The 247,966-nt window shown below is 45.4% G+C and overlaps 10 protein-coding genes across 30 annotated transcripts in view; 5 read left to right on the forward strand and 5 right to left on the reverse strand.

Moving 5' to 3' along the window:
- Positions 1-8,817: 8,817 nt before the first annotated feature.
- On the forward strand, positions 8,818-17,371 carry OLFML2A (olfactomedin like 2A). 2 transcript variants are annotated; one of them, XM_076355478.1, is made up of 8 exons: positions 8,818-8,883; positions 13,496-13,759; positions 13,990-14,097; positions 14,213-14,398; positions 14,618-14,879; positions 14,995-15,243; positions 15,413-15,598; positions 15,843-17,371. In XM_076355478.1, the coding sequence occupies exons 1-8, from the start codon at positions 8,818-8,820 to the stop codon at positions 16,442-16,444; spliced, it is 1,923 nt and encodes a 640-aa protein (XP_076211593.1). In that variant the 3' UTR covers positions 16,445-17,371. The 2 variants fall into 2 exon arrangements, with proteins under 2 accessions (XP_076211593.1, XP_076211594.1); XM_076355479.1 differs by having other exon boundaries at positions 15,010-15,243.
- A 10,080-nt stretch (positions 17,372-27,451) lies between these two features.
- RPL35 (ribosomal protein L35) lies at positions 27,452-29,445 on the reverse strand. Its single transcript, XM_076355433.1, has 4 exons — positions 29,362-29,445; positions 28,944-29,080; positions 28,380-28,461; positions 27,452-27,672 (listed from the first exon to the last, which is right to left on the reverse strand). The coding sequence occupies exons 1-4, from the start codon at positions 29,362-29,364 to the stop codon at positions 27,523-27,525; spliced, it is 372 nt and encodes a 123-aa protein (XP_076211548.1). The 5' UTR covers positions 29,365-29,445; the 3' UTR covers positions 27,452-27,522.
- A 716-nt stretch (positions 29,446-30,161) lies between these two features.
- SCAI (suppressor of cancer cell invasion) lies at positions 30,162-79,452 on the forward strand. 6 transcript variants are annotated; one of them, XM_076355207.1, is made up of 19 exons: positions 30,162-30,235; positions 30,382-30,426; positions 43,585-43,686; positions 45,373-45,504; positions 53,101-53,196; positions 53,823-53,909; positions 54,485-54,583; positions 55,894-55,990; positions 57,415-57,513; positions 58,628-58,780; positions 59,624-59,725; positions 60,524-60,625; positions 62,280-62,358; positions 64,505-64,604; positions 65,089-65,170; positions 70,121-70,193; positions 71,783-71,956; positions 72,152-72,252; positions 73,339-79,452. In XM_076355207.1, the coding sequence occupies exons 1-19, from the start codon at positions 30,183-30,185 to the stop codon at positions 73,486-73,488; spliced, it is 1,926 nt and encodes a 641-aa protein (XP_076211322.1). In that variant the 5' UTR covers positions 30,162-30,182; the 3' UTR covers positions 73,489-79,452. The 6 variants fall into 6 exon arrangements, with proteins under 6 accessions (XP_076211322.1, XP_076211323.1, XP_076211324.1 ...); XM_076355208.1 differs by having other exon boundaries at positions 73,342-79,452; XM_076355209.1 differs by lacking the exon at positions 43,585-43,686.
- Positions 79,453-79,602: 150 nt separating this feature from the next.
- On the forward strand, positions 79,603-100,115 carry GOLGA1 (golgin A1). 4 transcript variants are annotated; one of them, XR_012996762.1, is made up of 24 exons: positions 79,603-79,663; positions 80,194-80,505; positions 82,064-82,154; positions 83,562-83,636; positions 84,131-84,228; positions 84,757-84,789; positions 85,457-85,585; positions 85,877-86,046; positions 86,452-86,563; positions 86,676-86,771; positions 86,990-87,115; positions 88,275-88,370; positions 88,842-88,937; positions 89,188-89,340; positions 89,572-89,667; positions 90,400-90,489; positions 91,726-91,828; positions 92,707-92,864; positions 93,347-93,508; positions 94,034-94,093; positions 94,930-95,100; positions 96,072-96,158; positions 97,022-97,175; positions 99,611-100,115. XR_012996762.1 is itself a non-coding variant. In XM_076355440.1 (23 exons), the coding sequence occupies exons 2-23, from the start codon at positions 80,371-80,373 to the stop codon at positions 97,100-97,102; spliced, it is 2,418 nt and encodes an 805-aa protein (XP_076211555.1). In that variant the 5' UTR covers positions 79,603-79,663; positions 80,194-80,370; the 3' UTR covers positions 97,103-99,587. The 4 variants fall into 4 exon arrangements, 3 of the variants coding, with proteins under 3 accessions (XP_076211555.1, XP_076211556.1, XP_076211557.1); XM_076355440.1 differs by lacking the exon at positions 99,611-100,115 and having other exon boundaries at positions 97,022-99,587; XM_076355441.1 differs by lacking the exon at positions 99,611-100,115 and having other exon boundaries at positions 85,889-86,046; positions 97,022-99,587.
- A 340-nt stretch (positions 100,116-100,455) lies between these two features.
- Positions 100,456-104,797, reverse strand: ARPC5L (actin related protein 2/3 complex subunit 5 like). Its single transcript, XM_076355443.1, has 4 exons — positions 104,630-104,797; positions 104,148-104,219; positions 103,617-103,793; positions 100,456-101,021 (listed from the first exon to the last, which is right to left on the reverse strand). Exons 1-4 carry the CDS (start codon positions 104,771-104,773, stop codon positions 100,959-100,961), a joined length of 456 nt encoding a protein of 151 aa, XP_076211558.1. The 5' UTR covers positions 104,774-104,797; the 3' UTR covers positions 100,456-100,958.
- A 690-nt stretch (positions 104,798-105,487) lies between these two features.
- PPP6C (protein phosphatase 6 catalytic subunit) lies at positions 105,488-109,309 on the reverse strand. Of its 2 annotated transcripts, none has more exons than XM_076355259.1 (7): positions 109,188-109,306; positions 109,002-109,097; positions 108,780-108,845; positions 108,143-108,284; positions 106,917-106,996; positions 106,560-106,769; positions 105,488-105,819 (listed from the first exon to the last, which is right to left on the reverse strand). In XM_076355259.1, the coding sequence occupies exons 1-7, from the start codon at positions 109,260-109,262 to the stop codon at positions 105,571-105,573; spliced, it is 918 nt and encodes a 305-aa protein (XP_076211374.1). In that variant the 5' UTR covers positions 109,263-109,306; the 3' UTR covers positions 105,488-105,570. The 2 variants fall into 2 exon arrangements, with proteins under 2 accessions (XP_076211374.1, XP_076211375.1); XM_076355260.1 differs by having other exon boundaries at positions 105,629-105,819; positions 106,522-106,769; positions 109,188-109,309.
- Positions 109,310-109,442: 133 nt separating this feature from the next.
- On the forward strand, positions 109,443-112,692 carry RABEPK (Rab9 effector protein with kelch motifs). The gene is made up of 7 exons (XM_076355439.1): positions 109,443-109,501; positions 109,574-109,722; positions 109,807-109,959; positions 110,268-110,429; positions 111,008-111,157; positions 111,343-111,492; positions 111,729-112,692. The coding sequence occupies exons 1-7, from the start codon at positions 109,443-109,445 to the stop codon at positions 112,025-112,027; spliced, it is 1,122 nt and encodes a 373-aa protein (XP_076211554.1). The 3' UTR covers positions 112,028-112,692.
- A 795-nt stretch (positions 112,693-113,487) lies between these two features.
- On the reverse strand, positions 113,488-118,022 carry HSPA5 (heat shock protein family A (Hsp70) member 5). The gene is made up of 9 exons (XM_076355103.1): positions 118,005-118,022; positions 117,742-117,883; positions 117,002-117,233; positions 116,554-116,691; positions 116,163-116,275; positions 115,690-116,080; positions 115,135-115,372; positions 114,769-114,936; positions 113,488-114,371 (listed from the first exon to the last, which is right to left on the reverse strand). The coding sequence occupies exons 2-9, from the start codon at positions 117,858-117,860 to the stop codon at positions 113,812-113,814; spliced, it is 1,959 nt and encodes a 652-aa protein (XP_076211218.1). The 5' UTR covers positions 117,861-117,883; positions 118,005-118,022; the 3' UTR covers positions 113,488-113,811.
- A 443-nt stretch (positions 118,023-118,465) lies between these two features.
- On the forward strand, positions 118,466-154,236 carry GAPVD1 (GTPase activating protein and VPS9 domains 1). Of its 8 annotated transcripts, none has more exons than XM_076355580.1 (28): positions 118,466-118,525; positions 119,716-119,807; positions 128,292-128,507; positions 128,913-129,756; positions 131,039-131,125; positions 132,120-132,254; positions 132,377-132,566; positions 133,543-133,623; positions 134,454-134,614; positions 135,524-135,653; positions 136,548-136,673; positions 138,185-138,358; positions 138,663-138,803; positions 139,317-139,451; positions 139,919-140,038; positions 140,524-140,601; positions 140,735-141,108; positions 141,643-141,730; positions 142,842-142,922; positions 143,568-143,690; positions 144,199-144,328; positions 144,727-144,836; positions 145,481-145,640; positions 146,118-146,305; positions 147,678-147,891; positions 148,485-148,557; positions 149,462-149,659; positions 150,379-154,236. In XM_076355580.1, the coding sequence occupies exons 3-28, from the start codon at positions 128,323-128,325 to the stop codon at positions 150,517-150,519; spliced, it is 4,467 nt and encodes a 1,488-aa protein (XP_076211695.1). In that variant the 5' UTR covers positions 118,466-118,525; positions 119,716-119,807; positions 128,292-128,322; the 3' UTR covers positions 150,520-154,236. The 8 variants fall into 8 exon arrangements, with proteins under 8 accessions (XP_076211695.1, XP_076211694.1, XP_076211689.1 ...); XM_076355579.1 differs by lacking the exon at positions 118,466-118,525 and adding an exon at positions 118,623-118,691; XM_076355574.1 differs by lacking the exons at positions 118,466-118,525; positions 119,716-119,807 and adding an exon at positions 121,716-121,760.
- An 18,400-nt stretch (positions 154,237-172,636) lies between these two features.
- The window catches only part of MAPKAP1 (MAPK associated protein 1), a 109,856-nt gene continuing 34,526 nt past the window's right edge, over positions 172,637-247,966 (reverse strand). For 2 of the 4 annotated variants that reach the window (XM_076355282.1, XM_076355280.1), the window contains exons 5-12: positions 235,332-235,504; positions 229,943-230,119; positions 221,309-221,418; positions 201,661-201,768; positions 192,856-192,996; positions 187,617-187,754; positions 176,547-176,644; positions 172,637-174,414 (exon numbers count right to left, since the gene is read on the reverse strand). In XM_076355282.1, the coding sequence (XP_076211397.1) occupies positions 174,289-174,414; positions 176,547-176,644; positions 187,617-187,754; positions 192,856-192,996; positions 201,661-201,768; positions 221,309-221,418; positions 229,943-230,119; positions 235,332-235,504 (1,071 nt within the window). In that variant the 3' untranslated portion in view covers positions 172,637-174,288. The remainder of the gene's footprint in view (positions 174,415-176,546; positions 176,645-187,616; positions 187,755-192,855; positions 192,997-201,660; positions 201,769-221,308; positions 221,419-229,942; positions 230,120-235,331; positions 235,505-247,966) is intronic. The other 2 variants (XM_076355283.1, XM_076355284.1) reach the window with 2 other exon arrangements.

Below are 247,966 nucleotides of genomic sequence, written 5' to 3' on the forward strand. Positions count from 1 at the left end.
AAACATCAGGATTTGACAAACTTAAAAAGAAGTCAGGAGTACTTCTGATGCAGCATTTCTCAAGTTTTAAGGGTTAGAAATGCTCCTTCTCGGCAGATTCAGGATGCACTGGAACAGTAACTGTTATTCCTAAGGTGTTTTGCAGAAGACAGCTATATGCCAGGAAAATGCACTTAATGTTTGACACAAGTCGCTAAAGTCTTGACTCATCTTTTCCATGAAGACAGCACAGAGGAGGCTGGCCGTTCCCCCCAGCCCCACGGGCAGCGCCTGCTGAGGTAGGCTGCCTGTGGTTAAAGCCAGGCCGGGGCTCCGGCTCTGCCATCCCCAAGCACTGGGGACCCCAAGAAGCCTCTGCCCCCCCTGCCTACCCTCCGGCCATGCTCCGAGGAGCAGCAGCCGCCAGCCTGGCTCTCCCAGCCGGAGGCAAAGCCCTGCAATGGAGGGGGCACACAAAAGGCTCTTGCCACGGAGGCTTTTGGCCTCCCACCACCAGGGAAAAACTGGCACTTTCCTGAGTGTGTGTGTGTAGAGGAGTAAAGTGCTAGACCTTTTAAAGTTACAACTTTTGTTTCAGGTTTCTGTAGCTGTTGAAATAGAAAAGGAAAACAGACACAGCACTCGAACCATGCAGCCAAGTCTGTGTCAAACCCTCCGACGACACACGCATTAAAGCAGAGAGCAGCACCAGAACCAGCGCCCAGAAACACCTCCGTGAGCCAGCAGCCGACCCAGGGTTAGCACTGCCTCTGCAATTACCCACGGCTACCTGAGCCACGCTTAGATCAGGCATCAGAGCAACACTACGCCAGAGCTCATTAGGGCCATTAGCTCAATGCCTCTTATTTCCTATGAGGCATGCAAGAAATGTTTTCCTGGTGAAGGAATTCTAGCAATCTACTTGCCAATTATTTTACCATAAGTGTTATGGCATTTCTTATGTAACAGCTATTGCAGGTTTCCATGGAAAGAACAAAGTTATAAACAACTCTTGTTCCAATTTATAGCGTCTTACTAGAAAATAAGAATTCAAATAACCCCTATCCACTTACTACAATAAAATATCCCACAGATGTTGACAACTGTTTACTTATTGAGCAACCTAGATATCTATATTTTTTTTAACGTAAGTTAAATATAGAAAAAGAGGACAAGCATCCAGAGGTGCATTTCTTCCCCAGTATCAGTTTGCAATACAAGCTATTTCAAACTTAAGTTGTTTCATGAAGAAAGTGCAAAATTTTAAAATTCTGATCCTCTAGAGAGAAATATCACACTGCTGTACTTGCCGCATATGGAACACAAAGGTTTGGGAACAGAAGATGAAACCTTCACCCATCAGCTACAGAAAGGTAAAGAAAAAAAATCTCAAAGCAAAACATAGCTCAACTTCATCACTGGAAACAAAATCTTTAGTTCAAGCTTAGGTTGCCTATACAACATTAAACCCTTTTCTTCACCAATTGTCTTTTACAAAAGACGGAGTCCTTTATACTGAGGGTGTAAGTTACTACTTGTGAATAAGCACAAACACAACACTTTTACTCTGTCAACATGAAGGAACATTTTTGGTAGGGCCAGCGATCCCCATTTCCCACATTGTGTGATTGATTACGCTCTACCCCTTAGAAGAGTTGATTGGTTTCCTGGTGCCAGGAAAATGATTGATGAATATTTCAAGACATGGGCCTCTCTTCCTGCTGGGTGTCCTTTTCACATGTCTCCAATGGGCCTGGGGATTTTTTTCAAGACTAGGAAGTGTCATTTTTATGGATATCATCCTGTGATAGGGACAGTTCCACTGAGCAGAGGCACTATGTAAATCAACATGAAATACTAAAGGTCAGCTCAAGTGTTAAGGTGACAGACCCATACAGTATCTATCAGGTAAGCAGGAAAAATAGAAATGGGCAAAGAAAAGCTTCACAAAGCCAGTAAGCAAAGCAGGAGGCACTGAGTAACTACACTGTTAGCCTGCTACTGTGAATTGGTAGTAGCATGCTATTATACAACACCGGCACCAAATGCATGTTTCCTCAGTTTTCTTCCATTTTGTAAAGCACTGCAACAGGCCCATCAGACCCATTCTGGTGGGAGCTTGGGTTTCTTCTCTTTTTAGACGCACACACGCACTTTCAAGAAAAGACAAACTTTAAAGCTCTGAAGAACACTCTGGCTGGCAAGCACCAACTAAGAATTTCTAATGAAGCAGCAATGATGAGGCTAAGCTATGATTTCCCAGTTTGCATGCTAGATCAGCATCAAGAGTTTTACAAATCTTCAAACCCATCTCCAAGCATCTTATAGTTAGCACAGACTTTTCATTTAAAAATCACATGATGTAATTAAGTTAGTTTATGACAATAATACATAACAATATAATAATAACCAGTTAGTTTTTAATGGGTGTTCAAGAAAGTTGATCAATCTGACACCACAAAAAAGTGACTCAAATCAGCGTTTCATTGCAAGACTGCAAACTGCAGGAGAGGATCACAAAACCACAGAGCTCTAACCACAACAGCTATAACTTCAACTAGTTCATACAATACTAGCAGGAAGAGCTCTTCCTGCTACCAGTTCTAGCTTTGCTGCTGTGTAGGGAGGACTCAAGCCTTCATGACCATCTTACAGGTGCTTTTAGCAAATATGTCAGTGTGCTGACAAACTGGTATGGAACTGCAGCAGCAAAGTACAGCTCAGTTGTACTGGTCAGGGAGAAAGCACCCTTCCCAGCCAAAGTCAAAGACTACCACCTTGACAGAGCCTGCTTGGAAGAAGCTGGATGCTAAAGTCTGTGTTTGGAATTAATCCACCCAAAACCACCCTTTGGTGTATATAAGCACTCAAACTATCCCAATGAATCTGGGATACTCCCACAAATAAGGTGTAGTCATATGCAAAGATCATCAAAACCAAATTCTTTCAGTACCCAAACCACTCAGTCAACACAGGCTGAGCAAAGTGACCCCAGCCCCTGCTGACCTGACACCCTGATCTAACTCTGGAAAAAGCCTACCTTAAATCAAGCCCTGAGCTTACATTCTACTGCAAAATAAGCCAAGATTTCAGCTGGCCTGTTACCCACCTTAGACCAAAGCCCCAGTAACCGAGAATGCCATATTACATGAAGTTATTTGCAGGTAAGAATAATCACTGCTTGTGATCCACAGAAAGGGCATTTCTTTACAGCTGTTGACAGAACAGGCACAGGATAGAGAGTCTCCTGGCGAAAGCATACACAAGACATCTAAAGTAACAATATGCTTAGGAATAATTCTTAGTAAGTATTGCCAAACAACATAAAAAAGTCAGGTTACAGCTGTGAGACTGAATGAAGAGATTTTTGGAGGACAAGTTGGTGTTTGGCAGAACTTTCAAAGGCCAGAAGTTCTTTTAAAATTTTTTTACTACAACCATGACAGCCATCATTTAATCAATTGGCTTCATGATCTGAGGGCTCCAAAATAATTCCCACAGATAAACCCCGTGCTTCTCAGTAGCGCCAGAGTCAGCATCAACTAAGTAGAATAAACCCTAACGTTTATAGGAGCACTGTGCTCATTTACAGTTTCAGAAAGAGTACACCCGCTAACTGGTTAGTTAACAGTACAGAGAATCCACCACGCTGACCTGAGCACAATGTATGACTTTAGAAATATGTACCACCACTGCAATTCGTATCTCCTGCTGGAATAGCTGATGTGCTTTTATATGACAAGAGAATTTTGAGATTTAGTCCCAAGGGCTTCACAATTCCAGATTATATTTCCATGAAAAATGTTTAAGGTTTCCATCAAGTTTCAGCTGAGAGATATTTCCAGACAAGGACATCACAGCAGTTTGTAGTCAGCCTGGCATTAGAGCCTTGGCGAATTTATCAGATTTTTTTCTGATGCATCCAAAAAGGGAGAAAGGGCTTAAAAAAATTAATCCTTCACACTGACCAGACATTTCTCTAAGTTTAAATTTCACCACCTATACAAGCCTATAACTGGGATGATTAGGCAATGGGAGGTAGACATGTAACTTACACTCTCTGAAGGACGCAGGGTCCACCCTTTGTAAATGAAACCTCCTTATCGAAGAGCTGGAGTAGAATTAAGATATTCCAGACATATACTGCTTTCAAGATAAGTTATTGGTAATCATTTACCAATAAAGAACTTCACTGAAGCTAGCCTATCGGTGGTATATTTCCTCTTTCTAACAAAACCTGTACAGAATCATTTTTAGCAACATATAAAATCTGGAAGTCTTCTAATTAGGTAATTAGAACTGTAATAATTAAGACTAAAGCTAAACCTCGAAGGGTCCTCTTGTCTCCCAACTTCCCTTTCTCAATTAACTCTTGCAAAGTGATAGCCACTCTGGCTTAAAGGCTAAAAAAAAGGAAAGGATCAAAAGGCTAGTTTAATACAGCTGGAGGGGAAGAATGCATTTCAGCTCACCAGCAACCATCTGATGAAACCCTGGGCCAATTCCTTATGTAAGTGACTTAATTAGAATTACCAGATTACACTGCTGAAGGCTTTATTTAAATAGGCAGTTTATCAACAGGATAAATTGCGCTCTCAATCTCAGAGAATGCTAGTGTAAAAGCATTTGTTCAAAGCTACCACCATGTAAGAGTTGAACAGTAATTTAATAAACCGCTTGCACATTCCCCCCCACCAAAAAAAAGGATATCACAAGCGACTTGCCAGAGACAGGACAGAAAGATGACTATTGCTTCCCAACAATCAAGAAATAGTCTCCTAGATGGAAAAGTTCCCTCATTTTCTCTAATACAGTATCTTTATACTGTTTTATAGCAAAGCAGGGAAAAAAAATCCTGTTGTTGCAGTGTCACATCACATACTGCATCTGCTGAACATACATTGCTAGTCCTGTTTTTAGTACAAAGAGGCATGCATAAACCCATTTTCCTGATTAATGATCTACAGAAGCCATCAATACCAAATTCCAACTTTACACTGAGAGGTATTTTTCCATCTTACCATCAAATCAACTCATAACAGAGGAATTAAGTTCTTCCTAAATTACAAGTTTTTTATTTCCCATCATAGACCCAAGCTCAGAATTCTATTATTTATTATTGTCTATTATTATTTGCAAAAGCGAGAGCCATCCATATTCAACAAGCCAATACTGAGTCAAAATAACACTGTAGCTTCTTGTTTATTCAGAGACATTTGACTTTAGCAGCATTGCCATTCAACAACTCAATTTGTTTTTCTTCCTAAATCTTCAAAGAAATGTTTATAGCAAGCAAACGAAGACCTAACTATATCAATGAAATAGTCTTTGTTAAGCAAAGTCTTATCAGATGCAAAGCAATCAAGCATAAAGAACCACTAAAAATGTCAGTGTGTGCCAGTAAAGTTTGAGCGCGCCGTGGAAAAGGGAAGGGATGCAAGCAATGGGATTTTTCTCTGAAAACTTTACATTCTCTGTGCTCTTACAGCTTTCTTCTTCTCTCTGGTATGAAGTTCATCCAGATTAGTAATCTACCTGAATAATTTTATCTGAAAACTCCGATAATTTTAAGGGAACACAAAATTCAAGCAGTTCCTGATACTTAAATCTGTCTTCTAAGACCATACCACACAACGAAGTGTCCAAAGTTACCTTAATTCTAGATAACCCGCTTTATTGCCGTTTTAGTTAAAACATAAAATAACTAAAACTGTGTAAAAGCCATCATGTTTCATTCACAGAGGAAAAAGATGCCAACTGAAGCTATAGAGAAACTGGTCTTAAATGGGACCCTGTTGAGAAAGAATTGCTAGTAGTGCAGGAAAAATGAATGCCCCAATGAAATTGTTTTTAAAAAGAATTAATTTTACTCATTGCCATTGATTTGCTCGATGGCAAAATATGTTTCTTACATGGAAGGGGATGTACTCAAATTGGTAAGAGAATACCATCATCTTATATTCTAAGAATGTCAAATGCCCCCCTCAAATAATGAGGCTGTAATTTACCGTAACTGCTGAAATGAAATCATGTAACTGCATTTCAAAGTTATTCTGAGGCTTCTTTCATTGAAGATGCCAATAAACTTGCGGCAGTTTACTCGGGGTTAACACAGAAGCCATGTGCAGAGCTTAAGTTCATTAATGATTTTAACATAGCCACCAAGAATATAAGCCTACTTTTTTTTTCTACATATATATCTCTATCTTCCATGTATCTATATGTATGTCATACAGTTTTAACTGTTTCCATAAAGAGTGAGGACATTGTACTTCAAGGTATCAAAAGTGCTATGAATCTTCCTTAAAAAGAAGGAACGTTAAAGACTCTTCATTTTCCATTACCATTTGCAGATATTTTATAAGCCAACAAAGCAACAAGCCAATCTTTACTGCTCCTCCCCCGGCCGCTGTAGGCTTTAGAAAGACTGAAGGTCAAGCAATGTCTCAACACCGTGCCAGTATTTCACATTTTTTTAAGGCAAAGTAGTAAAAAGTTGTTACATCATCCATTCAAAAGACTAACCGCAGCCACAAGTACAATGTCTATCACATGAAATAGCTATGCAAGACACGCAACTAATTCTTAAAACCAATCTGACGAATCAGAAGAGATTCACCCAAAATGCCACGTTTCTGTGGGAAAAATAGTTAATGCAGATAAAGTGTTAATATTGTTGCATTATTAAGGACGCCAAAGCAACTTCCCAACACTTCCCAAATTAAGTCAAAGTTCAAAAAGTATTAAGGATGAACAGCATCATCTAATTAAGAGACGAGCAAAATGTTTCTAGCAGCCTCACAAAAGGAGGCAACTCAAAATTACATTTCAGGGTAACCGCAGAAATACCCATTTCTGTCATTGCCAGCACCGTGTATATTTTGGTAGCGCCTGCATCTGGCAAACGCCAGTGATGTTGCCTGATAAGAAGCCTCTTTTGTCCGAGCAACCCCTTTGTAGAAAAGAGTACCGTAAGATGGTAAAACGCAATCGCGAACCATAAAAATTGGCAGGGACATTCAAGTGCAGATGCAGTCTCTGCATACTGGAAGTGTAAAACCGTCCCAAATGGTGCCTATAAACGCCACGAGCCGCCCGGCCGGAAAGCGGCCGCCCGCGCTCCGACCCCGCCAGCCTTCCGTGCCAGCGAGGCACCCCGGTGCCAGCAGCGAGCCGACGCCGACGGAAGCGTGACACCGGGCAGAGCCGCGCCGAGAGCCGCGCACGGAGCGCCGCGCGGCAGCGGAACGGCGAGAGCCCCCGCGGCGAACCGCACCGCGCCCTTACGCGAGCGGACCCCGGCTTTCGGCGGCGTCAGGAGCCGCGGCGCAGATTTAGGTGGGGGAAAAAAAACCATACTTTTTTTTTTGGAAAGGAGGTGAAGGAGCAGGAAACGCCTCGATTTCAGAGGGGCGCTCGTCACGAGCGGAGGAGGACCCCCGCGTGTCCCACGCCCGCCCCGCACCGCCGAGCCCCGCCGCTCTCCGCGGAGGCGGCGGCCGAGGGGCACGTCCCGCCGAACCGCAGCCCGAGCGGCGGGGACGCTGACAGCGGGGGAGCCGCGGCGGGCAGGGCGGGCAGCACGCGCCGGCCGGCGCGGCCCTTTGTTGTGCCCCACGACCGCGGAAAGTTGCGGCCGCCGGCAGCCCCCGGCCCCGCGCCGCGCCCGGTGGGGCGGCCGAGAGGCGGCAGGCGGAGCCCCCCGGTACCGCCGGCACCGCGCCCCGGCGCGTTACCGGCCCGGCAGGGCCCGCGCCACACGGCCCCCGCCCCCCCGGCCCTGAGGGGCGCCCGCGGCCGGGCCGGACCCCGCGCTCCACTCACCGTTGCGGGGCGGCCCCTTGGCGGCGGCGCGGGGCTCCGGGAGCTCTGCGGGCGGCTCCAGCTCCATGGCGGCGCCGGGGCCGCGCCGGGACGCGGCGGGTCTCAGGGGCCCCGGCGGCCGCGCTGCCCCATGGCCGCTCCGGGCGCTGCTGACAGCCAGAGCCGCCGCTGCGGGCGCCGCGCTCGGGTCGGGCCGGGCCGGGCCGGGCCGCCCCGCCCTCCCGCGGGGCACGACGGGAAGCGTAGTCCTCCCGCGCCGCCCGGATGTACCCGCGGGGGCCGCCACGCCCCCGCACGGCCCCGCCCCCGGTCCCGGCCGGCCCCGCCCCCGGTCCCGGCGCGGCCCCGCCCCCCCCCGCGCGGCCCCGCCCCCGGCGCGGCCGGGCTGTGCCGTGGGGCCGGTCCTTGCCGGTCCCTGCGCCCCGCGGGCACCGCCCCGGTGGGCTCCGCGCCGCGGCCCTCCCCTCTGGCTCGCCCGAGCCGGTGCACCGGGACCGGCGAAGCGCTAGGGGGCACCCGCCGCCCGAGCCGCGAGCGCTGCCCGCGTGCGGGGCGGCCCCAGCGCGGCACGGGCACCGGGCAGCCCGGGAGAGGGGAAACCGGGCAGCCCCGGGGAGGGTCCGGACGGGCCCGCCCGGGGCACCCGCTTCGACAGAGGAGGGGATCGGCCAGCCCGGGAAAGGGGCATCGGGCAGCCCGGGGAGGGAGCGGGCAGCCCCAGCCCGGGGTACCGGGCGGCCCCGTCCGGGCCAGCAGCCAGCCCCGGTACAGGGAAAGCCCGGACGGCCCCGGCGCGGGCACCCGCCAGCTCCGCCCGGGCGGAACCGCGCCGCCCCCGCCGCCGCGGCGCCGCTCCTGGGGCCGGTGCCGCCGCCGAGATGGGATGGGACGGGACAGGACGGGGCGGGGCGGGGCGGGGCGGGACGGGACGGGCGGGTGGGCGGCTCCTCCCCGCCGCCGGGCCGGGCCGGGCGGAGCGGGCGCTCGGTGCGGGCGCTCGGCGCCGCTCTCGCCATGCGGGCGCTGCTGCTCCCGGCGCTGCTGCTCCCGGCGCTGGCCGCGGCGCGCGGCGCCGCCACGGTAAGCACCGGCCGGACCGGGACCGGGACCGGGACCGGGGCTGGGATCGGGGCCGGGAGCGCGCCTACCCGCCGTGCCCCCGCGGGTGCCCGGGAGCGGGCGGGGGCAGCCCCCCCTCCCTGCGGGGCCGGTGCCGTCGGGGCGGGCGGGGCCGGTCCGGAGGCCCCGGCGGCGGCAGCGGTCCCTGCTGTGCCCGGGCGGGCTCCGGGGGGTCCCAAGGCGGAACGGGCGGGGGCGCGAGAGGAGCGGGCGGGGGTGCCCGAGCACCCCGGTACCCCCGCGGGCAGAGCGGGCGGCGTGAGCCCGGCCCCGGGCTGGCACCGGCACCGCAACCTGCGCCGGGGGCCGAGGACCGTGTCCCTGGGCCGGGGCTCCCCGCTCTGACGGGCAGAGGCGGTTTTGGGGCAGCGGTGCAGATTTTGGGGCAGCGGTGCCCCGGCGAGCTCCGCTCAGCCAGCAGCCCGGCTCAGGCGCTGGCGGGGCCCCCCCGGGGGAGCGGGGCGGGGGGAGCCGGCACAGCCCCCCTGCGCCGAGCCGGGGCCTCCCCCCGGGCCCGGAGCGTGGGATGTTCCCAGGGAAAGGCTGGTGCGGTTTTGGTGCTGGTGCTCCCTTCGCTGCGGGGGGTTCGGCGGAGGGAACGTTTCGGGCTGCGAGCGTGCTTGGTGGGTTGGACGGTGCCCAAACCCCGGCGCCGCCGTGATGAGCTCTGCAATTAGCGTCTCCGTGCCAGAAAGAACAGCCCGGGCAAGACTTGCCCCGCGGAGATGAGAGGAGCGCGGGGAGCGCGGGAGCGGGACACGGCAGCGCGTGGGAGCCAGCCTCTCGCGTGGATCCAAGAGCCCTCGGTTCCGGCCCTCCCCGCTGCTGCTGTCCCGCGGGGTCAGCGTCCCCAGCCGGGCCAGCCCAGGCGGGGCCGGAGCCGGGACATCGGGACCCAGCCCAGAGGGAAGGTGGTGGGAGCAGCCCCCGGGGAGGAAGGGCGCTGATGGCAGGATCACCAAAGCGTTAAAAAGCCAAGATTTTCCGAGTCGTTTGGTGGAACAAGATGAAAACACAGCTGTTGTTGGCAACAGTTGGCTTGGGAGTGGTGGCTGGGGGAGCCCTGCGCTGGGGGTCCCGGCAGGGTTTCAGGGGTGATGCTGTCTGAAGGACTCTGGGATCCGCAGCCCATGGACCCGTACAGTGCTGTCACCTCCCTCCCTCCTTCCACGCAGGTGCTGCCTGCTGTGCTTGAAGGTGTTTTTTCAGTTCTTGCCGTTTGGATGAGATCCCATCGGTGGGCATTCGTGTGCCACACAAGCGCTTCCCATGGTCGTGTCCCCGTGCCCCGTGACTGACACGGGATGCCCGAGCAGTGCCAGTGCCTGAGGCCTGGCCGCCGTCAGCCACAGCCTGGCTCTGCCAGCCCTGCTCTGCCTCGGCTCCCGTGGTGCAGAACGTGTTTAAAGCTTTGTGCCAAGCCGGGGAGGAGGAGGAAGAGGAGGGTGACATGGTTTCCCTCCCGTGACAGGGACATGCTTTCCAGCAGCTGTGCGAGAGGCGCGCAGCGCGGCAGCGTGCTTATCAACACAGCGTGTTTTCCTCTGAGGCAAGTCCTCTGGCAGCAATCAAAGGACAGCTTAAAAAGCTGGCCAAGGTTCATCGTCAAAGGTCCTGCTTTCTCCACATAATGGGACAAACTCCATGCTCACATGGACGCTCTTGCAAGAGGTCCCAGAAACTAGGCAATGCTGGGAAAATTACCCAGCTCGTAAAACTGGGAGTGAGGAAACCCTCAGCAAAGTGCAGGGATGCCCTCCCACACCAGCCGTGGGTGCGCAGACCCGCTGTGGAGCTGGGACCTGGCTCCAGAGGAGGGGCAGCACCTGCCTGCCGGCACCCTGGGCCAGGGTGAGCGGAGGGATTCAAGGAAAGAACCACCCGGAGACCCCGCGGGGCTGCAGCAGCCCCCTCAAAGGTTTCTTGGGGAGCTGTTAGATTTTGTCCCTGAGCAGCCGGTGCAGCATGCCAGCCTTCGGCCGGGGCTGCCTCGTGCCCCTGCGTCCCGACCCACCCACATGCCGGCAGCGAGCAGGTCCCACGTGCGCTGGGGGGCACGGGCTGTCCCCTGAAGGGTCAGGGCACAGACAGGTGCAGGCTGGCAGAGGACGCCCGGGCAGGCGTCACCCTGTGGCCAAGGCACCGGGGCAGGGTGACCCTCACAGAATTGACTGCGCGGGAGCCTTTTTTTTAAGACTTCCTTGTTTATAGCCTTTTCTGTATAAATAGAACATACGGTTCCTGTTTAAGGAAGCCGTTTAAAAGGCAGAACGAGGTTTAATGTTACTACCCCGCATGAAGGCAGGCGGCTGCCCCGGCTGTTGCGCAGCGAGGCTCACGCAGCGCCCGGGAAGGGGCAGCTGGTCTCCCCCCGGCCCCCAGCGCCTGCTCACACCTCGACCCGAGGTGAGCGGATTTTTCTGTTGCTGAGCGGCCGCGAGACAAAAGCGGCTGCCGGGCCCCTGGGCCGCTGGCTGCCCGCCCGGCCGGCTGCCTGCCCGGCTGGCTGCCCGCGAGGCTGCGCCCTGCCCCGGCCGGGGGCTGTTTGCTGGGACGCAGGAGGGAAATGGCTTGAACCGGGGGGTCTCTGGGGAAGAGGTTACCCCTTCGTGCCGCAGGGGAGCCTCTGTTTGCCGGGCCCCCGTGCGCTGCGCAGTGTAAACAGCCGCTGATAGGGCTGCTCCGGGCGCATTTGCTGCGCACGGCTCCAGCCAGCTCGCACCCCACCTCAGCGGGACACGCGGAGCCTCCACGCCGGCCGTGCCTCCTGCCGCAACACTGCCAAGGGCGGTGGGAGGGAACGCGCAGCCCGTGGCCGCCTGCTCCCACGGGAATGAGCTTCTAGCACAGGCAGCTGCAGCCCTTCCCTGTGGAAGGTGCCGATGGCGGGCGGGATCGCAGTGTGTCCCTGGGTGTCGGGCTGTGCTGTGGCGGTGGTAGCTTCACTGGTCATTGGTGCTTGGGGTGTTGGTGGGAATGGGGGGCCCCGGCTGGGAGCTCAAGTGGGGTTCCCATGGGGCACACCAGCACCTCGTGCAGGGCTCCCATGAGGATGCATGTGCACACCGGGACCTCATACAGCGCCGTGCACATGGAGGGACAGAGCTCGTGGCGAGGACAGCAGCCCAGCTTGGGAGCCGAGGAGTTGCCCGGGTGTGTGCGGAGGGGCCAGCAGCTCGCCGCTGGGCTGTGAATCATCCTGCCTGTTTGCACAAGCACCGGCATTGCCATGGGGAGGTCAGGGGGCCCAGGGAGGTGCGAGAGCCTAGAGGGGTGGTGTTTGGGGAGGGGGTCCCGCTCCCTGCCCCACTGCTCCCTGCCGAGAGCTTGATTAGATCCTGTTCGATTTACAGCCCTCTGGGCCGCCTGGTGTTTTCCTCCCAGCCAGCGGGACCTTCGTTTCACTTTGAAAGAGAGAGGCCTTTTTGAAATGCAAAATGCAGGAGGTTTTGCTGCGCCTTTAGGAAGGAAAGCCCCTGTCCCCGGCTGTGAGGCTGTGGGGAGCCGGGGGTCCCTGCTGGGTGGGCAGTGCCCAGGGAAAGCCACTGCCCGGGTGCCGCCAGCGCGTCAGCCTGGTTGGGCGCGGGAAGGATGGCGCCTGCACGGCAGTGGGTGCTGCCCACAGGCAGGACATCGGCCCTGTGGTCCTCTGCCCTTTCCCACGCTGCGCTGTGCTCCGTGGGAGGATGGGAGAGCCAGAGCTAAACTCATTTCCCAGCTCTGCCACCATTCTGTTTCCCAGGGTGAGTCAGAGTCCCCGCGGACAGAGCCCTCTCCCTCTGGGGTCACCGCGCTGCCTCTCCCCTTTCTTCCCCCCTCCCGGGTGCTCGGAGCAGGCGCATCCCCACACATGGGGCACTCAGCGCAGCCTGGCCGTGCTCCCTGCCAGCCCAGACATCCCCCACGGGTGTACAGCCAGTGGCAGGGGGTGAGAGGGACGCAGCTCCCCATCCCGCTGGGCAGGCTGAGCCACAGCCTTGTTCCCGAGCACACGGCGGGGGGGAGAACGGTTCCTTATCTGCAGAAACCAGCCGAAAAGCACCCTGGGCTCCGTAGCGTGAGTCAGGGCCATGTGTGGAAACAAGGGAGTCCTTGAGTGTGCGCCTCGGGCCATTGCCGGAGTCTGGAGGGGCCGAGCTCGCCCCGAGGTGGCTGTGTGTCACCATGAACAACGGACCCTGTGTGGGCTCGGGGCTGTGGGTGGGGGGGGACAGAGGCACTTCTGGGTCTCCTCGCCACCATCCCTGCTCACTTGGGTCTTGCTGGAGGTTGAGAAACAGCTACAGAAAAATACCTGGGGCACAAAATGCTCTGGTGGCCGTGGGGGCGAGCGGCTGCCTGGGTTTCGTCACTGTCACCCAGGTGCAGGGCAGTGGGACAGGGTGCTCTGGGCCAGACGATGCCCCACGCTCTTCAGGGCACGGCCAGGAGCCCCAGGGGCTGTGGGAGACCTCTGGGCATGCAGCAGAGAGGGAGTCAGCCGTGATGGCTTGCTGGAGTCAGCAGGGCCCTGTGGGACGCCCGGGTGGGACACCAGGCTCACCGGCCACCCCACCGCTGTGTGTCCCCGCAGGCGCTGGGCGAGGCGGACCAGGTCCGGATGACCTCGGAGGGCTCCGACTGCCGCTGCAAGTGCATCCTGCGGCCGCTCAGCAAGGACGCCTGCAGCCGTGTCAGGGACGGCAGCGTGCGGGTGGAGGACTTCTACACGGTGGAGACGGTGAGCTCGGGGGCTGACTGCAAGTGCTCCTGCACCGCCCCCCCCTCCTCGCTCAACCCCTGCGAGAACGAGTGGAAGATGGAGAAGCTGAAGAAGCAGGCACCCGAGATCTTCAAGGTATATGCAGGCATGGCGGGACTGCGGGCTGGGGGCCAGAGACGCCCTCCCTGTGTGCAGGAGCCCACGCTCCCCGTCCCTGCCCCAGCAGGCCCACAGGGCAATGGAGCAGTGCAGTTCCTGTGCTCCGGCCATGAGCGGGGACAGGGACATGTGGGGGCATCCGCAGCAGCTGTGCAGCCCTGCCCCGTGCCCCAGCCCTCTGCCCCAGCCCTGCTCTCCCTCTGCAGCTGCAGTCCATGGTGGACCTGCTGGAGGGAACGCTCTACAGCATGGACCTGATGAAGGTGCACTCCTACATCAGCAAGGTGGTGGCCCAGATGAACACGCTGGAGGAGGTGAGTGAGCTCTGGCAGGCACCATCCCCGCAGCGTGCCCCGTCTGGCTGCTCGGGACCGTCTGGGGGTACCGTGGGCTCCCTGAGCGGGGCTCCACACCTCTCCTCTCCTCCAGACCATCAAGACCAACCTGAGCAGGGAGAATGACTTCATGAAGGAGAGCGTCCTGCACCTCACCGACCAGATGAGACGCTATGAGAACTATTCCGACATCATGATCAGCATCAAGAAGGAGATCTCCAACCTGGGCTACCAGCTGCTGCAGAAGGACGCTGCCGCCGTCCCCGAGAGCAAGGCACAGGTAACCCCCAGGGCCCCAGCCCCTCGTAGGCACGGCCGGTGCCGCTGGGCTTCTCCTGCTGCGGGGCAGAGCCGAGCTCCCCCGGGCCTGTGGCAGGTGCTGGCAGCTCCCAGGAGCGCATCGGGGTGCGCCACACCGGCAGCCGAGGGTTGGTGCCTGTACCCGCTGTCTGGCACGGTGGCGGGAGGGGAGGGGGTCTGACCAGGCTGTGCCTCCCAGGACACGGCAGGCGGCCGAGAAAAGGAGGCGGGACGGTACCCCAGCACCCGCAAAGTGCTGGGGGACAGGGCAGCCCCCCGAGCGCCCAAGGAGAAGCAGCTGAAGCCCGAGAAGCCCAAAAAGGATAATGCGAAGGCCAAGGGTGTGTCACAGCCTACGCCCAAGCCCAAGCCACCAGCGCACCAGCAAACCGTGGTCCGAGGCATCACTTACTACAAGGCCGGGCAGGCGGGGGTGGCGGAGGGGCCAGCCAGCAGCCGTGGTGAGTCCCCGGGATGGGGCAGGGGTGTGGGGGGCTGGGGGCACCCTCCTGCCGTGGTGCTGCTCGGCGGGGTGGAGGGCCAGGGGCTGCCCCCACCAACCCACCGACCCCCCAGCTCGTCCCCCTGCAGAGAACCCTGCGAGGGGGGCGGCTGCGCCGGAGCGGCAGGAGGAGAGGGGCCCCCCGCCCCTCCCAGCTGAGGGGACCCCAGCCCAAGCCATCATGCGGGCAGAAACCACCGTGCCCAGCACCACGGCTGCGCCCAGCACTGCCCTGGCCCCCCGCACCACCGCCCACAGCCCCCCCGCCACCATTCTCGGGCAGGGGGCTGACAGCACCGGGGGCCCTGAAACGCCAAACAGAGGTGGGTGAGCGGGGGCGCTGGGAGGGGGCACCCGCCCTGGTGGTTCCACCGCCCGTGGCCAGGCTGGGCCAGCAATAGCCCTGCCACGGCAAAGGGCTTCCCAGCCCTGGCAGGGGCAGGCTGCCTGGGGCAGGGGTAAGCCTTCCTCCTCCTCCTCCTCGGTACCCAGTGAAGGAGGTGGAGTGCGAAGGCACCATCGAGTCGGTGGAGCCCCCCACGGAGCACCACAGCTACGGGCGCAATGAGGGGGCCTGGATGAAGGACCCGGCGGCCAAGGATGACCGCATCTACATCACCAACTACTACTACGGCAACAGCCTGGTGGAGTTCAGGAGCCTCGACAACTTCAAGCAGGGTGAGGGCTGGCGGCTGAGTGGGCGCAGGGGCCTCGGCTCCTCCTGGGTGGGTGCCCAGCACTGTGCAATGCTGGCTGTTCCGGGCCCTGGGGTGGTGGGCAGCTGATGGGGACCTGCGCTGGGGAGCACCCATGGGGCAGTGAGGGGGACACAAGTCCCCTGCCGCTGCTGGCATGCTAGGGCCATCATGCATAGGACCCCAGTGCTGCGAGGGGTCCCAACGACTCTCCCACCCACTCACAGGCCGCTGGAGCAACCTCTACAAGCTGCCCTACAACTGGATCGGCACCGGGCACGTGGTGTACCGGGGGGCCTTTTACTACAACCGCGCCTTCACCAAGAACATCATCAAATACGACCTGAAGGAGCGGTACGTAGCGGGCTGGGCGCTGCTCCACGACGTGGTGTATGAGGACACGACGCCCTGGAAGTGGAGGGGCCACTCAGACATCGACTTCGCTGTGGACGAGAGCGGGCTCTGGGTCATCTACCCCTCCATGGACTATGACTACTCGCAGCAGGAGGTGATCGTCCTGAGCCGACTCGACCCCGGGGACCTCTCGGTGCGCAGGGAGACCACCTGGAAGACAGGGCTGAAGCGCAACGCCTATGGGAACTGCTTCATCATCTGCGGCATCCTCTACGCTGTGGACACCTACAGCCAGAAGGAAGGGCAGATCTCCTACGCCTTCGACACGCACACGGACACGGAGGCAGAGCTCCGGCTGCCCTTCCTCAACCAGTACGCCTTCACCACGCAGGTCGACTACAACCCCAAGGAGAAGGTGCTCTACGCCTGGGACAACGGCCATCAGATGACATACGGGCTCCACTTCGTGGTCTGAGTGCCCGGCCGGGTCCCAGCCGCACCCCTGCGCCCACCCTCCGCTGTGCCTGGCCGGGGTGCCCCGATGCAGCCTGGCCCTGGCACCTGGGCCAGGGCTGTGGTGAGAGCCCGGCTTCCACCCCAAAACCCTCCCCATCCACTGTGCCCCAGTCACCTGCACCATGCCTGCTGCATTGCAGGGCAGGGGGTGCAGGTAAGCGCAGCCCCCAGTAGACACCACCACGACAACGTGGCCTCTGGGGCCATGGGGCTGCCCCACAGCTGGCAGCTCGGCCGGCGTTGCCTTCCCGGGGACGCAGGAGAAGAGCCCAGCCCCGTGTCCCTGCAGCACCGGGAGACAGCTGGGTCTGTGCCACCAGCGACACGGCAGCACCCGCCCCGTGCCACCGCACTGAGCACCCGCTCACGCTGCACCCAGCCTGAGCACCGCTCCCCACACACCCCGCCAGACCCTGCGTGACCGCACACTTACCATAACCGCCAGCTGCCAGCGGTGCGAGTGCCTTAACAGCCTGGTGCCGGCTGCCTGGGCGCCGTGCCCTCACCTGCCCCCGAGCTGCCACAGGGCGGGCAGGGCCCCCTCGCTGCCGGGGCAGGAGGAACAGCTGCCAATTGCTATTTTAGGAGACGTGATTAAGATGCCTTTGCTTTTGCCGCTCATTAGCTTATTATTTAAATGCATTCACCGGAGCTGTGCGGAGTCCCCTCTCCTGGCAGCGGGCGCAGAGCAGCCTGGCCGCAGTGCCAGGGTGCCCTGCCTGCACACCTGCCTGCACCCAGCACCGGGCAGGGAGGAGGAGTGCATGGCCAGGGAGCCCGTGGCCCTCATGCTCTCCGCCTAAGGCAGGGCGAGGGGCCGGGAGCACTTTTCTTGGTTTTGGTCATTTTAGACGTGAACAGTATTAAAAAAATAACAGATGTGAAACCGGGCTGCGTGCGCTGTCGTTTCTCCCGAAGCCGGGTGGGGAGGGCGGGCGCTCGCCGTCCCCGTCCCGTGGCCAGGCGTGCCCAGGGGTTGCCGGCGCACACGGCTGCTGTTCATTGCACATCTGGCTGGTGCGGCTCCTCGCAGCGCTCCCCATGCCGAGCCCGGGGAGGGCACCCCACATCCCCCCCACAGCCCCCAGCAGTGCCACGGCTGCGCCCGCGGGCCCCAGGCTGGGCAGCACAGAGGCAGGCGAGTCCTGAGCACAGACCTGGGGGAAAAGGCCCTGCTGGGTCCTGGGGGAAAAAGGGATTTGGCATTTCCAGGACTGAGCTGCAGCCCAAGCAGCAGCAGCTGGGAGCTGAGCTCCGCAGCTGGGGAGAGTGGGAAAGGGAGAGAGGAGAGCAGCTGAGCGTGGGCACGGCGGGAGCAGCTGCCCTGACTCTGCGGCAAAATTTGGTAAGCATGGAGCTGCTGGGGGGCCCCGAGGGGTGAAAGCAGCCCCCGCGGCCCAGTTCCTTCCCACTCCTGTCCGTACATGCCAGGGCAGCCACCCCTTGGCACTGGTGAGCCCTGCACACCAGCCAGGTGTCCCGTCAGGCTGTAGCCGGGCTCCTCGTGCCACGGAGCCATCACCGGGCAGCTGAGCCCGGTGTCCCAGGGTGCTGGCACGGCTGAAATGTTTCCTCCTGCAAAGACCCGAAGCCGGTGCTGGGCACAGGGCAGCCTGGCATCCCCTTCCCTGGCCCCACACTGCACCCAGGCCCAGGTCCTGCTCTGGCTCACGAAGGCACTGGCCGTCCCTGCCCCTGCCCATGCCTTGGCCCTGAAAACCCCCCATGCCAGCGGTGCGGTGCATCCCTTGCTTGGCCGCAAGTACCCGCCACGAGAAAGGAGCTGGCTGACTTTTTCCCCCCCAGCTGGGTCCCTGCCAGGCTTTTATCTAGCAATCCCCAGCAAATCCCTGTCCAAACAATACGGATTTCTGACATTTTTTTGCGGTAAAGTAAACTCCCAGCACATCTCTAATTCCAGGGCTTTGTTGTTCTTCGGCGGGGGCTGCCATGGCTCTGCGCTGCCTTGCTGCGCCGGGCTGGGCTGCGGGACGCCCCTCCGCTCCCCTCGGGAAGAAAACACAGGGAAGGGAGTAATTAAACCCGCGTGGCCAGAGGGCAGTGCCACCTAATTGCAGCCGTGGGGCCTCCTGCAAAGTGCCGCAAAGGCACCCCTCTGAGATCACGCTCCTCGCTGCCACTAACACCGTGATAACGAGAAGCTTTAATTATGCCCACATGACAGACATTTCATGACGTTCTCCCCCTGACGGCTGCCCGGCCTCGCCCCCGAAATCTGCAGCTGCGTGCGCCGGCTCGGCCGGGCTCTGCAGCCCTGTCCTGCCACAGGCTGGGGGCAGCTGGGGAGGGGACGACACGGGGCGATGCGGAGCGACACGGGGCGATGCAGGGCAATGCGGGGTGATACAGGGCAATGCAGAGTGACGCGGGGCAATGCGGGACAGTGAGCCAGCAGCAGTCTGCAGCCTCAAGAGGGTTTCTTGGCAGCACAGGGCCATGCAGTGGCAGCACGGGCTGTAAAAGCTCCGGCACTGTAAAAGCTGGGGCGCGGGCACTGTGAAAGCAGCCCCCCGCTCCCCACCGGCAAGCAAAAACAAAGGGGCTTTTGTTTCCTGGTGGGGTTATTGTGCTGGGTCCTTCGGGCTTCCCGGACCCCCCACCGCTCCACGCCTTTTTCTGAATCTAAAGTCACCCTGATCCCCTTTCTCTGCTATTATATGTCAAGGAATCACACCTCAGGTCGGGTCCATGGAAATGCCTCTGAGCGCCTGCTCTGACGGTCCCTGCCCGCGGCCCGACCAGCCCATCCCCGCGGCAGTGCTGCTGCACTGGCAGCTGGACTTTGTGGCTCCAGGACATGAGGAAACCTCCCTCGCTCCTGCTGCTGCCCGCAGGGACATGTGTCAGATGTGCATGTGGCGAGGGAGCTCCAGCCCCAGCAGCCCTTCGCCAGCTGGTCCTTGTCCTGGTCCTGCTCCTGGCCGTGGTCCTGGTCCGTGGTCCCTGGTGCCTGGTCCTGGTCGCTGGTCTCTGGTCCCAGGTTCTGCTCCTGGTTCCGGTCCCAGGCAGGATGAGGCAGGCTGGGGAGGACAAGGGTCCCCGAGCAGGACATGGTGGGGATGTACAGGTGGAGGCAGAACAGGGTCCTGCTATGCCGGGCGCTGCTGACTTCCAGACATTCCTCCTGTGCGTGGCCGGCACCACTTCGGCTCATAACGTGATTAAAAGATTAAAATATCTCAGTTCAGCAGCAAGCAGCAAATGAAGCTTGAGACAGAGATGCTGAGGGGCTGCAGTGCCTGAGGCCCCTGTGACAGCAATGCAGCGCCCAGAGAAGGGTGGCTGGGGCCATCCAGGCGGGTGGCTGCTGGTGCCACAGCCCTCCCTCTAAAAACACCCTCCTGCGGGCACAGCTGGCCCCTCAGTGAAGCTGGGCAGTGAAGCTCTAATTCCCCCCTGTCCTGGCTGCTTCCTTCTCAGTTACCGGCTGGGGTTGGCTTGTTTGTGGTGGTTTTGCCTCATTCCTGGCCCCGCTGACCAGGCTGGCCATCCCGCTTGCCCCGCCACTGAGCTGGCCCCACCAGCACCGTGCCATGGTGCCGGCACAGCGCAGAGCTGTCTCAGGGCCACAGGGGAGCCCCGGCGGGTGGCCAGCCTTTGGGCGGGCAGGATGCACAGCGGGTGGAGCACAGCACCAGTCCTGCTCCAGGTGACATCCCAGCCGGAGCCCGTCCCTGGCTGCAGCCTGTTGGCTCCCACTGAAAGGGATCGCCCCTCCCTTGCACTGAAAACCTCGGTCTTTGTTCCACCTCGGGTGCTGAGTGCCCCCAGCCCTGGGTGCCGGGAGCCTCAGCTGGTGCAGCCAAACCACCCACGGCTGCAGTTTGCTCCCACGGGAGGGCCCTGTGCCCATCGCCTCCCCAGGGCGTGAGGTGCACCATCACTCGCCCATGGCCACACAGCCCTTTTCTGGCCACGGAGAGCCAAGAGCCACCTGCCCGGGGGCTGCAGGGCCGGGACCGGCTGCGCATGGAGCATCCAACAGGGGAATCGGGCCCTTCCCTCCATTCTTATCTCCACCCAGGGACCACTGACCCGGGGAACGAGGCAATGTGTGTCTGGCAGCCAGTGGGACAAAGTCATGGGGCTGTGCCCACATCACAAACACGCTTCAAAGCCGGAGCCAGCAGCACCGAGCATCACAGGGATCTATTTTTATTGCCCTCCCTGACCCTTCCCTCCACATGGTGCCTGCTGCTGGCAGGCCTGGGCACACAGTGCAGCAGCGCGGGGAGGGGAGGCTTTTCCTGCTGTGCCTCTCCCTCCCGCTCTCCAGGGACGTGCCCTGGCTCCCTGTCACAGTGGCAGCACAGCAGGACAGTGCTGGCACCGCTCTGCCCACACGTTCTGCTGGGGCAGTCCTGCCCTCCGCATCCCCGAGCCGCAGCTTGCAGGGCAGCGCCTCGCCAGGATGGGCATGTTCCTGATGAGACCCACCAGCTCATTGCGCCCAGGGCCAGCGGGGAGCTGGGGAGGACACAGATGGTGAGGCTCCCCTGGAAAGCGTGCGGGTGCCCAGCATCAAACCTGCTCAAGCGCTTCCCCTTGGCCAGGGCTGCGCTGGCAGCAGGGAGCTGTTTCTCTTGTAACTGATGAAGCTGTGGCTGGAAGCACGGCGGGGGCTCAGGATGCGAGTGTTGACCAACCCAAACAATGCTGGTCAGGCGAGCAGCAGGCGCTGCCGGCTCTGCACGCACCTTCCCAGCACCCCAGGGCTTCCAGGGGCCGCCAGAAATGGCGTGGCGGGGAAGCTGAGGCATGAACCCACCCCTGGGACCAGAGGGCCTCTGCATCCCTCCATGTCCCCCTCTCCGGGCTGTGGCAGGCACAGAGGGCACAGCCCAGCACAGACCCGCTGCTGCCAGCACACACATGCTGCTCCCAGCAGGGACCCGCTGCACGAGAGAAGGAAGGTGGAAGGGGCAGAGCACCGGGCACACACCTGCCCCCACCGCCTCCCTTCTCTGGGCCATATAGGGCACCGTCCTGCTTTGCACCGAATATAGAGCTGATCGTCCCCAGGACTGGCAAAAGATTTACCAGGGGCTGCAACTGAGTCATTGCCTGGGGAGGCAGCACAGCCTGGCAGGGAGTGTGGCCTCATGCCCAGCGGTCCTGCCTTCGCCCGGCTGGGACCTGCCTCGTGTGGCTGGGGGCGATCCGGCTGCTGCTCCACCTGGATCCCTCCTGGCACGGCTGCCTGGGCATGGCCAGACTCTGGGACCAGGGGCTCAGCAGGGGGCTGAGCCTGGGACATGGTGCCCAGCCATGCCAGCAGCCTCTGGGCAGAGCCTGGCAGTCCCCAGGTCCTCCCTGGGGAGCAGGAGGCTCAGTGCCAGTGCTGTGCCCCCATCCCGTGGGCCGCCCGTGCTGGGATGTGTTTGGTGGGAGAACATTGGTGCCACTGGGGGCCCTGGTCGGTCTCTGGAGAGCCACAGGGCGATGCGGGGCTGTGGGGCCATGCAAGGCCACAGGTGCCAAGGCTGCCGACCTTGAGTGGCAGTGGGAAAGGGCTGGGCGGCAGGACGCAGCAGCAGCCGGAGGGAAGGGAGGGGAGCCACGGGCCTTGGCGGTGCCACCGCTGACTCACTCATCAGTGCAAACAGAAATCTGTTCCCAGGCTTGCTGCCGCCACCTCCAAACCACCCCAGCCCCCTTGGCACAGCATGGCACAGCAGCCCCTCGGGGTGGTGGGGTGCACCCTGCTAACACCCCTTCCCCGGCAGCGCCCCACGGCACAGCACAGGGGGAAGGAGAGGGCTGCCCGTGAGCCGCTCTCATGGCCGGGCTCTGCTCACCCCTACACAGGGGCTTTCTCCATCACCCTGCGGATGTGCAGCCACGCTGGCAGGGAGCCAGGAGCCCCGGCACACAGCGGCCCCCAAGGGCCACCTTTGTCTGGGAGCCCCCGGGACAGTGGGAGCAGGGCCCCGTGGGGCAGCGCCTATGTCCAGACACTGACCGTATTCATGGGAGCAGCAGGACCAGGGCGCGCGGGGGACAAGTCCTCCCCCAGTCCGGCCAACAAAACGGGCATTCAGGGCAGGGAGCAGGCGGTTGCCCCGGGCAGACCTGGGCCGCCCGCGTGGCCAGCGGGGCATGGCATTTCCTCGCTGGGCCGGGTGCTCACAACACGGGGCTTGTTGTCAGCAGATGCACCAGACACGCTGCTCACACGCAGCCGTGCGGGGCTGCCTCTCCCCTAGCACACGGAGGGGAGTGGGTGGCACAGCACGGCTGAGGGCACCTGGACGTGCCCAGGGTGGTCGCTCCCAAGCTCCCTGCCTGTCCTGCCCAGCACCTTGTGTGTCCCACCACGTGCTGCTCCCTGCACACCCCGCTGCATGCAGAAACCAGGGTCAGCCCCCAATGTTAGTGCTCAGGAGAGCTGCTAAGGAGCCGTCCCAGAGGAGGGAGGTTACAGGAGCAATGCTGGGAGTGTTAGAAGAGCTGGAGTTTGTGCCCATCGCAGCAAACACTGGCCAGGGGAGGTGGAGCCCGGGCTTTCCGACCCAGACCTTGCACAACTTGCATCTGCCCTCTCTGCAGCTCCCCGCTTCCCCCAGGCCCCCTGCCCCTGCCCAAGCTGCAGGATCAGGCCCAGGAGCAGGTCCTGCCAGCTCCCAGAGACACTGTCCACACTTGGCCGGTGCCTGCTGTGTGAGGGAGTTGGGGAGAGAAACATCTGGTCCTGCTGAACGCTTTCCAGGGCACGCAGCCAGGGCTCCCTTCGCAGTGGCATCAGCCCTGGGCCGTGCCCCGCAGTCAGCCGGCAGCTGTTCCTCCTTCCTCATCCCCACCCTGGAAATTATTTATTTGCTGAAGAACAGCTTTCCCTGGGAAGTCTGCTCTAATGCTGAGGGACATCTTCAGTTACAAGGAAAAAATAAACAGTTTGAGCCTTGGAGGCCCTGACGCTCTGCAAACACCAGTGCTAAACCCAGGGCCAGAGTCAGCAGCTGTGTGGGGTCAGCGCAGGAGAGCAGCGGCATCCCCCAGGAGAGGGGCTCCAAGCACCCCTCCGTCATGCCCAGGCAGCGCCATGCCGAAGGGGGACAGCCCATACTGCCTGCAGTACCGCCTGGTCCCTGTGAAGGTGGCGCAGCCCTGGGGTGCTCTCGGGGGGCTTTGCCCTTTGCTGGGGGTTCTCCCTCCCCACCACGCTCAGGCCAGAGCAGCTCCGTGGCCGCACAGGTACTCCTCCACATACCCCCCCGAGCACAGCCGGTAGCGCTGAGACAGGGTGGCACCAGCATGGGTGCAGGCTGTGGGCCAGGGCATTTACCTTAGTTTTCTGCTCTTAGTTGTTTTTGCTCCCCCCCCCCGTTTGCAGGCAGTTTGCAGCTGGCCGTTTTGCAGCAGCAACTTCTGCCAGGGAGCTGGGGCCACACGGCCGTCCTCTGGGGCTCGTAGGTAAAGCGGGAACCGGCACAGACCGCTGACTGCCCTGCGGAGCTGGCGACGCAGGCCAGGACAGGCATCCACCTTGCTCTCACAGGAGTAACAAATGTCTTCTCCACCTGTGCACTGGAGGAAGCTTGCACTAGAGCCCCTCACCTCACCTCTGCATCCATTCAGACTATCAGTATGTTGTTCCCGGTAATTTAAAGGGCTGCTTGTCCATGGGATGTATTCTGTAACAGCACAGGGTAATTCTGATGAAAGGGCTGGACTGTTTGGTTTTGCCACCCTGTTACGGGTGGATGGAGTAACTCAGCCCCAGGATTTAGTGTGGTGCCAGAAACCCATTTACCTCCTTAAATATCTGGTGTGGACTGTGCACAAACCGAAGCTTGAGCTGTTCTCCCGCATCAACTCCCGCTTCAGCGTGGGGATGGCTTCTGGGCGCAGGCCTGGCTTCCCAGCCGAGTATCTGGCAGGTCACCTACTCCCCCTCCCGACAGCAGAGCGCTGCGCCAGAGTCCCCTCTCCCGAGGGAGCAGTTCCACACTTTGCACAACCACCCTCTGTGTGCAGGAGGCAGAAGCAAAGCGTGCCCTGGGCAGCAAAGGCTGCGCCCCAGCCCAGCGCCGTGCTGCAGGACAGGCTGAGGCAGCTCCGAGCTGAGCACCCTGTGTTTTGTTCTCCATTCACAAGGGTGCATAGAAAAGCTTTGAAAATACAGCAGATTGTAACTGAAACCCCCATTAGATACCTGAGAAGTAGTACGAACTGATTTACCTTCAAAGGTAGCCTTGCTCCAAGCAGGCAGTTGCACTAGAGACCTCCAGAGGAGCCTTCCAACCTGAATTATTCCATCTTTGTAACTGCGCCTTGTAGAACTGTAGACACACAAACACCAGCAAAACCCTCCCGGTTGTCACTTCAGGATGTTCAGGGTATCAGCTTCAAGCTGCTGTTCATTTCGTCTCTGCAGTTCGGGCACATGTTTAGTGTTCTCCGGGCACGATGATGCTATCCAAACCTGTGACTGTTCAGTGCCTGGTAATCAGTTTGGTTTTTTTCTTCTTTCTTTTTTTCCCCTCTTGTTACTGACTAGTAAGTGGCATGTTAGTGATCCGTATCACAGCTGGATCTTTTCGAGAGAAGATCCTCTCTAGGCAGCGCTGCTGCTCTCATGGCTGGGGGTGGAAGGCGACAGCCGTTTCACCTGAAGTGCACTCCGATGTTGTCATCAGAGGCTCTGCAGTGCATCCACCTTCTTCCCGTCTTCATTGTCAAGCCAACACACAGCTGACGCCATCCAGGAGCAAACCCTGGAAGGCCATCAGGGCAACATTACCCATGTTTGCTTTTCCGCGTCAGGAATGCTGGCAAGAGCCATCAGGCTCCTCTCAGACGCGCTGCCAGAGGAGCACGGGGGTACACCACGCCTCTCCAAAAGAGAAGCCCAAACGCAGCCGGGCATGATCTGACAGAAGCAGCCTGCCCCAGCCTGCCCAATTCCCAGCACAGGGGCCCAGCCTCTCCCTCGCCTCTTTCAGGCATCAGCCTCCTGGGACAGGATCTGGGATCCTCGTAGAGGTGCGCTCCTTCTTCCGGAGGGCCACGTGTGCTGGGTGAAAAGCATGTGCTTCTCCAGGAGCGGCTTGCTGCTGGCCACTGCAGGATATTCAGAGACGGTAACGCAAAGCATTTTGTAACCCTGCCTGCCTTTATGGTAATACGAACACGAGCCAAAGGAGCCAGTTCCCACACGCAACACTCCATCTTACGGCACGTTTCAGCAGCCTGGATCCATGCAGAGCTGGGCCCAGAGCTGCGCCAGGCTGGGTCTCCTTCGCCGCCAAACGTATCGTGTTTGGGTCCACGCTAAGCTCCTAACAAAGCTATCACACAGCCAGTATTAGCATCATCGTAAAGCTATCCCTCGCAATAGGTCAATATATGGGAAATCACTTTACCACACATAATTAGACCTCTCTCTGGTTAAAACTTGTTTGAGGCTTAAAAATCCTTCAGATCTATGCTAAGTTCAGCAAGCAGAATTAAGATTTTTCCTAAACAGAATCTGGATCCAATCCAAGTACTCCCTAATGGGTAGAGAATTTTTTGTTAGAATGTATTAGCTACACTAACACAAACCATGACTGCTGCATCACTAATGCTCGAGCAGCACTGCGTAACTCTTCCTTACATCAGAACCAAAAAAGGCTTTTGGAATCGCAACTCCATCCCCAAGTTCCAAAGAACTCCGTGGGGGACAGAAAGTCGAACGATTTAACTAGTTCTGTGCTTCAGGGGTGAAAGCGTGGAACTGTGAGACCAGGGAGTGCCTTGAAACTTTAGAGGCAACAATCTTCTAGTTCAGCTTTTCTCAACTCTGGTTTCCCCGATTTCATTTGACCTCAATCAGTCTTCACACGCACACAAAAAGAACACTTGGCCTGAATATCGTATCCCCTACATTTTCCTAACACTTAACTGGAGCTGAGCTTCCTCTCTTCCCATCCCACAGCATGTAATGCTGTGCGCTAACACCAGCCTGGTTGGACTATCCTCATCCAAAAGAAATAAGCTGCGTGCCACTAGGACACCCTCTTTACACCTGTAACTCCCAGGGTGAGTGCAGCGTCAGCCTGCAGACTTCATAGCAGGCAGCGTTGCAGCTTGTGCGGGTGGATGCAAGCACCCCTGCAGTCCTGCCACAGGCCCCCTGCGCAGCCAGGCACCGACAGACCAAACACCCTGCATCCAAAATGCACCTCTGCTGACAGGCGATGCTGGATGGTGCCTTCACCTTCACCCCGGAGAGCACCCTCTTACTTCCAGAAGCTGTTTGCCAAGGCTAAATCAGCTGCAAGTGGGAACAAATCTGGAGGACGATGCCGGAACCCAGCTTCCTGACCAACACTGAAGAAGCTTCCTGGGAAGGCGGCTGCAGCAGCCCTCTGGCCAGCCCTCGCTGCAGCTCCAGGCAGCGGTGGTCGGACTGGCGACCAGCCACCTGTGAGGCGCCTGCCTGAAGCCATCTGCCGGCAGGGCCAGGCAGCTCAGCTAGGCAAACCGCTGCCTGCGGCATGCGCCTGAACCGGGGACGGACGGGGATTCTTTGGTGCTACAACTAGTTGCGCAGAGATCCGAAACAACTGCTGACGAAATTCTTCAGTTTCAGTCCACTAAAACACCTCGCAAATTAGTTCATCTCTGTAACACTTAAACACTGGCACAAGACAAAAACTTTAAACATTTACTCTTAAGCTACTGAAGTGATGAATACCAGCTTATTCACATGGTAAACATCCACGTGCAGTCTATCTCAAGTTAAATACTTCTTACATGTTAAGTGCAACCCCAGCTTCGCAGATCTGTACTCATCTGCCCGTTCTTCAAAGAGAAAAACAATCCTAAACTGCAAGTTATGTTAGTATTTTCATTAGCAATAAAAGTTCAAATAAACTTTCTGTGAATTCTCTGATTTCTCTTCATAAAGCTGTTTGCTTCTTTAACCCACCACTACTAAAAAAAAACCACCAGTGACAGCTTCCAAACAAAATTCTATTTAATGAGACATACTCAGCCAATATAATTAAGAACTTTCGGCACACTGCAGTTTTATGCCTTGATGGCGTATTTCCGGACAGGGTACAAACGTTCTTTTCGCTGCTGTTTTTTGGTCTTCAGATTTTCTTCATGTTTATTTAATCTGCGTCGCATGGCACGAGTCTTCTTCGGCCGCAGATCAAGAGGCTTATACTTTTTGCCCTATTTGCAAAAATACAGGACAAGTTGAGTTTGAGAGACTGCAAGGTAGCAATCAGGTGCACAAGCTCAGAGCGAGCTGAGCTGCCTGCAAGAACAACATCCGCAGCAGTGCTTGAAGCTTCTTTTTATTGGGACTATCGTTACAGTCTAGAAGTTTAAGAGAATTTCTCCCCACTGGGAAACATGAGTCGGTTCCAACTTTTGTACCGGCTGTACTGGCTTTGACTCAGGTTTAAGTAATGCTTAATCTTACAAGTCCCAGTTATCCAACACCTCTTGTAAAGTTCTTTTTTTCCTATTCTATGTAATTCAAACCCCGAGAAGTAATATTGTAAAAACTGGAAAAACTTATCGAGATAAAGAATTCCTTGGTCACCTGCAACATGATTGAAATTTAGGAGAGTATCTGTATTTCTGGAAACTGCATCTTCTAGAAAGTACACTACCCCGCAGATTAGTGATGCTGCCCAGAAAACTCTCCTGGCAAAAGCAGATTCGCACCGAGCTTACAGAATGCAGGGCAGTCTTGCAATAATATTTAAAAAGGAACCATGACTAAAGAACTTTAGAACTGAACATAAATGAGTATTTTTATCTTGGGTTTTAAGCTTTTAAGTAACAATCCACAAAATCAGTTCCTGCCTGCAAATTACATATTTGAAAACAGTAAGAAAAAAAAGACCACTATGCAAGATGTTTGGGCTTACCTTGTAAAACTTCCTCAAGTTCTCCTTCTGGGTCTGGTTGATAACAGTTAGGACTCTGGCAATGGATTTGCGCACCACACGTCTGCACGTGGGAAAAAAAAGTACGTCTCAGAACATACTGAAAGACAAGTACCACAGGTTCAAAACCCGGTATACAGAAAACGTGTACACGCTACAACCAAGCAACTGACACCGCACCGTGCTGTAGCAACACTAACAATTTCCGGCATATCTCAGCGTAACATCTCCCAGCAAACAGACGCACAAACCGATTTTCAGGCCTACAAATGTTTGTTCCTCTTTCATACCATTTTTTCCTCGTTTTACAGCACAAGGCAACCACACAGGCTGTGAAAGCACCTCTCAAACACAGCGCACCGTCGCCCACACAACCCAGGCGCGACCACTCCCACGCGGTACCGGCTAAAGGCCGCCGCTCCCGCACCCCCTGCTCGGGCAAGCTCCTCCGCGGCCTGCCCGCAGCACCCCCCCGAGCCGCAACACCCGCGCAGGCGCTAACCCGGCCGCGGGCCTCGCCGCCGGGCCGGGCCGGACCCCACTTACATCTTGGAGAGCTTGGAGGCGGCCCCGCCGGTCACCTTGGCCACGCGAAGCTGCGACAGCTCCACCTTCAGATCCTCCAACTGCTTCAGCAGCTCCTCCTTCTTCTTCCCCCGCAGGTCTCGGGCCTTGATCTTGGCCTGCGGGCGGCGGACAGGCCGTCAGCTCCGCTCCCGGGACCCCGCCGCGCCCGCCGGCCGGGAGCGGCCTTCCCCAGGCCGCCGCCCCGCGGCCTCCCGCCGCCCCTCAGGCCCCACCTCGCCGCCCGCCCTCATCCCCCCCACATCACGGCGACGGCGGGGCCAGGCCAGCAGCGTGTGACGGCGGCGCGGCGGGCTCGGTGCCGCGGCGGGACGGCCGGCGGCCCGGTGCCCGCGCGGATGCCGCCGGATTGCAGCGGGAGAGGCAGGGAAGCGCTCACCATGATGGCAGCACCGGCGCGGTTCGGGGCGGAAAGGACGGAAGCCGCGCAGGAACAGCAGGCAGAGGGTGCTGTCGGCCGGAGCGCACCAATCCGCGGCCGGGCGGGGGGAGGAGCCTGTGCGCTGCGCACCCCCCCGCGGGCAGCGCGCTGGTACCGGCCGCGGGCGCTGACAGGGAAGGCGGGAGGCGGCGGGGCAGCGCCGCCGGCCCCGGGGCACTGGGGCTCCGGCCCCTCGGGAGGGGGCTGCTGCGCGCCGCTCTACGGCGGCGGCTCGGCGGTGCTGCCGCCGCCCCCCCTCTCTTTCAGCGCTGGAGCGCTGTCAAAGCGGAGCCGGTGTTCTCGCGCGGGCCGAGGTGCGGCACTCTTACCCCGGCAGCGGTGGGGTTCGTGACGGCGGGCGGGGCGGGAGCGGCCACCGCGGCGGAGCGGGGCTGGGGCAGGGGCAGGGCCGTGCGCGCAGGTGGCCACGCGGGACGGAGGGAGGGCGGGAGCTGGTCGGGTCGGGTCGGGTCCGCCGCGGCGGGACAGGCCTGCCCGCACGGTGGCGCCGCCGCACGCCGCCTCCCGCCGTATCCAGGCAGCCGCGCCGTGCCTCACCGGCCCCGCGCGGGAGGGCGGGGGGCTGCCGATAGACAGCCTGCGCCGCCAATCAGAAAACCGCCTCGCCGTTGGCCCGGGCGCTCCCCCAATAGGAGCGGGCGGGGGCGGGGCGAGGCCGGCCCAGACTAGCGTGAGGCGGCAGCCGCGCTCCGCGCAGCCGGAGCCTTCGCCGCGGCGGCGCTGGCGGCTTTGCCCGGGAGCTGGCGGAGGCGGCGCGGATGGTGAGAGGAGCCGCCCGGCAGCGCCTGCCCCGCACCGGCCCGGCCTCCAGGTGCGGGGGGCGGAGCGGCGGCGCGGGCGGGCGCGGGGCGCGGGCGGGGCGGCGGCGGCGCGGGCGGGCGGGAGCGGCGGCGGCTGCGGGCGCCTCGGGGCAGGCCCGGCGGCGGCGCGCCCCTCACCGCTGTCTCGCCCCCGCAGAGCTCCAGGCCCAGCGGAGAAGCCCTGCCGCAAGCGGAAGCCCAGGTAAGGCGGGAGCGGGCGGCGCGGCAGGTGCGGGCGGGGGCGGCCGGGGCTGCGCGGAGCATCCCCTCCCGGCGGGCTTCTCCCGGCGGCGGGGCAGGCTCCGCGGCGGCGTTAGGCGCCTTCTGAGACGAGCCGCAGCTCCGCCGGGGGGTCTGTGCCCTGTGCCGGGGCTGAGGGGCAGCGATGGCGGTGGAGGCTGCCGAGGCCCTGTGCCTGGGTGCACGGAGCCGTGCTCACCGCTGTCTTTGCCGTTAACGGGGAAGAGAAATACGATGTGACACGTTTTCCGTTTAGGCCTTGATTCGCAGCGTAACTGCAATAATTACGAAAACGGCCCCCTCTTTATTAACTTCTCCGTTCTTTATGTTATCTTCCTTCTCGCCACCCCGCCTCTCCCAGCTGGGGAGGCTGTAGGTGTTTAGCATGCCTTTGACAGGTAGCTGCCTTTCTGCATCAGCAAATGAAACCTTTCAGGTGAAATATTGCTGGGTTTTACAAGAGCTGTCTGCGCAGTGCTAGATATCCAAATTGCAAGTTAGATGGAATCATCATGGATTTATTCTGATTTTAAACTTTTACCTCAGCAACTCCCTCTTCACCGAATTCTTGTTTTGTACTGAGAAATGCTTTGGACAATAGGTGGTGTGAAATGCCCTTGGGGATAGAAGCTGGATGGTTGTTATGTTGTGTCATCCCCCCAGATTTCTTGCCTGTTACTGGCTATAAAAATGTCAATAAGCAAAGGCTGCCCCAGATAAAACACTCAGGATCAAGACTGCAGGTTTTCAGAGTATGGGTCTAATCTCCCACCACAGAATAGGACCTGTTTTCGTCAAAGTCTGAGTTGCACTTCTGTAATTTAATTACCAGGCTCCAAGCTTGCTTGCTTAAGCTGTGTCTCGGCTAAGCAATTCTAGTCCTCCAATCTGCAAAATGGATCCCTTAATAGAAAAAATCCCTAGTTTTTGCAAGAGCTGTCCAAATGCAATCCATAAGTCTCAGCATCTTGTCTAAGCTAATGCAAAGCAGCAGCGTTGGACCATATGATGACTGAAATGCTAGTATAAGTGAGTCTCCCAGCATGCGTACGCTCTCCCACCATTCCTGTGAGCGACAGAACCGCAGTGTTGGTAGCAGCCTTCGGAAATCATAGAAGATCATCCTGGTATGGATCTTGCTGTGGAAGTTTGCAGATGCGGTTACTGCCCGGTGCATCTTCTCGCCTTGTGTGAACCCTGTTGCGTAACAGTTGTAACTTCCCTTGCTCAGACTGTTGAGGGAGCGATTAAGAAGCATGATACCTGACTGTAGATCATGTTCTTAGAGAAAAAGACGCTTTGTTTTCAAATCAGATAAGTCAGTCTCTTTTAAGATGTTTTGATAAACTGGATCACAATTTATGTTAAATGAAAGAAACAATGAGTCACTTAATGAGAAGCAAAAAGCATAATTCTCCAATCACTCTGGGCTGCCAAAATAATACAGATAGCATACACAAATGTGATAGCCAGGTTCTTTGCTACAGAAAACATAAAAAACATTCATAGAAACTACATGGAGAGAAGAAATATTTTGCTGTGCTACAAAGGAAGTTGTGATCATTGTTTTATCTTGAAATATAGGTACAATACAGCATCAAAATTCAATTGGCAATCCATGTCCCTTACAAACATTGGAAGATTTTATCACAAAGATGACTAGTTGGGCTAAGCTCTACGTGTAAGAATGATGCAGACAACAGCACCGCGTTCTGTGTTCACCATGCTCAGTTGAGAAACTAGATCTACAAGTGATAAAATGCTGAAAGTGCTTAGCAGTGGGAGGAATGCATAGCTTGCCTGTATTGTTATTCATTTCTGTGTTACTGTTTTATTTGGTGGAGAGAGGTAATAAAAACGGAGAGTAACAATTCAAGACATTGAGAAGCTTATAACCTGAGTCATTTCTGCATTGAAATTAAATTGTGTTGTCCGTAATGTTGCACTGAAGGCACAGATTTAGGAAGGTGGGAGGACGGGGGCTGTAGCTCTCCCTCCTCTGCTGCCAGCGCCGCTCCTGTCACATGATGCGACTGCACAGTCCTCCGCTCGCACTGCAGCTGCGCTCGCCCTGGCGTGTGCCAGTCAGATTTCGCCTCCTTCTGCATCACTTTTATTCTGGTTTAGCTCTGTTGGCTTTAAATGGAGTTGTTGATATAAACGGATGATGGGAATTCATTTGATCATCTGGACACGTTCCTTTGTTGGCTTATCTTTTATTCTGCATGGTGTGCTTTAGGCAAGGAAGGAAGAGTTCTGGTGTGAAAGTCTACTCTGAGGTGATGTTATTGCCTAAATAGCTAAAATTTAACTGTATTTTAAACAAAAAACCCAACACACACACACACCCAACCCCCCAAAGCATGATACAGCTATCAGAGTCTTACCACAGAAATCTGCGTGTTGATGTCTTTTTTCACAGAACTTTTCATAGAAATGTTCAGTTGGAGCAATCTTTGTAGAAGGAAAACCAGGACCACCTGTACATGCAAGTTTTATATTAATTTTCTTTGACATTCTTGTATAAGGACGTTCTGCAGGCTTGGCTTTTTAGTCGAGTTGCTCTCTTTAAGCACATAAGCTGTTCTGGATATGTAGTTTTTAAACAGGCTAGAAACAGAGGTTTGAAACAGGGTATGTGTTGCAGCAGAAGGAAGCAGTTTAAAGCAGTGGACCAAATTGTGTGTGGGAGCTGCATGGAGGGTCAAATAGAGGTCTGTTTCTATAAAGTATGTAAGTTAGTTGCCAACACAAATATTACCTAGCAGTTTACATGTGCTGAGAGAGCGCAGCACAGCCCTGCAACAGGAATAGAAGAGAATAACCATCAATCTGGTTCCCTGAGGATGTCAGTCAAGAAAGGAAGTGTGCGATGCCAAAAAGCCTGGATGGAACAGCAGGTTTAGAGGACTCGTCGTTTGAAGTATTTTTAATTATTGCTATTATTATAATGGAACACAGACTAGAAGCTGAATTTTTTAAATATAATTAAAGCAGAAGTCAGCAGGGGGATTTCTCTGCTGTGTGGCAGAGAAATGGTCCAGGAGCAGTTCCTGCTCAGGAGGGTGAATTCCCAGAGTGATAACGCTCTCCGTGCAATTCCCGAGCTTGCTGGCAGCTTACTGCCAAACACCGGTTTGGAGGGAAGAAGTGAACTGAATTGATCAAAAAGCTTTCTGTAGCTTGTACTGCATTCTCTTTTGTCAGAGTAAGGTTCCAGTTGGAAAGTAGCCATTGACACCTTGGCTGAGAATGCTAACAAGATGCAGAGTGTGATAACTGCCCTCCAGATCGGACGCTGGCCTGAACTGCCATTTGGGCCATCTAGTAAATAATTTGACTTGCCGGAAAGAAGTCTCCTAATTCTCCATATCACATTAACATCAAGCTACATTGTATAGCAACCGTTCAGTTTTGAATTAATGAGTGTACATCAAAGAGTTAAAACATCAGTCGTTTTCTGAGTAAAGAACGAAGGAAAAAAAATCTATCTTGTAACTCAGATGCTTTTCAGGAACTTGGCCGCTCTAGATATGAGAGGCATGTGCTTTTCCGCCCTGCTTTAGGTGATGGCTTAGTTCAAGGGGGCCCAGATTTGGCTCAGTCAACAGTTGTGTTGGCGTCTTGCCATCAAATGTGCATAAAATGGAGCTGACTGCAATTCCCTTCTCACTCTAACATGGAGGGGCAGCCCAGAGAGACCTGAGGCCCTGGTATACCTTGCTGTAGGTTGACTTGGCTATGAGAGTTATAGCGGGATGTGCGATCCCTGCAGCATAAACTGTGGTATTGTGACTTGATCATTGCTTTCAAGTCCCTGGGTTCTATTTTGGTGTCTTGTCATAACTAATGCATTTCAACCCTTGTTGTGCCTGTGCTTCCAAAATCCTTCTCCCTTCTCACAGCGGCTTACGCGCTTTTCCAGATGTACGAGGTTCATACGTCATTTGCCGACTCTTCCTATATTTTGTGGCATGTGCACTGCCACAAAATCAAGATAAAACACAACTGGCATTTTAGCTGCTCCAAGAACATTGTGTGTAAATAAACCACTAAATAGTTTAGCTTGTGAAATGTAAATACACACAGCTCAGCCCGCCGCAGCTGATGGTGTTTTTCTATCTCCCTTCTTCCCCTCCCACCCCTGCCAAGAGTAGGCTAGCCTGATGTTCTTTTTTCTATTGCTCTCTCATACAATGCAAATGTCTACTAAGTACCATGTAGGTGGTATGCAGGCACCACTACAGATTCATGATTTGAATTTGGGTGAAAGGGAACACTTGCATCCTCTTCCACATTGCTTCTGAACCATCTTCTGGGGATTCCTGGACTCCGATGACCCAGAAACTCTGCCTTGGTCTGACTTTGAGCTTGAGCTCATTTTTGGTAGCAAACTAGTTAAGTCAGTAGAAGAGCAGAGGCCCAACTGTGATGACATTTTTAGCCTTTGCCCTTTGTTCATCCTATACACAAAAGGTCATGAACTGCAGTGAAAGAGGGATCACAGAGGGCGCAGAATGGACAAAGGTGGAACAAATTGCCAGTGGCAGAAACATAAAGAAGAGAAGCAAAAGTTTTGTGTTATGAAGGTAATTGAAAAAGGCCACGCGCATCCCACGGTGATATCGTGTCTCTTGTATGTAAAGTGAGTCCGCCCATAGTGAATTTAGAAGAGGCTGCTGGTAAGGTGTGGCTCAGATGATCTCAATGTAGAAGGCAGGGACAACACTGTTTCCGAGGTATGATGTTACTGAGCAGCTCTGCGTTGTTCTAGGAGAAAAGATGCGAAAGCTGCAGTTCTGGATACAGTCAGGTGTGTTTTAATCAATAAAAGGATTTTTAAAGACTTGTAAACCAAATGAAAAGTCTGATTCTATAGACTAAGCACTTATTTGAAGCTAAATAATAGGACTGACACTACATGCTGGATATTCAAACTCATTTGACTCAGAATGGATTCGAATTTGTGGTGTTGGTAGTTTCTCTACAGAAAGTCTTGAGACTGTTCCTGCTGAGATGTCAAAGGTAATGCAGTGGTGGCAGCTCATGTTAACTCTGGGGTCTTAATATGAGACACTGTTTGCAAATCTTCTGGTCTTCTGATGTGCTGAGGAATGAACTACACATTCATGTGAAAGTATTAAACTTTCAGTTTGCAGTAATAAAATAAAATTCTTGTATAACTGTGTGCCTGCTATCTGTCACTTCCACTTGCTATAGCAGTGTGCATCTGGAGAATTGTGCGTGCGTGTTTTTATCTTGTTTTCTTATATATCCCCTTCCCTCTCCTTTCCCCTTTTTAGGAAACAAAGTTTATGCAAATGCATAGTCAGGCTTCCTTGTTTTTTTTCTTCTTCTCCAAGCAGCTTTTAAATCACTTGTCCGATGTAACCAGTGTTGCTGCAGGGAGAAAGGTCCTGAAGATTATCTAGCCAGTAACGTTCACAAAGCTCAAAGGAAGTTGAAGGAGAGGGACATGTTTAGTGCATCTATTAAAGGGAAGAACAGGCAGAAGAGAGTTGTTATATTTTGTAGGAGGCATCTGGCCAGCCAGTCAGCATGTGTGGAGCTCTGGGACAGCTGAAGCAGTCCCCTTTGCCGGGTGGGCGACCTGGGGTTATTGTGATGGGTGGGGAAGGATCAACAGGGCCACATACAGGTCAATGTGGGACCAGGCTTCCTCCTTCTGTAAAAGAGAGGATGACTGTTCGTGTACAAATGTGTGAGCTAGTGTCACAGGCTCAGTTGTTTTTTTGTTTTTATTATTTTTTTTTAAAAATGTCTTCCCTCTTGCTTAATCTTTAGAGATAGTACTATTTCTGCAAGTTAGCAGTAAAATTGGTATATTTTAGTAGGAAAAATACTTTCTTGGTGAATTCCTGATTGGAGTAGAACTAGTTGCATTTGCAGGTGATTTTCAGTCAGCCACACTGTAATTTGTTTACAAAATAGAAGTTTTTCACCCACCTAGTTAATGCTGCATTTCTCCTTAGTGCCCTTTTGAAATAAGCATGCAGGCAGAGAGAACATGATTTGACCAGCATTATCAGCTAAATAAAATAGCTCTGTGTTTCTCTTTCTTAAGTTATATTGTAAGTTGCTTTTTATTGTGGTGTTCAAACAAAAAATATCTCCAAAGCCTGGGCTCTGCCCAAGTCCTTTTCCTTGTGTATTCTGTGTGCATGTTTATACAGCAGTGAGCATAGCTGGTACAGAAACAATCTAGTTGTTCTTTAAGCTAGACCTGGCTATTGCTGTCCTCCTGGACTACAGACCCTGCCAGGAGTCCAGGAGTGGTCTCAGACTGCTCGCAGATGCCTCCTGCAGCGTCCAAGTGAGCTACTGTAAAAGGAGCTTGGTATGTCTGGAAGAGCTGCAGCCACTGCAGTGCAGACATGCCCTGAGGTGAACAGTGGTTGGGGATGAGAAATGTCTATGTTTGGTTCCAACTTTTACTAAAAACCTTGGAATACTAAAGAAATCCTTCCCCCCCCCCTATATTTTATAAAGAAATGGTCTGATATATAACTGCTCTTTGCCGTTCCCTCTGAAGTACTGACTCCAGCAGTCTGTGAAGCTTTCAGTGTGTGTACATCCGTGTGTATGGGGTGTGTGTGTGTGTGTGTGTTATTTATTTATTTCAGTCTTTCTTGAATAGAACTGAGTGGTGTCTCAGGAGCTTTGGGACAGTGGCTCTCAGTGGAGGATTAGGTATTCTTGCAAGAGGAATGAATTGGGGTTCTAATTAATTTTGTGTTGTCTGAGGCTCTGTCAGTGCTCTGAGCAGATTACATGGAAACGCACAGATGGTTTTCCCAAAACGTGCAGTATAGCTTTGAAAGAAAGCACGAGAGGCGAGTATGCCAGTCTGTAGAAGAAAAGGAGAGGCAACTAGAGAGCAAAGGTAGACGTCTTGCTTGACAAAGGCAGGATCAGATGTTTCTTGGTAGATATTTGAGTCATGATGGTACCAGGCTTCGGGTATGAATGATCAAGAGCTTAGTTTTATCTGTGCTATTAATTTGTGGCTAAGAAATAGATACCAACTGGGCATCTGGCTTTATATCATGTCCCTTTTTGGCAATGATGCTGTGGGAGATGTGTCAGGATGAAAAGTGAAAAGAGAGCTGGTCTCTTTGACTCAAGGTTTGAGACCTTTAAAATCCTGATAGATTGGAATGTATTTTCCACCATTGGTTTCTGTGGAGAGCAGTTCTAATAACATCTCAGTTTGGGGAAATTCCTGTATCAACAAGACAGATGTAGAAAGTGTGTTTGCTTTTGATTTTTTGGTTACCACTTGCATCTCGAAGTAAGGAGTGGGAAGCATTTGAAAAACAGAGTCCTATTCCCATCCCCAACATTAACCCTCCTGGATTGTCCTGTTAGATTTGCATCTGCTGTCCTGCTCAGAAGATTGTGTACAGGTTATTTAAGGGACAGAGCTGAAGGCTCAGTAATCAAAATGGCTGGAGCCTGAAATAAAATACAGATTCTTGTTCTAATTTTAGCCAAGAAGCTTCACTGGGTCACATTGATCAGTTCTCTGCATTGTAATAAATTTGTTCCTGTGTATAGTGTCAATATTTAACATCTAAACTTTATCTTTGGAAGGCTGGAACACCATGGAGATCAGTATTCGTAAGGTGCGTGAAGTCACCTGTTAAATGACACAATGAGTGACGTGTTCTGATTTTTGGAAGAGTTGCTTCTGAAAGATGCGCTCATGCTTATACTTACAAAATCATACAGTTTTTTCTGAAAGTGATAGTTTAAAGTATAAATGTCTAAAAAATTTAAGATTAAATTCTTCTGGTTTTGAAGTAAGGAAGACAGGCTGTATATCATGTGTGTGAAGTATCTGTACTGCATACTGCTTGTGTTCAGTAGTACGTACTCTAATTTCCTTGGTAAAATACCAGACAGAACAAATGTGCTGCTAAAGTCTTTGTAATGAGATTGTTTGCCTCTAGTAGTACAAGATGAGAATTTTAAGTCTACTGCTGATGCTCTAGTTGAGAAGAGAGTTGTTCTTTCAATTGACTATTTAGGTGAAGCAGATAAAACACTGCTAATAGGTACTCACAGCTTTTATCCTCTAAATATGCATGTGATGAGGCTGTCCAGGTTGACTAGAAGGTAGGAGACACTCAAGATTCCACAACTGAGCAGAAGCAATGGCTTAAAAAGACAGATCAGTTGTAAAAGTGCTCTGTCAGGAGGTCAAGGTGCCACGTCCAGCCAACTCTGCTATGCAGCTCTAGGAAACTGCCTGTGATCCTACCTGTCCTTACTCAACAGTTTATACACTCCTAACTTCCAGCTGTACAGTATGCCATACTGTTACAGTATCACTAAATTTTCTGTGGAGTGAGGTTTTATTTGTTTGTAGGTGTCAGGTGTGAAGTTACGACCACCCTCTTCTACCAGGCAGCTGAATGGCAGGTTGTAGCGATCCTGGCTAAGTAATAAATCTGGCTAAGGAGATGTGCATGTCATACAGTTATTTAACATATCTATGCTTGACTTTCATTGTCAGCTTGATTTCCTTGACCCAGAGTATTCTTTCACCGTTCACAAAGTGTGTCTTGCTTTACAGGCCTGAGCCCCAGTATAGGGCCAGTAGGGAGTGCATGCCGTTGACTTCAGCACTCTTTTTCCCTTCCAGCTGAGCCTGGAAAACCTTAGCCAAAAGACGGCAAACCACAGGGAAGTGGAAACGTGTGTGATGTAAGTGACACATAACTTTAAAAAATACTGGCTAGCATCATGAAACTTTCATCTGTTTCCCATACCCCTTCTCCTGCTGCCTTTCGGCTCCAACTGCTTTGCATAGTCTTGCCATCCTCTGGGATGCCTGTAAGCTCTTCTACCCTGGGTGCTGCAACGGGATGAATTTGTAAAATCTATTAATGTATTGTACTAAGCAAACCTGGAATTGTGCGTTCTGAGAGTGTGTTGGAAAGAACCTGGCACACGAAGTGCAATGCTTGGCTAGCACAATTTTTCTGCCTTGTATGGCCTGAGGAGTTGGCAAAATCTTTGAGAGAATAATAAGTTCTGCTGGAAGTCACCATTTTCTGACTTATTTTAACAGTTTTTTAAAGCAATGTTTCCATGTCTCCTTTTGCAGACTCTGGAGATCTTTTTTTTTTTTAACATGTGCTACTTGAGGAAAAAAAAAAATGTCATGCAAAACAGTCCAACAGTTTCTTTTGCATGAAAGAAAGCAAAAAGCATCAAACACAAGAACAAAAAAATTAAGTAGGTGATATTTCTGGTATAGCTCAGTTGACAAAACTGGGAGAACTGTCTGTTTGCAGAAGAGGAGCACAGATCTGTGGGGTTACTTCTAGTATCAAAGAGGAGAGGTCCACGTTGTGGATGTACTACTGGTTGCATTTTATTTATATTTTTCATTTGGAGCTCAGCAGTCCCTGAGGAAAGGGCGATGTCAGTGGCTATATTCCTCCCTTTGCTGTGCCCACTTGCTGTTTCTAATAATAATTCTTTCTCCTGTCTGTAATGCTGCTGCATTACAACACAGTCTTTAGTGCAGGGAAGACCTCCTCCTTTCCTGAGCTGCTCATGATAGTAGTTCATTCTTTGTACGGCACCAAATACCACCCCCTTCGGAGCATGATAAGCCAAAACCAGTGCATGAGATAACTAATTTTATTTTCCTTCTGTGTCAGCTGGAAAAGCCAGCTTCACCTATCATTTAACGGCTCCTGTTGTCCTTTTTCTTTCCATCTTCCCTTCCCATCTTTTCTTCATATTCAGGCATGTGCAGTGGCTGAGTGAAACCAGGGTTTAAATTGCAGCAGCGCCTGTCTCATGTCTGTAACGAAAATGCTTCTTTGAATTTGAGATCTGTAGAAGAATTACCTTCTGGCAGCTTTTCTAAAGATATCTCACAGAGGGAAATTGTCATGTTTATTACTACTGTGCTTAATTCTTCACCGCTTTTATTTCTTTCTTGATTGAACCCCTTATTTCTTTTCCTGATTATTTTTTCCTAGAAAGAAGACTCTGTTTGCCCATGATGTGATTCAGTCTGAGTATTTTTATAATGTATTTTCTGTATGGTGTTGTTTTATAATCATCATGAGGATAACTTTGACATGTAGTGAGTAAGAAACCAGTCCATTCTGAGCAGGACTCATGCTTTTAAAGTGTAACCTTTAAGGATTTTCAATAGGACTTTCCACTGTACCATTCATGTGTGTAAATACACTGGATAGTCTAGAAGTACTCCTGTTTTCTGAGTGCAATATGTGGCAGAGCCAGAGCATGCCTTTAATTATCCTGCAAGAGGGTGAAACTTGATCTTGTCCATTGTCACTGTCCAAAGTTGATTATTTGGAGCATACTTGTTCTGTCATCCCAGAGGTGTTATGTCTGTTGTGCCTATTCTATCCCACAGGCAATTGTGCTTGCATCTTCAGGTCATTAAGAACAGCGATAGTTTCATAATTGTGTGGGTAGCTAAGGTTTCATTTCATTCTACTTTTAACTGTGATTTAGCTGTTTGTTTCTGGGTTATTTTATAATAAAAGAGGGCACGTTGAGGCTTCTGTGTTTAATTTATTACGTACTAATGAAATAGTTTTTTGTAAGCACCCAGAGTCTTCTCCATTCATTCTGATGTCTTAGATCAAGTGTCTTCTGGTCACCTCCCTCCCTCTAAAAGCATCAGTAGAAAATGAGATTAATTTTTTGCGTCTGTCTTACTGTTTAGGTGCTTAAGGTTGAGTGAGAGGAATACCACCAAAATGTTTGACAAACAAGGAAGTTAGGCTAAGCATGTCTGAAAAGCTGGCAGATTTTTTTGAGTTTCTCGTAGGGAGTTCTGTTCAAAGCCCTTTTTAGAATAAGCATTAAATGTGTAATTCAAAGCATGCTGATGGAAGTATGCACGTTAGACCCAGAATAAGACACTCAATGCAAGTCTTTTTTTTATATCATATGAAATACATATGACAATCCAGATTAGAACCAGGTAGAAGGCATATTTGGAATGCTGAATGGTAGGGATGTTTTCACGGCAGCAACTATCATAGTGAGTTTTTTTTAGTCTACTACTATTAGCTGTGTTTCAGTCTTTTTGTATCAATATCCAATTGCTGAGTATTGGTTTTAATGGAAATTAAAATGAACAAACAGAAGTTTTAGCAGAAGGTCTGTGAAAATTTTGCCATTTGCAACAAGATTTCCCCTCTTCTTCCACCTAGCCTCCTTAGTCACCACACACACAAAGTTTGAGCTGCAGTACCTTAATGATATAAGTACATCTCTTTGTTTTAAACCACTGTTTAGGTCATGTTCAGTAATAGTGCTTTACAATGTCAAATACTGATACTAGCTGGTTTTTGTTTTGGCCTGTGCTGTTTCTCACCATCTTCGCGCTGCTGGTTGTGCCAGGATGATAACCTTCCCTGGAACACTGAGAGCATCCCGCATTTGTGATGCTTATCATCTGCTTAAATAATCTAAAATATAGGGGTAATAATATGCAGTGGAACTGTTACATTTTTCAACACAATCTAGTTTTTACTGTCTTTGCTAAGTTCATGTGACATGCAGTTGTATCGGAACTCTTTTATTGTCATAGTAAGACATTGCCTGGCAGGCAGGCCCTCCATACATAAAACCCAAAGTTGCTTCTTGCAAATGAACCTGAACTTTTTGTAAGATACTCATTTTAGAGGACGCAGGGTTTTGTTGTCTTCACCCTGAACTAATCATCTATCTCAGTATTCTAATGAATTTTTTTTTCTCCCATCCCTTCCTTTCATATCTGTGTTTCTGGTGCTTCACGTTTTTTTACTTTTTTTTTTTTTTTTTTTTACATGTCTGCTTTTTGTGCTTGTGGCAGCTTCACTTTAAAGTGGAACTTGATCAGGCATTTATTGATATTTTGATCTCTAAAGCAATACAAGCTAAAGTCTTGATACACGTTGATGTATGTGGTTTTTAAGATTTCACCTTACTCAGTTGTAGAGTGAAGATGTAATTTTGCAGGTTCTGTAGTTTCATGTCTTCTGTGTGGAACAGTCTGTTTTACCAGTAGGGATTCTTTTCTGGAGATAAGTTTGAGTGACTGAGACTTAACTTCATTTCCTCTCTTTCAAAAAGTAAACCCCTAACTATTCTAGTAAGTGTGCTCCTTTTGTATGCTTCTGCAGGTAAGTCTCTGCCTCTTACTCCTTACCCCGGCTATATAATACCACATTTTAGCCTAAACTCAGGCTACTGGTTGCCTTAATACCATCTGTGTGGCTTGATTGCAACATACATTTTTTTTCATTTCTGAACCTGCAAATAAAGGAAAAACTGAATGTCCTAGTGGAATGTCTCCAGGGTATACTAATTTTTCAGGTCTCTATGGAATGTCAGAACATGCTTAAATGTGGTTTGTTTCCTAGGTTCCTTCACTAGCAGTCTCTGATAAGAAGACAGGTTGTTCCCTCTGCTTTTGGCAGTTTCTTTCCATGAGCAGAAAAGGTGCTTTTGCCCTCTGCTTCAGTAATAGCTCCAAAGCCACATGCCGATAGCCATATCAGGAGGCTGACCATACAGAATATTCTCCAATATTTTGTTTTCAGTTTGGTAATATCTCTTCCCCACCCCCCACCCCCTTTCTTCTCTCAGTTCTTCTAACTTTCCACAAACTAGTATTGTGCTAAATATTTAGGAAGTGGCTGGGTTTAGAGTAGGCTTTCAAAATACACCTTAATTGTCTATAACCCAAGAGAGGTTTTTTCTCCTTTCTCTGCAACAATTATTTTTCCTGCCTTCTGCCTCTGATACCTTTCAGATCGGCAGGCAGTGAATTTTCTAGCATGTCTTTTATTGATTGCATAAATGGCCCTCTTTGCAGTGGGTCTAGTGGACTCCCTCAACATGAGAACCGCAGTTGGTTTTACTTGCCTGCACCAGGGCTAACACATGCAGTTGGCCAATGTTGGCAGTGGTTGGGGTAGTTGGATAGTATAACTTAAGGGTAGCATAAAATAAAATTGACTTTACCGTTACATTAAAGGAATGATCTACAGACTGTATGAAACATACTTTGCAATTTAAGCAAGCTCCTCAACTTTTGAAAATGTATCTGAAGCTGCTCTAGAGTGCCTGGTCTACCACAGTGGAGCGCTGCAGAATCCAAGGGCCTCGCCACAGGATTTAGGTCACCCTTGCTGTGGAGCACACAGGACCTGGGGTATTGTCCCTCTTCCTGAAATTCCTGAATCACCTCCTGGCTGCTTCTGACATAAGTTTTTTAGCTCTCGCTGTTCACTTCGATTTCATATGTTGGTGCTTTAAGTACTCAGTGTTCTTTGTTTCATGCTGTGTGAATGTAAATGTTTTAGAGATTTCAAACACAGGCTGGTGCTTCACAATATTCATGTCCTGCTTGCTAGGCTCATGCCAACAGCTTTTGACATCTGGTTGGTATGTTTTGAATTCTCTTACGCTGTCTGGCACCCATATTGCAGTTACCTGACAATAAATAGATGCTTCCTACCTTTTTCTGGAACTCTTCAACAAGCGGTTTGTGCAGTGCACCCCATGTCTTTGCACTAGTGCTCTAGTGCACTGTCAGGTGGGTGTATAAAAGACAAGTGAATGTGAGCTGCATCTTGTCTAAACTGGGAAATCATGAAACTGCTTGGTTGGCAGGATATGCTCACTAACTTATCCCCAAAAGCTGGGGGGAACTGCCAATTTCTTCTGCGTTTGGTAGGCGTGAAATGTTTGTTCAGGGAAGTATTTCTAAAGTCTGCTTGGTTATTATGAAGGTTTTTCCTGACAGTTGATGAAAGATGCTTCTGGGTACTTTCCAATGACTGTAAGGAGTTAGCATTGCCACTTCCTGGCTTGAATTGGGACTTGTAGGTAATTATTTATGCAAATAGCATCCAAACAGAGCTGCTGCACAAATGGAAACTTGTTGCTTAACAAAAGTGCTTACCAGAACCGGTAGAGAAGTTGCTGAAAGTAAAAGCTCTGCATTTGCCCAGTTAGAGGTGTGTTTATCTTGCACTAAAATTCTTAGAGAGCACAGAAGAGCCAAAGACCTGGCAGCCATTTTCAGAGGAGCATGTTTTGTTGCTGCTGCTGAGAAATCTGTAGCTCACCTTTGGATGATCAAAAGGTAATTTTCTATCTATGTATGTTTCAAGTAAGATTTTAAAAGCCAGTCTGCCTTTATAGGCTTCAGTATTCCCTCGCTTACTCAATACTAGGATTATCTACGTTGTATTTTAGTTTTTTGTTGAGGTGATTACTGTACAATATGACATTTTGCTCACATGAACGGTAAAAATAGATCTGCAGGTATAATTGTGGGCAGTGCAAGCCATGGAATTAAACAGTCATGAGGAAGTAGAGAGGAAGCAGGATATTTTTTAGCATTCTGTCTAAAATTGCTATGTTTTAGCACTAGCAACTAGTGAGCTACAGTTTTCAGCAGTTACAGAAGAAAATGAAATGTAAACAGAACTGAGGCTAGTCTCTAAATACGGCTGCAGGATAAACACCTCTGCAGAAAGGCAAATTTAGAGAGGATTTCTTTGTCCAAGTATGAAACCCAAGTACTGTTTGTGTTACAGTCCTTTTGTTGGCAGTTTTGTGTTTGTGAATACAGTCCTCAGAGTTATTTTATTTTATGACCCTTGTACCACTTTTATTTTTAATTTTGCTCTGTTAACTAGTGCATTGTGCAATAATTAGTCCCATGCTTTGATTCTCAGCTGTTATTTTTAATGAGTCTTGAGAAGAGTAACCTGTGGGAGAATTGCATGCTCTTTGTTACCATCCCCATGGAACTGTACATGCATCTAATTGGGATGTGTTCATAGTAGCCCTCAATTTTTTAGTAATATGGCTATTTTCTTCTTCATAGGACTGAGTTTGCCCTAAAAGAAATCATGTCATCAGGAGGAGCTGAAGATGATATTCCTCAAGCAGAGAGGAAAACGGTGACAGACTTTTGCTACTTATTGGATAAATCTAAACAGCTCTTCAATGGCTTAAGGTTAGTGCATTTTTGACAGTATTCCTTCAGAAAAGCATTGGAACATACACTTTAGTATGTGAGTGATGCTGAAGTCAGTTGTACAATGAACAGTTCGAACTCAAACCCAGTAAGTTTGTTTAGGAGAGAACAATGTGCACCTATGTATGGGTAGTTTTGGACCATGTATGTAAGAATGTCTGTAGTAGAGGTTCACGCATTTCTTTGAGACAGTAGGGAAGGAAATGTGAGAAAGGTGAGCTGAATGTCTCAGTCATGTCAGTTAACAGTAAACTAGAAGTTGGAAATTCGGTGAAATTGATAGAATTCATACTGAAATGTTGTGCATGAAGCACACAATTAAGGACTAGGTGTGGCTGCATACAGTCAACAGCATGCAAGGCCAAAACCCCACAGCCTCTGTACCAAAAAAAAAAGGGATGAAAAGGATTGGCCTAGGTGGGAGGAAAGGCGGGGAAGGAATATTTTTTGCGAAGAAATTTAGGAAGTGATAAACAGAAGCATCTAAACCATAGCCTGTATGTGTCTGGTGAAACAAATGCTTAATCTGAACTGTGGAGAAAGGTAAAATCTGCATTTATCTACAAAACAGCTGCAATAACATCTAGAAAGTCTAGCTGTTTTGTCACCACCAATAAGAAGGGGAATAAGAGTAAGGGGAGTTCAAGGAAAATAGTTCACGTTTGGACAGTGATATAGGCATCCTGTTTATGTCAATATATGCTGAGTTAAAGATAATGTATTCAAGAGTTGTTTTATTTCTAAGCTTTGCTGTAGAGTCTCTTAAGCAACGTGGTTTTTAGCTCATATCTTGTTGGCAGTTCAGCGTCTTACTGGTCTCTGAGTAATACTGTATGTTTGGGCCCATATAGCTTGCTGTTATTCAAACACAGATGGTTAGCAAAGATGTTTTTAATTCCTTCCCCCCCCCGCCCCCCACTATTGATAATCCTTTCATGTGCTTTAGAAGTTGATTACCAAATCCAAAACAAACAGTTTGTGCTCCAAATTCTGAATGGTAAATGGGCAGTAGAGACAAGGAGTGATTGTGATTCGGCACTCCATGAAACAGGGTCTAAAGCAAAAGGATTGAGATCTTGAGGCCAGGATTTCTAGGACCATATATGCCGTTACATTGGCTTTCTGATATAGCTCACTTGAAATTTTGGCCTGAGTCACTGAAGAGTACAAATTAATACAGTTCATGTCTGGATGCGTGATGCTCAAGTTCAGATCACAGAGATGGCAGAGCACCTACAGCCATTCTGTCTTTTCCTTTGGGCATGGAGGGAGTTAGTACTTGTATCAGATTTCCAGAGGAGAGATGTAGTTTCTGTGTGTATCCACGGTACTTTGCCAAAAAGAAACCTTCTTATCCAGCTAGATGAAAAGAAAATGGAAAATACCTTTGGATGAAATTTGGGCAATAAAAATAGAGATGGGCTTCAGCAGCTGGCTCTGCTGTGTGAAAATAAGAACATACTGGAACGGGAGCCTGCCTCTGTCCTTACTGTAACTTGACACAATTAACATAGTTGCTTCTTGCACTGAACTTGACCATCATTTCACCTATAAGTCCTGCGATTCCTATGGGCATAATGACTGGATAAAGCAGCAAGATAATTTTCAGGTATCTCCTCTGTTAGTGCATGTTCTCTTCTGGGTAGTTCACCTGGAAATGACTTAGCAAGTATCCTAATTCTTAGTCCAGTTGCTTGCTTTTCCCTCTAGCATAATAAATGCATTTGATGCATGCCTGCCTTCTTCTGTTTTGAAGATGGTGATGGCCTTTGCTGCTGTGTTTTATGCCATTCTCTTGTCCCTACCATGTTTCATGGAAATGAAGTGATGGGGGAGGGAGAGGAGAGCAATGATTTCCTTCCTGAAACCTCCTCTGGGCACTTCAGCTAAAGGGAACTGAGCCTATAGCTGTGTTGGCAGCTGCTTAGCTGTTGCTGCTGCCAAAAATGCAAGGGCTCAGCCTGCCACGTCTTTGTTTCAGTAGCATTTCCTTCCTCTCTTCCCAATACAGATGCCAAATACAGCATTTGAGGAAAACATATGATGATCTGCCAAGGTTGCTACTCCAAAGTATACTTCATGCTCGCACTACCAGTGATACCATCCTTTTGTGGCCATGCCTGGTAGAGTAACTTAGAGGGGAGGTTGTCTTTCTAGTGTCTGTACTCCCTTTTTGAATACTCTGAGCTATAAGTTAGAAACAACTTTTAATGAAGTATGTCCCAATTGCTCTCTTCTCTCCCTTCCCCACTCCCACTTGCTTTTTTCTTGGGAAAAGGCTGGAAAGAGGGAGCATGTTAGGAAGCAGTTTTTCATGGCGTACTGTCACCAGTTATTATTTTCTTTTTATGTTAAAAAGTGCTTAAATGTGTTCAGTATCACAGAGAAGCTTGAAACTTTAAGAAATGAAAAGACTTTCCACATATGTCATGCTTTCCCAGATTATAATGTTTCATTGCTCATTGTGCAGGCTGCAAGAATCACGACTGCTGTCCTTTTATGGAAAGAGGTGATAGTGTTTAACCATTTATTTTGTAGACTTCTAGTAAGATGCAAGTTGAACCTCTTAGTTTTGTTCCATGCTGCTGCTGCTGATGTAGAAACAACAGGACCCTGTTAGCTTCAGGTAATGCTGCAGGCTGTACCCTGTCTGGTACTGGGAGGGGACTGGCTTCTCGCACCAATTGCATCAGTGAGGCAAGTTAATGTGAGTGCTACTGGTGTGCTTACTGTCTTTGTGGGTTATTAGAGGCGATAGGGAAGCGATGCCACAATGCCGTTATCCCACTTCTGCTTAGGTTCTGGGAATAGGAGCCTGTAATTACTACAAGCCTATGAACATAAAAGGAAATTGTCTCTTTTATCACCTGTCAAAACTGTGAATGTATTTAAAGCTCTGAATGTTAAACTTACAGTTATTGTAACCTTCCGTTTTGAAGCATACTGCTGAGTCTCTAGGACTTTTTCAACATCTTTACGTCTCTGGAAGTTGTCCCTATGTGACAACTTCCATGTGGTCCTGGCCAAACAAACCTCAGTACCTTTAATTGGTTTTCAGCCAGTATTACCTGGCTTCTGCCAACAGCATGGCTGAAATGAACTACTGACAGAAAATGAATTATGAGCACGTAAGTAGTGCTGGTCTTTCCTGAGACTATACAGCAAGAATGGGACAAAATTCTGGACTGTCTATGGAATTTATGCACCAGCCACTCTAATGTGGCAAGGGAACCAGTCTTCTGTGCCCAGTGCGAGAAACCATCCTTTTAGAACATCTGAGTTTGTGTCTTCATGTCCAGTTTGGAATGTTTTAAAAGCCAAGAAATTGGAAAAAGTCTCCACTTGTTGTTGGAGGCTATTGTAATGAAGTGTGTAACTGTCTTCCTTGTCTGGATAGAACTGTCCTAAATCAAAGCATCTCCGTTGCCTTCTCTGCATCTAGATTGCTTCTTGCTGCCACTTCCTCTGTCCTGTAGAGCTGATTGTGATCAGTAACAGCATGAGTGAGTACCCCTACCACTGCCTGTTCTGTACCCAGCATCCTCAGCCAGGCACACCTCCGAGGAAGATTAGGCTGTTGCCTTTTTCTCTCCATATTGATCTAGTATCCTTCTGTAGATCTGGAAGTAGCAAAATGTCTTGCTATAACATAGGTCTTTTGCTCTCAAGTTGGGTGTGTAATTACTTGTGGATCATATATTCCCTGTCTCCTTCAGTGGGGGGAGCTGTATTAATAATCCACTCTGCAATCAACTGAGTCTTTAGTATTCTTTTGGGCTATTTCTCACCAAATAATGCTGATCCTCTGGTCCGATTAAAAAAATTGCACTAAATGTTCCCTTTTGCTCATGCATCTGTTTTCTCACAGCAAGATTTTTTGACGCATGGGAGCAACATGCGTGATGTTCAGAACACAAAACAGTAAATGGATAGCGGCAATGGCAGCTCTTGTCTGCAAAAATCTGCAGTGAAACCATGGTAATGTATTGTCATAAATGAAGTTTTATTACAGCCATGTCAGAATACTATCAAAAGAACAAGTGCTACTGTCTGTTTCCATGGAGATCTTTCCCGTTCCCTGGGGAGCCGAGGAATCGCATGGTATTGTGCAGCTATGCCAGCTGCAATTAGGCAAGCACACTGCTTGAGAAATATACATGTGGACACCCAGCAGTGACTGTGGACAACAACGGCCAAACACGTGTACGCTGCGCTAACAGAGGCTTTTTAAAATGCCACTAATTTTCATATATTCAAAACTAGTGCAGCACAGTGAGTTGAACTAGGTTTTATAAGAATGTTTAGGCTCGTGCAGAGGAAGGTACAGAATCAAGGGGGTGACAGAGGTGCGCAAGGGAAGATGACGGGGAGGTATAAAGAGCTTACTGGTGAGGGATATATGCGTAAGCATGATCAGCAAATAGTTACCTGCTTATTTCTTAATTTGTGCACATACCTACTTCTCGGTGTTTGAGAGAAGAAGGGTATGTTTCCTTGTATGTTTCCTTGTTTCCTCATGTTAGACCTTTGCTAAAATATCCTAAGCAACTTGGCCTACAAAGGCCGATTTACTACTGGTAGGATTCTTTGAGTCAACTTGCTAATTCAGTCATTCTTTAAGTTAATGCCAGGGAACTTCCATTTTTATTACTTTTTTAAATGATCCATTTTAGTGTTGTTTAGTATTTGTATTCACTTTTTATTTTATTTTACTTAACATTGAAACTTGTGGATGTGCTAATCAAATTTAACACTACCTCTTGCTATATCAAAGCCTGCAATATATCTTAGGCGTGTATTTGGCCAGTTTCTTAACTTCTTTTGTTTAGCTGAAATGTTTATGTCTATTAGAACAATAGAAAGTGGTGAATGTTGCAGTAAATGCTTTAAATTTGCATGTGTTTGTATCAAGCTCTATTTGGATGAAGATGTTTGTGCCCTGAAGCACATGTTTATACTCCTGTTTAGCCCTTCCTACGCCAAAGTATGTTCCAAGATGTTGAGCAGCCAATTGCAAGTTTGAGAGGATTTTTTTGTAAAATCCTGCCCAGTTTCCTTGGCATCTTCATAGAATACCAGCAGCAAGTACTGGAATGGTTTTCCAGGCTGGTAAGAGTCATAGCTGATAACGGATTCATTTTATGTGTAGTAACTAAGCTAGGTCCCTTCAAGCTGTGTGGTAAGTACAGTTGGCTGATGAGCAAAGGAATATTAATTTCCTTTTCTACCTAGGGTGCTGTTAAAGCAATTACGCTTAGCAGAAATGCGCCAGTACGCTGCTCTGGAAATTGTAGTGTACTGCTTTGCTTGTCTTACTCCTCCAGAGGACATGGTATGGTTTCCAAAAGGTGGTGTTTCCCTCAGTCTTGACCTCCCAGGCTTGGAAGTGGAATATGCTGCTTTTCTGTGCCCATCTGCTGAAGGTTAAGGTGTTGGATGGTATATTAATCAGCACAGTGATTTGAGAGAGCATTCCCTGAAGAAATCATTTTTGAATCAAATGAAAGATTATGCCATCTTGAAAAAGCTGTTCCACTTCCAAGTAGAGTTGTATACCTCCTTTGAATCAGCTTCAGTACAGATTTGTAAGCAACAAGTCTTCAATGGGACTGAAGGTTTTGGTCTCCTCTGTTGCATTTGTTCCAAGATTCAAGTAGCTCCGAGGTTGAAGGCCTTCTGTTAGGATTGAGAGCACATATCTTTAAAGATAAAATCCTAAGGACTACATCATCGTTGCGGGGTGGAGGTGGAGGGAAATATATCACAGCGTGGAAATCGAGTGGAGGTATGAAAGCAGAACTGAACTGGATTGACTGACTCGCCTTATAGCACTGGGCACTGATACGAAAAAAACAGAAGATCTCCGGTTCTGACATACCACTAACTATGAGTTAGAGGGTGACAAATGTTGTGGTGATGATGTAACCCAACCCAGTGAATGTTAGTGGTGAGCATCCATATGCTTGCTTGATCTGGTGACGTTTGGACAGCTGATTTACGTGTGATGTTATAGGGTCTGTTTCTGAAACACAGTGAACAGCCTCATCCATTTAAAAAAGATTATTTCCTTAATGAGTAGCAAGAAATATTATCAGTCTAAATGAGTCTAAATGAACTAATTTCCATTAGATTATTCTGCTTGCTCTTGGGTAGGGTTTTTTTTTTTACTGTGATATTTTAAGACTCCAATTTAGCTTTCTGTGCATATAACCATAAAATTACTTCCCTTTTAGCAAGACAGTAAGATGTTTTCAATCACCTGTTGAGAAGTGCATGTAGGAACATGGTTATTTCCTGTTTGGAGTGATTATTTGTAGGCCTGTTCTTCTGATGCTGTTGAGAACCTGTTAATATTGAGGAACCTTGATAAAGGCATGTTTACAGGGGTTAGCATGGATTCCTTTTTGCCCTTAAGACTGCATTTGTCCATAAATACCAATGTTTTTGCACATATCCAGTCACTTGACTCATGTTAACTCACTCATGGAGAGCACTGCTTCCATCTGCTGTTATTCTGCATGTTGGAGTAGCCATTCCAGAATCCCAGGCACATCTGGAGAGAACAGGCTCATGTGTACAGTGTGTCATATGTTCATAATAAATACTATATAAATACACTGTAAATGTACCATATGTTTCATAACTAACTTAAAAGTGAATGTCTACCTGTATAACTGGTGGAAGCTGTTGGACAACTCATCTTGTTGAATCTTTTGGGGAGGGAGAGTCAGCCTTTCCTAAGGGGCCTGCTGTGCAGGGGGACTGTTTGTCAGTCTGACTTGTAGCTGGACAAGCGCTGTCAGGTAGGATAATACGGATTGTGGATATTGACTGGCAATAGACACTAGAATAACTAGAGTAATTCTGCTGTTCTTTGAATAAGTGATTGAGTTACAGTTCTTGCATTTGAAGGCCGAGTTACTGTCTTAATAGGAAAAGTTTTACTTCAAAAACTTACGGTTAAGCTGTACACCTTCAGTTTGATGTTATAGCATCGTCCTTTTTTGTATGGAACCTGCAGGGCTCAGGCAGTTTGCGACATTAGCTCTCTGCGTCCCCAAAGAGTGATTAAATGTAGGCAGTCACTCATAAGATTTGCAAAATGCATGGGACCTTTATTAACACTGATAACTTCAATCCTTTTGCATTTGAAAAGTGACTGGAGAATTCGTCTGAAAGTAGGAAGCAGTAATTAGGAAACAGCACTGAAGAATTTCTTCCTCCCCCCAATACATGCTGCTTTCTCATATATATGCCTATGCAGTCTTTTCTTGTATATACGTTAAATGAATATGTTGTCTGGCTTGTGGCATGTTTTTAGGGATGCTATGGTCAGATCTTGATACATGTACTTCCTACAAGCTAAACAGGATTTCCTTGTAGATTCCAGTAACAACAGGTTTTGAGAAACTAAGGAATCGTGGTTCTCATAGCTCTGGGTGCAGGCAGAGTTATAAAGCATTTCAAGTCAATTCTGACCAAAGCTATTCTGACATGGACACAAATGTGCTGCTGTCACACTGGGCTGACTGGAATCTGCTCCCTAACTCTGCATTTGTCACTTGTCTGTTGCAGGGATTTACCTCAGTATGGGCAAAAGCAGTGGCAATCCTATTTTGGGCGAACATTTGACGTTTATACCAAACTCTGGAAGTTTCAACAGCAACATCGGTAAGGGAACATTGTAGGCAGACATGTTCTGTGGATTTAAGTGTGACTTTAATCTCTGGTATGCCTAGGGGCCCCAGTGAAGATTGAGATTTCACTGTGTTATTCAAGCATGAAGGGAGGGAATAGCCACTTCCTGTAGTGCTCACAGTCTAATGAATTAAAATGTTGCAGAGTTTTCAGTGTGACTTTTTTAACAAAACCTTTTGCTCTACTTGAATGCATGTTGCTTTAATATATTACCAAGGAGAAGCTGGGATGATGGCCTCTGCAATGCAGAACCCATCTGGAATGGTGTGAAGCATCTTGCTGCAGCGTGGGCTCTGATCTTTCACACCTTACATTGGCTGCGTAGTCTGAGTGTTCTCCTGGGAAGTTGTGACCTTTTGTTGTGTGTATTTTGTGCAACATACTTATGTCTAGCTCTTGCAAGTTTATGCAAGATAAATGGTGCTTGTTCTGGTGTGTGTATGCAGTGCTGTTGGCTCTGTGAGGGACTACTACTGGGAATGCCACACCAGTAATGAAAGCTGAATTTGGCCCTACAATGGCTCTTTGTCTTGTCTGGTGTCATGTTCTGAGAAATTCTGGAATGCCTTTTAATCTTTCTTTTCTCTCTTGCGAAATAGACAAGTATTGGACAATCGGTATGGGTTGAAGCGGTGGCAAATTGGGGAAATTGCTTCCAAGATTGGGCAGCTCTATTACCATTATTAGTAAGTAAGCACAGAAAAGGATTCAGTAGGGGAATGCAGTGTTAGTGGCAGCTCCATGCCAAACATCTGGATACTCAGTCAGGAGAAATGAATGTATCAGTTGAGTCATGATGCCTGTTTCTGAATGAGAAGGCCTTTGGGACTGCATGGGGGTGCTGCAGAGAAAGGCACCCGTGAGCCTGATACCACATTGCTAGTCACATTGATACTGCCTAAGGACTTACCTCCTGCCTCGAAAGTGTCTCTAAGTCTTCCATGTGTGCTGCATTCAACTCTTGTGCAAAAGTGTGATTTACAAGTTTGGGAGCTTAATGTTCCTTTAAACTTTTGAGTTAACCTGTCACCTGTACATATGGGCACAAGATGGGCAGATTTGATTGTTATCTGAAATGGAATCCAAGCTCTGAAATCTATCTTCCCAGCAGGCACAAAGAATGAGAGTCTGGCTTTCATATGATGTTACTTGAGGAGGGAGTTTTGCCATTGATGCACAAGATTGTCGAGGGGGCAGGAAGGGAGGGTTTGGCATGGATTTCCATCTGAAGCGGTGAGCTAATCTGGTTCTTCCTCTGCAGCTTGCGCACTTCAGAAACCAGCTATCTCAATGAAGCTTTCTCCTTCTATTCAGCAATTAGGCAGAGGTCATACTACTCCCAAGTCAACAAAGAAGACAGGTATGTCTGAATGAATGCCCTCATTTTTTCAAGACTAAACGGCGTATGAAAGCCCCAAATAACTATAAACTGTAGAAGCACAACTGGGATAAAATCAGTGTTGTTGGAGGAAGTTTCTTTTAATCCTCCTGCCATGACTTTGCTGTATGACTGGAGGAATATTCTATTATCTGGGCCTGGCTAGAAAGCTATTGGCCCCAAAGTTTTGTCATTTTGAGTCCCGAGCAGTATCAGTGCTGGGACCCAGTATGCTGTGGCTGGAAGATAAGTCAGTTGGGCTGAAGCAGAGGAACCTGTTTGATTCTAATCAGGCTTTTCGGGGGAACATCAGTTAGTACTGCAGTACAGCAGCCTTCTGTAACAGACTGGGACAAGGTCCAAGAGCTTCAGGAGGCATAACGTCTTCCTTTTAAGACACTATACTGAGAAAGGTACACTTAAAGCAGGGCTGTGTTGCGGCAGTGCAGAGAATGTGCTGCCTGCCAAGAACATAGGCAGATATAAATAGGAATAGGTAGAGAACTCAGTTCTGGATCCTGATCTTACATTCTAGCCAGTAAACTTGGGTTCCTTCATCAAAGTAAAGAAGAAATGATCTGAAGTCATCATCAAGATAAATGTAGAAGGTTCGTTGGGGAGTTTCCTGCCAAGCATTCAAGGACCTCTGGACTTAAACTAATTGCACGTCTCTAGTCTTGCTGATGTCTAAATGCACCGGTGTGCCACAAAAAGATGAATGTTTCCCTGCTCTGTTCTGATATCTGTTGATCCTATTATCTTCTCTCTTAAAAATCTCTCAATTTCAGTCTGAGTGCTTGAGCTGTTTCAGAGAAGGTAGGATTGACCAAACATGTTTCTAGATGCTGTCAGAAGATTTTAGAAATGGATGAGTAATTATGGGCTATGCTGACTTGCAGATCTCTAAGTTGTCCCAGGTGGGTGAACTCTGAGCCAGCTGTGATTATCACATGATGCAGTGGGGTCAGATATTGCCCATGAACTGTCAAAAGGTTTGAAGAGCCAGCTATTATATCTGACTCCCATGCCTGTTCTCGCGTAAGGAGACTGTGGGGAAGGGGGAGGATGTGGCTTTCTTGATGTATATTTTATGTCTCTGTACTCGATTTTAAATAAACCTCTAAGCAGCCAGGTAGCTATTGATCTTCACATGAATTCAGTTAGAACTCTTAATCTGCAGAGTGTTCAGTCTTGCTCTAGTCTTAAATTCCTCCTCTCCCTTACCCCTGTTGCCTACCTATGTTCTATTTTAATCTCAAATTTGGCTGTGGTGTTTTTGTTGTTGTGTTTAGGCCTGAATTAGTGGTTAAGAAGCTGCGTTACTATGCAAGGTTTATAGTGGTTTGTCTCTTGCTCAACAAAATGGATGTTGTAAAGGACCTTGTAAAGGTATGTTAAAATGAGGATAAAGGTGCTAAGGGGTGGGAGGTTCCTGGTTATTCAGGGCTTTTCTCCTAATTAAGGAATCCATAATATAGTCTATTTCAGTTGAAATATTACTCATTAGATCTAAGATGTTAGCTGCTGTTGCAGCATAGCTTTTCGGTTTTTTTTTTCCTCATTTAATTGATTGTGCTGTTGGATGCCACAGAAGGAAGGAATAACATGGCTGGAGCTATGGAAAGATTCAGTATGATGTGAACATTTGGCTGGAGAAAAACTTTAAAAATTTATATAGTTAGTTAGGAATAAACTGTAAGATGCATGTTATTCATGTGAAAGTGTGGGGATCATCTGATAACTCTGAGTATGTCTTCATTCCTGTAGTGGATTTAAGACATGGGTAGAATCTCCCCCAGCAAGTCTTCATGACACACACTTGCTTGGAAAGCCAGTGTCTCCTAGCTTGATGTTGAGCTTATTTCTCCTCCCTTCCAAACTGCTATCACTCTGCCCCATGTCTAGAACACAGCCTGAATACATTTTGCACCTTCCAGAGACCCATCAAAATTAAACCTTGCTAAATGATGTAGATATTACTGTGAAATTGGAGAGGCTGGATCTGCATATGCCTCTGCTGTGGGAGTAAAGCACTGAATGCCTATAAACACAATCTTTAGGTGCAACAAATAGAGTACAGGCCAATGTTGATCATTGCTTTTCTAGTATATCTGACATCCAACGTAGTGAATATCTTCTGTGAATCAGACATTTAATAATGACACTTCAAGCTCAAATGATTTGATAGCATTGTTTGAACACCAAGAAAAAATACTCCAATAGCTGCACCCTAGATAGGGAGGTATCCTTTAACTACAACAAAGGAACAGCATGCTTCTCCTGACAGCATATGCTTCCCAAACCCCTCTAACAACCTTGCTGCAAGCAGCTTCTGGTATTGACAGTTTTGTGTAGGTTGCATTACTGTCTTTGTGTCTAAGCTTACTTGAACTGCTAGCTTAGCTTAGTAGCAGCTAAAAAAGCCATACCGTTCACTTTCTCAATGTATTTAAAGTTACTTGTAAGCTGAAATTTGAGTCCTTGGTATCCATAGCTTATGGTAATAACCAGTGACATAGCTGTATGTGAGTGTGATAGTTATACTTAACTCCAGATATTCTTTGCATTTGGACCTACTTAAAAGACACTTTGCATTGCCAAAATTCTGTAACATTGGCATTCTGTCTCCTGAAAGAGCGCGTTTTGGCTGGCATGTTAGTCATAAGTGTGCTGCATATGTTCTCAAGTAATTTTTTTTTTTTTTAATTATTCTTAAAGGCCAGCACAGCTAACCAAATTGTAAAGTTACCGACTGCATGTTAAGCTCTCAGTTTAAGAAGTGACTATGTCTGTCTTTGAACTTTTTACATCAGGAGCTGTCAGATGAAATCGAAGACTACACTCATCGTTTTAATACTGAAGATCAGGTGGAGTGGAATCTGGTTCTTCAGGAAGTGGCAGCGTTTATTGAGGTGAGAATACCATTCCCTTTTAGTTGTTAGTTTAAAAGTAACATTTTCTGATTTGTTCACCGCAGTGTTCCTGTATCACTACCTCTATGTGGTAAGCAGGTGTGCCACGTGCAGGGACAGTATTTCTGTCCAATTTAATCATTGAATTAATCACGTTATACGGTAGCTTAACAGTGACAGTTGTTAAAGTGTCTGAAGAGTCAGACCTGGTCATGTAACGTATTGAAGACAGAAGTATGAAGCTGAGATATGCTTGGTCACCTTCTTGTTTTTGCTCTTGGTGTTCAGAAAATGGTGGAATTGAAAGCACAGCAGCTACCATGGTCAATATTTTGGAGAGACTGCCAACTCTAGTTCTGTTTTTGTGGAAGCCAATCCAATTTGCTGATGTTTTGATTGTGTTTCAACGTGTACTTTGTTGGAGTACTGGTCTCTTATACTGCTTATGCATTGCCAGCATATAATGGACAATACGGTGTAATCATGGCAGTTAACTGATAGGCTCTTAGCATGTCTGTAATGTGATCAACTTCTAAAGTTTGTTAAAAGGAAAATAAATTTGTTTATTCTGTCAAATGAGACAGTGTTCTACTTTCCTCCTTTTGTACAAGATGTCACTATGTAACACAAGTATTTATTTAAATATTGCCAGAGTGGATGGCAGCATTATCATTTGCTCATCTTCTTTGCTATTTACTTCTAGGAAGGGAAGGCGAACTAAAATAGTGCAGGATTCTTCTGTATTGTAGGAATGTTTAGTTTATTCTGCGTGAATTTGTAAGGATGTTGATGACATTTGGTTCCTCAGGGATAGAAAAGCTGAAGCAGAGGTCATGTCATTTGAGGAAGTATGTTTTCTATTTGCTGTACCTTCAGGTACTTGTACCGTGTATTTGCTTGCAGTCCCTAAGAGCTGTTGCTTTTCCAGGTGGTGAGGTGTTACTCTGTAGGCTGCATACAAATATACAAATGTATATATGTATGGCAAATTAATTTTAATAATCTGCCTCAGTTATGAAATGTTTACTGTGAGTGACAAGACCTTTGGACTTCTCTCTGACTACAAATCTGTATATTTTCTTGAATTCCTGATTTATTCTGGTTGCTTTTTTAGGCAGACCCTGTCATGGTTTTAAATGATGACAACACCATTGTAATCACCTCTAACAGGCTTTCTGAAACAGGAGCTCCGTTGCTAGAGCAGGGAATGATAGTGGGACAGCTTGCTCTTGCAGATGCGCTGATTATTGGAAACTGCAACAACCAGGTAAAAGAAATTCCGGTGACTTGGGTTTGTATCTTTGGAGTTCAAAGTCCTTCCCCCTTTGACATCCCTTCTGATCATACAACAGAGATTCCAATAGAGGTGAACATTGAAATATTTTGATTATGATGTTTGCAGTGGCAGCAAGAAGAAGTTCTCAGAAGTAAGAGCTAAAAATGAAATGTTAGATATTAGACCTGTGGTACTGACCTCTTATTGCTTATATTCATCATGTCAATTAAGTAGATAAAATTGATTTTCATATACTGGATTGTTCTTAACAACACTGAGGCGTGAGAGGCCTCTGGGCTATGTCTAGAAAAAGCTTGACTTAAGCTTTCGCACGACATACTCCAGCTTGTTGCAACTACAGTTGCAACAGGAAGGAGTTTTCAAAGGACATTCAAGATCTTGTTTATTAGATGATGATTATGATGATAGTGAAGTTGTACAGACTTCATGACTTCTCTCTGAGCTCATTTTTCAGGTAAGCAAGGGAGTTGTATCTAAACTACAGTTTGTGTATCTCTTTCAGATTTTATCTAAATTCATAGTACTAGTGTTTTCTGCACTTGGTTTGTAAACACCCCAGAAAAGTCTGTAATTTGCGAAGCAGGGGTCTGCAATACAGTCAGCTGGCCTAATAGACCAGTAATAAATAGACTTTGTGAGCTCTTCTAAAAGTCACTCAGAGGTCTTTAGAGATTCAGAGGTGACACTGACAGAGATCCCTGAGAGACAGAAAATGGTCTGTCTGGTATGCAGTTGAATCTCTTACCTGGATAATTCCAAAGAAATACTGTTTCATCTGTGTCTGGCAGAGTAAACTGTTTGACTCTTTTGCAGGTCAAGTTCAGTGAATTAACAATTGATATGTTCCGAATGCTACAAGCACTTGAAAGGGAACCAATGAATTTAGCTTCACAAATGAACAAACCTGGAATGCAGGTAAGTTATATTTCAGTGACAAACCTGGCAGCAGATCTTAACTGGGTTTTGTTTGTTTGGTTTGGTTTGTTTGGTTTGGTTTTCGGTATTGTCACTGTTCAGAGCAGGTTAGTAAAACTGGTTAACTCTTACTAGAAGTTAGCGAAGAGTAGCTCAAACCTGTGGAGTTTGATCCAAGTAATGTCTTCCCCCTCCCCCCTCTTCTTTTTTTTTTTTTTTTTCCCCCCTTAGCAAACCTTCAATAGTGAAAAAATAGCAGAAATTAATATTTGGGCATCATTTCACAAATGGTTTACATTGGTCTAGCTGAGGTGCTTCTGAAGGGCTGCCATGCCTGTCCTTGTCAATATACACTCACCCCTTCCTTTGTTTTCACTCTAGTAGTCATGCAGCCAGGTAAGTTCATCAGCTTGCTAAGTCATCTGAAAGTTAAATATCCCCTTCAGAGAAAGCATAAAGATATTTTATCTGGAGGCAAAAGGAAATACCTAGATTATCATTTATTTAATTGAGAAGTGAATTTTTTCACTCTTCTCTTGGGTGATGCTTTAGAGAGTAAGAAAGATTTAGGTAACATTTAAGTGAGGGATTATACAAAGTTCTGGTTCAAATACTGTGCATCTTGCTTTACTGTGCAGTAGGAAATGCAGCATGGGCAGACCATTTGTGTAGGAAGTATGTTGAAGATGAACATTCTAATAAATAGAAATTTAGACGGTTATGAAACTGCTTTGGTAATATACAGTTGTTGGTTTTTTGTGTTGTATTTTGTTTGGTGTGGTTTTTTTTTTTTAACAGGAGTCAACGGAGAAACCAGCCAGGCGGGAAAACCCTCATAAATATCTACTTTATAAACCAACTTTTAGCCAGCTATATACATTTTTAGCAGCATCATTTAAGGTTTGTGAAATTGGTGAATTTCTTTGTAACAGAAAAACATCCAGAATGGTATGTGACACTGAATAAAATGTGGTTGAGATAATCTTTTATACTTCAAGATAATGAAGCCTTTTTGGCCTTCTTAAAATGTTCAATACCATCTTCAGAGAGGATGGAAATATTATAGATATGTGTAATTTGTATAGTAAAGGCAAATCTGTTGACTGCTGTTAAGGGAAAGAAAAAAGTTTATTTTAAGACAGAAACACAGCTTGCTGTTACACAGAAGTTGTTATATCATTGCTAAAATATAGCCATCTTCAAAGCGAAGCTTGAACAACTCCTGTGCAAGCGGTCTTCGTACTGGCTGTCCAGTATCAAGAGTGGTGCATGGCAATACCATGGAAAGCCTAAGTAATGTGATATAATGTAATAGTTGCATATAATTTAATCTTATCCAGTAATTTTATTTGTGCACGTGTATGTACACACACACACACATATATATACAGACATATATATAAAAATAAGTGTTTCCTATAAAAAGTATATCTATTTCCTAGAGAGAGATATATATTATATAGGAAATATTTCTTGAGATAAGAGATCTGGAGAACAGAAAAATCTTAAGAGTATTCTTCTACTTCATGTTGTGCCAAACACAATCCAAAATCAGGGAAGTGTGTCAAGAAACTGTTGCTCTTAAGCACTGTGTACCTGGTAGGTCTCCAGTTCTGTATCCCATTTGAATTGTATCTCTCTCCTGCATGTGCTATGTTTTTATCTGTCTGTCTTATTTTGTTACCCACTGCTCTATTCCATGTAAGTAATCTATAAATTTGTAGACTTTTTTTCAATACAGTTGCTGTGCTTATTTTAATTTAATAAAGTTGCTGGGCTAATTATGCTTAATTATGACTGTACAAATCAGCAACTTAGGATTTAGTAGTAAAAACAGAATATGAATCCTATAAAGAAACAAGTTTCAGTTTGTTTCAAGAAAAAACTGTAAAGAAACAGCTGGTGAGGTGAAGGAAGTGCATCCTTACTACTTAGAATTTTGGGTGCCTGCATGCTCAGCCTTTTGCAGAAATTAAAAGCATCTGTTTCCTCATGCAGACATCCCATTAGAAAGGTAGAAAATAGATTTCTTTTACAGGTCTATACAGAAACCTGAATGTGTTGCGCTTGTTGTCCAGCTCGGAAGGGTTGGGGGAAGAGGCAGATGTTGCAGACTCTGGGGTATTGGGAAACAAAGAACTTCCTTTAGGATACTGAATTGTTTGGGAGTTAGGGTCTGCATGGATCTTGGCAGCTTTTGGTTTCCGTATATTGGAAAGCCTCAGATCTGGCTAGATAGTAAGAGAGTCTATGTGGAAGCAGATGCTTTTTTAGTGCTGCTTGAACCTCTAATATCAGCCTAGAGGTCTGTGTGGAAAAAAAAAAAGTTTGAATGTATCATCAGTTTACACTTTTGTCTGTGTACTCAACTATTTGAAGGGGTGTATGTGGTGGGGAAGGGTATATACACATATGAAGAATAAGAGTGAAGGGAAGCCAGAAGCAGGAGTAGCACAATCTTAAATGACAATGGTTTTATCAATGTGATGGTTGAATATTAAAATAAACTTACACATTTCTTCCCTTGCCACTCTTCTCTTTATTTGAATTTCAGGAGCTGCCTGCAAACAGTGTACTGCTGATATACTTGTCTGCCACGGGCGTGTTTCCATCAGGTCGTTCGGATAGTGAAGGTACAATAAAGGAATGCTCCCTGTCATGAACAGGGCTTGAATTCTCTGTATGTTCCAGGACAAGTGACCAAGAAAGATGTCACAAAGCTCCTTTTAAAAGACAAGTCAATTTTATTTTCCTGTCTACTTAGTAAGATAGCCTTTTTTTTTCCACAAACAATAGTTAATTCCCTGTGTTTTAATTAGTGTGCACTAACCTGAGACCTTTTCAAAGGACATATCCAGTTTTTGATGCATCTGAAGTATTAAAAGCTTCACCAATTTTGAAGACCACGTGGCTCAAATGATGCATCAGTGCAAAGTTAATAAAATGGCTAAATGGCACTTTGTGATTCTCTCCAATCTCCAGTACTACGAGAACATTTGGTCAGGAGATGGGTGGTAAAAGGGCTGAAGCGTCTGCAGGGAATGTTCTATTTGCACGCTTGTTAACCTGACAATTCAAGCCCTTCTCATGATTTTTGACAATTCCCCTCACCTCATCCACCTGTTCTTTGCAACCTAGCAGAATATTTGGATGCAGCTGCAATCTAAAAGCTGAAAACTGGTTGGCTGAAGTAGACACAATCAAAAGATCTGTTTATATAATTTAAGGAAAAGAAAAAAAGAAAAAGTTTTTAACATCCTAAATATTGTACACGCCTCATCTGTTTGAGACTTGCATTCCTTTATAAGATGCATGCCTTGTCCATCCCAATGCATGATTTATAGAGCTCTCAAAATGTTAAAGGAAAAAAAATCCCTGTCAGCTTTGGATTGTGGCAGTGATTTTTTTTTTTTCAAATGCTTTTAACATTTTACTTTTTGCTGCAACTTGGTGATAGGTTCTAACTCAACTGTGTTCTTTAAAGCCTGCGTTATGTCCACTTCACTGCATGTATTGTTTCAACTTAATACCTTACTGTAGAGGCATCCAGGCTCTGTCATCTGAAGAGCTGCATGGTCAGACTTCAGTTTTCATTAAATGAATCCCATTACAACTGCATTCTTTTAATAAGGTAGTGTAGTCTGCACAGACCAAAAAGTTCTACCTTTATTAAAAGGGAGAGCAGCTGCAAGTTGCACTGTTCATCGCCTGTAAGCCATTTATGTTTGACAGTTCACATGAGACATTTGTAACAGTGCCAAATTAATGTATGTTCTGTTCCTAATTTTGTATTCCCAAAGCTTCCCTTAAAATGGAAAGGTGTCTTACGTATCCAAACCTGAAAAAATTGCATTTGGTGGCCAAATATGAGTCAACCAACTCTGCAAATGTGTAACAGAATGAGGAAATCCTAATACTTTATTTTACTAATGTTAGTGACATTTCATACCCCTATCAATGGCAGAAATATTTCCTGGTATCTCTAGCACATTTTTTTTTTTGTGTAGGATTTGATATTTTTTATGGCCATTACTTTCATCTTTGCTCTCCATCAGACAGTTAGGCGGGTAGCTCAGTTGTGCAAACTTAGCAGAATATTTCTTTATCTTACCTTAGGAACACATGTCCAGGCTGTGTGCATTTAAAAACTGTGAATTCTGTATTTGAAATCTTAAAAAATAAACCTTTGCTGCAGATTTGAAATCTGGTTAAAACTGTTTTGTCCTTTGTAGGAGTATTGAAAGCATGTTCATTCTCTGAGCTTTCTCTTCTCCCCTTTGCAATGTTATAACTGCAGATGATACTACTATATCTATTCTGAGAGGCTACAGGGGTTTTGATTGCTTGAGCCTTATTTTTTGATCAAAATCTGAATCTAGAATATGCTAGCTCATATAGTAAGTTTACAAAGGTATTAATTTTCCTGGGTGAAATGTGTAATGACTTTTAATCTTTTTGCTATGTAGTGTAACAAGAGCCAGTATTTGGATCTTTTGTATTATGTTTGTGGGTAAATAGTGGATAAATAAATTAGAAGTTACTAAGTTGCATTGCTTGCTTCTATTTGATAGATGCTGAAACTACTAAAAATGCATAAAATTGAATATGTAGTTAGTAAAGCCTCCACATTCCTCCATCCCCTCCATTACAACTACAGTAGATCAGATTCACTTAGTTTTCTGGGATTTGTGGTTGCTTCCTCCCTTTCATATAATCATTAAATCCGTAACAGAGGTGAGTTACCTCTGCTAATTTTAGCTTTCTTTTTGCCATGTGTAGGTCCATATGATTTTGGTGGTGTTCTGACAAATAGTAACCGGGACATTATAAATGGGGATGCTATCCACAAGCGAAACCAGTCTTACAAGGAGATGCACTGGTAAGTTTCATGGGCGTGACAACTGCAAATTCAGAAGAATTTGTCTTTAATAGAGAAAATGCATCAAAGCCTCTTGAATTCAAACTCTTCAGTGCAGGACATCATAATGTAGATTGGCTTGAATTTGAACAATTAGAAATGAATATGCAACTCTAAATGATGATTTAAACACTCCAAAAGTATTACTGTGACTTAACGTAAATTCTTTATTACTGAAAAACTTCAAATTAATGGTGGATGATGTCTCAAGAAGATAAACATCTCTTGTTGGGAAAGAACTAATAAGAAGTCCAATAGCCCATGTTATAGAGAATACCAAATTAGTTTTGCAGTTACTCTCTGAGGATGAATCTGAGGACTGGGGCTTGAGGAATGTGCTTGCTTTTTATCTGGACATGGGCAACTGTGTGTCTGAGAAACCTGTGCACTGTCACAACTTTGCAGCAATTCTAGTGCTCTGTGAAGCGTCCCTTTCTCTTTACAGTCTTCACCCTGGAGATCTCTACCCTTTCACAAGAAAGCCCCTGTTTATCATTGTGGACTCCTCAAACAGTGTTGCCTATAAGGTAAGGCTCTTGAAAGCAGCTACTCTTATGATAGGATACAGTGTCAACCCCTAGTTAGCTTACACTTTTAACAGGCTATTTTTTTAAACAGTTTGTATTCAGTCTTTCTTTTCTTTTGAGGTTGTGCATGCTAGTCAGGATCTGATCCTATGAATAGGAACAAGAAGGAGAAGCACATGAACAGCCGCTCATTGGAAAGTAATAAATCCTCCTGGAGGGAAAAAAGGTTCAAGATTTCCAAGGTCTCTGGTGGGAGGTTTATTTTTGTTATATACCAAAGCCAAATCTTGGTGTTTGTGCATGGGGGAGGGAGATTACTAATCTGCCTTTTTTTTTTCCAGTCATCCAACACTCAGTTGCTTTTAAGCAACAGAAAGGAGTCAAAGCATTGAGCCTGATCTTATAAAACACGGGGTGTCTCTGTCTGAAAAGTATCTGAACCAAGGAAATAACAAGACTCAAATTAGCATCCAGTGTTACTGTAGAGTGGTATATGCTTGGACAATGAGCCTCCTTCCTAGGGCGCTATGGACTTACAGTAGAATTACTCCATATCAAATCACCTTTGGGAATCTGCAATTCGGGTAATACAGAAGCAGGCATTTTCAATCTTAGTTGCCAGTTGCATCTGGATAGCATTACGACATTTATTTCATTCACGAATGGGATATTAAGAATGTGCTGTATCTGGGGAAAGTGCCACTTCCTTACGTCTTCCTTTTTATAGTTCCATTATTTGCAGTGAGAAAAGTGAACATTCACAGCTGCATTTCAGAGGAGGAATAGGGACGTCTAGTGGCCAGATGAACTTGTTCCTTGTTCAGTATCCACAGTCTGTGTCATTTGTTTTAAAGGCATTTGTTGGCCAACGAGAGGTACTAAATCAGCGATCAGTATGATTCAGAATAGTTCTGTATTGAGCCAGGGAACTTTTACCTGACAGTCTTAATAATGATCTGGCCTCTCTATAGGGTTTTTGGTTTGTTGCATTGTAATGCATTTCAAAGGACTTTTTAAATACTACTGCATTTAACTTCACCACACTAGATTTCAGTGCAAATCTGCTTTTTATTAAATTGCCTTCCCCATTTAAAGGAAGGGAAATAAAATCAGAATGGTTTACTTGTCTTTCTGAGAAAATGAGTATTTGGTAGGGATTTATTTTCCTCTGCTCTTTCCTGACATTCATTCCAGTATAACAACGGGGGTGTGGGGTGTGTGCATGTGGTTTTGTTTCAGGGTAAAAAGTATGGCTTGGGTTTGGGTTTTTGTTTCATTTTGGTTTTCTTACCCCCTTCCTCTCTAGTAGAATTGCTGAAAGATGTCAAGTGGATCAGCTCTGTAAGAGAGAGTAAGGGATTCCTGGTGATCGTTAATTCAAATACAGCTCTGGTCATACCAGGGTTCTGTGGACAGCTTAGAGCAAAGGATCTTGTTGAGGTGATGGATTCCCACATGTAGATTTGTAGCTCTTGTGAGAATAACTGTCAAGTGTTTACATTAGAATTTGCTTTTTGTGTTACATTTAAATTTGATGATTGAATTTTCTTTAGATTTTGTGGGCACACAGTAAGCAAAACCTGTAACTTCCATTTAGTTTCTTTTCCTTGTTCCGCAGTGAACTGACCATCAGTAGTGTAAAATAAACCAGTGCTCCGTCTGTTAAGCATACAGAGCAGCTGGTGTGAGAGAAGTGCAACTCTGCCTGTATGTAAGGAGTATAGAAATGTGAGTTTTGGAAGTATTTTGGGACAGGATTATGGAAGTGGCTGCTAGGAGCTCTGACCCAGATCAGAATCGTGTGGGCACAATTGTGAGGAATCTAAAAAGAGAATGAAGGGGGTGGGGGTGGGTGAAGAGCATGGACCCCTATTTAAAAAAATGTATTCAGCATTTGAGAACACACATTCACCTTCACAATCTATTGCCATTGAACCTAGGCAGATAGATGTGTGGGGATGGGTTTCGGTGTTTTGTTTTGTTTTCAGCTGAAGGTAGATGGCAGAGCTCTCAATCTCACTATTTTCTAGCCCTTGTAAATTCCTGTCTGTCGTCATCCTGTGCGTGCTTATGTGCTTGGTTCCTTGTCACCAGAATATACCGATAGTGCTGTCCCATGACTATCCTCTGGGTGTGTTGAGAGATGCTTTGTAGACTCAAGCACTGGCACAAACAAAGGTTCTGTGCAGTTGTGTGAGAAGTTGAAGTCAGTGCGCTGACTTTTTTCCACATGGCTGCTCTGATCTTTTCTGATAGGACAGTAGCTATCCTGACATTTAAATGTCACTGCTAGCAATACTGGCAGTAACAGCAACTGCTCACACATCTTTTTCTACAAGCCGTTTCTGCTCTCCTGCATGCATTCTCATCCTCTTCCTCTCTCTGGAGGGCTTAAATGGTGATGACTGAAAGTAAGTCCTGCCAGGAAGTGACTTGCCAGTTTGTCAAATCAGCGGCACTTGAACAGCTTCCTCCCCTATATATTTAGCTGAAAATGGAAGATAACTGCAAATCGAGCATATCTACTTCAAGCCATGAATTTTTTTTTTTAACACTTCCTTTTAAATATAGATGGCTGTGTTCTTGAAGGTTACCACTGTGTATGTGGATGAAATAATACTTTAAAATCAGTATCTTCTTGTAGCTGTTGTTGTCTAAGATTATGGTCAAATGCAAAGTCTTAAAAAAAACAAACCAGAAACTTCGTCCAGTGAGAATGCAAGGCCTTTGTCAGTGATGTGGTATAAGTACTCAGCTTAATAAAGCTTACATGTGAAGTGACTTCTTTGGGAGATGATAAGTAGTTCTTTTTTGGAAAGAGATGCGTATGAGATGCATTTTAAAAAGCAGCAATGCTGCTGTTGGAAAACTTGAATACTGAAGTAAAAAACCAAAGTCAATTTTGAAACAAAAGTGTGTTTTACCTTTTTTGGAGTTGTCCATGCACTGAAAGGTACAGCATTCCTTATCCAGAGCTGCTACCAACATCCAGACTGCAGGGCAGGTTTTTCTGGTGCACCTTGTGGTCCTCCGCTCCAAGCCGTGGCTGTAACATGCTCCTGTTCCTCTGTTGCATGTACGCCCACAGTGCTTTTCTGTGGAAATCGGGAGCGGAGGTGGTGGTGGTGGTGAGTGAATCCTGGTGTTCACCTGGGCTGTGGTACGCAGTTGTGTCTGGGCAAGAGCTGAGGCAGGTACCTGGAAGCTTGAGAGTCTTATCCTCCTGGATCTGTAGTTTAGATGTAGCAACTGGCATGAGCAGCTGACTTCCAAAGAGTGCGTTCTGTGTAGTTTCTCCCCTTTGCAGGACTTACTAGCTATCTTGACTTACCCTCTGCTGGGACAGACTCCAGAATGATCTCAGATACTGTCAGTGAGTAATACCTTTCCTGAGATATATGAGTGACCCTTGGTTTTGCTTTATAGCTGTAGGCAGTGTTTAATTGCATTGTCATTTTTACTGATGGAGTGTATGGAAAGTCTGCTTTGGTCTCTAACTGGATGATACAAGATGGAATTCAACATGTGAATCTGCTCATGAATACTAAGCATACATGTTACTTGAGAACGTGTAACCTGCCGGTGTATATTCAGTTCAAACTGGCAATGTCTGGGGTGACTCCTTCTGGAGTTTTAAATGTTTCTTTATAGTACAGTTTTACTAATTACTGGGTTGGCCTGCAGTTACTGTCATCATGGTAGTAGTCTTTGTTTCTTCATTAGAGACCAAACCTCAGTATCTACCATTATAAATCGTCCTTGGGCTCTTAATGAAATAGAAGGGTTTTTAGGACTAGTCAGCACTCTGTCAGATATGGGAAATGTTTTACTTTGATTAGACTAGATTACTGTCTTTAGTATTTAGCAGACTTAGATTAAATTAATTCAGTGAAACTAATTTAATTGAAATATACTGCCCAGAAAGGAAAGTTCCATTTGAATTAAGCAGAAGCCAGAAGGAATTAAAAAACGAGCTTTCTAATGATTCTACACAAGCAAATACTTCTGGTGATGTATACCTTACATTCGTAACCTGCCAATTTTAAGAATATAATCTGCAGAAATGTGTGTTGCACTCATGTGCTCTGGATGCATGGTTTGAATGTGTGCTCTGATAAGATGAGACATGATCATTTACATTTTCTATGGCTTTTCAAGCCTTCAGTTTCAAGAAAGCTGTTTTGGTGAGACATGGCAGCTAATGAGGTTGTGTAAATGATTTTTTTTTGGGAGGGGGTGATAATTATTGCCAATCAGTATACCTACCAGACAGATATACAGTAGGACTGTTATCAGGTAAATGTTGGTGACACTGGACAAAGGCGTCGTTTGAGGTTTCTGGAGAAATTCTTGTGCAACAGGAGGACGCTTAGGCAACATTAAAGGTGCTGGTGGAGGGTGCATGAAATGAGTATCGTAAAATGAGGGTTCAGTATAGCAGATGTTAAGGTTATGACATACTTGCTTTAAAGGAAATTTATTTTAAAACTTTTCTCCACTGGGCTCTTCTGTTTCATCAGAAATAGTTCCTCCTGCTAGAAAGAAAAGAGGAAAGAAATTACTTTGACTGGATAGTTCAGTTGGTATTGAGGAAAGATGCTAGATCTATTTTGACCTGAAAGCCAATGGCTTTCATTTTTATTGCAGAACATGATTTTTTTCAAGTAATGTATTACTACTGAAAGCCGTGTTTCCATGAAATTAGTGTCTGCTATCAGTAGCAGTGAAATGAGAAAATTATAATTCCTTTAAAATGTAATGGGTTATATTCTTTCTGTGCTGTGATCTATCAGTAAGTCAACTTGTCAGCCTTACTGCCAATGCTGAACTGTGTGACAGGCATTAGTGTGTTCTCTGTCATTAATAGTCTTTGTTCGTGCCCTTAACTTGCTGAATATTCAAAAGCAAGCAAAGTGACCATCAACACTTCAAAATTCTTATCTGTTACAGAATTTCACAAACTTATTTGGACAACCATTGGTGTGCTTGCTTTCTCCAACAGCATATCCAAAAGCATTACAAGGTATGTGTAGTATTGCATTTCCTAACAAGTTGCAGTTGCATCATGTATCTATCCCAAACACATATAACTTAGATTCTTCAGGAGAAGATAGCTTTTCATCACTATGTAATCCTTAAATCAGATTAACGTTCCCTGAAGTAGTATGATAAAGTTTAGTTACTGTTTATGGCAAATAATTTATTCTAACAATGATGATATTTCTACAGATAGCTTCAACAAGTGCCAGGAGACAAAGTCTCTCCTACACAGAGACTCAGAAAACTGCCAGCCCTGTGCTGGGATGATGATGATGATTAGCACTTTGGGTAGCTTTGTTAGTCCCAGAAAGTGAGCAGAGTCAGTTAAGGTATCAGCTTTTAAATGCCAGGCGTAGAGCAAAATCTTCTCAGATCTTGTTCTGATTTTGGAGGGTAAGTTAAGGAAAACTGTCGGCTTTGTATGCCCTGAGAAGGTGCGTTGATAGTAGGAACAGGCAATGAACCATTATATTCTTTGGTCCTTGTGACTACTATAAAACATGAATCATTCCAGACTTTCTCAATGGAATTTGCCATGTTAAGGTTATTATCCATCACAAAGACAAGTACAAAGATCTAGCTTAAGCCACATAAAGTGATGTTAGGCGAGTATCATGAAAGAATGTGCAAGAAGCGGAAGCTTGTCATTTGTTTTGAAACTATTCCTGTTATTTAGCTGAAACGTAAGTAGAAAATAAGTACTGTAATAATGAATCCTGTTTAAACAGAAACTCTGAAAAATAGAACTAACTTTATAAAATACTGGATGCTTATGTTGTGTTCATGGGCCAGTCAGGAAAGTCTTGCTGTAGTTCTGAGGGGGTGCGACACTGTGCACTAGAGCACCGTGCAGAGACTTCTTAGCAGAACCTAACTGAGCCCCTGTGTCAGTATGGCGTTACACCATGCATGCTGTGTGCCCAAGTCCTGAAAAAAAAAAAAAAAAGGAAATGCACCAAAATAAGCCAGTAATCCTTGCTGATGAGGAAGTGGCCTTACTGTTTGGGCGCGTGATCTTCTGTGCATTGCCTTTCTTTTTGACTTCCCAGTTGATTGAGATGAAGCTTGGACCTTTCTGTATCATGTTGAACTGCATGGAGTAAATGGGCTTTAGGATATTGTGATGCCCAACAAAAGGGCAACCATGTAGACTTTGAGGGGGGGGATGTATAGGTTCTACTACCTGTTTTTTTGAATGGAATAAGAATGTTGATGTTTAATACTTCTCTTTAGGAATCAGTATCTTCTATCAGTTGTTTCAGTTACGACTTTTGTGTTCAAGTTATGTGCTCAAAATGAACATATAGGCCTCCCACAATTCATGAGAAAATCTCATTTCTCTTGGTGTTAATGCACATGTCCAGTAAGCCTTTATTGCTAGTCATTGCATCAACTTGAGAACAAATCTGCCACAAGATGAGAGAAGATGTAACTAACACAAAGGAGTAGTTCCTCTGTTACAGAATTTAGTGGGTGAGCAACTTCATTCTGTGGCAGGGACAGCTTTTCTGTTTCATGTGCCAAATGTATCTCTTTGTCTATTGATTTTTATTTTTTTTTTTTTCCCCCCAGATCAGTCTCAGCGGGGTAGCCTCTTCACACTCTTTCTGAACAATCCTTTAATGGCATTCCTATTTGTCTCTGGATTATCAAGCATGCGCAGAGGATTGTGGGAGAAGTGTCAAGATTACCTTAGAAAAATCAACCGAGATATTGCCCAGCTGCTGACCCACTCCCGATCCATAGGTGCGTGCCTAAAGATGCACAACTAAACCTTAGCATGCTACTTAAGCGGATGCTGTTTTTTCTTGCTCAGCCTTTCCAAGGGACAGAATAGTGAATAATGGGAATGCACAAGAATTCGTAGTGGTTTCCCCTAAGTCTCACCCCCCTTCCCCCCCCCAGCCTTTCTAAACTGAGTTTTCTTTGCCTTCTCTACAGATCAGTCCTTTCTTCAATTTTTTGGGGATGAATTTCTTCGCTTGCTTCTAACAAGATTTATCTTCTGTTCGGCTACTATGAGGATGCACAAAATTTTCCGGGTATGCAGGGATATCTATCCCTTTGTGAGAATGATAGTCCAGTGCATATAGAACTGCACTGCCTCAGGATGGAAGGGTCTTAGGGCTAAGCATATCTCTGTGACTTCAGAACAATAACTGATGCTCACATGCTAATGCCTACAGCTTGTATTGAATCTGTGCCTTTGTATCTCTCCAAAGGCATGAAGCCTTTGACTTGCTGAAGCCTTATTCTTCTACATAAGTAGCAGACACACTCTAATTCATTTATGTCACTCTGAACGGCCTTGTCTGCTAGAAAAATTCCTCTTAATAATTCAAGATTATTATTTTTACACAACTAAAAAGATATAGAACAAGAAATGGGGAGGAGTGGAACGTTATTGCTAGAATGTATTCTAGCGTGAATGGATTTTGAAAGGTCTTTGAAGTGTAAATGAATAAACTAAACAGGAAGGTGGTATTTTCCCTCCCTGTTGGTTAATGCTGTGCCAACAGTGAAGTCTGCTTCTGGATCTACACCATTTTATATATGTGAGTGTTGGCATATAAACTGCCTGCTCCGTTTTAAACATTACAGAAAAAAATGGAAATCGAAGCACAGAAATACACAGTATTCATCTTGTCTAACTGCAGACATCCAGTAGCTTTCCAAGCCTAAGTTAGCTACCTAGGCTTCTTTGATATCAGGGGAAAGAAGCAGATCTTCTGTTAGCGGGGAGGGATTTGCCCCCAGTGTCTTAGATATTTGTTTTAGGATGAGATGAATCTCCCACTGGAGATGCTTACATGTCTATAATTTCAAGAAATGAGCTCCAGCCTAGTAGGTAAGTATACGTGAAGTCTTTTTGTCTATTTTTTCCCCCGCCCAAGACTTCTGTGAACGTTATTAACCGTCTTAGATGAATGGGCATTTGTATTGCCACTCTGACCATCTCTGAGTCAATGGAAAGAGAAAAAGTGAAAATGCTAGAATATTTTCTCTCTCTGTGGCATGCTAAACAGAGTAGGACACCTCTTAAGTGAAATTGGCCTTTTGCAATCTTCTTCATAAAGGGTGTAAAAATAAATGAATGTCTGATTCTCTTTGTTTTCACTGTCATCTAGCAGGAGACTCGAAATTATCCAGAATCTTATCCTCAGCTGCCGAGAGATGAAACGGTGGAGAACCCTCACCTCCAAAAGCACATTTTGGAGCTGGCTTCCATACTGGATGTTAGGAATGTTTTCCTGGAAAACACCCTCGATGACTATTAAGAGAAACTGTCTTACTACAAAGGGGTTTCCCTGGCCACAGATTTTGAATGGTGCAGTTTTATAATGTGAAAATCATAAAAGGAAGTACTTGATTTTATTTTTAAATTTAGGACCATTATTTTAAAAAGTAATAATAAACAGCTGTTAGTTTAGCTGTTCCATTCTGTATGGGGTCAATTTTATAAGCAGAAGTTTTCATGTCTTTTAAATGTTAAACTAAAGAATCACTAGAGGTTTATTTCTGGTCTTGTGGCTATCAACCACATTTCCAACAGCTGATCCTAAGTATAGAAGTATTATTGGTTACCTTTAGCCCACGTTTGTGGAAATCCTTTATTTTTATACAATTTTAAGAAATTGGAAAAAATCAATAGAAAAACAATATTTTATCCCCAAAGAGTCTGGATTTGAAATGGTAAAGATGGAAACACACAGTGCAAACCAACAATAGCAATAAAACAGAGTCCTTCATAACAAATATATTTTTTCAGTCTTAGGCAAGTAAGTAGACAAAAAGGTGAACAATTAAGTTGCATTTGGAGCAGTGGGTTTGAAGTGAAGTTGTAAAGATACTTAATGCTCCCTACAAATTTGATGCAGCAGTTTTATATATGAACTTTGTACTGCTGGCCAAGGACACAATTTCCACTCTGCCTGATTGGGTAGATGGTTAGCAGATTAACAAATTACAAAACTAAGAAAGCTAGCCCCCATCTCTCACTGTAATATGGGTCATCTTGCCGTTTGTACTGCTGCCACAATTTTCCAGGAGGAGAGGGCATTCTTCATTTTGAGGTACTAGACAGAAATTTGTACATTTCCAGGAGGTGTTATCCCTCCTTTCCGTGTGTTGGATGGAACGTGTGGCTCCCACAGTGTTACCAGTCCCTGATAGGAACTGAAAGAATGTCCCATACAGTGCTGAATACGAGCCCTTCCTATCACTCGTTTATCTGACCCATCTGTGCTGGATCCCTGTGCCCTAGGAGAGATGCTGGTGCTCCTTTTGCAGGTTAAACAAAGCAGGTGCTGCCATAAAGCCCTGTTAATGTTTTGCATGCCCACCGTTGCATCTCAGTCCTACCTTTGAACCAGTAAAGCTGAGGGGCTGTAATTATGTTTGGCAGCACTACAGGCTCCCTCAGTCTATAATGCCCAGTCTGGGTATGTTAAGGAGTACAGTGGCCTTTGTAAAGGCACTTGCTGGAGAAGGCTATTCTGACTCCTGGGAAAAGTGCTTGCTGACTCATTTGGACTGTACTGCCTTCCTTGCCAAGCTAGAGGACCTCTTGCAACTCCTGACAGCGAAGGTGTGAGCAAGGAGAAGGAACCAAAAATATTTTAAACTATCAAATGAAAAAGTCCATTTTCACTTTTCCATGGGCTGCTAGAAAAGTAGTGAAGGGACAAGTCTGATCAGTGCTTTTATGTTGAACCCCAGCCATGCCTCTATTTTTAGGTGAAAAAAATGTAGAACTTTGTGACTACCATAGTATCATGGTAGGCCTGTTTGCAATGCCGCCAAACAAGGTATGATCTAGTCAGCTGGAATAGCGAAGGGCAGCAGATCAGTACTGATGGACCCCATTCAGCTGAGGAGAGCATGGTATGGAACAGCAAGAATTGGTGGAGTGTAGCTGGGAAGTTTGCATGAAGGTTCTTTGTAGCTGGGCTGAAGCTTATGCCATCCATTCTTTAATTTCCCAAGTGTAAAAAATTCTGTGAATGCTAGTGTTTGTTCTACGCAGTCTTGAAGCTGGTATATTGAGCCCCCCACCACTTGGTGCTGCTCTTCTTTGGACTATGGCAGGACTTTGTTACCTGGGATGTGGAGTTTATTTTAAAGAGTGTGTGTTTGTGTGTGTGCATGTGTATTCTAGGCGTTTGTGTGTATATGTACAATACGCATACATCTACTGGCTGGTGTAAATTGTAAATATGTATATATGTATAGGTACTTGTATATGTATTAAAAAGAATGAAACAGTACAATGTCTATATACAAAATTTATATATACACACATACGCTGTTTTGGGTGCATTCCACAAGGTGTTGCAGATTATTTGTAGTTGTAGTAAAGGTTATGGCTCTTCTGCCATTGTAATTCGCTGTTTCCAGGGACTTACACTTGGACCTTGAAGTAACTGATTTCAGGTACAGGAGGCCTTAGTCAGCCAGGGGACTGAGTACTCCTGTATGTATGACAGTGATAGATTTATGTATTCTTAACTGTGAAGCTGATGATCTGCCTTTCCTTCTGGTAGGAGGTCCCCAGTTGTCAAAACATGGGATTGTATGTAGAAGCTAAAGATACTGAAAGCCTTTAATGCAGCAGCAAGTGAGAGACAGGTTATCTGTTACCCTGCCTGCTGTTCCTCTACCAGCAGTGTTCAACTTGCATGGAAAAGGGGAATTCAGTTTTCCCCAGCTCACTGCCTTTCAACCAAATGCTTTTGTTTTGCTTTAGCATTTGCTTTGATGAAGCTATTCTCATTTTGGTTCCGTATATCTGGAAAAGAGTATGCTATTTCTAAGCATAGGAGTGATGATGATTCCATTAGTGTGGGCTGGTGAACCTCTGTGGGACGTTGCTGCTTAACTGACTGGGAAAGCCTTGGCCGTCCCAGTCTTCGTTTTAGCTGGGCTGAAGCGAGGAGTCCTTGCCTGTGATCTGAGAGGCTTCCAATCCACTTTGCAGCCCTAAGAAGAGGTTCTGTTTGCTTATTACCAAGGTAGATCTAATCAGAGGAGAATGCAGTTTTTTAAAAACAAAACAAAAACACCTTAAGAAGCTGGAACATAGGAAGAGAATATAAGGCCTTGAAAATTAGTTCAGAAGTTGAACTTCTCAGCGATGACTGTCCAAGTCAAAAAATGCATTCCTGAGGTCTCTTATTCCCTTCTTAGCTACTGATCTTTGGTTCAGAAGGTACGCTGCGGGTAGGGATATTCAAAGATAAAGATTTCACTCCTGTTGTGTCAGTAGGAGTACAGAATTTTACTTTGTAAGCGAAAGGCTGATACCCTCTGTCCGCTCTAGCTGTAGATAGGACAAGTGTCTGGTCTTGGATTTTGAGCCAGCCCCCTCCCTTCCCACCCAAAACAACTGCATTCAAGATGAAAATATCGGTATTTTCCCCTCCAAGTAAAAGCTTGTCTTGTTTGAACTTACTAAGTCATTCTAAGCTTGTGCTACTGTGTGCTGTGTGCTATGGTTGTAGGTACCTTCTTGACGTATGCTTGTATGTACTGAGAAAAATTTGGTTTATGTATCTAGCAGTCCTCACTGCGGAAGCGAAGCAAAGACTGGACCATTTTTCAGTGAGAAGAGAACAAATCGTTTTCTTCTCAGGCCTAATGCCTTCCCTTTTGTCTTGCTCTCCCTTTCTCCGTGTATCTTTATTGCTTATGTTAGCGGAGAAGACTTGCCACCACCAGGCAGTGCCGAATTAAAGGGGAGAGGAGAATGTGATCTGGACTGAGTATGTCCTTACTGGACTACGTCTGCCTAGCTCCTACTTACTGCACGTGGTATGTTCAAATGAATCCTGCTTCCACAGTAGGCACCTCTATTTGTACTCCTGTTCAAACTGGCTTTAGAACATCTAGCCAAAGTTACTGCTGTTGCCTTTTGTTTTTTTCCCCTTTGACTTCTCAAAGTAACAGTGAGGGGGAATACAGGGTTATGAGTCTTTTAATGCTCTGGTGTTTAATCACTCTCGGGATGTGATGTGTCATTTAGCTTCATGCGCAAACTAAATGGAGCACTAACTTCTGTGAGCTGGGCAAACTGGACTTGCTCCCTGGAGTGCTTTCTTGAGAAGCTTCAGGATGGTTGGTTTGGGTAGTTCATCAAAATAATATCCGTCAAGTCATGACTTACTAAACCCCTCAAGACTATTCCCCAGGGAGATGTGCAGTGATGTCTTTTAAGGATCATAGGAAATAGATGGGGGGACAGGAAATTAGGCTTCAAATAATCATCTTCAAAAGCTACAACTTCAGTAGCTCTGATCAGGCTTCTCCTCTAAGGATGGGATGAAAGTGCTGCTCCAAGATTCATCCCTGGCATGCTGTTGTGAAGCACCTCCCCTGCCCTGCCGCCTTCCTTGTGCTGTAACTCCATGCTGTGCTTCAGATCTGCTTTTTCCTGAAAGCTAAAAAGCTTGGAATCTGTCTGAACAACTTTTTTGTCCCGAGGCTTCTTTTGTGAAAGCTTTATCTACGTTAGATTCTTCAGTAACTGTTCTGACTACAGGTCACCAATGATAGCAGTGGCAGAGCCCTCGTTTAGTCTTGCCCGTTCCATGTGAAGTGGCTGCTTAGTGTCGGTAGCTGATCTGTGGTGGCTGCTGCTGCTCCTGGGACTGAGGGAGCTCCGCAGGCTGTGACAGCAAGAGTAGTCTTACAAACAAGGGGAAAAATCTAATACACTGCGCTGAAAGCTGCCCTGTGCAACTCGGTGACATTAGACTAGCAGCATTCAGCCTCCGTGTGAGGGATACTGGCACAGAGGACAGCGGCAAAAATCTCCAGAGCAGAGAGATTACACATTCCTGAGGTGGCTCTCTTACGTTTTTAGTATCTTTGACTTCTAGAGCAATACTGTTTCTGTGACCAAATGTATTGCAAGTGCTTTGAAGAGCTGGATGCCCACAAATAGGGCAGGGGAGGAACACGAGACACACGTATCTGCTTTATATTTAGGAGTGAAAGTAAGCTTTTTTTTTTTTCCCCCTCCAAACCATTACTCTGCCTAGACAGAGGAGATTTAGTTCAAGATTTCTGAATTTGACAGATCTTTTGGGGGATTAAGGAGTGTCTCTGCATTCCTATTGACTTATTAATGTGCCAGATGCACGCAGAGATGTTTTGCTCTTAAAGATCCTGGTTTCATTCGCATTGAGAGCAGACTTCAGTGCAACTTGCTGGCCCGAAGGAGCCCCCCGGGGGGTGCAGATCGTATCAGATCTAATAACAGCAGCTGTTCCTTCAAGAATAAAAGCCTGTTGTGAGTATCCGCCCCACTGACTTTGCGGATTTCTTTCGGCACGTGTTGATTATCGCTTCTTGGTTGTAAGTGACTTGTTAGGAGCGGGATTCCGCCTCACGCAGGCTAAAAAGCACAAGTTGCTTCTGCCCTGGCCGAGGCTCAGGGAGAAGGACAAGGGGAACGCAGGAGGGAGGGAGGGGGAGTTCTGGGAATGCAGAGGAACTGTGCCTCAGACAGTCCATCTGCGGAGGCAAAAGGAGCGTTTTGCCTCTCTGAGAATCGGATTATTTATTACCAAAAGTAATTTTATAGTGAATTGGTTTAAAGTTATTTTACAGCCATGTGCCTGGATATCGTATTTTGGTAAAAACAGATATTTTACGTAAAATATAGAGATATATAAACTTTTTTGGAGCCAATAGACTTTTTCTGCAAGGGATCTGTAAACCGCCAAAGCAGTGTCATACCAGAAGCTGTTCTGCCATTGTTCTTGGTGTCTTTGGGAGGAAAGAAGCACGTTTGTGTTACCGCTGGAAACTTCGGGGAAAAGTAAAAGCTAAGATTGAAATGAGAACTGCTGTTACTCCATTTCAGAAACGAACACCTTGCTTTCCACCTTGGTTTGTACTGGTAATGAACCCCAAACGCAAGGCCTGCTTCCTGCTGCCGCTACCACGTTTTGAGCCTTTTTCAGTGACTTTCGCGCAGATTTCTGTACGCTTTTGTTTCCGGGCCGCTCGCTTTCCCAGTGTTTTCTCGGGTTTTGCTGTGTACGAGCCGTTTGTTGTTCCTCTCGCTGTGTACGTCGGGGTGGGGGTGCCGGGGGCGGCGGCCGCCGGGGCTGCGGGCGGGCTCTGCCCTTCGCCGGGCGCTGTTCGCGTTCCCTCACTGTACCCTTTGGCTGTTGTCAGAACCACCTTGCCTTGCCGGCCCTGTCGAAGGCGTTTACTATTAATAAACTGTGGCAAATGCTTGTAACGAGGCGCCTGGTCCGGAGCGGGGCGGGGGGACGGGGGACGGGCGGGCGGGACGAGCGGGGCCGCGGCTCGGGCCCGCCCCGCCCCACCGCGCCTGCGCACCGGCCCGCGGCGCTTCCGGCCTGCGCGGCGCTTCCGGGTCAGCGTCGCCAGGGGAAGCGGCGGCCCTGGGGTCCCGGCGGCGGCGAGGCCGGGCCGCGGGCGGTGAGGGGGGCCGGCGGGGCGGGACGGGACGGGGTATGGCGCGGTGGCGGCCGGCCTGGGGCCGGCGGGGCAGGCCGCGGGGCCGGGCCGGGGAACTGGGGGGGCGGCCGGGCCGGGCCGGGCCGCAGCGCTCGGCCGCGGGTGAGCGGTGGCGGCTCCTCAGTCGCCTCAGAGCAGGGCAGCAGCCGCCGCGGACCGGCCTGACGGGGACCGGCCTGACGGGGACGGGGCGGCCCCGAACTCCCCTCGCCTTTGGGTGGGGGCCGGGCCGCCGAGGGCCGCCGGGCTGCGGAGGGCCGCCGCTCCCGCAACAGACGCCGGCCCCTGCCCGTTCCGGCGGGCGCCGGCCGTGCCGCCGAACGCTGTCACGGTTCGGGTTTGTTTGGGTTTTTTTAAAGGGTTCTACTCTGGGTGACTTTCTTCTTAAGTGTGTTATAACAGGTGCGATATTAAAGGGCATTTAGTTATCTTGAAGTGTTTAATACGAGTAGAAATTTTCAGGGTGGAAACCGTATCTCTTTAATTTGCAGGCGCTGTTAGTCTATGAAGGCTTTAATGGAACTAGAAATGCAATAAAACTGAGTGGATGAGGCACAAAATTAAATGTCGGCATCTGGAAGCTTTAAACAGGGCGTCAGTATATTAACCATATTGGAGGTAGTGGCTTTTCAAAGTACCTGGCTGTTTCAGTGCTATAGGGCAGTAAAATGTTTGCAAAACTGAAGAAGAAGTTAGCAGAAGAGGCAGCTATTGCTCCCAGACCAGGAGGAGCTGCCAGGATACCCAGATCTCTCAGTAAGGAGTCAATTACATCGGTGGGAGCAGACTCTGGAGATGACTTTGTAAGTTACATCTTGCTTTGAACTTTGATTTCTCTTACAGCATTTCTATTCCAGCTTTATGGACAATCATTTTAAGTCTAGAGTATGAGTTGAATGCGTATTGTGGTATCTTTGTACGTCTTAATGCATAAATGAATTATTAGCTTGAATAAACTTAAATACGGAAGAGAAAATGTTTGTATGTTAAGCTTAGTAGTTACTCGGCGGCTTATATTCCTATGTAAACATGAGTTACAAAGCTATCTCAGCACAGAACGTTGTTAAGCAGACATAAAATATTGAATAGACTTCTAGTAACGTGTAGGATACCTATTTGTAAAGTTAATTACTGAAGCAGTAGGAAAGCAAGCTAGATACTGGTTAGCTACGATCTGGCTATGGACCTGTGTTTATCTCTTGGCTTCCTGGTGCTCTTCCTACTTGAGCATGTTGTTTATGCAACATGTATTCAGTTTTGCTGCACTCAAAACCATATTATTTCCTCTAACGTCTGGTTTAAATTCTCTTTCATTATAAAGCGTTGTTTAAGCAAGCTGTAGAATTCCAGGAGTGTATGGGTTAAATGAAACCCTGTAATGCTCTGGCACCTCTGCCCCTTGATGGCTATCATATTTTTCAAAACCCGGATTAAGACACAGTGTCGCACCACTGTTGGAGCCCACAGTACCCGCTGTATTGCAGCAAGTGGCTTTATGTTTTGCTGTCTGCAAAATGGAGAAGTTATTTACCCGCTTGAGTTTTAACTCATTTTTTTCTGAAGCTCAGGTGAAATTCCAGTTCTGTTAAGCAGAAAGTTGGAACTCCTAATGTTTAAATACATTTTACAATGTAAATATATCAGTCTTCTGTCTTTCTGAAATTTTTTTGTACTTAACAAATTCTCATGTAGAAATTTCATTTACCGTCTTGTGAGTTTAGAGAACAGAAAACAAGTAACGATGGTAGCTGAAGTCTTGAGTGGTTTTCAGAAAACCTCCAAGAACTAGTTGTTCCGGCAATATTCATTTAACTGCTCTTAATACTGATTTTTGTGGAGCACAAAAGCCCATACAGAATCGTAAGTCAGTTATGCAGTGGGTTTTGCATGGAGAGACCATTGCATGGGAAGACTACTGCACTGGTGCTTAAGCGAGCTTATCCCACGTGAAGAGCATTACTGTTTCTTTTCTACTTACTTAGTTTTCCAAAAGACTTTTGCTTTGACCTATCCTGAAACCTGTGCTGTAGACCCTGATTTTTTTTTTCCCTTTTAGTCGTTCTATTATGCTGCCTCCTCAGCGATCAGTTTGAACAAATAGTTTTCAGCTATAGCTTCTTTTAAAAGCATTGTATTTCATGGAACAGGCCAGCATTGCAGAGCTGACTATTTAAGCCCTTACTGTTTTTCTTCTTCAGCATTTTTTACACATTCTGCTGTGCTAGTACAACTTTCCCCTTTCTGTGAAAAACTGAAGCATTATTCCTAGGTGGGGCAGTGTTTATTATCATAGAGTTAGTATATGGCAGGATCACTTTTTCTAAATTTTGTAAGTTACGTGAGTGTTGTTTTTCTACCAAGGCTTCTGATGGAAGCAGCTCTAGAGAGGATCTTTCATCCCAGTTGTTCAGAAGAAATGAACAAATAAGAAAACTGGAGGTCAAGCTGTCTGGTATGTGTCTTGATACATATAAAACCCTATTACTTTAGGAAATATTTTCCTTTGAACTTAAGTGTTTTAATTTATTAAAAATATATGGGTTTAGGGTTTTTTAAAATTGATTTGTAACAACCCTGTTGATTGTCATCTAGGTAGCATCCAGGATAACTGATTTTTTATAAAGACAACTGACTCTTTTCTGCTGATTCCACGACACATTTATGTGATTCTTTTGAACAGCCGGGATAGCTTTCTGTCCCCATGCTTCGAATAGTGTCTTTCCCCACTTTTATTTTACTTATCCTGTGTACGTAATGGTTTGTTTCTCTTGGGATCTAAGCTTTCTGGTGTTGACAGTAACACAGTGCCATTCTTAAAGAAGTAAACTTTGAAATGAAGAAAAAGTAAAGGATTCAACATAAAACAGTCTTGAGGCTTTTTTTTCTTTCTAAGATAATACCTTGTTCTGTAAAGCTGTAGTAAGGGCTCTGCTCTGACACTGCTTTCCATCCCTGTTGTATGGAGTGGATCAGAGACTAGGATAAACTGTGTTATGCTGCTGCTTCTCAAAGCTCATAGAAGGCCTTGGAAAAAAAGGAGAGGTTATAGCTATCTCAGGATTATTTTAATTTATTCTGGAGACTTATCAGGCTCCTGTTCAGTTCAAGAAAATACAGGATTCAAAAATTATTTCCCATTGCAATTTGAAAGGGCAAAGTAAGGTAAACTTAAAAGTGCTGGTTGGGGCTTAGTACGAGAGAGAGAGAGAGAGGCTGTCAGTATCAAGAGACTCGTGCAGGCAGCCCAATCAGTAGGTAAATCCTCTTTTCCACTGTACATAAGCTTCTCCAAGGTGTGTGTGTCTCTTGTTTTTTAAATCTGCCTCCCTTGTCAGTTCTGCTCGCTAGGCACGGTAGTGGTAAGAGTGCGAGTTTGTTAGCCGAGCGGGAGCGCCAGTCAGAGCTCAGCCCCGGAGACACTGTGTGCCTTGAACAACAAGCAGTGTGGAACAAGGATGCAAGCGTCTGTGAATTGTCCCATCCTCGCATCCTCCAATGAGAGAGACCTTTCCTAAACAGAGTTAAAGAGATCGCTCTTCTTGAATGAAGTAAAAAGTGGGGGTAGTTCTTCATTCTCTGGTACTGCCCTTTTTTGTGTAACGAGCACACCTAGGACAGGTCCTCCTGTTTGTACCAACCATTTACCCTACGGACAATACAGAACTATTTGCTTGTGTTCATTGTTATGGTCACCCAGGTTTTCCTCAGCAGGAATGATTTTCTGGTTGAGAAAATCATCATCATTTTCCACTCATCTGTTTTTCTTTTTTTTTTGTCCCGTCCCCCCCCTCCCCCCAAAAAAATTTCCTTCCCCAATGTCTGTTCATTCCTGGTCTGTGCTTCTCCCTCCTCACACAAGATTATGCTGATCAGATCCGAAACTTGCAGAAGATAAAAGAGAAGCTTGAAAATGCATTAGAAAAGCATCAGGATTGTACGTACTTTTCTTTTTCCTTTTTTTTTTTAAGTTGAAAACTGTTATGGTTGGAAGGAGACGCATTTGATGTATAGATGTTTTAATAATTTCCTTTTGAACTATGCACCTCTAGGTTGCAAAGAATTAGAACACAAGTTCTTGCTTTATTTACAGTGTAAAAAGCAGCAGTAGTGTGTTGGCTGTCGAACAAAGTTGTTGTTACACTCCTTTTGCCAAATGTGGGGCTAACATGCAGGAGAGACTTTTTTGAAACCTACAGCTTTGTTACAATCCAGTGAGGAACAGTACTGCTATCTTCTGTTACTTCTGGCATTTGTCCAATGTGCAAGCAGTGTGAGGTAATAAGTGGCACAGCGTTAGTGCTAGAGAGTCAAGATGGGGCTAATCACTTGCAGAAGCAGCTCTTTAAAGTTATAAATAACTTACAGAAAATTGAGAAGCAGTTTTAAAAGATGAGGTTTTTAATATAGCTGGTGATTCTCTGTCGATAGCCTCCATGAGGAAGTTTCAGGAGCAGAATGAAGCTCACCAGGCCAGTCGAGCCAAGATGGCTGAAGGAATGGCTTTGGCCTTAGAAAAAAAGGACCAGGTAACAGAGCTTGAACAACTCAACTTTTGACTGTCTGGAGATCTGAGTGCATGGCCTTGATGTCTTGTTGCAGCAGGTGTTGCCATCAGTTAAAATAGTTGTTCGGCATTGTGTATGCTTAATGTGCCAACATTGCAGAAAGAAGGGAGCATTAAGTTCAAATGCCAGAAACGGTGTAGGACTTGTCGTTGTTCTGACTGTTCTTACTGTTTTTAAAAAGAGCCCACAACAGTTTCTAATGTAAGGTTAAGCTTGCACGTGTGTTTGGTAAGATTCAATTGCAGTAGACCTGTTGTCACCTTTATTTTATTTTACTTGCATAAAGCTTATTCAGGTAGCATAAGTGATTCCTCAGCTTTTATATTAAAACACTAGCTGTTAGTTTTCTTTTGCTGACTACTTTTTTAATCGTTACCACAACTTAGTATCTCTGTTAACAGTACAAATTTTTTTTTTTTTTTTTACTGTAATTGCTGTCCTTGAAAGTCTACAAATGGATGTTGATTTTTCTTCTTCTTTCTTGTTCAGGAGTGGATGGAAAAACTGGGTCAAATTGAAAAGGTAATTAAGTTTTGGGGTTTTGGGCTGGGTTTTTTTGTATGTGTGTATTTTTAAACACCAGCCTGTGAAGCACCCCAGTGCTTCAGGAGGTATTTCTGGAATTATTTTTCCAGGGGGAAGTAAAGAATGATGGGTTGCAATGAGAAAGAAAGATGTATTTCTGTAAGGTGGAACAATAGTTTCCTTTATTACAGAGGAGGCAGTTGGTTTGCAGAAGGGAGGTAGTGACTTCATCTGAGGTCTTGCAGTAGGTCATCTGTTTCACAAAAGAAATGAAACTATTTGGTAGGGATTTTTTCAATACAGGATTTCAGTCTTATTGTTGTTCTAGCTGTTTAGCTTAGTCTATTTTAAGGCATCTCTGATTATGAAGACATTAAACATACTACTGCTTGTTGTCCATTTTTAAGAGTTCAGTTAGGGGATCGTTGGCTGCATTGTAATGAATATGGATTTTTTTTGAGATTTTTCAAGTTCAGTAATTCGTTCCACGTTGCCTACTGCGACATGAATGTGGAAGAGGTTCTTGTTCTACATGTAGCACCGTCAGAGCGCCTTATGGCTGCAAGACAAGATTCCTTTCTCAGAGAGTTTAACTAAACTCTCGTTGACTTGAAATGAGCATACAGATGTTCTTGGATTCCTTTTGTTTTTGTTGGTTTATCAGGAAAAAAAAATGCTTGAAACGCAGTTACAAGAAATGAGGGAGCAGAGTTTGAACCTTTTTCAAAAAAGAGATGAAATTGATGAACTGGAGGGCTTTCAACAGCAGGAAATTGCCAAAGTTAAACACATGGTAAGATTATTTTAAACTTTTTTTTTCTTTCCTAAAATTTCTGTTAGAATACCGAGTTAGTGGTAGCTCTGCATTCATTTTTTTAGCAGTCTTGGTCGGTGTCAAAATCCTAACAGTAGGTACATGCATGCAATATTACATAGTTTATTTCAACAGTGACTTTTCTGGGAGTTATTTATTATTTCGTTTAATTGAGCTCATAATTTAATAAAAGAGACAAGTTTCAGTGAGAAGATTTTATCAGTATTATCAGGTTGTCTGTATTGTCAAAGATAATGTTCTAATATTCAGCTTTTGAAAAAGGAAGAATCTCTGAGCAAAACAGAGCAGGAACTAGAGGTGTGCACTCGAGAGCTGACCCACACTAAAGAGGTGCTTCAGGATGCAAGCAACAAGTCATCAGGCCTAAGGAAAGATATTCAAGAGTTGCAGCAGCAGTTCTTGGAGCTAGAGGCACAGAGGTACGGATGTGGTGCTTCATGAGGAGCAGTGTATGCATTTCCCCTATACTTACACTTCATGCCCAGTTCTGTCTTTTTGGAAAAGTTTATACATGTAGTGAGCCGACTGAATAATTGCTTCTGGTATGCCGATGTGGATGTAAATGCCAAGTTTATATTTCTTTTCAAGCCAATTAAAGGAGTACTTGTTTAGAGTTTTGTAAGCTTGTTATGATTTCTTTTTTTCATAGTTTGAATGCTTAACTGTCACTTTTTTTGGAAAATGTATAATCAAGCAGTGGCTAGTTTTAGGACAAGAAAATCTTGTTATTGCTTAGTGCATTTTCATAAGCAGCAGAATTATCTGCTAAAGATTATTTTTCTGGAACAGTATGTCACTTTTTTTTTTATTCTCTTTCTGTGAAGAGATGAACTAATGACAGCTGAGACAAATGCAGAAAATAAGATCACTGCTCTGGAGTTAAGAGAACAGGAGCTACAAACTGTCATTCAGCAGCTTTCTGTAGACTTGCAAAATGTAAGTGAGATTTGATTCAAAGAGCTTCTTGTCTGCAGAAGTTAGATTAGATATCAGTTATGTGTTTTTGGAAATCTAAATTTCAAAGCAAGTAATTTCTCAAAATTTTTAGGCTCGAGTTGCTGGTTCTGGTTGTGAGAAGAGACTGGAAATGTTACAGGTGGAGCATGAATCTCTGAAGGTGGAATATGAACAACACAAGCAAAAGGTTAAGTGTTTTCAGATGCATCTGCTGTTGGCTGGTGTAAACGTGTACACTTGGGTAATGCACTGTGAGTTTGAAATTTGGTGCCTAGAAAGTGTTTTAGGATCATACTGTCTTTTCAAATAGGGCTCTCTTTCTAGTGGCACTTTTAAGGTCAAACCACAATGGATTAGATGAAAGCTTCGCTACAAAAAAGATTCTGTGATTTCTTGTTCTCACAGATGACTTTTGAATTTGCTGAGAGAAATAAACTTACTGAACAGCTGCAGGAAAAAGTGTCTTCCTTGGAAAAGAAGCTAGAAAGAAATCTTTCAGGGGATGAACATGTGCAGGAGCTACTCAAGGAGGTAATTATACATTTATAGACTGCTTAAAAGTGTAATCTTAGTGAGATTTTTTTAGGACATACGTTACTTACCACACATGGAAAGAATATACGATAATATAATGCAGGCACATTTGTGCCTTCAGTGTATATTGGCATACTGTCTGTGCTGGACAGAATTGTGTGGTTGACTACATTGAGCCTGTTTATGTAGACGTTGCACAGCTGTCTTTATTGGTCTTTCTGTATTGTCCATTTAGGCAATGCATCTGACTGCTTAGAAGCAAAAGAGCAGCTTTTTAATATGCCCACAGGAGGTAGAACAACTTAAGAGTTTTATTGGTTAATCCTTCCAGAGAACAGCGCACACTTTTCCTTGTTCTTCGTCTTCTATTATCATGACTTGCAAAGCATTGGGACGGGGGGGGAACTGTTTTTGCACATAGGTGTACAAACAGAATGTTATATATTGAAAGCTTGGGCCTCAGAAGTGTTAAGAAACAGCTGAAAACAAAGAACTTGGCTTTGGTCAGTGCCCTTTCTGTCGTTACTTCTTGATCTCTTTCTCAAGCACTGATGCTCCTGTTCAGAATCAGCTTGGAGCAGTGTTTCCCCAGCTGAGTCCTGGGCAGACAAGGAAAGATCTGCTTTTCCTTGGTCAGGCTTGCCTACAAGACACATCAACTCTATGTTGCTGTGATAAATGAACTTGGCTTAGTAAACTCGAGCCAGTGTAAAGTCCATGTAGGGGTAGTAAAACATTTTGGAAAGTAACTACCATAACTAGCAAATGTTTCACCTTCTTTGTGTGTTTGCTGTGATGCAGGAGAAGTTAAGCTTTCAAAAATAATTTTTTTTTAATCCCTTAAACTTGGTGTGGGTTAGAAAATTATGACCTGGCTGCTGACTAGAGTTTACATCTGGATCATGACAGGATGCCAGTGAATTTCCCATTGTTAATATTAAGGATGTCATCCCCAGGGCAACATGATCTGTGGAGACCGTATGCAGTCGCATCAAACTTGCTGGTTCCCAAAAGCAAAGCTGTGCTGCACATCAAAATAACTGTTTCATTTTAGTTTGACATTATTAATGGAATATAAAGGAAAATCTTAATTGAAAAAAAATCTTATCTCTTTGTCCATCCTTCCTCTTGTTCTTCATCTCAATATAATCTTCAGAAAGCTACTCTTGAGCAGAAACTGGATGAAACCAGGCAGCAGGTACTAACAGACAGAACGCATCACGCTGAGACTGTGAGCCAATTGGAAACACAGGTAAGGTTTGGGGGGGCAGGGGGGTTTCCACTACAGTTTCCCAGTTTCCCACTGTTTCCAGCCTATTTATGCCCTATACCTCCTCTCCTCGCTGCACTTCTGCTGTCAGCCAAAGGTGAGACTACATGTCACATTTAGTCTTGAAAGGAAAGTCTAATTGATCAATGTCTCTGGTCAGCTCTCCACCTTTGGTGGTGGAGAAGGGCCTAGAGGTTATGAAGTTAGAGATTTCATGCATATCTTCCCTATTCTAAGAAACAAACAACTGAAGTGCAAGCATTGCTGGGGGGTTAGTGGTGTGGCGAAGAGTTTTTAAAAGCAGCACGTGTCAAGTAGGCAGTCTCTCTGAACTATGTGGTTTTGTGGTTTTAATGTTTACCTTCCTCTGCTGGGTCATCCCACATTCTGTACCTTTTTTCTAATAACGTAGATGCCAGTGGATAAGGAATGTAATGTGTGGTTATATTTTAGAATAAAGAACTGGAACAAAAACTACAGATTGCAACGGAAGCATTGAAAAAGAGCAAAGAAGCAGCTGCTGAGCAGGATCTGAAGATCCAGAAGCTGGTGAGTATGCTGCATGATGTTTCACTGACCAGTAGCAGATCAGACTAATTTCTCTGTGTTTGTTTCGTTACTCAAGTGTTTTCTTGCTGTTTGTCTCCTAAACAAGTGCCTGTATATGAGTACATGACGCTGCTGCCAAAAGGAATAGTGTTGCTTCAGTTTGAGTGTATGTCACATGGAGTGGTGTCCAATTCTTGTCAGAGCTTCAAAATACCATTTTATTAACGTAGTGTTCTTTATTTCTCTTAAGCAAACTAATCTAGAGGATGAAAGAAGTAAACTACAGCAACAGATTTTAAGTGAGAAACATCGGTATGATCAGAAACTTACTGGGCTGGAGTCTCAAATTGCTGCTCTTGAAACAGCTTGGGAATTTGATAAAACAGCTACTCAGCACAAGATTGTAAGTAGAGAAACTGTTCAGTGGGCCGTGTGAGTCTTCACAAAATGATTTTAACACAGCTTGTAGACCTCGCATGTTGTCTGCATGTTCTTATTCAGCGCTCCTAGCATTATAATAGAAGATCTAATACTCTGAGAAACTAAATGTGAACAAAGCATTTGATGTGTTTAATTGTTTAAACAAAGCATTAGAATAATTGTGCTTAGTATTTAAGCAATCTTTATTTTACAGAGCCAGTTGGAAAAGGAAAATGAAAATCTTAATGGAAGCAGAGAAGATTATGAGAGTTCTTTACAAAAACAGGAGTCTGAATTGAACAGACTAAAGGTAAGGGCTTAATTGGTTAGTGATGGTTAAATACAGAGCCAAGTTTGAGAAACAGTGAACAACAAAGTGTATTACATTCGCAGTACTTGGAGTCACATTACATTTGGGTTGCATGTACTTAGAGCTGTAAATCATCTTTGGTACTCAGTAGAAATGCATTTGAGGAGCATTACAAATGGCTGATCCTTTTCTGAAACAGAATGCTTGGGTCTGCCTAAATCAGGCAGAAAATACATTCCCATATTGTCAGGCATGAAGAGCTTTTAAATCCTGTTAGCAGTAATGAATACAGAATAGTTCAACATCAAATTCCATTCACAGCATTCAAAACGAGTTAGAAACTTAAGTTGGTCAGGTATTTACAGCTTATACTCAGTCTTTTGACTGTAATTTTAGATTGTTGAAAGTTTTTTCTGTAGCTACTCTTGGATGCACAATTGGAATAAAGATCAGTTATAGGAAGGAGCTATTTCTTTGTAATAGTGACTTCAAGCTAAAAGATCTTTTAAGCGTTAGATATGTTTGGCCTCTTACATCAGTTCAGTGTTGTTCTTGCATGTACAGATAGCAGCAGTGCAGTAAAACAAAACAGTAACTCTCATTTGGAAGTGTAAATCATGGTGTGTTAGAACAGCCGTAAATTCTTGTTGCTGATGGATTTGGGTTTAAAGATGAGAGACTGACCTGATTTTAGTTGTCTCGAGTAACCTCTGAATTACTTTTGGTTTGCAGAATGAATTGAGCAGCAGAGAGACTGTCAGCATTGAAATTGCCAAAGCATTGGAAGAAACACGAAAACAAAGAGAGGAATTACAACAGCAGGTTGGTTAATACCAACAGTCTAAAATATATTTGGGTGCTCCCAACCTGGCACAGACCAGACTAGATTGGGACTTAATTATCATAATAGTCAGGAACATTAATCAGAATCATATCCTCAGCATGCAAGACAGCAGTGGTTGCCTCAGTAAACTTGAAACTGAAGGGTGTCTATATAAATGCCTGCACAAGAATGTAATCAACTTAGGTGAGTTATTCCATTGGAAGAATGTAAAATGCTGCTGACTGCAAAGTTAAGGATATTTGTAAGTTTGTAGGCTCAAGAGTTACGGCAAGTCGTGGCAGTTGAATATGAGCAACTGAGGGGAAGACCAGGTAGTAGCAGGTGAATACATTTGCTCAAATGCAGAGCCCTTTAAATCTGTAAGGTGGTGCATAGTCCCAGTGGGCCAGCCATCCTGAGCCATTGGCTAGTTGGCAGTTTGTTTTGAAGAAATCTATTCATTCTGTTGTTGTTCCTTTCAGCACTTATATCACACCTTTGTCCCTCTGAAGCACAGCAGTTCTAAAATTGTAAATTTCCTCATAGGGAGGAGGTTGTATCCAGTAACAAAATACAAATTCTAGGTAGTCTTGTTTTGTTCTTCTTTTATTAAAAATGGTCATGGTGGATAATGTGAGCTTGTGTTTGCTTAAGCTGGGAACTGCCAACAGAGCAAGTTTGACTGAATTCAGTCCCATCTTTTGGTTTCTTTATTCTTCTGGGACTGCTGTAGATCTGTGCTTGCTTAGTCCAGCTGTATGTAAAAGGGGTATAAGGCCATCTCTGGGTTTGCTCAGCGGCTGTTTTACAGCTGCCACCTGCTGGTTATGAGGCAATCTGTAATTGTGGCACAGAGTTTATCAGAAGCGAAGTGTGTTTTAGCTCTTACAGCACGTTGACTTCAGCGCTTTTTAATGAGGTCAGCATTGTAGAGGTGATGCCTTCTGTGAGTCTCTGAATATATGACAGACATCCACACTGTATTATCTGTAACACTAATGCTGCACAAACCACTTCTTCAAGGTGTTGTATTGCCTAGCGCAGAGTTCAGGCAGCCCCTGCCAGTTGTAGATACCAGCCACTGCCTTTGTCACTGATAAAAGAATTCTTCTCCAGTCCTTCCCACAAAAAAAAAAAAAAAATCTGCACCTCTGAGGTATGTTGAAATCTTTCAATGCCCTCTTCTAGTTTTATATCTTTAATGACTTCTGTTTGTTTGTTTGCCTGCTTTGAAGGTTTCACATCTGGCTTCCTTAATAAAGGAAAAAGACGAGCTGATTGATGAAAAATGTGATATGCTTCTAAAACAGAAGGAAGAACTAAACCAACTGAGTCAAGGTTAGACCAAACGAGTCTACTGTATTCCAGACAGCTTTATCTAAGTACAGTGTCTAGTTCTCAGCTTGCCTGATAGATTGTAATAATTCTAGATTTCTGTTCCGTATTTAATCTATTATAATTTTCAAAATCTTGTGTCCTGCAGTAACAATTGGACAGTCTCTACTGCGTCCTTAAAAACAAAACCACTTTTTTTAATCAGTCTTACGCTTATACATCATAAAATAACAAATCTTGCTGTACTTTTTGTAAATGATTGTTCTGCGCAAAACATGAAATAAATGATACAGATTAAAAACTGCTACTTCATTGCACTTTAAAAACTGCACTTGATTGAAAGATTATTTACATTCTTAAAGATCAGCTGCAAACTGATAGTCCACAGTCATACTAAAAAATGAAGTGCAGTCATCTTCATTCAGTTCCTAACCCCACCGTGTTTCTCGAGTGTTGCCATTATTTAGAAAGGGAACAAAACCGTAGCTCTTGTTGCGCCATTCCATTGGCTAGCCATGTGTCCGTAGCCATTTGTGCCAGCTAGCCATTTGTGCTCACATCTCAGCCCCAAGTGTTTCCCGTGCAGTCACAGCACAAGTCACACAGACTTTTGATGGGGGTCTCTTAGAGGAGGTGTAATTGATAATCATGTTGTTAAGTATTAAAATCACTCTGACTTTCAGACAGTTAGGCTGCTCCTTTGCAAAAACATGCACGTGAGCTTGGGTGGCTTAAATTCCATCATCTTTCTGTCTTTACGACAGAGCAAGGCAAAAGGGTCAGAATTTACTGTCCCTGTAACTTGCTTTGTTTAAGAAAAATAATTGGAAACTCCCATTTGATTCAGTAGACTGATACTAAGCAGGTCTCTCCTTTCTCAGATCATGGAGCTGTCTTGCTGCGAATGCATCAGTTGCAATCTGACATAGAAGCAAGTAATAGCCAAGCAGTGGAGAAAGAAGAAACGGCAAGAAAGGAAATTGATGAACTGAAGTTGCAGATACAGGAGTGCCTGTTGGCCAGAGAACATGAGAAAAATGTGAGTGCAGTCGCAAGTCTGATCTGTTCAGACTTCTCAGGAAAATAAGCAGGTGTGCAAGAGACCCCGTTTCTGTCATGTCTGGTGATACATGCTTGGAACTGTTTACTCAGACAACTTGCTCGTGACCTGAAGCACCAGCAGTGTAGACCACCACTATTTGTTGTTCCCAGTCTTCCTAAAGAAAGCTGTTTCCTGTCAGATCTGTGACTGGTTTATGAAAGACAACCCCTTATTTTATTTGACTTATAAAATGTCTTGAGAGAACCATTTTGAAACTAATGAGAGAGACCCAAAAGCAATAAGCAGGCCAGTGAGAGATACAGCCAACTAGATTGCCGCTAATGCTTTCTGGTTTAAAAAAGCAACCACCACCACCCCAAAAACAACAACCAAAAAGAAATCTCGCTCTCTCCCTGTGGAGTCTTCGTGGGCTGCAAATGTCATGATGTCTCTGCAATTCACTCTTTTCATTTTTATAGGTTTCGGAACTAGAGGAATCGACGAGAGCCTTGAACAACAAGCATTTACATTCTCCAGAAAACTGTGTGGTGGAACAGAATGGAGACGTAGCAGCTGCAGATGTCATTCAACTTCAGAAAGACAACAGAGAGCTGGAACAGCAAATTGCTGAGAAAAACAAGGTGAACTGAAACAGCAGAAACAGCTGTTAGTCTTTCCCCTTTTAATTAGGAAGCCTAATAATTGGTGCTGCCCATGCTGCAGCCTTAGAAGGACAGGCTTACCAAAATGGCAGATCCAGTTTGAATCCAGTATGCTGTGAATAAATTTTTCTCCTCTGGATTGTACAAGCATCTAGCAACAGTGGATAAAAACTGCAGTCAGAATTGTAGGAATCCTTGCCTATTTTAGAGGAAAGATGCACCAAATGGTACCGTTTACAGCTTTCCTGCAGAGCCCTTTTGTGTGAATTCAGTTCACTTCCACTGTGCTGCCACATGAAAGCCCAAGTATCCTGTCATATGCCTGCTAATGTGTGGAGCTAGAAAGGCAAGACATTCAGATTGCTTCTTCAGAGCCGTCAACGTTGTTTAATGATTGTTTCATTCATTACACTTGTTTGTTATGGGTTTTTCCAGGTATCTCTGGTTCAAAATGTGTCCTGACAATGAATACTGTATGAACACTAACCTTTGCTTTGCTTACAGATGATAAAGCAGCTACAGCAAAGAATGACAGAACTCAAGAAAACCCTCCAGAAAGAGTTGGTAAGGGTTATGTTTTTCAGTCTCTTCAGCTGGCACTTACTGACAGTTACTTGCACTACTAATTCCAAAAGCTTGACTGCTAGCTAGAGCGTAATTTTTTTACTAGGGATGTCTGCAGTTTCCTTTTGTTTGCAGGCAGATCAATGAACCCTTAAATTAAGGAATTACGTTATTCTGGATCATTTATTGAACGGATGGTGTGACACAGGCAGCCATCACCACTCAGCTCTTACAACAGAGAATTTTAGCTACAGAAGACCTGTGTTTGGTAATCTTGGGCATGTAATACATTTCTGTAGAGTGAACAACTGAGGTTTGATTGCTGCTTAGCTGCCATTCAGCTAAGTTTTACCATGGGAGTGATATCTGCCCCAGGGTAAGCTCCCCTTTAATCCCTCTTACAATAGTTTTCCTCTCCAAGAAAAAAATTACTCTATTTTTAAAAAAATTAAGAGGTTTTCAATACTCTGATGTTGTTCTTTTTGTTCTGAGCTTGAAAATTGTTTGGAGAAAGCCCATGTTTGAAAGGCACAGAGCAGGTTAGTGATAAAAGAAAATTACCAGGCGATAGTTTCTACCACGGAGCCAGTTCCATGCTGGTTTGGGTAATGTACACGTAACACTAACAGCAACTAGCTTCTGTCCCAGGCTCTAGGGAGCGGTGAAGACACTTCTCTACTGTGATCCCGTGAAGGATGAGAAGCTTGTCCTGTTGATGCCCAGGTTGTACCCATCTTGTGGATACAAGCCCTCGCTGTTAGATATCTTGGACCCGGATCCTCTCCCAGTGTCAAACTGACAGAGTCTACAATGTACTTCTCTCTTTCTTTTTTTAGAAAATAAGGCCTGACAGTGAAGTACCTGAAGTACGTGAAAAAGCAAATTCTGAAGTGCCTAATGCTTCTGTGACTGTCACAAACAACTCTGATTTAAATGACTCAAGGGAGATAAACTTTGAATACCTTAAACATGTTGTACTAAAATTCATGTCCTGCCGGGAATCTGAGGTAAAGATGTACACTTACCTTCTCTTTCTAAGTCCGTCTTTCTCTAGAAACTGCCACCTGTTACCTGCTAAGGACACTTCTACGCCAGTTCCATACTTTTACACTTAAAAAGTTGACTGATTCAGCACAATGAAGCAAAATAGCTAACAGCGATATGTTCGGAAGTACAGATTATTACGAACTAAATGGAAGGGAAATGTGAATTTTTAAGAGGTAGTTATGTCTGGAAGTTAAAGATCTGAAGCTACAAGACATTCCCTCTGCACTACTCTAAAAAACATATGTGGAGTATGTAATTAGAGTGGTTGTACATTTAAGAAAGACAGCAAAAAAAACCAAGAAAAAGACACAAACCACTCGCTGTTGATCTGTAAGAGGTAATTCCTTGTGCATTTGGAGCTCCTTCACATTCTCCACACGGTGTCAAGAAAGTTAAAGGTAAAAAAAGTCATGCCAACTTTGCTTAATTGCAAGTCAGTGGGTGAGATCAAGAGATAATTGTGCAACTCCGTGGTATCCTGAGCACTTGACTCTCTTACTCTGCATTGTGTGTCCCATTTAGAATATTAGTACTATAGAGTTAATACACTTCAAGTGTATATTTAAAATGGCGTGATTCTTTCCTGCATACATGCTGGTTTGATCAACTTAAAGCTTAAAAAAACTAGGATGCCACAGGAGCCAAGCTTCTTCTCTATTCTAACTAACTAGGCTCCCCATTTGTCCTCTTTCCCAAAAATATGTAAACCAATATTAAAGAACAGAAAGCCAGGAAACACAAACAGAAGAAATAAGATACAGGCCATCCTAGTCTTTTGGAACTGGGTATAACGGAAGGCTGCTGTTTGCAGCTTCACAGTTGTGACTAGAAAGTCTGTGACCAAACCTACAGAAAAACTGTGCTGCACCATAGTCCAGAATGTAGAGCCCCGAGAGCATCATAAGCAACAAAACACTGTGGTTTCTTTCAGGCATTCCATCTAATTAAAGCTGTATCTGTGTTACTGAATTTTTCACAAGAGGAAGAAAACATGCTTAAAGAAACTTTGGAGTACAAGGTAAGGGTTCTGTTCCACTTGTAGTCTCTACCAGGACTCCCAGCAGATGGAATGAAAATTCTTAGATGCTGGGAGATCATGAAAAGTATCTTTTCCAAAATTTAGCTACAATAATAAATGTAATTTATTATTAAAATGTTAGCTAATCACATACATACATGTCGGAAATTGTCCATTTCAGTGAGGGAAATACTTTCCAGTGCTTCAGAGAAGGAGTAACAGCACAGTTTTGCCTGTCGGACTCAGTCCATGGAGGGAAGCTAGAAGCTCCTTGCTGGAGTACAGTCAAACGTTTAAAAGCAGGAAGCCAAATTCTTGGTTTGTCGTTTTGACATTGGGCTTAGACACCTGTTTTTCCTTTCCATTGCGTAAAATGAGATCTCCTGCACATCCCTGGCTATGTGGTTATTAGTGAATGTTCATAAATGAATGCTGCCTCAGTTCCTTCTATGTCCTCCATTCATCTCTGCCCGCTCAGTAAGCTGGACATGTTCAGTCTGCATATGATTGCAACTGAGGGAGATTTCCTTGCCATCTTGTTCGGGGAACAGTTTAATACTAGATTGACTAAAGGTACTGTGTTTAAATGACTGTAGATTTGTAATTTGTAATTATTTTAAAGGAATATATGTAAGTGTAATCTTCAGTCAGCTTCACTTGTGGAAAATGGATGCTGTTTCTTCCAGATTTGATTGTGTGAAATGATCTTCTTCAGTCTGAAGTCTGCAGCATTCTGTTTTATAAAGAGTTCTTTCCATCAAATGATGGGGAGATGCCTATGTACCATATTCTTTCTTTTTTGAATCTTCAGCTTCTTAAAAGTGTGAACCTAGCATAATGTGTATTGTGCTTTCCTGTCCTAGATGTCATGGTTTGGGTCAAAGCCATCTCCTAAAGGCAGTATCCGGCCATCTATCTCAAGCCCAAGGACACTGTGGCCTTAAGGAAACCTGAAAATGGGCAGTCAGCATCTAGCCACTTTTTTCTGTGAAAAGAACGCTGAACACACTAATTCAGGTGTGTCTTAATCACTGTCATTGCAGTATTTTGTACAAGAACTTTTGACACTGTTTACAAAACTAATACTGTGCAAGGAGAAATTTTCACTACAAACTGAAACACCTCTTCTGGGTTGGATTTGGGGACCATTGTCTCGATGGTCTCTTAATGGAAGTCAGCTCCTTGTGCTCCTCAGTCTTGTTTTCTTGGCACCAAAGGGTAATGTTAACCTCACTAATACCGGTGCTGGCAGTTCAAGCTTCTAACGCATGCATCTGTTACGATGGTGATTCCAGCTTCTGTTATGGAGGGCTAGAGTTGAGTAACTCTAGGCACAGTAAAGCTTCCTTGTCTCACTGTGGAAAGCAAGCAATGAAAAAAAAATGTTGGCAATGCTGTATTGCGTTTTTGACAGTTTGAAAAGCCTTTCAAAGAACAGGAGCAGGAGCTTTAACCAAAAAAGAAATCTGCCTTGCCTTGTTATACTGACATAACTAATAGTTCGCATTTTTTCATATCACTGTGTAATTTAAGGTGCATATATCCTGGCCTGCAGTCCTGAAGGCTGCATGTTGATGATGATTATTTAATTTGAGAGCACAACTTTAGAGTTGTCTGATTTTACTTTTCTTAAAGAAAAATAATATTTAAAATGGTCTTAATTATAGTACCTAATACTCAGTCGCCTTTAAAACTAATCTATTAGCCTGTACCATAGGTTGTTAGCATTAGGAAGAAGAGGTAGTAAACCATTTTAAATTTTTAAAGCTGAATTCCAGGTATTGTAAATGCACAGTGAGAATACCTTTTATTTAAAAAAAAAAAAAAAAAATCTAGTGACAAAGGGTGAAGAATATTGGTACTAAACACCTTGATTTTTATTTTTTTTTCTTCTGCTAGCAACAAATCTTCATAACCAGTATCCGCCTCTTTGGTTGTGGTTTTCTGTACTTCAAATACCAATGCTTAAAAACTGTTATGAACATGTAGTGGGCTGTTAACTGTGTCCTAACTACATGGTAAAAGAAATGCTGCTCATGAGGTTTTTGGTTTTGGGGGCAAAATTCAACTCTTAATGAATAAATCTTGGTTCCAGCAGCTTGCTTTCCTTCCCCCTTAAGAAAAGGGGACCAAGGTGGCACTTGCCTCACAGAGTAGAAGCACAATTTTGCCCACAGTTATTACCACCACTGTGAAATCTAGATGAAAATGGGAAGCAGCAGTAAGTCTGACTTCTTAAAAATGGGACATATTTCCAAAAAACTACATACGTATGGAATTCAATGAGCAGGCTGCAATTCTGGTAATTCTCTTACGATGAGGTTTGTGTTACTAACAATAGTTTTATTAAATGTATTCAAGAAAATTCAACCTGTCCTCTAGTGGAGATACAGTCACTGTTCAGGTTTTTAACTTTGCTTTGCTAACAGGGGTCTGAATGACCTTGGTGGTGGCAGCCAAGATGTAGTGTTTGAGTTACAGCACGTGAGCTGCTCCCTGCTTCCATGCACACTCATGCTGTGGTAGAGATGAAAGTATCCTTCCACGTGAGGTCAGTTATCAGAGCGGTAAAAGTGCTGCAAGTCTATACCCTGGCTGACCTCCCCAGTTTTGTTAATCAGCCATATCCCAGAGACAGGTACTCGCAGTAGCTATTACCTTGGCGCAAGTGACACTCCTCAGTTTAGAGCTAGGTTGTATTTATTTAAAGTTAAGAAAACCAACAGGATTTTTTTAGTACATTAAAGCTTGTCCAAACTCAGTCTTTAGTAACCTGATCCATGGCATTTAACGATACCATAGGGAAGTTTGTGGGAAGAGTACAACTCTGCTCTAATATGAAAATAGACAATCAAGAAGTGGGTTTATATCCATTGCTCCTGTACTGAAACAGAGCAGGGCAGGATAACCCTGTTGGTTCTGGAAGATTTTATTCTCTAAGGTCTTTTTCTTTAGAATATCCCTTTGCCCTGGCCCATTTCTGTGGGACCCGAGACCAGGGGACAGGACTCCCTCTACTCACGCCGATGCCTGCTGAATGACTAATCGGTTTATGTTGATCCTGGCTTGAAAAGTTACTGCTGAACAGTAAGAAAAGCAGTACAGGCAGCCTAGAATAAAGAGTGACAATGTAAAGTCTTAGATTATATATTCACTAACACAACTTCAATTTAAGATCCCAAAGCTCATACAGGATCAACTTACCAGAAGAACTAGTTCTTAAGTGTTGAATTTTCTTTCGGTATCAGAGCAAGAATGGTGTGTGTACATATATTAAAAAGCTAATGCACTTTCCCTTGTATAAAAACAGTGGTATACATAATCCTTTCTATGGCCATTGGATTTCTTTCCTTCTATGCTGTAAATATGGATTGTATTATGAAACACTATGAAATTTGTGGTGCAATACATTTTGGATCAAAACCCTAATCTTGATTTCTTTCTCTTTATAGTTCTGGTTATCTCCACTGGGATGCTATAGCTATTTAAAATTGAGAGATTTTAAAGCATGAAACAAACCCCACCTTCTGCCCATGGTAAGAATGTCAGCCATGTTATTAAGGCCCCTATTTCTCATAGGGCATTAGGCCAGGAATGAGGCAGAGTGCTTCTACCTCCTAAAATCATCTCTCACCAGGGACAGCTGCTGCTGCACTCTTAGCAGCTGATAAAAACAAAGACTGAATGGAGCAGGGCCTCCCTGAGCAGCTGCTTCACTTGGAGTGTGCTCGTTTGTGCCAAAAGGAGGGCTCCTTCCTGGTAGATAACCCTGCCAGACTCATGCTGCATGCTGCCAGCCGAGCCCCAGAGGGATGCTGTACAACCCCAAAGCTCTTTCCACCATCAGTTACAGCGCCCTTGGCGACAGCAATGGTCTGAGTAGTTGTGTCCTTCTGTCTGGACAAATCAAGGATGAAACATCTGTGCATACTGACTCAAAGGAAGCAGCTCATTTTGCTATACTTCAGTCCTGCAGGAGGTGAGGACGCACTAATACATAAATAAGTTAGTAAGTTCTGAAGTATTTTCTTGACTTTCTAGGATGGACAAGAATATAAAAACCAAACCATGGGTGATTATGTATTATAGTTACTGCATCTTAGAAGCCTTGATTGGAACAGCTGAGCTTGGTCTCACTCCCTGCAACCAGCATAGCTGGATTTGAGGACAAATTCTGTGAATGGTTGGAGTTAAGAGCATTCATGCAAAGGTGGACACTTAGCTTAGAATTGGTATATTGCTGGCCTGCTTTTGAATAAGTCAGACTTACAATTTAGCAAAAAATAAATTACTTAACTCGTGATCCAAGAACTTTATTGATACAGCAGGCACTTTACAATGAAACCAACCCCACAGTCCAATTAGTCTTTCGACCATACGTACAAAACCGTCACTCTAATAAGCACTTCTGCCTGTAAGCTGTCGGGATCTTGCATCTGCCAAGGACACAGCTACCTCTTAAATAAGCAGTACACACAGGATCTTTTATCACCACACTTTGATAAAGCAGCATCTGAAAATACCTGTTCACTTACAGTAGTAGGAGGGAGGAGCGTGCCTTCTCTCTGCCTTTTAAAGAAGGGATCAGGAGAATGTCTTGGCTCCTGTATTTGATAGTCGGAATATGCAGGAATACCTTTACTCTTCCCCCACCTTTAAGGTTAAAAGCATTCCAAGAGGAGGTTTCCATAGTATTTCAGTAGATTGCAATCTCTAATAAAGATGGACCAGTGTCATTTCAGCTGATTCCTTCTTCCGAGTCCAAAATTGATCGTTGTCTTGGTTCAAGCTAATAGTCTTTTAAACAGTCTTTCTTGCTGTAAGAACTCTTACTATGGAACCTAGTCCACCTACTGCTAATGCCTGTGGGGACGGGAAAAGGAGAGAGGTGTTACACAGAGTCACTGCATCATGCAAGCCAGCCACTGCGTCGCACACAAAAGGCATCTTAAAAGAACAATTACGTGTTTAATAACAGAAGAGTATACAGCTCTTCTCCAAAAACTTACTTTTGACACATAGGCAGCCTGGGCTGTTCTACCTCATTCTGCCCCTTTTTTGCTCTCCAATCTTTAAAACAGTTAATTGGGGGAAATCGATTTGTTTTCTCTAGCACACACAGACATTAAAGATGTTTTAAGTTGTTTCATTTAGGTACTAAACTGTATCACGCAGTGCCAGGTTTCCGTGATGAAACTGCATTGCCCCACCAGCCTGCGAGGCCAGGCAGCGGTGGTTCTCTCGGTACGACTGCTCCAGCACACAGAGTGCTCGCGCAGCCCCGGACCACAACGCAACTCTCTATGCTGTCTGCTACCACCAGAACAGGAAATACAGTTCCCGGGTTGTTCCACCTCTTCATGTCTCTGCAGGTGCCTTCTGCCCTGCTGACGCCTTTACCTTCCTGCGGTGGCAAGTTCTACGTTCGCACACTGACTCCTCTTTGCAGTGTGTTCTCCGAATGATTTAGGCCAACAGTTAAAAGGCTAATGAGGGAGCTCAGACCTGAACTAGGATCCTTGCTTGTTCCGATCTTGGGAAGTTTGTGCCTCACTTCCCCTCTGTAAATACAGATGAGAGTGATCTTTGACTCAAATTATTGTAGTACATATATAGTAATATTCTATAAATGTACTCCGAGACGTAAGAACCAAGGGACTGAAGGGTAGACAAAACCAAATACAATAATTCAGTAACCCATATACCACTAAATATGAAGGGAAAATTACATTCTCCAAAATCTAACAAACCCTCTTTTGGGTCTAGAGAAGGATACCCATGTCACATGTCATTGACGATGCAGGATGTCTCGCCTCCCACATCCCTGAACGGGAAAGGAGGAAGGGCTCGTTTCAGTTTGATTTGCATCCCTCACTGTAAATAACGTATCCTTCTAAAGTCTAGAAGGAGATGGATGTGATTAGGAAAAAATAAATGTTAAAGCTGACTGCTTAAAATGAGGCGTGTTTACTTTGCAGACTTAATTCAGATACAGCCCAGTGGGTATTGCAATGTATGAAATGAAAACAGTGATCAACAGTATGAGACACCTCGCTGTCGTTAGGAAACAAATGACTGCAAAGCGTCCACTCGGAGCAGAACCTGCACGCGCTGTACGTGTGTAAACGTTCCCGAGTGACCAAACCTGATACACAGGGGACGACGGCTGGGCCTTTTCCAGAGGACAGACGGGTACTACTACTGAGCAGCTGACTCCTCTCTGAGCAAGCCACACGTCTTACCGGTAGTGCTAAAAAGCAGCACACAAGCAAGGCTTTAAACCCTGCCCGGCCTACTTCAGACCTGCCTTGTTCCTTTCAAAACAAAGAGGACGAGATGCTTTACAAGTGCGTACATGCTCTGAGTGCTGTCATCTTTCCAGTCAGGGTGGTGGTGTGTAATGCTACACACTGGGAGCACCCACCCATGGTTACCTGGAAACAGTCTCCAGTGGAAACAACAACAGGAAAAAAAAAAAAATTCAAGCAGAAGCATGTTCTTCGCTGTCCTGAGAAACTCCCTCCTCCTCCGTCAAGGTTCTGCAAAGCCGGTGACAGCTGCTAATAGCTGGAGTCACTCTACACATGTTCTGCCTTTACGCATCACAGGAAAAAACCCGTACTTTGTGAAAAGGGCCCCAGCATTAGCAGCAGGATGCACTGCTACAGCGCCGGTGGTACAGGGAGCTGCAGCATTCCTGGGGATCACTTTTCCTAGGAGGAGCACTGACAGCCAGTGCTGCAGCTAAAACCCCTGCAAGCTGGGGAAGACAAAGTCATTTCACTCGGATTCCTGCCTGGGGGCAGTGGCACCGAGCAGCTGCTTCACGTGCCTCATGCCGTCAGGAGAGGGGACATTCAACAGTCCGCTGATAGACACTTCCTACCCTCGACAACGGTCATTTCACAGAAACGCGAGGGGACCGCTCCGGGTCCCAGTGGAATCTTTCTGGAGATCTCGGAAGCCTCTCCTGTGCAAACCAAACAGGTTTGCTAAATCCTGTCACTAAGCTGTGGCACGTATGCTGCTAACAGCGCTCAGCTGGTGAAAACTGCCAGACCTGAGCCAGCCTGAGCACCCCCTCAGCCGAATACTCAGCTGCAGGGGAACGCCGACAGCCACACCGTTCGACCAGCCCCATCTCCACTCCCAGCTCTTCCTCCTTGGTGGGGCCACTGCACTCACTAGATGCAGAAGGCGGTGCAATGCTTCCTCCAGTAGACGCTGCCCTGCCACAAGTCTCACCTCTCCCCCTGGCTGAGGGTAAGCTTTGACATACAGGCAAAGGCTGAACAATTCCAAGCTCAAAAAGACCAAAGCTGAAAGGAAATGCCAGTTACTGTGCTGCTCGGGGATGAGCCCCCTGCCATCATCTGCTTCTCTTGCGGGGGCTCCCACGAGCGCACTGGCAAGGACCCTGCGGAGCGTGGCTGAGCCAAGAGAGCACCAAACACATACCTTTTCATGCCACTGAAGTAATATTGCACTGCTATTTTCCGTTGGCTTTTCAAATCCTTTATAAATGTACTTCATTAACAAGTCAACGCCATTTCTGTCTAAGGAACTCACTGCTTGTTCTATTTCACTGCTTTTAAAAGACGTGAGGACTTTCAGCATGGTTCCCTGGGCCTGCTCCTGCAAAGACAAGGAAAGGAGAGTAACGTGAGAAACCAGCAAGGTTGGAAGCGATCCCAAGGCTTGTGTTCGACAAAGTGTGCTCAGAGCACCAGTGGCTACACCGATGGCTGGCTTGTTTCTGTAACCGAGCAGGCGAGCGTTCTTCACGTCAGGTTCCAGGAGTGAGAAGGAAGGGGTGAGCGCGATGGGATCGCCTATGCAGAGGACACGGCATACTGCTGTACCGCTCACTAACAGCGCTGGGGGGGGGGGGGCTCATCGGATCTCTGGGGTAACACCCCGTCACTCCAACGCTCCCCAGCGACCCGCTGCTGAGCCCACAGCCCTGCCTGCGCCCCAGCCCCCCGTCACCTTCATCGCCTGGTTCTTCGTGTTGACAGGAGAGCTCCTTATGGCGGTATGGAAAGCTCGCAGCGCGTCCCCTGTGCAGCGCAGAGGTCAAGGACTCAAACCGCTCCGTCAGCAGCCCCGGTACCCCTGGCAGCGCCGCGTAACGACTCCGGCTGTCGTCAAAGGTGACCAAGTGCGTGTTTATAACAACACCGCAGCTTTTGGGGCACGCGCCAGCCCGGTGTGGAAGAGGAGAGCGAAGCGCTTCGCGGGACCCTTCTCCTGCCCCTGCCGCCCGGGGCGACTTACGGGGGGATCCGGCTACCAGCGCTCGGTCACAGGCGGGGGCGGGCGCGGCGGCGCCTCCGCGCGCCTCAGCGGGGCGGGGGCCGCACGGCCCGGGGCTCGGGGAGGCGCCAGGGCCGAGCTCGCCGCCGCCGAGCGAGGCGGGAGGCGGCGGGGGCCCGCCCGCTCCCCCCCGGCCCCCCCGGCCCCAAAGGATATTGCCTCAGCAGCGCCTCCACCTCGGGGCCGGCGTCGGGCTCGGCCGCCGCCGCCGCCTCCTCGGGCTCCTCCACGAACCGGTTCTCGTCGTACTGGTCGATGTCGAGGCGGCGGAAGCGGGAGGAGAGCGTGCTCCGCGCCATGCCGCCGCCGCCGGCCCCCGACCCGGGCCGGAACCGGAACCACCGCCCCGCCGGAACCGGAACCGGAACCCGCCCCGCCCGGGAAGGAGGCGGCGGGCAGGGGAGGGGAGGGGCGGGGCGGGGCGGGGCGGGGCCTTGCCTCGCCTTAGTCACCCCCGCGTCGGGTACGACTTTATTAAAAATACAAGGTATCTGAAAAAAATCAGAACAATTATTTTAATGTACAAATTCAACAGCTGTAGCAGGTCTGTGTACTTTTAACTGGAATCCTAAGAAAACAAATCAAAAAAAGGGGGGGGGGGGGGGGGGAACAGCCCTTCTGACCACTTTATTTTTATCCACTTAAAACAAGCTACGAGGAGGAGGGGCCGGTTCTACGCCGCGGACGCGTACACAACACAAGGCACTCACAGTCCCACTGCGCACACTGGGTAGTAACTTTGCTGCTGAAATTCCTTAAAACTTACCAAAGGAAAAGGTGAGTGACGCGCTGGGACCGGGCTGCGCCCCGGGCATCGCGACTGGCAAGAGGTTTCGTCTAAACCCAGAAATACGTAAGAACTACATGCAGTAGTATGAATTTCGAGGACACAGTACAAATACTCTGAAATTAATTCGGGGGCGGGGGGGGGGGGGAGGGGAGAAACTTGCTACAGACACCGTAATACACAATAAATTTAGATAATTTAAAAATAAAAAAGGCAAGAGGCAGCATTTCAGCAGCAAAGTGCTCAATAAAAAGTATATTGTAAGGGGACCGCACAAGGGAAGAGGGAGACAGCAGGCGGGGAAAGGTCTCAGAGGAAATACGGTGTGGTTGTTCTAGGAGGAATTACACGTTCTGAATCTGGAACTGCGCGGAATAACTTTGGTTCTCTTGTATTTACATCTTTAAAGACCATGATTGACGCAATATTTCCACAGCGGTAGCAGTAATTTGGGGCGGACCATACCGTTACCAATTTCTCATCAAACATGAATTTATAGCCCTCGTGAACTAGCTGGTGCGCTCTGCAGATGAGCTTCAAGTTGTTGATGTGAACAAACTGTAAAGGAAAAAAGGAAGGTCAGTTTTCCCTGAGCGGCTGCATGCCACCGCCCACACAATAGCCCTGGCACACGCACGCCGTGAAGGGGTCAAAGAGAAGCTTTTTCACCCAGTGCACTGGAAAAAAAAATAAATCTGAGACCTGAGCAGCGAAAAACACCTATGAAACACAGGTGACAGCTGCAATGCCCAAGTCTCTGCCGTCCGCAAGGCTCCATCCTTCCCAGACGTGCGGCGGAAAGGCCAGAGAGACAACGCCCGGCACGAGCCCGGCATTCGCAACGCAGCTGGTTGAGGAGCCTGGGAAGGTCAGCGCGTGTCAGCCCTGAGGAGTCTGCTCGCTGCTTTCCAAAGTAACAAAAATTAAGTCAAGAATTGTTAAGAAAAGTGGTACGGTATTTTTTTTTCCTCCTAAATCCTTAGAAAAGTATTCCACACAAACCCCAGTGATACTAGTTAGTCTCACTGCATTACGCTTTTCAAAAGCAAGATCGGTATCATCGCATCTGGCAGTTGTGTTTATGCTTTTAAGTTCAAATGGCTCATTTTATCAAGTTGGCCTGAGTGAACCTTCTCCAGCACCACGACTGACTCGCAGTGGTCTTACAAGGAAGGTTCATCATCTCACAGCGCCCTTGATCCATTCGTCGCTAGGGGTAAACATCAAACTCGTAGCTGAACGCTTCAATTTATCTCATACCTGCAGTTACTTTGTGTTGCATACAGCAGCATCATTACCTCATTCGTCACCTTCGCACCGAAGAGCCAGCCTGCTCCTCGCGGACTGATCGCCCACGTATCGACGTCTTCTGGATCAGACCAAACAAGGTCACAGAAAGCGCCTTTGTGAGGAATTTCTTGATTACGTTCAATGGTTCGAATCTGATCGAGTGTCTTGATGTCTGGAGAGAGACCACCATGCACACAGAGAATCTGCTCATCTATTAACTGGAGGGAAAAAAAAGACACGTGCAAAATACTCAATATTTTAATCCAGCCCAGAACACTACCAGCGTGACCCTTAAAGGTCACCAATTCTAGCAGTCACATTCAGACAATCTACTTGTACTTTTGTAACGTAGTGTTTGCACTTACAGCTGCTATTGTGAGCATGTCAAAGACTTTGGTACAGTATCTCCAAGCATTAGCATTTCCGTATTTGGTTTGGCACTCATCTGTTAAACAGAGAATTTTTTTCTTCTTAATGGATCAGAAGGAATTCAGGCAATAAGATCAGAGGCAAACACTTACAGCAGAACTCGAAAGCCAGACGTACAATAAAAACCCTATCGGGAGCACCAGTAACGGCCGGTGGGAAGCGCTCGGTCCTACTGCTGGCCAGGCCCACCCGCAGGCAGGGACCGAGGTGCCTCTTGGTCTTCACTGACTGAGCAACACGCCCGGCGGTGCAGAGAAAACACGCAACGCGGCTGACGATGCTTTCGGTGCTTCCCACGGCTGGCCGGCTGGGAACTGACCCTTGACCAGACCAGCCGAGCGCTTAAATTTGCAAATTTTATACAGCAGAATTGAGGCAGAAAGCGTGAACTGACCAGGGCTGGTGGAAGATACTCTTGCCACAAACGGGAGTTACAGTGGCTTTGTTTAAAGCTTCACGAACCTGGCAATAAACCTGACGGGCAGGCGTTTCTTAAGCGACCTGTGAACATTTGTACTTGCTCTTGTTGAACATTATCCAAAAAAAAAAAGTAAGTAACAGACATTATTCTTCATGGCAGGCGTTAGGTATTTTCCAGGATTTCCTCAGCTTTTATCAAAGCCTCACACAACCACAGAGAAGTTTCCAAGCAATTTAAACCCCTCAGTTTTTCAAACAGTTGTTCTGTTGCTTATTTCTTGCCAGTGGCATTTTCCCAGGTGCTCACTGTTGACAATAAATGACTTCCACAGCAAACCCTATGTGTGATACCGATTTTTAGTTATACTGAAACTTAAGGGGAATTACAGTAACATCATGGCTTCGCGTAGAACCTTCCACTACAAGACACCGAAGCACATTCTGCATAAATATATGCTCCTTCTCTGTCTCTAAAATTGAATGTGGCACCAAAAAAACCCAGAAACCCCAGATGCTGGAGGAAAGGAGCAGCGAGGTCCGGACTAAAACACGTTCTACTTCACAAACATGACGGTCGCGTTAACAAATGATAACATTCAAGTTCTACTGAGCCCGCTTCCCATCCAGTCCCAGGAAAGCCCCAGGTCGTGCTGCACTCAAAACGGGTTCCCAAAGGGAAAGATGCCGTACTCGTTTATTACACGTTAGCCCCCATTCAGAAATCGTTTGGATAAAGACTTACCATAAAATCCATACACTTGTGTTATCTGCCTGCTTTCATGATTGCCTCGCAACAGTGTGATACGATCAGGCCACTTAGCTTTTAGTGCAAGAAGGTAAGTGAAAGTCTCAAGACTATAATAACCTCTATCTACAAAGTCACCCTGCAAGTCAAAAAAACATTCGTAAATGGAGAAACAGTCAAATGGAAAAATGCAAAGTGAGACAGCCATCCTAAATTTCTCGCAGTGCATAAAGAAAACTAACGCTGAAGGGAAGCCGGGATCTGGTTGGCTCTATGAGAACACGTTCTTTGGTCACTCGGAGTTTCAGGTTTGAACTGGCATGCTGCCGTCACGCCGCCGCACTCGTCGGGAGCTGCCCTGACACGTAACCCGACGGACCCTCAGGACGCCCCCTGCTAAGGCAGGACGCAGCCTGCTGCGTGACAGGCATCGCGCTCCGCTCTGCCCACGTCGCTTCGCACCACGTAGCTCATACTTAACAAAAATAAAACCCGTACGCAGTAACCGAGGAGCAAAAGCAACCACCACACTCGCAGGCACGGCCTGAAACTCAATGAGCGTATCGGGATTTAAACTTTAAACTCCTTTTTAAACGCCTGCCGGCAGACGGGGGCGAGCCCAGCGCGCACCTACCATGAAGATGTAGTTGGTGTCGGGGACCTGGCCGCCGGTCCTGAAGAGCTCGCACAGGTCATAGAACTGCGGAGGGAAGCAGAGGCGTGAGGGCTGCGGCCGCCGGCGGGCACCGGGGGCCGGGCACGGCGCTGGGCGCTGCACCGCTACGGCAGGGCCGGGCCGGGCCGGGCCGGGCCGGCGGTCCAGGGCGGCCGTGCGGCGGGGCCGCCCGCCCGTTACCTGCCCGTGGATGTCCCCGCAGACGGTGACGGGCGTGGAGACGGGCTGGACGTTGGACTCCTCCAGCAGCAGGTCGCACACGTAGTCGCAGAGGCGCTGCGGGAGAAGAGCGGGTCAGCAGCAGCAGCGGCACCGGGCCCGCCCGGGCCGCCCCGGCCCCCCCGCCCGCCGCCGCCGCCGCCGCACCTTGAGGTCGTTCTCGGGCAGGTACTTGCAGAGCCGCGCGATCTCCACGTACTTGTCCAGGTCCAGCGGCGCCATCTTGGGACGGCGGCTCGGAGCCGGAAGCGGGGCCCGGCACTTCCGGGGAGCGGCGCGGGCCGCCGACGCCAGCGGAAGCCCGGGGCACTTCCGGCGGGCGCGGGCCGGAAGGCGGCGGCCGCTTCCGCCCGGGGCCGCCCTCCGGTGAGCGCCGAGCGGCCCGGCCCGGCCCGGCCCGCCATGGGGCCGCGGGCGCTGCCGCTGCTGGAGCCGGGGCGCCTCCCGCAGCCGGCCAAGTGGTGAGTGGGGCGGGGGGACCGGCGGCCCGGCCCGGCGCGGCGCGGCTGAGCGCTGCCCCTCGCTTCCCGCAGGTACCGGCTGTCGCCGCGCGGTGACCGGCCCCGCGGGCGCGTGGGCCACGGCTGCCTCTTCCTGCCGGGCGGCGGGCCCGGCCGCGTCCTCCTCCTGGGCGGCGCCGACCCCGCCGGCGCCTTCGCGGACGCCCACTTCGTGGAGCTGGGTGAGGGCCGGGCCGGGCCGGGACGGGCGGGGGGGGGCGCGGGGCCGCCGGGCCGCCGCCGACCGCGCTCTCCGCCGCCCGCAGGCGCGCACCGCTGGGCCGCGGCCGGCTGGAGCGGGCTGCGGCCGCGCTACGAGCACGCCACCTTCCTGCCCGCCGCCGCCCCCCCGCGCCTCTGGGTCTTCGGCGGCGCCCACCCGGCGGGGAACCGGAGCTGCGTCCAGGTGCTGGACCCGGGTGAGTGCCCGAGGACCCGGCGTACCGGGCCCCGAACCGCCGGCCCGTCCGGAGAGGCCGCCCGAAGGGCGGCTCAGGCAGCCAGGGCTCCCCTCGAAACTCGGTCTCCGCACTGGCCCCACCATGCGCCGGGAGCGGGGCCCGGAGCCGGCCCCGAGATACAGAGCTGCGGGGTCACGGGGGTGCGGGACGGGCCAGCCGCAAAGCCGCTGCCAGGCCCCTTCCTGGTGGCTGTTACTTGGGAAGGGGAGTGGAGCGTGTTTTCTGTCACCGTGTTGACTGCTTTGTTAATCAAATGTCTTCGTTAGAAATAGGAACCTGGGAGAGTCCTGAAGTGAGTGGCGTTCAGCCGCTGCCCAGGACCTTTCACACATCCTCAGCAGCTATAGGAGACTGTCTGTACGTGTTTGGAGGGGGCGATAAAGGAGCAGAACCTGTTACAGACCAGCGGCTTCACGTGTTTGACACAGGTACCTCTGGGCGCATGAAGGGCCATTACACCAAACGGTGGAATCCGTCCTCTGTTGAATGCGAGGTCTGCGTTTCAGGTTCAGTCGAAGACATGGAAATGTTGGGCCCTGCTTTGGCTATGAGTTTAGATGGATGGGTGGATGTTCCTCGCTGTTGATGTGCACTTATCTTTAGTCACTGGGAATTTGGGCCAAAATGGCAGCATAAAGCTCTGGGATGAGGAACGCCATGGGAGATGAGAGCGGTTTGTCACATTTGCCCAACAGCTGATTCCTTTCCGTGGTGGCATTGTCCTGTGCTGCTCATGTGCTGTCAGACTTGTCCTGTTCACTCTTGCAGCCCTGTGCACGCCAGAAAGGGTTTGCTTTCCAGTTTGCATTAATCTGTCCTGCTACTGGGTGACCCAAACAGCACACGGAGCTCCATCGGAGGGCTTGCCTGCACTTCATGATACGGCATTAACTCTTCTCCAACTCCACTGGAGGCGCTTCCTTAGGAAGCCTCAGCAGGGCTCTGGGGTCACCAGTTTGTAGAGCTACCAGTTTTCCTCCTAATGCACACGTACTCCCCTTTTTAGCCACCTTGACCTGGTCCCAGCCAGCTACTCATGGTGACCCCCCCTCTCCTCGGCATGGACACGTTGTGGTTGCAGTCGGGACCAAACTCTTCATACACGGAGGTTTAGCTGGTGATATTTTTTACAATGATCTGTTCTGCATTGATATAAGTAAGTATGGACATAGGTACCACAGAGCAATAGCTGTTGTGTGATGTGTTTTGATTTTGGGGAACCTTTTTTTCTAAAAGATCAGTTTTTAAGTGGCTAAAATATTGCCATATTTGCTTAAAACATCCAAACTTTTAGGTTTTTTGTAATGCATAACCACAGACACGTTCTTTTTCTCCTAACAGATGACATGAGATGGGTTAAGATACCAGCCACTGGTGATGTCCCGGGAGGACGGGCATCCCACTCATCAGCTGTGTTTAAAGACCACTTGTACATTTTTGGTGGAATAGGTCCAGAGGGGACACTAGATACTACATACAAGTATCACACAGGTAGGGAGACTTCTCTCAGCTGTGTAACAGTAAATGCCAGTCTGGTAGAAAATGCATTACCCCCCTCACCCTCCTAGTAGTCAGTGTCATCGCTCTGGAGTTACACCAGTACAAGACTAAATGCTGAAATGCTCCATAATGTTGAAAGCTAGTCTGAATGATGTCACTGTCCCAGCATGCTTTCTAAGCCTGTGAAGCTACATTTGAAGATGTGAATGTGTGTCTTTGCACTGCAGAGAAGCAGCAGTGGACACTCCTACAGTTTGATTCCCCTCTGCCTGCTGGGAGACTGGACCACGCTATGTGTGTTGTTCCCTGGCGGGCTGGCAAGCGCGGAGACGCAGGAGCTGTCACCTGGGAAGACAAAGCTGGGAAAGAGGCAACTGTGTCAGCAGGTGACAAAGCTGACCCCCTCCACAACAGCCAGGATGAGGGGTGCGCTGAAGACACAGTCGTGCATCTACTGTTAGTATTTGGTGGGATGGACACACAGGGGGAAATATACAGAGACTGTGTTGTCAGTCTGATCGAATAGCAGAGCTGCAGTCCTGCACAGCACCGGCCTTTTCTACAGGTTTTATAGTACTGTCAGATTAAGTTAATTCTCCTTTCCAATAAACAAATTCTTACCCTCAAACAGATGGCACTGTGCTACCGCACCCCTGAGGTACAGGCGCTTTCTCTGTGCGCAGTCCTGCTGGCAGCGGGTACAGCATTCCCTGGGGCAGGCAGCTGCTGCTGCAGAAAGGCTCCAGCTGCTGTCGCTTGACCACAGGTTGCTGGAGTGTGCCTGGACAGCTTTCAGCCCGATGAAGCCTCACATACTGTTGGCTACAGAAACACTTCCATCTGCAAAGCCACAGTGTTACCTGGAAACAGAGTTTTGGGGGGGATGATTTGAGTTTTAGCTTTCACTGTTTTGAAAAAGAGTGAATGAAAACCAGAAAAGTGTCCCCCACACCAGGGGAAATGTAAAGTGCTAAGTGGTTTTAAGGAGGTATTGGAGCAGGCACCACAAAAGCTCCTTCTGTACTCAGTTTAATTATCTAATCCCATGGCTTGGATGAAAATCATGGATCAAATAAAAAGACTGAGTTCCAATTAAATTTTCTTTAAAAAAAAAAAGGCCTAAGTGTAGACTAGTTTTCAGAAAACTAGGCTATTGTCTCATGTGAGACTCTAATAAAGCTCCTAAAAACAGTTTTAATACTGCAGGAAGTTGTATTTGTAGTTAGGCCAGTCTCCTCTCCCTGACATGCTTTGCATTTAAGTTTGCATCATCACTCATGCAAATAGCTCTGCCGGAGCTCCGATTGATTGATAACCTACCTCTCCAGCAAGAGGCTCGCAGGCTCCAGTGAGGCTGCACAAGCAAAGAGGGACCACCCCCCTTCCTTATAAGGATCTATTACATCATAAGCCTCACTACAGTTCCAAGTATACCAGGACACTTCAGAAACAGGGTGTAGTGCTTGTCAGGAGTTCCCATTCAACCAAGGGCAACGGAGCTGTTTGCACCACCTGCTCCCCACCCCTGAACAGGCTGCTTGCCAACAGCAGAGAGGTACAAGCGTCTGTCAGCACCGCACAGGCTGAGGTCAGGTCCCCTTAGAAGACCTCAGCAAGGCTCACCAGCGTGGAGCAGTAGCCCCAAGGCAGGGAGGAACTCTGACTGCAGAGACTTCAGTGCCCGCATGGTTACAGCTTTCGAGCCTCTCAACCTTCTCCTTTCCAGCTTTCTCCACGCCAAGTAAACTCGGGGCTCTCCTCCGCAAGAGGAGCTGTAGGGCAGCCAGACTTCGGGAGGCGCAAAGCTCACCTGAGGGTAGGGCTGTTGCCACTCACAGGATCCCCTGAAAGGCTTACCTTCCTTGAAGGGGAACCGTACCGATGGTTGATCTAAATCCTGTCGTTCAGGATCACGGTCATGATGTCCACATCCCGGTTAAAACTAGCTGCTGTAACTAGGTGATGGAAAACACAACTAGAACAGAATCCAGTGTAAATAACAAATTTATTGTGGTCACTTCAGGTAGAAAAGTTCTACACCAAATTCACATGACCGAGTTGTTAAATAGAACGCTTCCACTGCCAAGACTTCTAAACCCATTTCGCATTTACACTCCCCCCCTGCTACCCCTCCCTCCCCAGACATCAAGCAACTGCTAATGAAAAGCAGTATACAGCCACTTCGGGCTAGCGTTTCCAGCTCCACTCACGAGTGAAGATTCAAAGTTACATTCCAAATTAAGAGTTCAATATTTTAAACAAGTTCCTGAGTCCAATATATACACACACAACATTCAGAGATGCTAGTATCTACAACTCGTCCTTCTCTGCTGCTTCCTCTTCACCAGGGGGAGGGCCTGCGCTTCCGTAGAGCTTGCTAACAATTGGCTGAACAACTTCCTCCAGCTCTTTCTTTTTTGCTTTGAAGTCTTCAATGTCTGCGTCTTGATGGCTTTCGAGCCACTCGATCTTTTCCTCTACCACCTTCTCTATTGTTTCTTTGTCTTCAGATGACAGCTTACCACCCAGCTTCTCTTTGTCCCCAATCTGATTCTTCAGAGAATAGGCGTAGCTTTCCAGCTCATTCCGGGCATCGATGCGCTCTTTAAGCTTCTTGTCTTCCTCAGCAAACTTCTCAGCATCATTAACCATCCTCTCAATCTCTTCTGGTGTCAGCCGATTCTGATCATTTGTAATCGTGATCTTGTTTTTGTTCCCAGTGCCCTTGTCTTCAGCTGTGACACGGAGGATTCCGTTCACATCTATTTCAAAGGTAACTTCGATCTGGGGGACACCACGAGGGGCAGGAGGGATTCCAGTGAGATCAAAAGTTCCCAGAAGGTGGTTATCCTTGGTGAGGGGACGCTCACCTAGAAGACAATTAGATACGGTTTCTTTCTTTCCTAGCTGTGGTTGTACTTTGTGAAACCACAAGCTACACACTTCTTAAAGGTAAGGTTAATTTCAGTCTGACATCTGTCCAGACACCTCCTACAGCATCACCCCCTGCTCTGAAGAGCTCTTCAGAACAGAGCCATGGAAAAAGACACATTTGAAAAACATTCCAGTAACAGCTTTTGATGCAGGTCAAGACGCCTGGTCAGAGCAGCTTCAGAAAGCCAGCACTGTTACCAAGCTCTTCTCCGTAAGGAGACATCCATAACCATCTAGAAGTATCTAGAGCCTTTGTGATAAGACAGTAGCAAGTATTAAAGTCCTGTAGACAGACTCCGGCTGTCAACATGGTCCACCACAGGCGACACTCACCTTCATAGACCTTGATTGTCACAGTTGGCTGATTGTCAGAAGCTGTGGAGAAGATCTGAGACTTCTTTGTGGGAACAACAGTGTTTCTTGGGATCAGTTTAGTCATTACACCTCCGACGGTCTCAATGCCAAGTGTCAGAGGACAGACATCAAGCAACACCAAGTCACCTGTAACAGATCAAGGGAAGACTGACATGACTTCAACCTGAAAGAAACAACATCTCATCACTGCAACCAGGATCCTGAGGTCTCAGAGGCACAAAACTTCTTGAGGACTGGAAAAGAAGTTCTACTACATTTGTCAATAACTAATATCCACTATTCAGAGTCAACGCTCTCTTGAAGCGACAGTGAAGGTGTCATTACCTGTATCTTGGTCCCCAGAGAGAACGCCAGCCTGGACAGCCGCACCATAGGCTACAGCCTCATCTGGATTAATGCCACGAGAAGGCTCTTTCCCATTGAAGAACTCTTTAACTAATTGCTGTATTTTGGGGATGCGAGTAGAGCCACCAACAAGAACAATCTCATCAATGTCAGACTTCTTTAGGTCAGAATCTTCCAGAACTTTCTGGACAGGCTTCATAGTGGAACGGAACAGGTCCTAGACGACAAAAAAAGCCCAGGACTGTAAGACTGTATTCCCACATGCCTAGCCTCCGATTTATGCAGCCTTAGGGTACAAAGGACAACCACTGTAGAAGAACATCAGCTGGCTTTATGACCAGCCTTGACGAGACCTCAGCTGTCATTAACACACACACAGCCCCAGCTACCCTGGCAAGGAGCAGCTGCCTCCTTTTCAGTGCAAGCAGGAAGTTATTTATACCCCAAAGTGCAGTGTCAGAGCATGAAATACTGCACATCCACAAGTCTCCAATCTAGAGCTGAGGCAATGTAACTTTACCTTTCTAAACTTACCATGTTCAGCTCCTCAAACTTGGCTCGAGTAAGCGTCTCTGAGAAATCCTCTCCTTCAAAGAAGGATTCTATTTCAATTCTGGCCTGGTGCTGAGATGACAAGGCTCGCTTTGCTTTCTCCACTTCCCGTCTTAACTTCTGCACAGCTCTGTTATCCTTCCTGACATCTTTTCCAGTTTTCTTCTTGTAGAGTTTGATGAAGTGTTCCATAACACGTTGGTCAAAGTCTTCTCCACCCAGGTGAGTGTCGCCATTAGTAGCCACAACTTCAAAGACTCCATTGTCAATTGTGAGGAGGGAGACATCAAAAGTTCCGCCACCCAAGTCGAACACGAGGATGTTCTTCTCACCCTCCCTCTTGTCCAATCCGTAAGCGATGGCAGCAGCCGTTCTGTAGAGGGAACAGCCCATTCAGAAAACCGGGACTACCGCCCCCCACCTCCCCGGCAGGCAGGATAGGTTAGGCTACTTACGGCTCATTAATGATTCTCATCACATTCAACCCAGCAATAGTACCGGCATCTTTCGTAGCCTGACGCTGAGCATCGTTGAAGTAGGCTGGCACAGTAACAACAGCATGGGTAACCTAAATAAGGAGCAAGAGATGCATTTTGATTCCAAAATTGTAAAAAAAAAGCACATAGCTTTTAAATAACCATAGCAATGCTGATAATTACCCCATTGTTCTTTAAAGAGAGGCAAAAACCCACTACCAGCTGAGCCCATTCAACTGGGCTACCTCAGGGGCCAGCAGCACTGAACAGACTTTAGGATTTCAAGGTTAGTCCACAGATCCAGCCCACCCATCTTTAGTTTTGTAAAGCTGCTGCTTTAACTTCTTACTAGTAGCACTCATGAACTTACTTTCTTCCCCAAGTAAGCCTCTGCAGTTTCCTTCATCTTTGTCAGGACCATAGCAGAAATTTCTTCAGGAGCAAATGTTTTTGTCTGTCCACCTCCAACATCGACTTGAATATGGGGCTTGGCTTTCTTTTCAACAACCTAAAAAGAACAACGCATACTGTCCCATTCAACAATTCACAGAATTATTCCCACTTGTCCGCATGTTTCTTTCTCTCTGAAGATTAAGCAAAGCCTCTATGTCACGAGACATAATTTCAACACTACTTAACACAAGGAACTGTCGTCTATACACCATGGCCACATCACTGCACCCTAACCCTCCGCAGGGTTGCTCAAAAGGGCACCATGATTCAGCAGCCTCACCTTCTCAGGCAAGAAGCAGCCCACTCTTCTGACCAGACAGGTAGGCCCCCCTCCCACCATCCACCCCTCCGCATTCGGGGCCCACCTTGAACGGCAGGTACTTGATGTCCTGCTGCACGGAAGGGTCGTTCCAGGTGCGGCCGATGAGCCGCTTGGCATCAAACACGGTGTTCTCGGGGTTGGATGTAAGCTGGTTCTTGGCGGCATCCCCAATCAAGCGCTCCCCCTCGGGCGTGAACGCCACGTAGGACGGCGTGATGCGGTTGCCCTGGTCGTTGGCGATGATTTCCACGCGGCCATTCTTGAAGACGCCCACGCTGCGGGGTAGCGGAGCGGTCAGGCGGCGCCGGGGCCTGCACACCCGCCCCCCCCCTTTCCGCTCCTCCCTCCCCCCCACACCCCGAGGCCCAGCTCTCCCCGTGGGCCCGCAGGCCCAGCCGCCCCCCCCACCCGGGGATCCAGCTCTCCCCGTGGGCCCAGCCGCCCCCCCCACCCGGGGGCCCAGCTCTCCCCGTGGGCCCAGCCGCCCCCCCCACCCGGGGGCCCAGCTCTCCCCGTGGGCCCAGCCGCCCCCCCCACCCGGGGGCCCAGCTCTCCCCGTGGGCCCAGCCGCCCCCCCCACCCGGGGGCCCAGCTCTCCCCGTGGGCCCAGCCGCCCCCCCCACCCGGGGGCCCAGCTCTCCCCGTGGGCCCGCGGGCCCAGCCGCCCCCCCCACCCGGGGGCCCAGCTCTCCCCGTGGGCCCGCAGGCCCAGCCGCACCATCCCACTCCCCCCCGGGGGGGTCAGCCGCTTCGCCCTCCTTCCCGGGCCCGTTCCCCACGCACCAGGAGTAGGTGGTGCCGAGGTCGATGCCCACCACCGTGCCCACGTCCTCCTTCTTCTCCTCGTCCTCCGCCCGCGCGGCGCCCAGCAGCAGCAGCAGCGCCAACAGGAGGTGCCTCATGCCGACCGCTCGCCCGCGCCACCCTGCCGAGAAGCCGCCAGTCACAAAATGGAGGCGCCACGTGCGCGGCCGCCCGCCTCCCCCCACCCCCGGCCGCCCCAGGCCCCGCGGGCCGCCCCAGGCCCCGCGGGCCGTCGCCCTTACCGTCAGCACCGGAACCGCCGCGCCCCCGACCGCTCCTGAACGCCCAGGCCGCGCCGCCCGCCCTTATATACCCTCCGTTACTCCTTCGTGGAGGCTCGCCATTGGCTGCAGAGCCCGCGCTGGAGCCTCTCCATTGGTTGGCTGCTACTAAGCTGGCCTTCCTCGATTGGCGAGAATCGGGCGGTCCTTCTGACATGCCTGGCGCGCCCCCCTGCCGCCACCCCATTGGTTCACCCCGCCGGCGTCGCGGACCTATCAACAGAGAAGCGTGAGCCAAGCGGAGGGAGCCCATTGGCTGGGGGCGGCCGTCATGGCGAGGCCAGGGCAGGGGACGGGGGGGGGACGTTCTGGAAGTTTCCATGGTTACCGACCCCGGGCGGGCCGCAGCCCGCCGTGGCGGGGGGTCGGCCCCGGCCGCCCGCGCACCCGCGACGCCTCCCGCCCCGGCGCGCCCGCAGCGACCCCGGCAGCGCCCCCGGCCCTGGCGTCGCCCCCGGGGCCTCCGGGACCCCGTGAGGGAGGTACGGTGAGGCAGGGGCCCCGCGGCGGCCCCGGGGCCTGGCCCTGGCCGGGTGGACACATCCCTCTGCAGCCGAGTAGGGCCCGGCCCAGCGGGGCCTCCCGAGCCCGCGGACAGACACCCGTCAGCCCCCGTCCCTGAGCAGCCGCGGAAGCGCTGGGGACAAGGTGATGACGTGAGCGGCCAGCCCTGAGGAGACGCGGGTTTCCCCACCGGCGCCTCGGGGCACGGGCCCCATCCGGGGCCTGTCCCTGGGCAGGCGCACGGTGCTTCGCACCGGCCCCAACCGGAGAGCCGGCAGGTCTCTCAAGGAAGGCGCTTGCCGCCTTCTGAACCGTGATGTCTCGACACCGAGTCACCACGTCCTCACTCGGATGTAACTCGCTACAGGGTGTTCCGTCAGCCCCTTGGCTTCTCGGGAAGTTTCTTGGGGAAACTCGGCAGGAGGGTGAAGGCACAGTCCTTAGGAGTGTAGATCCACCCAGACCACCCCTGTGTTACGTAGGTAGCGGGCCCGGCTGCATCTCTGCCATCCGTTGGCTTGCACGTCTGCGGATCATGCACGCATACATGATCTACGTGCTTATATTTAAAATCACATTTTAAAGCAAAAGTTGTAACTATAGAACTCCAAATGAAAAATGAAAGTTTTGGGTGGTTGAAGAGTGACATAAGATGAGAAACTAAAAGTTGTTCATTTGCCTTTGGATGACGCCAGATCTGCAATCTAACAAAAATAATTTCAGGTCATTGTAGTATAAAAAAAGTGGTTACAAATAGAGGCACCGCTGCGTTCAGGCAGCATTCTGCGAGTGTAAATGACTTACTTAAAAGTTACCTTTTGTGCCAGCAGGGCCTGGCCCAGCTGCTGGGATTTCTTACGATTATGAAGTGAGACGTTGTCAAAAGACTCTCTTGTTACTCAACACACATCTGGAAATGCCATTTTGACCTCGATACTGTTCTTTCTATTTTGAACTACATTTTGCATCCTTTAGATCTGTTTGTGGTTCTAATTTTTTAATTGAATTATATCTGCACTGCATTCACATTGATTTGATTTTCTCCTTTTAAAAATCCTGAGGTGTCTGGTGCAAATTACTGAGCTTACTCCTTGGAAGAGACTTTTCTCCTAGTATAGCTATGTGTCCTGAGAACTGTAAATAATGTAAGCATTTTATTTCTTCTTAGGAAACCTTGTGCAGACAAGGCGGTGGACGGGGCAGTTTCACACTTGTAGACCCTGGGCTCATTTTCCTGCGTTCTCTAGGGGGAGTGCTGTGGTAAGTACGGCCGGTATTCTGCGTTGGGAATACAGCGTGACAGCTGGCTGTATGGTACCAGACGTAACAGTTCGCTGGTGCGTTGTGTGTTTGGGCTTGATGAACATTTTTTTGTTACATTTCAGTTTGCCATAGTCGTTTCTAAAGTGTTATTTGGATATTAAAAATTCAGTTGCGTAAGACGTTCTCTTTTATCAGAAGAGAATTCAGGGCAGTAACTGTGTCAGTCAAGAAAAAAGCACATAGACAATATTTTTGGGAGCGAGAGATACAAAGTGTAAACGTTTGGCTTTTGTTTTGAGTTGCCTGTTGGGAAGAGCTTTGCAGATATCCTGGGCACTAAAAGCAAGCACCTGTGGTGACTCAGGAAGCGTCCCCTTCCCGCTGAAATCACCATCGAGCCTGGATACCGTGCCCTTCTTCACAGGGTGCCTGGGAACTCATCCATCCTGGGGGGTTCGCAGCGCTGGGTGACGTTTGGAGCCTTGGCCGACTGCTAACGTCGTACACTGTGACTGGGCATCCCTCTCCAAGGGGGCTATGCGGTACTGACACACTGCAAATGGTACTTAGGTGTCTCCAACTATCTTTTTTTTCCCCTTGGAACACAGGCTTCTTAAATCCTCTGTTGGGACAAATTTTCATGTAATAAATTACGTTCTACTATTTAGTTTTCCCTGGTGTTTCTACTGGGCATATTTGACTTACGTGTGTTATGAGGAGCAGTCACAGGCGTTGGGAGCTGCGGTTTTGGACTCCATCCCCGTCCCTGCAGATCAGCCGCACTGTGACCTTAGCATGTTCTTCTGTCGGTCTGAGCCTCTTGTTTTCAATTGCACGGTTGTACCGGGCCCTGCCACACGTCGGTGAGAGCTCTCCAAAAGAGGGGCAAAGTGAAAATCATTCTGTGACTGTATTGCATTAATCATGTCTTAGGCTGAAGTTACGTATGTTGCTATTTATGATGAAGCAATTGCTATTATCTAGGCTAGATTGCTCCATACGGAGCCGTGCTTTTGCGCTTGGCATAGCCGCCCATTAACAACTTCCTCCGGGCTCTTTGGCCCGCTGTAACGGCCGTCACTTATGGATCTTACCTGTTAGTAAAGGACCTGGGGATGAAACGTACCGTATAGAGATGCCCTATAGGTAAGTGCCGGCTACCTAAATCGCCCCTGCAGCAGCGATTGATTTTACCACGCCACGAAGAGCTCGCGCAATGCCCAGTTGTCCCCCCCCGCAGATGCAAGCCCACCAAGCCCACATCAAAGACCCTCCACCCTCAGCACCGCTCTTCCCTCCAAACTCCCTTCGGAGCCGAGCCGCCGCTCGCCTTCCCCCGACAACAGGCGGGGTGAAAAACGGGCGGGTGGGGATGGGCTAAGTAGAGAAAGGTGCTATTTAAAATTAAAATACATATAGTGGGGGTGGGGGGGAGGAGGATAGGCGCTCAGCGCTGGGGTTGCGGGGGGCACGCTCCATCGCCTGAGGGAGAGGCACGGGCCGGGGCCGGGCGGAGCCGGGGCCGACGGCGGAGCAGAGCCGGGGCCGGCCCCGGCTCCGCCCGGCCCCGGCCCAGGGACTACATGTCCCAGGAGCGCGGCCGCCGTTACCGCCCGCCGCCTGCGCAGTGCCGCGCCGCGCCGCGCCTGGCTCGGGGCCGCAGCGGGAGCCGGGCGGCGGCGGAGCCGGGGCGCTGGCCGGGTAGGGGAGCGCTCGTACCCCCCACCCCTCCCCTCCGCGGCACCGCTTGGCTTCCCCCGCCTCCACCGCGTTGCTCTGAGGAGGAGGAGGAGGGCCGGGGAGCGGCGGGGAGGGGGAGGAAGGCGAGGCCAGGCCGCCCCGCAGCCCTCCCGCCCGCCCGGGCCTGACAAAACCCTTTGGTTTTTCAGGGAAGCGAGTGGGAAGGCGGGCGGCGCGGCGGGGACGGAGCTCCGGGGGACCGAGCCGTGGGTAGGTGGGGTGTATTTATTTATATTTAACTCCGGGGAGGGAGGTTTGTCCAGAGCCACGTGCGGGGGTAGAGGTGCGGGGTCTGCGGGGGGAAGGCTGGTGCCCTGGGAGCGGCGGGGGGGACCGAGCGAAGTTGGCCGCAAGATTTCCTCGAGTGTTGATCTGTGCCTTCCTTTCTCTGTCAGCCGCCTCCGGCCGGAGCCGGTCCTACCTGCCATGTTAGTGTCCGAGAACCGGTAGTTCTTGAGGTTTGCGGAGGTATTTGAAAAATGGAAGCACTTGGCGGCTGGGGCCCTCTCTGCTCTCGGCCACTGTGGGATTGGGCAACGAGTCGCTATCGAAGCGGCCCGGGGTGAACGTCGCTACCGTCTCTCCTTTATGGCTTTCGTGTTATGCAGGTTTAAAACTTGTAACTTGACGGGTATTGTAACTTCCCTTTTTTGTTACTAATAGACCCTTAATGCTGAAGAACTTCACCAAGCGAGTATCTGTCTTTTTTCTTGCAAAGTCATGATACTGTGCTCTGAAGGGAGAGAGCCGTTACGATTAAGCTCTCAAACCGAGCGTGTGACACTGCACTTACTAATAGGTAGAATGCTATTTTTGTGAATGATGCAGTTGACTCGCAAGTAGAAGGTGCAGTCTGAAGCTGATGGAGGGGGGAATGGCACGGGCAGTACGTGAAATCTGAAATACTGCGCTTCTATAACAGCAGCAGGATGGTGGTTTTAGGAAACGGACTTCTAAACTGCTGCTGCCGTGGAGGGTTCAAAAATATTTAAGATACTCCACACGAGGGTTTTGGTGTGAGATTTGTCAGGTCTTGGAGAATATACTCTGTCCTTAGTAGCAGTTACCCTTCATGGTGGACCGCGGATGGGATGTTTCACGATGAGGAAGGGAGCTAGTCTTGAGAGAAGGGGCTGGGAGCAGGTTGTTTTTGTCAGTTTGAGCGGCTTTGAGTTCTGCGCTTCTTCTGACTAAAAATTTATTGGTATGATGCCTGATGTAAGGGGAACTCCTCTTTCTAGCATCACAAGCAACTGGAGTAGATTTTAGCATGGTTATAGGCTTTTGTTGATTTTATGCCACACAGTAATACCATAGTAGATAATTTAGTAGCCAGCTGATCCTATGCATTACTGGTAAGTTCTGTTAAGGGGCATGAGAAATGAGATGCTCCTTGCACATAAATCTTACTGGATAGACAGCGTGTTCAATGCTAGCTGCAAAACAGCCACTGGGCAGAAACAAACTTGAGGTTTGAGTTTCTTATTAATATTGATTAGGTAGTTGAACTGTAGCAAGTTGAAATGCGTTTTGCATGTTGTACGCATGTTTTGAGATGGTGGGTATTGTAATGTGAGAGTTCAGCAGATAACTCCTAGGTCATGGTGAACTATCCTACTGAAAAATTGATTTTTTTTTTTTTTTTTTTTAGCTCAACTTTGGGAGATAGGCTGTTAGCTTATATAAAGAAATAAGGCTTGTTAGTTATTACTATAAATATTAATGAAGAAAGAGGTACTTCATCTGGGGTGAATTGGCATGGAAGCTATTCAACCTTGCTTAGGAATTATTTTTCAGTAAGACGGAGTGATTTCAGTTTTGCCTTGCCCTGCCCTGCCTATGTTAGATCTGCCCAAACTTGCTTTGGAAGTTGAGTCTTGCGTCGCGAGCAAATAACTCTGAGCAGGAAACACTGGAGGAGGAAGGAGAATCTGGTGTACTAGCAGTATTTACTACTTTGTTAATCTCTTTTCTGTCAACTGAATTGCAGAAATATTCAACAGAGATGTCGCTTGTTCCAGTATGCCACAGTACAAAACCATGTACTTTGTAAGCTGGAGTTCAGTACCTAAAGATTTAAATGCAGTGTTTCCCGAGACTTTTAAACATAGGAAGCAATCTATGTCCCGTGTTCATCAAAGGCGTAGATTGTCTTGGGTTCTGGACAAATTTCTGTCATGCTGATAGCGGGGCAAAACTTCTTAGATGCTGTCAGGTCATGCAATCTTCGTTGTTGATATGGTGGAGCGTCATGAAGTGAAATTGTTTGAATTGTTGTGCTAAGCTTCTCTTACCGTGTCACAGCTTTTAGTAGGTTACTAAGCAGTCTTGAAATAACTGACAAAAAACTGAAATGTTTTCATATCAAAATGAAATTGCCAGGATTGAAAAATAATTTGCACATAGCAGGAGCTATTTAATATCTGTTGTTTCTTCAGCCACAGCAGACTGTTGACTATCTAAATTTCCTAAACTCTCTCCTTTATACAATTATGTACAGAAATCTATTATTTCAAGTATGGTGCATGGTAGTCATAAACCAGGTAATTGGATAATTATGGGCACCTTTTTGTTTGTGAGAAACTGTTAAGATAATCTGACAAACAATGTTCTGGAATTAGTACCAGCTGAAGCTGCCGCCGTTCGCTCTGCTCTAATGCTGCCTTCTGTGGTGTGTTACCAAATACGTAACTGTGGCTAATTGCTTCTAAAGCTCTTGTCCCAAATGCTGGCGTGGAATGAATGTTGCGTGGCCTGGGAAGGTCGGAGAATGCAACTGTTGTCTTTTCATAATGATCATAAAGGGAAGAGGTTTTTGGAGGGGAGCAGTGTGTGTCAGGTAGGTGTGTTAGTGGTACAATAGTTTCTTCTTTCAAGACGGGCTGTGTTAATAATATCAGTATCTGAAGAGAGTAATAGCGTCTGCATCTTGCTCAGCTAGGTTTTTTGGGTTTTCTTGACTATGTTGCAAGTTTTCTTTAGAGCCCGTCTGAAGCCTGCTGAAGTATTGTGTGTATTAAACTACCTGCTTTACATCTCTAGTGTTCTCAAATGTCTGCCAGAAACTTAAGGTGAATACAAAGTTGTTTGCACTGTTGCAGTTCATTTTTAAAAATGGGTAAATGGGAGTGAATGAGGCATTCCTCCTCTTAGAGGTGTATTTCAGTAGCAATCACTAGCAATCACATTAGGTTAATTTCTATGGAGGAGTATAAAGACGGAAGCTGCTGATCCCTTTTTCTTGTACATAGGGTAAAAACTGCTGTCGTGCAGTTGACTTCTTGCAGATCCACAGGAAAATCCTGTGGATTTTCATAGTTCTTGACAAAGCAGTGCTACTTATTGACCTGCTGCGATTCAGTTCCAAATCAAGTCTCCTCTTGCTTTCGTTATTTCTGGTGTTCTATGGTAGAGACAGATAAGATAGACACATGGGTGGTGGCCAACTGATAGGATATTATCAAGTAGTCGTGGGACCAGTATATTTAGAAGTGCAGATGCAGGTAATGGTAGTCTTCGGAGCCGTATTTTGTTTTGCACCTGAAGTTCATGGTGGCAATTAGTTTAAAAGAAAAAAAATGCACAGCAGTGCGCAACTTCTCACAGTTACCCAGTGCTTCGGTGTCTCTCTTTAATGGCTGTGGTGCTGTATCATGAGGAGATGCCCAAATCGTTTTTATGTTAGGTGGTAACTTCACTGTCTGAGTATGTGCAAGGCCCATATTGTCTTTTTTTTTTTCTTCAGGTGGCATCACAAATGGTACAGTATTGTTTTGCAGTAATCTGACCTTTTCTACTGTTTTGTTGCTCTTTTTGTTCGCTGGACAGGGGGATCATATGCGTGTGTATTAGGACTCTGGACTGTGTGGGAATCTTAGTTGATTTTTGAGTATTAACTGTTGTTTTATTATTATTATTGTCCATAGCTCCAGAAAAGGTTACCAGCAATTTTAACTGCTATGTTGATAATCATAACTTACCAGAAAAAGTATATTGTTTCCAGGCCACCGTTGTCTCTTTTCCTGACTGGGCTTTTGGAGTCGCTCCCACCTGTGGGCCAGGGGAGAAAAGAACAGTCTTTCCTCAGAGGCTGAAAGCTGTCAGGGTGCTTAGCCCATCCCTGATGCTGAAAACATCTTCTCTAGTGGGGGAAAAAAAAAAAAAAAGACACTGAGTGAAACAGTGAGAGAAATAACTCGTAAGTATATGAGACACCTTAGAAGCTGTTTAATCGGCTTGTCTACTGTTAAATGTGTTTATAACGAGTGACACAAAAATAGAAACTTGTTTTGAAATTTGGCAAGGCAGAGGCATAGGAACGCAGGCGAAGTCAACAGGCTGTTCGTAGGGGGTACCCCATGTGGGTCCCCTAGTGCTTCCCAAAACTTGCTTTCAAGCAGGAGAACCACTTGGACTAACTTTTTGTCCAGAAAAGTGGAGCCTGTGGGTGGACACCTTAAAATGGAAAACGTCAGCTAAAGCTGTTAAGGTTTGATAAACTATGAGCAACTCTTAAGTACAGCCTTACAACAGAAAGCATCCGAATAGACAGAAGGTAGTTCTGCAGATCTCGTGTATGTATGTTTTTATGGATGCAACTTCTTTTTCCTGGCTGATATCAATAGCTCATAGCCTAATAACTAGTTATTACTGTGTTTGCAGGCAGTATCAAGTTTAACGCCTTTTTTTTTTTTTTTTGTGAGCCCTAAAATTCTGGAACTAAAAATAAACTTGTTGCGAGAAAACATTATTTGTTTCTCAAAGAACTTTGGCAGTAATGTCAGCACTTCTTCTTCTAATCATTTCTCTGAGACTGTCATAGTTAAAAACATCTAAATTATTGTGTCCTTGGAGTTCCTTGCTTAATCTCATCTTTGGATGCATGAGCTGTAACCACTGGTTAGGGTTGCTGGTTTTTTTTTGTTTGGGTTTTTTGTTTTTTGGGGGTTTTTTAGGTTTTTTTTGGGGGGGGGGGAGTTGAGAGCTTTATATACATGGTTGTCTGTATTTGCTAGGAATGACTTTTAAACCATCAGGTGTAATAAGATCGTGATTTTTTTTATGCATAAAGGCTTGTGACAGCATCTCTTTTTGTTCCTGCTAGGGTTTTGGTTGTGAGGTTAAAACTATAGATGGAAGAACTTAATTACATGCGCAAGGAGCAGTGATAGTTGTCAGTGCACCTGGCTGTCAGGTTTCCTCTGCACACTGAAAAAAAACCCCAACAAATGTAAAACCTGTGCCTAATTAGGGAGCTAATCTGTATTCTTCAGAGAGGATCATCTGCTATGCTGAGCAGTGAACCACAGATCTTTAAAACACTAAAAGGGGAGGGCATTAGGCCAGTGCATGGTACATTATTTGTAGTTTCTCAAGCATGGACTAAATGGCCTTGTGAAGCAAGGCTCCCCTAGAGTCACTACAGGTTGCGGGAAGTAAGTTTTTCATTTAACTGTAGCATTGGCTTTGAAGGGTTTGTTGCCAGATCCCTTGACAGCTCTGACATATATCCGTTACCAATATATCTGACAGATAGCTGTTACTGATTATATCTGTATCAAACCCTTTTTCTTCCCAAATTAGCTAGTATGGCTGTTAGTTCTGGTGGGGAAGAAGACATAAAGCAGTTAATTGTTAATTCCATGGAAACATAATCTGCTCTGCATGATTCTACCCCTTCAGCATTAATGCAATTGATGTTTTTTTCTTCCATAGAGTTAATTTTTAGATGGATTAGCTCCTTGAACTTGTTTTGAATGGTGTGGTACTCTTTGTTTATCTAACTGTTAACTGGTAACTCAGATGTTTTCTAATTATTAAGTTAGAGCTGATGTTACATTGAGACGTAACAGTAGTTTGTGTAGATTTTTGTCCCTGATGTGCTATGAAAGCCTACAGTTGTTTCAGTTTTTCTCTCTTTCAAACCAAATTTTTGGATCGTGGCCCAAAGAAATATTCTTCTGAATTGAAATATTTGAGGAATTTTTTCTGAATGAATTCTACTGTTGAGCAGAGTCTCCAGACTTATTTCCAACTTCTGCCTTACCTGAGTATTGATACTCCTTTATTTTATTTATTTTTTTAATTAGTAATGTTGTTGTTATATAAAATTTTTTAGCAGAAAAGACCAATATTGAGAGCTTGGTGCTTCTTACGCGTAAGTGAGAGAGAGCATTTGTTTTGACAGGCCGGAGATAACCACACCCAAGTGCTTGGATAGTGCTGCGTTATGTGGGCATGCTTTAGGACAAAGTAGTAAATGCGGAAATCTTTTTGCCTATTTACCAGACAGTGAGTCGGAAAGGGACTCCATTTCCCTGAGCTTGCATCACCTAAACTGTAGCAATGGCCACATCTCTCCAAGTAATGGCTGGTTTCTTACTTGTGTATTGGAGGTGTGCAGGAGTTTTGTAGCGCTGTACTGTATTACTATTTTGGTTCATGAGTGTGAGCTGAAAATATCATTCGCTACTATGCAAGCGTGCCTGATGTGCTGACATAGCAAGGGGTTGATGAAATTGGCAATTAGGAAACCTTGCATTAAGAAAGAGTGACTCAGTTATTAAGTGGTGGGCTGTGGATTTGAGCGAACATATTAATATGCTAACGTGGAAGGGGCACAGCAGTATTTACTGCTAGGTGTAAGTTTATGACCTGCTTATCACTTCATTGGGGCTGACAGAACTTGTTCCCTAACTGTTGGAATTCACCTGTTTCTCTTTGTTTGTTTGTTTGTTTCAGTGAGTACTGTGTAACCCGCTCGCTGCCCAAGATGGTGAAGCTGGATATACACACGCTGGCTCATCACCTCAAGCAGGAACGACTGTATGTAAACTCAGAAAAGCAACTTATTCAAAGGCTCAATGCAGATGTATTGAAGACAGCTGAAAAGCTGTACCGCACAGCATGGATTTCCAAGCAGCAAAGGATTAACTTGGACAGACTGATCATAACCAGGTGACTTGTGGGGGGTGGTCCTGGGGAGAACAAGCTCCTAAACTTCTCTGAATTGCAGCAAATCCATCAGATTTTTCACACTTAGTATCTGGAATCCTTTGCTGTACTAATCATAAAAATAGTAAGGCTTTAAAACAAATCTCAACTAGGGAATCTGACTCACCTGAAACTTACTTGTTGGCTGTTTAAGCTACCTTTTTTTAATATGTGTGTTTGTTTTGCTTCTGTTCATAGTTTATGGGAACACTCTCTCCTTACTCCTGAATTTGCAAATAATTTGTATTAACTATATGGAAAGACTTTTTTCTTGGTGGTAGTCTTGTTAATAGATTGACCACGTGGCATCTTTCATGAAGTTTGTTTGCTTAAGAGTTACTTAAACTGTTTCAATGTTTTTCTTTAAAGTGCTGAAGCTTCTCCTGCTGAATGTTGCCAGCATGCTAAAATCTTGGAGGACACACAGTTTGTGGATGGATATAAGCAGTTGGGATTTCAGGAGACTGCTTATGGAGAATTCCTAAACAGATTGAGAGAGAACCCTAGGCTTATTGCATCCTGTCTGGTTGCTGGAGAGAAGCTCAACCAGGACAACACTCAGAGTGTCATTCACACAGTCTTTACCTCCATTTATGGCAATTGCATCATGCAGGAGGATGAGAGCTACCTCCTCCAGGTCCTCCGTTACTTGATTGAATTTGAACTCAAGGAAAGCGACAACCCTAGGCGGCTCTTGAGACGAGGCACCTGTGCATTCAGCATCTTATTCAAACTTTTCTCTGAAGGACTCTTTTCTGCAAAACTTTTTCTTACTGCAACTTTACATGAGCCAATCATGCAGCTTCTTGTTGAAGATGAAGACCACCTGGAAACTGATCCGAACAAGTTAATTGAGAGATTCTCCCCAGTACAACAGGAAAAGTTATTTGGAGAGAAAGGCACAGAAAAGTTCAAGCAAAGAGTCCAAGAGATGGTTGACTCCAATGAGGCCAAGCTGGTGACCTTGGTGAACAAATTCATTGGCTATCTCAAACAAAATACTTACTGTTTTCCTCACAGCTTGAGGTGGATTGTGTCACAAATGTACAAAACACTCTCATGTGTAGACAGGCTGGAGGTCGGGGAGGTCAGAGCAATGTGCACAGATCTTCTTCTAGCGTGTTTCATCTGTCCTGCGATTGTTAACCCAGAACAGTATGGGATAATTTCTGATGCTCCTATAAATGAGGTGGCAAGATTTAATCTGATGCAGGTATGATTCACTTTAAAGTAGTCTTAAAAAAAAAAAAAAGTATGAGAAATGTTCTTGGCCTTTTTTTTTTTTCCACTAGAACTGATGTTACTACAGTAAAGGTAAAGGTACTGTCCATCCTACCTGTAAGACAAATGCTAACAAAATATTTGTGTCATCATTGCTGAAAAGGCATGCTCTAAAGCTTATCTGTTTGCTTAAAATACTGACTTAAAAATTGATAGCATGTGTTCCTTTATCTCTTAGAAGAGTTGCAAATGTGCTTTATAAAAGCTATTATAAGGGATGGAAGCTAAAGTGTAAAAGTGACTATAAGATGAATTCTGGAATGTGTGTAAATGGATCTTGTGCTGTTCTTGCTAATATTAAGTATTATGCCAGGTATTGCACAAAATAATGACATATTTTGCTGAAAAAACCTTCTTGTCTGGCAGTAATGACCACTGTTTCTGCTGGGTAGCTATCTACTGTTTTATTAGACCTTAGAGTATTCCCCAGCCCTCATGACAAATTTTTGTCTTTGTGCAAATACTTGGGCAATTTAATGATAGTATGTAGAGGTGTAGTCTGAGGGTATCAAGCAACACTTTTCTGACTGAGGATATTCCCCACACAAGTAACAAAACCTACTTTTTAATGTTGTCTGTAAACTGGACAGTGAGTGATTCTCACAGTATAATGTTCTGGTGAGTTTTACTCACTAGGCTGTTACTGACAGGGCCTTGCCAGTGTTTTTCTAAAATATATTAGCAGTCCTCTCCTGTGTCACTGCTTGCGTGTTGTAGCAGAGCTTGCAGTTGGCGACTCTTTAAAATTGAGAGTTGTTTTGCAATTGGAGATTAATAAGGAATATATGCTCTGAAACAAGGGTTATCCCTCTTGCTTCCCCCCCCCCCCGCCCCCAACGTATTCTTAGTAAAATATATACAGCCCTTTAAAATCTCTAGGTTTAAGATGACCTAGATTCAACTCTCAGTTCTGACGTGTTGTAAAAACAAAACATGCTTTGTTCCTGGGAAGGGGGGAAGTATGGATGCTCATAGCATACTGCGTGCGCAGATTTTCTTGTTAAATGCAATGACTGCTTTTTTTTCTAAAGCTTCTTGCATTTTTTCTGCCCTGAAAGCGAGCGCAAGACTCTGTCCATTCAATCAGAAGTATTTCTCAGAGTATTAAATGGAAAAATAATTAGAATGGAGTTGTCTTAACTAATTTTTATAATTGGGTCCATCATGATGATGTTTTGAAACGCTTATTTTTTCATACTTCTTTTTCATTTCAGGTTGGGAGACTTCTGCAGCAACTGGCAATGACAGGTTCTGAAGAGGGAGATCCACGTATGAAGAGCAACCTTGCTAAATTTGACAAAGTAAGAATCCAGACTAAAAAAAACTAAGACTCGTGTATACTTCATCCTTCTGCAGTCTCTTTTTGCAGACATTGCAAAGGTCTTACTAAGTGTTTAACTTCAGAGTTACAAGTACTGAAAAGCAGATTAAATCCTGCACGAAGCTGGGAAGAAAATCTTGAGTACTAGAATTAGGGGTTGGGGATTCTTGCTTCCACTCTGACATAATACTTCTTAAAAGAAAATGCAAAAAGGAAATAAAAGCAAGTTACCTTTTAAACTAAAATGCTGAATTACTGTCTGTGGTTTTTCTACTGAACCTAAAGAAAACATTTTAATCATGAAGACAACTTTTGTATGAAGTCTGCTTTAAAACCAAGTAATTTGTTGGTGCAAGAAACTTCTGTTCCTTTTTTTTGCGTAGTTTTGCTTTTTTTGTTCAGCTTTTCCTTTGTTAGTATGAATCATCCATAGCAATACTGAAATTAGCTTCATCAGAGGAACAGTGAAACTAATGATCTTTGATGTATTGTCATTTGTTTAAAAAAACCTGTTGATTTGGTTGTGTAACTTCCAGGTTTTTGCTAATTATAATTTACACATCGTACAAAGTTACACATGTATCGTACAAGTAACATTCAATCAGATTAGAAAGTGACATTGTGTGTTGCTTCCTTGTTTCACTTTTAGTCTGTGCTCAGCAGATTCTTCAGGAAGGGGCAGTTTAATTGCCATAAAACAGTTTAATTTTTTTTTTTAAATTATAAGAAGACACTTAAGTAAGTAACACTTTTGAATGCAGAAAAGGAATGAAGGAAATGCTAAAACTAACTGCATGCTTTCCTTGCTTGCTCTTCAGTGATTTTAATGATACGTGGTACTTTATCCTAAGACTTTAAAATAGGAAGCAAAACTGATATCGTTATGTAAACTACTTAACTCCTGTTGTAACTTGTGTTCTTTCCAAACTCTAGTAAATGGTCTCTTGTTTAAAAACTATTTCTTCTCTTTGCAGAGCTGTGTTGCTGCTTTCCTGGATGTAGTTATTGATGGGCGTGCAGTTGAAACTCCTCCAATGTCTTCTGTTAACCTTCTGGAGGGGTTGAGTAGAACAGTGGTTTACATGACATACAGCCAGCTAACAACTCTGGTAATATCTTTAGTTCTTAAATAGTATAAACTTGTCCCCATGTGTTTACAGATAGGATAAACAAGGCTGATAATGTACGCTGCAATTCTTACCAATTCTCAACACTAATTCTAAATTTTTAGGTTGGCTTTATGCGGAATGTAATGTCAAGCGATCAACTTAAGGAAGATCGGATGGCTTTGGAAAACTTGCTGGCAAACTTACCCCAGAACAAACCAGGGAAAAGCAGCAGCCTTGAAATGACTCCGTATAACACCCCACAACTTTCTCCTGCAACTACTCCAGCTAACAAAAAAAATCGATTACCAATAGGTAAGGAGAGCAAGCAGACTTCTTGCATGATTTCTGATACCTTGATACATTTTCTGTGCCATTTTTTCAGTCATGTCTTGGGGTTACTCTTCAACTGCACCTTCAGTTCCTACTTTTTCTGTGTAGATGGTGAAGAATTTTTTTTGCATAGAAAGCCAGGTAACGTCCTTACTTTCTGATGCAAGTATGGTGAGCTTCCTCACTCTGGATTGAACTTGAGAAAAACGCTGAAGTGGTTGGTAGTCACGCTAGTGCAGTGGTAATAAAGGGAAAGTTTGAAGATGGGAAGCAGATCTAGGAGGGCAGATTGCTTAGGAAAGCGGTAAGCTGGAAGCGATGACATTTAATTAGTGGGATAGAATAAGTTTTTAAAATTTTTGTGTCTCAGAAGAGAGCAAATGTGGAGGAGGATGAAGTCTAATTCCAATTGTTAGTATATTGTAATGCAATTTTATGTTTGTTGGGTTTTTGCTCTCTTCTTGAATAGGATTTCTGGGTCTTGAACTGAGAAGAGAAGCTTTCTTCTTTCTCCATTATTTGCCCAGTCTAATTCCAATTGTTAGTATATTGTAATGCAATTTTATGTTTGTTGGGTTTTTGCTCTCTTCTTGAATAGGATTTCTGGGTCTTGAACTTTTCCATTTCAATAATATTTTCTTTCAAAATATGAAGTGCGGTACTCTTCTTCAGTGTACATTTACATGAATATGACCACATGGGATACTTTTGTTTGTTTGAGAGATTTGGTGTTAGTGTGTAACAGGATGAAAATACGTAGAGCCTGGTAAGTGGCAAAAAAACCCACAAAACCAACCCCAAAACGAACCTATCCCATGTTGTTTTAACTCTGCTTCTGAATGGTTCTGGTCTTATGCCTATAAAGTAGTGGCACAACAGCATTTATTTTATGGTATAAAATAGTTTTTGCTCAAATTTTTTATTTCTTTTGTTTCATTTTAATGCTTTCGAAATCCAGGACAGCAATTGGCAGCCATTACTGCCTGGGATACTTCTGCTACCAATCTCTCAGCTCATATAACTCTAGTAACCCCTTTTGGTGGGTAATGCCCTCTTTCCATTCTTCTCTGTGAAAGTTTTACTTATAACACATGACTTAAGCATGCCTTTGGTTTACTTTGGCAGTCAGTTGTTTTTTCAGATTTCTTCATTGATTTCTGTACAAAACTCATTTTGTATGTACATGTAGTTTTTAAAAACACCTTGTGTGCCTTTGTGTGATAATCAAAATTTGACTGTGATTTCAGCACACTTGCCTTGTTTTCCCTGGATCAAATAAAGAAATAACTGGTGCCATGCTGCCATATTTAGAAATCTTAATTCCATGTGAGTGTGTTTGCTTCCACGGTGCCAAACATGGGAATATGAGGCTACTTGAAAAGACTGATAAAGAGTCACGAAATAATGAAAGTAAACCACCTGACATTGAATTGTGTGTCTGGATTTGAGACACGTGTTAGAATAAGATTTCCCTGCTTTTTAGGAGAAAAAACTTCTAAATAAATTAATTAAACAGAGTTATAAACCACAGGAACCTAGACTTTTTTTTTTTTGTAACAAACTTCATTTTCTGAATTAATTTATGAATTAATTTCTGTGATTGGAATACACTGAATTTGTGTAGGCAAACAGGACATTGTTTCTCTAAATTTTTATGTTGAAAGTTTGTTTTCTCACAGTTCAGTACTCAAATTTAAACACTAGTTCCATCTCTCAGTCTAATATGACTTTTCATTTTGTAAGTTTATTTAGTATGCCTATTACTATTTCAAAACATTGCCGTTCTGTATTTCCATTGTGTTGTCTTTTTTTTTTCCTCCTTAAACAAGGAAATGTTTCTAATGTTGATATTTCAAAATATTTTCTTAGCAACTCGTAGCAGAAGTAGATCAAATATTCTGATGGATCAGCACGGAGATCATGAAGGATCCTCCCAGGAGACTATCCCAGAAGTTCAGCCGGAAGAAGTGCTGGTGATTTCTCTGGGGACAGGTCCACAGATTACTCCAGGAATGATGTCAGAAAATGAGGTATGTGAAAACTATCACGTCTCAGATATTTTGAAAAGTAACAGCCTCTGTGTTCTCTAACAGCAGAACAATGAAGTTGTGACACTAAGTTTGGGTAATAAATCCAGAATGGGAATTAAAATCCTTACTTCATTTTACTGAAGTTGTAGCTTTCGAATTTCCCTTTGTTGGATTTTTTTTTTTTTTTTCCTCACTTAGTGTATCCTGCAAGATGTGAAAAGCAGTATATTAACACAGGAAAAATGATCCTGGCAGATTTATGAAGAGGCTTTGTCATATAACATGCTTAAGAGCAAACTTGGGCTATTGCTTCTGAGCCTGAAGAAACTGATTGCGTTGTCTCTCTGCATGCTCTGTGCTTTGCATCAAGTGGCACAGGTGAATGACAGAATGGGAACGCTGATCCCAGTGTTTTTGGCAGCTCAGACTTGAAACACACAAGCCCAGCTTTTTGTGAGGGTGGAGCTGTGGTCAAGTTGCCATGAATGTGTTCAGACTATGTTGCTTAGGGTAAGGCTGGTTTTACAACCTTTTCTTTTACCAGGCATAGCACAGCTTCTGCTTTCATCTTTGCTACCTTGCCTGATAGTTTGAATTATCTCCTTTTGCAGCCTCGTAACGATCAGTTTCCGTATTATATTAGTCTGCTGGGGTGATGAGGGAGCTGGTGGTTCCGTTATTATCAGGACTTGCCTTATGTTCACATCTTTGTTACCTTACATTCTCTCCAGGCTCTGACTTTGGAGATAGCTGACTTTTTTTCCAAACGGAATGTTAGAAATTTGATTGTGCCATTAACATCTAGGGGGAAAAAATGCAAAAAATGTATGCAATGTTTTGTTTACTGCTTAATTATCCGAAAAATAGATTATTTTAAGGAAGTCTTGTTTCTTTCCCCCCACTCTCCAGGTCTTAAATATGCAGCTTGCAGATGGCGGACAAGGAGATGTCCCTGTTGATGAAAACAAACTCCATGGTAAACCTGATAAAACCTTGCGCTTTTCCCTCTGCAGTGATAATCTGGAAGGAATATCTGAAGGTGAAGGGCTACTTAAGTCTTGAAGAAGTTTTGTCCCTTTTTTTTTTTCCTTAACTATAAAAGGAACTTGTGTTAAATACAGCATGTCACCTTTGCCATTTTGAAGACTGTGCTTGTTATGTTACCCTGAGAGCCTGTCTTTTCTCTTAGCCATTCAAAGGAAAAAGTCTGGAGGTAAATTTTGACCTGCAAAGGCATAACTGAGTCTGAGAACTAGGAAGAAAAAAACTAAGTGTATTTAGAAAGAGAAAACAAAGGGTTGGTTTGTTTGTTTTTTTTAAACTTAAGTGCAGTACTAATTATTAAGATAATCTAACTCAGCTCTAAACTTAGACTTCTCAGACTTATTTTTCGTTGTGTTTTAATAACGTATTACATATTGCAGAATAGTTTCTGGACTCTGGACAACTCCTTTATATGAACCTCAGACACAACAAAGCACAGGTTTATTTGTGGTAGTGAAGAGGTTTATACAGATCACTCAGCATGCATTATTTTGTGTAACTTATAATTTAGTTTTTGCTCTCTCTCTTCAAAATAGGAAAACAAATTCATGGACAAATAAGCAAATTAATGGCAAAGACTTTATTGACTTTTTAGTTACAGTTAAGTACAGTAATGGTGAGATTCCAGCTGTTTCTGGTAACGTATTTGTAGATTATTGTAATTAGTATGGTACTCTAAACATGGGAAGTACAAATCACAGTGTGGGTTAAGTATCTATAGAACAGAGTAGAGCAAATGTACATTTAGTGCAACTCAGTGTTTTATATTGGAACTGCTACTTCATTTCTTTTCGTCTTTCTAGTTAATTGTGTCCTGGGTGGGTTGTTAATGCTGTATATTTAGGAACTGTTGTTCAAATTAGACTTAGAGTAAAATCTGTTTTCACAGGTCCTTCAAATCGCTCCAACTCTGTGTCATCTTTGGATTTAGAAGGGGAGTCTGTGTCAGAGCTTGGCGCAGGCCCCTCTGGGAGCAATGGCGTTGAAGCTCTGCAGCTGTTAGAGCACGAACAAGGCAGGTGCAAATTCTCTAATACAAGTACCTGAGGTGCTGTAGATGGTAAAGCCAAAGTTCTGTGGAAGAAGGTTGAAAAATTGACTAGTTCAGGAAAAAATAAGTAAAAGTTTTCTTTGTGCAATTGCTCTTGCATTTATGTATGGGTTTGGTTTTTTTCCCAAGAAAAATTTCTTGTAGTCCATTGTTAGGAAAAGGAAATTGGATGGGTTTTGGAGGCTTAAGTCGTTTATAGGAAACTGCTTGTAAAGTTTTGCTTGATACCAAGTTTTTCCTTTCAGGGAACAGGATGATCTGGATTGGAGTAGTCTTAAAGCATCTGGCTAGCCTCCTGTTTAATATATATTTGTCAAATGCTGGAACAGGTTCCCAAAGAGGTTGTGGTGTCTCAACCTTGGAGATACTCAAAACATGACTGGACATGACTATGAGCAACCTGCTGTAATTTACCCTGTTTTGTGTAGGGGGTTTGGACTTGGATGATCTCTGGAGGCCTCAGCTTTTCTGTGATAAGTTCTTCTTACAGGAATTGTATCAGTTTCTTGATAGTGTGCTAAATTTTATTCATTTTGTCTGTCAATTTGGTTGATAGGTCACCATGTGTAGTTTAAGATTTTTCTTCTTACGTCTCAAATGTGCTTAAAAACTATTTTCAGGCAGCATCTCTTGAATAGTATAATAGTGCTTTACAGGCCTTACTTTAAAACACTGTTGTACCTGACAGAATTAGAGGGTTGTTCTGTTTGGGTTGTTTTTTCCCTATTTTCATAGAATCATAGAATCGTTAAAGTTGGAAAAGACCTCTAAGATCGAGTCCAACCGTCAACCCAACACCCCCATGCCCACTAAACCATGTCCCTAAGCACCTCATCTACACGTCTTTTAAATACTTCCAGGGATGGTGACTCAACCACTTCCCTGGGCAGCCTGTTCCAATGTTTAACTACTCTTTCAGTAAAGAAATTTTTCCTCATGTCCAATCTAAACCTCCCCGGCACAACTTGAGGCCATTTCCTCTCGTCCTATCGCTTGTTACTTGGGAGAAGAGACCGACCCCCACCTCGCTACAACCTCCTTTCAGGTAGTTGTAGAGCGTGATGAGGTCTCCCCTCAGCCTCCTCTTCTCCAGGCTAAACAACCCCAGTTCCCTCAGCCGCTCCTCATAAGACTTGTTCTCCAGACCCTTCACCAGGTTCGTTGCCCTTCTCTGGACACGCTCCAGCACCTCAATGTCCTTGTAGTGAGGGGCCGAAAACTGAACACAGTATTCGAGGTGCGGCCTCACCAGTGCCGAGTACAGGGGCACAATCACTTCCCTACTCCTGCTGGCCACACTATTTCTGATACAGGCCAGGATGCCATTGGCCTTCTTGGCCACCTGGGCATACTGCCGGCTCATGTTCAGCCGGCTGTCGACCAGCACCCCCGGGTCCTTTTCTGACAGGCAATTTTCAATCAGAAGTAATTGGAGAAGCCTTTTAAAAAAATGAGAACTTTTTATTTTTACATAGCCACAACTCAGGATAATCTTGATGACAAGCTCCGTAAATTTGAAATCCGTGATATGATGGGGTTGACTGATGACAGAGATATATCAGAAACTGTGAGCGAAACTTGGAGTACAGATGTCTTGGGAAGCGACTTCGATCCAAATATTGATGAAGATCGTTTGCAAGAAATAGCAGGTAACTTGGTGGTACATCTGGTATATTAAAATGCTTCATGCTTGCTCTAAAATAGTGAGGCTGCAGAGCCTTCCTCCTGTCTTTCTAAATAGGTGTCTTTTCATTGATTAAACTGGAGCTTTTCTGTAGGAGAACTTTGTGTGCATGACCTGTATTGTATTTGGTTGCTCATTTCTATCTTTTCAACATTGTCTTTCATGATTACTTTATTAAGGACACTTAATGTGTTCTTATTTTTCTCTCTTATTAGAGCTGTCTTCAGGAAGCCTATATCTAGCTATACGCTTCGGCTTTACTTTTGCAGGTGCAGCTGCAGAGAACATGCTAGGCAGCTTGCTGTGTTTACCAGGTTCAGGATCCGTGTTGCTTGATCCCTGCACAGGTTCAACCATATCAGAAACCACAAGTGAGGCCTGGAGTGTGGAAGTATTACCAAGTGATTCAGGTCAGAATCGTGCAGTTTTTGCTTATTTCTTTAGCATGACTCAAGACTCTTCCAGAGGCATATAATGCAAAGCAACAACCTCTTTCTCTCTTTCTTCGAGAAATTGTTGTCCTAGGGTTAAGTTAGTGTTTGTGAATACTTCCAGTATTAAAAGGAGAAACTGTTCCTAGGCAGAGAGAAGATGGAAAGCATTGTGACAGTTACTGTTACTTAAGAAATCACAGTTTACTTTGGTTAATGAAGATTTGATTGTATACTGTTGTCTCTAAGAAATACAATACTTAAACCAGCAAAAGCTTCTTGGAATGCCTGTGCAGATAGAGCATTGCTATCTGTGCAGAGTCCTGCATTCTGTATAGGAAGAAAACTCTTGCTGAAGTGGTTGAGTTAGCTTAGAACTTAATATACTAAATCAACACATAGCCCCCTTCCCTCTGTATGTGAACGTTAAGGGAGCATGGCACTGAGTAATGATACTTCTTCTCTCCACTCTCCATTGTCTCCCTTTTGTAGAGGCCCCAGACTTAAAACAGGAGGAAAGACTACAAGAACTGGAAAGCTGTTCTGGCCTGGGTAGCACATCTGATGACACAGATGTAAGGGAGGTCAGTTCTCGACCCAGTACACCAGGCCTCAGCGTTGTATCAGGTGTGTTTAAATGCCTCTGAAAACACGCTGCTGTATTAGAGCATCTGCTTTGCTGCACTTGCTTTAGTTATACGTAACTTCACTCACAAAATAACTTCTTGCACTCATTCTGGAATTTTCGAAGCAGTAATTCTTTGTTCATCTTACAGAAGAAATAAAAAAGGCAGCAGAGCATCGAATACTCTGTGCTACAATAGCAATGGTATTCTGCAAAATACTTAGCAGAGTGAAGCATCTTTCTAATGCCTGTTGTCAAAGTGTATTCGTGGCTATGTTAAAACAGTTGAAGATGTAGAGCAGAAATAAAATTTATTTTAGGAGTATAGAAATTCAAAATGGAATGTCTCTAGGTGCTACTGTGAGTTAGGACTTGATTATTGCAGTGTTCACCAAACATTTTAACAGCTTCAGGATTTTGCTTCCTTTTTCTCTGGAAGACTATTACAGATTCTTCTTTTATGTGTAAGGTATTAGTGCAACATCTGAAGATATTCCTAATAAGATTGAGGATCTCAGATCTGAATGTAGCTCTGACTTTGGGGGAAAGGATTCTGTGACAAGTCCTGACATGGATGAAACGGCCCACGGTAAGTAAGTTACCTGTGAATGAGAATCAGAATCTTTGATAACTGAGGTCTCACAACATTGCTTAAAATGACATTTGTAGAATACTTAAAATTTTACAATTTCTCCCAATTTCAAAGTTCTGGTGGCTAAGCTTAACATTTTCCTTATTTGATAGCAATGTGTTTGACAAAGAGACTCCAGTATTTCATAGTACTAGAGCTTGAGAACTAGATCTAAGATCACCTTTTCTTAATTCGGTTTGATTAAATTGACTGTCCTCTTGCACTTTGGAATTGGTCCGCTCCTCAAGATTTCCCCACTTTTTGTGATGTAATTCGTTGATCATTTCAGCATAATCCAGAGATCTTTCCATATAAGAATATCTTTAAAAATATTTTGCAATGTAAGTTTGTAAATTTTTGTTGCTGAGGGCTGTTGTTCCAATGTCTCTTATGTTGTAGGTATTCTTGTTACAGTGCTAACTTTTTTTTTTTCTGTATTTCAGGAGCCAGTCAGTTGACATCTCCTCCTTCTCAGACAGATTCTTTGCTTGCACTGTTTGACCCTCTGTCATCAAATGAGGGTGAGTTGTAAAGAATAAGCTTTTTTTTTTTTTAAAAAAAATAGGCATTTTCAATGCTTCTATGTTAGTATCAGCTAATCTGGAAGAATCTTAAAAGCAATGTGTGTGGCTTCTTTTATGCTTATGACCTCAGGTGTATCAGCTGTAGTAAGGCCTAAAGTACACTATGCAAGACCCTCTCATCCACCACCGGATCCACCGATCTTAGAAGGAGCTATGGGAGGTAATGAGGCCCGATTACCAAACTTCGGGTCTCATGCTTTAATTCCAACTGATTTAGAAGCATTCAAGCAGAGGCATTCTTATCCAGAGAGGCTAGTCCGCAGTAGGAGTTCAGATATAGTATCATCAGTTCGGAGACCTATGAGTGATCCTGGGTGGAACCGACGTCCTGGTAATGAGGAGAGGGAGCTTCCTATGCTGACCACCAACACCGGAGCAGCTGTTCTGGTGGCTGCATCTCAGTCATCGTCTTCGTCTCCCAGTAAAGACTCCTCTAGGGGAGAGGTAAGGCTTCTCTTTATCATTTTATTTTTTTCTAGCATGCCCACTTCAATTATGCATCTAATGTCAGAAAGCTGGTATTAAATATGTTTATTTACATATTAGGAATTACAATGCACTTTTGTTACCTTTTAAACATTGGTCAATAACGTTTTACAAGCTAAAGCTATAGATGTTCAGAGTGGCTTAAATGAATCTGGCTTCTCTTAAATTTACTGGATGAGCTTTACTTGATTTGGTGGGACTTCAGAAATAGATTTGTTGTAGTGTTTAAATTTAAAATGCTCCAGCATCCTGAAAAGTAATTTTCTTTAAAAAAGAAATAAGTGAAATCTAAGCTTTTTTCACATCTTTGGTTTTGCATTTATAGGCTGCCCTCTTCAGAAGGGATATTTCTAACTTAATCTGCTATGGCTTTCAGTGCTCTGCTGCAGTTCTGTTTTTACAGTCAATGTAGCGTAACCTGACGTCGAGGAGAAATTTTGTCTTTACACTTGATATGGTAGATGCTCAAATGTAGACTTTGCCTTTCTACAGATTGAAGAACGAAAAGACAGTGATGATGAGAAGTCTGACAGAAACAAGCCCTGGTGGAGGAAACGTTTTGTATCTGCCATGCCCAAAGGTAGGATCACGTCCATCTGGTTCTGGTACTTTAGTAAGAGTGCACGCTACCTTTATTATATCTTTAGTCACTTTTACGGAAAGTTTTTACAGTTCCACTTTGAAAAGCTGACCAGACTGATGTAGATTTGTTACAGAGTAATAGCTGTCCTGTTTAATTTTGAGAAATAAAGGATTCTTATTTACAGAATTACAAGTGTTGCAGGAAAGAGAGAATTACTGAAATACAAAGTATGCAGTACCTATAAAGAGGTGTGTAAGCTGAAACAGATTTGGTTAGACATTGTGTTATCTTAATCATTCGGTAACCTTGGAATCCTTATGTGAGGCCAGTCATTTCATAGTTGTATGGTATTAACTTCATTGCAGCTTCACTGAGAACTAGTCTTAATTCTCTACGGACAGTAGCGTGCTAGTTGAAGAATATTGATAACTTAGGATATCTCTTGTAACACGGCATGAATGGAAATTAGACTTTGGCTATTTACAAAGTAAAGTTTGTTCAGGATAATATTTGGCTTTTGTGTTGTGAATAATGACAACTGGGGATGGAACAATGTGTGCAATATTAGATATTCTTACCTTTTTTTAAAACGGACTTCCAGTTAGAAAAGAACCAATGTAATCCTTGCAGTCTCTGTGTGACTTTAGGTAATGATATAGTATTTTAATACCACTTTGTTTGCTTTTCCATTTCACAATGTGCTGTCTTTGTATCTTGTCCCTGAACTTACTAGTGGGAAGGAGTTGCCAGAAAAGATTCATGTCATTATGACCAATATTTTGAGTTAGGACTATTGGCTAAACTAAAGTATAAATAAATATGTAAATAAAAATGGGAAGCTACCTGACTCCTTTTCCTAGTAATTGCCTAGAGCGTGCTGTACCTGGGAGGCAAAACTGTTCTGCCTGGCTCATGGTAGCATGTCTGGTTAAAGGTAGAGCTTACTACATGATGATGGTACAATTCTGTTCCACCTCATAGATAGGCTTATGCTTTTGTTGAAGTTTATTTGATGACTAACTTCTGCATTAGCCACTTTCTTAAAGTTTCTTCAATCTGGCCATTATCTTGGAATAGTCTTTCATTGGAAGGTACCTTCCATTTTCAGCTCCTATTCCATTTAGAAAGAAAGAAAAACAAGAAAAAGACAAAGATGACATGGTGCCTGACAGATACTCAACACTGCAAGGTATGTGAATAATATCATCATAGTAATTTTCTCTCATAACAAGCCCTCTAGAGTTCCAGAGTGCCCACCAGGTATCTATTTACAGAAAGGTATACGCTATTGTAGTTAACGTTCACAACTGGCTTTCTGAATAAGAAAGTGGATAAAGACTTCTTGCCTTGAAAACTGTTTTTAAATTGTCATGTTGTTGTCAATATGTATAGTACTGGATTCTTGACTCAAGTCTTTACTCCCCCCCCCCCCCCCTTATAAAGCTCATGTCCTTATCATAGCTGAGCTGTAAGGATAGGTGCAGACATGTTCCTGTAATAATTACTTAAGTGCTAAATTAAACAACCTGGATGTTTAGTTTTCTGTTTGCCTAATCGTTTCTAGAAGTCTTCAAATATACAAGAACCATTTGTGTATACAGTATAAATATGCTAAGGATCTGGCTTTATTTGTTCACTTTCATTGTACTTTTTTTTTTCCCCCTGCTGTTGCTTCAGACTTTATAAATATGTTTAAATTGTGGCTACATGGAACACAAGCAGCTATTTGATGTGGCTAAAAGCAGAGTCCCAATGTCTAGGTCTAAATTTCTGTATTTGCTTTCAGTTGGCACAATACAAGGTTAACTCCTGTTGTTCTTAATGGTCTTTTCAGATGATCCCAGCCCAAGGCTCAGTGCACAGGCGCAAGCTGCAGAGGACATTCTGGACAAATACAGGAATGCAATTAAGCGAACCAGTCCTAGTGAAGGAGCCATAGTAAACTATGACGGTGCAGGTAAGAACCTGGCTTTTATAATCATCACCAACATAGTTTCTCCTCCTTAAAGATAAAAACACTTCAGTATTCTAGACAAATGTTAGTACTAAGAGCCGAACAATGTGAGCTCTAAACGAGGAACATTTGCAAACAACCTGTCGGACAGTCCCTCAGAGACTGGGAATTAAATCAGTATTCCCATGGACAGCTCTTTCATAATGCCATTGAGGTGGTTGTTTAATAGCACATCTCTTACCATTTTTTGGGGGTTTTTTTGTTTGTTTGTTTTAATGGATACTGAAGTAGTATATTGCCTTCCAGAACTAATGCAATTTCTTCTTAGTGACTTGTAGGTTGTATATGTTTAATATACTTTTTTCACTTATTCAGAACAAGTTGTTTTATTTGCTGTCTCCATTCCCCCCCCCCCAACCTAGAATAACAAGAAGAAAATAGAGAATATTAGTCTAGTTTCTTCTTCTGACTCCTCTCTTCAAGTGTAATGTTGGCTTTTTCATTTCCATAGAGACTATTGGGGATGGTGAGAGTATGCATGACTCTCCACGTGATGAGGCTTTGCAAAACATGTCTGCAGATGATCTCCCGGACTCTGCAAGTCAAGTAGCACAGCCACAAAGTTCTGCTTTCTCCTATAGGTAAATATATTTGCAGGCTTAATCTTACCTACACAGTAGAACTGAAGCCATGTGATTGGTTCCCACAAAAATCTTAATATGAATTAATTGTAAACTTTTATGTGCTTTTAGTTTTAAGCATCTCAAACTGTCATATTTCTACTTATGAAGGGGGGATATTGTAAACTGAGAGGACAGAGCAGTTCAGTGTTAGGAAAATTCTTTTGAAACTGGTCTAGGTGCTATATCAAAAGAACTGATATTCTAAACTCTTGACAACATTGGTGTATTAAAATTATGTTAAATAACTTTTAGGCAGTATTAAACAAACAAACAAAAAAACCAAAAAGTAAAGACTGCTTATTGAAGAAGTAGACCTTGCAGCAACTTTTGTTAAGAAAATGTTTTTCCTCTTTAAGGGATGCGAAGAAGAAATTGAGATTGGCTCTCTGTTCAGCAGATTCTGTTGCCTTCCCAATGTTGACACATTCAACAAGGAATGGTCTACCAGATCACACAGACCCTGAAGGTAAATGTTCTTTATGCACACAGGTATTTTGTATTGTATGTGACTCTTCCGCCGTCTAATGGCACTTGTACTGCATCATTTATGATAACTTCTGTTTGGCATAGATGTAGAAGGTATAGGCTGCCTTTTGCCCCCCCAAATGTTTTCTTTCTTACTCCACAAACCAACCTGCCAGCTAAATCTAGTCTAATTTTTTTTGTAATGAAGTATCTCGGGTATAGTGCAGGCAGAGCCTGAAGCTGTAGAATAGACTGCCAAAATACATGTACTGTTGGGAATTGTGCTGCAGTACTAATAGTCACTTGAATGATTTACTGAGTCTACGTTGACTTGGTATATGTGTCTTGTGTTTGCATCCCTCCATTCATTCTAGGTTTATTTGCAGACAGGTGAATTTGTCACCTTATCTGGTCCTCTTCACGTTTCAGAATGGTTCTAAATACTAAATAAGATAGTGATATGAAAACTTATCCCTTGATATCTGGAAAATTCAAAAAGACTTATTAAATTGTTCTTAAAATTTATTGTCTAATGTACAGAAGTTTTGTTTTAAACTGTTACATGTTTCCCATATTCAAAAACAGTTTTATTTTCATCATGCCTACACTGCTTTTCCTTAATAATTTTCCGTTGTTCTCTGTTAGATAACGAAATTGTGTGCTTCTTGAAAGTTCAGCTAGCTGAAGCTATTAACCTCCAAGACAAGAACTTGATGGCCCAGCTGCAAGAGACGATGCGGTGTGTAAGCCGCTTTGATAACAGGACCTGTCGAAAGCTGCTGGCATCTATTGCGGAGGACTATAGGTAGTTTGTTCAGTATCGTATTAATAATGGGTTTCCAAATGCGTATATTTATTCACTAGCAGATTGGGAAGATCCTTTTTGGTTTAAATTGTACTTTACCAAATCAGGTTATTACATCTCTGCTTCCCCACAAAATGATGGAATTGTTTCACCGATCTGCGAATGGCTTAAAAAAGCTTGGACCTTAAGTCAGTTCACATAGTAATAAACTCAGGGTAAATCAATTTGTGGCTAATGTTCAGCTCTAACACACAAGAGATGCTGTTTGGAATTTGCTTTAGTCTAGCATTCTGGAGTGCTGCAAGGGCAGTGAATTCAGTCAGAGAAATCTGTATAAGATGGAATTTCCTAATTCAGGTGTTATCTTTTGTTTTAAAAACATGTTGAAGATTCCTCTTGCACTACAACTTAACAGTTTATAAAGCTATTAGCCCCTATCTTTATTACGAATCTAATGTAGAGCCCTCTTTATTTTAGGAAAAGAGCTCCATATATCGCTTATTTAACTCGATGTCGCCAAGGCCTGCAAACAACACAAGCACACTTGGAAAGGCTGTTGCAAAGAGTTCTGCGAGATAAAGAAGTGGCCAACAGATACTTCACTACAGTATGTGTGAGGTTACTGCTAGAGAGCAAAGAAAAGAAAATAAGGGAGTTTATTCAAGGTAAGATTAATGCAGACCGTGGAATGTTTATATTCCTTTACTCCATATTTAGATGCTGGCTCGGGTTAATGTTTTAAAGTACAACTTCTGATCTGAGGAGCAGATTCCTAGAACAGTTTTCATTTCAGCTGGTGAATTAATGCCTCAAATAGACAGATTACTGTGACTGAACAGTATGTTGTGGCAGCTAAGCCATGGTAACTGCATTTTTCATGGGCTAAGAGAATGAAGGTAATTTGACCTCACTTGGCCTAAAAAGTTATGCTAAATCATATTATGTAGCATCTGCCCCATGGAAGAAGCATGAATACTCTTAATTATTTTAGATCTACTGATAAATGATAAATAAAGCTGCAGCATTCAGTCCTCAGTACAGAGGTTGTACCTTGGAAGATATGGGGAATGGTAGTAGTATGAATCAAATGGAGCAAAGATTCAAAAATACAGCACAAGGGATATTGGCACCAGGAAGACAACTCTCTCAAAACAGTCGCTTAAAACAAACTATTTCTATGTTCTCTATGCACATACCTGACTTAATGAAGTACATAAGAAATTTGGAGTCAGTTCTTGCTCCTGGAGCATATAGTGCTGCATATTAAATGTGCCTGAATTGGCTGGAATTAGTGTGAACTTATATCTACTGAGATTAAAGTTCTGGTAATAAGATTCAGTGACCCAGGAAGGAGTTAAAGCCCTTTCCTTGGACAGAAAGGAGACAGCTATTTCTGGATGATCTAAAAGAGAAATTGGCAACGGTGGCGTTTAGGCTGCTGGCAGATGTGAGTGGCAGTTGTCTTCTGGTGCAGAGTGCTATAAATATGAAGCCAATGAATGGCCAGTGATTTGGTCATGCTGCATTAACTTGGCTGAATCACTCATTCTGTATTTTTGTAGATAATTATGAATGTTGCAACTATGCATACTTAATAAAGGTAGGGGTAGGAAATGATACACATGGGTTTTCTTGGTGTCCTCCCCCCCGTCACCCATTTCAGCATCTGACAACTTTGCGTATGCTGGTTCCTACCAGCGACTGTTCTAGTGATTGTTCTGGGTGTTATCTCTGTGGGTGGCTGGAAAGGAGGCATAAGAACTGGTACTGCAGAGGAAGTGATTAACACAGCATCAAGTAGAGTATTTTGACCATATGCTTTGCTAAATGTGTTCTATATGCTTTTCCTTTAATTCCTCCATTTATTTCAAGTGTTCCTGCTTCTATTTCCCTTACTGGGGCACAGGCAAAACAGAGCCTTGGTGCTGCCTGGCAAGAAGTCTGAAGTAGATTCTGGGCTCTTCTTTCCAGAAAAACCTATCAGAAATAATGTATTCTACTTAACTGAATGTTCTGTCTCTTTTTACTTTTTATCAGATTTCCAGAAACTCACAGCGGCGGATGATAAAACAGCCCAAGTTGAGGATTTTCTTCAGTTCTTATATGGGGCTATGGCTCAGGATGCCATATGGCAGAATGCCAGTGAAGAACAGCTTCAGGATGCACAATTAGCTATAGAACGCAGTGTGATGAATCGTATTTTCAAACTTGCGTTCTACCCTAATCAGGATGGAGATATTTTGCGTGACCAGTAAGTTAATGTAATTTGAAGTACCTGGTTTCTCTTTTGCAGTTGGTGCAGATGGAAGCTGTGCAGTCTTCATGTGACAGACTTGACTAAGTCAGCCATGCCATACAAACTCATGTTTTCTTTCAGAACATTTTGTAAAAGAACAAGGACGTGCTTTAGCATCATGTGCAAAAGTTTTTGTGTATGCGACAGTGCTAGAACAGAATAAAATTGTAAATGTCATGTCTTGGGATACAGACTTTCAGATCTGCAAGTGTGTTACGCTGAGAGAATGATCAAAATCTGCTTCAGGACTCCTTCCATTTTCTGTTTTGGTACAGTATTTTCCATGCATTTGGGGTTTTTTGTTTATTGCATTTTAGAACATATGCTGTTTGAATGCTCTACTGGCTGTGTGGTTGTACTTGATTGTATGGCAAAATCCTCTGCATCTCTTATTGACCTAGTGTCCATTAGCTGTAGGACCATCATGATTATATGCATTTCTGGAGATCTCTCTTCTAGTATCAAACTTAAAACCAGTGGGAAACCCCAGGGGACTGCTGGCTGGCTGCTACTTACTTTTCACTCTTGTTTTTTGTGTTTGTTTTCAGGGTCCTTCATGAGCACATACAGAGGTTATCTAAAGTAGTGACTGCAAACCACAAAGCACTTCAGATACCTGAGGTAACAACTTCTCCTTTCCTTCACTTTCGTAAGTGTGTCGGGGCGCTTGGTTTTGATTGTGTTTGGGATGGGGAGAGGGTTGTTTTGTTTTACACTTGGAAGCATTGCTTTTCTATCTGTGACAGCTGAAATATCCTGCAGGGAAAACATGCTGTACACATGCTTTGGTATCTTCCACTGACTGATCCTTCCAAATTCATTTTTTTCTGATTTTTCCGCGTCTGCCCTGATAGTAAGATTTAAGAACTAATACTACACTGCACTAAGATGCAGTAACTCTGATAATTTGCTTCAAAAGACAAGATTTGAATCCTTATGCTTCTGACGTTATTCATATACCATAGCTGTGGTTTACAGCTGTCAAGTTAACTTTCTGAACTTAATGGAACCTTGCAGATCTGTGAATTTGCCCAGTGCTTTCGCCTTTCTCATGGTTAATAGGATAACTAAAAGCAGGTTGGTAGGCTTAAGTCGTCTGTCAGAGGCTGGATGTTTGCAGCTTTCCTAGTTCTAAATTCAGCACTTGAACTGTATGACTCAAAACGGTGAGTGTTCATAAAGCTTTGGGGTTGGACTAGATGACCTTTAGAGGTTCCTTCCAACCCAAACTATTCTATGATGCGATTCTATGGTATGGAAGACTGAGACATACAGCTCTACCTTCATTTCAAACAGTGTGCTGGAGAAGTACAGGCTAATTATGTTAGTTGCACATAGAGTGCTGGCTCCTTGTAGTTTCTTATTCTAACACAGCAGGAAGCCACCTTCATTGTGAGTGTAATGTAACCACCTTGACTTAAAGCTTCCCATTTTTCCAGAGCCTTGCTCCTGCCTGCAAGTCTCTGTGGTGCACAGTAGTAGCTTGGACAAACAAGAACTGGCAGCATGTTGTTTTTTTTCCTAGGTATATCTCCGGGAGGCACCATGGCCATCTGCACAGTCTGAAATCCGCACAATAAGCGCTTATAAAACCCCCCGAGACAAAGTACAGTGTATCCTGCGAATGTGTTCAACCATCATGAACCTACTTAGTCTGGCAAATGAAGATTCGGTACCTGGGGCAGATGATTTTGTTCCTGTTCTGGTCTTTGTCCTCATAAAGGTGAGTTCTTTTGCAAAGATCACAAACCCCAGCTAATTGTTTGTAATAAACAAGCAAATTTTAGGAAGAAAAATAATGCATTTGGGTAACTGGGAGCATGCTAGACTCAAAACCAGATCTAAATCAGCAGGTTTAAATAGAAACATCAGAAATGTGGTCACAGTTACGGTTTTTGAATGCAAGCAAACTTTGCATTTGGAACCAAGGAAATAGGGGTGCAGGCATTTGTGTGCGGAGTGGGGTTTTTCTGAGGCGTGTCTGCCAGAATCTGTCATCTGTGCCTGCTTAATGTTGTCCTCTTCCAGGACCAAGATCCACACTAGGACTGACTTGCATTGTGTTGCTGACTTTTTTTTTTTTGATGTATGAGTGTTTGGAGAATGGTTTGTCATATATAAGATGCTAAAACAATAGGCTTTTCCATGTGTTGAAATCCTTGATGACTTTCCTGGATTCTGCCAGCATTACCCTTCTTTCTCTTGGCCTGCTAGTTGTTTTCCCGTGTTGGAAAAATGCTCCTTTCATCAAGTCCTGATGCATTCTGAGTGTGTGAAATGGGTAAACAGTCACTACCCTACGGATACGTTACATAATCATGGGTTATGAATGTGTGAGGGTCACTGTACAAATAGAATTGTATTTCTATTCTGTATCTTGTAATGTTTTATGTTTAGCTTTGCAAACAAGCTGCGAGTATCTCTTTCTTCTTTAACCCTCAGGCAAATCCACCTTGCTTGCTGTCCACTGTTCAGTACATTAGCAGTTTCTATGCCAACTGTTTATCTGGAGAAGAATCATACTGGTGGATGCAGTTCACAGCAGCAGTTGAATTCATTAAAACTATCGATGATCGCAAGTAACTCAAACAGCACATGTATGGGCAGACTGTTAGCAGAAGAAGAGTATGTAAGAATGTACAACAGCTGCAAAAGCTGAAGAAGAGACTTTCCTTGTATAATACTGTACAGAATTGAGGCATTTTAAAACACACCTTTACTAATCAAATTAATTTAACAGATTTTCCTCTTCTCTTTTGGTTGCGTTTTTCTCCCCTATAGATACTGGCACTGCAAAAGGGACCACAGTTTTTCAGGTATTTTGAAATCTCAAAACATGCAGAAAATTATTCATGCTTTTTCCACCACCCCTCTTCCTGAATTCTTACTCACGTGAATAATTCACTTCATTTAATTTCTAATAGAAAACTGAAACAAGAAGAATCAGGGCAACCACTTAGTATACTTTCTAGCTTAATACACCTTTTATTAATAAAACACCAGCCACACTGAAAGTTTGTAGTAGCTGACATTAGTTATCAAATTGTATTTCACCTAAATTTAAAATCTGAGAGGACAGTGTAAATATTATATACCTATATTTAATGCATTGCAATTATCTTTGGACTCATTATCCTTTGAATAAACAAGCAAAAGCCTCTGTGACCTCTAACAGGTTGTGACATACTCTGTTTTGGTAATGAAAGGACTTCCTCGAAAGGCTAAGATTAAAAAAGGGCAAACTGAACTATTTATTAAAATGTAATTAAGATTACTGAAATTTCTAAAACTGGAATTTATAATAGACAGGGCTTATTAGATAGCTAAACACTTTTTGGCTAGGGCATTAGGGTGTTATAAAGGTTTGGATATATAGAGGAGAGGGACTGTAAGTTACAATAGAGAAGTCTAATATAAAACAGGAGAAATAAAATACCTTACTGTAATATTTTTTCTGAAATATTGTGTATACTGTACAAACCCCAAACAGAGATCCTTAACAGAACCTTGGACTGTAATATATATTTTGATTAGTGACATTAAATACATATGCCAGGGGTTTCAGTGAATGTTTTTACTAAATGTTCTTCGTGTTGTCTGCTATGCAGCAGTGCAAGTTTTACTGTTCATATAAAATATTTTAAAATATAACACTGTTCTTTATGAAACATATCATGACATCAGTTCAGGGTGTTTTATAGATTTCTCACCCCACCTTTCCCTTAAACTGACAATTATCAGCTTAAAGAAGTTTTTATGCACAACACCACATGGATTTTTCATGAGTGAAATGGTCTGAGTGATGGCCAGTGGTTGTTATCTGTATATAAGCACTTGCTGTTCTTTTTTAGCTAGAATTACAGTGAAAAAGGACAGCGAGCATTTAACTTTTTCATGTCAGTATTATTTCTTGCTCTTCCCAGAGTGTTCATTGCACTTCTGACAGAGGGATGTGTTAAGACTTGCTGTCTGTGAGTGGTAAAGAAAACAAAATCTTTCTCGCATTCTTTTCAAAATATGATTGGGGGTTTTTTTGTGTGTGTGCATTTTGATGATTAAAACCTGTAAGCAACTAGTACTTGGGAAAATCATTTGGTTAACTGAAATTAGAGCAATTTAAAAGTATCAAGTGCTTGATTTGGCTGTGCTACTTGTCAAGGCATAATTAAAGAAACTTTCTAGGACTCTAATACGTAATTCAGTATAGCATTTTTGCCAAACTAATCACAGGTGAGAGGGTGGGATGGTAACTTTTTTCTTTTCTTTATAGTCTTTCTCCTCTGTTAGAGGCTTGATTGTGTGGAGGAGCAATACTCAGTAGAAACAAAATTCTTCTGATCTGCCTTACTGTGGTAACTGTCTGTGTAGCATTGCAATATTCTAGTTATTTAGCCTTGATGGGTTTTTGGTGCTGAACATGTAACTTAATATTGCAAGCACAGCCCTGACCAATAATACTCAGCAGCGAAGCACAAATACGCCCTTGAAGATATGGCCAGATCGTATCTAAAAGCAATATAAATTTATTTATATTGAAGTGTCCTGTAATATTTAATTATTACTTGAATATCTGAGATGTTAAGACCGATGTATGAAAGTTCTTTCAGTCCTGCAGTTTGGGTTTTAGTCGAGGAGAGTATTTGTACAATCCTTAAAGAAGGCACAAAGACACTTAAGTTGGTGATTGCCCTGTGCATTCTGTTTGCAAACTTGGCAAGCAGGATTTGATCAGCACCATCAGGTCTTTCAGATTTGCTCTCCTTTATGGAAGGGGCAAGCACCATTTCCTTCACAATTTTTATCACTTTGTTTCTCTGCGTAGAAAAATACTTAACTGGAGTCTCTTTTTTTTTTTTTTTTTTGTAATTATTATTTTAAAACCAGTAAGTGTTTCAGTGAGCCCCAGATGAGCTGAGAGTCTTCATGGCAGGATGGTCCTTTGCTTCTTTTTTTCAACCTGCTCTGAAAGTCCTTTATATAGTCTTGATAGGTGTACTTAGAGAATTAGGCTTCCCAAAGAATTAAAAAACTTCCTGTAATATCCTCATACTATTTTCCCCTGGTGTCCTGTAACATTTTGTTTTAAAATAATAAATTACATGTATAGGAAGTGATGTTGTTAGGTTTTGGTGTGCAATAGTAAAGGTGAAAAGACCGTGCATAAAGGACCAAAAGTAACAGAACTGTTGCCAAAAGGTGCCAGCCAACCATGTACCTGTTGCTGTAAACTTGGTGCTTTCTGTTAATTAAATTACTTCAACCACTGAAGGATGAATGGAACGTTTTAGGGAAAGGGCCAGGGGGGAGAGGTCATTAGTAGCAGATTGCAGTCATGGACTTAAGGCTCGGTCGTTGACTTCAGCGCTGGTTGTTGGCGTGTCTGGAGGAACTGCCAAATCAAACGATGGCATGGCTATGCCTGGTAACATTACAGAGGTGGTGTTTTCCCTTTTTGGGTAGAGGAGTGAAAGGAAAGGGCTGGTTTTTTTCATCCCTAGGAGATTCCTTTTTGCTCCTAACCCTAAATGAGATTTCTCCTTAAAGCTTTTTTAAATCCTCTTTAAGGGGAATTGGAACATGTATGGCCTATTAAGTATTTGAGTTTAAAAGTTTTTGTTTTCAAGACCTTATACTACCAAATGCTGAATGTAACTGCCATAAATTTCAGGAAAAAAAGCCACGAACATGATCCTGTTTCCTGTAGGTGAGTTTCTGGTGAGCATAGTGTTGGTTCGTATCGCTTGAAACCGTTAATGTTCTGTTAAGCGAAATTCTCGCAGAAGTTTGAGAACTCACTGCCATGTTAATGCTGAGTAGTATGTGGAGGAAGGGGGGGTAGGACAGAACAGGAGCAGCAGGAGGAGGCAGACCTGTTCAGCAGCAAAGCTTCAGGCAAGTGAAGCGTGTGGTTGGCACGAGTGCGACTTGCGTGGCTGTGCTGCCGTACAGACTGTGCAGCCTTCGGCTGGCAGCGTGACGGGAGAGCTGGAGCAGCAGGAAAGCAGTGGACAAGGAGGGGGAAGAATACTCTTGTTTGGGTAACAGCTGGTGACTTGGTTGAGCCTGTACTACTTGAGAATTAATCTCTGCTGAGTTAGTAGTGTGTGTTCTGTACCTTTTAATTGTGCTTTACCTCTATTTAAAAGCTTTGTACTGCCTCTCCTCTTTGAAACTGGTAAAGCCTTTATAAATCTAAATTAATGAGCTTGCACAATCTTGTATACAGGAAACCCATCTTGTCTCTAATGTGATTATTAATGTATTATTCTGTAAAAACTGATTAAAAGGAGAGCAGTTTAACCGCCTGGGTTTCATGTTTCCGCCTTGTTCTAATGCGATCAGCAGTTGTGCTGGAGATGGCATTGCAAGCGTGAACAACTTACCACTAACTTTGCATGGTTTCCGTTTAACGTCGCTGCCGTGTTGTATCTGCGGTACCTCCTTTCACGTGTGCGCCGACAGCTCGCGGGGAGCGGACGGTGGCAAAAAAGAAACAAGATCCAGTTAACGGGACAGGATCCACTGCTGAGCTGGCTGCTTAACACGGAGCTTTTCAGTTATTTTTTTTTAATCGTGCACCTTGGCTGTCCTAGTAGCTTGAGGGGAAAAAATAGGTACCTGCTGTCAAACCACTAAGGTGGCTCACCTGGGGACAGCCGCCAGGACAGTGTCCAGTCTTCCGCTGTGTGCTGTTTGATGCCTTGATTGGAGTGGGCAGGTCTAAAAGGACTATGTTTCAGTCATCTTATTTCTTAAGAAATGTTCACGTCGGCTACGTGACAGTAGGATCTCGGCAGCTGCCGTGCAGCCGCCCTGGTCCCGATGCGTTGCTCACCCGTGGGTGGGTGGGTGACATGTCGGGACCGGGGCGGCTGCACGGCGGCTGCCTGGTGCTGTCGTGAGTTCGGTCCCCCCAGTGTTATTGACCTTGACTCTCTCTCATTTGCATCCAGCATTTTTCATCCTCTGGAATATGGTGTTTGGGGACCTTTCCATCATTAAGTGGATTTACAGCAATTTCCTTATGTGTTTTCTCCAAGGGATTCTGTTATGAGAGGCACATTAAATCTCCATTAATACCTCATTATCCGACTGATAAGATTACCATGATAATGAGGCAGAAATTCTAATTGTTTCACTTCTTATTGTGCCTTTCATTAAATCATATACCTGGAAGTTGCTGTCTGAGAGGGGAGCTCCAGCCTGCAGACCAGGGGAGGTGAACCTGTCCCTGTGCACCCTGGTCCTATCCCCCAGTGCTTGAGGGATGCTGGAGCGTGCTGGCCTTTCCTCCTGGGCTCCTCCACCTCCTGCCACGGCCTCTCCTCCGTGGCCATGCTACCATGAGGGCTTCCAGGGGCCTCACGGCCTTTGGTAACCTGTGCTGGGGAGTACGTTTTTGGGGCGAGCACATTTCGCACAGCCCTGTGCTGTGGTTTTACACAGCCGCTGGCTCCTGAGGGCGTTTAAGCGCAGGGGTGTGCAGCCTCCTTCGGAGCTGTTACAGCCCATCAGGTCAATGATCCATGAACTAAAAGTCTCTAAGCAGGAGCAATTATTGTCTATCATGTGTCAAAGGCACCCGTATTGACCCCGATAGATGGAGCCATTATGGCCTGTTGAGTCAACGATCCATGAACGGGGAGTCCCTGGGAGCAGAGGTCTCCCCATGCCATGCCAGCACCATCACGTCCATCCTCTCCCTCACTGAGGGATGCGTGGGGTGCTGGGGCAGGGACGGATTTGGGGTGTGTGGAGCGGGTGCTGCCAGCTACCACGTCCTGCCCTCATCACCCTGCAGGCTGCCGCAGCCAGGCTGGGGTGGGAAGAAAGGTCCCCCTGGGCCCTGAGGTTCCTCAGGGGATGATCTGCATCCGCACCGGCCCCCCTGGCTCCTGTTTCCCCAGGGTGTTCACAGGGGTCCCCTGTGACCAGCACGACCTGGGCTCTGGCTCCAGGAGAGCTGACACCTTTGTGGGGCCGTGTCGGTCACGCACTGCTGGTGAGAGCCTCTGCCTCGTCCTGGCCGGGAGCCCACGGCCGACCTCATCGGGAAACGCCACGGGTGCCCCACTTGGCACCAGGTCTGGCTCCAGATCTGCCAGCTCCTTATGGGGGGCCTGAGCTGTCCCTGTGAACAGCTCTCTTCCTCGGGATCAGCTTATGGCCGGGTAGCGGAGCCCACGGTAGGTGGCACCTCTCGCCCTGTGGGGCAGGGGGTCGCCAGGACGAGGACCGCGGGAGCCCCTGCTTTCGGCACAGCAGTGGCGTTGGGCACGGAGCCCCTGGCAGAGCCCAGAGCTGGGGCGCAGGCAGTGCTGTGCCACCCTGAAGGGAGATGGTGCCGGGGGCCTGGCACCTGTCCCCCTGCCCGGGCTCCTCATGTCCAGATCTGCGGCAGAAAATAACGTTATCCTGCACAAGTGGACTTCGTTAGGCTCCTCCCGCGCTAACGAGGCGGTGTCTCCATAGTAACTGGCACATTTGGAGGGCAGGAGGCGCAGGGGGACAGGAGACAAAGCCTGTGCGGGAGCGGCGGGCAGACCCCGCAGCACAGCCCACCGGCATCACACAGCCCACGGTGCACCCCTCCAGCACGTGGTGCTGCTCGGCCGGGAGCAAAGGCGATGCCTCCTCAGCCCCGCCGGCAGTGGTGCAGCGCCCGCTCTGCCCCCGCTGTCTCTGCTGCTCTGTGAGGAGCTGGATACGGCCCCCCGCGGCAGTGACCCCGGCACTCGCCCAGCCAGCCGGCAGCAGGGACGTCCGTGGGTCCGGGCCAGGGCGGCCGCGCGGTTCGGCTGCGCTGCAGCACCTGGGCTGGGCAGGTGCATTGTGGGCAGCGGGTGCCCTGCCCTGCCCTGCCTGCCGCTGCCCACCACCGCCAGCCCTGCCGGCAGCACAGCCACTTAACCACATCGCCAGCAGAGTCGTTGGGCTGGGGTTAATCAACATTCATTCATGTTTCCAAGTGTAAATTGAGCATTTGTTTAATTATGTGTAAGTAGCAATACATTCTGGCCATTATCTAAATCACTATTTTATTTCCTGGATGTGGTTTCATAATGCTGGGTTTGTGCTCCAGCCTCTGCATCATTAACAGAGAAGAGTTAATGAATATAAAAGCGTAAAGGCTAATTACACTTTAATTTACAATCATGGTCTCATTTTGGGACCACATGAAATCTGTTTTGAAAACAATTAAAAAAAAAAAAAGCCCAGTGAAGGTCTGGTGAATAGAAGGGTTTTGGCACAAAGTGAACGGTGCCCGTGGCCGCCAGGCCCGTTGCAGCATGGCCACTCGGCACTGGCGGGGCTGGGGCTGCCCGCAGCTCCAGGGAGGCTGGCGGGTCCCTCGCTCTCGTTGCGGCCGCAGCCCCGCGGGGTAACGGCCTGGGCTGGCGGTGGGACCCCGCCAGGGCCAGCGCTGCTGTGGTGGTGGTGCTGAGGGATGTAAATTGGAGCCCGAGCGGAGAGCACAGTTCACCTGAAGGAGACAAAGATTTATTGGGCTGCAGATGTTGAAAGCAAAATTCAGCAAGACTGCTGACTCGAGCACTTTGCAATATTTACAATTACTGGGGATCTAATGGCATGCTTTCTAGCGAGTGGGGCTTGGCGGGAGCAGGTACCAGTGCCTGGTCGTTACGGGGGGACGGTATCTGAAATTGAAGCTCGCGGCAGGAGAGGTGATGGTGAGCGGTTTAAGACTCCATTTCTGCCATGCCGTCTGCAGGGGGATCGCTCCAAGCAGCAGAGATTTGATAACCTCAGGCGCCGTGTTTGGTGTCGTGGCAGCTCCCTGCAGGTTGTGGTGGGGCAAAGTCCCTGGGATCTGTCCCGCAGCACTGGCACTCGCCCATGGCAGAGACCACGGCTTCGTCCGAGGACCTCCCTGAGGCTCTGGGGACTCGTCCTCGTCCGGCGCACAGCCTCTGCAGGCGCTCGGCACTGAAAGCGGGAGTGACGGCATCCACAGCAGGATGCTGAGCTTGCCGGCGTGGAGGAGATGTTGGCCATGCCGTCCTCTGCCCAGCGGCTGCCAGTGTGTGCCGGTCCAGAGCGAAGCAAAGAGCTTGCTGAGGTGCTGCTTGGCTTTCCTGCCCAGGGGCAGCAAATACGACAACAGCTGCTTCTGCTTTAGCCCGAATGGTGCTGTCTGTGAGCGCATCCAGCACAGTCGGTTCTGCTGCCCTCTGTACCCGCTGCCTGCCTCCTCCCCAGCTGGGTTTTGGGCCAGAGAGCCCCCAGCCGGTGTCCTGCTGTGGCACTGCCTGCACTGGTGCTGGCCCCGGTGGGCAGGCGGTGGGGATGGGTGCCAACACTGCCCTGGCTGTCACAGCTGATGCTGGGTCCAGGCCGTGGGATCGCCCTCCTGGCTCCAGCTGCGGGTTACAGGTGGGATTTCGGTGCTGAGGTGTCGGCTGGGCACTGCCGGTGTGGTGGGAGAGCAGGGCCCGGGGGAGCAGGGCTGGAGCATGTGGCTTGTGTACTGGTGTGCATGTGTGTGCACATGCGTGTGCTCCTGTGTTTTGCGATGGGCGAATATCTGTTTGTATTTCCTTTATTGTTCTGATTCCCTTAAAAATGAAGTAAAAGCCGAGTGCTGACTGCAGGAGGGAGCGGTGGCCTCGGAGCGAGAGGCTCATTCTCTCTGCCGGGCTGGCTGCCTGCAGCCGGTAGAGGAAATAAATCTCCCCGAGAAAACCACTTTGCTCACACAATTTCAATCCAGCAGGGCATAGTGGCATCACTCACTTCTTGTTTTATTTAGCTGATAATCTTTTATTGGGCCAGTCGAGCCCTGTGGAAGCACAATGCCTTTACCGGGCTGCCACAGGTGCTCAGAGCCGGGAGCTTGCCGAACCGCGCCAACTCCTGTGGGGAGCCGGGAGGGCAGCGATGCCTGGCGGTGAATCCTCTGCCCAGGGGCCCAGCTCAAGCAGTGCCACGGTTGTGCCAGGACGTGTCATCCTGGGCGGGTGGGTCCCCTGAGCTGCTGCCCTGTAGAAGCACTGAAGGCCCCTGCGGTTTTGCTCCCCCTGCCCATAGTGGAGGACAGGACGTGTCCTTCTGCTTGCCAGGTGTCTCTGAAGGTGGCTCAGGGCCATCTGCTCAGCAGGTTTTAGAGGACTCAGCACTTGCAGTGGCCCCAGGGGCTCTGCAAATGCCTCTCGCGGTGATGGATGTGCTGAGCCCGGGACAGGGGAGGCTCTTTCACCAGCGTGCACTGTCGCAGGCACCCGATCGCCCTCGCTGGGGACGTGGGTGCTGGGGCTCTGCTGTTCCCCTGGGTCCATGCGGGGTCCATGTGCCCAGCGGTGTGAGCGCTCTGCTGCAGGCACCTGGGGGCACCTCACCTTCTCACCCCCATTCCCATGCTGATGCAAGCGCTGTGCCACAGCCAAAACCTTGTGTGTCCCTCAAACAGGTTTGTCATCCGGCTTGTCACTGAGCAGCAAGGCCATGTCACTAATGAACACATCCAGCAGGCTGAGTGCCTGCGGTCGCTAATTGAAAGCATTCACAACTGGGAATTAATGTGGGTTAGGCACACTCCCCGCACTAATAAGGATTTGCCTTTCAAAAATCCACATCTGCTAAAGCCTGCAGAGGAATAACAGCCGCAGTGCCCTGTCCCATGCTGGGGAGCAGCCAGTGGCACCAGGGCCACACTGGTCCCCACGGCACCGCTGCTTCCCAGCCATTGCTCCGGCCCCAGAGCTGCATCCCAAGCAGTTTAGGGTGACTGCATCCCCGGGGCTCCTCCTGCAGGGGCAACGTGGATGGCTCGGGCCGTGTCGGCATGGCACACATCCACAAGGCACTGCATGGGCACGTGCTGTCCCCTCCATCCCCCCGACAGCTCAGCTACACCCTGTTTGCAGGACTCAGATGATGTACAGAAATGGTGTGCGAGAGGGGCCCCGGGTGACACCCAGCTGTGGTGTGCCCGGCCTGCGGGTGCCAGAGTTGCTCTTGCCAGCAGTGCAGCTGCCGGTGCCTGCAGGCCGCCTGCACGCCGGGGTGCAGCGAGCCCTCCTGCCCACAGCTCCAGCAGAGGTGGCTGCTGCTCTTCCCAGCGCAGGGCTGATGCAAAGTGGAGCTGCGGGGTAGCGGCAGATTTTCCTTCTCGTACGTCACCCTAAGAAATGCGATGCCTGACCCTGCAGCTGAGGTGGCGGCTGGGGCTGCCAGGGGCTGGGGGCTGCCAGGGGCTGGCGGTGGCTTCGGCTGTTTCGGGAGGTGTCAGGTGCGATGTGTTGTGCCTTGTGAGGGAGGGCTCACAGCTCATGCATGAACCTTTGCAGCGGCACTGGTGATCTCTCGTGGAGGGTGAGTGGGGGCCAGGGGCTGCAGGCTGGGCGGCTGAGCCCTGACCTCCCATCGCTGCCATTGCATCCCTGCAGGACCAGAGGGACCAACTGCCCGCTGTGGCATAAGCAGCAGAGGTTCGGCCGAGGCCGACACACATGCATACGCAGCACGCTGGGGCAGCCGTGGGTCGGGTGCCCATTGCCCCTGCCCTGGTGCTCAGGGCACAGCGATGCTCCCAGCTGGGCTCAGCCAGAAACGCTCCGGTCCTTCAATTTCTCATCATGTCCCCAGCACCAAACCATCACTGCTGCTTCCCCGGGCCATGCCCCCTGTCCACCCTCCCCGTGTTAGTAATTCCTGCACCAGCCGCCCGTGCAGCTGGGCTGCACCCCAGCAAAACCTCCCTGTACAGGGGACCTGGGGGGGTCCCCTGGCTCCCTCCTGCACCCGCTCTACACCCTGCTCCAGCCACACGAGTAGGACTCGTGCGCTGCTTGGGGGGACAAGACTGTGGTGACCACCCCCCCCATGTTCCACAGTCACCTGTCCCTTGTGGGGCTCGGCCGCCCCCTGGCTCCCCACAGCAATGAGGTCGAGGTGCTGTTGGCACTGGGCATCTTCTCAGCCCCCCTGTAGCCCCTGCAGCTCCCCCTTGTCAGCGTTCACACCTCCCCACTAATTCTTGTCATCCCAAAACTTATCAGCACCTACTTCATATTTACTTCCAGATCATGGATGAAAATGTTGAACATCATCATTCGATGATGATTCCCCATTGACAACTACTTTTGGAGACCTGTCAGTCAGCCAATTCTTAATCCTTTTAATGTGTGCTCTATTGATATTATATAGAGCTAATTTTTTAATCAAAACGTCATGTGCTATTAAATCAAATGCCTAACAGAAGCCTAAGTATACCACAGCTTCTCGGTTGCTTTTATTAGTTAAACTTTTAAATTAAAAGAATGAAACCAAATTTTTTGCCAAGCCAAACTTTCCATAAAACTGTGCTACCTGGCACTATTTACAGCCCCACTCACTATCGACTGCAGCCGTTTCAGCTCCTCCCCTGTTGCCTCGGGACGGACGCTGGCCGGCGGGGTAAGCCATGGCCGGCAGGCGCTGGCGCAGGGCTGGATGCGCTGGGGAGCGGCTGGGATGCCGGAGCGGCCGCAGTGTGGAGCTGCTGCTGGGGATGGAGAATCAGAGTCCAGGCCACTTCACAGTTAAAGTCTTGGTGGGGAAATGGGAATTTTCCTCCTGTGCTGGATGCAGCCTCTGACCTGAAAACCACCGCCCCAGCCTCTCCGGATGCAGAGCAAGAGCAGGCGTGCAAATGTGATATGACAGCCCAAGACACACCAATATGGTTACCAGCTGTCCGGCCGCCACCGGGCCGTACTGGTTGGGAAGGTGATGCCCCAGTCACAGATGCATTTCGGGGGGAGGAGGGAGGGCTCGGGCAGGGCCAGGTGCAGGCATGTATGTGCAGGCAGGCACATGCTGCCCAATGCCGTGTCGCGGGGACAGGCACCACCACTCATCCAACCGAGACAAACCCACCGGGGTCCCGCCAGAGTCACCCTGGACGGGTGCTTGGGCACAGTCTGCCTGATGCTGGGGGCTACCCCGTGCCACCACAACCGGGCTTTGAGGAGCCCTGCCCAAGGCTGCGGCGACCCCAGCAAGCCCCCCCTGCCCAGGGAGCCCCTCCGGCTGCCACCCTCGCAAGGTCCTGCACAGGTCCATCCTGCGCAAGGCGGCTTCGCCGGCTCTCTCCCCTCCAGATCAAGCAAATCTTTGTAAATCTAAATTAATAAGGTTGCACGGCTATAGACACCGGAACATGCGCTGTATCTTGTCTTTGTCGATCAATGCATTATATCATCCCATAAAACTGATTAAAAAGCAGAGCAGTTCATCTCACCAGGTTCCACGTCTCAACATTATAAATTTCATATTATGGTTAATGATTGTCAGTGCAGACGGAGTACACGCAAGCTGATCAGTATTGTAGTTTATAATTAATTATTGGAGCGTTGCTGCAGAGGACACCAAGGAGGGGGTGGCTGCTGATTAGCAATTTATTATCTCTAAAACACCAAAGAGCAACGTGGAAGGGGAGTTTGTGTGTCTGGCACTGCCCGTGCCTGAGCACCGCTGCCAGCAGAGAGGTCCCGGCTGGGGTGCGAAGCACCAACGGGACCTGTCACCACCACCGGCTCCACACAGGTGTCCCCAGCGTGCCTGCGCAGGCACGGGGAGGGTCAGCCAGGTGCCCACCCGCAGCCCTTGGGGCACGGCTGGCAGCTGAGCGCCCGAGTGGAGGGCTGGGGCCGTGGCCATCGCATGGGCACGGGGGAGCATCTCCCGGCACAGCTGGAGGCAATTGCGCGGCACCAGCAACAGCAGGGCGGCGGGAGCCAGCACATCCCCGTGGCAGGGAGCATGCTGCCTGCTCCTCCTGCCAAACCCTGCCCACGCCACACGCTGCAACCATTGGCAAGCCGCCTGTGCCAGCACCGCTCCGGCTCCCCAGAGCCTGGGGGCTCCCACTTCCCCTATTTCGGCTGCATTCCCCCTCGGGCACTTCAGGTACCCCCTTGTCCGTAGGGAAGCTGCAATGAACAGATGTCTCTGCCCTGGCTCTGGACACAGGGATGTCAGTCCCTCAGGCTAGACGGTGACCTGTTTGCTGATGCCAGCTGCTTGAAGAGCCCATGGCTGGATGATGCTCTGCTGCTAGACCCCCTGTCTGGCAGCCCTGCCCGCAGCTGCCCCGGCCGGGGGTCTTAGCCCTTCAGTGACTGCGGGCAGGGCTGCAGTGGCTAGTCCTCCTCTCAGCCCTGGCCACCGTGCCCGCTCCTCCTGTGGCTGGCACCGTTTTATCACCCAGAGCAGAGGAAATGCAGAAGATTCTTCAGGAGAATAAAAAAAAAAAACCACAACCCAAAGTCCCATTAAAAAAACCCCAAACATTGGCAAGTAATTGGATTAGGGCTTCATCAGATCTTCTCTTTCGCAGTTGATCAGTCTGTTCCTCCATGGGGGGTGCCGTCTTTTCGCAGGGATTTAACTTTTATTGACTAATAATGATGCTTTACAAAGAAAGAAGCGGGGCCCTGTGCCAAGGGGAAGTGTCACAGCCTCGGGAAGCCACCAGCTCGCCGCCACATCGTTTTGTTTGTTTATTTTCTGTTGCAGGGTTTAGTGCAGGGATGAGTTTGATTCCCCCCAGCAACAAAGTGATGAGAGGCACCAAACCGGGATGCAAATGGCCCCGTTCCCTGAGAAGACCGCTTTTTTTTTTTCCAAATGTCACGGCAGGGGCGCGGGGCAGGGGAAGAGATGCCTTTGAGAAGGGACGTCATCTGCAAAGGGAGCTGCAGAGCCTTTTTTTACCTAATTCACCAGAAATCATGGAGTCGGTACTAGGGGGAGGGATTATTATTAACCCCAACTGCTTGGAACTGTCATGCCAGGTCCCTGATGGCGTGGGCACGGCGAGGGGAGAAGGCAGGACAGGCCCATGTGGTCCCCACATGCCCAGCTGGCCACACAGGCTGGGCCAGGCATGGTCCCCTTGTCCCTGGCCCCCCAGCTGCTGGGGGCTATTGGCCCCTGGCTGCCATCCCACACGGCTCCCCTCCTGCTCCCCCAGTGAGGCCTTTTTATCCAGCACATGCAGATTAATCTCTTAAAATAGTCGAGCACTTGAGAATGCTGAAATGTGACTCTGCGTTAAGGGGACATGAAATTCTCAAACGAAATTCACACAGAAACACGACATGACCGTGGTTTAGCTCTCATGAACCCAGGGGCTTATATTTTATAATATAGACAGATTTTATCATTTGAAAAAGAATTAGCACTGAAATAGTTCTTGTCTGTTCCCGTGGCATTCATGCCTACCCTGTGCCACGGCACCGTCCTGGCTGGGCTGGTGTGTGCGCCCGTGGGCACCCAAACATGGTGGTGGTCAAACCTTCCACACCGTGTGGCACGGCAGAAAATGCCAGCGGAGCCCAACAGCCGCTGCCTGGACCAACACAGGTGGTTTGGGGACTTCTTTCTCCAGAAGTAAGAAACTTCACCCCAAAGGAGTATCCTGACCTATTTCTCTGGGACAAAACCCCGTAACTTGACCAACTCCTGTATGTCAGCCGGCCCCGGCGGGTCACTGTGGGTGGGGGGGGCTGGACTCACTGTGCCGTGTCCACCTCCTCTTCCCCAGGCCAAACAGCCGGGGGCTCCTGAAGATGTGGCGGTGATGGCCCCCGCTCGCACGCCAGTCAAGGGTCTCCCAGCAGCGTCAGGAGTTGAGCCAGGCCCGTGGGCACCACGGCGTCCGTCCCACCTGCACCGTGGAGCAGGATGGGGACCAGCTGACCGGGTAGGGACGAGCGTGGCCGGCTCCTGCCGGGATGCCACAGTGCGGGAGCTCGCCACGGCCCAAACGGCTCCTTGAGCTGCTGGGTCAGAGCACAGCCTGCCCCACGTCCCAGCAGGGGGGTGTGTGGCGGCCTGCAGGGTGAGCCACCCTGGTGGCCGAGCGGGTCCCTGGCTGTGGGGACAGGGACGGGGACAGGGCTGTGGCGGTGGCGGTGGACGCACAGCCTGTGCGGCACCGGAGGGCTGCTGTCGGCGGCCTCAAGATGGCACGCTAAGAGTGGGAACCGCGCCGCAGAACAAAGGCGCCTCAGCCCGCGCCCCGGCCTGCCAACCCGCGCCCCGGCACGCGGCCCGCAGCCCCGGCTGTGCGCCATCCTGCAGCCCCATCCCGCCGCCCTGTCGTGTGCCCCGTCCTGCAGCCGCACCCTGCACTCTGTCCCGCAGCCCCCCTGAACCAGGGTCCCCCGGAGACTGCAGGGCTCCCTGTCCCCAGCGCACTCAGCATTTTCATCAGGACAGCCCGGCAGGCGGCTGCCCGCGCCCCGCTGTGCCCTGCAGCTCGTCCCCAGCGCTTGGCCGTGGCTCCCTCCAGGCCCCTGGGCATCGCCTGCCCAAAGCTGGCCCCCGGGGCGGCAGGACAGGGTGCCCGGGGCGGGGTTCCCCGCACATCAGCGTCCGCTTGTCGCAGGCACCCACTCCTGCAGCTGAGCAGGAAGGTGCCGCAGCATCGGTCACCAAACAACGTGAACGTCCAGATGTTATTAGGTCAGAAAGGAGCCACGGGACCCACCCAGCCACCCGCTGCCAGTGGGTCCTGCGGCACCAGGCGATCACCACGCCGCACACAGCACTTTCCCACTGGCACCGCCGCTCGTGCTGTGGCAATCCTGCCTACAAACCCAGCACCGTCTCCAACGTGCCCGTGCTCAATTAGCCTGCATATTAAAGGTGAGGAGTTATCTCCATGCATACATCCTTATTTAGGTACTCTCTGAGAGGCTCCACAAGCGGGGAACAAGCTCCTTGGCAGAGCAGCAGCCCCTCAGCATCAGGGCCGACAAGTTTTGCCCATCCTGTCCCAATTGTCTCTGGAGGCAGCTGGAAATGATGGCCCGGCTGAGCTGTGCTGCTGCCCACATCGCTTTCCCTCTTTTCCCCTGCCCAGGAGACGAGCTGCTCTTTCCCTCTTCATGATGCCACTAGCAAAGTCACAGCATTACTTAGAGGAAATGGAGCAGCGAGGGTGGCGGGAGGGGGGTCCCAGGGCACCTGCAGCCCCCTGGCTGGCACAGGGCAGCAGGACCCCCCTGTGAACACCACGGTGCAAGGCTCTCCCCACGCTGTGCTGTGTGTCACAGGGACCGTGTCACGCCAGCATGCGTCAGTCACAGCTCGGGAGGTGACAGGGCTGATGTTACATGTCATAACACCACGTGTCTGCAGGGACTTTGGGTGTTTTGGGGTTTTTTTAATGTTTCCGTGCATCTCTCCCCGCGGTGCTCCGGGCGTGGGAAGGTGGGATGCCGCAGAGACGTGGGGCCAATGCCTGCGGGAGGTGGCGGCTTGGACCTGCCGAGCCCTTCATTGCCAGGTATGATGCCAGGGGGTCTTGGCTCACCCTCGGTTGAGGGATGCCGTACTTGAAATGCAGCCCAAACTCTTTGCTGGGGTGGGGGGCTCCTGTGGCAGCTGGCTGGTACCCCCTGCCCAGGCTGCCGGGGTGCATCCTCCTGCCAGGCTCCTCTCTGCCAAGTGCCTCCCCGCCGCCGCACCAGCAAGCCTGCGCCGTCGCCCCTGGGGGAGTGGGGCCGCGGCCGCGGGAGATGCCCGTCCTGCTAATTAGAGTGTGCTGAGGAGGAACTCGCTCAGCTCTGTCTGGCTTGACATTAAGACCTAAATTTGCTGTAAAACCAAATGGATACGCACATCCACATCTATAAGGCTTTTAGTTCAGCAACAAGTGAATCCATCAAAGCCCAGCACCTAATTTAATAGCAATAATGAAAGGTGTGCGTCACTATTAATTTAAGCACTCCAACATTAGCCTTGCACTTAGAAACCAGCAAGGCAAAGCTATTTACAAATGAATGTACCAGGGCAATAAATTGAAAGTACTGGTTTGACCTGTGGTGGCTGCTTTCTTCATTTATACATAGATATATTTCTATAGATGCATTTATTCCCATCTCTTTAGCAAGGCCTCCCTAATTAAGTTGAAGTGGCAGTGAAAGCGTGGCAGTAAGTGTGGAAAGAAGCTGCTAAAAATGTATTTAATTCATTATAAATAATCTTTGATACCATAAGGTTGGATAAAGGTTTGCAGTATCAGAGCAGGCCGCCAAGGAAGGCCAAGGAGATCGCCTACATGCAGTGAGAGCATTTGCATCGCATGGTTTAACCTCCTCGCACCAGTGGAAGGAAGAGCGCAGTGGGTGCAGGAGCCCTTGCTTGCATGGGGGGTGCCCTGGGGTGTACCAACATTGGCACCAGCACCAGTGCTAGCACCAGTGCCGGCTCCAGGAGCACTGGGGAGCAGGGCAGGGTGAGGGTCCGTGGGTGCCGGGGTGCCGGCTCTGTGTCGCTGCATGCCGCGTGTGCCTCCAGGATGATAATGTATGTTAAGAGGAAGGTGTATGTCACCCACATTAAAGGAGTTTAATGTGCTCGGAGTCACATTATTGTACCCTTGTAGAATACATTATCTGTCATGCTGCCTTTACAGGCTGTCACCTCGCAGAAAGGCTACAGTGTTCCTGGAAACCATTATCAGACTCTAATGATATTATCAAAATTGGAGCACGCGGCGTGGTGGGGGCCGGGAGGAGGCACCACCACGGCTGCCTCTTTCCTTGCCCCGAGATGCGCCTCCTGCATGCCCTGCCAGTGGGATGGGGGCTGCAGCTCTATGGACCCTCCTTAGGAGCAGCAGGTGCAGAGGCCCCGGGCATCCCTGCGTGGCCCAGGGAGTCATCGTCGGGGCCGGTGTTGGCACCTTGCAGTCCGCCCCTGCCTGCACAGGACCTCTGCTCACCTGTTGGAGGGGACACCATGTCCCGCTCCGGGCTGCACTTCCCACAGTGACATCCCGTGGGTGCAGCCACGCTGGTGGAGAGGGGCGTCCAGCTCAGCCTTGGCTGGGGACACGGCAGCTGGGAAGCGCTGCTGGAAGCCGTGCTGCCGGGAACCACTCCCGCACGGCCAGACTAATGGCCTGGCAGTCAATCGGCGCGGAGCCGGCTGTGGCTGCCCCGGGACTTGCAGATGGGGAATCTGCTGAGCTCAGAGCGGCTCCGCTGCAGCCCCTGCTGTGCCAGCTCCCACGTGGCACCGCCGCTACATGGCTGCCATCGAACTGGCCAGGGACCTGGAGGAGTGGCCAGCACATGGGAGCATCTGTGCAATGGGGATGGGGACAGGGAGAGGCAAGGGCTTGGCTGGGGCAGGAACAGGGAACAGGGGTGCTGGCAGGGCGGTCAGGAAGGGCTGCTCAGCCTTTGCACGATCATCATGCGTGGGCTGGCCGTGATGCTCATGGGGGCTATGGGGTGGTGTCACTGCGGTGGCCCTTGCTGCAAGGCAGGGCAGCGTCTGGCCAGCCTTCTGGGGTGAAACTCAGCAGCTGAAGCCAAGGATGGGGGCCCTGGGGGCTGCCTGCCCTGCAGCCGTGCCGCCGTGCTGGGGCTGTCGGGGCAGCTCTCACCACCATGGTGGCACCCATGAGGAGGCTGCGTGCAGCTCAGCCCAGCATGGCACGGGCCGGTAACCCAGCGGCAGCCAGCAAATGTGTCAGCCTCTGAATATTGCTCTTCCCTCTCCCTGTCAGGTGAAATTAAAAAAAAAGGGAGCCTTCTTTTTTGGAGTGTAATCTTCCGCCTGCGACAAGAAGCCACGTAAACTGATAAATTGCAGATTAAACGAGTGCCACACTCCACTTCAGTCCCTGGCTGTTAATTCCCCTGTTGTGCAATTCCCCGCTCTCAGGGCCTGTCAATTCCAGCTAATCGCAGGAGGCACTAAAACACTCTGCCCTGACAGCCCCAGATCAAGAAACCCCTGACTCCTAGCTCAGGTGGATTGCATGCATCACTTATGCACAAATCAGCAATATGCCAGCAGGGAGGAATTATGTCCGATGACAGCCCAGACATGAGGTACATATTGCAGAGCTGGCGAGCCCCAGCCGCTGTGACAGATTGCAGCGTGGGGCTGCGCGCTGGTGCGGGAGCGGCTCCCGGCTGCACTGTCCCCAAACACACCCGGCACTTATGTTGCAGAGACATTGGCATCTCGCCTGTGCTGCTGCAGGATGGGGCCGCACCCCGACCCTGTCCCCATCCCTGTCGCCGTACCCTGCAGAGCCATCGCTCGGGCTGCCCAAAGGGGCCAATGCTGGCGCCGGGGTGAAGGAGTTCCCTGTGATCGTGCGGTTGCAGGGCAGGGCGATCGAGGCGGGGAGGGCACGGGGCTGGGAAGGGCACTGCGGGCGCGCGGGGTGTCTCACCCAGGTAGGGGGGCAGCAAGACAGCCCCGCTCTGCCCACCCCGTGGTGGGGGAAAGCCCTGCTCAGCCCTGCTCAGCCCAGCCCCGGCTCTGTTTTAACATTTAACTTGCCTTAGTCGGTGATCCTGAAAAGCTTAAATTAATGACAGCCTTGCAGTTGCTCATTAATAATTGCTTCATTACTGTATGCGATTGCATTCTCCTGACAATAATGGTGTTTGCTGGTGTATTTCTAATTATCTGGCATTTCAGCTCCCTAATAGAGCCCCAGTGCTCCCCGACGTGAAACCCTCCTCTTCAGCAGGGAGTGCAGTCCAGCCCGCCGGCAGCCCCGACACCTCCCCGCGGTACGTGTGCTTCTTCACTGGCAGTTCCTGCGAAGACCTCTGAATGCCACGGGCGAAGTCCCACGCAGGACTCGGGGGCCTTGCACCGGCTGGCTGCTGAGACCTGCCGCGCTCAGGCCGAGCTCAGCCGCTTCCCCGACATCGCACGCCGCGATGATGCTTGTACAAAGTCAGTTTGAGAGTAATGATGTAGAGCAAGTTGGACGGGAGCTCCGGTGAGCAGGGCTGGTACTGCGCCTGTGGCGGGAGGTGCTCAGGGTGGCCACGCCACGGCAGCCTCCATGGCCATGGCAGCCCCGGCAGCCACTGCACCGCCTCACGGGTGTATTTCAGCCTGGGCGAGCAGAGCCAAATGGGAGGTGCTGGAAACCTCGGCGGGTGCCCACAGTCGGGGCTTTTCGTGCAGGGCTGCCTCGGCCAGGGCCACGCTGCTGCCGGCGGTGGCTGTGCTCGCGGCAGGAATGCAAGTGCTGTTCATCAGCTCCTCGGAGAAATTCATCAGGCAGCAGCGGCGGCGGCGGGGGAATCGCGGCACCGTCCCGGTGCGCGCGGCGCGGAAATGACCACTTGTGCCCCAGTTTAGCCCCAGCTGCCAGCTCAGAGCCTATTATGTTGCGGCGTGTGCTGCCCCCGTGCTCCCCACCTGGGGAGGGGGCTCATTTGTAGTTAAAAATCTATTGTGACTTGTCAGAAAAAAGAATAAATGAGCACATTATTTTTTCATTTTGGAGCTCAGCATCTGTTTGTCTAATCAAGAAGGAGAACTGGGAAAGTCAACCAGGGCTGACGCACACATTTTATTTAACTTTTCCTCTGTCAAAGGAGTTTAAATGTGTAATGAACAGGCCATGGTGATTTGAAATATAATCCCATTACTCTGATGAGATTACCAAGGCTGTGAGAGTTCACAAATCATGCTTAGGGTTTTTAGAGCGAACAACACCCTGTTGAGATTTTTTTTTTCTTTTTTTTGCATTTAAGCAGAGGTGTGTGGGGAGAATAAAACATGACAGCTCTTAACCCTTTGTGCAGTGCCAGTGGCAGTGGCAGCGTGGGGCTGTGCATGTGGCCAGCCTCCGCTGCTTGCGGTGGCACCGGGACCCCTGCCGTGGGTACTGCAGCGGCACCAGGGAGCAGCACCCAGCTGGGGTGCGGGGCACCCTCCCGCTGGCCCTGCCTGGCCTTTGTGCCCATTGTGCCCATGCGTCTCCGTCCTCGTCCCAGCATCGTACCGGGGAGGCTGCACTGGGATGTGATTTAAGGGGCATTAATTTTAGCAGCAGCAGCACCCAATACCACACGCTGCCACAGCAGCGCATTTCCATGAAATTCATGGGCCCATTACAAACATGTCTCCATAAATAACTCCCCCCATTAATCTCAGGGCTGCACCCAGGGCTGTACAATGGTTTTCGCCTGCTTGCCCGGTGCGGGGCGGGTGCAGCCTGTGCTCCCGTCTGGGTCCCAGCTCTGCCACGGCTGCTGGAGGGGCAGCTGCAAAAGCCCCCGGGACACACCAGGCTCCTGCCAACCTAAACCCGAAGGAGCCTCTGGCTTGAACTGCTCCTCCTCCTGGATTTCACGGCAAACCCCTGCAGAGCCCTGGGAGAGCTCGGGTCAGGCCAGGCGCCCCAGTGCTCTCACCTTGGGTGCAGCATGTGCCTGAGTACCCTGCGTGTCCTCTGCTAAAAGGTTGCTCTTTCGTTTCCCAATATTCTGATAAAACCAAGGAGGCAGCAAGGGCTCGTCTCCACACGCAGTGCTCCCTCGGCTGCAGCAGCCTTGGCCATCCCCACACGACCGACCGCTCCTGAGCAGGCAAAGATGCTCATCAGCTATTTTATTCTTTCACAAATCTCCCAGACAAATGCTCAGCCACCCAGGAGCACAACAAATGACCTCGGGGTCTCACCACAAAGGTCACCCATCTCTCCCGGTGTATTCGGGACCCTCCGAGCAGCATTTTTTTGTGCAAATACGAGCAAGTTGGACAGCGAGCGGCTGGCCATGAGCAGCACCGGCTGCTGCAGGCGCCTGAGCTGAGACCAGCCCACAGGTATGAGTCCCCCGGGGCTCCTGGTACTGCAAGGGGAAACATCTCTGGTTGTTTGCACCCACTCTGTGCGTGCGCTCCCTGACTCTCACTGGGTCTGTGCCTGTGATTTTTTTGCAAGTGTACACTCACTCTATGAGGTGCAATCGACCGTAAAACTTCAGGTGCACATGCAAGCCAGGTCCCCCTGCAACAGCAGAAGTAAGAGAAAAGTCAGAAAAACCTCTGATGCCTCCAACAGCTACCGATGCATGTCAGTGAGAAGTCATCCTCGTTATGTGAGCCGGCAGCCACCCTCTTCTGCCGAAGCCCAGTAACAAGGCACGGAAGGAACAGCTTGCTTTTCTGACCCAGTTGAATGCCCATCTGAATCAATTAAATCTACAACTACCAGGGAAAGACCAGCCCATGATGGATTTGTGTTCAGCTGCGCACAGATTGCAACCATGAGCTCTGATTTAACTCTTTCATCAAACACTAAATAGTAGCAATGTCTATTCCGAGGGAGAGGCTGTCCAGCTCTTGAAAAGCTGGACGTTTCCAGAATTTAAGGAAGGTTTCCTCCACACCGCGTATTCAACTGGATCTGATTTTTGAAAGTAAATTCACTTCTTAACTGTGAACAGCTCTTTCAGAGCAAATAAACTCATACTGGGCTCCACACCTTGCCTGCTCCCCGTCAAGCCCTCGGAGCATCCTCCAGCAGCAGCGTCCCGTCCCTGCTGCCCTGCCCGTGCTCTCCGGGGACGCGCTGCGCTGCATGTCCCAGCTCCGTGGGAGGACTGCGCTAAAAATAAAGCAAGTGGAAGGTGATTTACGAGATGGTGTAAACGTACATGGTCCGGGCAAGTGACTATGTGCCCACAAACGTTACCACAGTTTAGACAGCAGAGATTTTTTTATTACATCAATCTTTAGGCTTTACTGAAAGCAAAATACTGCACATACTGAATATCTACTTATAATAAATAAATGTAAGTGGGTGGCAACAGCATTACGGCCATGGAAACAAGTAGGAGATTTCTGCAGTTTCTAATACGAAAGTAGGCAATTTTTTAGTTCAGTTAAAAAGAATGGAAACTAGGTGGCAAAAGAACATTCACATAACAACTTTAATGTTAAATAGTTCACAAAGTTGGTTAAAGGAGTCATTTACATTGCATTATTTGAAGGGTCTTTCCCCATTGTATCTGTGCTGCATTTGTGCATATAAAATATTAAAAAAATTAATATAATACTATAAAATATTGTTTCTCTTGTTTTGCAGATATTATGGAAGACTGTACAGTGAAGACTGGCCTCCGCGGTGCAGGCAGGGCTCCCCCCGAGGCAGCACCGACACCAGCTCTAGGAGGGCTAAACCTTTAAAAACCAAGAACTTAAACACAACAGGTAAGTGACAAACAGACCTCTCTGCCTTAGTGTCTATTCCTAAACTATGTGTTAAGGCTCAGAAAGTTTTCTCTATACAAAAGCAAGGTAGGACACTGTAAGAGGTCACGTTGTGGCAGGCGAGGCTGGGCGGCAGGAGGGAGCCTGGTCTGCCCGCGGGACCCGCAGTGCTGCAGCCTGCCCTGCAGCCCCGGCTGCGGTTAAATGTCTCTTGGAACCGAGGGCATTTTCTTGATACAAAATCCACAGCAGCAGTGCAGGGAGCTCCAGCTTCAACGACTTGGAAAGATTTATGAAAGACACCTCTGGTGAACTGAACCAAAAATGTGGCTCTGGTTCCCAGTAATCCCATTCATGTGTTCCCTGATGTATTAAGGATGGACAAGGCCAAAATAGTTACAAATCCCAGTACAAAGCAGGTCTTAATTTTTATTTTTAAAGAATAATATTAAGAAAAGGTGAAGGCATTTTCTCAGTCCTCAGGTGCAAGCTGTCTCAGAGGAAGAGCAGACCCCAGCGCGGCAGCAGCCGTGGATCCGCGGGCGGACGTGGGCAGCTCCCGCAGGCAGGAGGACGCTCTCCCTTCAACCGCAGAGACGCTGCCTTGGTTTCAAAACACCGTGCTGACTACAGCAAGTAACTTCCAATAAAACGTATGCAAAGCTGAAAAGCACAGTTAAATAAAAATATTTTTGAACAAAACAAACCACAACAGACTTGACTGTCTCAACATTTCTTCACAAATCGGCTCCCCTGCAATGGCTGCTGTTCCCTGGCTCACGGTTGCCTCCTGCACTTCAGCAACAGAAGTGAAACCATCTGGGACTACAGCCTCCCCCCAAAAGAACTGTGCATCATATGGACCTTGAAAAAGATTACATCTGTTTATTAATAGTAAAAATGGATACATTTGTCCTACATTTTGTTTTTAGAAATTTGATCATGTCACAAGCAATACCTGTGTGTACGTGGGTGTATTACAGATGTATATAATTTATTTTAACCACGCTGTGAAATAATATGTAATCACATCTCTTCTTGTGATTGTACATAATACAGTAATTAAATGATGCCAGTCTACGTCATTCTCTTATTTCTAATCAAAGGAACCTGAAGCGTAACAGTCTTCTTTCCGGCTGATATGGCTCTTTATTTTTGTCACAGGGGAGACTTCCCATCACCAACGAGGGATAATCTTCCAACCGTGAGAGACGGGGTAATTCAGATTTCTTCCCCGGCTGCTCCTGCCTGTTGGCAGCAGGAGCACCGCAGTCCTGGCTCCCACCTGTCTCGGGCGGTGGGGAGCGTCTCCTCCTCCGAATTCGGCAGACAGGCTCTCCTCGAGGCTAGGCGTTACTGCTGTCCCGATTTCTTCTCCTTCTGGAAGCTAAAGCTTGTTCTCCTGCTCAGTTTTCTTTGTTTCTGAGCAAAATAATCTGCTCTGGCCGTGCTTGCTCGTGACTCTAGAATATAGTTAACCTGCAAGACACGAAACGGTATTTAATTTCCTCGGTGCTTCAGCGGGACAGCCCGGGGAGGGCAGGGACCCTCACACCACCCAACCGAACGCGGCTTTAGTGAAAGCGGCCCCAGCGGGCCGCCAACAAAATGACAGCAGAGACAACCCGGAGCTCCAGGAGAGCCCTGCTCTGCGTGGGGCCGCTTTCCGGCTCCTCCTCCCACGGCCCTCGGCTCGGCACCGGGCGGCCCCAGGCTCTCGGCATTCCTCTCCCCTCATCCCACCCTCGTCACCCAAACCTCCGGGCGAACGCAGCACGTCGTGAAGACCCAGAGTGCTGGTCTAATAGAGTAATGGGCTTCAGTAAAAGACTTTCTCAGCTTCAATAAAAATAATTCTTTCATTACAATGTTTGCATACTCAGCTAATCTCATAGTTTCCTTGTGTTTTGGCACATTTTACTTGATGAAAGCATTTTTAAATGATATTTAACAAGCCTGCTATTCCCTAAATTTATTATCTCCAGTGCTTTGTGATAATCACATAGATAATTTTAATGGAAGGTTAATGCAAGAATCAAAAAGATAAAAATGCCCTTTGGTCTGCCATTAGCTGGTTAATATGCTGTGGCTTAAAACTTGCACAATTTTATGCACTGTAGAGTGTTTCACTTTCATTGCATATTACAGCTTAAGGCATAAAAATATAGGAAATTTTCATGGTCAATAAAGCCTCGGTCTTTCTCACTTGATCATGTAAAAAGCCTAATTTGAAAAGTCTGATTTCTCTGTGACTCCTAATGCTGACGGAATTGAAAACAAACTGGTAACTTATGCACGAAACCAGAAAGTGCTCCATATAAACAATCTGCAACTTAAGAAAAACCATACTGTTCAACAATATTTCTCTCTTGAATATTCATGTTATTCATAGCAAATCTTTTTTTTTTTTCAGCCTTCTTTTATGACCAGTCTGAGATGTGTCTGGATGTTCTGGATTACAACAGCTTATTTAAGATAAAGTAGGAACAAAAGAATTGGCCTAATGGTTCATGAAGTAAGTAGAAAACCCACAAAATACATTCACCTTCTATGTTATTAATAAAAATTATTTTATGGTATGTCAGTTATTTAGCAATCCTCTAAACTCCACACAGAAAATAAAAGCAAACATAACAGATGGCTTGCCAAAATTACTGCTTTTTAAATTTTGAATTGCTGTGAGATATTAGCTTGCGGAAAATTAAGTCTAATCTTCCAAAAGTGTTACAAAAATTTGTTTCAGAAAGTCAGTCAGTATGTGTATGTACTGAGCCACAAGAAAAGCAAACAATTCTGATAAAGTATCATGGTGGGAAAAATAACCTTTTTGCTTTGTACAAACACCTGCGTTTGGCAAAGACGTGTGAAAGGCAGGAGAGAAGCGCTGTCCTGGCAACGTTACTGCCTCCGCTTGCGCCGGTGCTGGAGCCACGAACCCGGCGTCAACCTGTGGCCTTGAACGTTATGTCAGCGCACGCTTTAACTGGAGCCCTCCTGAAATCGCTGAACACCGGCTCCGAAAGGTCCCCCCGCGGTGCCGGGACCTTTGCCCAGCCGCCCTCCCTGCTGCCCAGCTCCGCAGCAGCTCCTCCAGCTCCTCGCAGACCAGGGGCGGCTGCTCCCTCAGCTCCTCGCCGTCCCGGCTCGGCGCCTACGCAAGCCAGGTGCCCTGCCCGGGTCTCCAAGGCTGGGCCCCGCGCCGGCAGCCACACGGCAGCACCGCAGCGCTTTGCCGGACGCAGGCGCGCGGCCCCACACCGCCGGCATGACACAGGGCTTGCAGACCATCTCACGTGTCTGGAAGTGGAAACTATCTGGATACAACAAAATTTGGTGGTTTTCTATAAAATTCCACAGAAAATCGGTATCTCTATTAACTAGAAACAGGCATAAAAGGGAATATTATACACAAATAGGCAGTCTCCTGTACGGCTGTTTGAAAAATGAGTAAAATAATAGGCACCAACCAACTAGGCTGGTAAGTTAAATGCACCTTAGTGGTCCTCAGGCACGGCACCATTCATGTATTTCCAGAGCCTCTTGAATACTTTCATGTCTAACAAGTGGTATAACACCCAGGATTTTGGGTCACTTTAAAATTTAATACTCACCTTCAGTACAATTTCATTGACAGTAGCAGCATCTGATTCAAAGTAAAGGTGTTTGTAGTCATGATTGCTTAGATATGTAAGTTTAAATATTGCATGACCTGTAAAGATAAGAAAAAAACTGTTCAGAATATTCCTGTAAAGTTTCAGCAGAGCTTGTGTGCCTGACAGAAGAAAAACACAGATGGTGATCTTAGCATACCATCAGCACAACAGAAGGAAGTAATGAAACGCTGACAGGCTTCTCATGTCATTTCAATTTAAGGCAAGTGGTGGCTTACAGGAGCAGCTGAACTCTATTCAATAAAGTTCGTTTTCCCATCACATCCCCACTGCAGGAAATGCAAAAATCTATCAAATGGCTAGTTAGCTCCCGTTCAGCTCAAGACTATATTTCAGTTAAACTACCACATTAGGACTACTTTATGTAACTATTCACTGTATAATCATCACATGCAGAAGATAAGTGTTATATTTAAAATAAAAGGCCAATTAACCCCAGAATCATCACTCCAACAACCTCTCCCCAAAACACTACCCAAACCTACCCAGTTGCTTACGGCAAAGGAAAGTGTCACCACTGTAAAATACAAGAGGATGCAGCAACGATGCTATGAAACAGATACTCAAAACCAGGAATCTCACTTCCTACGAGCAGGACAATCAAAATTAAAGTATAACTGTAATTTCTATCTACGCAGCACTTCGCTGGCAGGCTTCGCTGTTGCTCAGTCCCAAATGGAGGTTTCAAGTGATTAAATGGACGCGGGGTGCCGACAGCCCGGCCAGCCTCTGTGGCTGCCTTTGGAGAACGGCACGGGAACTACTGACCTTTAAAAGGACTGCAGGCGGGACGGGAGGGGCGGCTTTAACATAAAGGCCTCTACGCAGAACATGTAGGAGGGCAAAATATCCTTCACTTGTACGGATGTTCATGGCTTCAACATTAAAATTAAGCATCTTCTATACATTATATTTTTCCATCATTTTTCTCAGAATTTATTCAGTTCAAAGGTCAAAGTTAGTAATCCGTAAAGTAACAGCCACATTACTGTAAATTCAGGTCTTTCCTGGAGGAAAGGTAATTTGAAATCTTATTTACATTATCTAATTTTCCAGATTTCCAAAAAGTGACTGATATATGCTCAGATCTGTGGCCAGAAAATTTGAGATGCGAGTATTTTATTGTGGCATGTTAATTAAACACCATTATGATGCACTAATCTGGAATATAAAGTCTATATTGAAAAATTGGCTAATAATAATAAAAAAACCCCCTTTAAATCATTTGACAAATGATGCCTTGGTGGTACTAAAAATGCAGGAATTCCTAGCCACAAGCTCATTAGTATGTTAATGCATGCACGCCCGGCTCTGCTTGGGACTGAATTCAGCATCTTTACGATTCCGAAAGTGCCCGTGCACCGTTCCTGGGGACATGACACAGCACCGCGCCCCATCAGCTACCACAGTTTTCCTTGGACATTTAATTTTACACACGGTTACAGAAACTGATTACTAAAAATGAAAATTAAAATGGCACAAAACACAGTCTGGAGGATTCCAACGAGGTTCTTTGTTTTGGGTCTTGGAAGTTCACCGGGTGGTTCTTGGTGTGGATCAAGACTCCCTTCACCTGGTTTAGATATTTCGTTCCATGTTTTCTTCCACCCGAGCAGCCCGCTCTCCCGACGCTGACCTTGCCTTGCCGGCTGCTCCCGAGGCTGCTGCCCCCAGCACGGCTCAGCCGGTGGGGAAGGCTGGGGTGCTCTGAAAGGGCCAGAAGCCGAGGAACGGCCTCGCACCTCACGACACCCCTCTCCAGGCCGCTTCTCTGCCCGCTCGCTGTCAGTCCTTCCCCGGGAAGCAGAAGGCAGCAGCGGGGCGGGCGCAGCGCAGGCAGGGCCACGCACACCACCCCACCCACAGCGCCCACATCCACCCCACCAAGGGATCCCCCCAGATAAACGTCGAGCTGCTCCGTGAAGCCAACAGTGCGGACACAAGCGTCTTAACCCCGCGGAGAGCGGGCTGGGTGTGCAGCAGTGCAGCCACCCTGGTAGGAGCAGCACAGCCTGCATCGGATGCAAGGAGCAGAAAGACCCAGCGTGCCGCCGGCGTGCTCCTCCAGAGCAATGCTGCCCTGCCATGCATCACCCCGCAGAGGCAGGGCACAGGACCACAGAAGGAAAATGAAATATTAATATGAAAATTAAGCGAGATCACTGCCTCCATCATGCCTGATGAAGAATCCCTCCCCAGTACCCCCATCTTTCTTTTAAACCAGTGATTTATGCCTCCTTTCCAGCAGAAGTATTTGTAGAGCTGACAGAAGCAGAACGCAGAACTTTATTTTGAGCACTTATTGTGAGGAGTCAGCTCTTTTGATGACTATTAGATGCCAATAACAATCCTGACGTGCCCTGTAGCAGGAGGCAGAGCTCACCCTGCTCCCCTGGGGAGCCCAGTGCTGCCCCGGTGCCACGCCAGCACCACGTACTCCTCGGGCACAGCACGCCGGGCAGCCCGGCAGCCGCAGCACAGCCAAGGGCAGTGCTCGTGCTCCCGGTCCTGCCAGTACGGAGGCTGCTCCGGTCCCTGCCTTTCCGGCGAGGCGCTGGCTGAGCCGTGGACCCGCACTCCTGCACGGGCTCTCGGGAGTCGCAGGGGACACGATGCTGCCGCTGAATCCGATGCAAAGCCTGAATGCGCAGCGCGTGCCGCGGTTGTGCACAACCTGCCGTGCAGGCCGCGTAACCCAGTCCTATGCCCTGACAGGTGATTTAGTGGAAAGAAGCTAAGACGACTTTTCTTTAGAAAGCCCCATTACAGCATTATGTTTATGTGCTCCGTGTCCACATTATACTATTTACAGCATGAAATATTAGTTCATTGAAATCATAACTGGCACTTTGCTCCGCTACTATTCTAGCCAAATGGAATTTATGAATTGTGAGATTGATTTCCATTTCCAAGAGTGCTTAAATATGTGATGTACCTCTTTCCAATAGAGCACCATCCTTGACAATTCGGAGATCAATAGGAACTTCAATGGTTTTATATTTCCGTATAAGAATATCTGGTAACAAACAGCAGCAGCTCAAGCAGCTTCTGCCGCACATGACGGTAGAGTTAAAACAAATGCAGAGATTGCATGAACGGCTTCGTTACTGTGACTCCTACATGAACAATGGTTTGGTGTCCTTTAGCTTGCGGGTCTGAAACACAAGTGTTCAACTCCAGCAAACACCAGTGCTGGCTGTCACTGCCCTGCACCGAGGCCACGCAGCAGTGTATTTAACATCAACCACTGCAGCGGATGGCAAGGGTGGACTAAACAGGGGGAAACTTCAATATTTTGCAATCAGAATTAATCGGCTGTACAATGGAAAATACATGTTATTCCCAACTATGTTTATCTGCTAAAACATTTATGGAAGGCAAATGAAATGTCAGAAACTCATCTGTTATCACAGGCTTTTGTCATGATGTAGGTACAACCCACAAGGCGAGCTCAGCAAACCTGAGCAGGTTTCGTGCGGATGGCCCACGCCAGCCCCGTTCCTGCCGTGCCTCCCCGGCCCGCGCTGGGGCTAACCTCACTGCGACAGCAGGAAAACAACATCCTACCGTAGGTGCCCTTTGGCCTCAGCTCTGAATGCTGATAAATCTTTTCTAACTCTCAAACACTAATAGGTTCCTGTGTGGTTACACCTGAAATGCCTACAGCAGGCTCAGGTGGAAGGGCAAGATGCTAATTCACTGGAAAGGAGGAGAGCTCGTTTACTCTTTCAGCATGATGCCTTAAATTCAATTGTTTGACATCTCCTATTTTTTAACATTACTATACTGCCAAAAAAAGTGAAGGAAGAGGCTAGTTATGGCATAACCAATATCCTTCCAAACCCAGCAGCACAGCCAGACGCAAATCTGCTGCTCACGTTTCTCCTCTCTATCCTTCTTAGGTTTGGTGAAACACCACTCGTGCAAACAGCAACCCCTGCCCTGTGCTTCGTCCCCCCAACGTCTCATTGCTTCTGCGTTTACATGCAGCAGGTGACAAATACTGCTGAGTTACAGTTTCCAGAATTACTGACTGAAAAGTCATTGGTAAATCTTCTGCAAATTTCTGCAAGTTACAATCTTGGGAAAATACATAAAACCACTGCAGTCCACCATACTTCACTTGAAAGAGGTGAAAAAAGTTTTCACTTTTTAATCTAAGCAACAAACTCTTTATCAGAAAGTCTAAGAAAATACACTTTTTGCCTGGCAAACACTGGAAGGATGTGAATTTGCACAAGAAAAGACATCTTTTTTTAACTGAATCTGCCGAGACTAGAAATAGTTTTTCTTCTTCCTCTCCCATCCCCCCCATTCAGACTGTACCAAAAGCCTCTTTCTCTTGCCAGTGCCACTCTTTAAATCAGTGTGCACTGAATTAAATCACTAATTAAACGGAGGATGAAACGAATATTCATGAATTGGACAAAACAGAAAACAAACACTGGGAAATGCAAATTTATGTTAATTTTTCAATATACCTTGATGATTGCTTTGTCATTACAGGCCATAAGGCAGAAGTCAACAATTAAGAGTTATTAGTGGAATAAATAGCTAGAGAAAGGCCTCTCTGAAGAACAAAACACTTATGGGCATCATCTGACATCATCACAGATTTTCACCATTTCAGAAATTGTGACTACAACAGGATCAAACCTTGAAATCTCTTCTCACAGACTCATAAGGGATTACAAAGAATTAGAAATATACTAGTAAACAGGCAAGGAATGATGAAAATAAAATACACATGAGCAATGTTTCTGTACAAAGGCAGTTTCACTTAAAACACTAAGATGGGGTAACCTCTGCTCACCAACCACTGTTATATTTAATCTAAAAGCTTTGGGGAGGGACTCTGTTTGAAATCTGTATGTGCTACCTCAAAAATGATGCTGTGACCCTGGAGCGGGGCCCGAAGATCCTACAAAAATGCGAGTGTTGCATCACCGTCAAAACACCCATCCTGACAACCTCTAGTAACAAGAAAACTTAGAAGTTTTCTTCTAGGGGGATGTCCTGAGTTGCACTGCAGCCACAGCTGGATTATCAGGGATATAGTACCGAGCTCGGTTAGGGACACAGACTGAACAGGAATGCTGTCCTGAGTGTAAAAGTGGGGTTAAGCCCATTTTATGCAAGCGATATTTATCTGAGAGGTACGTATTTTCAAGGCGATGTCTCCTTCAGAGGTAGTGACTGCAGTCGAAGTTATGGTTGAAATCCTGATTATGGTTGAAATCCTGACCCCACCGATATCAGTGGAACCACCGATGAGTCCAGACTGCACACCACATACCTGATGGATCTCCTTCAAACCAAGGCATTACTTAAGTGGGAACAAATGATACGAATGTTAAGGAAAAAAAAAATAGTTTTCCCTACAACTCAGGTCTTTATATTCTACTTTAGGCTTATTATAAAACATTGCTATTAGTGGATGTCTTGTTTCCAGATGTCCTGAAAGCAGAGCTGCAATTAAAGTGCTGCATACAACCACTTTTATGTCAAATTGTGATAACTATTCACACATCTGGATTTTTTTTCCCCAAAGCCTTTTGTTTCTTCTTCGAATTATTATTAAAGGCAGAATAATAATAAAGATTTTTGCAAGAATGGTGAAAATTGAGGTGGAACTCGGGGTTGCCCAAAACCTCTTCACCAGCAACCTTGTTTGGGAAAAAAGATGATAAATAAATCAAAATGCACTAAGCAGTGTTTCCACATGGCAATCGCCTCCTTCATTGCGTCTGCACCTCATCAATCACGCCATTGTCTGCTTGAAAGGCGAGCCTTGTAAATGTCATATCCACTCAAGCCCAAGGAGAAGCGAATCAAAATGCAGCAAGGAGTTTTAATTGGATAGTGTAATTAAACTAAAAAACCCCAGCAGAATAGCTTTGACAGGATAGATGAAGACCCCTTTTAATAGGGCTACAAAACATATTTGTTAAAAGGATGAGGCAATGCACACTCCTGATTGTGCTCCAGAGTACTTTTATGAAAAGGCTGCTCAATGGGGATGGATTTAATAAGTTGCAGCCACGTCTGTGGGGCACAGGCAGGAGAGTCTCTCGCAGCGAGGCGGTCGCCAAACCGCTGCCTGCTCCTTCAGCCGCGCAGGCAGGTTGACACGGCTCCCCTCGCTGCCAGACCCCTTCTCCGGCGGAGCACATCCCGCGAACTATTGCCAAACCCGCATGGCTGCTCGCGAGGTCTCCGACACCCCTGGCCTTTCGCCGGGGCTCAGCCTGGCCCCCCCAACCCGGGCACAATCCTGAGCCTGCCGCAGAAACGGAAAACGCAGCAAACCCAAGCACCATCTGTGCCTTCGCTGCCTTCCCTCCGAGGCATTTAACTCCTCTGCAAACAGCATGTCCACATGCACTTGGACTCATTTCTTTCTGTTATACACTTTGAGATGTCTTTCACTCCAAGCCTGAAGTTTGGGAACATTTTCTCTGCTGAACCTGTTTTTTACCTTTTGATCAGAATCCGTGATTAGTCTCCTATCAAGTATGAATTTTCTTCTACTATTTCACACACCGCATTATTCACAGCGGGAGCATGAATACTAGGAACTACCACACAGTATTTTGTGCACCATTTGCAGAGCACATGGATAATTGTTGCCTCCCTGCTCTGGCTCCACTGCAGGGCTCTGAGCAAACGTGCAACATCTCTATTTAAGCTCCCCAAGCAGCAGGAATCCATGCCTTCCCAACGCTTTCTGTATGTTTTTAGTCCTTCCACAACCCAATAATGAATTCATTAAATTAGTATTACCCAACGTGCATAATCTGGAGGAACTGGATACTGAATTAAAACATCAAATACCTTTAGCTTTAAATGAAAACTACATAAAAGCATTTCAGGCATCCCTTTGGCTATCACTTACAGCCAGTATGAATACTGCTAGAAAAGCTATTTTCGTGCAGATGTGGAATTCAATGGGAAAGACTGACTCGTGTAGCAACATCAATCAAAACGTCGGCTCCGCTGGCAGCTCTCGACAGTAAGGCAGGTTCAAAGGTCACAGGATAAAGAAAAAGCCAAGCTCTGGTTCAGCTCTAATATCTCCTCGCTAGAAGTCTTGCAAAGGTACCTACCCCCCTTCTGTACTAGGCGGCTTTCATTAATCTTCTTGCCATCTTTTTTAACTAGTCATGCAGAACCGCTCGATAGCGAGACATATAATGGGGAGGCCCTGTGCCTATTACCAGGTTAACACTCTGTTAAGCCCCAGTGCAACAATGGAATAAGAATTTAAAGGAAATCTTAAGCTGCAGGGTGCAAAGCAGGCAATTAAATTACAAACCGAAGTTACCAACGTACTCCGTGACCTACAGAACACCTTTGTTTAGACTACCTTAATATTAAGGATATTTTGATCTAGCAACTGAGATGTATCTGCTTCGTTAAAACAAAAAAAGGCAGAAAAAGGATCACAGAGAACGTTTCTTCAGTGTTTCAAGTAAATTATCAAATAAATCCCATTTCTGCAGCTATCGTAAAATACACACGAATGGAAGAACCCCACGTATTTCGAAAACTGTAAGTCTGCCCAACTGATTAGCCTCAGTGCCACTAGAAGGCCTGCCCTGAGGTCTGCTCACCCCTCCATGCATCAGCGCCGGCTCAGCGCTCGCGCGGCGCAGATGCCGAGGCAGCCTGGTAGCCCCGGCCCTCGGAAGGGACGGCCACGACACATCCATCACAGCTGCACTTTGTCCACAGTGCACTTTGTAAAAAGGCAGCGGTCAGTGACACTGAAGTTTCTCCCTTGTCCAAGTAATGTAAGAGACATTAACAGAATCAGATTTCCTTTAAATTACACTATTGCAAAGGGATATAATTGTATTAAACATATTATGTTGCTTCCTTAAGACTTTATATTATGTACACTTAATTGAGATACAAAGCTCTTTTCATCTATAAAAATGACAACTACTTTATTAAGGCTTAAATCTTATTTCTCAATGATAGGATGCTTCCTTTCAAGATTCAAAACATTCAGAATCTCTCGTGATAATCAGACCGAACCTGATTTAAACAAGCCGTTTATAGACAGTGGTTTCAGGTTCTAATGGCATTTGATCGAGCCAGCAGGGCCATTACCTCTTCCCTCTGTCTAAATTCAGGGAGTCTGATTTAATTTACAAATAAAAATTCAAATGCTGACCCAGGCCTACTACAAGGGCAAACAAAAATCAGCCGCCATTCCTGCCTACAATACCCACACTAATGGCAAATTAGATGCCCAAGCTTTCTATTTTCATTTTCTGTTTTCACTGAACACAGCTCTAAGTTCTGCGAACTCACAGCACAGGAAAGCTTCAGCCCCGTCCAGAACGACTCCGAGCCCGTCGGTAAATATTCACAACATGTCACCTCTGAAGTTGTCGAGTCCTTTAACACTCACACAAGTGCCACTAAAGCTTCGCTGCATGAACCTGTCTTTTCAGAGAAAACTAACAGAAAATAAGCACGAGGCTCTCCACTACATCGATACACAACTTCTGTATTCACATTTCTGCAGAAAAGTACCAGTAAAAACTCTGAAATCTCTTTAATCTGCAGAAAGTAAGAGCTAACTGAATATTCAACTGTGTTAATTACCATGTTCAGAGGAGCAATTGTTGCAGAAACCTCCAGTTATACTGATCACAGCGACCAAACTCCACTCCCAGCACCCCTTGCCCGTACTAAAAAGTAAGGTCACATTTGGATGCTCCTGAAAACCCTTCACCTCTCTTCAGAATTACAAGAAGTCGGTCTAGCAAAGCAGCACTCAACCTTATTACAACCCCAACTGCCAACGTCTAGGGAAGGCAGGCAGCTTAATAAAACATACACTATGTTTTCACCCAGTGTAACTGTACAAGCACTGTTACATGTGCAGAACACTTCTGAAAGACGAGATGGAGCATGTTTGTGTTACGAGAGATAAAAACATGAAAACAAAATATATTGCAGAACTCAAAGACCTTATCTTTACTCAGCCTCTCCTTCTTTGCAATAATTCATTCAAGGAAGATCTGGGAATAATTTTTGATGTAAACTCTGCTACAAACATATATCACTATGCTGATAAAAATCACAGACAAAACTTGTGAAATACAGTGAGTTTCATTCCTTTATGCTACTAAAATAACTTTTTTCCATTTAAAATTCAAGAGATACTGATCTGCTGTTGAGAGTTCCCCAAAATGTATCATTCTGAGATGTCACACTAAAAGTCTCTTCTACTGGTCTAAAATAATGACTTTGGGAACATCTTTAGTGAATCGGGAAGAGGTCAGCAGATTTCAGGAGGAATTATTTTCTCTTTTTGGAACTATGCTGAACACTTACTTAATAGGAAAAGTTTATGATGGCCATGTGAAAATGAGTAAATAAAAACCCTTAGTATCATAAAGTTTGCCTTTGCTGTAACCTGTCAGCATCCTCTCCAAAGTGACCGTGATTCTTCAGTCAGTGATCTCCAAGGTACTGAAGGTACTGCGCTTCCGCCGGTGGACTCCATTTGGGGGTTGAAATTCCGTCCCTTATTTCTGCCTGGGTCGGCAGGATTTGGGTACAAGCACCATTTCCTACAGCAGCAGGTGCTGCCTCTGGGGCTGAGGAGCCCCATCCCCTGCAGGACGCAGTTCTGGAGGTGTTCAGGGACAGCTCGAAGGTCTCAGACTAGCGTGTTGATGGAAGTGTGAGCTGGAAACCTCGGCTTTCAAGGCTGGCTTTTCAGATACAGCCTCATTCTGTGGGCACAACTTTACCACCACAAGTGTTTGCATTTGAAATGAAATGTGGCTACAAACCCAGAGGAGTTAATATATTTACAAGCGCAAACCTGCACCTCGAACTATAAAGGTAACTGTTACACATTTTAGACTGCCTGGTCATTAGGGAAGTCTCTCCTTGTGATCATGCCTTCCCAAGGACCACGAAATCTTGCTGGAGAGACAGAAAAGGAAGACAATGACTGGACTAAGAACATGGAAGTAGGAAGGGGTAATGAAGGGGAGAAGGATATAGTTCAATAATTGCTGATAAAATCTGTGGCAGCCATAAATTTACTCTTCCAAGGGAATTCAACAGATCATTACCTCTGTAAATATGTATCACATAATTCTCCCTCTCTGTCGCCTTGCAGATAAGTACTTAATACTTAGCATCCCTACCCTGCAAAAGCACAAGTGTTATAAAATCCATCTGAGCTTTTGAACCGCAGTTACTTTTTGATAGTAGATAGTTACATTTTGGCACCACCGGGAGACATTGCCCAATTCCCCCAGGGCCTATCTTGTGGTTTTTAAAACAAATTTTACAGATACAGACTCTCATTACTCCACTGACACAACAAGCAAAAGCACTTGGCTTTTGAAGTCGCACAGCGAACGCAGCAAACTCTGACCTCTTGTTGATGACTGGCTGAACGGGGACGCCCAACCCGTCCTCCGGCTAGCTTAGCTATCACTGCTGGCCAGGAACGGTCACTGCTTTCCTGAAACTGAACTCTCAAGAGCGGCACGTCGTAATCCCAGTGACCCTGCAGCCACGGCTGAAGCAAATTTAGACTGTGCTGACACTTACTGTATGTCCGAGATCCTCAATTGCACCTAAGAAATTGTTTAAAACCAGTGTGGATGTTAAGAAGTTCAAAAAAATTGCAAGTATGTTGAAACATTTATTTGACTACCGCGCTATGGTGCTAGAGACCAGCTAGGCAAAGCCAGCGTTTCCTTGGTATGACAGTGTTAGCAGCTACTGATAGCGGGCAAGAAACACTCTTAATGATGCCATTAGCTGTAAGCTGCATTAAAAGGACACCCATAAAACGTGTATCTGCTTATGTTGTGTTCTCTATAACAGAATCGAGTCAGATTAAAAACATCCTATAATGAATAAAATACACCTATAGAAAGAAAAGGACATTGTAGCAATAATTCTTTGGGCATCTAACACATACAGGGAGGGAGAGAAGAGAGAACATAAATAAAAAGGACTACTCACTTGGGCTTTTTTCTTCCGCAAGGTCACAGGCACAGAGGAGTTCAGAATCGATTGAAATGGGTTTCTGCTTAATCCAAAACTTAGTGCTGGCCTTCTGATTAGTAACAGGGTCTATCTCTACCTTGTCTCCAGAAATACCTGAGATGAGAAAGAATAGAGAGCCACAATAGTGATCTGTTTAAGTGATTTCATATCAGCCGTTTTGACACACTTTATAAATCTTAAATGGGATGAAAGTATATTGCCCTTTTGGGCTTTCTGAAAGCACAGGAGCTTTCGAAACCAAAAGCAAATGGTTATCAAACTGCATTGATAATCTGCATTTTATCCTCCTGCATAAGCATACCAACAAGAAAGAAATATCACAGAAAAAATTCTTCTCAACACATACAGAGCTCTTCTGGAAGCAGCAGCTACATGAGCTGCAAGATTTATAAAAAGATACTGCTAGTTTTTCAATCACCACTATTATATGTAATGGACACTATCACACGCCGTCCCTGCTCTGTCTCCTATACAGCATATACACTATGCTCTATATGAGAGGACAACACCCATTCGCAGCAGTACAGAAACGCTCTTTGTGTTACCCAGATCCTCATAAACAAAGACGTCCAGTCCCAGAGATCCTGTGCGTTTTTACACTGCTGGCATTTTAAAGCCAGCTCTAATTAGGCTGCTTTGAAAGCAAGCTGAGGATTTGTGTAGCTCCTGGCACGGGCGCCGGGCCCTGCTTCCCAACACGGGCTTCCCCAGATGGCTGGCGCTTCGCTACTGCTGTGTGTAGGCTGACCTGGATACGGCGCGCTGCCACACACGAATCCTACAGCAGACCTTTGTGAGCGAGAGTAGAAGATTCCTCTATCATCCCTCCACACGTTACTCCCGACGTCGTGCAAGAACAGCCTTTCCAGCGGGACGCTGCCGGGGCAGGCTGAGGGCTAACAGCGTGCTGGAACTCGCCCGGGACGCTCGCTGTAATTTATAGCGGTCTTTATCACAGTATTGCGAAGCAAAGGCCCTGCTACGCCGCACTGATGAACAGAAGCTCATTGTTCAGTAGCTGTTGACACGACTGAACAAACTTCCCAGTGTGCTTTTTACATCAAGATGTGTGGAGCCTTAAAAATAATTACATTTCTTCAGTCATGAGTTATAGGTGAAGCTCATGAGAAAGCGACAAAAGGAAGCAATACAGGAAAAAAGTATCTAAACGTCATTTAACTCTTGTACCTCCAGAAAAACAGCAGAGAGAACCTTTTCCCTCTTGAGGGTTTTGACTATGATGCTTTCAAATACATTACGCTTGGCTCGTCTGAAGCACAAGAAAACCTAAAGGAGCTGATGGTAAAACTTTTAAGAGGTGTGACAAAATAAAAGTAAGATGCCACACACATAAGGACTCTCCCAAGCCCTCCAAAATTAACTCAGTATTTCTTAAAGTCTGGTCATAGCTGCAGAATTTGCAAGCCGCGTTCGTTTGTATTTTATGCAACTCTAAAATCAAAGCATACAGACAGCAAGGAGCAGACACCTACAGCGGGCCTCCTGCTGCAGTCCTTTCCACTAATACAAGGTTACCTTCACTTTAACCCTGGCTATTATGATAGGTTATAATAACGCCACCAACCCTCTCCCCCCTTCTATTAGTCCAGGAATGCACTTTGTCATTAAACATACGTCACATCAGAGAGATCACATTTCAATTAAGCATTGTATCAAGAGTCCAATTAACACAAGGACTGCTAGAACTAGGTAATTTGAGCAGGCTGATGCTGTATCTGGAGCCCATTTTGTTTTGTAATTTAATTTTGGACAGATTATTTAAAATCGGCGTTGTTATTTCACTGTAATGGTTAATTATTCAAAATGGCATTTTCTGTAGTTTAAGGAAAATATGCGAAGTTGATGGTACAAGTTCTTATTTTCTCGCTGAAAAAAGTCAAGGCAAGTTCTAAAAATAAAGATGCAAATTCTTTGTGTGCGAGGGTTGTTCCCCATCCCTTCCTCTAAAAACGTCACCCCTGAAAATATCCTTAAAAAATTTTCACTATATGGTCCTGCAACTTCAGAATTCACAGTCAGTCAATATTGTTAATGCACCTTGTTAATTTGATAGGATTTGTCAGGTAACTCCACTGGAAAATTATATAAAACTGTTCCAGATGAACAGATGATAGTGACATGAATTAAAGTGATAGAACAATAGTGGAATATAAACCAGAAATGACACCCAAAGTGGCTGTTGATTTATTGCCATCCTGAGTTTGGTTCTGGGCTTCCATGTATATTAGTGCTACAAATCTGGGTCCATTTAGCAGAGAGATGCTCATACATACATCACCAGCTCCTGCTCCAAGCCAAGGTCACTCCCCATTGCATCAATCTTTTCAGCAGAGGCTACTTCACCAAGCATGGATTTTGTAACCATCTCAGATGTAACAGACTTCCTCCTCTTTCATCTTTTTTTTATCATGTAAAATACACTTTAACTTCTATTATTTTTATCTGCAAATTGTTGCTGTATACTTCATCCATTATTTCTGTATCTCGACATCACTGGCTTAAGCTCACACACATCCACGGAGCACATTGACAAAGAATGTTGTCTTTTTTGTGTTATTGTTCTCACAGTCTGTATGTGTTGAAAACTAAAATCAAAACAGTATTATGTATGTGGCTTCTGCAGTCTCTGTCTCACAGCACAAATTAGTCATACTCAAAAACCAAGTAAAAATGCTTCTTCTACTATTTTCTTAATTCATTCATTTTATCAAAAGAAATGTCATCGATGTATTAGTCCAGTAACACTGTTCTGTTCTTGCTTCCTTTGTTGGGGTCTGCAACTGCCCCCGCCTTTTCTGAAATACTTGTCAGCAGTAATTTTCCAAGACAATATGCTGCTTCTAATTTTGCTAATGTGATACACAAGCAAATGTGTCTTATTCTTTCACAACGTGATAGAACCTTTGTAAAAATGTTGAGAGCACTACTGTATGTGCATTACACTGTAATATGAGCTAAAACATAAAACCCCAGACCTTAAACTGCTACGGCTAAAGCTTTCCACTGTAATAAAACCATCAGTCAAAAGGTGGTCATCCCTCCCATGGTCATTTACGTATCGCTTTTTACTGTCAAGAAGAACTACGCACAATGTACAGGAGATCAAGCTTACTCCAATATTTTTGGTAAACCTTGCCTCAAATTCAACGATCAGGCCTCAAAACAGCTACAAGTTTCAAAAAGTACCAGTATGCAAACAGTAATTCACAAACATAGCTCACACTATTGCTACCTGTTCTATGCAACTGAAATAAAACCCAGTACAGAACCTACTCAAATTCAATGACGTGTGTGTCTTACAACGTCGGAGCAAACGGCAGGGACTGGAGATGAGCTACGTTGAGTGTTTTCTCCACCACTTCTGGGTTCTGTCACACGTAAGCACCCTTCCACGTGAAGCCTGGGAAACTGGGATTCGCCCCCAAAACCACGTGGATATTTTCCGTGCACCCACTGCACAGCATTTCAGCTAGCCTGACAGCCGATAGGCTCCGGCACAGCTACCAACATCATCGATACTGTCAATAAGGAGCAACGGAATTAGCTTGGATTCTCGGCGTCCGCTAGAACTGTCGCTTTGCTATGGCTGTTACATAAAACTGATGGCATAAAAATGCTACACAGAAAAGTCTTTGCAATCGGCCATCATTAGACTGACACAGAATAGCTCCCGAATCACAGTTACTGATGAACGATGAAAAAAAAATTAGATATCGTTTTTTACATTTCAGGTTGTATGGAGCAGTCTGTCACTCGCAGAAGATGAACACATTAACACCCGGCAGCCCTAATCCAAATAGCACCTCAATGCTTATTTTACCAGCATTTCCCTTTCAATATCTTCGAAAAATTCATGAGAGAACCCAGCCACATACACTTATTTTGACTTTATTTAGAGGTTTTGATGCTGTACATTTGCCCAAACTTTGAATATCTCACTGGGGTTTTCTTTGATTTTTAAAAAGTCATTACATTATAAAAATCACATTGTCAGTGTACTGCCATCAAAAATATACAAGTTCACATATTGTTATAAAAGGGAAACTTTATGGTCCTTACACTACCGGACAGGGTCAGCTCCTTCACTGCTACACAAGTTAAGCCATTTGTTTCATTTAACAGCTATTCTCCCTTAACCATTTATCTTTAGTGATCTGCCATGACCTTTTCAAGTTCTCATTTCTGACACTTTCCAGATACAGTGAGTCAAACTTCACTGGAAGCAAACTATCACACCCAGATAGTTCGCTCAAAAGCAGAAAACATGCCCAGCGCTGTCCTGCTTCAGCACCAGCATATAAATCCTGCCTTAACAAGACAGTTCAAAATAAACTAAGAAAGCCTCTTCTGTAAAAGTTTTAGACATATACTTTATATGTGCTTAAGGATGGAAGAATGAAGAGACTGTAGTGACAATAATACAGAAACTGCTATAGTGCAAATTTAACAATTCTACCGAATCCTACAGAATAAATGTATTTTGTAAACATTACGGCACTTAATATTTTACTGCTGAATCATTTCTTTATGGAAGGTATTTGCAGGAATGTCACAGGTCACCTACCAATGCATCATTAATCAAATTTTCACAATTTAAACACAAAGATAAAAAGCCATTCAATCATTTTAAAACAGTAATGGGGCTTTTATAATTCAAGATTCTGTCATCCTTTGGCCTTCAGGTTTTCAAAAGCATTCAGAAAGCTAATAAGGACAATATAAAACCTTTAGAGAATGCTAGTTTTATTTTGTTCCACCTCAAATTTCCACTTGGTCATTAAAATCTTTCAGTCTCAGAAAAGGAAGAACTTAATCATTCCCAATTTTGCACAGCCTCATTTAAAAATAACAAAACAGTTGGCAAGAAGCTTTCCATTAGGAAGCCTAGATTGAAAAAAAGAGATGGGGTCATTAAATAATGGCCTTCTTTCAGAAGAAACATGTGCTAGCTGATTGTGGATAATAAAAATACTGAAGTATTTTCAACTGAAAGCAATTTTTATTTAACTGCTGAAATGCTAGCAACACTTTCAAGCGATGTGCTCTGCGATAAAATAGATCAACATGATAATGACTGCTTTAAAAACGTCTGAGATGGACAATCAGCTATTAGAGATGGCCAAAGGTTTGAACCGTTCCATTTTCCTAAGCGTTATAGTACGGATTGATTTACCTAACTGAACATCAGTGGTGAATCGAAGCCTATGGATCATGCTGACTTTGAAGGACTTGTAATGGTGGCTACTGAGCATATCCTGAACTGTAGCTATATCGATCTGAGGGTCCTCCTCCGAGACCTCTTCTCCTCTTGAACCTGCAAAACAAGCCAACAATAGTGAACGAGAGGTTTAAAATACAGCATACGATTCAGCTAGCACGTAAGTACGGCTGTGACGTCTGCAGCTGCAGATGGCTTTTTAAGAAAGAACAAAACGCTCAAGTCCATGTCTCTGGGAGGAGGAAATTCTCACCCTCCATCCAAAGACAAAAATCACAAAATCACTAATTCATTAAGGACATTACAATACACATTTGCGTCCCACGTGAAGAGCAGCGCAACATCCCAGCGGCAGATTCTCACGTGACACGAGACACCCCTGGACCGCAGACATCCCCGGGGGCTGACCTGGTGGGATCCCCGCCGGGACGCCCACAGCCTGTCACCCGGGAAGGAGCCTGGCGAAGGGGCGCCTGTCCCCAGCCAGGGACAGGCAGTATTTTCAGGTGCCGCCCTCGACATAGGCACTAGCACAGTTCTCCCGTGTCTCAGCGTCCCCCCACGTGGGATGTGACGCTGGCATCTTGCTGCAGCACTAGTAACACCTTGGGCACTCTGATCTCAGCCCTGCGGTACCGAAGCTGCGCTTTATTTACTGATTAGTATTCTCATTACTACTGCAGGTACTGGCTTTATAAAAGGTAACATCTCATTAAGCCAAAATGCCAATTACTGAAAAAATATAACGCACTTTAAAGATTTTTTTACATTTTATGACGTTGGATTAACACCAATTGAAACATTACTATAATGCGATATATAATTTTGCACAGAGTAATTTCTATACCAGCTGCTAATAAAGCATCTCAGCTCTAAACGATCATTCAGATGCTGTTAGATAAAGTGGTATAAATATGTTTGAAAACTGATTTAGCTTCTTACAGAAGGTATTGAAGAATGACACGTTTTGTTTAATATCCCAGCTAATGTAGTCCTAAAAGCTGAATCAACTGCCAGTTCAGAGTACTAAATTTGCTGCAGGAGATTAATGAAAACTTTATATTTTGCTGAAATTTTAATAATGGGAAGATGAGATGATGGAATTTTAGTACAGGTCTTAAAGATCCAGCAAAGCAGGCTAAGAACTTGCCAGATTTTTTTGTATTAATTTTGTTCGAGACTTGCACAGTTGGAGCAGCCTCAACACTAACGCCTCCCGCACTGACCTTTCCCTCTGGGGATGTAAATTCCCATCCCGCTCGGGGACCTCAGCTTGCAGGGAAGCTACAGCGAGTTTCCATGTTCGGGCCCCGACGACACGGGGACGGTTTGCCAGGAAAGGCCACGGCTCCCAGGGGAGGAAAACCCTGGCACTTGTCTCAGACACACACTGTTGACGCAGAAGCAGGCTCCCTTTCAACAGGGTAATTTAGAGTTGCAGAAGTACATGCCGTTTGCTTCAGCAAGGGAAATGTTCGGGGTGGTGGCCACAAGCAGGACAAATGCAGGCGAGAGAGAAGAAAAACGCCACCTGAGCACGGAGCATTTTTCCTGCTGGCTGAAAACGTTCCCTTTTCTATCTGTTAATTCAGTAACAAATGTCACTGCTTATGATAAATCTCTTTCATGTCTGTATCAAAGTAAGGTTAGCATTTGCTGTTAAATGAGTCAAAATGCATGTTGAGACCATAAAGTAGGAGATTCACATTTCATAGACGTTAGTCACATAAGCTTTCCACCCTGCCCACCGGAGAGCGGGCGAGAGTGATGCCCACTCCTCACTGCTCCTAACACAGCCTCCTGACAGGCAACTGGGGACCTTTCTTTGGGGAAGGGGGACAGCGAAGGGTTAAGCTACAAATTGGGCTGTGCCACTCGACTTGAAAGAATTCCAAAAATCAAATGAAACAGTCTACATGTGAATTTATGCAGAGCCATCTTAACATTGCAACCACTCTATGCTCCAGAATGACAAGATAAATTGTAATGGCTCCTTCAGAGACATTACAATGTATTTTGTCAAAGACCCCTGTGTTAATGTCTCTATACTATGGATTATCATAATGTATCATGTCAAACCCTCATGCTGCAGTACTTCAAAGATACACTGAGATATGTCAAACTTTTTGGTGCACTTAAAAGCATCTTGAAACACTGTGGCATGGCGGTGCCTGAAAGCAAAGCAGGAGGATGGCAGTGGCACTGCTGCCCTGCAGTCGAGAGCGAACTGGGACCCTCTTTCACCGACGGAAACCAGTGAAATGCCCGTTCAGCCCCGACAGCGGCTCCCAGTCACGCAGCCAGCCCCGTCCCCGCGGCACGCGGGACCACACGGTTACACCTGGGTATCCCCCTGCCCGCAGGGGAGTCAGGGGCTGGGGACAGACGGGGACACGGCGGGGCAGGGAAGGACCCCCAGAGTCAGTGATGCGGTGTGAACCCAAGCAGCGCAGAGGGGTCACTGCTGGAGGGGGGGGGGGGAGGAGAGGAACCCTGAGCCCCGCGCACCCCCGTCTGCAGGGAGGTCATTAGTGCTGCCCCTAACGAAGCCCCGCTCTAGGATTCAAAGAGGAGCCGCCTCCCCGAGCCGTTTCTGACGGCAGGTTGCGCTGTGCGCTGCCTCCTCCCAACGCGCGGCAGCGTTTTAACGGCGGGTGATCATAGAATCAAGGTTGGAAAAGACCTCTAAGGTCATCGAGTCCAACCATCTGTGATGAGACTCTCACCTCTGTGCAACGGGCAGCACTGTAGATACCGGGGTTTTAAGTACAGTGTTGTACGTAAAGAAGTGTTAGCACCAACAGACAACCTGAATCGGTAGCGATAAGAAATTCAGAAATAACACAAAGAACGGCAACATATTAACCTCGTCCTCACACCTCCTGCGAAATGTTCTTAGAACACGTCACAAGATCAAGACTCACGCGAGGCTCTGCAGGTACTGCTGCCTTTGTGCTCCCAGCCTCCCCGCCTGGCCTCGAACCGCCCCAACCCCACTGTCCACAGTGAATTACCGGCAACGCGGGGACACTACGTGTTGACTTCACACGGCTATTATGAAGCTGAGTCTTCTCAGATTTCACACACCCAAATTAAAAGTATTAGAAAGAAAACTAGCAGCCTGCCAGATCACATCCAGGGGAAAAAGCTGTCACTGTAACTAAAAACGCGAGCGCCTTGTCAGCATCTAAACTACAGGAGCATTAACTGCCGCAGCCGGAGCAGCCGAACAGTGGGATTTTGCTCTGGAAGCCTTTCAGATTCTCCGCGTATCGGTAACCTCTGCCGACTTTGTTTTATGAAGCTTCGTGAATGGATTCAGGTTTACAGAATTTCTACAGTTGCTGCTCTTGGGAGAGCAGCCAGGAACTCCACCATCAAAACAGATCATCTGTCTAAAGATGGCAAGACACGCGGACCCCTGAGGGTGCATTGGATAATAGCAGTAATATCAGTAACAACAGAGAGAAATGCCCTGCAGGGAAAAACCTGACTGCAGAACTTGGCATATTGCTCTTACCCCGCAGCTCTGCGAGGATGTCTGCGAGACTGCCGGCGTTCAGCAGCGGAGGGAAGAGCCATCTCCATCAGCTGATTGGGGGAAAAATCATAAAAATATTTTCCACATGCAAGCAGCTGTGAATAAACCTGTCAAATATTTACAGGCCTGTCAGGGTATTTGTAATGGAGATCACAGTGTGGCTTTTGAATGTAAAAGCTTCTGCTTGGGAAGACAATCAAGTAAAGTGGATGCTCCAAGTCTATTATTTAGCCCAAGAGCCGACCCAGCAATACGGCTCTGCTGGCAGAGAGACCACTCCGTCCTGGGAGGAACAGATTCCTATTCCAGAAACAAACGCCTTCACATAATGACATGGAGACTCAGTTTACAATGACCTCTGTATTTTTCCTTATAGTCTACCTAATTAAGATTTACTTTGTGAAAGAAAAAGTGAAAAAAGCAGAAGTCAGGTGTGAGATAAACAAGGCACAAGATAAGAACCTGCATGAAGTGCAAAGCACAGCTACAAGGGAGGCATTTCCCTTAGCCCAGGACAGGGGTTTAATTATTGGTGAAGTAGGGTAGGAAAATCCATGAACGGCGCGGGAAAAGAACGGCTGGGAGGAAGCCCGTGCTTCTGTCCCACCATCCCCAAGCCAGGGACAGAGCAATGCGTGGCACAGCTAAACAGGGAGTCTCTTGATTTTCCGGCATCCTGGCACTGCCACGTCGGGTGCCAATCCTTCCACCCTACCTTCGGAGCGCGTGCGCAGGGGCAGAATGAGGTTGGTGCTCGACACAGGGCTCAGGCCGGCAGCGCGGGAGCTGCCTGCAGGGGCAGAGCAGCCAGTGCCTGCTGCCCGCACAGCCAGCCAGCTCGCCCTGCACCGGCAGCCACGGCTTCGGCGCTACGCTGGGCACTACCGGGACAACTTGAGACCAACTACCCACCACCTTTTACAAGCTCTACTCATTACAATTGCTTGTACTCAGCAGCAACTACAGGCACCCTGGCAGTGCTGCGCTCAGGGCCGTGCATACGCTGTGCAGGTTGCCCCACGCTGCTGAACTTCGAGTGCAATGTAGGTTACAATTAAGTTAGGTCCGGTTCAGTGGAGAGCGCAGGCAGTCTGTGTTTGCAGACTCCAGCCCCTGGACAGAACCGCAGACACTGCACAGCTGACGATGTTCTCACAGAAATGATGTTTTTAAATCCCTAAAACCAAAGTCACCGTGTGAGAACGCATGGTGCTGGACGGAGGGAGATCTCATACAGAAGTGTACGCATTCCATGCAGCTACGTGTCTTTTTTCTTTATCCATCTGATTCTTATCAACTCTCCTGTCTCGGTCCTCATCAGAGGAGGGACTCCGACTCCGACAGCCAGTCGGACTGCTCTCCATCTCTGCTCAGATTGCTTGTGCAGCAAAACCATACAAACCATTACAGCCTCCTACTTTTAAAGTAAGCGGAGTGGTGTTTCCTGCCCACAGAAGCTGAATAAAAAGCAGAAATGGTATCAAGGGCTACATACTTCCACGCTTTAAGACAACCACTGTGGTGAAGCACTACGGTGTTTTAGAAGTCACAGTCATGGCACTAGTTTGCAGTCTCTACATTTGATGGTCATCCAGAAAATTGACATATTTCCCAGTCTGGAAACAACAGCTGAAGATCTTTACTCTGTTGTTGGGGTTTTTTTGCTTTGTTTCTTTTTTTTTTTTTGTTTTAAACCAGGTTCAGTATAGAGGTAGTATTTTTGTTCAAGTACTTGAACTACTGTGAAATACAGAGTTATATTTGTAACTCAGTCCAATTTCCTCATAGAAAATCCTGATTTTCAGATGAGACAAACAGTAATGAAACAACAGGCACTGGAAGCACGAGTCTGAAAATAAGTCAGAAGCTGAAACAAGGAGCCTTATCCAAAAGGGACTCCTGTAAGCACTAGAGGACATATAAAAATGACACATTAGTAATATCAGAATATTGAAATGCCTTATGTAGCCTATTCAAGAGCAAGTGAACCTGTATTTCCTCAATAAAACAACAAAATATAAAGTTAACTGCATTGCAAAAATGTCCCTTATTACTTTAATGTACTAGTATATTGCTTAATGAAAGTTCTTAATTGTAATACAATTAATTACATACACAGAGTCCCCAATTACATTTTCCAATAAGACATTGGCTTTGGTACAGGTCTAAAGGCACTAAACCAATTTTAATATATTAAGACCAATTTCCCTTGAATACTAATTACTATCTAATGATAAAATGAGAAAGAGGAACTTTCCAGAAGTAAGATGGTAAGAATAAAACTAAATTAGCCATGAATAGTTTGCTACTACACATAAAAGCATTTCACATTACAAAGTGCAGGCTTTTAGTTTAAAGATAAATCTTAGTGTGAGTTAAAAAGTTCTGCATACTGGAAACAGTTTATTAGTTTGAATGCTATTAGTAAATGTTGGGTAGACAGGGTTTTTCTCCATACATATTTCTTAATAATGGAAAGTTATCTGTTTCATTTAATACTCTGAAATATAAACTTTCTATTTGCCCAAAGGAAACTGGCATCTATTTTACTAGCAGATGTTTGGCATCATACATATATATATTTATAAATGAATATGAGACTATGAAGAGTACATTTAAAAATAATAGCTGTTATAACAGAGTTTTTCCTGACTGGCATATCTAAGCTGAAAATATTTTAAATAAAAACAAAATGCACAAAATGAGTGTTTCATTTTGATGCTAGGATTTTCAAGTGATTATTTTATTAATAGTGCAAAACTGTCAATATTTCTATTCTAATGCCACGCCAAAAGATAGCTCCTTAAGCACTACAAAATCCAATTTCTTACTGTGTATTGGGGGAACCAGGCTGTGTACAATGCATGAATTATGACTGATCTTATATACTGCATTGTCCTTGAACATCTATGCGTGTAGAGAGTTAACTGCACGGGTATTTCATATATCCCCGAGCAGGGACAATGGAAGATCACTTTAAATTCACCCACATTTTGGGGGCGAAACTATAAGCAGAAGATCTCTCCTGCATTCCTTATTCGAGTTTGGTATCATTTCAGAAAACATTCAGTAATAGCACAGCAGAAGAGAGACAGAATTCATGTAAGCATTTATTATTTTGCCTAGATTACTGTCAGCCTTGAACAAACTAAAACAGTGACTTGCTCTTGAACTCTACAGAGTCAAAGAATCTGTTTTGCCTTCGCTTTTCCATGTTCCAGGCGCTGGCTCACAAACACAAGACCCATGAATGGGACAAAAAGCCACCACCTACCGATGTGATGCCATTGCAGCAGGGGAGGATGGCAGCTGCAGCAGCACCGGGAGCACGGGGAGCTCCAGGGGAGCCCTCGGGGTCCAGCCCAGGGCGTTCCTCGTTACGGGGAAATCACCGTCCTAGCAGGGGCTCCAGGTCACGCTCTTAGATGGGCACCGTCGATTCGCTTAACGAGGGCCAGGAGAGCTCAAGAATTAAGAGTACTTTTGACTCGACAGCCTCAGGGATCTATCCTACACCTTTCCACGTTCTGTTCTGCTGAGGAGCTTGCACTTGTGTCCCCTCGCCCAGGAGGGATGAGGAGCAGTCGCTGCACAAGGACTCCAAGGAAAGGGAAAAGAGTTCCCTCAACATTATGACTGACATTTATTTTGAGACAAGGTCTCTGAGGCTCTCCTGGAGCATTTGCTACTGATGCAGAGTAGACAGAATACCTCCTGCTAAGCCACTTACAAACTTACGACAGATGTACTATTAAAGTAATGGTGCAACCTGAACCTAGTCACTCATGAGTAGTATAGCTACAAGCCACAGCGTGGATTCCTCCACAGATGATGAAAATATGTTAAAAATGCAGTATATACAATATACTTTTAATTACAGAGCCTGGATTAAAAAAATGCTATTTTTAATCAAAACGTGCAAAACCTATGAAAATATGACTAGTATGCATTTTTTCATTGATTAAAAATCAATACAAAAATAATAGCCGGGATGCAGACGTCAGGAAATTCTGGCTTGTGGAAGAGTGCAACTTGATTAGCGAGGTTACAACTGCTCCATTTCCTCATGCACAGCACCCCTGCTACCTTCTGCCGCATTCTCTCCTACAGTTTCTTAGAACCATTTTATGAAGAAATAAACCAGGAGCATCAAGAATATTTTGGGAGCAAGTCCCACTCTGCGGAGAACGGCAGCCAAAACTGTGAGTGCTTCATCTCAGCTCCAGCAGTGACGTACCACCAGAGAGCTCGTGGCAGCTGCGTCTCACCTCTGCTATTCCTTAAATGGGAGCAGAGTCTACTACTTGCCACTGGAACTAGGAGGTACTTCGGGGATGCTCTGCTGTCATTCTAGGATAAAATACGAAATGCTATAGACAAAAAGCAAAAATGGAAAGGTCTGATCTTTGTAAAGAAAGAAACAAACTCTTCTACTACGTGAAACAGGCTCTTACTGTGATTGTTTGCAGCAAACACTCTGAGCATGGTCTTGGCTGAGAGCATGAAGGCTACTGGTTTCCTCATTAGTACAATCAACATTTTTACAGCTGAATTAAAATGGAATGAAAAAAACCCCAAAACTGAGAGCATGACTGTTGGAAAGAATGAAGGATGGGCCAAAATGCTATGGAGGACAAATGCAAATCAATGTTAAATGGGTTTTTTTTTAAGTTTCATATAATTCCTTGTAAAGAAATAAATCAGGAAATAATATTAGGACCATTAAACCAGTAACAGAATAAAAATATTTGAGCATAGCTGGAGAGAAGATTATTTGTCTAGCACTTCAAAAATCATCAAACTGCTCTAGTTATATCTGCATGGTTAATTTCTTTAAATTCTATCAGAAAAAAATCAGTGCCTCTAACAGCTGTATTGACATGGCAAAATACACCGCAGACCAATCACTAAGCAATGCCTGCAACAGAAAAAGTTTCATATTTCCAGTGTTTTTCAGGGTTGGTCATAACTTTACAGAGCAGAGTTTAACAGAAAAAGATTAATCATGAAGTGATAAACAGGATGCAGACTATTTACTAGAAGGTATGAAATCCATCATTTCCCTCTGGAATATTGTTTTGGCACAACTGAGAAGTGCCTCAGGAAAGAGAGTCTCGTCAAAACTTACTTGCCCAGACAGTACAGCTTGTATTCCAAAATACATAACTTATGTGAGTTTAAGCAATTTACAAGAGCAAAAGTGAAAAGGGGAAACATACTGTTCTCCCGGACAAGGCAGAATTCCAAAGTGCTCTGGCTCTCCAAGGTACAGTCTAAATCTACTGGGACATTAGGTTCACTCTGCTTCTCCAGCCGATACTGAGGACCTGAAACATAAAGTAACTTGTAAAATCATCTGTTTTCTAACAAAGTGATGGCTTATCACGTTCAACTAACATGAGATTACTCGTAGCCTAGAAGTAAGGCAGGTAGATGTTTACGTTTCCAGCTCTTTGCCAAAGGGAAGGGCCCTATCATAAAAAGGCGGAGGACGGTGTGCAAGGAAACAACATATTCCAGTCATCTTCAGCTGTCTAACAACGCTACCTGGCAAACTCCCGTCCAACATTTCTGTATTATTCCTACACCAGAGGAGCCTGTATTAAACACCCTGCCCATGCTGCAAGACAGAGGTATTGTAAGAAATATCTACTCAGACCTTGGTGTATATCTATGTTGTATTATTTGGGCATCTTTCCTGATGTGAAAAAGCACAATGTGTTTGCTCCCCTTTGCTCTGCCCTCTCTGTGGCTCTTTATAGACTGAAGACAGGCTGCTGTAAACATTACCCCAGCTGCTGTTTGCTGGGGGACGGAGCCCCGGCCCGTGCTGCCCGGGGCTGCAGCACACCGCAGTCCAGCCCCACGAGCCACAGCTGGCCCAGGCAGGAGCTACCCTGCGTACCCGAGCACACTGCTCTTCCAGCTTGGGATTAAAGCCTGCTTCTTGAGCGCAGGCTCAACCAAACGTACACTCACACCCTCTGCAGGTGTGGAAAGCCAAGAAAAGCCTGGCTGCGCAGGTAAAGCTGTCGCAGCCTCGGCAGTGTCTGCACAGAGGACTGAGAAATATCTGGGAAGGAAAGCAGCCCTTCTTTTATGAATTGCGTTTTGTCATGAAAATCAGCTCCATGACACCCGATTTGGCTATTCCTACCTCTGCCAAGGGTGCATTTCTCAAAAGGCTGCACTTCTGAAGCACAGGGTGAGGATTTCCTTACACATCAGCAGCGATCGGCACTGCTTTCCAGGCTGACATGAGACAACGTTCCGGGTGGAGTTTGGCATCACCCAGCAGCCCAGCGGCTGCAAGGAGCAGAAAGGGTCATCGAGGGATGGATTTTATCTTTGTCCAGAGATCTGTACACTGCTAACATTGAACTGCATCAAACGTAAGCACGTACAGATGCTATTGCTTCAAATGAATTATTTTCATATACATTGCATTTAACTGTAGATCTTCAAGATTCAGGTGCCAACTTCCTTCTTCTCAACCAAATCACCGCAGGAAAGATGATACTACTTAAAAAACTGTTTTCCAACTACAGAAAATGTATTTAAAAATTGTTTTTACAAAAATTAGGCCACTTTTTAAAAAAAAATTCTTTTAGTTGAATGGATCCTTAAACTATATGCCTTAACTGGAATAAAAAAAGAACGCACTAATACAATTCCAGGTGAAACCCCTGTAAGTCAGCTCCAGGCCTGCTGTCCGAACAGCAGGCGGGAGAGGACCCAACGGGATGAGAGGTGTGACTCGGGTAAGCCAAACTCCACGTGGGACCCCGGGCAGAAGAAAAGCCACTTCCAAAGGCGGGAGCTGGTGGCGGCAGACGTGCTCCCGTCCTCGCTGCACCCCCAAGCAGCGCAGGCGGATCTCCATTCCCGCTCACACCTGAGAGCTGAAGTGCACACAAAGTCCTCAGCTGCGTAATTTCTGTATAATCTGGTAAAATAACACTAAATGGATACCTGAAAAAATTTAAGTGATGCAAAGCACCTTTAACTAGGTCTTAATGTAACGAAAAAACTAGAACTGAAATAACGAAATCTATTCCCTCTTTATCAGTATTTAAAATATTTCTGAATGTTTCCTGACTTTGAGTTATGATAGTGTACGATGAAATATTTAAAACATACAAAAAAATTAAGTATTTTAGCCTCAGATGGCATGCCTAAGAAATGGAATTTGTTAGCCAATTAATTTTAAATTTACTACAGCAGAATTTCAATTACGGCTTCTCATTTTGTCTCCCCAGAAGCCATGTGAAGCGCTCACCACACGGCCCGAGCACGTTCTGCTCCCAAAGTGGAACATTATTTCTCTGTAAAATGGAGCCCCCTTATTCCCGGTGACTCTCAGAGCAGACACAGAGCCAGGCTATTTGCAGGCCACAGGAGGAAAGCACAAGTGCTCCCTCCCTGCCCAGCGCAATCAGCAACTGCACATGTAGCTGGTCGAAGCATTTACAGAACAAACCGCACTCAAGAAACAGCAGAGACATCTCATATGATCACAAACAACACAAAGGCAAATACATACAGCACCATCGTTTCTCCTCTCCCAGCTACTGGAAATGTGATTAAAAATTTAAAATAAATTAAATAAACAGAGGCCTGGCTTGTTAGGCAGAAGCAAAACGTACTGAATTGAAACAAGTATCAAAGTGGTAAATCAATTTGTATTTAAAGACTGGTGTAGGTTTAAAAACAGAATCAGTGACGGCAAAACCTGCTTGCTTTGTCCGTTTGTAAGAAGTACCTTCCAGAGGTTCCCAAACTACATCCAAATGCTGAACGGTACCCAGCAATGGCAAAGCCAGCAGAACTGTTGGTTCCCATCTGAGTGTCTGTGTTCTTGGTACCTGGTACCAAATCCCTAGCTCCAAGTGCTCCTGCCACAGACGGTGCCTCGTGCCTCCACCTGAGCCGCAGCCCACGATCACCGGGATCTGCTGATGCCAGCGTCCATCGCCGCGTCCCAGCTCCCTGCTTCTTCATTACAGCCTCTCTCCCGCTCCCACCCCAAAAACATTTAAAATGAGAGCAGAGGAAGAAGAGAAATTAGCCCCTCTTGGAACTATTAACGGTCGGGCAGGCCTCCCTGAGCGCGGGGTGGTGACAGCCCCTGCTCTGCTCCCAGCCCCAGCCTCACCCGGTCCCTCCACAGGCGTCCCCTCGGGTGGACGCACCCAGAACAAGTGTGTGATGAGCCAAGCAGACTCATTCCATAAAACGCACTTTTAAGTACTACACCTTCACCTATCCCGCTAAATCATTTCTATTTATACAGTTGTCTTTCATACGCTTAGTGCTGCGCGAGAGCTGCTGCAGGGACTGGCACTGAACCACACACTGCGCTCTCCGGCAGAGAGAGATGGACTCGCCCCTGTGTTTCTGAGACAGCGGGATGGGGCAAAAGGACAGACATCAACGCTACCAAAGCCTTAAAATTATCAGGGAATCGCATGCACACGACGACAAGGGGACAAGGTTAAAAGCAGGAGCTTGGCAGTGGTTTACCGTCCCTCCATGTGGATCCGATTCCACCAGCTGGATCCACTCAAAAGAACAACATCACCCATCTCAGAAGCAATCCTCACGCTGCTGAACAAGCTTCCCACCATCCAGTGGAGAGCCATCGGCCATCATAACCTTCAACACCGCCATGCCAATGTCAAAGGAGGATTTTTATCTGGAGCAACTTGAGAATTCTGTGATCACGTAAATTGTTTTATCCAGTTTGTGTTAAGACTGTATTAACTGTCTGCTAATAAAGCGATGAAACAGAGCTACAGACCAGAAACCGAGGCAACCTTCCATGTGAATAACTCCTTTAAAACAGAAAATACTAAGGAATTAATAAAGAAAGTCTAAATGGATTTTTAGACAGTATCTACTCTTAAATAATGTGTTTTAAATATCTGTACACATTTACATGACCCCTACCTCACAACAGATGAAAAACGTAAGGCTGATTCTGTGGAGGAGTTTTACTACCAGACTTCTCTCACAAGTTCAAATGATGTCATTGCAGTAGAAATATTAGGTAATTTAATGGTCTCCTAACAGAATACTGCTCTGGGAATTTCAACAAAATTTCAAGTGGTAATACCAAAGCTGGATTTTATGGATTTCTGCAATCTGATGCAAATGCTCCGCGCAGTTGTAAAATGAACCTTTAAAAATCCTGGCACGGAGCGGTCCTGGCCCGCGACCCAAGCAGAGCTCCCCCGCTGACGGCAGGGACCGCAGCTCCAGCACGTCCCGCACCCAGCGGCACTGGGCTGGGGCTGCAGCCCAGGGCTCTCACACAGCGCTGCTCGCAGGAGCAAGGGGGGAGCGTAAATCATGTCTATTATGTTCCACCACCAAGCTGGGAGCAAGTACGTTAAAATGGAAGTTACCAGGGCAAAATACCCAGAAGACAAAGCTAATGAATACAAACCCCTCTTCTAGTTCTGTAATTTTGTCACAAATACTTGGAGAGAGAGAAACTGTTGCTGGGTTAAAGCAAGCAGGGCTGGAGAAACAAGTGTTCGTGTGTCTGGAGAGGAAGGAGGGAACCAAGGCAGCAGCCTGAAAGGAGCCACAAAATGGTGAAAGAGAAGTGGCTATATCTTCAAGCAAGCTCTTTCTGTTCAAAAACTAGCAGAGATTTGTTTGGGGCCCCAGAGGTCCCCCAGCCCCCAGGGAGGGCCTGAGAGTCGGGCCCCTTCTCCACCAGATCTGGTGGCCTGAGGCACTGGGTCTTCTCCATTCTTGGGCCATGCTACTGGTGAAGCGTCCCGCATACCACACACTGCAAATACTACCAGTAACAGCAATTTTTCCCTTCTAGAGTTGTTTTGGTGTACTGACAGGCCAGCAGCTGTGGAGGAACAGGGCTAACATCGACAGACTCTGCACCCCTGGAGCCGGGCGCTCGCACGCCTCACCTGCGGAGCTGATCCTCCGTAACACACACCCCTTCCGCTAAAATCCCCATTTAACCATCCACACCACGGTTTCTGCCTACAGATACCCATTGTACTTCGTTATTTCAAGACACCCCTTTACACAGAGGATGGCTTATCAGGGATTGAAAACAAACAAGGAAACAACCCCCAATACTACATCCACAGCTTTCCTAGGGCACAATACAGAGATGCCCCAGGAAGAATCCCACCGCATAATCAAATTAAGCAGCTCTCTTACCAAAGGCGAATGGCCATCCGCATAACAACAAACCAATTCTGTTGCCATTTAAGCTGCAAAGCCTTCAGAATGGGGTTTTGAAAGCATGACCCATCAGTTCTAATTTTTAAAACTTATCCTTTCAGTCAAGACTAGAAAAAGGCCCATTCCAACTTTTATCTTCACTACAAAGTGCTGTTATCTTGGGCTGATGTCAGGAGCTCTATCTCTCTTTCTGCTGACAAGCAGAGACGAGAGAGATAAGATTGGGAACGAATCTCACTTCTCTGAGTAAATAAATAATCAATACTCATCTAAATGTAAATGAGAAAGTATCCCCCTCTGATAACAGGGCTCTTATCAAACAGCCAATTTTCTACAGACATTTGGCCTCAACCAAATCACCATCATTCAGCCCCAGCCTAATGGCTAAAAATCGTAACTAAATTGAACCGATCACCAGAGATCAACTAAGTTCAGCCATGACTACTACAGGTTCAAATGTTTGGAATGCAATTTTTCCCCCATTAACTTTCAATAGCAATGAAGAATACCACTGTCAGGGGTTGAATCTGCACAATAAACAAACATTAACACTTAAAGAGAGAATGAGGCTTTAAACAAAACCCCAAACAAAACCCATCTCCATCTCAATATCCAAATTAGTTAATAGGGTAAAATGAGGATTACAGAAAGACCTCAATTTAACGTTTGTGTTGTCAAACCTAAACTAAAAAGACCAGTATAAACAAAAAACCCCAAACGGTTTAAAACTGAACCTATATTTTAGTCTCTGCAACAAAACACATCACTACGTCCTATTTATCCTTTATCTTTACCTCCCTCTCAAGAGCTCCTATAATTCTCACAAAAGCCCCAGTTCCAGCTATGCTCTTTGTCAGCTGTTTCTGCTCCCTTTATGGTCCATGCATTTGTTCAAAACACTTTTGAATTTCTGATTTCCATAACATTGACTTCCAGAATTTACTGCACTGTGTGAGAAAAACAATTCCCTTTTGTTTCAAAAAGCCATTGCCAACCCACTGCTTCTGGGGTGTGCAGTTCTTGTCTTATGAACGACTGTGATAAAACCCTCCCAATTTACCGTCTCTACCACATGCACTTCATAGACTTCTCTTGTACCCAGTCATGTCTTTTCCAAACTAGAAAAGATCTTCTCTACTTAGCATCTACTCCTCATTTCATGTCTGATCCATTTTTGCACTCATCCATTTCTGTATCTTTTTACTTCTATATTATCCTTTTTGAGATAAAATATAACAACTAAGATGTGGGCACATCATGATTTATGGACTGGCATAGTAATGCTTTCTGTTTTGTTCTCTATTCCTTTCCTAATTTCTGATATTCAATTTGTCTTTCTGACTGCTCCTAAGCACTGGGCTGAAGTGTTCAGAGAACTACCCACGACAATTCTAGGATACTTTTCTTGACTGATGGAAGGTAATTAGAGCCCATCATTGTATACATATAGTTACGGTTGCTTTTCACCACGTATATTATTTTGCACTCATTGACACCGAATTCCCTCTCTCATTTTATTGTCCTGTCACTCAGCATTGTGAGATACCTCTGCAGTGCTTCACAGGCAGCTTTTATTTGCACTATTCTTACTTCTTTTGTATCAACAGCACATTTTGTCACATCAGCATTCACATCCTCTTCCATGCCCCACATTACTGGAACAATGCAGGTTCTACCAGTTCCACTGGAACTCCACCAGTAACCTAGTTACTAATAATGGAGGGCCATTATTCCTATTCTTTGTTTCCTGTCTTTTAATCAATTACTAATCCATGTGAGGATCCTCCTTCTTGTCCTGTGACAGCTTAATTGCTTTATGAGCCTTTGTCAAATCTTTTTTGGAAACCTAAGCATGCTATGTAAAACACATCATCCTCATTCAGATGGTCTCCGACTTCCTCAAAGACTGCTCACTGGTTTCTGAGGCACAACCTGCTCTACAAAAGCTATGCCGATTTTTTCCTCAGTATATTGCATTTGTCCATATGTCATCTATTAATTCTGCTCTTTGCTACAATTTAATTTTACAGTTTTGCAGTTTGCCTGGTAAGGAAGCCACGGTATACTGGCTTTCAACGAACAGCGGTCATACTTGCCACCATCCACACCCAAGAGAGAAGCAGATATGAGCAACATATTATACATCATATTTAACAGCACAGCACCTTCCTATCTGACCTCTTCCAAATCTCCCAGTGACTACTGTCTGCTCACGGTGGTCTGTTACTCTTCGTGGATTAATTTTAAAACTTACTCTCCTGGCACAGCTCCTCAGACAACTCTCTACAGAAACACTATGGCGCAAGAACATCTTCAGCCTCCAAACGCAAGATCTGCTGAGGCCCGCAGCAGAAAGGGATACGCATGCTGCCGTATTTCAGCAGAATAGTAAAACTCGTCTGCTTTTACAGCAGATGAAGACCTGTCCCCGGTGGGCCAGCAAACGCTATGCCAGGAGCTATGAGGCTGCCTGAACATCCATGGTGCTGAAGGACATGATATTTTGGCCCGTCACCCAAAACAACGGCAGAAGTTTTCACAGTGCTGCAGGAGGATTTCCATGTCTCTGCACGGCCAGTCCCTGTCCCCGTCCCCATCCCTTTGCTCACACACCCGTGACACCCGGCGTCTCTCCCTTCCTCCCTCGCCTGCGTCTCCCGCACAGCCTGGGCTGCACTCGCACATGAGAGCCGGTGCCGCTGCACGGGGATGAGCAGTGCAGGTGCAGCGTGGTGCGGTGACAGAGGATGCGTCCACACCAACTAGCGCTAAGTGGGAGGAAAGTGTGGGAGCACGCTGCCGCCGCAGCACCGCCAGGCACAGGACCTCGACTGCTCCTGTGTGTACGGCTGTAATTCCAAAATAACACATGAAAAATCAGAAATTTAAAGACAGTTAGGCAGTCATCGCCTAATAGCCAAGGCGATAGATGCCAGGCAGACAGCAAATAAGCAAAAGTGAACATGTGCTGTGTTTCAGGCTCTGTCCACGTACAGAAGACAGACAGGAAAGCAGTCAAAAGAAAAGAGTTGATAAACATTTAATGTTGATGTCTGTGGTACTTTCCTATTTCAAGTTTCTCCTTTCACAAGGATACATGATTTATTGCTTCACTGCTCCAACCCTAGGTTTTGAAAGTGTGATTTCTTTCGAGTTTAAACTGTATTTACATTTATTTTTTTGTTATCACTTTTTTATTATTGCTATAGAAAATATTTGCTGGAAATATGTTGCAGCTATTACAAGGTCATAAAAAAAGAGGAGGTTTATGTATTTCTATCATTTCAAATAGTGTGTCAGAAAGTATCAGTTGTGCTAAGCATAAGACTACTGGATTCCAGCTTTCCCTCTGCCAGCACATGGGCACCATATGGAGAATTAAAATAGCTCAATGTGGATGCTCCTTGGGTGCTGGCTGGGAGCAGGCAAACCGAGGCACCGCATCGTCCTCGGGAGGTCCTCCCTCGGGCGCCGTCTGCCTCTGGAGAGGCGCGGGTGAAGACCACCTTTCCCATCAATGCCGGACACTGACCCTGGGCTAGAAGATGAATACTGGGCAAGGACTATAAACAAAAGAGGACTGAAGAAGGAGAGGGATCGATACACTGCAGAGAGCACAGAAACTGGGAACAGAGAGAGGTCTCAGGCCTCCTTCTGTAGAATTTTTCTTAGAACATGACAGAAGGGGCAAGGATTCCATTGTATGCTTGGCAATGACAATAAAACAACAGAAAATATGTAAACAGTTTGAGAGGAAATAGCTGTAAAGCCAGAATGTTTACATCTCAAATCCTACTGCTATGAGGACATCTTAAATCTGTTTATCCGTTAAAAATCTCCAAAGACCCTCAACACCTCTGAAGTGGAATAAAGATTTTATCGTTACAAATGCAAATATTGGTTAATAAATAAAGATATTTAAATAGTGAAAACAAACTTTTAACATTACGCACAAGCATGAGACTTTTTTTTAGTTCAATCTGTTTTTTCTTAACTTGCACTGTTGTGACATTACTGAATTTTACATACAGTTATCTGCTGCTCTCCGCAGAAATACAGATGGTTTTTGTAGAAATACACAGTCATTTATATGAAACAATTGTAAAATAGTTTATGGAAACCAGTGGTGTAATGCATTCAAATAAATGCCAGGACCGGCTGATGGAGAGCCAAGGTGTTAAATCACACTGCTTAAGAATTCAGCTGTGGGAAACAGATAGTAAATCCAGAGTGACAGAATTTCCAGTGATGGCAAAGGTTTCTGACATCTAGTCCAGTACACAAAAACTACAGCAGTTCAAACCCATTTTACTTAACACTACCTTGACAGCCAGCGAAATTAAAGAATTTAGTCAAAAGCCCCTTAAAAAGAAACAAACACTTCATTTATGTATTGCTTTTTTGTGGAATAGAAAACATGCAGCATAACTAGCATCAAACCAGTCTTTGCAGAACATTAACGGAACTGCTTTATTTAATTGCTACTACAGACTTCTTTTTCCATTAGCAATGTATAGCTCTAAATAAAGCTGAAAGGAGAAAGAAATCATCGTGTTTGAGCTATAATGTAATGTACCTATGGCAGAAATACAACATACAGATTTTTAATTTTAATCACAGATTTAGGAGGCAACGTCAGGGCAAGCAGCTGTATGGGTTACAGCTAACACTAAGTTCCTTCCACAGTCTGCTACCTAAAAGACGGCACCAATGTGAACATCCTGCAATCCAAGCTCAGATGGTTATTTGTGATGCAGATCAACGTGAGGTCTCTACCTTACTGACTTGGATTATAAAGTGAGAAAGGTGCTTTCCCCTGGTTACAGAAGTGTAAGTAATAGTATTGCAGCAAGGGGCAATACAACCACCCGGACGGGTGGATTTCAGGCTTCACAAAAAACTAGCAGGAAGGAGACGGTCCCGTGAATGTACCTGGTGTATCAGTAGTACCTTCTTTCATCAGAGTGGATAAAATAAACAAAAAAGTCTCTGTCATCCAAACACTGAACCGCAGAATTTAAAATTACGGCTTTATTACCAATCCAGAAGAACCAATAAATGTACGATTTCAATACCAACAGCTCTAAAATAGAGTCAGTTCAATATTTCACTTTCATTTCAGAGGCCAGGCTTGAAAAATTTTCTTCAGCCATTTGGCCTGATGTCCAGAATCCCATCAGCCCAAATGCACAGGACTAACGAGCTATTTCTATTCTGACAAACTATTCACAAACTTTATTCCTGATGAGCTGTTCCACGTACACCAACATCCCCGTCCCCCCGTCACGTCAGTGTCTGCTCAGCATCAGCAGGCTGGTGAGAAAGGGCTTCCTGAAATAAATGATTACCGCTGCAAAACAGAGATGGAGTTTGTAGGCAGAAGGAAATAATTTCAAGCAGCTTCCATCACACCCTCTCCAGCACAGAGGGGCTCACCCTGCACAACACCAATCCTGCCGAGGAAAATCTGCTACAAAAATAACAAGCCAGCAATCCTTCCTCTTTCCCTAACACACATCACGGCAGAGAGCAAGTGAGCGTCAGACCCAAACACAACTCCGGGAACGTCGGGGCAGAGGCTGCTGGGCAGGAGGGGTGAGGAAAGCCGCATCCCGGCAGAAGCAAGCTCCTCCGAGAAGCAGCCGCAGGACCGGACAGCCAGCTCCTTACCGCTCCTGCACGGGACCGGCAGAATGGGGAGAAAGCCGGGACAACTAGGGGCTATACGTTTCACTTACACCTCTTTTACTACATTGCCTCTTTGGTGAAAGGGGGGCAGCAAGCAGGAGAGTCTTGACCAAGGATCTACAATACTGATGTTCTTTTTAATTTATATCCTGCTAATATAAACAGCTTAATGCAAGGAAAACCAGGATTTCTGAAGTATTTCCAGGTAAAGCCATTCATCACTGGGGGCACAAGACTCTGCAGGGATGCTATAATTATCCAAAACAAAGCACTGAAAGCCAAAGAAACTCAAAACTACCATTAAGCAGAAAAGCACGCATGTAAACACCAAGGAAATACAAATTAATTGGCTTTTCACTGTCACAGATGCTGGGGCTTACATCTCTTTAAGAGTCAGAGCAAACATATGCATCGCCTACTCTAACATATTTGCTTTTAAATTTAAACTCCTCAGTTACCATCATTCAATGACAGTATCAAACTTTAATGACAGTTTATTCTAATTGTGGTTCATTTCTTAAAAATGCCTTAATCACAGGGCTGCGGTTTTACATAGTTTCTTTTATCTTCCTAATTCTCCTTTTTTATATATATAAAAATACATATATATACGCAATAAAAATACACCCCCCCCCCTTTCCAGCCATTTCTTTTTGTCCCATTCCCCCGCCTACAAGGTGGGGATGAGGAAGCAAAACCCAAGTGAGCTCTACAGCTCTTCCAGCAGCAAGAGCAGCCCAGGAGCAGGATTCTCCGTTTCCAGCCGCCCCAGCCCCAACGCCGACGCCGCGGTGCCAGCCAGCCGTGCAGCACACTGGCCTGCATCAGGAAGGAGTTTAATGGTTCTCTCCTGACCTTAACACCTACAGCCCGTTAGCTCCTCCTCTCCTGCGCTTTCCAACACCCCGATAACCCCCACCGTGAACTGGGAGAACAGGTACCATCCGAAAGATGCTCAGAATTAGCACTTTTCCCCATACTTTGTCTTCTCCTGCCACACGCAACCACCCCCTTGGAAAGGAGAGCCACCACCCCTGCTCCAAAGGGTGGCTGCAGCTCCGGGTGCCTGGGGGGCACAGGGACACCCTGCCCTGAGCCAGGCAGGGTCCTGCGGGGGGGACGGAGATGGGGTCCCCATCGGACTCCGCTCCTGCTGAGAGCACAGGCTCACAGCAAGGTCCCTTAGGAACTCCCTGCAGCCAGGCACCAGAGTCTTAATCCTCTGATGAAAGGAAAACATTTATTGATGGAGAATAACAAGCAAAAGTTTCATTAATGCCAACAGTAATCTCAAGGCAACCAACACATAAGAGTCCAAGGAGTTTAATCTATTCAGGAACTTACAAGAGTTATATTCTGTTTTGGGATTATTAGGGATATTTTTAGAAGTCACAGTGTTACACTTCTTTAAAGACCTAGTTTTCAATAATTTAGAAATTAAAATGGAGATGTGTACATGATAGGAAGGAGATTCTGGGTTCGAAGGCTAAGGCGTAGTTTCAGGAAGGCCATTCTGCACATGCAACAGAGACCCCGGGCCTCGCTCTAGATACCAGATTCGCTGAGGACCCCACAGAAATATATTTTCCTTCAAAACTGAAGATGACCTGCTCCACAGGGGGAGCAAATTTGCATGTTATAAACGGCTCCCGTCCTGCCTCCTCACTGCCAGCCTCCCCTGCCTCCAGCCACCACTGCATTCCAGTGCCGCCGCCACGACCGGCCACGGGGACACGGAGCCGTCGTGCCCCTTCCCGGCACTCTGGGAACACCAGCTCTCCTTAGCATCTGTGGGAGGCAGGAGCAAGACAAATCGGATGCGGCACCACAGTATCAAGACCGAGTATTTACAAACATAACCGCCGAGATACTCCAGGAATAGGAAAATCGTGGGAGAGGTTTAAATGAAAACCTTCAGCGTTACGGCATCCGCGCGATTTCCCTTGGGCCTGGTGGGGTGCTTCACAGTGAGTGGTTTTTCACACAAGTAGTATCTTTGTATTGCAGTTTTTGCTTATCGCCTGTGTACGTTTTGAATAAAACGTGTTTATAAACAGTTTCAGAAGCATGTTTAAGACAAGAAATTTGACATTAAAAGTGGTGCTGATATGTTAGAAAGTGAATTTTCAAACAAAACTCGGATCTCTTTTTCCCTAGTTGCTTTCTGAATGGAAGATGAGCCTCATGCAGCACTCTCTATTTTGAGCTTCTGTTCTCCAAGTTCTGAAGGGTAACTTAACAGCTTTGTGTGAACAAATCTGAAACACAGGAATAATAAACCATTACAAAACATGGTTTTGTAATAGATTGTGCTCTGAGTTACCTGGTGATGGAACAGATTATTTTAACTGGCCTTTGCAGCTATAATTCCCTTCATACTGTTGTAGAGACTAAAATACGATATGGAGACTTTTATTTTTAGGTCCTATCCTCGTTTCTTGAATTTTTCTCTTTCCTTATTATTCAGCTTCCTGTAGCAGTGAGATAATACACTTATCCAGACCAGTAAGATTATTTTAGACTATTTTCGGTCACTTTACACATTTTAAAGAATGCAAAAAGCACTAGTTGACAGCTGTTAGGGACTTGAATGTTATTGTAAAGCAGCTGGTTTCATTTATAGAAAAAGTATTAGTCTTTCTCCAAACTGAACAGAATACTAAGTTAATAACTCTCACTCTAACCTACGGAAAATACAGGTCATGTCTGTGAAATGTTGGCAGAAGGTATTGTTTATAACAATTAAACTTGTATAGCATTTTGTTCTTAAAAGGATCGAGCATTTCTGGTTCAGGGATGTTTGCAGTTTGAAGCAGCTATTAAATAATAATCAGTAGCATGTTCACCCTGCAAAGAATTTCTACTTAAAATCAGACAAGATTAATCAAACAAGGCTTCTCTGTTCACAAGAAATTTCAAATGAAGAGAGGCTGACACGGACCAGAAACAGGCAGGATTATTCTAACGTTTCAGCATTTTACATTGTTTAGCTTTGTCTCTCATTTCCTTCTAAGAACATTCGGTTTTTATATACTGACATCAATGCTTAATTTGTTTGAAAACAAAGCCTCTATACACATTCTCTCTGCATTCTTATTTACTTTACATTAGTGTTTATAGTCCACTCAGTCAAGCTCTGGAGGAAAAGGCAACTGGCATCCCAGAGAATAAATTTATTGAAGAGCAAAAGGAATGAGACAGCTCAAAGGCGAGGAAGGTAACTTTCAAGTGTACATATAGCTCCTGTACGTATTTAATTTGAGAATCACCATGGCATCAAGATACACAAAGTATCAAGAATGAAGTCATCATCTTTCTTATGTTCTTAAAATTCTAAGCCATGCAAACATATTTTATAGAAAATATTGAATGAGGGCTTTAGTGCAGATATAAGAAGCCCGATAAGATCTACTTGCCTACTGCACATTGTGGGATGCTGTCAGACCCAGCCTTAGCGGTGCTGTCGTATCTGAACATAAGGGTCTCTGCATTTCATCTTGGAAAAACCGTGCTTTCCTTGGTCCAACCGAGAGCCTTCCTAAAAAGTAGGATTTAAAATGTACGTCTACCATAACCTAAATTCCTAGGCTAACTGGGTAACACATAAGTATTGGTAAAAGTAAGACCAGCAGAAATACACACCAGATTGATTGTGTAGGAAAATCATTTAGCAGTAAAGCAAATCAAGTTATATTGATAGTGGTATTTTACAACATGATCTGTACAACCTACAAAACTTTCTCTGCAAAACATGACGGTGGGATTTTAAAAGCATGCCTAATGTCTATCCTTTTTAGAAATTAACATTAAGACTCTTACTGATTTCTAGGGAGCAGAATTACAGCAAGTACTGAAACACCCAAATCTCACCTTCTAAAAAGGCTTTTCAAGACTGCATTATTGTATCTGTCCAAAATCTAGACAGCACCATATCTGACATTTTCACTGATAAATTCAGGAAGAACAAGAAGTTCTTATGCTCATGATTTCAAGCATGTGATTCTCTTTCTGCAGATCTGCCACATTGCAGACCAATTTTATATTTAAACCATCAGCTGCCGGAGTGCTCGCAATGTTCAAAAACATTCTCAGAGATCTACACATGGCAAGTTTATACAAAGCAATCCTTACGCTATCTGTGGATACTGGGGTTCTCTACAGGGCCATTATCCCAGCATCTCAGCACTGCCCAGGCCAACATGATATGCACAGCAAGGTCCCTGCAGCACTGAAGGGAGCTTCCAGCTTTTCTCTCCTCGCTGCTGTGGCCCGCCGTGGTTAGGGTATCACCCCATCCTTAGTCTCTTTCTCTCCCATTCTGGCTATTTTGAGAAAACTCACTTCCATGAGAGATGTCACCGAGGCTCCCTCAAGGTGGTCCATCGCTGGATTAGACCAGTCTCCTCATGGAGCTCATTCCACAACCAAGAGTGTTTTATTTCCAGCTCTCACGTAAAATATGCATGCGCAATACATGCTGCTGAGCACGCAATAGGTTAAACAAATTGATGATAAAGTATTCTACTTAGTTTTTTTCATTACCATAAGAAAACATCAATTACATTTTCTACTTTATGAGTGTACACAAGGGAATCCATTACAATAACAGAGAGGTTATATGACTAGTTTTGCTGCTTCTTTCCTAAGCAAAAAGAGCAGTTAGTTTTTAAAGACAATGAAACCAGCCCAGAGAAAAGGAAGGCACACCAGCATGTCTGCATAGACAGTTCCTACCCTGATTTATCCAGCCTGACTCCAACTAATTAAACATCTGCCTCAACAATTTCCCCTGCAGATTTATCTTCTCCAGTATGTAGCACTGACTGGTTGTTACAGGCTTTTCCCTAACTTGCAGCCATTCCCATGCACTTCTTCCATTTGGTTATTTGGGCATGTGGCAAGAGATGATTCAGTATTCCCATTAACCCCCTGCTGCTGCCTGTTGTGGGACAGGTCACCGGACTCCCAAAGCACTGCTTCGGTACAACCATGTCCTCTGTGAAACGACTCAAGGGCCGTGGTTCTCTCAGCTATAACACATACAGGTTATTTTACCACCTGCATTTCCTGTTGATTGACTCAAAAATTATTATTTAAAAATGGTCAGAGTTCATACCTCGAAGGCAAAAGCCTTGTGACACTAAGAAAGGAAACCGCAAGGAATGTGAAATAGTTTGAATAGTTTGCAATAATTTTATCTAACATAATATCTAAATAGAGCTAGGCACAATCAGAATATTGCTTCCATTTCTTTCATGCCACTGTGAAACAAAGGTTGTACTCAACTTCTATCTCCTTCTACTGACCTATATCTTCCTGCAACAAATAATTTTTGGCTTGAAGTTAAATTGCAGTCAAAAGTCTTTATTCAGCTTTAGTCTTTTCAACAAATGGGATTTTGAAATAAACACATTGATATTATTATTTTTTACAGGCGTAGTTCACACTACACGAATGCCAGTGCATGGGCTGAAACAGAACGTGCGGAAACTTGGGCTCTGCGCGACCCTTCGTCAAGAGAAACTTTCTGTGCCATTATCAGCCTCGTGCCCCAGGAGGTAGGCAAGGGTCGGTAGCTGCGAGGATGGTAACGGCACTTTTAAACAAGTCAAAAATAGAGACGCTCAGAAGGTCATTGACTCATGGAGGTGACCAAGGCTTATAGATTTTCAGGAACTTGTGACTCAATTGCTTGTTGAAAAACCTACTTGTAAGCTGCAGATTACTGGCTGAATAAAATAATTAGAGAAAACAAGTCTAGTATTTTAGTCCTGGTCATGCTGCAGCATCCCCTTCCTGATTATACAACAGAAATTCTTCAATTTCTTCCTCACCCAAAACAGCCAACCAAGGTTTGCATTTTCCTACAAACATAGGACCAATCTGAAAAATGTCACGTGAGTCAGTGGTGAAAATAGGTCAGAAAGCAATTTCTTATACAAGTACTTGAAAACAGCATCAGCTGTAAACATAATAAACACATTTGTCCTGTGAAGACTGGTCTGGAGGCACATTGAAAATGTGCAGAAAAGTTCATAGGCATTCCAGTTTTATTAAAATATTACAAAAGCTTTAAATAAACGTTAATGTTTATTTAATATTTATTTAGTAAATGTTACTATTTTTGGTTAGTACTTTTTAAAAATCAGAACAATCAACTTAAAAGGAAGCGTTGCTGAATGAGAAGAAATGCTTTTCCTAAATTATGTCTTATCTTTTATTCAGAACTTTGACATCCTAATCCACTGCTTAATAATGACTTGGGCTACGATGGCACAGGACCGTACTGCGCTAATAGTCTGATCTTAAATTCCATTTATCTGTGCATCTCCCAATGAAAGTAAGAGGCATATCCACTCCAAATATGAAGAATCTGGTGGTAGATGAAGAATGATGATGAAATCTTTTCCCACTCCCGCTCCAGTCTATCCATGCCCACCGCGGTGGCATCCCGAGTGTTAACTGTCCTTTAGCCCAGCAGCTCTTCCACCCCGCTCTGCTAACGGCAGCCGAAGGGGACTGTGAAAGGCTTGTTTCGGATCCAGAGGGCAGTGCAAGCAAGAGGATCCCTCTGTGCAGACAGCTGCAATTTCTGCTGTTTTAAAGATGACAGGTGAGACCCTCCAAACCCCCCCTACTCCCTCAAACTCTGCTGACTGATGAATCACAGTTTTGGATAAGGGAAGTAACCGGGAATAAGGGAAGTATTGGATAAGGGAAGATAATTTTAATAAAAAAGTTTAATTCGTGATTTAACAAATTAATACATAAATACCTAATCTTAGAAGTCCCTTCACCCATGTGACAGTATTACATGACAATTTCAATAATGCATTATGAGTGCCCACCAACACTTAAAAAAAAAGAACAAAAAAAATATTTCATTTATGAAATTCAGTGATATGGGAATTCAAGCAGAAAGCTTTCCCTAGAGTGATCACTCTTCTCCCAGTGACTCCAATTCATGAAGCTTACAACTGCAGGTCCTAATTCTGGTCGTATCTATACACAAGATTAAACTGAAATCTGCAAGCAACACCGACTACTTCAAGAAATCCAACTACATGTTCAAAAGTAAATATATCTATAAGTAACCAAAAGGTTTTTAGTCGTGACTTCTACTGTGGTTATATCCACAGCAGGGACGATGGTCACATCTCAAAGAGGTGAGATGTCACATGGATAATTTATAAAAAGTAAATTTAAATTATTTCTTATATAATTAAAAAAAAAAAAACAAAATTATACATACATGCCTATATACCCTGTTACTACAAAGGTTTCTGAGCAGGAGTGCCAAGACAGTAGAAATGAATGTATTAGTTGAAGGAATAAATGACAGGTCCATTCCATTTCTAAACTACTGAGCAAAAGTAACAAAATAAAAGCAAAAACAAATTTCAAATGGATAAAGAGTAAAACATCTGTTACGTGAAGGAGGAAAGTAGTTTAAAGACTGAGCTAAGTGAATCCTTTAGCCACCTCCCTTCAGGGAAGAGAAATCTGACCCCAGGAAATAAATAAAAGTCACCCAAAAAGTGAACAAAAGAGGTGTTTGAAAAAAACAGAACACCATTCATCGCAGCTAACGACTTGTTCATTATGAGTGATGATGGATAAAGACTTCTCACGCTGAGATGAAATCAAGATTTATATGCATTGTTTCCTCTCCCAACTTGTGGGAAGATCATCATCATTTAATTCTATCTCTGCGGCCAGTGATGGGCATCCAGAGAGCTGGTTATCAAACGGCGCAGTCAGCTGGCAAAAGCCGAAACGTGCAGTTGGCACATCTGGACCGAGCCGCCACAGCCGAGGGTGAACAATGACTCCTGGCCAGCGGCCAAATTGCTGCAGACGCTGGCGGGTCTCATCTACAACCACCCCGACCAGCATCTCTCTCTCTCCCCCCGCCCCCCCCCCTTTTTTTTTTTTTTTTTTTTTTTTTTACGAGAATCAGATTTTCATTGCTTCATTCAATTGCTCTCCTCTGCCATTTTTTACAGCTCTTATCGTTCCCTTGGAATATGGCCTTGAGACAGCTCATCCGTGTCCTTCACCGTGTTATCTCTTCTAACTTTTATTAAAACTTCAGCTCTCATCTGAAGATAGCTAATTAAATCCATGACAGATTATACACTCGTTTAAAAACTGCACTGAACTACTTTTTCTAAAGAGAAGAGGGTTTATTTTCTTTTCCCATAGTTAAAACTAAGCGTATATAAGGAGGTTTCATTCATTTACAAAGACAAGATCCTTATCTTTACCTAGTATATAGATAGGTTTATATTAAAGTTCCTTTGTTGCGTGACAAGACTCGGTGCAATTTCTCACAGTAATTATCTCTTGTTGCTGGAAAGATCTCTCAGCCTTATACTTTTGAAATATATATACTAACATATATGTGAATGCACATTTACACCCTGGAAAAGCATTGCTCTAAAATATAAACACAAGTACTGTAAATTTTCTTTTTTTAAATGTTGATATGTCTTAACTATAATAGTACTATTTTGAAAACATTGCAGGAAGAAATTTTTCTTTTTCTCTACAACTAACGATGAATCCTTTAAATTATTTAAAATCATACTGAGCATCATTTTCTTACATAAATTAAAAGTATATAAATTCTATCAAGGACTGGTCTTACTGTATTTCCACCCATCATCTCAAATTACCACTAGCTGGACTTGAATGCAAATGGCTTTGTTATCATAAATAAATATTTGCAGTAATAGATATACTGCTCTGCAGCAAACATTATGCAGCTCCTCCACTGTCTGCTTTTTGCCAGTGTCTAGAACACGAACCTGTGCACAGAACTGCTTCTGAGTGGTGCTGAAAATCACAATACCCACTGAAAAAAAACCAAGCATCTTTCACAACAGTTAAAAAGAGATATAAAATATGCTCATGGAAAAACACCCTGCCCTCTAAAAAATACGATAAATAACCCACCTGAGCCTCTCTGTGATCCCTTCCTTCTCTTTAAGGCCTTTTGTAAGATATCCTTCATGGTGACCTTCATACTGTCCACCTGAATAAGTGAGAATCCATGAGCAGCATTTCTGCAAGACAGATGCACATGCATTTTTACAAAATAATCATCATCAGGCAGCTCACTGCAATTTCGTTAGTTTCAAGCAAAGGACTTGTTAGGCACAACAATTAACAGAGTTGTGCTATAAAAGTAAGTTAAAAGGAGAAACTGAGCAAACTCCCTTAGAAAGGCGGAGACAAAAGTGGAGAAAATGGATTGAGATTCAAGGTAAGGATTTTCCTAATTTATCTTTATTTTTGATCAATTTGTGTTCATCATTAAAAAAGAAAAATGAGCAAATGTACCTGTGGAGCTCCTGAACTACTCATTATTAAGTATCTGCTAGGCATTTCACAGTGCATACAAGAGAAACAGTTTGCAATGTCATTTTCATACATGTCCTGATGGCAGACCTAACAAATCATTAAGGAGAAGTGGAAGAACAACACTCAGAGAAATAACAGCAGCTTTTCAGCACTAGTAATGTATAGCATTATTTCAAACATAAATAACGCGCTTTCTTTGGACACATTTTTGTGAACATCACAGCACAAAATCTCACGGAAAGGTTTATGACAGCAGGGTACTTGTCCTGGCCATTGCCCGCAGGAGAGTCCACACCTGGGGGAAACGCTGCAAACAGCATGGGGGTGGTTACGGAAGATACCGCCAGCCAAATATTGAAAGTGGCATCACTGGGGAAGCAGAGAAGATGACAATATAATAGAAGAGATACTGGATTAATGTATCAGTAGATTTTGCCCCTTAGCCCTTGCAGTCAATCTCTGCTCATGTCAGTAGATGTCACTGCAGACAGTTAGCACAGAAATTTGAGAGCTGCTAGGCACCCACAGGGAGAGATTTGCACTGCATGGAAAAAACCTGTTTTGCAAAGCTATTTAGACAGGAGGAGGAGCTTTGTATCTGGCAACTAGGAATTTTAATCAGGGAGTAGAGCTCTATATGAATATCGCAGCTGGAGTATTTTTAAAAGCAACTGGCAGTCAAAAGCAATCCAAGCAACACAATTACATCATTAAAAACAAGACCATATTACATGTCACTTTAAGACACAAACGCTGGGAATACAAGTTTGAGTTCAGATCACTTCAGACGTGGCATCCCTAGCCCACGCTGTGACACAGCCTACATGAATAAATGACATCTTCAAAAGCCCTCACCATACGTTAGCACTTACTCCTGGCCACTGGCTGCAGCGCAGACACGGCGGCCAGCGAAGTCCCTGCCTGGGCACATGCTGGCCACCAGCTTTCTGTCCTGCAGCTCACTCGCGCTCTTCTTGCAGCTATCAGAACAGCAAGCACACACTGTCCCCTTTTATCCTGCTCACAGCACAGAGCTACCTTATTTACCCCAGTTAAACTTTTCAACTCAACGTCATCTGCCAAGAGTGGCTGGAACAGGCCGAAGAGACGGTCAAGAAATCCACAATGGGTGGTCACTTATGCATTACAAAAAATGAAAATGCCTGCCGCGCTGTAAGTAATGTATCCGATGGGTCTGTTTTCAGAGCATCCCCCAGCTCCTCACCCCACGGCAGACAGTCCCACAAGTCACTGGTATAAAACGGTGTTTCCTTCTCATCAGTTGTGAGTTAGTCTCATCTGAATTTCATTCTCAATTCCCTTTGTTCCTGGCAAAATGAAACTGCCTAAAAGCCCCAAATTTATGTTCTCTAGACCATTTATTATTTATAACTCTATCTTACTTGTCTTCAAACCAAATATTCCCAACCTTTTCATGCATCTACTTTTCCCCCTCTCTATTTCTGCTGCGTGTTTCATACAGAACAAGCAGAACTGAGCCCACTGCTCCACATGAGGGAGTACCATCCATGTCTGCAGTGGGGAGATTGCCATCCTCGGTAGAGCCCAAGGATTCAGAGGTTTTGACTAATGCCATACAGCGAGCAGAGACCCTCCTAAACTCTTTAATGATGAGCAGATCTTCCCTTAAGCTGCTACGGAGCCCTGCAACATGCACGAGCACCGCACAACATCTTGCCTTTGCCCAGCAGCTTCCTGGTCATTCACCTCGCTTCCCAAAGTCATTACAGCTCCAGTCTGAACTGATCTGCTGAGCTAAATTTAGTGGATTTTTTAAAGTGAAAAACCTCTTATACAATTATACTATAATTACAAAAAGGAAACTACCTTTGTGCTTTTATTTAAATGACACGATGTTTGTCAATGAAGCGCTACAAGAAAAGCCTTGCACACTGGACCCAACCATCAGAACACCGATTCAAAAGACATCTGGCACCTTCAGGTAATTCATGTAATTCTCTGCAACACAGAAAGAAGGCTTCCAGAGAACTGCAACCAAAATACAGTAAAATAAATTAAAATACTGCAGAAAAAAAAAAAAAAACAGCAAAGGTGAAGAAAGTCTTCCAAAACCTTCTATGGTCAAAACAACTGGAGTCACAATTTTATTTTTTTTCCTTTAGTACAGAATGTTTTTCAAACATGTTTTCCCACAAACAAAGCAGGGCCTGCAGCCTACACGACAGATCAGCCCTGCTTCCCGCTGGGCACGAAGCAACCGACGGCAACCGACCACGTCTGACCCAGCTCGGGGCTGCTCACACCAACACGTATCTGGAACATCCCGAAAATGGAAGATTGTCTTTCGATTCCTGACACTTCAGCTGCTAAAGAGCACATGCTGCTGTTGATCCCGCTCGTGTCTCAGGCCATCCCGACTTGGTTGATTCTTTCTATTGAGCAGCTGGCCTGAGAACTGTCAGACTAATTTTCCTGACACTCTATTACTAACTCATGCCTGAGCCACGGCCATTCTTTGCCTCAGAAGCTGGATCTCATCCCAGAACAATCTTTAAAAGTTTATTTTACTGATCAAAGCAAAATAAGAAAACCCTCTGTGTTTTACTATATTTAGTGTGCTATCCAGTAAGCGAGACTTTGGCAAGAGCAGTGAAATGTAAAGCGCACCCCACATTTGTAAACTTTTGGATATTTGCTCTGGAACAGCGCCAGAGGGTCTGAAACACCCGTCCCAGTACAGATGCACGATTCTCCCCTTCCTTTGCTCTGGCTCACTAAGCGTGCAGCGCTGTTTTTCTCTAACAATACACCACAGAACCTCAATAACAACATTTTAGCCCTCAGTAAACTCACAAAACTGAGCCGAGAGTGGATTTAAGCCCAGACCAAAGAGATTCTGCCGTCATCCTAGGGTCAGGCCAGCGTGTCAGAGCACATTTCCTGCGCCGCAGAGGAGGAGAAGCCCCGCGCCGTCCCCGGCGCACTGGAGCGCTATCAAACAGGCAGGGAGTCTTGGAGCCACCCTCCGCACTGGATCGCCTAAAACATCATCAATCTACCGCAACCCGCCTTTATGTGAAAATAGCACAGTGAGGCTCTTCTGGAAGAAACACACACCCGACCTTACCTTGCCAGCTTCCCAGTTATGCTCCGCATTGATAATGTGCATGAACTGTCCTCGCTCAACCTAATTCCAGCATATCCTTAATTACGATTATAAATTACATGTTTTAGCTTACTCTGCTAACGTGCGATACCTTTATTTTAAGTCAACACACTAGAAAACGGGACAGACGAGCAGATGCTATTCAATCAATTAAAACTGCTGCTTACAAATTGGAAGCCAAAGAAATTCCTTAGCTTGTATTTTCTGTCATTTTGCAAAAACATACCTGGGTGACAAGGTTAAATCAAGCAAAGGAAATCCCTGGCACTTATCATCCACAGGCATTACTGATAAATTGTGCAGTGGAGGAATAAAGGATTACCTTCTGTATTTTTTCATTACACTTTTCTTTTGTTACAGAATACATAAATCCATTGTGGCACAATGTAATATGTATCATCGTGCTACACCTGTGGACGTTTCATAACGGCTGCCATGTCTGTGCAGTCAGGAATGATAAGTGAACCACCCGTGAATGTTAATGATAGTGATCATTCTGCGGTAACTTGGCTTTCCATCTTCTTTTACAGCCTCGGCGCTGGAGCCAGGGTGGCAAGGTTCAGAAGAGGAAAAAGAAAACAACAGAAGAGGCAAGAGCTTCGGCGGGCTGACGCCAGGGTGTTGCCTGGGGGGGGAAGGTGCTCAGAGGCAGCATGGAAACAAGCAGTGTCCTCTCCATGGGCTCTGATTGTGTAACAAAACAAAAACCCAACACTTAAGGACAAAAGGCTTCTTCTCTGAACGAGAAACAAACTTTTCCAAAAGCTGCCTTTCCAATCTGGTCCATTTTTTTTTAAGTTTTCATACTGAATTGGAATTTATAGCACTTAGAGCTTGATGCAAAAAATGGTTGGCATGGTTGAAAGTGTCTGTGAATGACTAACAACGATTTCCACTTGATCAGCACAAAGTCAAAGTTAAGACTAAAAATCCCAGTTGATGCAATGTACTTAACTTAAGCTGGGTAATTTTTAAGATAAAGTGCATAGTGATATGAACCAGAATAACTATGCCAGCCACAATTTTTATTTTGAGCCCAAATGATCTTGCTTTCATGCATCTCAGGTTAGCCTTGGGTAACTCTATGCACTCTTGGGTTTGATTTGCTGTATTTTGATACTACTATAAGCAATCATTAGACATCTAACAAGTCAGCTTCCTGCTCTGACTCCTTTCTTGGGGTCCTACCCCTCCCTATTCACTATCCTGGGAGCCTACCTTCTTAACTTCAGCACCTACATTACTTCCTTAAATTTGCATTTTATGAATATTCTAAAATATACTTTGTAGGTTACCTGCACCCATGTAAAAACTGATAGCAGGCCTTTTGGGGAGTGCTTCTTTAGTCTAAGTAAAAAACACATTTCAAAGCTTTGAATTGAATTTGTAAATGTACCATGAAAGCCTGATATTTTAAAAGTGTTTTAAACCTTAATCTATCAGGTATTGCAGAGGTGCTGCTTTGAAAAATACATATATAATAGTCAAAGCAATTTAATCATCATATCAAAACAGAAAAAAGTGCTACAGAGCAGAGGAACTGTATGCCAAATTTCATCTATGTGCCAACTGGCAGCTGAGCTACAACTCCTAGAAACACCATTAGATCGAGTATGTCAAGTTGTGATAAAATTTCCAAGGGAAAAAACCCTAATGATAGTACAGATTTATTTTAAGCTACCTTCGTTCAGAGTCTTTCAGGTATTACTTCATCATCTCAAGAAGTCTGCATTTACATGAATGCAGTGCTTTGTTTGACTCCTCCTGACAAATCATACTCGACATCAAAGAGGGCTGTTTGCGAATGCCGTGTTTGACATTGGACAAAGTACTCCTTTCCACAACAGACATTTTCCAAAAACATAACTCGCTAGACTAATGGGCAGTTAGAAGCCAGAATGACTGCCCTCCGTCTTCTCCTTGTGTAACTTTGCCAGAGTCCTTGGAACTTGCCAAATTCGGTCATGCCTGCTTAGCTTGCTCGACTGATTGTGCCAGAAAAGAAAATAAGACACAGATGTATTTGAGCTCTTTGAGATGCCAGTAAGAGAGACAGCTAATGGCTTCATTTCGACCCTCCCCTACCAGCTGGGCACAGGTGGGGGGATAATGAGGTCCCTCTCCCTAATCAAACTCAATTATTTACTACTCTATATAGCCACAAAGACATTCGCATTCAGCTCAGAATATAAAATGCACTGTGGGCTACTTCCAACCGCTGCCACTGGGTATTTATAACTAACTCAAGTGGCTAAGAGTTTGCCTTGGCAGGAGTTTAAGTGTGTGAAGTTCTGCAAACTGTTTCTGCTCAAACATGTCCTGCTGAAACGGGGTCCCCGGCGAGGTTCCATAACTGTCAGCTCGATAACTGCACAACATCTGAAAATATATCCAATATGCAGGATGGGTGAGATCTGAAATAAAACACCATGCTTCATCATGAAGCTTCTCGGAAGCATCAACTTTTTTCAACAGTGATCCAATATTAATAAACATTACAAGTCACAAGCCTGACACAGCAGCGGCTGAAATACTTCAGCATGAGGAGGAAAAAAAAGAGATGCAAAATATAAAAACACAATTACATGCACTAGTAGGATGACAGGGAAGGAGGAAGATGTAGAATTTACAACAAATCCCTACAAAAATAAGACAGCACGCACATTTAAACACACAGTAGTAACAATCTTTTGATCAAGTGATGATCAAGTAAGTCTCTATTCTAGGAGACACATTAAAAATTCTAATTTAAATTAACTATTTACAAGTAAGTATTTACACAGGAAGTACAAGCAATTTCAAATTAACATGTGGACACGGAAAAAAAAACCCTCTCAGAAAAGCACTACTACTTATGATGCAGTTGTCCTACTTCTAATCAGCAGGACCTCCCAAGTTAGAGGAAGGTCCTCACACGAGCACAAATTATGTTAAAGCAAAAGATTTCACATTTCTTTTGCAGGTTTTGCAGCTGGACCTTAATCTTGCTACAAGCACCAGTCAGAGAACTGCTGGCCAGGCCAGGATCCTGCTGAGGTCTCTGGGCTCCACGCAGGAACACCAGTTCCACCTCCTCCGAGCTAATGTCCAAAATCTGAGACCTCATGTGTTCATTGCATTTAAATACTAATCTCTATTTATGTACTGAGTACAGGCAACAGGGATTTAGGAGGCAGTTGACAAAGAAAGGGGACTTCTTCTAGAGGAGAAATCATCAACGATTTAGAATCTTCTAATGATACAGGCTTCTTAACTGGTCTACCTGCAATAAACACTCGTGATCCTTTTTGATTGCATGGAATTAAAATAGAATTTTCTATATACCTGCTGGAGTTTTTCTGGGGATACTGATAATGCAGGATTATCTTGAAGATAAAACAATCATAGAATCATAAAATTTTAAAAAAAATCAAATTCATGGCAATAGCATTGACTCTAGAGAAATGCATGCAGGTGAGAGATATTCCCTCTTTCAGATAAAACATGCAGCATTCTTCAGTCAGGCGGAAAGAACTAAATATTCTGCAACTCCACAGATGGAAAAGGCAGTTGCCTGGCTCAACTGTGTGACTGTAACCTGCACAAACCAAAAATGGACCTTGTAATATGACTGGCAAGACTGCTTCATTTCCTCCTTGTATCAGCTTCCACATGACTGCATCCAGTTCAGCACAGCTGAATATGTTTACCTTGAATAACTTATTTGTAAATACTGTTGACAGAATATTTTATTTTCCAATGACCTAATACAGTGGAATGAAGTGAATGGGCCTTTGAGAAATACACGTGGGATTTCTGAAAATTTCTTTCAGTAGGACACTTTAGAACATCTGTAAGAAACACAGTCCACAATAAAGAATACAGAAATGTAACTAAATAGCTCAGAGATTTTTTTAAACGTCTGGTTACTCAAAACCAGAAGCAGCTGTATGGTTATGAAATGTAAGTAATCCTTTAGAAATTAAAAAAATGTCCAACAGCCAGGAAAACCCTATTAGCGTTTTCATTTCAAGAGATCCAAATATTCAATATTTTTCCCAAGTAAGAAGTGGCTTATGCTACTGGTAATTTGTTATAGTAATTAAGGCCTTCTGATGGTTTAAAAGATTTTTCACTCACAAATAAAGAAAAACAAGTGATCAAGCACAGTACATATCACTCAAACCCTAATTCACTGATAATGATATAGCTAATTCTTCTTGAGCTACAAACCAGACAGCTTCAAGTTTCAGAAGCAGATAGGGTCTTCCTCTTCAAAATTCTTCTGGACTTTAGAGTGGTATATCCAGTCCTATTCTAACTGGCGTGCTCATTTACTGCTCATTTCTCTCCTCAATCACTGCATTGTTATTAATGCACTCTGCAACTATTTGTATTTAAAATTACTTGCTTTTCAGTCCACTAAGTCTTAAAATGCAGATTTACTACTTTGTCTATGAGTCTTTGAAAGAAGATTTTGAAGTCTCTCATACGTGGAATACCCAAACGCCATGAGTACACTTTTTTCCCCCTGCTAAAATTCAATACATTTTCCCAAAATAATTAAAAAGTCACTAGCAAGATCAGTTCTCAATACCTGTTGAAAAGGGCTCTGGATATCCAACATGCATGACTTTATCATTTTAACTGCCTGAAGCTATTATATACATTATTTCATTTATTATTCAGAACATATTTTTTATAAATAAGCAGCATGGCTGGAGCAAAATGAAGATTATGAGCTCAGACTTTGTGTAAATTCCAAATATTTACTAGCAGCAGTGCAACAATTCAACGTTCTCCACACTAATCACATGCAGAAGGGCTTATTTTCTTCTCTGTAGTTTTAGACTCACAATGACGGGCACAAGTTGCTGCCAGCAGCATTTACTTTTCTACCTGCCCCGTGACAGATCCCAGACCAGGATCGTCTGCAGAGACGATGCCCCAGGGCATCGTCTGCAGAGAACCGTGAACACGTGCGCCCCCTGAATTTCGCTACATTCAGACGAAGAAAAGTAGAGAAGAAAAAAGACGCGGAGGTGGCACGGACACACAGGTACTTCCCAGTGATTGAGAAAGTTAGCATCCATACTCACATGCGAACAAAGAGCGACTGTTTGGCTGCCAGGCCGGGAGAAGAGTACTTTTCAACCAGCGCCAGGGTGCTGAAGCCAAACTTGTGAATGGGCTCATTGGAATCCAGGGGTGGAAAATCTGTGTCAACCTCACCGTCATCCTCAGCAATATGGAGACAGTAGGCATTGACGTTGTCGCTGAAACAAAGACAAAACAAGTTCATTCAGGAGGGAAGCTAGACAACCGATTCAGTTCAGCCGATCAATACCAGTTGCTAAATGCTGTAGAAAACAAATCAGCAGACACGCCTATTACAGGAGTAATATACTTAAAAGCCACTGATGGCATGTATATAAATATGTCCCAACAAAGTCCCAACATATCTTGCTACCATAACCGTGTGGTAATAGAAAAAACCCCAAAACCTCAGAGTAAAGCAGTGAGTCTTACTTCATCGTTAACTGAACTGCAGGCAAAAGACTGGCAGTGATTAAAATACACCGAAGTCTATAAAAGTTTCATGACTTCATAAAGCTGGAAGCAATACTTCTCCATTTGTGTTCTCCACTTATTTATTTATATGACCATTACATTTTAGAATTAAAGACAAACAAGCAGTGTCTATCTATTTTTTCACAGATCAAGCAACTGTGGAAAAGTTTACTGAACGTACGCTTGAAAAGCTGAGAAGGCTCTCTGGCAGGTAAACAGTGTAATAAACTACAGGAAAAGTAAAAAAATCTGTTCAATGTAGTAGCAACGACTAGTAGAAAAGCTACCTTTTCTAAATACCTAAGAAGCCCAATCACTAAAAACAGTTAAAAATTGGTACAGACTAACAAGCAGAACTAAGTAACACAGAACGTTTTAAACAGATACAGTGTGAAGAAAATACGAAAGAAAAATCGAAGCCTCTTTCTTTCCACAAACAAAAGCCCATAGGGAAATAACTATCTATATATACCAAACAGAGTATTAATCACATTTTCCTAATATTAAAATCTATTTAAAATGCTAATATTTAAATTATTGAGCTGAAAATAAGTATTCTTCTTATTCTAAATGTGCCAGCATGCAGGCATTTTCCACAGCCATGACGTATAGCTTGAATGTTCACGTGGCAGTGTGTTTCTAAACTCTGCAGTTTAAATTTGGAGTTTTAATTGCATGATTGATGCTTAAATTAATTAATTGCAAAGTGTATGCTAATTGTTTAATTGGTCGCTTGATCTATATAGATCATTTTTTGAATTAAATGAGTTGATTTACAAAGTTTATTGATTGGATGTGACAATGAATTATTTCGCTGACTACCTGATTTGCAATTTTCTCAATTAATTCACAAACCTTTCGTTGCAACTGTGCTTTATTCAGAGTGCTTAGTCCAGGTGATCTATATGCACCTTGTCACAACTAAGACATTTATTATATAAAACAGGTAATAATGATGCATTACTATTAATGTAAGCTGTAAATTTGCTAACAAAAAGGTAATCCAGCAATGTTTGTCACTATGAGTTTTGAAAATTCTGCAATACTATTAAAGAAACTTTCATGAGTCTCTGGACTGTTATGAAGAACTGGAACATTGCTGTAGAATTGATTTTCAACTTCTTCAGGAGTGCTTAAGTAACTTTTAGGGAAACCGGTGAAAGGTAGCGCTAGGAAGAGAATTCATACAGCACCAGGGCTCTGACAACCAGAGAAAGCCTACTCAGCCGGGAGGTTGTGTGGTTTGTGTTGGTGCCAGTCTCTTCAGGAACAAGCTAAACAAAAATGCTGTGAATAATATAGATACAGCTGATCCTGCTTGCGTAATGAGAAATGCCTGGCATGATTTTCGGGTCCTTCTCTTATTCTATTCAGATTTCTATGAATATAGACACCAAGCTCTGCATGCTCATTCTGTCCAGTTCAACGTAACTCAAAAGTCACCCCCCAGTCACCCGATTCCCATCTTCCCACAGCTGTGGTCCGTGCCTCACACTGCTGATTTCCTAACCTATTCGTTTGACAGAATTCTTCTATGTGCAGCCTGATGCGCACTTAAAGATCTGTATAAATAAAGTTAACATTTTCATTTGGTACTTGACGCACTTGCGTAATTCTCATTAAAGCCAGAGGAACATACAGACATGCAGGCAACAGAACACATTCAGTGCGGTCTCAAAGCAATCCAAGTGCCAAAAAAAGGTGGTGGTGACAACAACTTATCTTCCACCAATTATACTGAAAATACACAATGTTGGTTAAATTCCATAAATTAAAGGGGTTACAAATGTTTTCAAACATGGAGTGGGCTCCTGAACATTAACACAGATTGTCACAATCTGCTGAAAAAACAAGTCCAATGGGTAAAACTGTTCTGCATTTTGAACCTCCACCAGGATGAGATCAAAGTCCCAAACTTTAGGCTTCAAATTACAAGGTGCAAAGTCTTGAGAATCCGAGTTTGCTATGGACAGAATGTAAAAGTTAAGTACAACAACTGACAGATGTAATAGCATTCTTAACTTCTAAAAATAGGAAGTTTATTTGAATTTTGCATCTCACTATTACTTTATTCCTAGAAAGGGATTTTGTTTATTTTTTGCAGGCAGAATCATTACAGCACATCTGTCAGGGGTTGGCAAGAGAATGGTCCAGTGAGTTATGACCAAAGTTCATATGTAAGAGGCCAGGAAGAGGGTTGCTAACGCTGTCAGTGGTTCCTCATACCAAGACACTGCATAGAGACACACAGAATACAATTATAACAAAAAAAGGCAGCCTGACTGAATACAAAACATTCTCAAAGCTGTCAGCTAGTACTCACTCATTTCAGACTCTTACATCTACCTTTTAGGAAAAAGAATTAGGCAGTAATATATTCTTTTCCTAAAGACGGAGGGGTTGTTTCTCTTAATTACAAAGTCTACAACCTCCTCATTATTCTCAAATTGTCTTACTAGTAGGTGTATTTGTCATTCTGCGTGCATTGTATATCAGATCTGAAGCATTCTCTATATGTATTTTAGCACAGTGTCACAATGATCCTGATTTTTTCTTTTTATACTCTAAACTGACTAAATCAGGAACAAATGGCAAATGCAGAATGTGCAACCTACACAAGCTCTTTCCTTATTTGGAAATGATGAGCATTAGCCTACAGTTAAATCAATCCTTGCTACAGGACAGGCAGTCAGCAATGCTAAAAAAAGATGATGGAGACATGAGAAATAATTAAGAACTACACAAGAAAACAAACTTCTTGTAATCTTGAGGTTCTGCCCCTTCCTCTGAGCATCTGTACCCAGATTCTCAATTGCTGCTGCTAGACTGTTCTTGGGAACTCATGCCTCCATTATTTATTTTATTATTTCTGTCCTGAGATTTGATTACACTAGACAGCCTCCTTGGTCATGATCACTCTTTGACACATCATAACATCTTGTCCTTCAAGGCAGACAGTGACATTCATTTCCTCCCACTGCTGACTTTTGCCGTGGGCAATGATGTTTCATGGAATACCTCTACTCACGGGCATTGTTCCATTCGAGGTGTGCTGTGCTCCTGAAAAATATACATGTGTCCAAAGATTGACATTAGTGGTGTCTTACTTGTTAAAAAATAAGCTAATCATACAAAAGGACACTTTTTTGAACTTATGATATAACAAACAGAAATTAATAACAGCAAATGAAATGGCACCATCTGCAAATAATTTTATATTTCTTCTCCAGTGTAAAAAAAAAAAGACAAATCAAACCAAAGTATTTAACCTCTGAAACACCTCATATGTTTGTTGAGAAGAGCTAAGGGAAATCCTATAACCAAGGCAACAATATCCATGAAATGTTTTCCAAGAGGGGCTGCTTTTCCGTGTTGCCCTATATCTACTAAACAGAAATCAACTAATCCTAAAGAAGGGCAGTTCAAGCGACCTCTCACCTCCCTTTCCCCCTCACAATTGTGCTACAACAGGAGAGAAGACTACTGAGTCCTCAAACACTTCTGAAAAATGCTGAAAGAGCAAACTGTAAAATTCAGTACCAAAAAAACCCATTCATCAAACATTCCAGGAACAACAACAAAGTGAAAATTGGCTCCTATAGAAAAAAACCAAACAAAACTGTTAACCTTCTTTGCACCACAAAAGTCACACGCTATTATCTGTTACTAAAAAATCCATAATAAACTATTTTAAGTTCTTATTTTATGTTCTATGATCCAGAAAAAACTGAAGTATTTCACAGAACTGTTTTAAAACCAAAGTTGCTCAGATGAGTGGCTCTGAAGTACCTGTTTTATATACCTTATGTCACCTACCACGATAAAGTAACGGCTCTTACTAAACAACACTAGCTAACCAGCACAGCAAATCCAATCCATTATTTAGTCACTGAAATCTTAGGGGCAGATAAGCAACGATTACCAAAGATACTGAAAAATCCATTGATTAACTGAAGCTAAAATTTCTGAGGACAACACAGATGCTGCTCTTTATAGCAAAGAGCCAATGTGACTGAGGTCAAAGTCTTGCAGAAATTATAAAATACTGCATGACAGAGGTTTTTGAATTAAAGAATGCAATTTTATCCACAATTTCAAAGAAAATTGGTATTTATTTTGTTTTCAGGATCCTTATTCGCGTATCTTTATTTTAGCGCTATCTCCAGGATGATAACCTGGAAAGAAAAGCACCTTTAGCCCTATTCCTGTCAATTCTTAGAAAAACAGAAATATTTTAACACGTGTATAATGAATTAAAGTCATTATGTCAGCAAAATGACAGCAGAAAGCAAGTAAGTGATAATGCTGAAGTTCTATGACAGAATTCTGACTTGTTTTCAGGTACACTCACTACGGCTAAAATCTGTTCTATGGTTTCAGCAGAACACTAACAGTACTTCCAAGACACGCTGTCACCCAGTAGAGCGATTCCTCTCTCTATGAATCTGTAGGAGGAACCGGCACCGTGCAGGCAAAACAGTCAGAGTCTGGGTACTTTCTCTCGGAACAAAGAAGAGAGGGAGTTACAGATGAGTTCTGGATTTTATTTGACATCCTTGTGATCTTAGCCATTAAGAACACTACCAAAAAATAGATGGGACATAAAATAAAAAATGTCTCTGTGACACCAAAAGAGATAAGATTTATATTATTTTTACATAGAGTGTTTTGAAATTATGATTCATTTACAGATCTATGGTTTCATATGCTTATCATTATACAGTACCCGGTAGTTTAATTGAAAGAGAAATGGATACAGATGCATGTGTACTGCTCAAAAGGAAATACTGATAAATGTGTAGGTGGTTTCTCTAAGATTTATCTATAAAAACATCGACATGGAAATCCATTTCATTATGCAAAAAGGCTGCAGAGGAGAAAATTAGAGATCAAGAGGTAGTAAAGAAAGAACATTACTTCAGTTTTGGTTCCCGTCCCTCACTTGTATATTGCCAGCATATTAGTCCAATCAGGTCATGCACCTTGGCATTCGCTATCGTCACAACTGTCATGGGCTGTAGTTTGTCTTGGCTTGTGTGCAGGGGGAGGTAGACATCAATTTTTTTGGTTGCCGTTGTACCAACATGACCCTGTCGAGAAAATATATTTCATTAGAATGTATAAAAGAAAAAGTATGACAGAGCTAATACAAAACCTGGTACGGATGGAATTCTTTTCAGTAGGAAGATTAAAATACACTGCTACAACTTAAAATTGGAAGAAGTTTGAACGTCTAAATTCCAATTCTTTTACTGCTGTTTAATGTATCTGTAAAAATGATATGAAATATTTGGCAACGATTTCACAGATTTCCATAAAAAGTCTGCAAGATCCCGTGTTCCTGCAGGATCAAAAAAAAAAAAAAAAAAAAGTATAAAAAGGGTGGGATGGGGGGGAAGAGAGAACTGACAAGCCTACCCAAAACTTCAAACCCATTATTCCATCAGCATTTAATACTAGCATTACCCTTGTTTCTACATTTCTGCCTTCTTCTGTATTTCTTTCCCACTACTTGAAAAGCTCACCTCCCTCGCGTGCAGAACTACCAACTTACCGTGCCTTATTCCTACAGCTAGCACCCCCTCTCTGGTGCCTGGGCACAGGCGAGGCATCTTCCATGGCAGTACCAAAGCAGCCTGTCTCATCACGTTACTCTAGTTCTGGAACATGCCAGGATTGCCAATGCTACTTGCTTTTCAATGTTCTAGTTCCCCTCCAGCTTTAGTTTGGGACTCCTCTCATCCTCCTCCTTTCCCCTTTGCCTTCCTTCCCCTGCTGCTATACCAAAAGGAGTCAAAGGCGCTCGCACCTGGATGCACAGTGGGATGAAACGCAGGGAAACTCTCGGCATACATAAAAGGGGAGGCTGGAGCCTGGCCAGCACATTCCCACAGAAAGGAGGAAAAGCTGGCAGTGGTCTGCACACACAAATCAGCGAGACCTAAACTTGAATCTTACAGACGCCAACAATTCAGAAACAGTTACTAAGCTCAGAGCTTAGGTCGCAGCCAGCCAGACACCACAGACTGCTCATCCAAGGGAAATCAAACAGGTAACGCAACCTAAGCAGAGAACCGTGGCAAAAATGAATGTCGATCATGCGTGGAGGTTAAGATGACGTTTAAAAATAAACCTTAGGCTTGACCTTGGTTTGCCAAGAGAAGAACAAAATCACACATACAACTGAGCCATTAAACTATTTTGAACTATTTGAAGACAACGAAGAAGGATTAACTAATATTGGCTTTTTTTTGAACTTACTGTATTTAAAAAAAAAAAAAAAAAATCTATTTGGCACTGTGAAGATTAACAATTAAATAAAACATAAAATACACCGCAACATAAAGATCTGTAAAGTTTGCGTTACAAGAAAAAAAATGTTTAATCTACTGCGGACAGGACTGCACTTTTAAACCGGTAATCTTTTAAACAGACAAAAGATTGTACATCCTGATCCCCTCTTCAAAAGCAGCCCTGATGTAACTACGTATCTCTATCTCTCTCTATACATATACGGGCCTTGAGAGAAGAAAGTATTATTTGAATTAATCACTCGGAATTCTAAGTAACAGAATAAAAGGATTCAACACTATAAATCTATGATGAGAGTATAAAACAGGGAGTTAAATGCCATGTGCTAATTTCAATATATTGTTAAAAACCATTTGATCCTTCAGTGTGATTATGAATTAGAGAAATAATAGAAATTTAAAGATTAAAGTTATTCATAGTAGCATAGCTAAAAGTATTATTAAAATCTGTCCAAATATAATGAATTTGTTTTTTAAGAAAGCATTTTTATAGTGCAGATGCCTCCTCTTCCCATGTTTTTAAGGTAAGAAGAAATTGTTTTTACTCATTTAAAAGGAAACGATAGATTTGTAACAGAATATGGGACATTCCTTCACCTTGTTTGGATAAGCCTTAACAAGCCTTTGGATGAGCTAGCGAGCTGGTGTGCCTGAGACGCTCTGAGATACCACCCACACCCACGGCCTTACCTCTCCGAGGAAATCATTAACACAACATTACTACAACTGCTAAAAAAATAAGGGTTTTTTGTTTTCTCTCTTTCTCCTCTTGCTTTCCTACTTACAGGACTTATTTTTAAGGGGAATTAAGCTGGCATCAGGTAATGAATCGCTGGTCTCAAAGTCTATCCCTGTCTTTCCCCAGGTGCAAACACTAACCAGGGGAATGTACGAACACGCATGAGGCTGTGAGCATCGCTCACATCATGGTCATGACTGGAGATACCAGCCAGAACGGGAGACCTGTTGTTTCAACTACATTTACATTTGAATGAGTAAATAGCAGTTATCAAGGAAATTAATGTGACTCCTTGGCATGCTAAGTTAGTTACATACTTAAATCCAAGGATGGCAGAATCATAAGTAATGCTTGGTCCTGATAATGGAAAACCCAAGAAAAATTGACAACCAGATGTAAGAGTCGATGCCAAGGTTACAACTGATGTACACAACATAAAACCAGAGAAGGAACAAACGAGCCGAGAACTGTAACTAATAACCAAAAAGACTAGATTATTCCATTAGCCACTACTACAAGTACAGACTGTTTTATAAACTCATAATCCAATAAACACATGTACTTATAAAATAAACACATCCTAGGGACCCTGATCTTACAGCTATCACAAATAAGACGGTAACTTTCCTTGGTCTACCTTTCACAGCGCTTCTCTCCATTCTTTGCCCTACGCTGTGCCGTTGCTTTGTGTTTGTTGTTTTTTAAATAAACTTTTCTTTGTTCTTCCCCATCTCTGAATCTCCTCTACCTCCTCCGGTCTGTTTTTACCGTCTTGCTTGTCCCAACTCCCTCCATTACCGATATCCTTGTTCTCTTACTCACAGACACTCAGCATGAACATCAAGATGACAGGTGACTTAAGCCAGGGGTAATTCGTACATGTATTAGGATTCCAACTGCTCTTCGAGCAAGGGGAGCAATACCACCAGCAGCAGGACTGGGAAACGGCTCAAAAGCATCACTATTACACTTGGGATCTTTAAAAAAGTGAGTGAAATATTTTTACTGATTAACAGTGCTGTAAAACTGATTGCCATAAGATATTAGAGAGGCTGAAACCTGAGATTTGGAAGCTGATTAGACTTTCTGTTAGTAACGAGAACATTCGTTGTCACGTTAGGTAGGAAACATTAATATGGCCTATAAACACATGGGTCAAGGCTTAGACTGATCAATCACCTAGTCAAAGGTGTCTGGAGGAAATCACCACTGTGTTTATCGCAAACTGGTGATATTTGTTCTGAACCAGCATTAGAAATCCAAAACACCAGGTACCTGTCTACAGGACGGAATGAATCCATATTCTTAGTCTGATCCTGCAAAATATTAATTGTGTGGGAAGTCCCACAGAGCTCAATTACTTACCTGTGCAAAGCTTATTAGGTAAGGATTTGTAGGTGGTGGGACTGAATAAAAGGGATCCAATTATTAGTCTCAGTGGCCAAGAGTCAAAGACCTAGCCACGCTGGATTTAACTAGTAATAACTTGTGGGTTTTATATGGTGCTTGTAGTCTCTTCTTCAGGAGGAATCATTCAGAACCAGATTACAGACACTACTGGAAGCATAATTACTTTTTTCTCCCAACTAAAAATTGTATTCCAACTGTAAATGCTGAGGAGACCCAGAAGATAAAGTACAATTACCTATATTCAAAAAGGCAGCATCAAACTTTATTAATAGATCCTGTATAAAATTCAATGGAAAATCTATTCAGGGCCAGGGGCCTTACCATTTGGAGTTTCCTTAATAGCCTCCAATAAATCTGGGAAGCATAAAGGGGCTGTTAAATTAACATTTTCCTGATCTGTCACCTGTGGCATAGTTAATTTGTCAAAAAATTCTTTTAGCTTGTCACTGGACACTGTATATTCTGACAAATGAAGTCTGGAATAAAATTGACAAAAGATCTCGTTAATTTTCTAGGAAATCACAAATCTGATTCCATTAAGCTTTTATTGTTAGAAATGTTATATTCCACCAATCCTTTAAGGAAGTGAGGAGTAACTGGATACACAGAAAACATACAATAAATCATAGAAAATTTTCTTAGTATTTTTATTAATGGATTCTCTTAGGGCTACCTCGTGCTTTCCTACACTCTGATCTTATGAAAATTTCCATTTGCTATTTCTAGAGCATTTTCATCTCACTCAAAGATGATGTTTCATCATCTGCAATTCGTTGGAGGAGACATGGCGCTGTGCGGCGTACACAGGCTCAAAGAGGCAAAAACCCAGGGATACTATTTCCCAAATTATTGCTAATGTGCTATGCACATAAACAAATAAATTTAATTTCTTTATATTTCTGTTTTCTCTATCTCTGTCATCAGAATTCTTGGTGGTTGGCACATCGTAGTTCTTTGGCACATTACAGCTATTCTTTTCTGTTGCTATTCAAGAGCTGACAGAATTATGTCCGTTATTTGACATTGCTGAAAAGTACAGTCTGCTGAATTCACAAACTTTCTGCTTTCTATTTTTTTATAATTTAAGTTAAGCAGATCAATGTATATTTATGCACTTTGATAATGAGCAGCGGCTAAACTTAGGAAAGTTATTCCCGTTAATAAACAAATTTCTTCTGAAAGAACAACTTGGTATCTAAGACTACTGCTCCTGTGAATCCACGCTTCTCGTGTTGTCTAAAATAAACACAGCCACAAAACAGTGCAGTAATATTTGGGGATATATAATAGCAGCAGCCGGGCTAATTACAAGAACATAAATAGCACCAACAGCACATACATATGTTGCTGGTACTTCTAGACAAGAGTATGAGTGAAGGATACGACAGGCAACTCAAATGATGAATTTTCATGGATTTTCTAGGATTGTATTTGCAAGTTGTGGTGTTTAATTATATAAATACTGGTTACTACAATTATGACAGGAAAACTGCATATAGAATGATCTTCATTGGCTACATGTAATTTTAGAAATATCTGTATCATTAATGTTCTGTAATAAAATTAATATGCTTTAAATATAAACAGTCAATTAAATTAAAAAAGAGAAAAATACATTTAAACTCTATCAATAATAAGAAGTCTTTCTAAGATTTAAAATCAACTTTTAACCAAAGTCCATGAGAAAATATATACCTCCCTCCAATACCAGATGATGTATATCTTGAACTGATTACTATAGGGCCACTAATCTTCTTCTAGATGATATAGGAAGTTTGGTACAGTTCTGCCCATCCCTAAGACAACTTACTCCTAAACACAGTTCTGAAGTACCTGCGTAATGGAAAGCTAATGAAACAGTCATTGAGAAAAATGTCTACGCTGTATCCTTCTCACTTCTGATTTGCTTCGCTGCACACCACAGTAGAAAATTAAAACAAAGTCCATAAACATTTCTTGGAGAAAAGTGATTAATTTTCCACAATAATAATTTACGGCATCTTCCTGTACAACAGAGTTCTGTGACTAAATGTTATATCGCTGTAAGATTAGATGTTCTAATGATATAATGCAAAGATTTTACCGAATCATTATTTAGTGGGAGTCATAAAAACCTCTTAAAATTAATCTTTCATGCACATCTAGCTTATCCAAAGTTAGCATTTAATTAGATGGCCTTGGCACGAATGAGCTTACTACTTTATTTGCTCAATCAGTATATGTCTCTTCAGTAATTATAATTAATTCAAGTCATTGACTCACCTCCCAGCAAACAATGCTAAACACTACACAAAATGGAAATAAATGCTTATCCTTTTCCAAATGTAAAATTTCTTCTCACTTTTAAACTCAGTGAAATGTTTTTTGTTTTAGGTGACAGGGTATTTAATATACTACACGATCCAGCAATCACCTCCTAAACTTACTCACACATGCATTTAAACAACGTATAGGAAATACATGAAGGGGAAAAAATTGAAATATATTAACTCAGCATTTACAACACAAACAAAAGTTCTAACAGATTAGAGCACAGATGTTTATGGCGATACGAAGGACTGTATTTTTCTGAGATGACCATTGAAAAGCATCGTTTTCTAAGATCTTGACTTAAAAAAAAAAATTTAGAGCAATTATTTCTTCGTCCAAAATAAGTGGGAATAAAACAGTCAGTCATATTCACTCATAAGGAAAACAGCTTTTGAGGGGCTGAGTAGAAAAAAACAAGGGTCGTCTTAAAAAAAAAAAAAAAGGATAATTTTTTTTTTTTTTTAAGTTGAGATGATCAAATATCTTAAAAGCTTTCAATAAGCATGTGGCAGAAACCCTCATACTGTAGCGCAATATAATGACACTACCGGCATATGGTTCAGAGCGAGCACACTGGCAGCAGAACAGGATGATGAACACCTTTATCAGCCTCAGTATCCGAGACCACACTACCCAGCAGTGAAACATGTAGCTGCAACTAGTAGATTTTGGTGCGGTGAGTAGAACAGCATCTAACATAGTATGACGGCTAAATGTTTATAACATAGTCTGTTCATTTTATTTGCACAGTATTATAACAGATCTAGAGAAAATGCCCTTTCAGTTGCATATTATATTAATATTTAGAGGCATAACGCTAAGTCTTAGTGTTCGTATGAGAGTACAGGGTAGTTCTACCCCTTTTATTCTGCAACGCACCATACCACACCCTACTGTGGTGAAATAAGAACAATATTTATTTCATCAGGCAGTTAAGCCAGTATTGGTATTTTTCATTACTACAGCCATATGATTACTGTTGTTATTCTTAAGTCATTTTTGGAAAATACCACCAGTGAGGCCACTGGGACAACTGACTCAACACCGGCAGCAGGTGACCAGGCTACATTCACACACCTGCCAGTCCTCACAGTTTTTCAATGACGCTTCAAAGTTGTTCCTTTCTGAGGAGTGGATTCTCCTTTGCGCCATCCCAGCTTGTGCTACAGAGTTAGCAGATCACAATGTAAAATTCCATTAACACTGTTAAATACTTAATTTATCTTATTCACACTGCCACTATTCATAAAAATTTAACCCAGTAATTTCCTGTTATGCAAAGCATAACAAAGTATGAATATTTAACTACAAGGTAAATAACACGCTATTATTTTTTATTCTAAATTGTTGACTTCACTTAGCATGTCTGCTTTGTATAGCACCACACTATTTTTCAATTAAAGGTCCAGATGTTTCAAAGGCTCCAGTAGGCAGCAGCAGTTATGAGAAATGCGTTATCTGCATTGCAATGATCACTACAACATCAGCTCCAGGCTGCATTAACATACTCATGTTTTATTCTAGCCCCCCTCCTAATGTACCAGTTAATTATACAACACACAGCTGAGAAACATAACCTCCAGAGCTGGACAGTTTCCTTCCACGCTTCCACCTGAACAAATTTTTATATGCACCTCAAAACTATGATTTACATATATAACCACATAATCAAGTATCCCAAATTACTGCCTGTTCCTTCTTGGCATTGACTCCCACAATTAATAAAACTATGTAAGTCCTGAGCAAAGAATAAGACATATAATTGTTGTAACAGCATATTTCAATCATATTAACATGCATTTATTTGTACAACTCACTTTAAATTAAAAAATGTTTTACTTAAAAGTGCTATGATTATGATTTCTTGTTATTACTTTTTTCTGACAAATTTTATTTGGAACGGAGGGAGAAACCCCGAGTCCGTCCCCTTTGCAGCCCAGGCCTCATTTACTTTCATATCTGTATTGGGTTTAGGACAAACGGACGCAGTCCATCTTTAATCCTGTCGCGCTCGGATGGCACCTCGCCAGGAACGAGAGCACCTCCTGTGCAGCAGGTCAGCACACGCCCTGCGGCACCGCCGAAGCCAAACACGGGACCCAGAGCTGCCTTTCTCCAGAGGGCTGGATTTCACAGCCACTGCGACGGCACTGAGCTAACCATGGATATTAAACCCTTATCTATTCAGTTCCAACAGTTCTGCTGAAGAATGAAAACACATATTCAGATTTATCAAAATACGATTGCTATATTTGCAACAAAAACGCATTCATTACATGAAACTATCCTTAGTTTCCATGTAGTGAAGAGAAGGAATGGCCTACTTTAGAAGAATTATTTATATTTTACTTAGTAATAAACATTACAATTTAATACTGAGGAACAGAGTTATTCTTTGTAATAACAAAATGCAACGAAAACTTATAATTAAAACTACACCATAAACATTATTTGTACATTAAGAAATAAGCCATGATATATTTTAATGAACAGATGCTATACAAAAGATAAATGTTTTCAGAAATATTCAATCCTTAAACAGATCAGCCTCTAATCCTATGCTTCTGTTGCATAAAGCAGACAGCTTAAGTTCCTCGAGGACATTAGCCAACCTTAGGTGGAACATTTTTAATACATCACCATGTCACTTTTTAATGTGCCACAATCTATTAACCACATGGCAAACTAACAGGGATTTTTAAAATATGGGTTTTATAGCTTTGTGCTGGTGATTAATTAAATAAATAGCCAGCGTTTCACAAATCATCCCCCTAATTAGTCTAAACCAGACACTTTGCATTCCCTGGCATTATTGCCATCTGAAGCTCACAGAAGGGCAGTAGCGTTACGAGGACGAGTCTGTGCACTCCGGAGCGCATCGTCACCACGCAGCCCTGGCTGGCACGGCACCGCGCAGCCCCGAGGCGGAGGTACCGTCTTCACAGGTGCTGCAGTCAGCTGGAATTTGACTCCAGCTGCTTGGAAAAGATGTTCTGTGTAATTATTCTCCCTCATCCTGAAGGAAACAATCGAGATAACAAAGAAAACAGAGCTGTATCTGGAATTTGACCTGAAGTAGCGAAGTTGTATGTTGCAGAAAATGAACAAATATTAAAGGCAGATGCTAGAAAAAAAATTTACGAGCTAAATGATACATTTTCTGTCAAAACATTTCAAAGTTGAAGCTACAACTAATTACATGCAGCCCATTCAAAGAAGCCAAGTAAGGCTTATCATTAAAATGACTCAATTATTCTTAAAAAGAAAGAGAAAATAATCTGTAAAACCTGCCTGAAATCTCATCATTTTTACTGTGCCTACCTAGATAGATCATTTCCCCCAGAGCTCAAATTAAACTCTTAATAGTTAATATGTTCAAGTTTTACTACAGGATTTACTCCAAATTATTAACAACTGGAATTTCCTATCTAGGAAGTTTTTTATATGGAAATATGTTCTGCAGTGTTTAGTGACACTATCACAACAGCTTTTTCCCCCTCAATTTAAAAACCATCAGAGAAACGGAAAATGATGTAGCAGTCAGGCTGCTCATGAAGATGGGATTTTATTTCCTCTGCCAGGTGACTTCTTTCTCAGCATCGGTCACTAAACTTGCCCCTTAAACCAAAGTTTCCTTATACTCGGGAAGATATTTGCATTATTCGGCAAGGCTCAAAGAACAAGTAACACCCCGCTTGGACAGGGACGTCACTTGGGCTGCCAGGACACCAGGGCACGGTCCGGTCCACCGTGCCCACGCTGCAAGGGGCAGGCGCTGGCTGAGATGCCCAGGTCTGCCCGGAGCACCCCGACTGCGGACCACTGCAAGAACTGCAGAGCTGCTCGTGACGCACGATGCTGACTTGCATGTTACTCCCTCCAACTTTGTTATTATGAGCAAAAAGTCATGGGATAAAAAGCGCAGCCTTGAGAAAGTGATCTATGACAAATAATCCTAGGGCTGGATTACACCAAGAAAAATTATGTAGAATTTGACTTGGTTATATCAGTTGTCAGTGAGGTGTATCAATTTAATCAAACTAAATTTAAAGAATTGTGCTTCCAGCAATATGGTCAAAGTTTTGTACCGCAAAAATTATTAACAAAAGAATAAATGCCTTCATGCTCTGTTAAATAAAACTATTTGCTCTTCTTGCAAAAAGAACAGAATCCAATTCCAAGAAAAATCCTAAAGCCTCTTCAGTGAGGGATGTCTCAGCCGCCTCTTCAGTTTGATGATTTCTCTTCAGAGCTCAAGAAACAGGGCAACCCTGCAATACCGGGGTCGACTGCCAAATTGCATTTAACGCTGCCGAGCCACTCCTGAGTTCCTCTCGCAGCCACCCCTCGCCAGAGGAGCAGCAGCAGCAGTTTGGGTCTGGCACGTCCACCGAGCCCCGCAGCGAAGGGGCTACAAGCAGCACAGGGCGAGCCGCTCCTGGGAGCACGGCAGAGGAGGCGCTGCCTTCCCAGCACCGAGAGGGTAACCAAGAGCAAGGTAGCCGAGAAAAATGATCTTCGCATATAGAATAAAGAACCGCAAGACCTGAGACTTAATTCTACCCTTTCCCAGCAACTAAAAAAAAAAAAAAAAAAAAAAAAAAAAATTTCCTCAAACCTGCAACACAAGTTCAGACCTTGGATTTATCCTTTCAAGAAATCTGAAGTTCTAATTAACTGTATTGATAGTAACCTAACAGATTTTCTGTGGCTGACTTCTCTCTTTGTTTTTACTAGCAGTATGACTACAAAAAGAATCGACTGGCTGTGAAAATTTTATACCGCTTCTTTTGGAAAATAATATTTACATTACATATAAATGTGCACCGAAATTCTACGTTATTTTTCTAATTAAGTACTGTTTGCCCTATTATTGTGCCCACAAAATTACTTTTATAAATATATTTTACACAGCATATAATATACATTCTGAAACAATACAACTGACTCCTAGACTTTGAGTTGAGAAAAAACCTGGACTCCCAGCTTTCTGCAGAATTAATATTCTCATAATACTTTTCAGAAGACTGGCCTAGTAATTCCAGTATGGCTAAAATCTCTCTGATAATTATACCCTATCTCCATAAATTTTCTTTACACTTTTATCTGGATACAGAAGAGATCTTTACTTCCTACTCATAACTACTCTCATTCAGCACTAGTGCTACATTTCTCTTTGAAAGTGCTCCTTTAAAAAAGAGTCAGTAGTGTACGACAAGCTGTGAGCACAGCTGACATCATGGAAAGGCTGGGTTCTTGCTTGAGGTCATTTTGAGCCAGAAGCCGTTTAAACTAATTATTTAAAAAAAAGAAATAAATGCATTCTGCATGTGGTAGGGAATCTGTATCAGCATTCCAGATGACCACAGTATTGGGGAAAGAAGTCCAGGACTAATAATATTACGACTTTTTAACTGTTACATTACAACTCTATCCCAGAAACTGAGTAGGTGCTGGTACGCTACTTTTCCATCCACCACAAAGTACCAGTTTAACAAAAGGATCTCTCCCACACAGCTGCAATAGCCACATGTCATTTAAGTGGTACCTTTAAAAAGATTATTAAAAATTTAACCTTAGGAAGCTTTTGCCCTTAAAATACTGCACGTGAAAATGCTCTGATGGGCTAGTTCAAGCATGTTTAATTGATGCAGGATTAAAACCTGTTCTCCTGCAGATGACGCTACCAAAAAAAACCCCCAGAACCCCACACCACTCTGAAATGCAAGATACAGTAAGAGGGCTTCACAGCACTTTCTGACATAAAGTGTTTTCAACATTTTTTTCCCCAGGACTTAGGCCTGTATCAGCCTAAGGTATAATAAATTCAATCTCCATAGAAGACTGAGAAACATTTTTTGTTAGTGAATCGATTTTCCTCATCTTTAATGAAAGCTTTACTAGTGTTAGGAAGGTAATGAGAATTATTTTCCTATTTGTTTCAGATAGGCAAATAAAGGAATCTTACATGGAAAAAACCAGACCATTATATTGCCTTTATAAATTCTTAGTGGGGAATATTTAATAAAATCTTAAATAAAAAAGTAATAATTTAATAAAATCTAACTTTATAATGGAAACAAGAATAAAACAATTACCACTCCATTTAAATTTATTGTTTAACTACAAAACCAGAATTCTTTGGTTAGCGATAGTATGGTGCCTGAACAGACCCATAAAAGAGTCCTTACTCTGTAATTAGTGTCAATGTTTTAAAATTATTTTTCAAGTACAAAGGTCAGAGTAAAGGCATAGTCTAAAAGACTATCCTCTGAGAAATAAAAAAAACCCACCAAACAATACTTATCTCCCACATAAATTTTTCTCACAATAAACATTTCTGTTAAATGTATACATCCAATCCTCCTGCAAATAGCAGACAGTAAAAACATTTGTTAATAAAACACATCCATATTTCTTTGGCTGTTAAGAACCTTAACTTGTGAATACGTTTTTCATTTGGTTTGATCTGTAATTAAGGGAAAGATAATGACAGTAGTAAATTGCTAAAAATCAATTAGACAGAATAAAATGCAATATGATTCAGCCAAAAGATTAACAAGTGCATTATAAAAACTACTTTAAAATTCTTTAATTTTAATTAAGCTTGTTTTAAATGACCATTGCCTAAAAAATGCTTTTTATTTAAATGCATCATCAAACTGGCCATTCATTAAAATTTTCCTGTATGTTTCATGGTACCGACTGTTTTCCTTCCTTTTCTTTTTTTTTTTAAATAACATTTCATAGAAAGAAAAAGGGTTTGGATGTTTCAGAAGAAC

Source organism: Aptenodytes patagonicus, chromosome 18 (genome assembly GCF_965638725.1).
Source record: "Aptenodytes patagonicus chromosome 18, bAptPat1.pri.cur, whole genome shotgun sequence".
NCBI lineage: Eukaryota > Metazoa > Chordata > Aves > Sphenisciformes > Spheniscidae > Aptenodytes > Aptenodytes patagonicus.

Coding starts and splice junctions, on each gene's coding strand:
- OLFML2A (XM_076355478.1), top strand. CDS start 8,818: ATGCGGGCGCTGCTGCTCCCGGCGCTGCTGCTCCCGGCGCTGGCCGCG. Junction 14,098..14,212: donor AGATGAACACGCTGGAGGAG/GTGAGTGAGCTC, acceptor CCTCTCCTCCAG/ACCATCAAGACCAACCTGAG. Junction 14,880..14,994: donor GGGGCCAGCCAGCAGCCGTG/GTGAGTCCCCGG, acceptor CCGACCCCCCAG/CTCGTCCCCCTGCAGAGAAC.
- RPL35 (XM_076355433.1), bottom strand. Junction 28,462..28,943: donor GCCTCCAAGCTCTCCAAGAT/GTAAGTGGGGTC, acceptor TCCCACGTGCAG/ACGTGTGGTGCGCAAATCCA. Junction 27,673..28,379: donor ACTTGAGGAAGTTTTACAAG/GTAAGCCCAAAC, acceptor TTTTGCAAATAG/GGCAAAAAGTATAAGCCTCT.
- SCAI (XM_076355207.1), top strand. CDS start 30,183: ATGGTGAGAGGAGCCGCCCGGCAGCGCCTGCCCCGCACCGGCCCGGCC. Junction 30,427..43,584: donor TGCCGCAAGCGGAAGCCCAG/GTAAGGCGGGAG, acceptor ATGTATCTGAAG/CTGCTCTAGAGTGCCTGGTC. Junction 53,910..54,484: donor CAGCTCTATTACCATTATTA/GTAAGTAAGCAC, acceptor CTTCCTCTGCAG/CTTGCGCACTTCAGAAACCA.
- GOLGA1 (XM_076355440.1), top strand. CDS start 80,371: ATGTTTGCAAAACTGAAGAAGAAGTTAGCAGAAGAGGCAGCTATTGCT. Junction 88,371..88,841: donor TGAGCCAATTGGAAACACAG/GTAAGGTTTGGG, acceptor GTTATATTTTAG/AATAAAGAACTGGAACAAAA. Junction 91,829..92,706: donor ACTAAACCAACTGAGTCAAG/GTTAGACCAAAC, acceptor CTCCTTTCTCAG/ATCATGGAGCTGTCTTGCTG.
- ARPC5L (XM_076355443.1), bottom strand. CDS start 104,773: ATGGCGCGGAGCACGCTCTCCTCCCGCTTCCGCCGCCTCGACATCGAC. Junction 104,220..104,629: donor TGGAGGCGCTGCTGAGGCAA/TATCCTTTGGGG, acceptor CTGCGCTGCACA/GGGGACGCGCTGCGAGCTTT. Junction 103,794..104,147: donor CGAAGAACCAGGCGATGAAG/GTGACGGGGGGC, acceptor TTGTCTTTGCAG/GAGCAGGCCCAGGGAACCAT.
- PPP6C (XM_076355259.1), bottom strand. CDS start 109,262: ATGGCGCCGCTGGACCTGGACAAGTACGTGGAGATCGCGCGGCTCTGC. Junction 108,846..109,001: donor GCGGGGACATCCACGGGCAG/GTAACGGGCGGG, acceptor TTCCCTCCGCAG/TTCTATGACCTGTGCGAGCT. Junction 106,770..106,916: donor ACATGCTCACAATAGCAGCT/GTAAGTGCAAAC, acceptor TTTTCCCTCCAG/TTAATAGATGAGCAGATTCT.
- RABEPK (XM_076355439.1), top strand. CDS start 109,443: ATGGGGCCGCGGGCGCTGCCGCTGCTGGAGCCGGGGCGCCTCCCGCAG. Junction 110,430..111,007: donor GCTTCACGTGTTTGACACAG/GTACCTCTGGGC, acceptor TCCCCTTTTTAG/CCACCTTGACCTGGTCCCAG. Junction 111,493..111,728: donor TACATACAAGTATCACACAG/GTAGGGAGACTT, acceptor TTTGCACTGCAG/AGAAGCAGCAGTGGACACTC.
- HSPA5 (XM_076355103.1), bottom strand. CDS start 117,860: ATGAGGCACCTCCTGTTGGCGCTGCTGCTGCTGCTGGGCGCCGCGCGG. Junction 116,276..116,553: donor AGGCTTACTTGGGGAAGAAA/GTAAGTTCATGA, acceptor CTCCTTATTTAG/GTTACCCATGCTGTTGTTAC. Junction 115,373..115,689: donor AGTTTGAGGAGCTGAACATG/GTAAGTTTAGAA, acceptor TTTGTCGTCTAG/GACCTGTTCCGTTCCACTAT.
- GAPVD1 (XM_076355580.1), top strand. CDS start 128,323: ATGGTGAAGCTGGATATACACACGCTGGCTCATCACCTCAAGCAGGAA. Junction 138,804..139,316: donor AGTATTACCAAGTGATTCAG/GTCAGAATCGTG, acceptor TCCCTTTTGTAG/AGGCCCCAGACTTAAAACAG. Junction 146,306..147,677: donor AATAAGGGAGTTTATTCAAG/GTAAGATTAATG, acceptor ACTTTTTATCAG/ATTTCCAGAAACTCACAGCG.